Here is a 288,358-nt window from a genome sequence, read left to right on the forward strand (position 1 = left end):
CCTTCTGCGCTCATGTCCCCAAATCTTGCACTTATGCCCCCGTGTCCTGCGCTCATGCTCTCGGGTTCTGCACTCATGCCCCTGTATCCTGAGCTCATGCTCCCGGGTTCTGCGCTCATGCCCCTGTATCCTGAGCTCATGCTCCCGCGTCCTGTGCTCATTCTCCTGCATTCATGCCCCAAGTACTGCGCTCATGTCCCCACATCTTGCCCTCATGTCCTGTCCTCATGCCTTTTATTGGCCGCAGATTGAACTCTAACTTCTCAGAAGGAAAAATATATGTTGGGTGGGAGGAAGGTCGAGGTGGCAGAGATTTTGGGGCACAGCCCCCATGAACAGTTCATCAACCCAACCAATCCTACAGGAGAACCTGAGTTCTATTTAGGTGCTGGGAGTAACAGACACTTTTACCTTATGGAGAGCAGACAAATTCTGCTAATCAGTAGAGGATGAGAAGGGAGCGGCCATGTGCAGACAGAGGGGTCAGTCTGCTGGCTTGAGACCGCACGCATCAGGGCTCATCCCACCGAATGCCCGCTTTCCTTTCCCCGTGGGCGTATTACTACTCAGACAACACAGGGTGAGGGTAAAACAGTGTGGCAATACTTTATTGAACCACAAAACCGTCAGATAACACGTAGAACAGTCCCAGAAAAGTACCCAAGTTGGTGCAGATTAGAGTCTCACCCTTCCTCTGACTCATCGGGATAAGAGCAGTTGTGACTTCAGAGCTTCCAAGGCTGACTACCCCACCTGTGGCACGCACAGAGAGGAGATAACGACAAGCTTAGGAAAATGACAATCCATTGAGGTACAAGGCCAGTTGACGGGAGGGTCACAACCTGGCTTCTCCGAACATGTCCATAGAGCCAGGTGACCGGTGGGTCCCAGTCTTTGCTTTCCCAAACGTATCCATGGGGCTCAGGTGACCGGTGGGTCCAATTCCTGACTGCCCCAAATGTATCAATGGATTCAGAGATGGTCAATGGAGCAGATCTGTTTTCTTTCAGCTGGCACCATGAAATTTTTCCAATTCCACTACAATGCCAGCTCCAGCTCTGCTTCATCAACCATCACTGAAACAACTCAGCTATTCTAATAATCATTGTTCCAGGACTGATATAACACCTGCTGTTTCCCCTGATCTATATCAGTATCAATGGCACTACCTCTGCTACATCAGTCACTGCAGTTCCAGCTCTGCTACATCGGTCATTGCAGTTCAGGCTCTGCTACATCGGTCAATACAGTTCCAGCTGTGATTCATCAGTCTCATAGATTGTAAGCTTGCGAGCAGCAGGGCCCTCATTCCTCCTGGTATCTGTTTTGAACTGTGATTTCTGTTATGCTGTAATGTCTGTTGTCTGTACAAGTCCCCTCTATAAGTTGTAAAGCGCTGCGGAATATGTTGGCGCTATATAAATAAAATTATTATTATTATTATTATTATTATTATTATTATTATTATCAGTCTCCACTGGTACAAAACTACTATATCAGTAATCGCTGTTCCAGCTCTGCTACATCAGTTTGGCATCTCCAATACAGCCAGTTATATATGTGACTCCACTTCCCTCCAATAATTTGTTCTGCTGCATCAGCGCCAGGTTCATGTTTCTCTAGATCTGCTCATCTGGATGCAGTGCTTTGAGGATCCACCAGGTAAGAGAAAACAGTGACACCCTCAGGACAGATTCATCATTGCATTTCCTCCAGTTTTGAGCTGATTTCCTCCAAATTATTGTAGTGACTTTTTGATTTATAACAAATTCATCAAAGATTAGCGCCTTTTGTCCAGTCGTCTTTTGTGTTGTTTTTTTTTTCAGTTTCTGATTTTTACGTCAATGCAACTCTTCAGATGTCTTCAAGCGATTCATGAAATGCAACTTGTTTTTAAAAAAAGTCACGAAATTTGTTGCAACTCTGCTCCAGTCCTCCCCGCAGTGACTTTACATACACCAGTTTTTGCAAAACGTGTGACGTTTTGCTCTAAAAAGTATAAAAAAAAAAGAGTAAGAAAAAGAAATAAATAATTTTTCGCTTTGTGCAAAAATCATGAATTAACATATTGGTTAATTTGGTGCAAAAACGTCAGCGAAAACCACAAGTCAAAAAAGTGACTTAAAAAACTGCACAAATGATGGATCGGGCCCTCAGTACGTTGGGAACTGTCTATCTTGCCCATATCGACCAATCAGATCACAGCCTTTATTTTATTCTCACCTCCGCACCCCTGCGAAGGTGACAACCTAGTGAGCAGAGGAGGGTAAGAGGCAGAAATACCCCCGCGTCCTGCGCTCATTCCCCTGTGACCAGTGCTCATGCTCCCGAGTCCTGTGCTTATTCCCCCGTGTCCTGCGTTCATGCCTCTATATCTTCCGCTCATGCCCCAGCGTCCTGCGCTCATTATTATTTATTTATATAGCACCATTAATTCCATGGTGCTGTACCTGAGAAGGGTTACATACAGAGTTATAGATATCGTTTACAGTAAACAAGTTTACAGTGACAGACTGGTACAGAGGGGAGAGGACCCTGCCCTTGTGGACTTACATTCTACGGGATAATGGGGAAAAGACAGAAGGTCGGGGGTGCAGCAGCTCAGGTGGTGGTGAGGCGGCAGCTCAGGTGGTTGGTGAGGCGGCAGCTCAGGTGGTTGGTGAGGCGGCAGCTCGTGTGGTGAAGCAGCAATTCTGGTGGTTGGTGAGGCGGCAGCTCTGGTGGTGGTGAGGCGGCAGCTCGGATGATTGGTGAGGCGGCAGCTCGTGATTATGCGGCAGCTCAGGTGGTGGTGAGGCAGCAGAATGGTTATTGAAGGCTGTAAGCTTTCCTGAAGAGATGGGTTTTCAGGTTCCGTCTGCGTCATGCCCCAGCTTCCTGTGCTCATTCCCCCACGTCCTCCACTCATGCCCCAGTATCCTCCGCTCATGCCCCAGCGTCCTCCACTCTTGCCCCAGCATCCTGCGCTCATGCCCCTGCGTTCTACGCTCATGCCCCCGCATCCTGCACTCATGCTCCCACGTCCTGCGCTCATGCCCTCATGTCCTCCACTCATGCCCCCGTGTCCTGCACTCATGCCTCTTCATCCTCCGCTCATGCCCCTGCATCCTCCACTCATGCCTCTGCATCCTCCACTCATTCTCCAGCGTCCTGCGCTCATGCCTCTGCGCCCTGCGCTCTTGCCCCCGCATCCTGCGCTCTTGCCCCTTTGTCCTGCGCTGATGCCCCTGCGTCCTCCTCTCATGCCTCTGCATCCTCCGCTCATTCTCCAGCGTCCTGCGCTCATGCCCCCGTGTCCTGTGCTCATGCCGTATATTGGCCACAGATTGAACTAATGTAACTTCTCAGGAGGAAAAAAATCTGTTGGGTGGGGGGGAAGGCCAAGACCTCTGGAGACGGCAGAGATGTTGGAGACAGCCCCCATGATCAGTTCACCAACCCACCCAATCCTACAGGAGAACCTGAGCTATATTTATGTGCCGGGAGTAAAAGACACTTTTACCTTATAAAGAGCAGAAAAATTCTGCTACTCAGTAGAGGATGAGAAGGGAATGGCCACTGAACTGCCCCACCCCCGCGGAGCGCCCTGCTCCAATAGAAAGTCCAGACTTCCAGGAGAGCTTCACTGACGAGTTGTCGCTTCTGGAGCAGGGACAGCCACGGGGGTGAGGCAGATAGGTCGCCGCTCTCTCACCTGGTGAGGAATAACACCAGCCCTGATACCAAATTTCTAGGAATGTAACTACTTTCTGATCCCATTCTGAGAACTATCCCTTCACCCCTTTCACTGTTTTTACCTCCAGAGCAGCGCTCCTTTCCACAAACTGCGCAGGAAATTGGGATCATTCCTGAGAGCCGAGCCAAGAAATAAAACATCTAAACTTTCACAAGGATCAAATAGATGAATGTCGTCTGAGGGGTTTTCCAGCCAGCTCCAGTCTCTGGAGAGTTTGGGGTCACTAAGTCAGTACTGTGACTTTTATGGGGTGCGAGTGACGATCATTTATAGGAAGCTATCTGCACAAAGTAAACACAAGAAAGTCTGAAAAGTTTATAAACTACAGAATTTAAGATCAATGACGCAGTATCCAGGAAGAGACGAGGAGCATAGGAAGTAGCACATAACCGAGATGTAAATGTGTGCAAAGTCTTAAAAATGTCTTCATACCCTGAGAACTTTTCCATATTTATTTTTTAATATTTTACTCACAAACGTAAATACATTTTATTGGGGTTTTTCGTGATACAAAGTAACAAGTATTTTAAAAATCTAAATCTGACCATTGTGAGGTGCATTTGTATTCAGCCCCATGTGTCAGTATTTTGTAGGACCGCCTTATTCTGCAACTACTGCTGTATTTTTGGGGGGTTCTCTTTCTACCAGCTTTGCACATTGCTCTCTCGATGAGATTGGATGAAGACGTCTGTGATCAGCAATTTTCACGTCGCAGATTCTCTGGGATTTGGATTGGACTGTGACTCACGCACATGAATATGCTCTGATATAAACCCTCAATTGTATCTCTGGCAGGACGATTAGGGTTGTTGTCCTCCTGGAAGGTGAACCTATGCCCCAGTCTCAAGTCTTTAACATCCTCTAGCAGGTTTTCCTCCAGGATTGTCTTCTATTTATCGCCATCCATCTTGCCATCACCTCTGACATGCTTCCCTGCCCCTGCTGAAGAAAAGCCTCCCCACAGCATGATGCTGCCACCACCATGTGTGATGGTGGGAATGGTGTTTTCACGGTGATGTACCGTATTAGTTTTTGGTCACATAGCATTTTGCATTTAGCTCAAAAAGTTCTCCTTCTGGTCTCATCTGAACAGATCTCCTTTTTCCACATGATCGCTATGTCCCCTACATGGATATTTGCAAACTGAAGACGGGACTTCTCATGGCTTTCTTGTTTTTGCCACTCTCCCACAAAGGCCAAATTTGTGGAGTATACAACTAATAGTTGTCCCATGGACAGATACTCCCCCCTGAGCTGTGGATCTCTGCAGCTCCCCCAGTGATCATTGGCCTCCTGGCTGCTTCTCTAATAAGTGCTGACCTTGCTTGGGATGTCAGGTTAGATGGACGGCCACATCTTGGTAGGTTTACAGTTGTGCCATACTGCTTCCATTTTTGGATGATGGATTGAACAGTGCTCTGTGAGATGTTCAGAGCTTGGTTTATTTTTTTATAGCCTAATCCTGCATTCCTCTTCTCCACAACTTTATCCCTGACCTGTCTGGTGGGTTCCTTGGTTTTCATTATGCAGTTTGATCCCTAATGTTCTCAAACAAACAAAAGTGTATTCCAGAGTGTGTGCTCCATATTGTGCCTGCCAGTGGCCAGTTCACTTCCGTGGAAGTTTGGAGGATACCCTGCCTTCATCCTCTGGGGGACCCCATACAAATGGTGCCTAGGGGCATCACCCAAATCTGGTGGTGCATAGTAAAAGTAGTGATAGTAGTTTTCACAGTATAAAGTTATATAATAAGGTATACACTGTGTACACATCACTGTGGAGTTTAATAATTGGGTACATCGCACTGATGGGATCTAATTTTGTTTTTTTAATACATTTTTCATATTTGTTGCAATTGAAACAAAATATGCTGAAATCACAATCCTCCATGATCACTATTGAATCTGTGAGAACTGGTTACCGAGGAGAATTGTACTGATCATAAGATGGATATTTCTTAAGAGGGATTTTCCAGAAATCACTGCCCCCCCACCCCTCCTTTTGCTTCCAGTGCCTGGAATTGCAGCCACTGGGAAAGCAGATGGTGTAAAAACAACATAAAATTCAGAAAAGAGCAATGTCAGGAAATCATCCTGAGCTGTCAGCAATATATAGGCGCCACATCAACCTCAGGGTCACACAGGATGACCCCAGACCCCACTGGTATGGATTGTCATCACATGCGGCTGCTCCATTCTGCACTTACAGTGCCTTGAAAACGTATTCATTCCCCATGAACTTTTCCACATTACACCCAAAAACTCAAATATATTTTATTGGGATTTTATGTGATACCAACACAAAGTAGCAAGTATTTGTCACGTGTAATGGAAATGATACATAGCTTTCTAGATATTTTAAAAATATGCGTCTGAATATTGTGTCGTGCATTTGTATTCATACTCCTAAATAAAATTCTGAGTGACCAATCGCTTCCAGAAGTCACATTATAAGTACATTGAGTCCACCTGGGTGTAATTTATTCTCAGTATAAGTACAGCTGTTTTGTGAAGGCCTCAGAGGTTTGAGAATATTAAAGATCTACCAGCATCATGAAAACCAAGGAGCCCACTAGACAGGTCAGGGATAAAGTTGTGTAGAAGAGTAAAGCAGAGTTTGGTTATAAAAAAAAATAGCCCAAGCTCTGAACATCTCACAGAGCACTGTTCAATCCATCATCCACAAATAGAAGGAGTATGCCACAACTGCAAACCTACCAAAATATGGCCGTCCACCTAAACTGACATCCCAAGAAAGGAGGACACTAATTAGAGAAGCAGCCAAAAGGGCCATGGTCACTGTGGAGCAGCTGTAGAGATCCACAGCTCAGGGAGGAGAATTTGTCCACAGGATGACTATTGGTCTTATGCGCCACAAATTTGGCCTTTAAGGATGAGTGCCAAAAAGAAATACATTTTTAAAGCAAGCCATAAGAAGTCCCGATTACAGTTTGCAAAAAGCCATGGAAGGGACACAGCCAGCATTTGGAAGAAGGGGCTCTGTTCAGATGAGACCAAATTAGAAATTTTTGGACTAAATGCAAAACACTGTGTTGCGTAAAACTAACACTGCACATCACCCTGAAAACACCCTCCCCACCGTCACACATGGTGGTAGCAGCATTATGCTGTGGGGAGGCTTTTCTTCAGTGCATGGGTTATGAATACTTTTTCAAGGCACTGTATGTACATAGGCTGAACAGTCATATACATTGGACCCGATTCGTTGTTGTCTTTGCTCTTTTCTGTATAGTAAAAAGGGTTTTAACAGTGATTTTTATTTGCACTTTATTTATGATTTCATTTGAGCATCTTTTAAGTTAGCATTTCTTGGCTGTGCCTTTTTCTTTTCTTTCAACCATGATTTTTCTTGTTCAGGTGTTTCAACCCAATTCATTGCTTGCTACTTTTTGAAATTTCTCAAACTTTTTCCTCAGTTTTACGCAATTTAGAATCGGCACAAACATCTGTGTCCAGAGCTTCACGAGATTGGTTTCCAAGTTCATAAAGCTGAACACATGTCTACGATCTCATCACTAGGATTTGTGTTAATTTTCTGACCAATGAGGGTCCGATTGCGGCGACTCCCCCCAAGTGGACCTTGAATGGTGCTCTGCAGCAAGGACGGGGTGGCAGATCTAAACTACGACTATGGATTCTTGATATTTAGGATCCGCAGATACTGGTAGCCGGACCCCCATCGATCAGAATCTGATGACATTTATGAGCAATGTGCCGAAATCCAGACAGTTATTCGCAACTTTTTTTATTTTCTACAAAAGTTTTATTTTCATGTAGAGGGGCATTTTTTTATTATTTGTTTTAGAGTAATTTTAGGTTGTTGTTTTTTAGTCTTTTTAGATGTCACTTGTTTTAAAAGTAAAAACATAAGAAAATTTATTTTTTCAGAAAACATTTAATTTTTGATTGTGCAAATTTGCCCTGAAAGTGTTAGGGATCATTGTATTCCTTTGTTAGATACTTATTGCATCCAGTTCCCGATTATGTTTTGTGTCGGTGCCGACGCTGTGGCGTAGCCATAATAGATGCAGAAGTAGAAGAAGAAGTTACTTCCAAGGGACACAGAAGTAGCACAATCAAGTCGGGCGGACAATTTTAGATGTTTCCATTCGGATGAGAAGCTTCGCGTTTTCGCCTCTGACAGATCTTACAAAAAGAGCATAAAAAGAAGCAAAAGCTCTAAAGATCACAAAGGAACGGCATCTCAGGAACAATGGTTTTCTTCATCTGTCCTTAGAAAAAAACAAACGGAACTAAATGGGATATTGAGAGGAAGGAGCCAGAGCAAAGAGAATGTCCCAAGGGCAAACAGCAGCCCCAGGTCAGGACCCACATTGTGCTCTTCTTCCTCTGGACTTTCCTTGTGCCACATTGATGCAGAGGAGCTTCTGAATAAGTGATATGGACGGTCCACCAGAACCGAACCTGTTGAAGTGACTCGTAGCAATTGTGGCACCACCCTCCCCCGTTACATACATAACTGCCCATACAAAATCATTATTATTATTTATATAGCACCATTGATTCCATGGTGCTGTACATGAGAAGGGGTTACATATAAATTACAGATATCACTTACAGTAAGCAAACTAACAATTACAGACTGATACAGAGGGGTGAGGTCCCTGCCCTTGCGGGCTTACATTCTACATCATGGTGGGGAAGGAGACAATAGGTTGAGGGTTGCAGGAGCTCCGGTGGTGGTGAGGTGGTAGCTTCGGTGGTGGTGAGAAGGCAGCGGGGTCAGTGCAGGCTGTAGGCTTTCCTGAAGAGGTGGGTTTTCAGGTTCCATCTGAAGGATCCGAATGAGATTGATAGTCGGACATGTTGGGGCAAAGAATTCCAAAGGATGGGGGATATTTGGGAGAAGTCTTGGAGGTGGTTGGGTGAGGAGTGAATAAGTGTGGAGGAGAGAAGGAGGTCTTTGGAGGACCGGAGATTACGTGAGGGAAGATATCGGGAGATTAGTTCAGAGATATATGGAGGAGACAGGTTATGGATGGCTTTGTAGGTTAGTATTAGTAATTTGAACTGGATTTGCTGAGGGAATGGGAGCCAGTGAAGAGATGTACAGAGGGGAGAAGCGGAGGAGTAGCGAGGAGAGAGATGAATTAGTCAGGCAGCAGCGTTAAGGATGGACTGGAGAGGTGCAAGGGTGTTAGCAGGGAGGCCACAGAAAATGATGTTGCAGTAGTCAAGGCGGGAGATGATGAGGGCATGCACAAGCATTTTAGATTGACAGTTGAGGAAAGGACGGATTCTGGAGATATTTTTGAGCTGGAGGCGACAGGAGGTGGAAAGAGCTTGGATGTGCGGTTTGAAGGACAGGGCAGAGTCAAGGGTTACTCCAAGGCAGTGGACTTCCAGTACGGGGGAAAGCATGATGTCGTTAATAGTGATAGATAGGTCAGGTAAGGAAGATCTATGAGATAGAGGAAAGATGATGAGTTCAGATTTGTCCACATTGAGTTTGAGGAAGCGAGAGGAGAAGAAAGAGGATATGGCTGATAGACACTCCAGGATTCTGGACAGCAGAGAGGTGACGTCTGGGCCAGAAAGGTAGATCTGAGTGTCATCAGCATAAAGGTGGTACTGGAATCCATGGGACTTTATGAGTTGTCCCAGGCCAAGTGTATAGATTGAGAAGAGTAGGGGTCCTAGAACAAAGCCTTGGGGGACTCCAACAGAGAGAGGGTGGGATGAGGAGGTAGAGTGGGAGACGCTGAATGTGCGGTTGGAAAGGTATGAGGAGATCCTTGGTAGGGTGAGGTCTTTGATGCCAAAGGAGGAGAGGATCTGTAGTAGGAGGCAGTGTTCAACTGTGTCGAAAGCAGAGGACAGGTCTAGAAGGAGGAGTACAGAGTATTGTCCGTTAGCTTTGGCTGTAAGTAGGTCGTTAGTAATTTTGGTCCGTGCTGCCTCAGTTGAGTGATTGGGCGGAAACCAGATTGTAGATTGTCAAAGAGCAAGTTAGATGATGGTGGGAGGAAAGTTCAGCGTGGATGTGCTGCTCCAGGAGTTTGGAAGCGAAAGGGAGCAGCGATATTGGGCGATAGCTGGACATAGCAGTTGGATCGAGGGTTGGCTTTTTAAGGATAGGCGTGATTGTGGCATGTTTGAAAACAGAAGGGAAGGTACCAGAAGTTAGTGATAGGTTGAAGAGGTGGGTTAGGGATGGGATAAGAGTGGTGGGGAGGTTGAGGAGGAGGTGGGATGGGTTCGAGCACACAGGTGGTGAGGTGCGATTTGGAGAGGAGACAATTAAGCCCCCCTTCAGTGATGTTGGATAGGGAGGTTATGGGGTTTGGGCACTGGTCTGGTATACAAAGGGGTTGTGGTGGTTGAGCAATGAAGACTTGTCTTGTTTGGTCGATCTTATTTTTAAAGTGTGTGGCAAAGTCCTCAGCAGAGATGAGGGAGGTTGGAGGGGGCAGTGGGGGGCGGAGGAGGGAGTTAAAGGTTTTGAATAACTGTTTGGGGTTGTAGGATAGGGAAGATAAGAGGGTTGTGAAGTAGGCCTGTTTAGCAGAGGTGAGAGCAGATTTAAAAGTGAGTGTTGCCTGTTTGAATGCAGTGAAGTCGTTTTGCGAATGTTTTCTTCCAATGCCGCTCTGCAACCCTGGACACTTGCCGGAGCTTTTTAGTGGTGTTATTGTGCCAGGGTTGTCATGTAAACATATTTCCTTCTGATGAGACCAGGAAGCTGAGATATGGGTGGTGGTTTGATGGCGTTTACATGTATTATCAAGGCTGGCAATGGCTGCCACTGCCAAGAAGCAGCTTGCTGCAGCAGAAATCTGCCCCCACTCACCAAAGCTGTCTGCAAAGAAGCCGGGACTAAAAAAAATGCAAAAATCAATCAAAGCAAGAAAGGAATAGAACCATGTGACGACACAGCATTTCTTCTTAATTATGTCAGATGTACATTTAGTAGGCCCAGAATCTTAAACTGTCTGAGGCATTGACTCTTGTAGGTTGAATTGATACTTGCAAATGGCCTAATGGTTATTTACTTTCTATATCAGCTCTTACAGTTTATTGTACTGTTTTCTTTGCAAAATAGGGATGCAGGGTTACTGAACAATGATATTTGCTGATATGGTGAATACACATTATACCAGGCCATGCAGTTTGTTGACTTACAAACATTGAAGGATAAACTTTAAATAAACAATGCGAGTTAATCTCATTCACATCTTTCTCTTGCCCTCTGGATGCCGGCTTGAAGGACAATTGTGAACTATATAAGGATAATTTTTTCTCTCTTTCAAGAGACTATACAGGATGCCAGCTTAGGGGACCACGGCTCCGGCTGGAAGAATACAGATTTGCTCCATTGAGTATCAGTGAATCATGGATACATTTGGGGTGCTCAGGATTTGGACCCACCGGTCACCTGCCTCCATGGAGATATTTGGAGAAGCCAGGATGTGACCCTCTGGTCACCTGGCCTTGAACCTAAATGGACTGTCATCTTCCTAAGCTTGTCGTTATCCCCTCTTTGTGCTTGCCACACGTGGGGTAGTCGGCCCTGGAACCTCTGAAGTAACAGCTGCTTTAATCCCGGTGAATTGGCGGAAGGGTGAGACTCTGTAATTTGCGCCATCTTGGGTATTTTTCCTGAACTGATCTATGTGTTATTGTCTGTTTTGTGGTTCAATAAAGCATTGCCACACTATTTTATCCTCACCCTCTGTTGTCTGAGTAGTGTTATGCTCAATGTAAAAGGAGATTGGGCATTCGTTGGGATGATCCCTGGTCCATGTAGTTTCGGCTAGTGGACCATGGCACCTGCTGAACCCCCGTATCTCCACAAGCCAGAATGATCTTCTTTGCATATTTCATTTTTATTTAACACTTTTAAAGCAAATATTTTGGATTAAAAAAAAACAGCAACGTACGGAATATAACATTTTCTTGTAAATCCTTCGAACAATTTGTCGTGGAAGATCACAAAAGAACAATCTATAAAATAATCTCTTAAAAAAATAGCAAAAAAACGAGCTTGTGTCCATATTCACCCGAGTTACAAATGACTCACACGACGCGTTTCTCACAAATCTGACAATAGGGGAACAGACATGAAACGCACAGACGGGGGAGGCCAGAGGGGCTAGTCGTTGGTATCAGACTTTTTCGGGGAGGACATAAGGCCTTCTGTTGTGCTCTGTCCTGCTCTCTGACTTGGGATGGCCGGGAGAACGCGCGTTGTCCTCAAGGGCTCTCGTCTCAGGACGGGTAGGAAAGAATACAAGGAGTGACTCTGGGTTTTTGTAAAGATTAACGGAGATAAACTATTTCCGGTTGTTAATGAATTTGAAGGCAAAGACATTGACTTCTTCACGCCCTGACAGACTGGACCAGTTGGCAGCTGAACTGGGAAAAAAAAAGAAGAGAGAAAAGTCAATAAAGTTTCTTGAAGTCGAATTTGTCGCCACTTCAAAATTTTTGCTAATACCATTCTATATTTTTAACCATTAGTGGCTAAAATTAGTACAGAAAGAAGATTAAAAAAAATCCACACCCTGTCAACTGGGCGTATCCATATTATGCAAATTTCGTGGACTAGCAGTGCTAAACCAGACCATCTTTTTCGTGACGTGGAGGATGTATATTCTTTTTCATCCATATGCCGCTCTATAGAGCAATGACAGGCGTATGCTCAAGGGGTTTGCTCAGGTACGGAAGGAAGAATGGATTTGGTGTTGTACATGCGCCTATAATGACTACCGAGTTCCCAGTTTCTGTAGTGATTCAACTCGCGCCAGAGTTACTGTACCAACAGAAGGGAACAACTTTATATTGGGCCAGAACAGAATTGATTCCTCAATACAGGGCACACATACCGCGCATGCGTCAGCCCGGATGAACGGTAGCTTGCAGGGCAATGGTTTGTGCAGTAATTCAGCAATGAAACCGTCAGGAGGGAACATCTTCATATCGGGACTGGCGCATGCGCAGAGCAAATTGGTTCCTTAGCCCAGAACGGTGCACATGCACCAGATGGTGCGTAACAGAATTTCTTACAGTTAAATGCCCCTCCACCCACAAACACCATATTGCTTTTGCAACCTAAATAATTTCCCAATTCCGGGGCAATTATTGCCGTCTCGATGCCCAATTTCCTTACTGGTTGCAACGTTAAACTTTGAAAAAGTGGAGAAAAAAAAAAGATGTTTTGCTTTTGCTTCCATTCTCTGTCTACTGATAAGTTACGCCATGTGACAGGATTTCCTGAGCCGGCAGTCGTAAAATATTTTTTTGTTCTCCCCTCCGCTATATTTTCTTCGACCTTGAGAATCTCTTTCATTGTGTTTGCTTTACCCTTGGAAGAGAAAGTCCCGAAATATTACAAATATTTGTTCTAGATTTCCAACTGATAACGCGCTGATCTTGTGTTTCTCCAATTAAGGGAAATTATTTATTATTATTATTATTATTTTTATCTGTGACGGCTCAGAGTTATCGGAATCTGATATCGGGTCATTACTCCTCTTTTTCATTTTTACTCAATTTTTCCTCTTTTTTCCAAGAGCTGTAACTTTTTTATTTGTCCATCGATGGAGCTGGGTGTGGGCTTTATTTTTGCGTTCTGCCAATTTTGGGCATTCGATATATTATTGCATTATGTTTTGGGAGATGCAACAAAAAAAAAACACTTTACTTAACTGCATGCAAACTTTAAACTTTACCTAAACGCATGCATTTTTGGGCTAAAAATATAAAAATATATATTTTTTCGCAATTAGATTTCATTACAACTTTTGTTTTGTTTTAATGAGTAAACTGAGAAGCAGTCAGGTAGTTTGTAGCTCTTTTATCTGTCTTTTTTCCTGAGCTCTTCTCAGCTGATTTATGTTCAGATCCGTTCAGCTCAACTTTCATATGGTCTGTGCTCATAAACCAGAACAGAGGAGTACAGAAAATGATACCTGATTGCAAAAATGATCTTAAGTCCAAAATACAGGCATTTGGGTAAGAAAAAAACATGTCCCCAATGGTGTATATATCCTTTGACATTGCAAAATATATTAAGAAATTAAATAGGGGAAAATTGTGTTCTTAATTAGGTATTAAAATAGCGTTCAGACAAGATGAAATATTAGTGTGGAAAGCTGAGAGTTGAATAAGGCTGCGCATAAAGATTGTTGAGGAGTTTTTGGAGTAGAAACTTTCCAAATCCTTCTTAAAAAAACACAAGTTTATTCTCAGTTCCTGTTCTGAAAACTCTGCAAAAAGACTCCGTACAGAAGTTCTCCAAATCCTCCTCCAAATCTGAAAACTTGGGGTTTCTGCCTAGTTTCCGCTCCAAAAACTCGGCAAAAAAAGACTCAAGGCGCGAATTCATCATTTGCAATTTATTGAAGTCACTTTTTGGGGGGGGTCTTTTGGTACTCGCTGACATTATTTGTGCAAAATTTTTCAAAATTATGGTTCAAGAATTCAATGCAAAAAATCTAAAAAAAAATTATTTTTTTTCTTTACCAAAATTGTAAAAAAAAAAAAAACCCAAACGGTTAATTTGGTAAGTCACATTTTATGCACTGGTCGAAAATATCCATATAAGCAAAGTTGTCAAGGAAAAATTTAAAAAAAAGAAAAAAGTCTTAAAAAGGGGCACAAAACGTAGAGAGAATAAAATGCATGAGTCACTAAATGAGATTTAGGCTACTTTCACACTAGCGTTTTTTGCATACGTCGCAATGCGTTTTGGTGAAAAAACGCATCCTGCAAAGTCGTCTGCGGGATGCGTTTTTTCCCCATAGACTAACATTAGCGACACATTGTGACGTATTGCCACACGTCGCAACCGTCGTGCGACGGTTGCATCGTGTTGTGGCGGACCGCCGGCCTCAAAAAACGTTACATGTAACTTTTTTTGGGCAGACGGTCTGCCATTTCCGACCGCGCATGCGCAGCCGGAACTCCGCCCCCACCTCCCCGCACCTCACAATGGGGCAGCGGATGCGTGGAAAAACAGCATCCGCTGCCCCCGTTGTGCGGCGCTTGCACAGTATGCGTCGGTACGTCGGGCCGACGCTAGTGTGAAAGTAGCCTAAGCCATTAAAAAAAGCAAATTACCCCAGAAACAGTGGAGAAACAACATTGATGAATCTGGGCATCAGTGTGCACAATGCCCTGAGGATACATGCACATGGACTTTCTTTTTTTGAGGGAGTCAAAAATGATAAGTTTTATTGGAAACCACTTCAGGAGACGCGTTCCTTTTTGGGGAGTTTTTGGAGAAGCTTTTTAGTTTCCTGAAACAGTTTTGAAGAGTTTATCTAACATTTTTGGAGAGTTTTTTCTTTTTGCAGCCTTTTGGTTGTACAGTTCCTATTTAGATTGGATTCCAGCAGCACTAGTGGTCGTGTACTTTCTTTTTTCCCCACCAGGCTTATTTTTAAAACCTAAAAGCAGATAAAAAGCTCAAAAACCAAAAGGAATGAATAGGGAAGAGCCTTTCAAGCAATTTTTGAGCAATTTTTGGGGTGTTTTTCGGCGCGGACCCTGTGCACGTAACCGTACTTTCCTTCTCAGATATCAGATATTTATCGTATCTCCTCTTACTTTTCTTAACACAGTGATCCGGTAGAGGGGCCAAGTTATTCCGGGACAGACGGGATTCTTTCAGTCTCGGCTTTTCTTGGGAGAGATGTGTTGTATCAAAACCTGAAAACGAGAACAAGCATTTACCGAGGTATCAAATATTAACCAGGAAAGCAAATATGGGAGAAGCGAAAACAGACGGCAGGAACATCATGCGCTGGGAGCGAATACACAGGCACCGAAACTGCAATATGGAGAGGGGAATATAGAGAGGTATGCACACAGTGCTGCTTGAAAGTTTGTGAACCCTTCAGAATTTCCAACATTTTTTCCATAAGTTTAATTAAAATATTAGACTTCATTTTTTAAATCATTTTTTAAAAGACATGATATTGGATCACTGAGTGACAAAAGGATGTGACCCTTTGCTCTTTTCTTTGTCCAAACATAACTCTTCTCATTTAACCCAGAAACATACCCATTAGCTAATTTGAGAGAGGCCTTTAGTTGCTTAGTGGTTACCTTGGGTTCCTTTATATCATCACCATATTTTATCTGACTAGCTCTTGGAGTGATCAATGTTGGTCGACTGCTCTTGGGGAGGATAATAATCATCTTAAATATCCACCATTTGTACACAATCTGTCTGACTGTGGATTTGTGGAATCCAAACTCTTTAGAGATAGGTTTTGCAACCTTTTACCGCCTGATGAGCATCAACAACCATTCTTCTGAAGTCTTGAGAAATCTCCTTTGTTCGTGCCATGATATGCTACACTTCCACAAACATTGTGAAGATCAGACTTTGATAGATCCTTGTAATTTAAATAAATAAAACAGGTCGCCCACTCACACCCGATTGTCAACCCATTGATTGAAAACACCAAAGTACCTTCAAATTATCTTCTAAGTTTAAAGGTTCACATGCTTTCGTCACTCACAGACATGGGATATTGGATCATTTTCCTCATTTAAAAAAATTACAAAGTTTAATATTTTTGTCTACTTTTAGGACTTTTGTGCAAATCTGAAAATGGAGTCAGGATAGATAAATAAATTTTCAGTCTGTGCATGAAAATTACGGAAGCCATAACCATCTTCACCTGCTCATAAATTGATGTAGCAGATGGTTCAGGAGAGGAGCGATAACGAGCTCACAGATGGATCCGCAGTCTGCTATGTACAGTGGTTCATAGAGGATGCAGAATTAAACCATCCAAAGTATTTGGTGAAATCCTACTGCAAAAAAGGTTTTACCTAACACTTCACATACATTTAGGTAAGAAGGTCCATATCCTTTAAAGAGGTTTTCGGGAACTAATTTTTTTTTGTATGTAGTTTGACTGCTTGGAGGTAGCAAGTGGAGAAAAGTACAGGCGTGCAAAGCATCATGGGTTGGTCATGAAAAAAAACACAGAAAAAGGAGCATGTAAACATCCAAAATGGCGGTATTGAAGCTAAAATCCCAAGGAAGGGAAGGTAAAAAACAAAAAAAGGGTCAGAAAACACCTTTAATAAGTGGTAGGAAACAGTCGGGACTTTCTTTTCATCACCGATGGCTTGTCATGTGTCACATCAATATTCAGTTTTTGGATGCACCTCATTTTTCTTGCACTTGGATGGAAGGAAACAATTTGGGGGGTCCTGCTGTGGCTGGGTGTGTCTACTGCAGTGTCCTCTAGGGGTCCAGTCTGACGTCATATAACCAATTGGTAATGCTGGAGATGCTCCTCGAGCACAAGTACCCATGTGGTATGGACATACGCAGAGCAGCACCCCCACCCCAGAACACAGAATAAGGAAAATCCCCCTTAATTAAAAAATAAAAAGTTTAGGATTTTCCCTTAGAAGTTTATGAACCATCAGTCAAATAAAGGTTACTAAGAGAAATGGGAATAAAAGACGTTTGTTACAAAAATTGAGCTTTTATCTTAGGGCAGATGCCATACAAACCCTGAATGCCCCACAGCTGGTACCTTGGAGGGTGCAGAAGTTTAAGAGCAGCGCCCCCTCAGGGGAAATAAAGCATTACATAGTGTCCGTTCATATCAAGACTGAACTACAGGAGAGGATGCTCCTCGCAAAAAAATATAGGGATCATATGGCTAGTCTTAGTGTGATTGCAAGAGTAGGTACTCATCATAAGCCAAAAGTTCCCTGTAACACTGTGAGACACCTACAGGTGCCCCATAACAGTGCAAGCCAACCACAGATGCCCCATAACAGTGCGAGTCAACCGCAGATGCCCAAAAACAGTGCGAGCCAACCACAGATGCCCCATAGGAGTGTGAGCCAACCACAGATGCCCCATAACAGTGTGAGCCAACCACAGGTGCCCCATAACAGTGTGAGCCAACCACAGGTGCCCCAAAACAGTGTGAGCCAACTACAGATGCCCCATAAGAGTGTGAGCCAACCACAGATGCCCCATAACAGTGTAAGCCAACCACAGGTGTCCCATAACAGTGCGAGTCAACCGCAGATGCCCAAAAACAGTGCGAGCCAACCACAGATGCCCCATAAGAGTGTGAGCCAACCACAGATGCCCCATAACAGTGTGAGCCAACCACAGGTGCCCCAAAACAGTGTGAGCCAACTACAGATGCCCCATAAGAGTGTGAGCCAACCACAGATGCCCCATAACAGTGTAAGCCAACCACAGGTGCCCCATAGCAGTGCAAGCCAACCACAGGTGCCTCAAAACAGTGCTATCGAACCACAGGTGCCCCATAACAGTGCGAGCCAACCACAGATGCCCCAAAACAGTGCAAGCCAACCACAGGTGCCCCATAAGAGTGTGAGCCAACCACAGGTGCCCCATAACAGTACTAGCCAACCACAGGTGCCCCATAACAGTGCAAGCCATCCACAGGTGCCCCATAACAGTGCAAGCCAACCACAGGTGCCCCATAACAGTGCAAGCCAACCAGGGGTGCCCCATTACAGTGTGATCCAATCACAGATGCCCCATACAAGTGCACAAAGGCACCAAAACAATGTGAGCCAACCATAGGTGCTCCATAACAGTGCAAGCCAATCATAGGTGCCTCAAAACAATACAAGCCAACTACAGGTGCCACATAACAGTGCAAGCCAACCACAGATGCCCCATAACAGTGCAAGTCAACCACAGATGCCCCATAACAGTGCAAGGCAATCAAATGTGCCTCAAAACAATGCAAGCCAACCACAGGTACCCATGACGGTGCAAGCCAACCACAGGTGCCCCATAACAGTGTGAGCCAACCACTGATGCCCCATAACAGTACAAGCCAATCACAGATGCATCAAAGCAATGCAAGCCAACTACAGGTGCCCCATAACAGTGCAAGCCAACCACAGATGCCCCATAACAGTGCGAGTCAACCGCAGATGCCCAAAAACAGTGCGAGCCAACCACAGATGCCCCATAGGAGTGTGAGCCAACCACAGATGCCCCATAACAGTGTGAGCCAACCACAGGTGCCCCATAACAGTGTGAGCCAACCACAGGTGCCCCAAAACAGTGTGAGCCAACTACAGATGCCCCATAAGAGTGTGAGCCAACCACAGATGCCCCATAACAGTGTAAGCCAACCACAGGTGTCCCATAACAGTGCGAGTCAACCGCAGATGCCCAAAAACAGTGCGAGCCAACCACAGATGCCCCATAAGAGTGTGAGCCAACCACAGATGCCCCATAACAGTGTGAGCCAACCACAGGTGCCCCAAAACAGTGTGAGCCAACTACAGATGCCCCATAAGAGTGTGAGCCAACCACAGATGCCCCATAACAGTGTAAGCCAACCACAGGTGCCCCATAGCAGTGCAAGCCAACCACAGGTGCCTCAAAACAGTGCTATCGAACCACAGGTGCCCCATAACAGTGCGAGCCAACCACAGATGCCCCAAAACAGTGCAAGCCAACCACAGGTGCCCCATAAGAGTGTGAGCCAACCACAGGTGCCCCATAACAGTACTAGCCAACCACAGGTGCCCCATAACAGTGCAAGCCATCCACAGGTGCCCCATAACAGTGCAAGCCAACCACAGGTGCCCCATAACAGTGCAAGCCAACCAGGGGTGCCCCATTACAGTGTGATCCAATCACAGATGCCCCATACAAGTGCACAAAGGCACCAAAACAATGTGAGCCAACCATAGGTGCTCCATAACAGTGCAAGCCAATCATAGGTGCCTCAAAACAATACAAGCCAACTACAGGTGCCACATAACAGTGCAAGCCAACCACAGATGCCCCATAACAGTGCAAGTCAACCACAGATGCCCCATAACAGTGCAAGGCAATCAAATGTGCCTCAAAACAATGCAAGCCAACCACAGGTACCCATGACGGTGCAAGCCAACCACAGGTGCCCCATAACAGTGTGAGCCAACCACTGATGCCCCATAACAGTACAAGCCAATCACAGATGCATCAAAGCAATGCAAGCCAACTACAGGTGCCCCATGACAGTGCAAGCCAACCACAGGTGCCCCATAACAGTGTGAGCCAACCACTGATGCCCCATAACAGTGCAAACCAACCACAGATGCCCCACAGCAGTGCAAGCCAACCACATATGCCCCATAATAGTGCAAGCCAACCACAGATGCCCCGTAACAGTGCAAGCCAACCACAGATGCCCCATAATAGTGCTAGCCAACCATAGGTGCCTCAAAACAGTGCGAACCAACCACAGATGCCCCTTAACAGTGCAGGCCAACCACAGGTGCCTCATAACAGTGCAAGGCAGCCACAGGTGCCCCATAACAGTGCAAGCCAACCACAGGTGCCCCATAACAGTGCGAGCCAACCACAGGTGCCCCATAACAGTGCGAGCCAACCACAGTTGCCCCATAACAGTGCGAACCAACCACAGGTGCCTCAAAACAGCGCTAGGCAACCACAGATGCTCCATAACAGTGCAAGCCAACCACAAATGCCCCATAACAGTGCTAACCAACCACAGATGTCCCATAACAGTGCAAGCCAACCACAGATGCCCCATAACAGTGCTAGCCAACCACAGGTGTGCCATAACAGTGCTAGCCAACCACAGGTGTACCATAACAGTGCCAGCCAACCACAGGTGCCCCATAACAGTGCAAGCCATCCACAGGTGCCCCATAACAGTGCAAGCCAACCACAGATGCCCCATAACAGTGCAAGCCAACCAGGGGTGCCCCATTACAGTGTGATCCAATCACAGATGCCCCATACAAGTGCACAAAGGCACCAAAACAATGTGAGCCAACCATAGGTGCTCCATAACAGTGCAAGCCAATCATAGGTGCCTCAAAACAATACAAGCCAACTACAGGTGCCCCATAACAGTGCAAGCCAACCACAGATGCCCCATAACAGTGCAAGTCAACCACAGATGCCCCATAACAGTGCAAGGCAATCACATGTGCCTCAAAACAATGCAAGCCAACCACAGGTACCCATGACGGTGCAAGCCAACCACAGGTGCCCCATAACAGTGTGAGCCAACCACTGATGCCCCATAACAGTACAAGCCAATCACAGATGCATCAAAGCAATGCAAGCCAACTACAGGTGCCCCATGACAGTGCAAGCCAACCACAGGTGCCCCATAACAGTGTGAGCCAACCACTGATGCCCCATAACAGTGCAAACCAACCACAGATGCCCCACAGCAGTGCAAGCCAACCACATATGCCCCATAATAGTGCAAGCCAACCACAGATGCCCCGTAACAGTGCAAGCCAACCACAGATGCCCCATAATAGTGCTAGCCAACCATAGGTGCCTCAAAACAGTGCGAACCAACCACAGATGCCCTTTAACAGTGCGAGCCAGCCACAGGTGCCCCATAACAGTGCGAACCAACCACAGGTGCCTCAAAACAGCGCTAGGCAACAAAAGATGCTCCATAACAGTGCAAGCCAACCACAAATGCCCCATAACAGTGCTAACCAACCACAGGTGTCCCATAACAGTGCAAGACAACCACAGATGCCCCATAACAGTGCTAGCCAACCACAGGTGTGCCATAACAGTGCTAGCCAACCACAGGTGTGCCATAACAGTGCCAGCCAACCACAGGTGCCCCATAACAGTGTGAGCCAACCAGAAGTGCCCCATAATAGTGCAAGCCAACCACAGATGCCCCATAACAGTGCAAGCCAACTGTTATGATCCTTAGTGGCTGAGGATCACAGAAAGAACTAGCTAAGTTACTGAACATAGAACGAGCTCTAGGGAGGTGGTAACTGGACTGACCGCAAAACCTGATCCTAACCAAACACACTGAAGGTAGCCGGTGAACGTGCCTAAATTCCTGGACGTCTCGACGCAGCCTGAGAAACTTGCTACCCCTATAGAGAAAGTAAGACCTCACTTGCCTCAGAGAAATGACCCCAAAGATATAGTAAGCCCCCAACAAATATTAACGGTGAGGTAAGGGGAAAATACAAAACGTAGAAATGAAAACAGATTCAGCAAATGAGGCCCACTAATACTAGATAGCAGAAGATAGGCAGGGAACTGTGCGGTCAGTAAAAAACCCTATACAAAATATCCACGCTGAGAATTCAAGAACCCCCACACCAACTAACGGTGTGAGGGGAGAAACTCAGCCCCCTAGAGCTACCAGCAAGCAAGGAAATCACATATTAGCAAGCTGGACAAGGACAAATAAATAACTAAGAAACCTATTGAACACTGATGAGCAAAAAATAACCAAACAGAAACTTAGCTTCTCTTGGCGAGACGGATAACGAAGGAATTCAGGAGAGATCAAAATAACACTGAATACATCAACAGCAAGCACACACTGAAAGTCCAGGTGAGCTAAATAGGAAACCAGCTAACAGATAACGAGACAGCTGATCCGCCTCAGATCTGCAGAAAGACACAAAGAGCCACCAGAGGGAGCCCAAAGACAGCACTCACACAGTACCACTTGTGACCACAAGAGGGAGCCCAAAAACAGAGTTCACAACAGCCAACCACAGATGCCCCATAACAGTGCAAGCCAACCACAGGTGCCTCAAAACAGTGCAAGCCAAACACAGGTGCCCCATTACAGTGTGACCCAATCACAGATGCCCCATACAAGTGCACAAAGGAACCAAAACAATGTGAGCCAACCATAGGTGCTCCATAATATTGTGAGTCAACCACTGATGCCCCATAACAGTGCAAGCCAATCACAGGTGCCTCAAAACAATGCAAGCCAACCACAGATGCCCCGTAACAGTGCTAGCCAACCATAGGTGCCTCAAAACAGTGCGAACCAACCACAGATGCCCCTTAACAGTGCAGGCCAACCACAGGTGCCTCATAACAGTGCAAGGCAGCCACAGGTGCCCCATAACAGTGCAAGCCAACCACAGATGCCCCATAACAGTGCGAGCCAACCACAGGTGCCCCATAACAGTGTAAGCCAACCACAGATGCCCCATAACAGTACAAGCCAATCACAGATGCATCAAAGCAATGCAAGCCAACTACAGGTGCCCCATGACAGTGCAAGCCAACCACAGGTGCCCCATAACAGTGTGAGCCAACCACTGATGCCCCATAACAGTGCAAACCAACCACAGATGCCCCACAGCAGTGCAAGCCAACCAACCACATATGCCCCATAATAATGATAGCCAACCATAGGTGCCTCAAAACAGTGCGAACCAACCACAGATGCCCCTTAACAGTGCAGGCCAATGACAGGTGCCTCATAACAGTGCAAGGCAGCCACAGGTGCCCCATAACAGTGCAAGCCAACCACAGGTGCCCCATAACAGTGCGAGCCAACCACAGGTGCCCCATAACAGTGCGAGCCAACCACAGGTGCCCCATAACAGTGCGAACCAACCACAGGTGCCTCAAAACAGCGCTAGGCAACCACAGATGCCCCATAACAGTGCTAACCAACCACAGATGTCCCATAACAGTGCAAGACAACCACAGATGTCCCATAACAGTGCTAGCCAACCACAGGTGTGCCATAACAGTGCTAGCCAACCACAGGTGTGCCATAACAGTGCCAGCCAACCACAGGTGCCCCATAACAGTGTGAGCCAACCAGAAGTGCCCCATAATAGTGCAAGCCAACCACAGATGCCCCATAACAGTGCAAGGCAATCACATGTGCCTCAAAACAATGCAAGCCAACCACAGGTACCAATGACGGTGCAAGCCAACCACAGGTGCCCCATAACAGTGTGAGCCAACCACTGATGCCCCATAACAGTACAAGCCAATCACAGATGCATCAAAGCAATGCAAGCCAACTACAGGTGCCCCATGACAGTGCAAGCCAACCACAGGTGCCCCATAACAGTGTGAGCCAACCACTGATGCCCCATAACAGTGCAAACCAACCACAGATGCCCCACAGCAGTGCAAGCCAACCACATATGCCCCATAATAGTGCAAGCCAACCACAGATGCCCCGTAACAGTGCAAGCCAACCACAGATGCCCCATAATAGTGCTAGCCAACCATAGGTGCCTCAAAACAGTGCGAACCAACCACAGATGCCCCTTAACAGTGCAGGCCAACCACAGGTGCCTCATAACAGTGCAAGGCAGCCACAGGTGCCCCATAATAGTGCAAGCCAACCACAGGTGCCCCATAACAGTGCGAGCCAACCACAGGTGCCCCATAACAGTGCGAGCCAACCACAGGTGCCCCATAACAGTGCGAACCAACCACAGGTGCCTCAAAACAGCGCTAGGCAACCACAGATGCTCCATAACAGTGCAAGCCAACCACAAATGCCCCATAACAGTGCTGACCAACCACAGGTGTCCCATAACAGTGCAAGACAACCACAGATGCCCCATAACAGTGCTAGCCAACCACAGGTGTGCCATAACAGTGCTAGCCAACCACAGGTGTGCCATAACAGTGCCAGCCAACCACAGGTGCCCCATAACAGTGTGAGCCAACCAGAAGTTCCCCATAATAGTGCAAGCCAACCACAGATGCCCCATAACAGTGCAAGCCAACCACAGATGCCCCATAACAGTGCAAGCCAACCACAGGTGCCTCAAAACAGTGCAAGCCAAACACAGGTGCCCCATTACAGTGTGACCCAATCACAGATGCCCCATACAAGTGCACAAAGGAACCAAAACAATGTGAGCCAACCATAGGTGCTCCATAATATTGTGAGTCAACCACTGATGCCCCATAACAGTGCAAGCCAATCACAGGTGCCTCAAAACAATGCAAGCCAACCACAGATGCCCCGTAACAGTGCTAGCCAACCATAGGTGCCTCAAAACAGTGCGAACCAACCACAGATGCCCCTTAACAGTGCAGGCCAACCACAGGTGCCTCATAACAGTGCAAGGCAGCCACAGGTGCCCCATAACAGTGCAAGCCAACCACAGATGCCCCATAACAGTGCGAGCCAACCACAGGTGCCCCATAACAGTGTAAGCCAACCACAGATGCCTCATAACAGTACAAGCCAATCACAGATGCATCAAAGCAATGCAAGCCAACTACAGATGCCCCATGACAGTGCAAGCCAACCACAGGTGCCCCATAACAGTGTGAGCCAACCACTGATGCCCCATAACAGTGCAAACCAACCACAGATGCCCCACAGCAGTGCAAGCCAACCACATATGCCCCATAATAGTGATAGCCAACCATAGGTGCCTCAAAACAGTGCGAACCAACCACAGATGCCCCTTAACAGTGTAGGCCAACCACAGGTGCCCCATAACAGTGCGAGCCAACCACAGGTGCCCCATAACAGTGTGAGCCAACCAGAAGTGCCCCATAATAGTGCAAGCCAACCACAGATGCTCCATAACAGTGCAAGCCAACCACAGATGCCCCATAACAGTGCAAGCCAACCACAGGTGCCTCAAAACAGTGCAAGCCAAACACAGGTGCCCCATTACAGTGTGACCCAATCACAGATGCCCCATTGTTGTGAATTCTGCTTTTGGGTTCCCTCCGGTGGTGGTAGGTGGTAATGCAGTTGTCCCTGGGTTTCAGTCCTGGTCAGGTGTTTCTGCTGATTGCAGTTCTGACTGGGGTATTTAGGTGTGCAGGATTCATTAGTCCTTGCCAGTTGTCAATTGTTGTTGGGAGGTGTTGGACCTCTGCCTGGTTCCTCCTGCCTTTCTGCCAAATCAGCAAAGATAAGTGTCTGTTTTTTTTTTTTCTGTGGCACACATGCTGTGTGCTTCATGATTCAGTGCTATTCTTTTGTGTTTTCTTGTCCAGCTTAGATTGTGTCAGTATTTTCTCAGTCTTGTTGGATTCTCTGGGGTTGCAGATATTCATTCCACGTCTTTAGTTAGATTGTGGAATTTTTTGTATTATCTGCTGTGGATATTTTTTTGAGGGGTTTTAATACTGACCGCCTAGTATTCTGTCCTATCCTTTCCTATTTAGCTAGAGTGGCCTCTTTTGCTAAATCTTGTTTTCTGCCTGCGTGTGTCTTTTCTTCTCCTACTCAAGGTCAATATTCGTGGGGGCTGCCTATCCTTTGGGGTTCTGCTCTGAGGCAAGGTAGTATTCCTATTTCCATCTATAGGGGTATTTAGTCCTCCGGCTGTGTCGAGGTGTTTAGGGTTTGTTAGGCACACCCCACGGCTACTTCTAGTTGCGGTGTTAGTTCAGGATCTGCGGTCAGTATAGTTTCCACCTACTCCAGAGAAGGTTTCATGCGGCTCCAAGGTCACCGGATCATAACAGTACAACTGGCCGATAATGAGCTAAATGCATCTCAGAAGAAGGGAAGAAAGGTGTTGAGCCATTTTTTTTTATGCAGTCTGTTTTGTCTTTTCTTCCCTCTTTATCTATGGGTGGCTGAGGAGTCTTGTGCTAGCATGGATGTTCAGGAATTAGCTTCTCGTGTAGACCAGCTTGCTGCTAGGGTACAGGGTATTTCTGATTATATTGTTCAGACTCCTGTTTTAGAACCGAAGATTCCTACTCCTGATTTGTTTTTTGGTGACAGGTCCAAATTTTTGAGTTTTAAAAACAATTGTAAACTGTTTTTTGTTTTGAGACCTCGATCCTACGGTGATTCCATTCAGCAGGTTAAAATCGTCATCTCCCTGATGCGTGGTGATCCACAGGATTGGGCATTTTCCCTGGAATCTGGGAATCCTGCTTTGCTTAATGTAGACTCCTTTTTTCAGGCTTTAGGATTATTATATGATGAACCGAATTCTGTGGATCAAGCGGAGAAGACCTTGTTGGCCCTGTCTCAGGGTCAAGAGGCGGCAGAATTGTATTGTCAGAAATTTAGAAAATGGTCTGTGTTGACTAAATGGAATGATGATGCATGCTTTGGCGGCAATTTTCAGAAATGGTCTTTCTGAATCCGTTAAAGATGTTATGGTGGGGTTTCCCACGCCTTCCGGTCTGAGTGATTCTATGTCTCTGGCCATTCAGATTGATCGGCGCTTGCGGGAGCGTAGAACTGTGCGCACAGTGGCGTCGTCCTCAGAGCCAATTCCTGAGCCAATGCAGTGTGATAGGATTTTGTCTAGAACGGAACGACAAGGATTCAGACGTCAGAATAGGTTGTGTTATTATTGTGGCGACGCTTCTCATGTCATTTCAGTCTGCCCTAAGCGGACAAAAAGGATCGTTAGTTCATTTACCATCAGTACTGTACAACCTAAATTTCTGTTATCGGTGTCCTTGATCTGCTCATTGTCATCATTTTCTGTCTTGGCGTTTGTGGATTCAGGCGCCGCCTTGAACTTAATGGATTTTGAGTTTGCCAGGCGTTGTGGTTTTCCCTTGCAGCCTTTGCAGAACCCTATTCCTTTAAGGGGGATTGATGCTACACCTTTGGCTAAAAATAAGCCTCAGTTTTGGACACAGGTGACCATGCACATGGCGCCAGCCCATCAGGAAGATTGTCGATTTCTGGTGTTGCATAATTTGCATGATGTTATCGTGCTGGGTTTTCCATGGTTGCAGGTACATAATCCTGTGTTGGATTGGAAGTCTATGTCTGTGACTAGTTGGGGTTGTCAGGGGGTTCATAATGATGTCCCTTTGATGTCAATCTCCTCTTCTTCCTCTTCTGAAATTCCAGAGTTTTTGTCTGATTTTCAGGATGTATTCGATGAGCCCAAGTCCAGTTCCCTTCCACAGCACAGGGACTGTGATTGTGCGATTGACTTGATTCCAGGCAGTAAGTTTCCTAAGGGCCGACTTTTCAACCTGTCTGTGCCTGAACATACCGCCATGCGGAGTTATGTTAAGGAGTCTTTGGAGAAAGGGCATATTCGGCCATCTTCTTCACCGTTGGGAGCGGGATTTTTTTTTGTTGCTAAGAAGGATGGCTCCTTGAGACCTTGTATTGATTATCGCCTCTTGAATAAGATCACTGTCAAGTTTCAATACCCTTTACCTTTGCTTTCTGATTTGTTTGCTAGGATTAAGGGGGCTAGTTGGTTTACTAAGATTGACCTTTGGGGGGCATATAATCTTGTTCGTATTAAACAGGGTGATGAATGGAAAACTGCGTTTAATACGCCCGAAGGCCATTTTGAATACCTTGTGATGCCATTCGGGCTCACTAATGCTCCATCGGTTTTTCAATCCTTCATGCATGATATCTTCCGGACTTATATTGATAAATTCTTGATTGTATATTTGGACGATATTTTGATTTTTTCCGATGATTGGGAGTCTCATGTGGAACAGGTCAGGATGGTATTTCAGATCCTTCGTGACAATGCTTTGTTTGTGAAGGGGTCTAAGTGCCTTTTTGGGGTGCAGAAGGTTTCTTTTTTGGGCTTCATTTTTTCTCCCTCATCTATGGAGATGGATCCGTTAAAGGTTCAGGCCATTTATGATTGGATTCAACCCACATCCGTGAAGAGCCTTCAGAAATTTTTGGGTTTTGCAAATTTTTATCGCCGTTTCATTGCTAATTTCTCCAGCGTGGTTAAACCCTTGACCGATTTGACGAAGAAAGGCGCTGATGTGGTGAATTGGTCCTCTGCGGCTGTCTCTGCCTTTCAAGAGCTTAAACGCCGATTTACTTCTGCTCCGGTGTTGCGCCAACCGGATGTTTCCCTTCCGTTTCAGGTTGAGATTGACGCCTCTGAGATTGGGGCAGGGGCCGTTTTGTCTCAGAGGGATTCTGTTGGTTCCTTGATGAAACCGTGTGCCTTCTTCTCCCGCAAGTTTTCGCCTGCTGAACGCAATTATGATGTCGGCAATCGGGAGTTGTTGGCTATGAAGTGGGCGTTTGAGGAGTGGCGACATTGGCTTGAGGGAGCTAAGCACCGTATTGTGGTCCTGACTGATCATAAGAATCTGATTTACCTCGAGTCTGCCAAACGGCTGAGTCCTAGACAGGCTCGATGGTCCTTGTTTTTTTCCCGTTTTGATTTTGTGGTTTCGTATCTTCCGGGTTCTAAGAATATTAAGGCTGATGCCCTTTCTAGGAGTTTTTTGCCTGATTCTCCTGAGGTCCTTGAACCGGTCGGCATTCTGAAAGAAGGGGTGGTCCTTTCTGCCATTTCCCCTGATTTACGGCGGGTTCTTCAGGAATTTCAGGCTGACAGACCTGACCGCTGTCCTGTGGGGAAATTGTTTGTTCCTGACAGATGGACTAGTAGAGTGATTTCTGAGGTTCACTATTCCGTGTTGGCTGGTCATCCTGGTATTTTTGGTACCAGAGATTTGGTTGGTAGATTTGGTTGGTAGGTCCTTTTGGTGGCCTTCCTTGTCACGTGATGTGCGTTCTTTTGTGCAGTCCTGTGGGACTTGTGCGCGGGCCATGCCTTGTTGTTCCCATGCTAGCGGGTTACTTTTGCCATTGTCGGTCCCTGAGAGGCCCTGGACGCATATTTCTATGGATTTTATTTCTGATCTTCCGGTTTCCCAGAGGATGTCGGTTATCTGGGTTGTTTGTGACCGGTTTTCTAAGATGGTTCATTTGGTGCCTTTGCCTAAATTGCCTTCCTCTTCTGATTTGGTTCCGTTGTTTTTTCAGCATGTGGTTCGTTTGCATGGTATTCCGGAGAATATTGTGTCCGACAGAGGTTCCCAGTTTGTTTCTAGGTTTTGGCGGGCCTTTTGTGCTAGGCTGGGCATTGATTTGTCTTTTTCTTCTGCATTTCATCCTCAGACAAATGGCCAGACCGAGCGAACTAATCAGACCTTGGAGACCTATTTGAGATGCTTTGTGTCTGCTGATCAGGATGATTGGGTGGCTTTTTTGCCATTGGCCGAGTTTGCCCTTAATAATCAGGCTAGTTCAGCTACTTTGGTTTCTTTTGTAATTTTGGTTTTCATCCTCGTTTTTCTTCTGGGCAGGTTGAGCCTTCTGACTGTCCTGGTGTTGATTCTGTGGTTGACAGGTTGCAGCAGATTTGGGCTCATGTGGTGGACAATTTGGTGTTGTCTCAGGAGGAGGCTCAACTTTGCTAACCGTCGTCGGTGTGTTGGTTCCCGGCTTCGGGTTGGGGATCTGGTTTGGTTGTCTTCCCGTCATGTTCCTATGAAGGTTTCTTCCCCTAAGTTTAAGCCTCGGTTTATTGGTCCTTATAGGATTTCTGGGATTATTAATCCGGTGTCTTTTCGATTGGCGCTTCCGGCCTCTTTTGCTATCCATAATGTCTTCCATAGATCTTTATTGCGGAAATATGTGGTGCCCGTTGTTCCCTCTGTTGATCCTCCGGTCCCTGTGTTGATTGATGGGGAGTTAGAGTATGTGGTTGAGAAGATTTTGGATTCTCGTTTTTTGAGGCGGAGGCTTCAGTACCTTGTCAAATGGAAGGGTTATGGCCAGGAGGATAATTCTTGGGTTTTTGCTTCTGATGTCCATGCTGCTGATTTGGTCCGTGCCTTTCATCTGGCTCGTCCTGATCGGCCTGGGGGCGCTGGTGAGGGTTCGGTGACCCCTCCTCAAGGGGGGTACTGTTGTGAATTCTGCTTTTGGGTTCCCTCCGGTGGTGGTAGGTGGTAATGCAGTTGTCCCTGGGTTTCAGTCCTGGTCAGGTGTTTCTGCTGATTGCAGTTCTGACTGGGGTATTTAGGTGTGCAGGATTCATTAGTCCTTGCCAGTTGTCAATTGTTGTTTGGAGGTGTTGGACCTCTGCCTGGTTCCTCCTGCCTTTCTGCCAAATCAGCAAAGATAAGTGTCTGGTTTTTTTTTTCTGTGGCACACATGCTGTGTGCTTCATGATTCGGTGCTATTCTTTTGTGTTTTCTTGTCCAGCTTAGATTGTGTCAGTATTTTCTCAGTCTTGTTGGATTCTCTGGGGTTGCAGATATTCATTCCACGTCTTTAGTTAGATTGTGGAATTTTTTGTATTATCTGCTGTGGATATTTTTTGAAGGGTTTTAATACTGACCGCCTAGTATTCTGTCCTATCCTTTCCTATTTAGCTAGAGTGGCCTTTTTTGCTAAATCTTGTTTTCTGCCTGCATGTGTCTTTTCTTCTCCCACTCACAGTCAATATTCGTGGGGGCTGCCTATCCTTTGGGGTTCTGCTCTGAGGCAAGGTAGTATTCCTATTTCCATCTATAGGGGTATTTTGTCCTCCGGCTGTGTCGAGGTATCTAGGGTTTGTTAGGCACACCCCACGGCTACTTCTAGTTGCGGTGTTAGTTCAGGATCTGCGGTCAGTATAGTTTCCACCTACTCCAGAGAAAGTTTCATGCGGCTCCAAGGTCACCGGATCATAACACCCCATACAAGTGCACAAAGGAGCCAAAACAATGTGAGCCAACCATAGGTGCTCCATAATATTGTGAGTCAACCACTGATGCCCCATAACAGTGCAAGCCAATCACAGGTGCCTCAAAACAATGCAAGCCAACCACAGATGCCCCGTAACAGTGCTAGCCAACCATAGGTGCCTCAAAACAGTGCGAACCAACCACAGATGCCCCTTAACAGTGCAGGCCAACCACAGGTGCCTCATAACAGTGCAAGGCAGCCACAGGTGCCCCATAACAGTGCAAGCCAACCACAGATGCCCCATAACAGTGCGAGCCAACCACAGGTGCCTCATAACAGTGTAAGCCAACCACAGATGCCCCAAAACAGTGCGAGCCAACCACAGGTGCCCCATAACAGTGCGAGCCAACCACTGATGCCCCATAACAGTGCTTGCCAACCACAGGTGCCCCATAAAAGTGCAAGCTAACCGCAGGTGCCTCATAACAGTGTGAGCCAACCGCAGGTGCCCCATAACAGTGTGAGCCAATCGCAGGTGCCCCATAACAGTGGGAGCTAACCACAGGTGCTCCATAACAGTGCTAACCAACCACAGGTGCCCCATAACAGTGCGAGCCAACCGCAGGTGCCCCATAACAGTGGGAGCTATCCACAGGTGCTCCATAACAGTGCTAGCCAACCACAGGTGCCCTATAACAGTGCTAGCCAACCACAGGTGCCCCATAACAGTGCTACCCAACCACAGGTGCCCCATAACAGTGCGAGCCAACCGCAGGTGCCCCATAACAGTGCGAGCCAACCGCAGATGTCCCATAACAGTGCGAACCAACCGCAGGTGCCCCATAACAGTGAGAGCCAACCACAGATGCCCCATAACAGTGCGAGTCAACCACAGGTGCCCCATAACAGTGTGAGCCAACCACAGGTGCCCCATAACAGTGCGAACCAACCACAGGTGCCTCAAAACAGCGCTAGGCAACCACAGATGCTCCATAACAGTGCAAGCCAACCACAAATGCCCCATAACAGTGCTAACCAACCACAGGTGTCCCATAACAGTGCTAGCCAACCACAGATGTGCCATAACAGTGCTAGCCAACCACAGATGTGCCATAACAGTGCAGGCCAACTACAGATGCCCCATAACAGTGCGAGCCAACCAGAGGTGCCCCATTACAGTGTGACCCAATCACAGATGCCCCATACAAGTGCACAAAGGCACCAAAACAATGTGAGCCAACCATTGATGCTTCATAACATTGTGAGTCAACCACAGATGCCCCATAACATTGTGAGTCAACCACTGATGCCCATAACATTGTGAGTCAACCACTGATGCCCCATAACAGTGCGAGTGAACCACTGATGCCCCATAACAGTGTGAGCCAACCACTGATGCCACATAATAGTGTGAGCCAATTACAGATGCCCCATAACAGTGTGAGCCAACCACAGGTGCCCCATAACAGTGTGAGCCAACCACAGGTGCCCCATAACAGTGTGAGCCAACCACAGATGCCCCATAACACTGTGAGCCAACTACAGGTTCTCCATGACCCTATAACAGTATGAAAAAACCAAATACACTTTTTTTGTGCCAACAGACAAGAAAGTGTTAGCATATTGATTGGATGCTGTATGTTCACATGTTTAAAGAAGAATTGCATTTAGGGGAGAAAAACTGCCCAATATGGTGTCATGTGACAGGAAACAGTTCCTACAGATGTGTAATATGGAGGCACATGGACTCTGTGCTTCTGTATGGAGACCTATGGGCAATGAGAAGTAGTCTTCTTTGGATGCCAGTCTTCACTTCTGAGCCCGGCATCATCGACCCATCACCCTGGATGACTCTGGGGCTTAGGCTGCCGTCACACTGGCAGTATTTGGTCAGTATTTTACATCAGTATTTGTAGCCAAAACCAGGAATGAAACAATTAGTGGAAAAGTAGATGCCTGGCACAGAAGTGAAGACTGCCTTGGCCGTCACTGAGGCCCAAACTGAATGCCGGACTAATTTCCATTCATCACTCGCTTTACCTGAATGTGCATTTTCCATATGAGGAAGGTGAGGAGGGCGCAGATCATCAATATGATTTGACTTTTTGGGTAGCGCACGATGCTTGAGCTTGTCTGTTTGCGGTGAAGTCCATGCTTTATGGGCCAGGATTTGGTTTGCAGCTATATTCCAAGGATTGTCTTGCAAGAAATGACCACTAATTCTGTGGTCGAACAAGTCGTGCTCGCTCTTGCTCTTCTGAGATCTGTGTGCAAAATGGAACGGGTTACCCTGCGGGGCATCTGAGGACGCCTGTAGAGTGGATAAAAAAGTGTTTCCAAGAGTGATGGGGGGGAGGCTTCGCGTTCTAATGGGTGGAAGACCTTTGCAGTTCTGCTTGATGTCCGGCAACAGATACTTCTGAGACTCCATCGTCCTTTTTTTGCAGTTGACGGAGGTCACGCGTTCGTCTTGGGGATCTTTGCAGTTCGTGTCCAGAATACAGTCAAACGTGGTGATGATGTCATCGACTTCCGAGGTCTCCTCGCCATTATACCTGAGTTTGTCTTTCTGGTGAGCTTTCTGGTCCACCCTCTTCTTCTTACATGAGAATATCTGATTCAGCACAGTGAGACGTCCTTCTTTCCTCATGGCTTTTGTGCCCGGCGAACTGAATGGCTGGAAGGGATCGGGTCTACTGCAAGGAAGAAGATAAATGTCATGTTATGAAGACATTCAAGCCCTATTAGCATATATGATGTGGGTCAAAGCTTGTGAGTCCCCTATTAGCAATATATGAAGTGGGCCATGGCTTGTCAGCCCTCTAGTAGCATATATGAGGTGGCCACATCTTGTGAGCCCTCTAGTAGCATATATGAGGTGGCCACAGCTTGTGAGCCCTCTAGTAGCATATATGAGGTGGCCACAGCTTGTGAGCCCTCTATTAGCATATATGAGGTGGCCACAGCTTGTGAGCCCTCTATTAGCATATATGAGGTGGCCACAGCTTGTGAGCCCTCTATTAGCATATATGAGGTGGCCACAGCTTGTGAGCCCTCTATTAGCATATATGAGGTGGCCATAGCTTGTGAGCCCTTTATTAGCATATATGAGGTGGCCACAGCTTGTGAGCCCTTTATTAGCATATATGAGGTGGACCACAGCTTGTGAGCCCTCTATTAGCATATATGAGGTGGCCACAGCTTGTGAGCCCTCTATTAGCATATATGAGGTGGCCACATCTTGTGAGCCCTCTAGTAGCATACATGAGGTGGGCCACATCTTGTGAGCCCTCTATTAGCATACATGAGGTGGGCCACATCTTGTGAGCCCTCTATTAGCATATATGAGGTGGCCACATCTTGTGAGCCCTCTATTAGCATATATGAGGTGGCCACAGCTTGTGAGCCCTGTATTAGCATATATGAGGTGGCCACATCTTGTGAGCCCTCTATAGCATATATGAGGTGGCCACAGCTTGTGAGCCCTGTATTAGCATATATGAGGTGGCCACATCTTGTGAGCCCTCTATTAGCATATATGAGGTGGCCACATCTTGTGAGCCCTCTATTAGCATATATGAGGTGGCCACATCTTGTGAGCCCTCTATTAGCATATATATGAGGTGGCCACAGCTTGTGAGCCCTCTATTAGCATATATGAGGTGGCCACATCTTGTGAGCCCTCTTTTAGCATATATGAGGTGGCCACATCTTGTGAGCCCTCTATTAGCATATATATGAGGTGGCCACATCTTGTGAGCCCTCTATTAGCATATATGAGGTGGCCACATCTTGTGAGCCCTCTATTAGCATATATGAGGTGGCCACATCTTGTCAGCCCTCTATAGCATATATGAGGTGGTCATAGCTTGTGAGCCCTCTATTAGCATAGATGAGGTGGACCACAGCTTGTGAGCCCTCTATTAGCATAGATGAGGTGGCCACATCTTGTCAGCCCTCTATAGCATATATGAGGTGGTCATAGCTTGTGAGCCCTCTATAGCATATATGAGGTGGGCCACAGCTTGTGAGCCCTCTATTAGCATAGATGAGGTGGACCACAGCTTGTGAGCCCTCTATTAGCATATATGAGGTGGGCCACAGCTTGTGAGCCTTCTATGGGTCCAGGCCAAGCATAACGCACAGTGGCGATACCTTAAGGTCATGGCCGCTAATGCAAAATATCCAACAGGGCCCCCCAACTATCAATTGTTTTTAATATTGTCTTCGAATATGAGCCAAATGGACCTTTTGGGCCATCTAGTCTTCGGGGCCCGGGTACAAATGCAACTCCTGCACCCACTGTAGTTCAGCCTTCTGGACCCCCATAATTGTGTATAAACCATGATTGGCTTCAGTGGTCATGCGCTGGCAGAAAAATAAAGGAGACCAGTGGGGGCGCAGACAGCAAGATGGAGGAGCAGAGGGCAGTGAGTGGGTCTGTGCTATCTGTATATTTATAGCTCACTCGGGTCATATGTGAAAAAAAAGGGTGAAAAACCCCTTTAACCACTCCCTCCTTTTCGTTTTTGCACATTCATTTTTACCCCTTTTTTTCTCCAAGAGACAGAACTTTTTTATCTTTCCATCTGCATCCCCCTTTATGGGGGCTTGTTTGTGGCTGGACGAGTTGCCTTTTTGAATGACACTATTTATTTTATCACATCATGTAGTGAAACAGCGAATTTCTAAAACGGGGTGAAAAAAGTCTCAGTTCACAATTAAGCCAATGGGTTTAGTTTTCACAATGATCTGCAGGACAGATATCTAATACAGGTCCTTTTCAAAAAATTAGCATATAGTGTTAAATTTCATTATTTACCATAATGTAATGATTACAATTAAACTTTCATATATTATAGATTCATTATCCACCAACTGAAATTTGTCAGGTCTTTTATTGTTTTAATACTGATGATTTTGGCCTACAACTCCTGATAACCCAAAAAACCTGTCTCAATAAATTAGCATATTTCACCCGTCCAATCAAATAAAAGTGTTTTTTAATAACAAACAAAAAAACCATCAAATAATAATGTTCAGTTATGCACTCAATACTTGGTCGGGAATCCTTTGGCAGAAATGACTGCTTCAATGCGGCGTGGCATGGAGGCAATCAGCCTGTGACACTGCTGAGATGTTATGGAGGCCCAGGATGCTTCAATAGCGGCCTTAAGCTCATCCAGAGTGTTGGGTCTTGCGTCTCTCAACTTTCTCTTCACAATATCCCACAGATTCTCTATGGGGTTCAGGTCAGGAGAGTTGGCAGGCCAATTGAGCACAGTAATACCATGGTCAGTAAACCATTTACCAGTGGTTTTGGCACTGTGAGCAGGTGCCAGGTCGTGCTGAAAAATGAAATCTTCATCTCCATAAAGCATTTCAGCCGAGGGAAGCATGAAGTGCTCCAAAATCTCCTGATAGCTAGCTGCATTGACCCTGCCCTTGATGAAACACAGTGGACCAACACCAGCAGCTGACATGGCACCCCACACCACTGACTGTGGGTACTTGACACTGGACTTCAGGCATTTTGGCATTTCCTTCTCCCCAGTCTTCCTCCAGACTCTGGCACCTTGATTTCCGAATGACATGCAAAATTTGCTTTCATCAGAAAAAAGTACTTGGGACCACTTAGCAACAGTCCAGTGCTGCTTCTCTGTAGCCCAGGTCAGGCGCTCCTGCCGCTGTTTATGGTTCAAAAGTGGCTTTACCTGGGGAATGCGGCACCTGTAGCCCATTTCCTGCACACGCCTGTGCACGGTGGCTCTGGATGTTTCCACACCAGACTCAGTCCACTGCTTCCTCAGGTTCCCCAAGGTCTGGAATCGGTCCTTCTCCACAATCTTCCTCAGGGTCCGGTCACCTCTTCTCGTTGTACAGCGTTTTCTGCCACATTGTTTCCTTCCAACAGACTTACCATTGAGGTGCCTTGATACAGCACTCTGGGAACAGCCAATTTGTTGAGAAATTTCTTTCTGGGTCTTACCCTCTTGCTTGAGGGTGTCAATGATGGCCTTCTTGACATCTGTCAGGTCGCTAGTCTTACCCATGATGGGGGTTTTGAGTAATGAACCAGGCAGGGAGTTTTTAAAAGCCTCAGGTATCTTTTGCATGTGTTTAGAGTTAATTAGTTGATTCAGAAGATTAGGGTAATAGGTCGTTTAGAGAACCTTTTCTTGATATGCTAATTTATTGAGACAGGTTTTTTGGGTTATCAGGAGTTGTATGCCAAAATCATCAGTATTAAAACAATAAAAGACCTGACAAATTTCAGTTGGTGGATAATGAATCTATAATATATGAAAGTTTAATTGTAATCATTACATTATGGTAAATAATGAAATTTAACACTATATGCTAATTTTTTGAGAAGGACCTGTATATAATTGCCTAGAATACTACTTCCTGCAATTTGTGTCAACTTCCGTGGCTTTGTCCGGAGCTAATGTCCGGAGCTAATGTCCGGAGATAATGTCCGGAGATAATGTCCGGAGATAATGTCCGAAGCTAATGTCCGGAGATAAGTGACGTCACCAGTGTCCTACACCCAGGCAGAGCACAGGGGCCCCAGGCAGCATATGGGGCCCCAGGCAGAGCACAGTGGCCCCAGGCAGCATATGGGGCCCCAGGCAGAGCACAGTGGTCCCAGGCAGAGCACAGGGGCCCCAGGCAGCCTATGGGGCCCCAGGCAGAGCACAGTGGCCCCAGGCAGAGCACAGGGGCCCCAGGCAGCATATGGGGCCCCAGGCAGAGCACAGGGGCCCCAGGCAGCATATGGGGCCCCAGGCAGAGCACAGTGGCCCAAGGCAGAGCACAGGGGCCCCAGGCAGAACATGGGGCCCCAGGCAGAGCACAGGGGCCCCAGGCAGAGCACAGGGGCCCCAGGCAGCATATGGGGCCCCAGGCAGAGCACAGGGGCCCCAGGCAGAGCACAGGGGCCCCAGACAGCATATGGGGCCCCAGGCAGAGCACAGGGGCCCCAGGCAGCATATGGGGCCCCAGGCAGAGCACAGTGGCCCCAGGCAGAGCACAGGGGCCCCAGGCAGAACATGGGGCCCCAGGCAGAGCACAGGGGCCCCAGGCAGAGCACAGGGGCCCCAGGCAGCATATGGGGCCCCAGGCAGAGCACAGGGGCCCCAGGCAGCATATGGGGCCCCAGGCAGAGCACAGTGGCCCCAGGCAGCATATGGGGCCCCAGGCAGAGCACAGTGGCCCCAGGCAGAGCACAGGGGCCCCAGGCAGCATATGGGGCCCCAGGCAGAGCACAGTGGTCCCAGGCAGAGCACAGGGGCCCCAGGCAGCTTATGGGGCCCCAGGCAGAGCACAGTGGCCCCAGGAAGAACATGGGACCCCAGGCAGAGCACAGGGGCCCCAGGCAGAGCACAGGGGCCCCAGGCAGCATATGGGGCCCCAGGCAGAGCACAGGGGCCCCAGGCAGCATATGGGGCCCCAGGCAGAGCACAGTGGCCCCAGGCAGAGCACACACCAAATCGGAGGCCGAGGGGCCCCGCCAACCAAATCGGAGGCCGACGGGCCCCGCCAACCAAATCGGAGGCCGAGGAGCCCCGCCCACCAAATCGAAGGCCGAGCGGCCCCGCCCACCAAAGCGGAGGCCGAGGGGCCCGGCCCCGCCCACCAAAGCGGAGGCCGAGGGGCCCCGACCACCAAATCGGAGGCCGAGGGTCCCCGACCACCAAATCGGAGGCCGAGGGTCCCCGCCCACCAAATCAGAGGCCGAGGGTCCCCGCCCACCAAATCGGAGGCTGAGGGTCCCCGCCCACCAAATCGGAGGCCGAGAGTCCCCGCCCACCAAATCGGAGGCCGAGGGGCCCCGCCAACCAAATCGGAGGCCGAGGGGCCCCGCCAACCAAATCGGAGGCCGAGGAGCCCCGCCCACCAAATCGAAGGCCGAGTGGCCCCGACCACCAAAGCGGAGGCCGAGGGGCCCAGCCCCGCCCACCAAAGCGGAGGCCGAGGGGCCCCGCCCACCACATCGGAGGCCGAGGGGCCCCGCCCACCAAATCGGAGGCCGAGGGTCCCCGCCCACCAAATCGGAGGCCGAGGGTCCCCGCCCACCAAATCGGAGGCCGAGGGGCCCCACCAACCAAATCGGAGGCCGAGGGGCCACGCCCACCAAATCGGAGGCCGAGGGTCCCTGCCCACCAAATCGGAGGCCGAGGGGCCCCGCCAACCAAATCGGAGGCCGAGGGGCCCCGCCCACCAAATCGGAGGCCGAGGGGCCCCGCCCACCAAATCGGAGGCCGAGGGTCCCCGCCCACCAAATCGGAGGATAAGGGGCCCCGCCCACCAAATCGGAGGCCGAGGGGCCCCACCAACCAAATCGGAGCCCGAGGAGCCCCGCCCACCAAATCGAAGGCCGAGCGGCCCCGCCCACCAAAGCGGAGGCAGAGGGACCCCGCCCACCAAATCGGAGGCCGTGGAGCCCCGCCAACCAAAGCGGAGGCCGAGGGTCCCCACCCACCAAATCGGAGGCAGAGGGTCCCCGCCCACCAAATCGGAGGTCGAGGGTCCCCGCCCACCAAATCGGAGGCCGAGGGTCCCCGCCCACCAAATCGGAGGCCGAGGGGCTTCGCCAACCAAATCGGAGGCCGAGGAGCCCCGCCCACCAAATCGAAGGCCGAGCGGCCCCGCCCACCAAAGCGGAGGCCGAGGGGCCTGGCCCCGCCCACCAAAGCGGAGGCCGAGGAGCCCCGCCCACCACATCGGAGGCCGAGGGGCCCCGCCCTCCAAATTGGAGGCCGAGGGTCCCCGCCCACCAAATTGGAGGCCGAGGGGCCCCACCAACCAAATCGGAGGCCGAGGGGCCCCGCCCACCAAATCAGAGGCCGAGGGGCCCCGCCCACCAAATCGGAGGCCGAGGGGCCCCGCCAACCAAATCGGAGGCCGAGGGGCCCCGCCCACCAAATCGGAGGCCGAGGGTCCCCGCCCACCAAATCGGAGGCCGAGAGTCCCCGCCCACCAAATCGGAGGATAAGGGGCCCCGCCAACCAAATCGGAGGCCGAGGGGCCCCGCCAACCAAATCGGAGGCCGAGGAGCCCCGCCCAACAAATCGAAGGCTGAGCGGCCCCGCCCACCAAAGCGGAGGCCGAGGGGCCCGGCCCCGCCCACCAAAGCGGAGGCCGAGGGGCCCCGACTACCACATCGGAGGCCGAGGGGCCCCGCTCACCAAATCGGAGGCCGAGGGGCCCCGCTCACCAAATCGGAGGCCGAGGGGCCCCGCCCACCAAATCGGAGGCCGAGGGTCCCCGCCCACCAAATCGGAGGCCGAGGGTCCCCGCCCACCAAATTGGAGGCCGAGGGTCCCCGCCCACCAAATCGGAGGCCGAGGGGCCCCGCCTACCAAATCGGAGGCCGAGGGTCCCCGCCCACCAAATCGGAGGCCGAGGGGCCCCGCCCAACAAATCGAAGGCTGAGCGGCCCCGCCCACCAAAGCGGAGGCCGAGGGTCCCCGCCCACCAAATCGGAGGCCGAGGAGCCCCGCCCAACAAATCGAAGGCTGAGCGGCCCCGCCCACCAAAGCGGAGGCCGAGGGGCCCGGCCCCGCCCACCAAAGCGGAGGCCGAGGGGCCCCGACTACCACATCGGAGGCCGAGGGGCCCCGCTCACCAAATCGGAGGCCGAGGGGCCCCGCTCACCAAATCGGAGGCCGAGGGGCCCCGCCCACCAAATCGGAGGCCGAGGGTCCCCGCCCACCAAATCGGAGGCCGAGGGTCCCCACCCACCAAATAGGAGGCCGAGGGTCCCCACCCACCAAATCGGAGGCCGAGGGGCCCCGCCCACCAAATCGGAGGCCGAGGGTCCATACCAACCAAATCGGAGGCCGAGGGGCCCCGCCCACCAAATCGAAGGCCGAGGGGCCCCGCCCACCAAAGCGGAGGCCGAGGGTCCCCGCACACCAAATCGGAGGCCGAGGGACCCCGCCCACCAAATCAGAGGCCGAGGGGCCCCGCCCACCAGAGCGGAGGCCGAGGGGCCCGGCCCCGCCCACCAAAGCGGAGGCCGAGGGGCCCCGCCCACCAAATCGGAGGCCGAGGGGCCCCGCCCACCAAATCGGAGGCCGAGGGTCCCCACCCACCAAATCGGAGGCCGAGGGTCCCCGCCCACCAAATCGGAGGCCGAGGGTCCCCGCCCACCAAATCGGAGGCCGAGGGTCCCCGCCCACCAAATCGGAGGCCGAGGGTCCCCACCCACCAAATCGGAGGCCGAGGGGCCCCGCCAACCAAATCGGAGGCCGAGGGGCCCCGCCCACCAAAGTGGAGGCCGAGGGGCCCGGCCCCGCCCACCAAATCGGAGGCCGAGGGGCCCCGCCCACCAAATCGGAGGCCGAGGGTCCCCGCCCACCAAATCGGAGGCCGAGGGTCCCCGCCCACCAAATCGGAGGCCGAGGGTCCCCGCCCACCAAATCGGAGGCCGAGGGGCCCCACCAACCAAATCGGAGGCCGAGGGGCCCCGCCCACCAAAGCGGAGGCCGAGGGGCCCGGCCCCGCCCACCACATCGGAGGCCGAGGGGCCCCGCCCACCAAATCGAAGGCCGAGGGTCCCCGCCCACCAAATTGGAGGCCGAGGGTCCCCGCCCACCAAATTGGAGGCCGAGGGTCCCCGCCCACCAAATCGGAGGCCGAGGGGCCCCGCCTACCAAATCGGAGGCCGAGGGTCCCCGCCCACCAAATCGGAGGCCGAGGGGCCCCGCCCACCAAATCGGAGGCCGAGGGGCCCCGCCCACCACATCGGAGGCCGAGGGTCCCCGCCCACCAAATCGGAGGCCGAGGGTCCCCGCCCACCAAATCGGAGGCCGAGGGTCCCCGCCCACCAAATCGGAGGCCGAGGGTCCCCGCCCACCAAATCGGAGGCCGAGGGTCCACACCAACCAAATCGGAGGCCGAGGGGCCCCGCCCACCAAATCGAAGGCCGAGGGGCCCCGCCCACCAAAGCGGAGGCCGAGGGTCCCCGCACACCAAATCGGAGGCCAAGGGACCCCGCCCACCAAATCGGAGGCCGAGGGGCCCCGCCCACCAAAGCGGAGGCCGAGGGGCCCGGCCCCGCCCACCAAAGCGGAGGCCGAGGGGCCCCGCCCACCACATCGGAGGCCGAGGGGCCCCGCCCACCAAATCGGAGGCCGAGGGTCCCCACCCACCAAATCGGAGGCCGAGGGTCCCCGCCCACCAAATCGGAGGCCGAGGGGCCCCGCCCACCAAATCGGAGGCCGAGGGTCCCCGCCCACCAAATCGGAGGCCGAGGGTCCCCGCCCACCAAATCGGAGGCCGAGCGGCCCCACCAACCAAATCGGAGGCCGAGGGGCCCCGCCCACCAAAGCGGAGGCCGAGGGGCCCGGCCCCGCCCACCAAATCGGAGGCCGAGGGTCCCCGCCCACCAAATCGGAGGCCGAGGGTCCCCGCCCACCAAATCGGAGGCCGAGGGTCCCTGCCTACCAAATCGGAGGCCGAGGGGCCCCGCCAACCAAATCGGAGGCCGAGGGGCCACGCCCACCAAATCGGAGGCCGAGGGGCCCCGCCCATCAAATCGGAGGCCGAGGGGCCCCGCCCACCAAATCGGAGGCCGAGGGTCCCCGCCCACCAAATCGGAGGATAAGGGGCCCCGCCCACCAAAGCGGAGGCAGAGGGTCCCCGCCCACCAAATTATTCTTACATTTGAATAAATAAAGTATATATGGATTCTAGACTCCCGATTCTTTAGAATCGGGCTGCCATCTAGTATATATATATATATATATATATATATATATATATATATATATATATATATATATATATATATATCTCAGCAGGAACAGTTTCAGCTCCATGGGGCCTAGCCCGTGTTTATAAGCCTCTCACATTAGATACAGGTGATATGACCCTAGTGCTGTGTTGCCACCTCGGTGCCATGACCCATCCTCCCTCCTCATATATATTATTAGTGTTATCAGTCATTTTACTATGATTCCCATACTGTTTGGGCTTCAGGCCTAACTAGGTGCGTTGCTAGGAAATGTGTTCCAGCCAATCGGTGAATAAGAAGGCAATGAGACGTTGCTTGTGATTGGTCAGAAATATGAAGAAATATTCTTAAGCCTGTTTTGATTGGATGAGAAGGGATCCATGTTTAAAATGATCTTAAAGGCAGCTTAAAGTAAGAAGAGGATAGGCGTTGTATTTTCTTTATATCAATGGTAGCGACTATACAGCAGCAGATGTCACCAGCCACTCCCTGGCTGAGCGTGTGACTACGGTACTCCTCCCCAGCGGCCACTGTTTGCTACCTCTGATATGAAGAGAAGAGAGATTATCCTCATGCGGCCCTTGTGCAGTGTTACTATCCTGCTTCATTTTGGCCTCCAGCAATACAATAAATCTTTTGTTAACTCCCCCGCCTCAAGGTTATGAAATGGCTCTGCTCATCCTGTCCCAGTCTACACATCAAAGCTGGACATATTAGCCTATTTTCTGCCAATATTTAGAAGGTACAATTTTGGATACTTAGGCTCCCTCCAGGTCTAACCCCTAAACTAACCACTTTCCAGCGTGGTCTTTCTCGTTTACCCGTCTTTTCACCAAAATGATGAAGATTAACGAACGCGTGATTAGTATCGGATATGGACATGTCAGCATTCGGAGGGCGTTACCTATTCTCCTGCGAAAGCATCTTGATGCATGTGGTGTGCCCACAGTACATGGCGTAGGTCAGGGGCGTATTCTCATTGATGTCCCTGGGGTTCATATCCACTCCTAACTTCAGCAGTGTCTGCACACAATCCGATTTTCCAGCGGCTGCCGCCCAGTGCAGCGGGGTTCTGCGGCAGAATATGAGAAATACATATGAGAAGGATATTGTGGCGCCATTTTTCCTGCTCAAAAACCCTTCTGCTATATAAGAAGATTTTGCACTGGGGAGTGCAAAATACAGGGTGGGGTGCACTCTCTGCTTTGGTGCAGCCCCCTTCTGTGTGTATACATTGGTGTCTAGCTTGTGTATTAAAATGCGCATTCAGCCAGCCCCCTCCACCTACAGCTCTGGTCATGTGCCGACTGTAGAAATTCTGATGGCACAGAAGATATAACAGGATCTCCCTATTTACGCACGGGGCGTTCATTATTACCGGTCATCCACATCCAGGGCCTGCAGATTGCATTCTGGGACTTTGGCCAGCTCGCAGATGATATCACCGTACCCGGCGGCGGCGGCGATGTGCATGCAGGTCTTCCCGTTCTCATCATCGTAATTGATGGTGGACTGGCCCTGCTGGTGGTCCAGGACTATGGAGCACAGCACTCTGTTTCCGCTCTGAAATCACAGAAGTCAGAGAGTGTGCGGATGTCGGCATCAGATCTGAGCAGATACGGAGGATACACAATATAAATGGCGCTATATATGGGAGCGTAGCACTGGGGCTCACAAGGACAACTCCGTAATGGGCGGCCGCCCTGTGAAGTGCAGGGACTGGTGTGTGCACTATCTCTGGGGTCAACCAGCCACCATAAGGAGGTGCAATTTTGTCTTTTTCTATGGAGCCCCATCTACACCATGTAGTGGTCACGCACGCGGGTGCTTGTTCTGGCAGACATGAGTTTGCAGGTGCAATGCTTTGGTGTGCAGTGTTGCACCTTCTGCAGGTCGATGGACCCCCACTTGTACCTGGACCGCCCAGTGAAGAGCCGTTTTGAAGTCTTTGTCCACCAGAGTAGGATCGGCTCCTTTCTGCAGCAAGTTCTGCACGTGTTGTGGCCGATTGTGAAATGCCGCCCAGTGTAGCGATGTCATCCCCTGTCATACACACAGGAGACAAACCGAGAATATTCCGATTACTTCAAGGAGAACGGTTTACTATCACAGTCAGTTCTGCATCTATTACATCATATATGGACAGTGGTTAGTTAGGTGACACGTGGCGCTCCCACCGAAAAACTGCTCTGGGAGCGGCCATTATATGACAAGATGTCAGTCCAGGACAACCCCTTTAATAGCTTTGGTTGTCTAGAATTGTGGTCCAGTATATTTGGTAATGGATTTCCCTGGTACCAGTGGTGTAACATGAGATGTAGGGATCGTAACTCCATGCTCCAAAATCTGCTGGCGATCATTCTTGGAGCCGCCAACAAAGTAGATAATTAATGTAGTCGGGGGGATGGGGGGCTTTGATATCTTTCTATAAATGATACATTTGGTGCCACAGATTTCTATGCAGAGCGCAGCAGTGGAAAGGAGTTTGTCATCAGCTGCTACACTCTGCATAGGCAGCGATCAGTATGGGTTAAGAAGTGTTGGGTTAAGACTAAGGTTAGCATTTGGACTAGGGTTAAGATTAGGAATAGGGTTAGGTAGAAGACTAGTGTTATGGCTGGGACTAAGGTTCAAGCTAGGGCTAAGATTCAGATTGGGGTGAGGGCTTGGACGGTTGTGAGGTTTGGGACTAGCGTGAGAATTATGAATAGGTTTAGGGATAGGATTAGGGTTAAGTCAAAGACTAGGGTTAGGACTAGGACTAGAGTTAGGGATAGGACTAAGGTTAAGGCTAGGACTAGGGTTACGGATAGGACTAAGGTTAAGGCTAGGACTAGGGTTAGGGATAGGACTAAGGTTTAGGCTATGACTAGGGTTAGGGAGAGGACAAAGGTTAAGGCTAGGACTAGGGTTATGAATAGGACTAAGGTTAAGACTAGGGTTAGGGATAGGACTAAGGTTAAGGCTTGGACTAGTGTTAGGGATAGGACTAAGTTTAAGGCTAGGACTAGGGTTAGAGATAGGACTAAGGTTAAGGCTAGGACTAGGGTTAGAGATAGGACTAAAGTTAAGGCTAGGCCTAGGGTTAGGGATAGGACTAAGATTAAGGCTAGGACTAGGGTTAGGGATAGAGTTGTGCTTAGGGCTAAGATAAACAAATAGTTACACTTGCCAACACTTTTTCAGAAGTCGCTGCCCCAATAAAATCCGAAGATGCCATTATCTCTACCCATCTGCCATGGAAAGTCATCAGCACCCTGGGATCGGACTGCACAGGCGCTGATAGGTGGCACCGAGACCCCCCTCTGACAAACCATTTAGGTGCAGCCGATATTTTTGACTGTAGCATCTAAGGGGTGAAGCATCTCAGTGACTGTTGTGCTGGGAGGTCGGTGTCAGCCCTGACAACCACTGCTGACAATCACTGCTAACGCTCGCTCTTCCCACTCTGTACATTGGTGGCATGATGCAGAAATCTACAAGACACAGTGCAGGATAAAGGCTTCAATCATATGTGGTCGATCATTTTGTGACAATGATCGAGGTAAAAATTCAGGGTGTTGATTTGGAAAAGTCCTAAATCTCCATAGATTGTGCTCAGTCTACAAGCCTCTAGTAAAGGCCCCGTGAGCCGCCACGCACCTCGTTGTCCTGATGGTTGATCTCACTCAGCGTCGACTGCTGCAGAAGAACAGACAAAAGTCTGCAGGAAAAAGAGACAAAAACAGTCAGTGACCCCCCAGAACAGGCCCCCATCATCACATCTGCTGGACTGTGACCCCCAGAACAGGCTGCCATCATCACATCTGCTGGACTGTGACCCCCAGAACAGGCTGCCATCATCACATCTGATGGACTGTGACCCCCGGAACAGGCTGCCATCATCACATCTGCTGGACTGTGACCCCCAGAACAGGCCGCCATCATCACATCTGCTGGACTGTGACCCCCCAGAACAGGCTGCCATCATCACATCTGCTGGACTGTGACCCCCCAGAACAGGCCGCCATCATCACATCGGCTGGACTGTGACCCTCCAGCACAGGCCGCCATCATCACATCTGCTGCCCCCAGAACAGGCCGCCATCATAACATCTGCTGCCCCCAGAACAGGCCGCCATCTTCACATCTGCTGGACTGTGACCCCCAGAGCAGGCCACCATCATCACATCTGCTGGATTGTGACCCTCCAGAACAGGCCGCCATCATCACATCTGCTGCCCCCAGAACAGGCCGCCATCATCACATCGGCTGGACTGTGACCCCCAGAACAGGCCGCCATCATCACATCTACTGGACTGTGACCCCCAGAACAGGCCGCCATCATCACATCTACTGGACTGTGACCCCCAGAACAGGCCGCCATCATCACATCTACTGGACTGTGACCCTCAGAACAGAACAGGCCACCATCATCACATCTGCTGGACTGTGACCCCCAGAACAGGCCGCCGTCATCACATCTGCTGCCCCCAGAACAGGCCGCCATCATCACATCTACTGGACTGTGACCCCCAGAACAGGCTGCCATCATCACATCCACTGGACTGTGACCCCCAGAACAGGCCCCCATCATCACATCTACTGGACTGTGACACTCAGAACAGAACAGGCCACCATCATCACATCTGCTGGACTGTGACCCCCAGAACAGGCCGCCATCATCACATCTGCTGCCCCCAGAACAGGCCGCCATCATCACATCTGCTGCACTGTGACCCCCCAGAAAAGGCCCCCATCATCACATCTGCTGGACTGTGACCCCCAGAACAGGCCGCCGTCATCACATCTGCTGCCCCCAGAACAGGCCGCCATCATCACATCTACTGGACTGTGACCCCCAGAACAGGCTGCCATCATCACATCCACTGGACTGTGACCCCCAGAACAGGCCCCCATCATCACATCTACTGGACTGTGACCCTCAGAACAGAACAGGCCCCCATCATCACATCTACTGGACTGTGACCCTCAGAACAGAACAGGCCACCATCATCACATCTGCTGGACTGTGACCCCCAGAACAGGCCGCCATCATCACACCTGCTGGACTGTGACCCCCCAGAACAGGCCCCTATCATCACATCTACTGGACTGTGACCCCCAGAACAGGCCGCCATCATCACATCCACTGGACCTTGACCACCCCAGAACAGGCCACCATCATCACATCTGCTGGACTGTGACCCCCAGAACAGGCCGCCATCATCACATCTGCTGGATAGTGACCCCCCAGAACAGGCCGCCATCGTCACATCTGCTGGACTGTGACCCCCAGAACAGGCCGCCATCATCACATCTGCTGGTTAGTGACCCCCCCAGAACAGGCCGCCATCGTCACATCTGCTGGACTGTGACCCCCAGAACAGGCCGCCATCATCACATCTGCTGGACTGTGACCACCCCAGAACAGGCCGCCATCATCACATCTGCTGGACTGTGACCCCCAGAACAGGCACCCATCATCATATCTGCTGGTTTGTGACCCCCCCAGAACAGGCCGCCATCATCACATCTGCTGGACTGTAACCCCCCCAGAACAGGCCGCCATCATCACATCTGCTGGACTGTGACCCCCAGAACAGGCCGCCATCATCACATCTGCTGGACTGTGACCCCCCAGAACAGGCCGCCATCATCACATCTGCTGGACTGTGACCCCCCAGAACAGGCCCCCATCATCACATCTGCTGGACTGTGACCCCCAGAACAGGCCGCCGTCATCACATCTACTGGACTGTGACCCCCCAGAACAGGCCGCCATCATCACATCTGCTGTAGTGGAGGAGGACACTGACTACCATCTGCTAGAGAGCAACCGAAAATGTAAGGATGGGCTTTGAGACATGGTCCAGTGTGGGCACTCCCAATAATGAGAGGTCTGAGATATGAGTTTAGGAATGGTCTGGGGTCTGTATATAAGGACTCAGGTCTAGGGTTTGTATAGGGGTTCTGGTTTTGGTCTGTATATAGGGACTCCGGTCTGAGGTCTGTATATAGGGGATCTGGTCTGGGGGTTGGTATATAGGCGGTCTGGTGTTTATATATACAGTCCTCAGACCCTCTGTATACAGATTCTGGTTTGGGGTCTGTATACAATAGGGTCTAGTTTGGGGATCTGTGTTGTGAATTAGACTTTTTGGCTCCCTCTTGTGGTCACTAGTGGTATGACTCTGGGATTGTCTTTTTTCTGTTTGGCACTCACCTGGGTCGTCAGTCCAGGGGTGTCGCTATATTAACTTCCTGGATCCTTAGTCCAGTGCCTGGCATCGTTGTAATCAGATCCTTCTGTTGCTCCTGTCTGCTGGTCCTGGCTCTTGCAAAATTAAGCTAAGTCTTGCTTCTTTGTTTTTTTGAGTTACTTGCTTTGCTACTATTTTTGTCCAGCTTGTACTAAATGTGATTTCTGACCTTGCTGGAAGCTCTAGGGGGCTGGTGTTCTCCCCCCGGCCGTTAGACGGTTCGGGGGTTCTTGAATATCCAGCGTGGATATTTTAATAGGGTTTTTGCTGACCATATAAGTCATCTTACTATATTCTGCTATTAGCTAGTGGGCCTCTCTTTGCTAAATACCTAGCTCATTCTTATGTTTGTCTTTTCCTCTTACCTCACCGTTATTATTTGTTGGGGGCTTGTATCCAACTTTTGGGGTCTTTTCTCTGGAGGCAAGAAAGGTCTATCTTTTCCCTTCTAGGGTTAGTTAGTTCTCCGGCTGGCGCGAGACGTCTAGAACCAACGTAGGCACGTTCCCCGGCTGCTTCTATTTGTGGTGCTAGGATTAGATATATGGTCAGCCCAGTTACCACTGCCCTATGAGCTGGTTTTTTGTGTTTGCAGACTTGGTATTGATTCCTGAGACCCTCTGCCATTGGGGTCATAACAGTATGCCAGGCCAACATTGAATGTTTAATGCATTGCAGAAGTGGGATATAAGAAAGGAAATTCTGAATTTTTTTTTTTTTTCCTCTCTTCCTGTCCTTTACCTCTGAGTGGCTTGAGCTTGCTGCAGACATGAATGTCCAGACCTTGATTACAAGTGTGGACCAGCTTGCTGCTCGTGTGCAAAGCATACAAGATTTTGTTACCAGTAGTCCTATGTCTGAACCTAAAATACCTATTCCTGAACGGTTTTCTGGAGACCGATTTAAGTTCAGGAATTTCAGGGATAATTGTAAATTGTTTCTATCTCTGAGACCCCGTTCATCTGGAGACTCAGTTCAGCAAGTTAAAAATGTTATCTCTTTTTTACGGGGCGACCCTCAGGATTGGGCTTTCTCGCTAGCGCCAGGAGATCCGGCATTGGCAAATATTGATGCGTTTTTTCTGGCGCTCGGATTGCTTTACGAGGAACCCAATCTTGAGGTTCAGGCAGAAAAAGCCTTGCTGGCTATTTCTCAGGGCCAGGATGAAGCTGAAGTGTATTGCCAAAAATTTCGGAAATGGTCCGTGCTTACTCAGTGGAATGAGTGTGCTCTGGCCGCAAACTTCAGAAATGGCCTTTCTGAAGCCATTAAGAATGTGATGGTGGGTTTCTCCATTCCTACAAGTCTGAATGATTCCATGGCGCTGGCTATTCAAATTGACCGGCGTTTGCGGGAGCGCAAAACCGCTAATCCTCTGGTGGTGTTGTCTAAACAAACACCTGATTTGATGCAATGTGATAGAATTCAGACCAGAAATGAGCGGAAAAATCATAGACGTCAGAATGGGTTGTGTTTTTACTGTGGTGATTCTACACATGTTATATCAGCATGCTCTAAACGCCTAACAAGGGTTGTTAGTCCCGTCGCTATTGGTAATTTGCAACCTAAATTTATTTTGTCTGTGACTTTAATTTGCTCATTGTCCTCTTACCCTGTTATGGCGTTTGTGGATTCAGGTGCTGCCCTGAGTCTTATGGATCTGTCATTTGCCAAGCGCTGTGGTTTTGTTCTTGAGCCGTTGGTTAATCCTATCCCTCTGAGGGGTATTGATGCTACGCCATTGGCGGAAAATAAACCGCAGTTTTGGACACAGGTAACCATGTGCATGACTCCTGAACATCGGGAGGTGATTCGTTTTCTTGTTCTGCATAAAATGCATGATTTGGTCGTTTTGGGGCTGCCATGGTTACAGACTCATAATCCAGTCTTGGATTGGAAGGCAATGTCTGTGTCAAATTGGGGCTGTCAGGGTATTCATGGTGATTCCCCGCCGGTGTCTATTGCTTCCTCTACTCCTTCGGAAGTTCCTGAGTATTTGTCTGATTATCAGGATGTGTTCAGCGAGTCCAGGTCCAGTGTTCTGCCTCCTCATAGGGACTGTGACTGTGCCATAGATTTGATTCCAGGTAGCAAATTTCCTAAGGGAAGACAATTTAATCTGTCTGTACCTGAGCATACCGCAATGCGTTCGTATGTCAAGGAATCTCTGGAGAAGGGGCATATCCGTCCTTCCTCTTCCCCTCTTGGTGCGGGATTCTTTTTTGTGGCCAAGAAGGACGGATCTTTGAGACCTTGTATTGACTATCGGCTTTTGAATAAAATCACTGTTAAATTTCAGTATCCTTTGCCTCTGTTGTCAGACTTGTTTGCCCGAATTAAAGGTGCCAAGTGGTTTACCAAGATAGATCTTCGTGGTGCGTACAACCTTGTGCGCATTAAGCGAGGAGATGAATGGAAAACCGCGTTTAATACGCCCGAAGGTCATTTTGAGTACTTGGTGATGCCTTTTGGGCTCTCTAATGCTCCTTCAGTGTTTCAGTCCTTTATGCATGATATTTTCCGGAAGTATCTGGATAAATTTATGATCGTTTATCTGGATGATATTCTGTTTTTTTCTGATGACTGGGACTCGCATGTAGAGCAGGTCAGGATGGCGTTTCAGGTTTTGCGTGAGAATGCTTTATTTGTTAAGGGCTCAAAGTGTCTCTTTGGAGTACAGAAGGTTCCCTTTTTGGGGTTTATTTTTTCCCCTTCTGCAGTGGAGATGGACCCAGTCAAGGTCCGTGCTATTCATGATTGGACTCAACCCACGTCAGTTAAGAGTCTTCAGAAGTTCTTGGGTTTTGCTAACTTCTACCGTCGTTTTATTGCTAATTTTTCTAGCTTTGCTAAACCTTTGACGGATATGACCAAGAAAGGTTCTGATGTTGCTAACTGGGCTCCTGCAGCCGTGGAGGCTTTCCAGGAGTTGAAGCGCCGGTTTACTTCGGCGCCTGTTTTGTGCCAGCCTGATGTCTCACTTCCCTTTCAGGTTGAAGTGGATGCTTCTGAGATTGGGGCAGGGGCCGTTTTGTCGCAGAGAGGCCCTGGTTGCTCTGTGATGAGACCTTGTGCCTTTTTCTCGAGGAAGTTTTCGCCTGCTGAGCGGAATTATGATGTTGGCAATCGGGAGTTGTTGGCCATGAAGTGGGCATTTGAGGAGTGGCGTCATTGGCTCGAGGGTGCTAAGCATCGTGTGGTGGTCTTGACTGATCACAAAAATCTGATGTATCTCGAGTCTGCTAAATGCCTGAATCCTAGACAGGCCCGCTGGTCATTGTTTTTCTCCCGTTTTGACTTTGTGGTCTCGTATTTACCAGGTTCAAAGAATGTGAAGGCTGATGCTCTTTCAAGGAGCTTTGTGCCTGACTCTCCGGGAGTCGCAGAACCAGTTGGTATTCTTAAAGAGGGAGTTATCTTGTCAGCCATTTCTCCGGATTTGCGACGTGTGTTGCAGAGATTTCAGGCTGGTAGACCTGACTCTTGTCCACCTGACAGACTGTTTGTTCCTGATAAGTGGACCAGCAGAGTCATTTCCGAGGTTCATTCCTCGGTGTTTGCAGGGCATCCGGGAATTTTTGGCACCAGAGATCTGGTGGCTAGGTCCTTTTGGTGGCCTTCCTTGTCACGGGATGTGCGGTCGTTTGTGCAGTCCTGTGGGACTTGTGCTCGAGCTAAGCCTTGCTGTTCACGTGCCAGCGGGTTGCTCTTGCCCTTGCCTGTCCCGAAGAGGCCTTGGACACACATTTCCATGGATTTCATTTCAGATCTCCCGGTGTCTCAGGGCATGCCTGTCATCTGGGTGGTATGTGATCGCTTTTCTAAGATGGTCCATTTGGTACCTTTGCCTAAGCTGCCTTCCTCTTCCGATCTGGTTCCTGTGTTCTTTCAGAATGTGGTTCGTTTACACGGCATTCCTGAGAATATTGTGCCTGACAGAGGATCCCAGTTTGTTTCCAGGTTCTGGCGATCCTTTTGTGCTAGGATGGGCATTGAGTTGTCATTTTCGTCTGCCTTTCATCCTCAGACTAATGGACAAACGGAGCGAACTAATCAGACTCTGGAGGCTTATTTGAGGTGTTTTGTTTCTGCGGATCAGGATGATTGGGTGACCTTCTTGCCGTTGGCTGAGTTTGCCCTTAATAATCGGGCTAGTTCCGCTACATTGGTTTCGCCATTTTTCTGCAACTCTGGTTTCCATCCTCGTTTTTCCTCGGGACATGTGGAGCCTTCTGACTGTCCTGGGGTAGATTCTGTGGTGGATAGGTTGCAGCAGATCTGGAATCATGTGGTGGACAACTTAAAGTTGTCACAAGAGAAGGCTCAGCGTTTTGCCAACCGCCGCCGCGGTGTGGGTCCCCAACTTCGTGTTGGGGATTTGGTATGGCTGTCTTCTCGATTTGTTCCTATGAAGGTCTCCTCTCCTAAATTTAAGCCTCGCTTCATCGGTCCTTACAAGATATTGGAAATCCTTAATCCTGTGTCCTTTCGCTTCGATCTTCCTGTGTCGTTTGCCATTCACAACGTGTTCCATAGGTCTTTGTTGCGGCGGTACGTTGTACCTGTGGTTCCTTCTGTTGAGCCTCCTGCTCCGGTGTTGGTTGAGGGCGAGTTGGAGTACGTGGTGGAGAAGATCTTGGATTCTCGTCTCTCCAGGCGGAGGCTTCAGTATCTGGTCAAGTGGAAGGGCTATGGTCAGGAGGATAATTCCTGGGTGGTTGCCTCTGATGTGCATGCGGCCGATTTAGTTCGTGCCTTTCACGCTGCTCATCCTGATCGCCCTGGTGGTCTTGGTGAGGGTTCGGTGACCCCTCCTTAAGGGGGGGGTACTGTTGTGAATTAGACTTTTTGGCTCCCTCTTGTGGTCACTAGTGGTATGACTCTGGGATTGTCTTTTTTCTGTTTGGCACTCACCTGGGTCGTTAGTCCAGGGGTGTCGCTATATTAACTTCCTGGATCCTTAGTCCAGTGCCTGGTATCGTTGTAATCAGATCCTTCTGTTGCTCCTGTCTGCTGGTCCTGGCTCTTGCAAAATTAAGCTAAGTCTTGCTTCTTTGTTTTTTGAGTTACTTGCTTTGCTACTATTTTTGTCCAGCTTGTACTAAATGTGATTTCTGACCTTGCTGGAAGCTCTAGGGGGCTGGTGTTCTCCCCCCGGCCGTTAGACGGTTCGGGGGTTCTTGAATATCCAGCGTGGATATTTTAACCCCTTAAGCCCCGAGGGTGGTTTGCACGTTAATGACCAGGCCAATTTTTACAATTCTGACCACTGTCCCTTTATGAGGTTATAACTCTGGAACGCTTCAACGGATCTTGGCGATTCTGACATTGTTTTCTTGTGACATATTGTACTTCATGATAGTGGTAAAATTTCTTCGATATAACTTGCGTTTATTTGTGAAAAAAACGAATATTTGGCGAAAATTTTGAAAATTTCGCAATTTTCCAACTTTGAATTTTTATGCCCTTAAATCACAGACATATGTCACACAAAATACTTAATAAATAACATTTCCCACATGTCTACTTTACATCAGCACAATTTTGGAACCAAAATTTTTTTTTGTGACGGAGTTATAAGGGTTAAAAGTTGACCAGCAATTTCTCATTTTTACAACACAATTTTTTTTTAGGGACCACATCTCATTTGAAGTCATTTTGACGGGTCTATATGATAGAAAATACCCAAGTGTGACACCATTCTAAAAACTGCACCCCTCAAGGTACTCAAAACCACTTTCAAGAAGTTTATTAACCCTTCAGGTGTTTCACAGGAATTTTTGGAATGTTTAAATAAAAATGAACATTTAACTTTTTTTCACACAAAATTTATTTCAGCTCCAATTTGTTTTATTTTACCAAGGGTAACAGGAGAAAATAGACCCCAAAAGTTGTTGTACAATTTGTCCTGAGTACGCTGATACCCCATATGTGGGGCTAAACCACAGTTTGGGCGCATGGCAGAGCTTGGAAGCAAAGGAGCGCCATTTGACTTTTCAATGCAAAATTGACTGGAATTGAGATGGGACGCCATGTTGCATTTGGAGAGCCCCTGATGTGCCTAAACATTGAAACCCCTAACAAGTGACACCATTTTGGAAAGTAGACCCCCTAAGGAACTTATCTAGATGTGTGGTGAGCACTTTGACCCAACAAGTGCTTTACAGAAGTTTATAATGCAGAGCCGTAAAAATAAAAAATCATATTTTTTCACAAAAATGATCTTTTCACCCCCAATTTTTTATTTTCCCAAGGGTAAGAGAAGAAATTGGACCCCAAAAATTGTTGTGCAATTTGTCCTGAGTACGCTGATACCCCATATGTGGGTGTAAACCATTGTTTGGGCGCAGGGCAGAGCTCGGAAGGGAAGGAGCGCCATTTGACTTTTCAATGCAAAATTGACTGGAATTGAGATGGGACGCCATGTTGCGTTTGGAGAGCCCCTAATGTGCCTAAACATTGAAACCCCCCACGAGTGACACCATTTTGGAAAGTAGACCCCTTAAGGAACTTATCTAGATGTGTGTTGAGCACTTTGACCCAACAAGTGCTTCACAGAAGTTTATAATGCAGAGCCGTAAAAATAAAAAATCATATTTTTTCACAAAAATGATCTTTTCACCCCCATTTTTTTATTTCCCCAAGGGTAAGAGAAGAAATTAGACCACAAAAGTTGTTGTGCAATTTGTCCTGAGTACGACGATACCCCATATGTGGGTGTAAACCATTGTTTGGGCGCATAGCAGAGCTCAGAAGGGAAGAAGCGCTATTTTACTTTTCAATGCAAAATTGACTGGAATTAAGATGGGATGCCATGTTGCGTTTGGAGAGCCCCTGATGTGCCTAAACATTAACCCCCCCCACAAGTGACACCATTTTGGAAAGTAGACCCCCTAAGGAACTTATCTAGATGTGTTTTGAGAGCTTTGAACCCCCAAGTGTTTCACTACAGTTTATAACGCAGAGCCGTGAAAATAAAATTTTTTTTTTTTTTCACAAAAATGATTTTTTAGCCCCCAGTTTTGTATTTTCACAAGGGTATCAGGATAAATTGGACCCCAAAAGTTGTTGTCCAATTTGTCTGGAGTACGCTGATACCCCATTTGTGGGGAGGGACCACTGTTTGGGCGCATGACAGAGCTCGGAAGGGAAGGAGCGCCATTTGGAATGCAGACTTAAATGGATTGGTCTGCAGGCGTCACGTTGCATTTGCAGAGCCCCTGATGTACCCAAACAGTACAAACCCCCCACAAGTGACCCCATATTGGAAACTAGACCCCCCAAGGAACTTATCTAGATGTGTTGTGAGAACTTTGAACCCCCAAGTGTTTCACTACAGTTTATAACGCAGAGCCGTGAAAATAATTTTTTTTTTTTTTACACAAAAATGAAATTTAGCCCCCAGTTTTGTATTTTCACAAGGGTATCAGGATAAATTGGACCCTAAAAGTTGTTGTCCAATTTGTCCTGAGTACGCTGATACCCCCTATGTGGGGGGGAACCACTGTTTGGGCGCATGACAGAGCTCGGAAGGGAAGGAGCGCCATTTGGAATGCAGACTTAAATGGATTGGTCTGCAGGCGTCACGTTGCATTTGCAGAGCCCCTGATGTACCCAAACAGTACAAACCCCCCACAAGTGACCCCATATTGGAAACTAGACCCCCCAAGGAACTTATCTAGATGTGTTGTGAGAACTTTGAACCCCCAAGTGTTTCACTACAGTTTATAACGCAGAGCCGTGAAAATAATTTTTTTTTTTTTTTTACACAAAAATGAAATTTAGCCCCCAGTTTTGTATTTTCACAAGGGTATCAGGATAAATTGGACCCTAAAAGTTGTTGTCCAATTTGTCCTGAGTACGCTGATACCCCCTATGTGGGGGGGAACCACTGTTTGGGCGCATGACAGAGCTCGGAAGGGAAGGAGCGCCATTTGGAATGCAGACTTAAATGGATTGGTCTGCAGGCGTCACGTTGCATTTGCAGAGCCCCTGATGTACCCAAATAGTACAAACCCCCCACAAGTGACCCCATATTGGAAACTAGACCTCCCAAGGAACTTATCTAGATGTGTTGTGAGAACTTTGAACCCCCAAGTGTTTCACTACAGTTTACAACGCAGAGCCGTGAAAATAAAACATATTTTTTTTCCCACAAAAATGATTTTTAGCCCCCCAAATTTTTATTTTCCCAAGGATAACAAGAGAACTTGGACCCCAGAAGTTGTTGTTCAATTTGTCCCTAGTACGCTGATACCCCATATGTTGGGGTAAACCCCTTTTTGGACGCACGGGAGAGCTCGGAAGGGAAGGAGCACTGTTTTACTTTTTCAACGCAGAATTGGCTGGAATTGAGATTGGACGCCATGTCGCGTTTGGAGAGCTCCTGATGTGCCTGAACAGTGGAAACTCCCCAATTCTACCTGAAACCCTACCCCTAACCTCACCCCTAACCGTTTACTGAACATTTTCTGACAGTCATAAGTGCCACGTATATAAGTGCCACGTATATAAGTGCCACGTATATAAGTGCCACGTATATAAGTGCCACGTATATAAGTGCCACGTATATAAGTGCCACATATTTAAGTGCCACGTATTTAAGTGCCACGTATTTAAGTGCCACGATATTTCAGTGCCACGTATTTCAGTGCCACGTATTTCAGTGCCACGTATTTCAGTGCCACGTATTTCAGGCACTGAAAAATACGTGGCACGTAAATTCTTCAGTGCCACGATATTTCAGTGCCACGATATTTCAGTGCCACGTATTTCAGTGCCACGTATTTCAGGCACTGAAAAATACGTGGCACGTAAATACGTGGCACGTAAATACGTGGCACTTAAATACGTGGCACTTAAATACGTGGCACTTAAATACGTGGCACTTAAATACGTGGCACTTATATACGTGGCCACTGAAATATCGTGGCACTTATATACGTATATACGTATATAAACGTATATTTCAGTGCCACGTATTTCAGTGCCACGTATTTCAGGTTAGGGGTAGGGTTAGGGGTAGGGTTAGGGTTTTTTGTTTTTTTCTTGTTTTCTTGTGTTTTTCTATAAAAACGCATGCGTTTTACTGCGTTTACATGCATTTTTTCACACATGCGGTTTTTTTAAAAAAACGCATGCAGATAAAAATGCAAGTGTGAAACCAGACTAAAAGACGCTTTTTATAGCAAAAAAGTTTTTGCGTCTCCACATTTTGAGACCTATAATTTTTCCGCATTTTGGTCCACAGAGTCATGTGAGGTCTTGTTTTTTGCGGGACGAGTTGACTTTTTATTGGTAACATTTTCGGACACGTGACATTTTTTTATCACTTTTTATTCCGATTTTTGTGTGGCAGAATGACCAAAAACCAGCTATTCATGAATTTCTTTTGGGAGAGGCGTTTATACCGTTCTGCGCTTGGTAAAATTGATAAAGCAGTTTTATTCGTCGGGTCAGTACGATTACAGCGATACCTCATTTATATCATTTTTTTATGTTTTGACGCTTTTATACGATAAAAACTATTTTATAGAAAAAATAATTATTTTGGCATCGCTTTATTCTGAGGACTATAACTTTTTTATTTTTTTGCTGATGATGCTCTATGGCGGCTCGTTTTTTGCGGGACAAGATGACGTTTTCAGCGGTAACATGGTTATTTATATCCGTCTTTTTGATCGCGTGTTATTCCACTTTTTGTTCGGCGGTATGGTAATAAAGCGTTGTTTTTTGCCTCGTTTTTTTTTTTTTTTTCTTACCGTGTTTACTGAAGGGGTTAACTAGTGGGCCAGTTTTATAGGTTGGGTCGTTACGGACGCGGCGATACTAAATATGTGTACTTTTATTGTTTTTGTTTGTTTTTTTTAGATAAAGAAATGTATTTATGGGAATAATATTTTTTTTTTTATTATTTATTTAGGATTTTTTTTTTTTTTTTTTTTACACATGTGGAAATTTTTTTTTTTACTTTTTTACTTTGTCCCAGGGGGGGACATCACAGATCGCAGATCTGATAGTGTGCACAGCACTCTATCAGATCTGCGATCATACTTTCATCGGAGCAGGCTGCAGCTTTCATCTGCAGCCTGCTCCGACCCGGAAGTGCTCCCTGCAGGACCCGGATACAGCCCCTCGGCCATTTTGGATCCGGGGCCTGCAGGGAGAAGACGTTCGGTACGAGGTGAGTACATCACCTTGTACCGATCGTCTCAGGGAAGCCCGCAGGGAGCCCCCTCCCTGCGCGATGCTTCCCTATACCGCCGGTACACCGCGATCATGTTTGATCGCGGTGTGCCGGGGGTTAATGTGCCGGGGGCGGTCCGTGACCGCTCCTGGCACATAGTGCCGGATGTCAGCTGCGATATGCAGCCGACACCCGGCCGCGATCGGCCGCGCTCCCCCTGTGAGCGCGGCCGATCGCGTATGACGTACTATCCCGTCACCGGGAATTAAGGCCCACCCCACCTCGACGGTATAGTACGTCATACGGGATTAAGGGGTTAATAGGGTTTTTGCTGACCATATAAGTCATCTTACTATATTCTGCTATTAGCTAGTGGGCCTCTCTTTGCTAAATACCTAGCTCATTCTTATGTTTGTCTTTTCCTCTTACCTCACCGTTATTATTTGTTGGGGGCTTGTATCCAACTTTTTGGGGTCTTATCTCAGGAGGCAAGAAAGGTCTTTCTTTTCCCTTCTAGGGTTAGTTAGTTCTCCGGCTGGCGCGAGACGTCTAGAACCAACGTAGGCACGTTCCCCGGCTACTTCTATTTGTGTTGCTAGGATTAGATATATGGTCAGCCCAGTTACCACTGCCCTATGAGCTGTTTTTTTGTGTTTGCAGACTTGGTATTGATTCCTGAGACCCTCTGCCATTGGGGTCATAACAGATCTGTATATAAGGAGTCAGGTCTCTATATATAGGGAGTCAGTCCGTTTTGGGGTCTGTATATCGGGAGTCAGGTCTGAGGTCTGTATATAGGAAGTCTGTGTATAGTGGTCTGGGGTCTGTATATAGGGGATCTGGTGTCTGTATATAGGGGATCTGATCTGGGGTCGGTATATAGGGAGTCCAATATGCGGTCTGTACATAGGGATTCCGGTCTGGGTTCTGTATATAGGGAGTCTAGTTTGTGGTCAGTATATAGGGAGTTCCATCTCTGGTCTGTATACTGGGGTCTGTATATAGGGGATCTGGTCTGGGGTCTGTATACAGGGAGTCCGGTCTGGGATCTGTATAAATGGGGTATGTATATAGGGGGACTGGTCGGGGGTCTGTATATAAGGACTTCGGTCTGGGGTCTGTATATAGAGGGTCTGGTCTGGTGTCTGTATATAGATGGTCTGGTTTTGATCTGTATATGTATAGGGAGTCCGGTCTGAGGTCTGTATAATGAGGGTATGGTGTCTGTATATAGGGGATCTTGTCTGGAAGTCTGTATACAGAGGGTCTGGGGTCTGCATATATAGAGTCTGGTTTGGGGTCTGTCTGTATACAATAGGGTCTAGTCTGGGGATCTGTATATAAGGAGTCCAGTCTGTATATAGAGGGTTTGGTCTGGGGTCTGTATTAGTGCTTTTGCACATTGGTCCATTGTTCATGGGGGTCTCTCCTTTTAAGAGTAGGGGTCTCTCCTTTTAAGAGTAGGGGTCTCTCCCTGTCCCCATCTTTTACATGATGGGATATGTTGGTCGGGGTGACACTGTATACTGCGTGCAGACCCCCATATCCTTAGCTGTTGGTGGCCCCAGGGCCGCTGCCCCATTCCCTTCCATGTGATAATGGGCCCGGGCCGCAGGGCAGAGCGGAGACATAAGGGGGTCTTTGGTTACATCTCCGCGGCCATCACCAGCGACTTACCTGACATCCGCCTCCGCAGTGGCAGCGTGAAGAGGAAGTCTGCCATTTTTATCGGGGATGTTCTGCTTGGCTCCGTTCCTGAGCAAACTCATGCAGCCCTCGAGCCAACCCTGCAAGAGGAAGCCATGAACTCAGCAAGACAGGCGCCAGTCTCGTGCTCCGTACACCCGGATCCGGGCTTAAAGGGGATGTATAGTGTAGAAAACTCGATAAATGGAAAATGTCAATCATGATTAAAAAAAATAAAACATTTCAGACCACCGTAGTATTGCTTGTTCTTTGCTTTAGACGACCACTTTTTCGTCAGATTCTCCTGAATCTCACCTTGATTAATTCCCCTACAATGCCCCCGCAGGAGAAGTGAGACATTACACTGTTCTCAGGGAGTTCTCTGCAATTCACAGATGTGTCGGGTCCTCCGGAAACAGAACAGCAGACCCTCCGTCTCTAGAAGCAGCTGCACTGAGTAAGAAACAAGGGTCTCCTGCTCTTTTGTGGGGGCCCGGAGTTCAGCCCCCCATGTTCCTGGCATATACTATCACTTCACTCATTATTTCCATGTTTTCCTACCAGATACGTTGCTAAGGACAGGCTCGTTCTTCCGCAGGCATCTTGTGTATTGATATTGGCTCCCATTTTCAGCAGAAGTTTCACTGTATCAACCTGGCGCCCGGACACAGCGTGCATCAAAGGCGTGCAACCTGGGGAGACAGCACAGAGTGTTTAAGGAACCAGTGGAGTGCAAAGTTTATCAAGGAAAGTTATCGCAGTTGGCACACATAGTGATCACACAGTACATTACACCGAATGCTTCTATTCACTGACAGCAATCGGCAATCAAGAGTGTTGAGGAGTTATTACACAAATTGTATCAGAAAGTTGCAAATGTTTCAATATACCATGAATGGATTGGATATCATGTATCTCTGTATACAGGGAGCTCCCCCTAGTGGTTGCTGCAGACAGGATCTTATCATGTATCTCTGTATACAGGCAGCTCCCCCTAGTGGTGGCTGCAGACAGGATCTTATCATGTATCTCTGTATACAGGGAGCTCCCCCTAGTGGTGTCTGAAGACAGGATCTTATCATGTATCTCTGTATACAGGGAGCTCCCCCTAGTGGTGGCTGCAGACAGGATCTTATCATGTATCTCTGTATACAGGGAGCTCCCCCTAGTGGTGGCTGCAGAGAGGATCTTATCATGTATCTCTGTATACAGGGAGCTCCCCCTAGTGGTGGCTGCAGACAGGATCTTATCATGTATCTCTGTATACAGGGAGCTCCCCCTAGTGGTGGCTGCAGAGAGGATCTTATCATGTATCTCTATATACAGGAGCTCCCCCTAGTGCTGGCTGCAGACAGAATCTTATCATGTATCTCTGTATACAGGGAGCTCCCCTGTTGTGAACTATACTTTTTGGCTCCCTCTTGTGGTCACTAGTGATTTGGCACTTGGATTGTCTTTTACCAGGTTGGTGCTCACCTGCTTCGTTAGGCCTGGGGTGTTGCTATTTAAACTTCCTGGATTCTCAGTCCAGTGCCTGGCATCGTTGTAATCAGTTCTCTTCTGTTTGCTCCTGTCTTCAGGTCCTGGTTCTTTGCAAGATAAGCTAAGTCCTGCTTTCGTACTCTTGATCATTTGCATTGTTCATATTTTTTGTCCAGCTTGTACAATATGTGATTCCTGTTATCGCTGGAAGCTCTAGGGGGCTGATATTCTCCCCCCACACCGTCAGTCGGTTTGGGGGTTCTTGGATATTCAGTGTGGATGTTTTGCAGGGTTTTTTGCTGACCATATAAGTCTTCTTACTATATTCTGCTATTAGTCAGTGGGCCTCTCTTTGCTAAATCTAGTTCATTCTTACGTTTGTGTTTTCTTCTTACCTCACCGTTATTATTTGTTGGGGGCTTGTAATACTTTGGGGTCTTTTCTCTGGAGGCAAGAGAGGTCTTATTTTCCCTGATAGGGGTAGTTAGTTCTCCGGCTGGCGCGAGACGTCTAGGATCAACGTAGGCACGTTCCCCGGCTGCTGTTAGTGTTTGCGCTAGGATCAGGTATATGGTCAGCCTAGTTACCACTTCCCTATGAGCTGATAGTTATGTTTTGCAGACTTTGCTGTAATCTTTGAGGTCCCCTGCCATTGGGATCATAACAGTATGCCAGGCCAATAAATAGTTAATGCATTGCTGAAGTGGGATTAAAAGAAAAGAAGTTCTGAGTTTTTTTTTTTTTTTTCTTCCTCCCCTTTATCTCTGAGTGGCTTGAAGCTTTGCTGCAGACATGAATGTTCAGACCTTGATTACTAGTGTGGATCAGCTTGCTGCACGTGTGCAGGGCATTCAGGATTTTGTTGTTAGCAGTCCTATGTCAGAGCCTAAGATACCTATTCCTGAGCTGTTCTCTGGAGATCGATTTAAATTTAGGAATTTTAGGAATAATTGTAAATTGTTTCTATCTTTGAAACCTCGTTCGTCTGGAGATTCAGCTCAGCAAGTTAAAATTATTATCTCCTTTTTGCGTGGCGACCCTCAGGATTGGGCTTTCTCGTTAGCGCCAGGAGATCCTGCATTGGCGGATGTTGATGCGTTTTTTCTGGCGCTCGGATTGCTTTATGAGGAGCCTAATCTTGAAATTCAGGCAGAAAAAGCTCTACTGGCCATCTCTCAGGGCCAGGATGAAGCTGAGGTGTACTGCCAAAAATTTCGGAAATGGTCCGTGCTTACTCGATGGAATGAATGTGCTCTGGCCGCAAATTTCAGAAATGGCCTTTCTGAAGCCATTAAGAATGTGATGGTGGGTTTTACAATTCCTACAAGTCTGAATGATTCTATGGCGCTGGCTATTCAGATTGATCGGCGTTTGCGGGAGCGCAAATCCGCTAAACCTCTGGCGGTGTTGTCTGAACAGACACCTGTCTCAATGCAATGCGATAGAATCCTGACTAGAACCGAACGACAAAATCATAGACGTCAGAATGGGCTGTGTTTTTACTGTGGTGATTCTACACATGTTATATCAGCATGCTCTAAACGCCTAACCAAGGTTGTCAGTCCTGTCACCATTGGTAATTTGCAGCTTAAATTTATTTTGTCTGTGACTTTAATTTGTTCATTGTCTTCCTACCCTGTTATGGCATTTGTGGATTCAGGTGCTGCCCTGAGTCTTTGAGTCTTATGGACTTGTCGTTTGCCAAGCGCTGCGGTTTTGTCCTGGAGCCTTTAAAGGTTCCGATTCCTCTCAGAGGAATTGATGCTACGCCACTGGCAGAAAATAAACCGCAGTATTGGACACAAGTGACCATGTGCATGACTCCTGAACATCGGGAGGTGATTCGTTTTCTTGTTCTGCATAAAATGAATGATTTGGTCATTTTAGGTCTGCCATGGTTACAGACCCATAATCCTGTTTTGGATTGGAAGGCTATGTCTGTCTCAAGTTGGGGTTGTCAGGGAATTCATTGCGATTCTCCGCCGGTGTCTATTGCTACTTCTACTCCTTCAGAAGTTCCTGAGTATTTGTGTGACTATCAGGATGTATTCAGTAAGTCCAGGTCCAGTGCTCTTCCTCCTCATAGGGACTGTGACTGCGCTATAGATTTGATTCCTGGCAGTAAATTTCCTAAGGGACGATTATTTAATTTGTCTGTACCCGAGCATGCCGCGATGCGTTCCTATGTCAAGGAGTCTTTGGAGAAGGGGCATATTCGTCCATCCTCTTCCCCTCTCGGTGCGGGATTCTTTTTTGTGGCCAAGAAAGACGGGTCTTTGAGACCTTGTATAGACTATCGGCTTCTGAATAAAATCACTGTTAAGTTTCAGTATCCGTTGCCGCTATTGTCAGACTTGTTTGCTCGGATTAAGGGCGCCAAGTGGTTCACCAAGATAGATCTTCGTGGTGCGTACAACCTTGTGCGCATTAGGCAGGGAGATGAATGGAAAACTGCAATCAATACGCCCGAAGGTCATTTTGAATACTTGGTGATGCCCTTTGGGCTCTCTAATGCCCCTTCAGTGTTTCAGTCCTTTATGCATGATATCTTCCGGAAGTATCTGGATAAATTTTTGATTGTGTATCTTGATGATATTCTAGTTTTCTCGGATGATTGGGATTCTCATGTAAAGCAGGTCAGGATGGTGTTTCAGGTCTTGCGTGATAACGCTTTGTTTGTGAAGGGCTCAAAGTGTCTCTTTGGAGTGCAGAAGGTTTCCTTTTTGGGTTTTATTTTCTCCCCTTCTGCCGTGGAGATGGACCCAGTCAAGGTCCGAGCTATTCATGATTGGACTCAGCCCACGTCTGTTAAGAGTCTTCAGAAGTTCTTGGGGTTCGCTAATTTCTACCGTCGCTTTATCGCTAATTTTTCTAGCGTTGTTAAACCTTTGACGGATATGACCAAGAAAGGTTCTGATGTGGCTAATTGGGCTCCTGCAGCCGTGGAGGCCTTCCAGGAGCTGAAGCGCCGGTTTACTTCGGCGCCTGTTTTGTGCCAGCCTGATGTCTCACTTCCCTTTCAGGTTGAAGTGGATACTTCTGAGATCGGTGCTGGGGCTGTTTTGTCGCAGAGAGGCTCTGGTTGTTCTGTGATGAGACCATGTGCCTTTTTCTCTAGGAAGTTTTCGCCTGCTGAGCGGAACTATGATGTTGGTAATCGGGAGTTGTTGGCCATGAAGTGGGCATTTGAGGAGTGGCGTCATTGGCTCGAGGGTGCTAAGCATCGTGTGGTGGTCTTGACTGATCACAAAAATCTGATGTATCTCGAGTCTGCTAAGCGCCTGAATCCTAGACAGGCTCGTTGGTCATTGTTTTTCTCTCGTTTTGACTTTGTGGTCTCATACCTGCCTGGTTCGAAGAATGTTAAGGCTGATGCTCTCTCTAGGAGCTTTGTGCCTGACTCTCCTGGAGTCTCGGAGCCAGCTGGTATTCTTAAAGAGGGAGTGATCGTGTCGGCCATATCTCCGGATTTGCGACGCGTGTTGCAGAGATTTCAGGCTGGTAGACCTGACTCGTGTCCACCCGACAGACTGTTTGTTCCTGATAAATGGACCAGCAGAGTCATTTCCGAGGTTCATTCCTCGGTGTTGGCAGGGCATCCGGGAATTTTTGGTACCCGAGATTTGGTGGCTAGGTCCTTTTGGTGGCCTTCCTTGTCACGGGATGTGCGGTCATTTGTGCAGTCCTGTGGGACTTGTGCTCGGGCTAAGCCTTGTTGTTCTCGTGCTAGCGGGTTGCTTTTGCCCTTGCCCGTCCCGAAGAGGCCTTGGACGCACATTTCCATGGATTTCATTTCTGATCTTCCGGTGTCTCGGGGAATGTCTGTCATCTGGGTGGTGTGTGATCGTTTTTCCAAGATGGTCCATTTGGTACCCTTGCCTAAGTTGCCTTCCTCTTCCGATCTGGTTCCTTTGTTTTTTCAGAATGTGGTTCGTTTACACGGCATTCCGGAGAATATCGTGTCCGACAGAGGATCCCAGTTTGTGTCCAGATTCTGGCGATCTTTTTGTGCTAAGATGGGCATTGATTTGTCGTTTTCATCTGCCTTCCATCCTCAGACTAATGGTCAAAAGGAGCGAACTAATCAGACACTGGAGGCTTATTTGAGATGTTTTGTTTCTGCGGACCAGGATGATTGGGTGACCTTCTTGCCATTGGCGGAGTTTGCCCTTAATAATCGGGCTAGTTCCGCTACTTTGGTTTCGCCATTCTTCTGCAACTCTGGTTTTCATCCTCTTTTCTCCTCGGGTCATGTTGAGTCTTCTGACTGTCCTGGGGTGGATTCCGTGGTGGATAGGTTGCAGCGGATTTGGAATCATGTGGTGGACAACTTGAAGTTATCACAGGAGAAGGCTCAGCGTTTTGCCAACCGCCGCCGCGGTGTGGGCCCCCGACTTCGTGTTGGGGATTTGGTTTGGTTGTCTTCTCGGTATGTCCCTCTGAAGGTTTCCTCTCCTAAGTTTAAGCCTTGCTTTATTGGTCCTTATGAAATGGAAGTTCTTAACCCGGTTTCTTTTCATTTGGATCTTCCGGTGTCGTTTGCCATTCACAACGTGTTCCATAGGTCTTTGTTACGGCGGTACGTTGTGCCTGTGGTTCCTGCTGTTGAGCCTCCTGCTCCGGTGTTGGTTGAGGGCGAGTTGGAGTACGTGGTGGAGAAGATCTTGGATTCTCGTCTCTCCAGGCGGAGGCTCCAGTATTTGGTCAAATGGAAGGGCTATGGTCAGGAGGATAATTCCTGGGTGGCCGCCTCTGATGTTCATGCGGCCGATTTGGTTCGTGCCTTCCACGCTGCTCATCCTGGTCACCCTGGTGGTCTTGGTGAGGGTTCGGTGACCCCTCCTTAAAGGGGGGGTACTGTTGTGAACTATACTTTTTGGCTCCCTCTTGTGGTCACTAGTGATTTGGCACTTGGATTGTCTTTTACCAGGTTGGTGCTCACCTGCTTCGTTAGGCCTGGGGTGTTGCTATTTAAACTTCCTGGATTCTCAGTCCAGTGCCTGGCATCGTTGTAATCAGTTCACTTCTGTTTGCTCCTGTCTTCAGGTCCTGGTTCTTTGCAAGATAAGCTAAGTCCTGCTTTCGTACTCTTGATCATTTGCATTGTTCATATTTTTTGTCCAGCTTGTACAATATGTGATTCCTGTTATCGCTGGAAGCTCTAGGGGGGCTGATATTCTCCCCCCACACCGTCAGTCGGTTTGGGGGTTCTTGGATATTCAGTGTGGATATTTTGCAGGGTTTTTTGCTGACCATATAAGTCTTCTTACTATATTCTGCTATTAGTCAGTGGGCCTCTCTTTGCTAAATCTAGTTCATTCTTACGTTTGTCTTTTCTTCTTACCTCACCGTTATTATTTGTTGGGGGCTTGTAATACTTTGGGGTCTTTTCTCTGGAGGCAAGAGAGGTCTTATTTTCCCTGATAGGGGTAGTTAGTTCTCCGGCTGGCGCGAGACGTCTAGGATCAACGTAGGCACGTTCCCCGGCTGCTGTTAGTGTTTGCGCTAGGATCAGGTATATGGTCAGCCTAGTTACCACTTCCCTATGAGCTGGTATTTATGTTTTGCAGACTTTGCTGTAATCTTTGAGGTCCCCTGCCATTGGGATCATAACACTCCCCCTAGTGGTGACTGCACACAGAATCTTATAATGTATCTCTGTATACAGGGAGCTCCCCCTAGTGGTGGCTGCAGACAGGATCTTATCATGTATCTATACAGGGAGCTCCCCCTAGTGGTGGCTGCAGACAGAATCTTATCATGTATCTCTGTATACAGGGAGCTCCCCCTAGTGGTGACTGCAGACAGGATCTTATCATGTATCTCTGTATACAGGGAGCTCCCCTAGTGGTGACTGCAGACAGGATCTTATCATGTATCTCTGTATACAGGGAGCTCCCCCTAGTGGTGGCTGCAGAGAGGATCTTATCATGTATCTCTGTATACAGGAGCTCCCCCTAGTGCTGGCTGCAGACAGGATCTTATCATGTATCTCTGTATACAGGGAGCTCCCCCTAGTGGTGACTGCACACAGAATCTTATCATGTATCTCTGTATACAGGGAGCTCCCCCTAGTGGTGGCTGCAGACAGGATCTTATCATGTATCTCTGTATACAGGGAGCTCCCCCTAGTGGTGGCTGCAGAGAGGATCTTATCATGTATCTCTGTATACAGGGAGCTCCCCCTAGTGATGGCTGCAGACAGGATCTTATCATGTATCTCTGTATACAGGGAGCTCCCCCTAGTGGTGTCTGCAGACAGGATCTTATCATGTATCTCTGTATACAGGGAGCTCCCCCTAGTGGTGACTGCAAACAGGATCTTATCATGTATCTCTGTATACAGGGAGCTCCCCCTAGTGATGGCTGCAGACAGGATCTTATCATGTATCTCTGTATACAGGGAGCTCCCCCTAGTGGTGGCTGCAGACAGGATCTTATCGTGTATCTCTGTATACAGGGAGCTCTGTTATGACCCCAATGGCAGAGGGTCTCAAAAGTACATACCAAGTCTGCAAACATAAAAAACCAGCTCATAGGGCAGTGGTAACTGGGCTAACCGTATATCTAATCCTAGCACCACAAATAGCAGCAGCCGGGGAACGTGCATACGTTGGTTCTAGACGTCTCGCGCCAGCCGGAGAACTAACTAACCCTAGAAGGGAAAAGATAGACCTTTCTTGCCTCCAGAGAAAAGACCCCAAAAGTTGGATACAAGCCCCCCACAAATAATAACGGTGAGGTAAGGAGAAAAGACAAACGTAAGAATGAACTAGATATTTAGCAAAGAGAGGCCCACTGACTAATAGCAGAATATAGTAAGATGACTTATACGGTCAGCAAAAACCCTATCAATATTTCCACGCTGGATATTCAAGAACCCCCGAACCGTCTAACGGCCCGGGGGGAGAATACCAGCCCCCTAGAGCTTCCAGCAAAATCAGGAATCACATTTAGTACAAGCTGGACAGAAAATAAGAGCCATACAAATAACCAAAAAACAAGGAAGCACGACTTAGCTTAATTTTGCAAGAACCAGGACCAGCAGACAGGAGCAAACAGAAAGGATCTGATTACAACGATGCCAGGCACTGGACTGAGAATCCAGGAAGCTTATATAGCAACACCCCTGGACTAACGACCCAGGTGGGTGCCAAACTGAGAAAGACAATCCCAGAGTCATATCACTAGTGACCACAAGAGGGAGCCAAAAAAGTCTAATTCACAACAGTACCCCCCCTTTAAGGAGGGGTCACCGAACCCTCACCAAGACCACCAGGGCGATCAGGATGAGCAGCGTGAAAGGCACGAACTAAGTCGGCCGCATGCACATCAGAGGCAACCACCCAGGAATTATCCTCCTGACCATAGCCCTTCCACTTGACCAGATACTGAAGCCTCCGCCTGGAGAGACGAGAATCCAAGATCTTCTCCACCACGTACTCCAACTCGCCCTCAACCAAGACCGGAGCAGGAGGCTCAACAGAAGGAACCACAGGTACAACGTACCGCCGCAACAAAGACCTATGGAACACGTTGTGAATGGCAAACGACACCGGAAGATCCAAGCGAAAGGACACAGGATTAAGGATTTCCAATATCTTGTAAGGACCGATGAAGCGAGGCTTAAATTTAGGAGAGGAGACCTTCATAGGAACAAATTGAGAAGACAGCCATACCAAATCCCCAACACGAAGTCGGGGACCCACACCGCGGCGGCGGTTGGCAAAACGCTGAGCCTTCTCCTGTGACAACTTCAAGTTGTCCACCACATGATTCCAGATCTGCTGCAACCTATCCACCACGGAATCTACCCCAGGACAGTCAGAAGGCTCCACATGTCCCGAGGAAAAACGGGGATGGAAACCAGAGTTGCAAAAAAAAGGCGAAACCAAAGTAGCGGAACTAGCCCGATTATTAAGGGCAAACTCAGCCAACGGCAAGAAGGTCACCCAATCATCCTGATCTGCAGAAACAAAACACCTCAAATAAGCCTCCAGAGTCTGATTAGTTCGCTCCGTTTGTCCATTAGTCTGAGGATGAAAGGCAGACGAAAACGACAAATCAATGCCCATCTTAGCACAAAAGGATCGCCAGAACCTGGAAACAAACTGGGATCCTCTGTCAGACACAATATTCTCAGGAATGCCGTGTAAACGAACCACATTCTGAAAGATTAAAGGAACCAGATCGGAAGAGGAAGGCAGCTTAGGCAAAGATACCAAATGGACCATCTTGGAAAAGCGATCACATACCACCCAGATGACAGACATGCCCTGAGACACCGGAAGATCTGAAATGAAATCCATGGAAATGTGTGTCCAAGGCCTCTTCGGGACAGGCAAGGGCAAGAGCAAGAGCAACCCGCTGGCACGAGAACAGCAAGGCTTAGCTCGAGCACAAGTCCCACAGGACTGCACAAATGACCGCACATCCCGTGACAAGGAAGGCCACCAAAAGGACCTAGCCACCAGATCTCTGGTGCCAAAAATTCCCGGATGCCCTGCCAACACCGAGGAATGAACCTCGGAAATGACTGCTGGTCCACTTATCAGGAACAAACAGTCTGTCAGGTGGACAAGAGTCAGGTCTACCAGCCTGAAATCTCTGCAACACACGTCACAAATCCGGAGAAATGGCTGACAAGATAACTCCCTCTTTAAGAATACCAACTGGTTCTACGACTCCAGGAGAGTCAGGCACAAAGCTCCTTGAAAGAGAATCAGCCTTCACATTCTTTGAACCTGGTAAATACGAGACCACAAAGTCAAAACGGGAGAAAAACAATGACCAGCGGGCCTGTCTAGGATTCAGGCGTTTAGCAGACTCGAGATACATCAGATTTTTGTGATCAGTCAAGACCACCACACGATGCTTAGCACCCTCGAGCCAATGACGCCACTCCTCAAATGCCCACTTCATGGCCAACAACTCCCGATTGCCAACATCATAATTCCGCTCAGCAGGCGAAAACTTCCTAGAGAAAAAGGCACATGGTCTCATTACAGAGCAACCAGGGCCTCTCTGCGACAAAACGGCCCCTGCCCCAATCTCAGAAGCATCCACTTCAACCTGAAAGGGCAGTGAGACATCAGGCTGGCACAAAACAGGCACCGAAGTAAACCGGCGCTTCAACTCTTGGAAAGCTTCCACGGCTGCAGGAGCCCAGTTAGCAACATCAGAACCTTTCTTGGTCATATCCGTCAAAGGTTTAACAACGCTAGAAAAATTAGCGATAAAATGACGGTAGAAGTTAGCAAAACCCAAGAACTTCTGAAGACTTTTAACTGACGTGGGCTGAGTCCAATCATGAATAGCTCGGACCTTGACTGGGTCCATCTCCACCGCAGAAGGGGAAAAAATAAACCCCAAAAAGGGAACCTTCTGTACTCCAAAGAGACACTTTGAGCCCTTAACAAACAAAGCATGCTCACGCAAAACCTGAAATACCATCCTGACCTGCTCTACATGCGAGTCCCAATCATCAGAAAAAAACAGAATATCATCCAGATAAACAATCATAAATTTATCCAGATACTTCCGGAAAATATAATGCATAAAGGACTGAAACACTGAAGGAGCATTAGAGAGCCCAAAAGGCATCACCAAGTACTCAAAATGACCTTCGGGCGTATTAAATGCAGTTTTCCATTCATCTCCCTGCTTAATGCGCACAAGGTTGTACGCACCACGAAGATCTATCTTGGTGAACCACTTGGCACCTTTAATCCGGGCAAACAAGTCCGACAACAGAGGCAAAGGATACTGAAATTTAACAGTGATTTTATTCAGAAGCCGATAGTCAATACAAGGTCTCAAAGATCCGTCCTTCTTGGCCACAAAAAAGAATCCCGCACCAAGAGGGGAAGAGGATGGACGGATATGCCCCTTCTCCAGAGACTCCTCCCACAGGACTACTGGTAACAAAATCTTGTATGCCCTGCACACGAGCAGCAAGCTGATCCACACTTGTAATCAAGGTCTGGACATTCATGTCTGCAGCAAGCACAAGCCACTCAGAGGTAAAGGGGAGGAACAAAGAGAGGAAAAAAAAACAAAAAAAAAACAGAATTTCCTTTCTTATTATCCCACTTCTGCAATGCATTAAACATTCAACTTTGGCCTGGCATACTGTTATGGCCCCAATGGCAGAGGGTCTCAAAAGTACATACCAAGTCTGCAAACATAAAAAACCAGCTCATAGGGCAGTGATAACTGGGTAACCGTATATCTAATCCTAGCACCACAAATAGCAGCAGCCGGGGAACGTGCCTACGTTGGTTCTAGACGTCTCGCGCCAGCCGGAGAACTAACTAACCCTAGAAGGGAAAAGATAGACCTTTCTTGCCTCCAGAGAAAAGACCCCAAAAGTTGGATACAAGCCCCCCACAAATAATAACGGTGAGGTAAGGAGAAAAGACAAATGTAAGAATGAACTAGATATTTAGCAAAGAGAGGCCCACTGACTAATAGCAGAATATAGTAAGATGACTTATACGGTCAGCAAAAACCCTATCAATATTTCCACGCTGGATATTCAAGAACCCCCGAACCGTCTAACGGCCCGGGGGGAGAATACCAGCCCCCTAGAGCTTCCAGCAAAATCGGGAATCACATTTAGTACAAGCTGGACAGAAAATAAGAGCCATACAAATAACCAAAAAACAAGGAAGCATGACTTAGCTTAATTTTGCAAGAACCAGGACCAGCAGACAGGAGCAAACAGAAAGGATCTGATTACAACGATGCCAGGCACTGGACTGAGAATCCAGGAAGCTTATATAGCAACACCCCTGGACTAACGACCCAGGTGGGTGCCAAACTGAGAAAGACAATCCCAGAGTCATATCACCAGTGACCACAAGAGGGAGCCAAAAAAGTCTCATTCACAACAGAGCTCCCCCTAGTGGTGGCTGCAGACAGGATCTTATCATGTATCTCTGTATACAGGGAGCTCCCCCTAGTGGTGGCTGCACACAGGATCTTATCCTGTATCTCTGTATACAGGGAGCTCCCCCTAGTGGTGGCCGCAGACAGGATCTTATCATGTATCTCTGTATACAGAGAGCTCCCCCTAGTGGTGACCACAGACAGGATCTTATCATGTATCTCTGTATACAGGGAGCTCCCCCTAGTGGTGGCTGCAGACAGAATCTTATCATGTATCTCTGTATACAGGGAGCTCCCCCTAGTGGTGTCTGCAGACAGGATCTTATCATATATCTCTGTATACAGGGAGCTCCCCCTAGTGGTGGCTGCAGACAGGATCTTATCATGTATCTCTGTATACAGGGAGCTCCCCCTAGTGGTGACTGCAGACAGGATCTTATCATGTATCTCTGTATACAGGGAGCTCCCCCTAGTGATGGCTGCAGACAGGATCTTATCATGTATCTCTGTATACAGGGAGCTCCCCCTAGTGCTGGCTGCAGACAGGATCTTATCATGTATCTCTGTATACAGGGAGCTCCCCCTAGTGGTGGCTGCACACAGGATCTTATCCTGTATCTCTGTATACAGGGAGCTCCCCCTAGTGGTGGCCGCAGACAGGATCTTATCATGTATCTCTGTATACAGGGAGCTCCCCCTAGTGGTGGCTGCAGACAGGATCTTATCATGTATCTCTGTATACAGGGAGCTCCCCCTAGTGGTGACCGCAGACAGGATCTTATCATGTGTCTCTGTATACAGGGAGCTCCCCCTAGTGGTGGCTGCAGACAGAATCTTATCATGTATCTCTGTATACAGGGAGCTCCCCCTAGTGGTGACTGCACACAGAATCTTATCATGTATCTCTGTATACAGGGAGCTCCCCCTAGTGGTGGCTGCACACAGGATCTTATCCTGTATCTCTGTATACAGGGAGCTCCCCCTAGTGGTGGCCGCAGACAGGATCTTATCATGTATCTCTGTATACAGGGAGCTCCCCCTAGTGGTGGCTGCAGACAGGATCTTATCATGTATCTCTGTATACAGGGAGCTCCCCCTAGTGGTGACCGCAGACAGGATCTTATCATGTGTCTCTGTATACAGGGAGCTCCCCCTAGTGGTGGCTGCAGACAGAATCTTATCATGTATCTCTGTATACAGGGAGCTCCCCCTAGTGGTGACTGCACACAGAATCTTATCATGTATCTCTGTATACAGGGAGCTCCCCCTAGTGGTGGCTGCACACAGGATCTTATCCTGTATCTCTGTATACAGGGAGCTCCCCCTAGTGGTGGCTGCAGACAGGATCTTATCATGTATCTCTGTATACAGGGAGCTCCCCCTAGTGGTGGCTGCAGACAGGATCTTATCATGTATCTCTGTATACAGGGAGCTCCCCCTAGTGGTGGCTGCACACAGGATCTTATCCTGTATCTCTGTATACAGGGAGCTCCCCCTAGTGGTGGCTGCAGACAGGATCTTATCATGTGTCTCTGTATACAGGGAGCTCCCCCTAGTGGTGGCTGCAGACAGGATCTTATCATGTATCTCTGTATACAGGGAGCTCCCCCTAGTGGTGGCTGCAGACAGGATCTTATCATGTATCTCTGTATACAGGGAGCTCCCCCTAGTGGTGGCTGCAGACAGGATCTTATCATGTATCTCTGTATACAGGGAGCTCCCCCTAGTGGTGGCTGCACACAGGATCTTATCCTGTATCTCTGTATACAGGGAGCTCCCCCTAGTGGTGACTGCAGACAGAATCTTATCATGTATCTCTGTATACAGGGAGCTCCCCCTAGTGGTGGCTGCAGACAGGATCTTATCATGTATCTCTGTACACAGGGAGCTCCCCCTAGTGGTGGCTGCAGACAGGATCTTTTCTTGGATCTCTGCACACAAGAGGTATCTGCCTTTATCAGCAACTATTGCCACTATTTCTGATCATTGCTGTTTATAAAGTTGACTGTTACGGTCATTATATTATATATAATATATAATACTTCGGTAGCGCGGCACTAGGGTCCATTCTGTCACTCATCAGTAACAGTATCTGTTTACTCCCAAATGTTGTTAAGATACAAATATTAAAACAAATTTTGCCTTTTTTGTCACCCCATCTTCTTTAAAAAATGCAATACAAAATTGATCAAGATGTCGGATGTAGCTTGATATGGTGCCATCAGGATTCCCGGCTCGCGTACCTTCATTGTCGCAGTATTCGAGGATTGAAGGGTCTTCTCGGATGATCGCCGTCAGTGTGTTGACATCGCCATTAGCGGAGGCTTGATAAACCACAGACAGGTCAATCTCTTCTGAGGAGTCACCTGCAAAACAGAAGACGAGACCCTGACACAAAGAATTTCCTTTGGCCGCAACCACACATTTATTACTAACGGGCACGAATCGTGTCACTGGGACTAGCGTGCAACCTGCACGGAGAGTTCTGCTAAATTCTTGACAGTTTTGTTTCCATTTCCAAGCAGTAACCCTGTATATAGTCCTGCTCTCAGCGGAGAAGTGGATACATTGTATCCAGTGTAGACAATGAGGTAAACAGCCCAGACTCCAAACTGATACATTGTAACAAACCAGCAGAGATTTGTCCCACGATTCTGATGTCTATTGGATCACAAAGCTTTGTCAAGACTGAAAGCAAACAAGAGAGTTCCGATTCACTGACAGCAAGCGCAAATCTGTAAAATGGGGAGACATTGAAACATAAAGACTATTAGAAAGATGTAGAAGTTTTCATTTATGCCCTGAGTAAAGAAGATATCTAGGATTCTAAAAGGGATAGAACATTATTTTTTGTTGTGGGCAAGTCAGATTTTACACATCTAGTGATCAAGATATGGATGGAGGATAGAGGGACGATGGATGGAGGATAGAGGGTAGATGGATGGAGGATAGAGGGATGATGGATGGAGGATAGAGGGATGGATGAAGGATAGAAGGATCGATGGAGGATAGAGGGACGATGGAGGATAGAAGGATGGATGGAGGATAGAAGGATGGATGAAGGATACAGGGACGATGGAGGATAGAAGGATGGATGGAGGATACAGGGACGATGGATGGAGGATAGAGGGATGATGGATGGAGGATAGAGGGATGATGGATGGAGGATAGAGGGATGATGGATGGATGGATGGATGGAGGGTAGAAGGATGGATGATAGAAGGATGGATGGAGGATACAGGGACGATGGAGGATAGAAGGATGGATGGGAGATAGAAGGATGGATGGAGGATACAGGGACGATGGAGGATAGAAGGATGGATGGGAGATAGAAGGATGGATGGAGGATAGAGGGTCAATGGATTGAAGATAGAAGGATGGATGGAGTATAGAGGGATGATGGATGGAGGATAGAAGGATGGATGAACTATAGAGGGATGATGGATGGAGGGTAGATGGATGATTGATGGAGGATACAAAGATGGATGGAAGAAGGAGGGGCAATGGATTGAGGATAGAAGGATGGATGGAGAAAGATGGACAATGGACGGAGGATAGAGACGATGGATGGAAGATAGAAGGAACATGGATGGAAGATAGAGGGATGATGGATGGAGAATAAAAGGATGTTGGATGGAGGATAGAGTTATGATGGATGGAGGATAGACAGATGGATGGCGGCTAGAAGGATGGATGAGGATGGAGAGACGATGGATGGAGGATAGAAGGATGGATGAGGATGGAGAGACGATGGATGGAGGATAGAAGGATGGATGGAGGATAGAGGTAAAATGGATGGGAGATAGAAGGACGATGGATGGAGAATAAAAGGATGTTGGATGGAGGATAGAGGAATGATGGATGGAGGACTGAGGGACGATGGATGCAGAATAGACACAACTTACGGGGATAGAGGTGTGATTTATGGAGGACACAGGAACAATAGAAGCACGATAGACAATGGAAGCAAGATAGAAGGATGATGGATGTAGGGTACAGGTACGATGGATGGGACATACATACTCGGAGTGTAGGATACAGGGAAGATGGGATAGAAGGATGATATTTTTTGTAAGAAGAACTATATCTACTGTAAGTGGGTAATGATTGTGGATAATCCAAGTCCTCGGGGTCCACACACAGCCCCCTCATTCCTCCTGATATAAGCTACATACAAGTCTTGTTACAGGGACGACCAAATCAACAACTTCTAAGAATGTCTCCCCATCTTCCACAGATGTGTCAGAAACAGTCTGATAATTGGATAAAACTGTCAAAACCAAGAGAAGCTGAGAAACCTGCGAGCTGAGCACAGGATGCATAAAGGATAATTCAGTGTTGTCCCTGGAGGTTTATACAGTATATGCAGCACCCCAGAGTCCTGGTTGTTGCAGTACTGTGGCTCCGCCACTATGGGGAGCTATGGTACGTCTGATTGCACTAAGGAGTTTCTCTGACCAGGTACACTCACACCACACTTCACACTCCGGCCACCAGGGGGGGTGGTCCTATCTAGTAGGCCACTCCTCACAACTCTGGTAAAACTGGGGGTTGGACAGGAAGACAGGGAGAAGTAGCTGGGAAGAGCTAGTGAGAGGACCTGTCAGGGATGGGATCCTGGCAGAATCCTCAGAGCAGAACAAACCAGTGAACAACGGGAATACAGTAAAGAGGAATTAGAACCAGAAGGAGTCGTGCTGTTAGACCGAGGCAACATCCTTCTGAGGCGCAAACAGTCGGTGGCCGGAACGCCGAGCAAGTAAGAGACTTTAAGTACTACTGCAAACCACGGCCGGACAGCCAATTATAGGTTGGCTGTCTCACTTAACACCTAAGCAGACAACGGAGGCAGCTGTGGGAGAGGGGCGACTCTAGGGTCCCGGAAGAACTCCAGGCCTACCCCGTCATACGGGTGCGTCCTACCATATCATCTGGGGGACGGAGAAAACGAACATCAGAGACAGACAGAAACAGTTGTGAGGACTATCCCGGGAGCTCAGCAGGGAAGAACTACAACACTCAGCGCTAGAAGGTAGACACTGATTCCCACCTGTAAAGAGAACTCCTGATGTGCCTTTGGACCGGCCGGTCTCTGACAACCCAGTTAACAGCGCTCTGGACTGAGGTCTCCAAAACCTTCAGTAAAGAGGTAAAGAGACTGCAACCTGGTGTCCTCATTATTTACCGCGACCTGCACCCCACAACTGCACCGTTACAACACCCCTTATTGCACCGGACGTCCCCCCCACTGACAGACAGGGCCACGGACCGGGTCTAGCCACCGTGACAACCCCAGGACTGAGATCCCAGAGGCCCGGCTCCGGGTACCCCTCGGCCCTGCGGCGGTGTGGGGGCGCTCCAACTTGGCGTCACGAACAGGATCTACTTAAGCCTGAAGAATCAGGTCATGTGTGCCTTGGAACTGTGATTTATTGCGCTTGAATTGTACTTTATTGAAAAGACTGTGTACTGCCATTTACTGCCAAAATTCGCCATTGCCGCGCACGGAGGGAGGAGCCTTAGCTACGTGGGCGGAATCAGCCAAAAGAAGCGCGGAACGGAAAGCGCGGTAAGGCGCCAGTCCCGGAAGAGGAACTCCGACCTCCAGCAGGTTAGTGGGAGGAAGGGACAGCCATGTCTGAGTCGGGAGGAGAGGAGGTGGCGGTCGCAGCCGCGGATGCAGGGGCAGCTCCGGTCCCCGCAGCGGACGGAGCCGCGGCCCTAATACCACCACCGGTAGCCGCAGAACCCGCTGTTCCCCCCAGCCAGCCGGACGCTGCCGCTAACACAAAAGCCATAATGCCCTTCTCTATGCCGTACCTGCCCGGAGCGGCCTGGCTTCCGCGATACTCTGGGGAGTCGCATACGTTCACTGACTTTAAAGAGGGGCTCTGCAGCCTGCTCGAGTTCTATCCCCTAACCGAGCCTCAGAAGGTCCATATGATAACCGGCCAACTCTTTGGGGCGGCTCTGAGAGAATTGAAATCCTGGCCCGCTGAGGATAAAGAAACTGCACAACAGATTTTTGCCAAGCTTAAAGCCACCTTTGATACTCGCACTGCTACAGAAATTAAACTGACTTTTTATGGATGCAAACAAAGGCCACAGGATAGCTTACGGGACTATGCCCTTAATCTCCAGGAAGCGATGCGGGCCATTAAGCAGAGTGACCCCGGCAGCATGCAGGATGAGGATAAAATCCTGAAGGAGCGGTTCATTGAGGGGCTCCTGTGCAGTCACCAGCGGGGCCAATTGCACTTCCTGGCCATGCAAAATCCAGACTTGACTTTTGCGCAGTTTAAAGATAAAGCTATCCAGGCATTGCAGGAGCGACAGCCCAGCCGCGCAATACCACCCAGGCGCCCCGCTCTCACATACCACCAGGAGGTGGCATCGGATACCCCAGTTGCCGCGGAGGCCGACGCCCAGAGCTTCGAGGACGACTCCCCTGCAGGACTCCGTCTCCAGATGCAAGAGCTAACCAAGAGCGTTGCTGCCCTGGCCCGGACGGTGCTGTCCCTACAGGAGGCCCCCAAAGAGAAGATCCAGTTGGCTTCCAGCCCGGAGGATGTCCCTTGGATGCGACAGAGGAGGACTCCGCCGACCAGGAGCCGGCCCGACGATCGCTTCCACCAGGATGGACGACCCATCTGCCGCCGCTGTCACCAGGTGGGCCATCTTGCAAGGTACTGTCCTTTAAACGAGCAACCCCTGGGGCAAAGGGCCAACCCCCAGGAGTAGGACGGTCAGGCCCGCAGCATTGGAGAACCAAGTATATTGGAGGACGACCAGTTCTCCCTGTAGTGATTGATGGAATCCCCTTGAATGCTTTGCTGGACACCGGTTCTCAGGTGACGACTATACCTTACGTGCTCTACAAACGGTATTGGGAGGACGCTGATATTACTCGTGGCCCTGACGATGATTTCACCATAATCGCCAGTAATGGTCAGCCGTTGCCACAAGTAGGGTATAAGGAGGTCACCATCAAAGTGGGGCGGGTGGAATTGAAAGCCCAAGGGATTGTGATTGTAGATATTGATCGTCGAGAATGTAATCCCATGATGACTCTTGGTACTAATGTTATAGAAAATTGTCTTGCAGAAGTGATTGTTTTGTTGCAACAGGTGGCAGAAACCGCTGGCCACAGTGAGCAACGTGCCCTGCAGAAGGAAATCAGAGCTCTGATGCAGAGACAGCAGGTAGAGCTGACTGGTGGTGAGATTGGTCGTGTCACTGTGAGTGATTCAAACCCCATCGCGATACCCCCCAAGAGTGAAATGTTAATATGGTGTCGAGCAGCCATAGGCCTCAGGGGTAAGGACTACCAGGCCTTGGTAGAACCCGTATATTCAGACAATAGGCCTACTGTTCTGACAGCCCGGGGGGTGGTCGACGTCCGACAGGGGAGAGTGCCCGTACGTGTCCTCAATTGTGGGGAGGAAGAGGTCCACCTAACCAAGTATACCACGCTCGCCAAACTGTTCACTGTCAATAATAGTGTAATACAGACACCTGAACCCTTGGTCCCGTCAAACGTGGCGGAGAACAAAGGTTCTGCAGAGCACTCGAAAGACTGGTGTCGGGAATTGCATGTGGGCACTGACTCTACCCCATCTCATCAAATACAGGGGGCTTACAGGGTGGTACACGAGTACGAGCAGGTATTCAGCAAACACCCCTCAGATTTTGGGCAGGTGAAAGGGATCCAACATCACATCCCCACGGGAGATCACCGACCCATAAAAGAGAGATATCGCCCTGTACCCCCAGCTCATTACCAGTGTGCCAAGGACATGTTGCGGGAAATGAAGGAGGCTGGGGTGGTGAGAGACAGCTGTAGCCCCTGGGCAGCTCCGTTAGTCCTTGTTAAAAAAAAAGATGGTACAATGAGGATGTGTGTTGATTACAGGCAGTTGAATCGCATTACACATAAGGATGCATACCCACTGCCCAGGATAGAGGAGTCTCTGGCTGCCTTAAAATCTGCTAATTACTTCTCTACCTTAGATCTCACCAGTGGGTACTGGCAGGTTCCTGTGGCGGAGGCGGACAAAGAGAAGACGACCTTCACGACGCCAATGGGTCTCTGTGAGTTCAATTACATGCCCTTCGGATTGTGCAATGCTCCCGGAACGTTCCAGAGGATGATGGAGTGCTGCCTGGGACACCTGAACTTTGAAACCGTGCTGCTATATCTGGATGACGTCATAGTCTTCTCTAAAACCTACGAAGACCATCTGAAGCACCTGGCCGAGGTGTTTGAAGCCTTGTCCAACTTCGGCCTAAAAGTGAAACCGTCCAAGTGTCATCTGCTGAAACCTAAAGTGCAGTACCTGGGCCATGTGGTGAGTAGTGTTGAGCATTCCGATACTGCAAGTATCGGGTATCGGCCGATACTTGCTGTATCGGAATTTCCGATACCGAGATCCGATACTTTTATGGTATCGGGTATCGGGTATCGCAACAACATTAATGTAATAATGTGTAAAAAAGAGAATTAAAATAAAAAATATCGCTATACTCACCTGTCCGACGCAGCCGGGACCTCAGCGAGGGAACCGGCAGCGTTGTTTGTTTAAATTTCGCGCTTTTACTTGGTTACGTGAAGTCCCGGCTTGTGATTGGTCAGGGCGGCCATGTTGCCGGGACGCGGACCAATCACAGCAAGCCGTGACGAAATTACGTCACGGCTTGCTGTGATTGGTCCGCGTCCCGGCAACATGGCCGCCATTAACCAATCACAAGCCGGGACGTCACGGGAGGCTGGACATGCGCGTATTTTGAAAAGCGCGCGTGTCCAGCCTCCAGTGACGTCCCGGCAACATGGCCGCCATTAACCAATCACAAGCCGGGACGTCACGGGAGTCTGGACATGCGCGTATTTTGAAAAGCGCGCGTGTCCAGCCTCCAGTGACGTCCCGGCAACATGGCCGCCATTAACCAATCACAAGCCGGGACGTCACGGGAGGCTGGACATGCGCATATTTTGAAAAGCGCGCGTGTCCAGCCTCCAGTGACGTCCCGGCAACATGGCCGCCATTAACCAATCACAAGCCGGGACGTCACTGGAGGCTGGACACGCGCGCTTTTCAAAATACGCGCATGTCCAGCCTCCCGTGACGTCACGGCTTGTGATTGGTTAATGGCGGCCATGTTGCCGGGACGCGGACCAATCACAGCAAGCCGTGACGTAATTTCGTCACGGCTTGCTGTGATTGGTCCGCGTCCCGGCAACATGGCCGCCCTGACCAATCACAAGCCGGGACTTCACGTAACCAAGTAAAAGCGCGAATTTTAAACAACGCTGCCGGTTCCCTCGCTGAGGTCCCGGCTGCGTCGGACAGGTGAGTATAGCGATATTTTTTATTTTAATTCTTTATTTTACACATTAATATGGTTCCCAGGGCCTGAAGGAGAGTTTCCTCTCCTTCAGACCCTGGGAACCATCAGGAATACCGTCCGATACTTGAGTCCCATTGACTTGTATTGGTATCGGGTATCGGTATCGGATTGGATCCGATACTTTGCCGGTATCGGCCGATACTTTCCGATACCGATACTTTCAAGTATCGGACGGTATCGCTCAACACTAGTGGTGAGCGCTGAAGGAGTGGCCCCAGACCCCGACAAGGTCACAGTGATCAAGGACTGGCCAAAGCCCAGTGACCTCCAAGAAGTCCGGCAGTTCCTCGGGCTGGTAGGCTATTACCGGAGGTTCATTAAAGACTTCACCAAGAAGGCCGCACCCTTGCAAAACCTGTTGGTGGGCCAACCAAAGAAGACCAAGGGGAAGAACACCCCCTTCGACTGGAACGGGGAGCTGGAGGAATCCTTCACCTGCTTGAAGTCGGCGCTGACGGGAGAAGAGGTACTGGCTTACCCCGAATACGACCAACCGTTTGTGCTGTACACAGATGCCAGTAATGTGGGACTAGGAGCCGTGCTGTCTCAAGTCCAGAAAGGCAAAGAAAGAGTGATCGCTTACGCCAGCAGGAAACTCCGTCCCACGGAAAGGAACCCTGACAACTACAGTTCCTTCAAACTGGAATTCCTTGCCCTTGTCTGGGCAGTGACAGAGAGGTTTAAGCACTACCTGGCCTCCGCGAAATTCACCGTCTTCACGGACAACAATCCGCTAACGCATCTGGGTACTGCCAAACTCGGGGCTTTGGAACAGCGGTGGATGGCCCGGCTGTCCAACTATGATTTCACCATCAAATATCGGGCAGGACACCAGAATGCCAATGCCGAGGCTCTGTCCCGAATGCCCAATTTACCAGAAGTGGGAGAAGACCCGGAGGCACTTGAAGAGGTGGAGCTGCCTGCCTTCCATCGCCCCAAAGCCACTCAGAACTCTCACCATGTGAAGAACAGGCACAAGAACCAACCGGATGCCACGTTGAATCCCCTGCCCCACCACGGATGGGCAGAAACCCAGAATAGTGACCCCGCGGTCCGTCAGGTGAAGGAGCTCTTGACGCAGGCTGGGTTACACCCTGGCCCAGATGATCCACAAGAAACCCAACAGCTGTGGAAGGGGAGAAGCAAGCTGTTTATCCATGATGGCAAGCTGTGCAGGAGGAGCATCGACCCACGTACTCATGAATTGGTGTGGCAGATAGTGGTGCCAAGGCGAGATGCGCCCATGGTTCTGGGAGCCTACCATGATGGAGCCGGACACTTCGGATGGAGGAAGCTGGAGAAGCTACTCCGAGGGAGGTTCTATTGGATTGGCATGAAGAGAACCATTGAGAAGTGGTGTCGGGAGTGTGGTCCATGTAGTCTGCGCAGAAAGGACCGTGACAGTCAACGGGCTCCCCTGCGGCCTATCATCACCAAATGGCCGCTTGAACTGGTCGCGCTGGATCATGTGAAGCTGACACCTAGCTGGTCGGGCTATATCTACGCCCTTACCATCGTGGACCACTACTCCAGGTTTTTGGTGGTTGTGCCTGTTAAAGATCTAACGGCCAGGACTGCCGCCAGGGCCTTCCAGCAGCACTTTTGTAGGCCCCATGGCTACCCAGAGAAGGTACTGACCGACCAGGGACCTGCCTTTGAAGCAGAAGTGTTCCAGGAATTCTGCCAACTGTACGGGTGTAAGAAGATCAGAACCACACCATACCACCCTCAAACCAACGGGATGTGCGAGAAGATGAACCAGGTAGTAATCGATTTATTGAAGACCTTGCCTGTGGAGGAACGGAACCTGTGGCCGACAAAGTTGCCTGACTTGGTGGATATGTACAATCACATCCCAGTAAGTTCCACCAACTGTACTCCAGCGTACCTGATGCGAGGAAGGTCTAGTCGGTTACCCGTTGATCTGGATATGGGGGTCCTAGTACCCGAAGATACCTCGCCGGAGGCAGATTGGGATACAGAAAGGCAGCGAAGATACCGCGAAGTACAGGAGTGTGTAGAGAGAAGTCTCGCCCAGGCTAGGCAGAAACAAGAAAGGGACTACAATCAACACGCTCCTGCGATTCCCCTGTCACCTGGTGAGCAAGTGCTTAAACGAAAGAGGAGGTTACACAAGCTCGATGACCAATGGGAAGCGGAACCGTATACCATCTTGCCATCCGACTTTGACAACACTAAGGTCTGTCTCATCAGCAAGGACAGAGGGGAGACCTCGACAGCGGTATCCAGGGATCACCTTAAGGTCTGCCCCGATAAGTTGAAAGGGAGGGGCACGGCCCCAGAAATCTCCCCGCCGGTGGAAAAGGAGAAGATGTTCCATACTGTCCTTGGTGACTTTCCCCAGTCCTGGACTCAGATAAACCAAGCCGTCGTGGTACCTGTCATAATGTTTCAACAGCCGGACCCGCCAGAAACGATGGTGGTACCAGATCATCTGGCCCCGCTACCTCAACAAGCCTTACCTGATGAAGCCATGCCAACCATTGAGCCGGCAAATCCTCCCTCTGCTATCAGTGAATCTGCTGTACCCACTGTTGATAACCGCAGCTCTGAGAGCCCCAACCTGCCAGTGCTACCCAGACTCACTAGAAGTGTAGTTAGAAGACAGTGCACTACACCAGCGGTAGCAAGCATAGCGGGCCCTGTTAGGCCAATAGCAACCCCTGCGCTGCGAAGGTCCACACGCAGCACTCAAAATCAAACTCCCCTCCGCTACAAAACTTGGAGGTATTGATAAGGGCTGCTATTTAATTGAAAATGTTTGTACGCATATCTTTTTGTTACAGGTTTTTAAATGGACACTAGAGTAATGGACGGTGAATTGCTCAAAAACTTTCATAAGGGGGACCCCTTTGTTTACCCGGGGTCCCCGCTGTTTCAACCACTGAACTGAGAGTCATAAACTGTGCATGACCTAACTTTTGCAACGTTCAAGAATCCTCACCTCCCGTAAAGGGAAGCATTGTTATGTTCAATTGTTATGCTATTTCAAAAATTTGTGTGTTTTCTGTTAACATGTATTATTGTTCTTGTTTTCCCAGTCCCGGAGTACTGGATTTAACCGGGGGGAGTGCAGCACCCCAGAGTCCTGGTTGTTGCAGTACTGTGGCTCCGCCACTATGGGGAGCTATGGTACGTCTGATTGCACTAAGGAGTTTCTCTGACCAGGTACACTCACACCACACTTCACACTCCGGCCACCAGGGGGGTGGTCCTATCTAGTAGGCCACTCCTCACAACTCTGGTAAAACTGGGGGTTGGACAGGAAGACAGAGAGAAGTAGCTGGGAAGAGCTAGTGAGAGGACCTGTCAGGGATGGGATCCTGGCAGACTCCTCAGAGCAGAACAAACCAGTGAACAACGGGAATACAGTAAAGAGGAATTAGAACCAGAAGGAGTCGTGCTGTTAGACCGAGGCAACATCCTTCTGAGGCGCAAACAGTCGGTGGCCGGAACGCCGAGCAAGTAAGAGACTTTAAGTACTACTGCAAACCACGGCCGGACAGCCAATTATAGGTTGGCTGTCTCACTTAACACCTAAGCAGACAACGGAGGCAGCTGTGGGAGAGGGGCGACTCTAGGGTCCCGGAAGAACTCCAGGCCTACCCCGTCATACGGGTGCGTCCTACCATATCATCTGGGGGACGGAGAAAACGAACATCAGAGACAGACAGAAACAGTTGTGAGGACTATCCCGGGAGCTCAGCAGGGAAGAACTACAACACTCAGCGCTAGAAGGTAGACACTGATTCCCACCTGTAAAGAGAACTCCTGATGTGCCTTTGGACCGGCCGGTCTCTGACAACCCAGTTAACAGCGCTCTGGACTGAGGTCTCCAAAACCTTCAGTAAAGAGGTAAAGAGACTGCAACCTGGTGTCCTCATTATTTACAGCGACCTGCACCCCACAACTGCACCGTTACAACACCACTTATTGCACCGGACGTCCCCCCCACTGACAGACAGGGCCACGGACCAGGTCTAGCCACCGTGACAACCCCAGGACTGAGATCCCAGAGGCCCGGCTCCGGGTACCCCTCGGCCCTGCGGCGGTGTGGGGGCGCTCCATATAGCTTCAGAAGTGTGTATATATATATATATATATATATATATATATATATGTGTGTGTGTGTGTGCGCCCCAGAAAGGATCTGCCCATAGTCTCCGCACAGCTCCGCCATCATCCATTTCACAATATGATTATTTGGGTAAATCAGATTGTGATTGTTCAGTGCTGTGGAACTGCAGGACGATGCTCTGCCATGACTTCACCCCACCAGCCCCTTAGACCTTCTATATGGCAGTATGAGGGGAGCTTCCCTTTAAGAAGATGAGATTTGTGACCCCGGAGAGCAGCGTACAATCCACTGGTCAGTTTCCTGTGGATCAGTCTTTGTGAAGCCAATTAAAATAATAAAGTCAAGTCATGGTGGCCTGGTCATCGGAGCTAGACTACCTAGGCTAGTATTTCTGTGCCAAAACTTGTGGGGTTTTCTCATGCCGCAGTGTGGAGAATATACCAAGAATGGTGTCAAAGGGAAAATGATCCAGCAAAAAGGGGTTAATGGGGATGTAAAAAAATTCTCACCAAAAGGATTAGAGGAGGCTATGAATAATAATTCTAATGAAAGGATCTGAAGAGGATGTGAAGAATCGTTCTGATGATAGCGATCAGAGGAAGATGTGAAGAATCATACTGATGGGAGGATGTGAAGAATTGTTCTGATGAAAGAGGCCAGAGGAAAATGTGAAGTATTGTTCTGATGACAGGGATCAGAGTAGAATGTGAAGAATCATTCCGATGGGAGGATCAGAGAAAGATGTGAAGAATTGCTCTGATGAAAAGATTTGAAGAGGATGTGAAGAATCATAGTCCAGTATTTCAGAGCCACTTTTAGGGGGCTTCTTTTTAATCAGTTGGGTGGAGAGTATACCAAGTATGGTGTGATAGTGAAAATGATCCAGAGAAATAGGATCCTGAAGATGGAAACAATTTGTCTCGAAAAGGATTGGAGGAGGCTATGAAGAATAGTTTTAATGAAAGGATCAGAAGAGGATGTGAAGTAGCTATCTGATGAAAATGGTGAAAAATGTTAAGAATCGTTCTTATGATAGTGATCAGAGGAAGATGTGAAGAATCATTCTGATGGAAGGATATGAAGAATTGTTCTATGAAAGGATCAGAGGAGGGTGTAAAGAATCATTCTGATGAAAGGGGCTAGAGGAAGATGCGAAGAATAATTCTAAGAACCATTGTAATAAAAGAATCATAAGATGTAAAGAATCATTCTGACAAAAGGATCAGAGTGAGATGTGAAGAAACATTCTGATGGAAGGATGTGAAGAATTGTTCTGATGAAAGGATCAGAGGAGGACGTGAAGAATCATAGGCCAGTATTTCAGTGCCAAACTTGTGGGGTTCAAAAATACCAAAAATGATGATAGTGGAAATTATCCAGAGAAGGGATCCTGGATATGGAAACAATTCGTCACCAAAAAGGATTGAAGGAGGCTATGAAGAATAGCTGTAATAATAGGATCAGAAGAGGATGTGAAGGATCATTCTGATGAAAAAATATGAAGAGGATGTGAAGAACTGTGCTGATAAAATGGACCAGACGAAAATGCGAAGAATCACGCTGATGAAGTTATCAGAGGAAGACATGAATAATCATTCTGAGGTAAGACTAAGAGGAGGAAGTGAAGAATAATTCTAATGAAAAGATCAGAGGAGAGTGTAAAGAATCGTTCTGACGAAAGGGGCCAGAGGAAGATGTGAAGAATAATTCTAAGAACCATTGTGATAAAAGGATCATAAGATGTAAAGAATCATTCTGACAAAAGGATCAGAGTGAGATGTGAAGAATCAATTTGATGAAAGGAACACATTTTGGTGAAAGACTCGGAGACTTTCCTTGACAGATGTCTCCCGATTCTGATCCATTCCTGGGTTTGACTTTAAAAACTGCATTGAAGAAGCTGAATGTGGATCCGATCAGTCTCTCAGGGAGCAGATGTCAGGAACCACGAGGTAGGAGGAACGTGGCTTCCCAGTAATGCCCAATTCATTATCTTCCCTTTTCCAGGAAAATCTCATCTGTTGTCACTGGCGACTGCCCCGCAGACAATTAGGGCTGTGTTCCGTCCCCTGAGTATTCGGACCCTCTATTCTTTCTGTATGTTCAGCCATTGTGTCTGCTCTATAGATCTGCACCAATCGATACAATGTAACACAACAACAATAGAATGTTTATCAACACTGACTAATAAGCAAAGACGGAAAACGCCCAAATCCCACAACTGTCCGCAGCTTTCATCTCCAGCAAATCTCATAAAATGTAAGTTTGGGAAAAGGATTTTCCCCCCCATTAAAATGTTAAATTTTGTAATGTTATTATTATTAACCCTCTCCTGCCATGGCCAATCTTATGGGATTTCCTTACTCAGTGGTGTGTAGAGTTACCAAAAATTATGTAATAGAGGAAATTAGCCAAGTAAAGGAGATCCTGGAAATAGAAACAATTCTTCACCAAATAGATTGGAGGAGGCTACGAAGAATAGTTCTAGTGAAAGGATCAGAAGAGGCTGTGAAGGATCATTCTGATAGAAGGATCAGAAGTGTGAAAAATTGTGCTGATAAAATGGATCAGATGAAAATGTGAAGAATCGTTCTGATGAAAGAATCAGAGGGGGATGTGAAGACTAATTCTGGAAAAATCCTGAAAGAGGAAAAAAGCAAGAATGCACAGGAGGTTTCTGAAATTGAAGAGCTTGTGGTGCCGACATAAAAAAGCAGCTTCTTATTAGCATAAAAAAAAGCTTCATGTGAACATAACTTTACAGTTTATTGCAAAATGTAATATTGTCCACCCATAACAATATACAGTGGGTACGGAAAGTACTCAGACCCCTTTAAATTTTTCACTCTTTGCTTCATTGCAGCCATTTGGTAAATTCAAAAAAGTTCATTTTTTTTCTCATTAATGTACACTCTGCACCCCATCTTGACTGGAAAAAAAACAGAAATGTAGAAATTTTTGCAAATTTATTAAAAAAGAAGAACTGAAATGTAATAGCTCAGTGTCTCTGCTGGTTGGCAGGCTGAGTGCTCGCATCATTCCAGCGTTCAGCATGGCATCTACATGTAGCGGAGCTAGACTTATTTATTATCTTCTTTTACAGGAGACATGGGCTTCAGTGGATTAGATGTAAAGGTGAGTATATGTGTTTTTTTATTTCAAATAAATGTAACAGTGTCTTTATTTCAATTAAATGACTTTATTCTGGGTGTTTTTATTTACAATATGACTATGGGGTTAGTAATGGGGGCATGTTATAGACGCCACTCCATTACTAATCCTTGGGCTTCATGTCAGCTCACAATAAAAAGCCGACATCAACCTGAATACTATCACCCGACATGCCACTGCACCAGGGCAAGAGGGAAGAGCAGAGAATAAGCGCCACAAGTAATGCATCTTATGGATGCACCATTTCTGGGAAAGCTGAGAGCTGATGTTTAAGTCTGGGAGGGGGCCAATATCCATGGCCCCTTCCTAGCTTAGTAATATCAGCTCAAAGCTGTCTGCCTAGCCTTTGCTGGTTATTAATTATAGGGGGAATGTCATTTCGGGACCCCGATTTTAATAACCAGTGAAGGTTAAGTATACAGCTGTGAGCTGATATTAATAGCTTGGGAAGCTCCATCGGTATTACACCCTTCCCAGGCTATAAACATCAGCTGTCCGCTTTCTTTCAGCTGGTTATTAAAATTTCGGGGGATCGCACAACATTTTTTTCTGTAATTTATTGATTTATTAATTAAATACATGTACAGTAAGCTACACAAGCAATGTACTAATTATATATGTCACTCACATATTTCTATCTATCAATGGAGCCATATCCTCACGTCTTCTACGTGTCCTTGTGCATTTGTGCCGAGCATTACATTGTGATTGGTACAATACAGGATGGAGCCGTTTCATCACGTCTTGTACGTGTCCTTGTGCATTTGTGCCGAGCGTTACAATGTGACCTGTTGTGAATTTACCTTTTGGCTCCCTCTAGTGGCTACTAGTGATTTGACTCTGGGTATGTCATTCATCCCTTGTATGCTCACCTGGGTCGTTAGGTCAGGGGTGTTGCTATATAAGCTCCCTGGACCTTCGGTTCAATGCCTGGCAACGTTGATATCAGAGCTAATCTGTAGTGCTCTTGTCTTCTGATCCTGGTTCCTGTTTGATTAAGCTAAGTCTGCTTTCTTGCTTTTTGCTATTTGTTTTTGTTTGCATTTTTGTCCAGCTTGTATATAATCTGTATCCTGACCTTGCTGGAAGCTCTAGGGTGGCTGGTGTTCTCCCCCCGGGCCGTTAGACGGTTCGGGGGTTCTTGAATCTCCAGCGTGGATTTTTGATAGGGTTTTTGTTGACCATATAAGTTATCTTACTACATTCTGCTATTAGTAAGTGGGCCTCTCTTTGCTAAACCTAGTTCATCTCTGTGTTTGTCATTTCTTCTTACCTCACCGTTATTATTTGTGGGGGGCTTGTATCCTACTTTTGGGGTCCTTTCTCTGGAGGCAAGAGAGGTCTTTGTTTTCCTCTTCTAGGGGTAGTTAGCTCTCCGGCTGGCGCGAGACATCTAGCGACCAACGTAGGCATGTTCCCCGGCTACTTCTAGTGTTGGCGTTAGGAGTAGATATATGGTTAACCCAGTTACCACTGCCCTATGAGCTGGATTTTTGTACTTCGCAGACTGGCTGATATCTCTGAGACCCTCGCCATTGGGGTCATAACAGTGATGGTGGCCAGGTTAAGAATGTGATGGTGGGTTTTCCCATTCCCACAGGTCTGAATGATTCCATGGCCCTGGCAATTCAAATTGACCGGCGGTTGCGGGAGCGCAAAACCGCAAATTCCCTCATGGTGTTATCTGAACAGGCACCTGATTTAATGCAATGTGATAGAATCCTGACTAGAAATGAGCGGAAAATTCATAGACGCCAGAATGGCTTGTGTTACTACTGTGGTGATTCTACACATGTTATCTCAGCATGCTCTAAGCGTCCTACTAAGGTTGTTAGTCCTGTCGCCATTGGTAATTTGCAACCTAAGTTTATTCTATCTGTAACTTTGATTTGCTCACTGTCATCGTATCCTGTCATGGCGTTTGTGGATTCAGGTGCTGCCCTGAGTCTTATGGATCTGTCATTTGCCAAGCGCTGCGGTTTTGTTCTTGAGCCATTAGAAAATCCTATCCCTCTTAGGGGTATTGATGCTACGCCATTGGCAGAAAATAAACCGCAGTTTTGGACACAGGTTACCATGTGCATGACTCCTGAACATCGGGAGGTGATACGTTTTCTTGTTCTGCATAAGATGCATGATTTGGTTGTTTTGGGTTTGCCATGGTTACAGACCCATAATCCAGTCTTGGACTGGAAGGCAATGTCTGTGTCAAGTTGGGGCTGTCATGGAATTCATGGAGATTCCCTGCCCGTGTCTATTGCTACTTCTACGCCTTCGGAAGTTCCGGCGTATTTGTCTGATTATCAGGATGTCTTCAGCGAGTCTAGGTCAAGTGCATTGCCTCCTCATAGGGAATGTGACTGTGCAATAGATTTGATTCCAGGCAGTAAGTTTCCTAAGGGAAGACTGTTTAATCTGTCGGTACCTGAACATACCGCGATGCGTTCATATATCAAGGAGTCTCTGGAGAAGGGGCATATCCGTCCTTCTTCTTCCCCTCTTGGTGCGGGATTTTTTTTTGTGGCCAAGAAGGACGGATCTTTGAGGCCTTGTATTGACTATCGGCTTTTAAATAAGATCACTGTCAAATTTCAGTATCCTTTGCCGCTGTTGTCAGACTTGTTTGCCCGGATTAAAGGTGCCAAGTGGTTCACCAAGATAGACCTTCGTGGTGCGTACAACCTTGTGCGCATTAAGCAAGGAGATGAATGGAAAACCGCATTCAATACGCCCGAAGGTCATTTTGAGTACTTGGTGATGCCATTTGGGCTCTCTAATGCACCTTCAGTTTTTCAGTCCTTTATGCATGACATCTTCCGGAAGTATCTGGATAAATTTTTGATCGTTTATCTGGATGATATTCTGGTGTTTTCTGATGATTGGGACTCGCATGTGGAGCAGGTCAGGATGGTTTTCAAGATTTTGCGTGAAAATTCTTTGTTTGTTAAAGGCTCAAAGTGTCTCTTTGGTGTACAGAAGGTTCCCTTTTTAGGGTTCATTTTTTCCCCTTCTGCTGTGGATATGGACCCAGTCAAGGTCCGAGCTATTCATGATTGGACTCAACCCTCGTCAGTTAAGAGTCTTCAGAAGTTCTTGGGTTTTGCTAACTTCTACCGTCGTTTTATCGCTAATTTTTCTAGCGTTGTTAAACCGTTGACGGATATGACCAAGAAAGGCTCTGATGTGGCTAACTGGGCTCCTGCTGCCGTGGAGGCTTTCCAGGAGTTGAAACGCCGGTTTACTTCGGCGCCTGTTTTGTGCCAGCCTGACATCTCACTTCCCTTTCAGGTTGAGGTGGATGCTTCGGAGATTGGGGCAGGGGCCGTTTTGTCGCAGAGAGGCCCTGGTTGCTCTACTATGAGACCTTGTGCCTTTTTCTCTAGGAAGTTTTCGCCGGCAGAGCGAAATTATGATGTGGGCAATCGGGAGTTGTTGGCCATGAAGTGGGCATTTGAGGAGTGGCGTCATTGGCTCGAGGGTGCTAAGCATCGTGTGGTGGTATTGACTGATCACAAAAATCTGATGTATCTCGAGTCTGCTAAACGTCTGAATCCTAGACAGGCCCGCTGGTCATTGTTTTTCTCCCGTTTTGACTTTGTGGTCTCGTATTTACCAGGTTCTAAGAATGTGAAGGCCGATGCTCTGTCTAGGAGCTTTGTGCCTGATGCTCCTGGAGTCGCTGAACCTGTGGGTATTCTTAAGGAAGGAGTTATCTTGTCAGCTATTTCTCCAGATCTGCGACGTGTGTTGCAGAGATTTCAGGCTGGTAGGCCTGACTCTTGTCCACCTGACAGATTGTTTGTGCCTGCTAAATGGACCAACAGAGTCATTTCCGAGGTTCATTCCTCAGTGTTGGCAGGGCACCCGGGAATTTTTGGCACCAGAGATCTGGTGGCCAGGTCCTTTTGGTGGCCTTCCTTGTCAAGGGATGTGCGGTCATTTGTGCAGTCCTGTGGTACTTGTGCTCGAGCTAAGCCTTGCTGTTCACGTGCCAGCGGGTTGCTCTTGCCCTTGCCTGTCCCGAAGAGACCTTGGACACACATCTCTATGGATTTCATTTCGGATCTTCCGGTGTCTCAGGGCATGTCTGTCATCTGGGTGATATGTGATCGTTTCTCCAAGATGATCCATCTGGTTCCTTTGCCTAAGCTGCCTTCCTCTTCTGATCTGGTTCCTGTGTTCTTCCAGAACGTGGTTCGTTTGCACGGCATTCCTGAGAATATTGTGTCGGACAGAGGATCCCAGTTTGTTTCCAGGTTCTGGCGATCCTTTTGTGGTAGGATGGGCATTGAATTGTCGTTTTCGTCCGCTTTTCATCCACAGACTAACGGACAAACGGAACGTACTAATCAGACTCTGGAGGCGTATTTGAGGTGTTTTGTCTCTTCTGATCAGGATGATTGGGTGACCTTCTTGCCGTTGGCTGAGTTTGCCCTTAATAATCGGGCTAGTTCCGCTACTTTGGTTTCGCCATTTTTCTGCAACTCCGGTTTCCATCCTCGTTTTTCCTCGGGACATGTGGAGCCTTCTGACTGTCCTGGAGTGGATTCTGTGGTGGATAGGTTGCAGCGGATCTGGAATCATGTGGTGGACAACTTGAAGTTGTCACAGGAGAAGGCTCAGCGTTTTGCCAACCGCCGCCGCGGTGTGGGTCCCCGACTTCGTGTTGGGGATTTGGTATGGCTGTCTTCTCGATTTGTTCCTATGAAGGTCTCCTCTCCCAAATTTAAGCCTCGATTCATTGGTCCTTACAAGATATTGGAGATCCTTAATCCTGTATCCTTTCGCCTGGATCTTCCGGTGTCGTTTGCCATTCACAACGTATTTCATAGGTCCTTGTTGCGGCGGTACTTGTGCCTGTGGTTCCTTCTGCTGAGCCTCCTGCTCCGGTGTTGGTTGAGGGCGAGTTGGAGTACGTGGTGGAGAAGATCTTAGATTCTCGTCTCTCCAGGCGGAGGCTTCAGTACCTGGTCAAGTGGAAGGGCTATGGTCAGGAGGATAATTCCTGGGTGGTCGCCTCTGATGTGCATGCGGCCGATTTAGTTCGTGCCTTTCACGCCGCTCATCCTGATCGCCCTGGTGGTCTTGGTGAGGGTTCGGTGACCCCTCACTAAGGGGGGGGGTACTGTTGTGAATTTACCTTTTGGCTCCCTCTAGTGGCTACTAGTGATTTGACTCTGGGTATGTCATTCATCCCTTGTATGCTCACCTGGGTCGTTAGGTCAGGGGTGTTGCTATATAAGCTCCCTGGACCTTCAGTTCAATGCCTGGCAACGTTGATATCAGAGCTAATCTGTAGTGCTCTTGTCTTCTGATCCTGGTTCCTGTTTGATTAAGCTAAGTCTGCTTTCTTGCTTTTTGCTATTTGTTTTTGTTTGCATTTTTGTCCAGCTTGTATATAATCTGTATCCTGACCTTGCTGGAAGCTCTAGGGTGGCTGGCGTTCTCCCCCCGGGCCGTTAGACGGTTCGGGGGTTCTTGAATCTCCAGCGTGGATTTTTGATAGGGTTTTTGTTGACCATATAAGTTATCTTACTACATTCTGCTATTAGTAAGTGGGCCTCTCTTTGCTAAACCTAGTTCATCTCTGTGTTTGTCATTTCTTCTTACCTCACCGTTATTATTTGTGGGGGGCTTGTATCCTACTTTTGGGGTCCTTTCTCTGGAGGCAAGAGAGGTCTTTGTTTTCCTCTTCTAGGGGTAGTTAGCTCTCCGGCTGGCGCGAGACATCTAGCGACCAACGTAGGCATGTTCCCCGGCTACTTCTAGTGTTGGCGTTAGGAGTAGATATATGGTTAACCCAGTTACCACTGCCCTATGAGCTGGATTTTTGTACTTCGCAGACTGGCTGATATCTCTGAGACCCTCGCCATTGGGGTCATAACAGTGACCGGTACAATATAGGATGGAGCCGTATCCTCATGTCTTGTACGTGTCCCTGTGCATGTGGGTCGAGTGTTACATTGTGACCGGTACAATACAGGATAAAGCCGTATCCTCACAGGTCACTATAGATTTTGTGGCTTTGTCTGTGATCAATGTGAGGTCGGGAGATTACATTGTAACACAGAACGTATCTGAAGACATCGATAATTGACTCGATGACCTCATTACCGATGACGATGTCGATGGACATAATGACAAAGAAGAGGATTGGTTTTTCTTCTCAATTATTGGAATTCCTCCATTGAAGTTTCCTCCTGAGATCAGAGAATTCACCCACAACACATCAGTCCTTGAGTCGTCCTTGTTTGTCAGGTCTTGTTTTCTGCTGGACCTTGATCTAATGGATCGTAATTAATTCTGACAGGTCCCTTATAATGAGCTCTTGTGACAGCAGCAATAACAACGCAGACTGCTCAGGTCTTACCACCATATTCTCTCAGGGTTACTGTAGGTTTCCTAACAACGTGATTCCACAAGATTGTGACTGACAACCATCGTAATGTTCCTGCATAGAAAACACTAGACAGAAAGCAATTATTACCCCTACTGTAAGGACAAAAATCCACAAGGGACATTGTATCCAGTGCAGACAGTGCTCTGTGAGCTGAATACATCAGCAGCAGCTGCACAGATCTCTGCTGGATTGTTAGAATGTATCAGTCTGGAGTCCGGAATGTTTAGCTCACAGAGCATTGTCTGTACTGGAAACATTGTATCAGCAGCTGCACAGATCTCTGCTGGATTGTTACAATGTATCAGTCTGGAGTCCGGGATGTTTAGCTCACAGAGCATTGTCTGTACTGGAAACATTGTATCAGCAGCTGCACAGATCTCTGCTGGATTGTTACAATGTATCAGTCTGGAGTCCGGGATGTTTAGCTCACAGAGCATTGTCTGTACTGGAAACATTGTATCAGCAGCTGCACAGATCTCTGCTGGATTGTTGCAATGTATCAATCTGAAGTCCGGAATGTTGAGCACACAGAGCATTGTCTGTACTGGAAACATTGTATCAGCAGCTGCACAGATCTCTGCTGGATTGTTGCAATGTATCAGTCTGAAGTCCGGAATGTTGAGCACACAGAGTATTGTCTGTACTGGAAACATTGTATCAGCAGCTGCACAGATCTCTGCTGGATTGTTGCAATGTATCAGTCTGGAGTCCGGAATGTTTAGCTCACAGAGCATTGTCTGTACTGGAAACATTGTATCAGCAGCTGCACAGATCTCTGCTGGATTGTTACAATGTATCAGTCTGGAGTCCGGGATGTTTAGCTCACAGAGCATTGTCTGTACTGGATACATTGTATCAGCAGCTGCACAGATCTCTGCTGGATTGTTACAATGTATCAGTCTGAAGTCCGGGATGTTTAGCTCACAGAGCATTGTCTGTACTGGAAACATTGTATCAGCAGCTGCACAGATCTCTGCTGGATTGTTACAATGTATCAGTCTGGAGTCCGGGATGTTTAGCTCACAGAGCATTGTCTGTACTGGAAACATTGTATCAGCAGCTGCACAGATCTCTGCTGGATTGTTGCAATGTATCAGTCTGAAGTCCGGAATGTTGAGCACACAGAGCATTGTCTGTACTGGAAACATTGTATCAGCAGCTGCACAGATCTCTGCTGGATTGTTGCAATGTATCAGTCTGAAGTCCGGAATGTTGAGCACACAGAGCATTGTCTGCACTGGATACATTGTATCAGCTGAGAGCAGTGTTCTCATTCACTGACAGCAAGCAGGAATCAGCTTATGTTATCAGTAATGACATATGACATTTAGAAAGAAATGACAATTCTTCCTTTTTAGATTACTCATTCCCAAAGACAGACAGATGGGCGGGGGTCCTGCTGTTCGGACCCCTTGTGATCAGCTGCTATAACAAGGAAGCTGCAATGTAAATTGTCATTGAAAATAAACAACATCCACTGATTTCAGTAATGGGGCCGGTTTAGGTTTTTTTTTTTACTTAAATCCATGTATTTGCAGCTAAAAATCATTTTTGTACTTTGACTTCATTCAAATTTTTGCACTAGTTTGCTTTATTGTTTCCCTGCACATTCAACTTTCATGTGGTCTGTGATCATAAATCCGCTGAGAGGAACTAAGAAAAGGCAGAAAAAAGTTAGGAAAGCCACCAGTGCACCTTCAGAACGAGCTCACTGATGGTCTTTTAGTTAACTCATTCTGCAGCCAGCAATAGACAGTGAAACACAGAAGCTATAGAAGGCAAAGGGTGCAAAATATTTCATGAAACCCAATTCCAAAAATTATTTTTAGTAAAAAGAAAATTTGTCCTACAAAATAGGTAATCGGTTTAAAAAAGGACCTGACACTGGCTCCAAAAAAAAACAACAACAAAAAAAAACAATCCTCCATATAAAACAAAATACAGCGCAGATGGAGCCGACATTGCTGCATTGCAGTGTACAGAGACGAAGTGCAGATGTGAGATCTGTGGAGGGGACACTGTATCTGCAGCCAGAATAATCAGTTACATCAGGTACATGTCTCTAAGGGTACCGTCTCACAGTGGCACTTTGGTCGCAACGACGGTACGATCCGTGACGTTCCAGCGATATACATACGATCTCGCTGTGTCTGACACGCTACTGCGATCAGGGACCCCGCTGAGAATCATACGTCGTAGCAGATTGTTTGAAACTTTATTTCATCGCTGGATCACCCGCTGTCATCGCTGGATCGGTGTGTGTGACACCGATCCAACGATGCGTTCGCTTGTAACCAGGGTAAATATCGGGTTACTAAGCGCAGGGCCGCGCTTAGTAACCCGATGTTTACCCTGGTTACCATTGTAAATGTAAAAAAACAAAAACACTACATACTCACATTCCGGTGACTGTCACGTCCCTCGCCGTCAGCTTCCCGCACTGACTGTGAGCGCCGGCTGTAAAGTAAAAGCAGAGCACAGCGGTGACGTCACCGCTGTGCTTTACGGCCGGCACTGACACAGTCAGTGCGGGAAGCTGACGGCGAGGGACGTGACAGTCACCGGAATGTGAGTATGTAGTCGGGTTATCCACAAATCTCATTGATGAGGAGTTTGCGCGCACAGCAGGTTTTAGGATTGAAAAACTGTCTCATCCTATCCGTGTGGTCACCATCAATGCTGCTCCTCTCTCTCAGGGGGAGATTACTGAATTTGTGGCTGAGGTGAAACTCCACATTGGGGTTCTACATTCCGAGCGGGTTACATATAAGGTGCTCAGGAATCTTCCTGCTCAGGTGGTTTTGGGTTTTCCTTGGTTGTCTACACACAACCCGGTAATTGACTGGAAAACTCAGGACATAATTCAGTGGAGCGAGTTCTGCCAGGAGAATTGCCTGGCCACATGTGTGGCTGCGGTGACTTCAAGCGTTCCGGAGTCACTTCTGGATTTTGTGGATGTGTTCTCTGAGAAGGGTTGTTCAGAGTTGCTGCCACATCGTCCCTATGACTGTTCTATCAGGTTTAAACCAGGGGCCAAATTGCCTAAAGCAATGATGTTTAACATCTCTGGTCCGGAGAGACAAGCGTTAAAAGATTATATTGCTGAAAGCTTGAGCAAAGGGCACATCAGGCCGTCATCCTCGCCGGTGGCAGCAGGGTTCTTCTTCGAGAAGAAGAAAGATGGCGGATTACGCCCGTGTTTGGATTTCAGGGAGTTGAACCAGATTACGGTTCGTGATCCATACCCGATGCCATTGATACCAGATTTGTTCAACTAGGTGGCGGGTGCTAAGTGGTTTACCAAGCTTGACCTCAGGGGGGCGTACAACCTCATAAGAGTCCGTCAAGGTGATGAGTGGAAGACGGCTTTTAATACCCCTGAGGGTCATTTTGAAAATTTGGTGATGCCATTTGGGTTGACTAACGCACCTGTAGTGTTCCAACATTTCATCAATGATGTGTTTTTGCATGTTTTGGGGAAATTCGTTATCGTGTACCTAGATTACATTCTCATATATTCTTGCGACCGTGATACTCATTTAGAGCATATCAGGCAGGTGTTACAGCTTCTCAGAGAGAATAAGCTGTATGGTAAACTTGAGAAATGTGTATTTTCTGTTCAAGAGTTGCCTTTCTTGGGTTATATTGTGTCTGCTTCTGGTTTTAAAATGGACGCCGCTAAGGTGCAGGCGGTGCTGCATTGGGAACGGCCTGATAACCTGAAAGCACTTCAGCGGTTCCTTGGGTTTTCTAACTACTATAGGAAATTTATCAAGGATTTTTCCATCATTGCTAAACCGCTAACTGACATGACTAAAAAGGGTACCAATTTCTCCATTTGGCCTGAGGCTGCTGTGCGCGCATTTGAATTTCTCAAGAACAGTTTTGTTTCAGCCCCCATTCTTGTGCAGCCAGACGTATCAAAACCCTTTGTTGTGGAAGTCGATGCGTCTGAGGTTGGTGTGGGGGCGGTACTATCACAAGGCTCATCTTTGAGTGGTTTGCGTCCGTGCGCCTATTTCTCCAAGAAACTGTCGTCCGCCGAACGTAACTACGATATCGGCAACAGGGAGTTGGCAATTAAGTTGGCCTTTGAGGAATGGCGACACTTCTTGGAGGGGTCGGTTCATCAGGTAACTGTTATTACCGACCATAAGAATCTGCTGTATTTGGAGTCAGCCAAGCGTCTGTCTCCCAGGCAGGCTCGCTGGGCATTGTTTTTTTCGCGGTTCAATTTTGTTGTCACTTACAGACCGGGGTCTAAAAACACTAAAGCGGATGCTCTGTCCAGGTGTTTTCCGGGGGGAGAACCTCGGGAGGATCCAGTACCCATCCTCCAAAAGGGTGTTGTGGTTTCGGCTCTCACTACCGAGGTTGAGGCTGAGATTGCCGAGGCTCAGGAGGAGGTACCATCTGAGCTTCCCATCAACAAATCTTTTGTACCGCTTCATCTCCGCATAAAGGTTTTGGTGGAGCATCATGATGCTGTCCTGGCTGGCCACCCAGGGGTTAGAGGTACCTTGGAGTTGGTGTCACGTCGGTTTTGGTGGCCCAAGATCCGACAGGACGTGGTCTCATACGTGTCAGCTTGTACCACGTGCGCTAGGGCTAAGACGCCCCGCTCCTGTCCTGTTGGCACACTACTTCCTCTTGAGGTACCTAGTAAGCCATGGACGGAAATCTCCATGGATTTCATCACTGATTTGCCCTCATCAGCTGGGAACACGGTCATCTTGGTGATTGTTGATCGGTTTTCAAAAATGTCGCACTTTGTGTCTTTGCCTTCGTTGCCTTAAGGTACCGTCACATTTAGCGATGCTGCAGCGATCCAGACAACGATCCCGATCGCTGCAGCGTCGCTGTTTGGTCGCTGGAGAGCTGTCACACAGACAGCTCTCCAGCGACCAACGATGCCGAGGTCCCCGGGTAACCAGGGTAAACATCGGGTTACTAAGCGCAGGGCCGCGCTTAGTAACCCGATGTTTACCCTGGTTACCAGCGTAAAAGTAAAAAAAACCAAACACTACATACTTACCTTCCGCTGTCTGTCCCCCAGCATTCTGCTTCTCTGCACTGTGTAAGCACAGCGGCCGGAAAACACAGCGGTGACGTCACTGCTGTGCCCTGCTTTCCGGCTGGCACTTTACACAGTGCAGAGAAGCACAGCGCCGGGGGACAGACAGCGGAAGGTAAGTATGTAGTGTTTGTTTTTTTTTACTTTTACGCTGGTAACCAAGGTAAATATCGGGTTACTAAGCGCGGCCCTGCGCTTAGTAACCCGATGTTTACCCTGGTTACCAGTGAAGACATCGCTGGATCGGTGTCACACACACCGATCCAGCGATGTCTGCGGGAGATCCAGCGACAAAATAACGTGCTGGCCTCCTAGCTCCGACCAACGACATCACAGCAGGATCCAGATCGCTGCTGCGTGTCAAACACAACGATATCGCTAGCCAGGACGCTGCAACGTCACGGATCGCTAGCGATATTGTTGTTATGTTGTTCAGTGTGAAGGTACCTTAACGCTAAGACTCTGTCTCAGGTATTTGTGCAGGAGGTGGTCAGACTTCATGGGGTTCCGTCTGACATCGTGTCTGATAGGGGGTCTCAGTTTGTGGCAAAATTTTGGAAAGCATTTTGCTCACGGCTGGGGATCAAGTTGTCTTATTCTTTGGCGTTTCATCCTCAGTCAAATGGTCAGACTGAGCGTATGAACCAAAATTTGGAACAGTACCTACGCTGCTTTGTCTCTGATAACCAGGAGGAGTGGTCTACCTTTCTTCCTTTGGCTGAGTTTGCCATCAATAATCACCGCCAGGAGTCGTCTGGGGAGCCTCCGTTTTTTTGTGTTTACGGGCGACATCCTCAATTTTGTACTTTGAGTCAGAGGGGCTCTTCCGGCGTTCCGGAGGAGGACCAGTTAGGAGCACAATTGTCATCAGTCTGGAGGAGAGTTAAACAGCGCCTGTTGAGTATGGGTGCTAGGTACAAACGTGTGGCTGACAGTAGGCGTGTGCCAGGTCCGGACCTGAGTGTGGATGACTGGGTGTGGTTATCCACAAAAAACATAAGACTCAAAATACCGTCCCTTAAATTGGGTCCACGGTTTATTGGTCCATTTAGGGTCACCGCCGTCATTAACCCAGTAGCATACCGATTGGAGCTCCCTACGGTGTATAAGATACACAACGTGTTCCACAGGTCTCTTCTAAAGAAGGTGGTGGGTTCTGTGGACGCGGCACCTATGCCACCTCCAGTCTTGGTGGATGGTAATTTGGAATTTGAAGTCTCCATGGTGGTTGACTCTCGTGTAGTGCGCTGCACTTTACAGTACTTGGTACACTGGCGTGGTTATGGGCCTGAGGAGAGGTCCTGGGTACCAGCCTCGGACATTCATGCGGATCGGCTGGTCAGGTTTTTTCATCGTCGCCATCCAGACAAGCCGGGTCCTATAAGCTGTGAGGGCCCTGGGGTCCCTCGTAGAAGGCGGGGTACTGTCATGTCAGACGCTGTTCCGACCAGGTCATTCGACAGACAGCGGTAATTCCTCTTTTGACCACTATTTGCTCATTGGCGTCGGCTAGATTTTATCTAGCTGTTCCGGGGTTAATTTACCTGATCCTCGGATTGGAAGCTGGGCCATGCCCATTGCCTTTAAATAGTTCTCCTGATCATTGGGCGTCACCGATTATAGCTTCTGTCTTGTGTGTTGTTATCTCGGTCTGGAGTGGAGAGCTGGTTGTTGGAGATTCGTTGCTGGTGGTGTATTTTCCTTTGTCTTATTTACGCCTTCCTATATCTGTATTTATTTTGCCCTACACATTTATAGTGTATTCCTGAGTGACTGCGGCATATTGTATATTTTCCTTTACCCTTGTCTGTGCTTACTGTGGGTATTGGTGAGTTACCTCTTCCTGGGTGGTGGGCGGAGGTTTCAGCTTAGGGTTGAAACAGGAGGCAGGGTGAGGTTCGAGGCCTGGACATGCACACCATCAGTGTAAACTTCAGGTAGAGGGTCAGCCAGGATTTCCCTAGTCTGAGGGAAATTGCAGGGGCCCGGGTTATTAGCTCTCGCTCACCTAGTCTCCCCGTGACATGAAGATCCTGTGCCCGAACACGACCCCGATGCTGCTGTGCCCGAACCCGAAAATGCTGTGCCCGAACCCGACGCTGCTATGCCCGAACCCGACGATTCTGTGCCCAAACACGACCCCGACGCTGCTGTTGCAGCGTCCCAGAGTCCTGGTCGTTGCAGTACTGTGGCTCCGCCACTAAGGGGAGCTATGGTGCGTCTGATGGCACTGAAAGAGTTCATCTGATCAGGTATCACAGACACCAATACATTTCACAGTCGGGCCTCCGGGGGGAGCTAAGGGTTCTATTCACTAGGCCACTCCCCACCATAGTGGGTAAACTGGGGGTCAGGCAGGAAGTTAGATCAGAAAGCTGACTGGGTTGAAACCAGGCAACACCTTGTGGCAGAGGGTGTTGTGGGGGGGAAGATACAGTAGGGTCTCTGTCAGGGGTGGGATCCTGAAAGAGACTTGGCAACTTGAACGAAGGTAACGGGACCGTGCCTGCTCAGCATAGCGGCGGTGCCCAAGGAAGGATCAGAAGCGAGATAGATTGTGCTGAGTGAGAAACGAGATCAAGCAATAGGAGAACACCAGTAGGGGTCGTGCTGTAAGACCGAAGCAACACCCTACTGAGGCGCACTACCGGTGGCCGGAACGCCGAGAGGGTATTTCAACATCCAGCTTCAAGCAATACTCTAAACAGCGGCAGGGCAGTCAGTCTAAGGTGGGCTGTCTAACTTATATCATCTATGCAGTCTTGGGGGGCAACTTGTGGAGAGGGGCGACTCTAGGGTCCCGGAAGAGCTCCGAGCCTACCCGTCAAACGGGTGCCGTCCCAACCAGAACACCAGGGAGGGACGGAGGATTAGCAGAACATCATCTAATCGAGTTGTGAGGGAACTTAAGAAACAGACACAACAGTTGTGGGGACTTTCTGTAAGCACAGCAGGGAAGGACCGCAACACATAGCGCTAAGAAGGAAGGCACTGATTTCCACCTGTAAAGAGAACTCTGGAGGTGCCATTGGACCGGCCGGACTTGCGTAGCCTGGTTATCCGGATTCCGGACTGAGGACCCAGAAATCTTCAGTAAAGAGGTAAAGAGACTGCAACCTGGTGTCCTCGTTATTTACTGCATCGCACCACTACAACCTCACCACCACCTTCATCCGTCATATCGTTTACTGTGCGCCCCACGGCAGGGTCACGGACCGGGGCCTAGCCACCGTGACAACCCCAGAGCAGAGACTCAGAGGCCCGGTACCGGGTACCCCTCGGCCCTGCGGCAGTGGGGGCGCTACAACTTGGCGTCACGAACAGGATCTACTTAAGCCTGAAGAATCAGGTCATGTGTGCCTTGGGACTGTGATTTGTTGTGCTTGGGCTGTACTTTATTACAAAGATTGTGCTGTGCCATTTACCGCCAAAATCCGCCGCCATTATAGCGCTGAGGAGAGCGCAGGAGAAGAAGAGGGGCGTGGAGTGGGCGTAGGCAAGCTGGAGAGCGCGAACAACAATGGCCGCCCAGTCTAAATATTTCTGTGTCCTGAGGACGTGTCCGTCAACGGCTGAGGTCCGCCTCCTGATCCTGTTTGGAGGGTGGAGACCATGGAGACGGGGCCGCCCACGAAAGAGACCGCGGGAAGAGGACACTGGAGAAGGAGAAAAGATGGCGATACCGGGAACACCGCGTGGGACTGACCCGATCCAGCCTGAGGCTGCGCCACTCGACACAGCCCCAGATGCACCAACGTTGCGGGGACTGACCCTCACGGAGCCACCGATGGGCCGACCCCCCTTGCCACCGTCTGAGGAGTGTGTAGCTGCAGCCGAGGCCCGCCGGATAGCACGCCGCTGGGAGGCGGATGCCCGCGTGCTCGCTCGGCTGGGCCAGCCCACGGAGGTCCGTTTGTCTCCGGTGTCCCCTACTCCTCCCAACCCGGCCGCGGCTGAAAGTGCGCTGCAGACGCAGGGCCTGAAGATCATGCCAGAGGCCGAACACCTGCGGCGTTTGGTGGCTGCATGGCGAGACCGGCCACAACCGGCAACCCAGGTTGATCTGACCAACGTCGCAGAGGTCCCATCGTCCCACTGGGGTGTAGTGCTCTCCTTCAACCCCCGACATGGAAGAGGGGTTATACAGGAGATCGGGGAGCCGCTACAAGTCCACGTGGACCGGGAGGAGGTAGAGCCCTGCGGAGGAAGGTTCGCTCGCGACCTGGAGCCAGGTGATGCTGTAACCTACACCAGGTGGAGGAGGGCAACAGGCGAAGCTGGCTGGATGGCGCGGGGCGTCCAGCGGTGCGTCGCGCTCCAGGCCGCCGCTGAAACATCCGAAGATGAACCTCCTGTTGAAAAGGCAATGGAACCTGTCCCTGCGGAGCAGCGGGGAACCCGGATCCACCATGTACCTTGGGGGCATGCCGGATCATCAGTGAAAAGAGCATCGCGGCGAGGGATCCTGTCATTGCTGGGACCAGAACCGCTTCCTGGATCGGCAGCACGACCCATTGGTCTGGTGAGGCCCGGAAGGAAACCACCTTCTTCCCCGAAAAATGAGTGAGCATGAATGCCTTATATATGTAAATAGTTATTGTTCTCTTATGTTGCTGCTAAAACCCGTCCAGGGTTAACTCTTAAGGGGATCCTTTTGTTGACCCGGGATCCCTATTGTTTTGTTTGATTTTTCTAAAGTTTTTGCACAAAGTTTCCAGAACTGCCGCAATCATGAACAGTGCATGATACAAACTTTTTGTACATAGTTTGCACCTTATTAAAGGTGCTCCCTACTGGTTTTACTTCAAAAAGGACTCTTTGTGAAGATACCACACCGGAACCTTTGCTGTCATGATCTCTGCAGGCAGAGATCATAGCAAGCCTATAGAGGGACAAGCTCTCGGAAGATGGAACTATACTGACCATGAACTAAGCCTGCCGCGCAACTAGAAATAGCCAGGTAGCATTTCCTATTTATCGCTAGATGCCCAGCTCTGGCCTAAGACCTAAATAGCTAGCAGAGGGAAATATAAGACCTGGCTCACCTCTAGAGAAATATTCCAAAGAAGACAGTAGCCCCCCACATATAATGACGGTGAGTTCAGATGAAACAACAAACGCAGCTGGAAAATAGTCTTAGCAAATTTGAGGTCCGCTTACTAGATAGCAGAAGACAGATAGTATACTTTCATGGTCAGCAGAAAAACACTAACAAAACACCATCCAGAGATTACCTTAAACTCTGGCATTAACTCATAACGCCAGAGTAGCAATCCCTGATCAACGAGAGCTTTCCAGACACAGTAACAAAACTTCAGCTGTGAACTGGAACAAATAGGCAAAACAAAACATGGACAAAAGTCCAACTTATCTAGTAGTTGTCTAGAAGCAGGAACAAGCACTGAGAGGCATCAGATAACATTGTTGACCGGCAAGAAACCACCAGAGAAATGAGCTTAAATAGCGACACCCACTACTGATGGAACCAGGTGAAACAGGAAAGAGGATGACAAGTCCAATTCCACAAGCGGCCACCGGGGGAGCCCAGAATCCAAATTCACAACAGTACCCCCCCCTCAAGGAGGGGGCACCGAACCCTCACCAGATCCACCAGGGCGACCAGGATGAGCCCTATGGAAGGCACGAACAAGATCAGAAGCATGAACATCAGATGCATTGACCCAAGAATTATCCTCCTGGCCGTAACCCTTCCAGTTGACCAGATACTGGAGTTTCCGTCTGGAAACACGAGAGTCCAAAATTTTCTCCACAACGTATTCCAACTCACCCTCAACCAACACCGGAGCAGGAGGCTCAACTGAAGGTACAACAGGTACCTCATACCTGCGCAATAACGACCGATGAAAAACGTTATGAATGGAAAAGGACGCAGGGAGGTCCAAACGGAAAGAAACAGGATTAAGAATCTCCAATATTCTATAAGGGCCGATGAACCGAGGTTTAAACTTAGGAGAAGAGACCCTCATAGGGACAAAACGAGAAGACAACCACACTAAATCTCCAACACAAAGCCGAGAACCAACACGACGATGACGGTTGGCAAAACGCTGAGTCTTCTCCTGGGACAACTTCAAATTGTCCATAACCTGCCCCCAGATGTGATGCAATCTCTCCACCACCGCATCCACTCCAGGACAATCCGAGGATTCCACCTGACCGGAGGAAAATCGAGGGTGAAACCCCGAATTACAGAAAAACGGGGACACCAAGGTGGAAGAACTGGCCCGATTATTGAGGGCGAACTCTGCCAATGGCAAAAAAGCAACCCAATCATCCTGGTCAGCAGAGACAAAACACCTCAGATATGTCTCAAGGGTCTGATTAGTCCGCTCGGTCTGGCCATTAGTCTGAGGGTGAAAAGCAGATGAAAAAGACAAATCTATGCCCATCCTAGCACAGAATGCCCGCCAAAATCTAGACACAAATTGGGTACCTCTGTCAGAAACAATATTCTCAGGAATACCGTGCAATCGGACAACATTCTGAAAAAACAGAGGAACCAACTCAGAAGAAGGCAACTTGGGCAGAGGAACCAAATGGACCATTTTAGAGAAACGGTCACAGACCACCCAGATGACAGACATCTTCTGGGAAACAGGCAGATCTGAAATAAAATCCATCGAGATGTGTGTCCAAGGCCTCTTAGGAATAGGCAAGGGCAACAGCAGTCCGCTAGCCCGAGAACTACAAGACTTGGCCCGAGCACAAACGTCACATGACTGCACAAAGACTCGCACATCTCGTGACAGGGAAGGCCACCAGAAGGATCTTGCCACCAAATCCCTGGTACCAAAAATTCCGGGATGACCTGCCAATGCAGAAGAATGTACCTCAGAGATGACTCTGCTGGTCCAATCATCCGGAACAAACAGTCTATCAGGCGGACAACGATCCGGTCTATCCGCCTGAAACTCTTGCAAGGACCGCCGCAGATCAGGAGAAACGGCCGACAAAATTACTCCCTCCCTAAGGATACCTGTGGGTTCAGAATTACCAGGAGAGTCCGGGTCAAAACTCCTAGAAAGGGCATCTGCCTTAACATTCTTAGAACCCGGTAGGTATGACACCACAAAATTAAAGCGAGAAAAAAATAAAGACCAGCGCGCCTGTCTAGGATTCAGGCGTCTGGCAGTCTCAAGATAAATCAAATTTTTGTGGTCAGTCAATACCACCACCTGATGCCTAGCCCCCTCGAGCCAATGGCGCCACTCCTCAAACGCCCACTTCATGGCCAAAAGCTCCCGATTCCCAACATCATAATTCCGCTCTGCGGGCGAAAATTTGCGAGAAAAGAAGGCACAAGGCCTAATGACGGAGCAGTCGGAACCTTTCTGCGACAACACTGCCCCAGCTCCGATCTCCGAAGCGTCAACCTCAACCTGAAAAGGCAGATTCACATCAGGCTGACGCAACACAGGGGCAGAGGCAAAACGGCGCTTAAGCTCCTGAAAGGCCTCTACAGCATGAGGGGACCAATTAGCAACATCAGCGCCTTGTCTGGTCAAATCAGTCAGTGGTTTAACGACATCCGAAAAACCAGCAATAAATCGGCGGTAAAAGTTGGCAAAGCCCAAAAATCTCTGAAGACCCTTAAGAGAGGAGGGCTGAGTCCAGTCACAAATAGCTTGCACCTTGACGGGATCCATCTCAATGGAAGAGGGAGAAAAAATATACCCCAAAAAGGAAATTTTCTGGACCCCAAAAACGCACTTAGACCCCTTCACACATAAAGAATTAGACCGCAGAACCTGAAAAACTCTCCTGACCTGCTGGACATGAGAGTCCCAGTCATCAGAAAAAATCAGAATATCATCCAGATATATTATCATAAATTTATCCAGAAAATCGCGGAAAATATCATGCATAAAAGACTGGAAAACTGAAGGGGCATTAGAAAGACCAAAAGGCATGACCAAATACTCAAAGTGGCCCTCGGGCGTATTAAATGCGGTCTTCCACTCATCCCCCTGCCTGATCCGCACCAAATTATACGCCCCACGAAGATCAATTTTAGAGAACCACTTAGCACCCTCTATACGAGCAAACAAATCAGTAAGCAATGGCAATGGGGGCCGGTCAAACTGTCATGATCTCTGCAGGCAGAGATCATAGCAAGCCTATAGAGGGACAAGCTCTCGGAAGATGGAACTATACTGACCATGAACTAAGCCTGCCGCGCAACTAGAAATAGCCAGGTAGCATTTCCTATTTATCGCTAGATGCCCAGCTCTGGCCTAAGACCTAAATAGCTAGCAGAGGGAAATATAAGACCTGGCTCACCTCTAGAGAAATATTCCAAAGAAGACAGTAGCCCCCCACATATAATGACGGTGAGTTCAGATGAAACAACAAACGCAGCAGGAAAATAGTCTTAGCAAATTTGAGGTCCGCTTACTAGATAGCAGAAGACAGATAGTATACTTTCATGGTCAGCAGAAAAACACTAACAAAACACCATCCAGAGATTACCTTAAACTCTGGCATTAACTCATAACGCCAGAGTAGCAATCCCTGATCAACGAGAGCTTTCCAGACACAGTAACAAAACTTCAGCTGTGAACTGGAACAAATAGGCAAAACAAAACATGGACAAAAGTCCAACTTATCTAGTAGTTGTCTAGAAGCAGGAACAAGCACTGAGAGGCATCAGATAACATTGTTGACCGGCAAGAAACCACCAGAGAAATGAGCTTAAATAGCGACACCCACTACTGATGGAACCAGGTGAAACAGGAAAGAGGATGACAAGTCCAATTCCACAAGCGGCCACCGGGGGAGCCCAGAATCCAAATTCACAACACTTTGCTGAGTACGGACTGGTAGCCTGAGAAGATATGCTACCCCATAGAGACTTGGTCCCCTCTTAAAGGGGATGTTCATTTGTTGCACTTAAATGGTGATATTGCTTTAAAGGCTAAGAGATAGCAATAATGTTTGATGAAAGAAAGTGATGATAATGTTTATATGAGAAAGTTATATGTATCCAACTAGTTAATTGTAAAGAAATGCTGATGATGTTCCCTGAAAGAAAGTGAAAGCTAGAAGAAGGATGCAGTGGGCCCGTAGGGGTAGACGTAGTGTCCTGCATACGTGTTAGTAAGAAGGTAATGAGAAGGTTTAATGTTATGTAAAGAAAATGGTTGATAATGTTGATAGACAATGAGGATAGAAGGTAAACCCTGAGTCCTCATAGGAGTCATGTAGAGATGGCTCAGTGCTCTTAAATTGAAAGCAATGTTATGCTCTATACTGTGTATAGTAGTTGAAAAGGCAGTAGGCCCGGGCTGAACGGGGCGGTCCTGCATAGAAAGGAGAGGCAGTAGGTCTGGTGCCGTTAGGACAGGCGGCCCTGCAGATTTAAAGAAGGAGAATGAAAAAGTTAAATTGCCTTATAATGTGATTATAGGAAGGTCTTTAGTGGATTCAGAGTGTATGTCCTTAAAGGCAATGTTAAATTATTGTTCAACAATTTTGCACTTAGTAGAATACCCGGTTGGGTAAAAGGAAAGTTATTTGTAGCATGTTGCTATGATATTTAACCATGTTTGTAACGTTCAAGTGTCCTTACCTCCCATAAAGGGAAGCCTGTTTAAATATGCTTACTGTTATTGCACTCAACAAAACTGTATGTCTTTTTGCTAACTTGTATTGTTGTTTTCTTCTCAGTCCCGGAGTACTGTGTTTAACCAGGGGGGAGTGCAGCGCCCCAGAGTCCTGGTCGTTGCAGTACTGTGGCTCCGCCACTAAGGGGAGCTATGGTGCGTCTGATGGCACTGAAAGAGTTCATCTGATCAGGTATCACAGACACCAATACATTTCACAGTCGGGCCTCCGGGGGGAGCTAAGGGTTCTATTCACTAGGCCACTCCCCACCATAGTGGGTAAACTGGGGGTCAGGCAGGAAGTTAGATCAGAAAGCTGACTGGGTTGGAACCAGGCAACACCTTGTGGCAGAGGGTGTTGTGGGGGGGGAAGATACAGTAGGGTCTCTGTCAGGGGTGGGATCCTGACAGAGACTTGGCAACTTGAACGAACGTAACGGAACCGTGCCTGCTCAGCATAGCGGCGGTGCCCAAGGAAGGATCAGAAGCGAGATAGATTGTGCTGAGTGAGAAACGAGATCAAGCAATAGGAGAACACCAGTAGGGGTCGTGCTGTAAGACCGAAGCAACACCCTACTGAGGCGCACTACCGGTGGCCGGAACGGTGAGAGGGTATTTCAACATCCAGCTTCAAGCAATACTCTAAACAGCGGCAGGGCAGTCAGTCTAAGGCGGGCTGTCTAACTTATATCACCTATGCAGTCTTAGGGGGCAACTTGTGGAGAGGGGCGACTCTAGGGTCCTGGAAGAGCTCCGAGCCTACTCGTCAAACGGGTGCCGTCCCAACCAGAACACCAGGGAGGGACGGAGGATTAGCAGAACATCATCTAATCGAGTTGTGAGGGAACTTAAGAAACAGACACAACAGTTGTGGGGACTTTCTGTAAGCACAGCAGGGAAGGACCGCAACACATAGCGCTAGAAGGAAGGCACAGATTTCCACCTGCTAAGAGAACTCTGGAGGTGCCATTGGACCGGCCGGACTTGCGTAGCCTGGTTATCCGGATTCCGTACTGAGGACCCAGAAATCTTCAGTAAAGAGGTAAAGAGACTGCAACCTGGTGTCCTCGTTATTTACTGCATCGCACCACTACAACCTCACCACCTTCATCCGTCATATCGTTTACTGTGCGCCCCACGGCAGGGTCACGGACCGGGGCCTAGCCACCGTGACAACCCCAGAGCAGAGACTCAGAGGCCCGGTACCGGGTACCCCTCGGCCCTGCGGCAGTGGGGGCGCTACACTGTGCTCTAACCTGACAATGCTGTGCTCGAACCCGACGCTGCTGTGCCCTAACTCGACGCTGCTGTGCCCTATCCCGATGCTGCTGTGCCCTAACTCGACGATCCTGTGCCCGAACACGACCCCGACGCTGCTGTGCCCCAACCCGATGCTGCTGTGCCCGAACCCGACGCTGCTGTGCCCGAACCCGACAATGCTGTGCCTGAACCCGACGCTGCTATGCCTGAACCCAACGATGCTGTGCCCGAACACGACCCCGACACTGCTGTGCCCTAACCCAACAATGCTGTGCTCGAACCCGACGCTGCTGTGCCTAAACCCGATGCTGCTGTGCCTGAACCTGATGCTGCTGTGCCCTAACCCGATGCGGCTGTGCCCGAACCCGACGCTGCTGTGCACTAACCCGATGCTGCTGTGCCCTAACCCGACGCTGCTGTGCCTGAACCCGACGCTGCTGTGCCTGAACCCGACGCTGCTGTGCCTGAACCTGATGTTGCTGTGCCTGAACCCGACGCTGCTGTGCCTGAACCCGACACTGCTGTGCCTGAACCTGATGCTCCTGTGCCCTAACCCGATGCTGCTGTGCCCTAACCCGATGTGCTGTGCCCTAACCTGACACTGTTGTGCCCGAACCTGATGCTGCTGTGCCCTAACCCGACGCTGCTATACCCGAACCCGACGCTGCTGTGCCCGAACCCGACGCTGCTGTGCCCTAACCCGATGATGCTGTGCCCTAACCCGACGCTGCAGTGCCCTTACCCGACGCTGCTGTGCCCTAACCCGACTCTGCTGTGCCCTAACCCGACGCTACTGTGCCCTAACCCGACGCTGCTGTGCCCTAACCCGACGTTGCTGTGCCCTAACCCGACGCTGCAGTGCCCTTACCCGACGCTGCTGTGCCCTAACCCGACGCTGCTGTGCCCTAACCCGACGCTACTGTGCCCTAACCTGACGCTGCTGTGCCCGAACCCGACGATGCTGTGCCCAAACCCGACGCTGCAGTGCCCTAACCCGACAATGCTGTGCCTGAACCCAACGCTGCTATGCCTGAACCCAATGATGCTGTGCCCGAACACGACCCCGACGCTGCTGTGCCCGAACCCAATGCTGCTGTGCCCGAACCCGACGCTGCTGTGCCCGAACCCGACAATGCTGTGCCTGAACCCGACGCTGCTATGCCTGAACCCAACGATGCTGTGCCCGAACACGACCCCGACACTGCTGTGCCCTAACCCGACAATGCTGTGCTTGAACCCGACACTGCTGTGCCTGAACCCGATGCTGCTGTGCCTGAACCTGATGCTGCTGTGCCCTAACCCGATGCTGCTGTGCCCTAACCCGATGCTGCTGTGCCCGAATCCGATGCTGCTGTGCCCTAACCCGACGCTGCTGTGCCTGAACCCGACGCTGCTGTGCCTGAACCCGACGCTGCTGTGCCTGAACCTGATGCTGCTGTGCCTGAACCCGACGCTGCTGTGCCTGAACCTGATGCTGCTGTGCCCTAACCCGATGCTGCTGTGCCCTAACCCGATGTGCTGTGCCCTAACCTGACACTGCTGTGCCCAAACCCGACGCTGCTGTGCCCGAACCCGATGCTGCTGTGCCCTAACCCGACGCTGCTGTGCCTGAACCCGACGCTGCTGTGCCCTAACCCGACGCTGCTGTGCCCTAACCCGACGCTGCAGTGCCCTTACCCGACGCTGCTGTGCCCTAACCCGATGCTGCTGTGCCCTAACCCGACGCTACTGTGCCCTAACCTGACGATGCTGTGCCCTAACCCGACGCTGCAGTGCCCTAACCCGACAATGCTGTGCCTGAACCCGATGCTGCTATGCCTGAACCCAATGATGCTGTGCCCGAACACGACCCCGACGCTGCTGTGCCCGAACCCGATGCTGCTGTGCCCGAACCCGACGCTGCTGTGCCCGAACCCGACAATGCTGTGCCTGAACCCGACGCTGCTATGCCTGAACCCAACGATGCTGTGCCCGAATACGACCCCGACACTGCTGTGCCCTAACCCGACAATGCTGTGCTTGAACCCAACGCTGCTGTGCCTTAACCCGATGCTGCTGTGCCTGAACCTGATGCTGCTGTGCCCTAACCCGATGCTGCTGTGCCGTAACCCGATGCTGCTGTGCCCGAATCCGACACTGCTGTGCACTAACCCGACGCTGCTGTGCCTGAACCCGACGCTGCTGTGCCTGAACCCGACGCTGCTGTGCCTGAACCTGATGCTGCTGTGCCTGATCCCGACGCTGCTGTGCCAGAACCCGACGCTGCTGCGCCTGAACCTGATGCTTGTGTGCCCTAACCTGATGCTGCTGTGCCCTAACCCGATGTGCTGTGCCCTAACCTGACACTGCTGTGCCCGAACCCGACGCTGCTGTGCCCTAACCCGACGCTGCTGTGCCCGAACCCGACGCTGCTGTGCCCGAACCCGACGCTGCTGTGCCTGAACCCGACGCTGCTGTGCCCGAACCCGACGCTGCTGTGCACTAACCCGACGCTGCTGTGCCCTAACCCGACAATGCTGTGCCTGAACCCGACGCTGCTATGCCTGAACCCAACGATGCTGTGCCCGAATACGACCCCGACACTGCTGTGCCCTAACCCGACAATGCTGTGCTTGAACCCAACGCTGCTGTGCCTTAACCCGATGCTGCTGTGCCTGAACCTGATGCTGCTGTGCCCTAACCCGATGCTGCTGTGCCCTAACCCGATGCTGCTGTGCCCGAATCCGACACTGCTGTGCACTAACCCGACGCTGCTGTGCCTGAACCCGACGCTGCGGTGCCTGAACCCGACGCTGCTGTGCCTGAACCTGATGCTGCTGTGCCTGATCCCGACGCTGCTGTGCCAGAACCCGACGCTGCTGCGCCTGAACCTGATGCTTGTGTGCCCTAACCTGATGCTGCTGTGCCCTAACCCGACGCTGCTGTGCCCGAACCCGACGCTGCTGTGCCCGAACCCGACGCTGCTGTGCCTGAACCCGACGCTGCTGTGCCCGAACCCGACGCTGCTGTGCACTAACCCGACGCTGCTGTGCCCTAACCCGACGCTGCTGTGCCTGACTGAACCCGACGCTGCTGTGCCTGAACCCGACGCTGCTGTGCCCTAACCCGATGCTGCTGTGCCCGAACCCGACGATGCTGTGCCCTAACCCGACGCTGCTGTGCCCTAACCCGACGCTGCAGTGCCCTAACCCAAAGCTGCTGTGCCCTAACCCGACGCTGCTGTGCCCTAACCCAACACTTCTGTGCCCTAACCCGATGCTGCTGTGCCCGAACTTGACGATGCTGTGCCCTAACCCGATGCTGCAGTGCCCTAACCCGACTCTGCAGTGCCCTAACCCGATGCTGCTGTGCCCTAACCCGACGCTGCTGTGCCTGAACCCGACGCTGCTGTGCCTTTTAAGTTATGGCTATTAGAATGTGGTTTGTGCGGCTTGTAATATTTCCATCCCAGTGATCGCTCTCAGTTCCTGTGATCTGTCTAACCTCAAAATGACATTTTACCAAGCAGAAGGCGCTGCGGACCCCCGCTGAGCGCAGACTTGTCTGGAGGTCTCGTCTGACATATTTACCATGTTAGATGTGGACTCCCGCGGTGCCGCAGAGAGCTCGGATGGCGGCATTACACCGTAGTATCCTAAGTCTCTGGGAATAGAGAACCCGGAGCTCAGAACCGCAGCAAATTACCAGGTCGTATGTCACAGATCTCACCAGTGAGGACCTGATCGTGTGTCATACACGTCATCCACCTGTTCGCTCTACAGAAGCACACATAGTCCAGACAAGCAGGGCCGGCCCGAACGTATAGGCGAACTAGGCGGCCGCCTAGGGCGCCGACCCTAAGGGGGCGCCAGAGACAAAAATAGAAAAAATTATAAAAAATCTTTTCAAAAGGCAAAAGGTGTATGGAGCGGAGCTGAATGTGTATGAGGTGTATGGAGCGGAGCCGTGTGTGTATGAGGTGTACGGAGCGGAGCCGTGTGTATGAGGTGTACGGAGCGGAGTTATGTGTGTATGAGGTGTATGTAGCGGAGCTAAATGTGTACGAGGTGTACGGAGCGGAGCCACGTGTGTACGAGGTGTATGGAGCGGAGATCGTGTGTATGGAGCGCAGCCGCGTGTGTAGGAGTAGCTATGTGTGGCCATTATACGGTACGAAGTATCATGTGCGGCCAATATACAGTATGGAGCATCATGTGTGGCCATTATACAGTATGGAGCATCATGTGTGGCCATTATACAGTATGGAGCATCATGTGCGGTCATTATACAGTATGGAGCATCATGTGTGGCCATTATACAGTATGGAGCACTGTGTGGCCATTATACAGTATGAAGCATCATGTGTGGCCATTATACAGTATGGAGCATCATGTGTGGCCATTATACAGTATGGAGCATCATGTGCGGTCATTATACAGTATGGAGCGTCATGTGTGGCCATTATACAGTATGGAGCACTGTGTGGCCATTATACAGTATGAAGCATCATGTGTGGCCATTATACAGTATGGAGCATCATGTGTGGCCATTATACAGTATGGAGCATCATGTGCGGTCATTATACAGTATGGAGCATCATGTGTGGCCATTATACAGTATGGAGCACTGTGTGGCCATTATACAGTATGAAGCATCATGTGTGGCCATTATACAGTATGGAGCATCATGTGTGGCCATTATACAGTATGGAGCATCATGTGCGGTCATTATACAGTATGGAGCATCATGTGTGGCCATTATACAGTATGGAGCACTGTGTGGCCATTATACAGTATGAAGCATCATGTGTGGCCATTATACAGTATGGAGCATCATGTGTGGCCATTATACAGTATGGAGCATCATGTGCGGTCATTATACAGTATGGAACATCATGTGTGGCCATTATACAGTATGGAGCACTGTGTGGCCATTATACAGTATGGAGCATCATGTGTGGCCATTATACAGTATGGAGCATCATGTGCGGTCATTATACAGTATGGAGCATCATGTGTGGCCATTATACAATATGGAGCACTGTGTGGGCATTATACAGTATGAAGCATCATGTGTGGCCATTATACAGTATGGAGCATCATGTGTGGCCATTATACAGTATGGAGCATCATGTGCGGTCATTATACAGTATGGAGCATCATGTGTGGCCATTATACAGTATGGAGCACTGTGTGGCCATTATACAGTATGAAGCATCATGTGTGGCCATTATACAGTATGGAGCATCATGTGTGGCCATTATACAGTATGGAGCATCATGTGCGGTCATTATACAGTATGGAGCATCATGTGTGGCCATTATACAATATGGAGCACTGTGTGGGCATTATACAGTATGAAGCATCATGTGTGGCCATTATACAGTATGGAGCATCATGTGTGGCCATTATACAGTATGGAGCATCATGTGCGGTCATTATACAGTATGGAGCATCATGTGTGGGCCATTATACAGTATGGAGCATCATGTGCGGTCATTATACAGTATGGAGCATCATGTGTGGCCATTATACAGTATGGAGCACTGTGTGGCCATTATACAGTATGAAGCATCATGTGTGGCCATTATACAGTATGGAGCATCATGTGTGGCCATTATACAGTATGGAGCATCATGTGCGGTCATTATACAGTATGGAGCATCATGTGTGGCCATTATACAGTATGGAGCACTGTGTGGCCATTATACAGTATGAAGCATCATATGTGGCCATTATACAGTATGGAGCATCATGTGTGGCCATTATACAGTATGGAGCACTGTGTGGCCATATTTTTTTGTTTATAATTATTCTTTATGAAACAGTGTGATCAGCAGTGCTAAATGGGTGTGGTTGGGACGTGGATATGGGTGTGGCTAGTTATGAATGGGTGTGGTCAGAGGCGTGGCCTAAAATTTGCCGCGGCACGCTTAGCGCGCCGCAAACTTTGTCCCTCTTTCCCATCTTCAAAAGTTGGGAGGTATGTTAAAAGTAGTAGGGGCGCAACAAAATAGTTTTGCCTAGGGCGCCATAATCTCTTGGGCGGCCCTGCGGACAAGCAGCATGTGTTCTGAATGGGGAGAGGAAAATAAGAAGTTGCCAGATTCCTATGTCACATATGGACTTCTCTGTACCCTGGAGACCTCTCTGTTCCCTCCAGATCCTTCTGATCTCTCCAGACTCCTCCATTCTCTTGTTCTTCCTCTGTTCTCTACAAACTTCTGTGTCTTATCCCTGCCCTTCTGTCTTCTCCAACCAGACTCCCCTCCTCTCCTCCTCCACAAACCCTGTGTCCATGTTTACACCCTCATGTCCTCCTCCACATCCATGTCCTGCTCCACACCCCCGCCCCTGTCCTTCACACCCCCACCAATGTCCTCCTGTACAAAATTGTCTGTCCTCCCCCATACCACTGCACCTGTCCTCCTCCATAACACTGCTCCTGTCCTCCTCCACATGCATAACACCACCCCTGTCCTCCCCCTGGTCCCCCATACCACTGCACCCGTCCTCCTCCAAACTACCGCCCCTGTCCTCCTCCACATCCATACCACTACCTCTGTCCTCCTCCAAACCAATACCCCTGTCCTCCTCCACATCCATACCACCACCTCTGTCCTCCTCCAAACCACCGCCCCTGTCCTCCTCCACATCCATACCACCACCTCTGTCCTCCTCCAAACCACCACCTCTGCCCTCCTCCACATCTCCACATCCATACCACCACCCCTGTCCTCCTCCAAACCACCGCCCCTGTCCTCCTCCAAACCACCGCCCCTGTCCTCCTCCACATCCATACCACCACCCCTGTCCTCCTCCACTTCCATACCACCACCCCTATCTTCCTCCATACCACTGCACCTGTCCTCCTCCACACCACTGCCCCAGTCCTCCCCCACATCCATACCTCAACCCCTGTCCTCCCCCACACCACCAACCCTGTCCTCCTCAACACCATTACTTCTGTCCTCCTCCACACCACTGCCCATGTCCTCCTCAACACCATCACTTCTGTCCTCCTCCACAATTGACCACACAACCTCTATAATTACAGGCAGGAGCTAAAGCTGTTGAATCACAGTCTCTGGTGCTGTCACTGGGAGAATTCTGTGCGCTTGGTCTGTACTAACCCCACAGGCAGATTATACTGAGACATAGAGATACATTGTATATAACAGTGTAATTTAGGTCTCTGCATTCTAGAGGGAGAATAGAAGAAAGATTTTTTATTTTAATTGGTAAAAAATAATTAAAAACAATTTACATAAATGCCATTTTCACTGCACTTTTTTAAATATCCGAAATCAGCAAAAAAAAAAAATGGACATATTCGCTGTAATATAACAACCCGCACAACACAGCGATCAGATTATTTACGGGGATGTGTAAATAGCGTAAAAAATGGCAACATTGATACTTTTCTCGATTAAACCCATAAAAAATATAATAAAAATGATACGCTAAGGCCGCTTTCACACATAGCGTAAATGCTACGTTTTTTTCTACTGTGTTTTTCTCTGTTCATTTTCTGCACCACATGACGCAATAGCAATCTTCTCTGATTTTCATATCTTTTATGCGTGTTTCCCCTTATTTAATGCGTTTTTGGTGCAGATGTAAATCCCGAGTTTTCAATGAATTGTAATACCACAGAAAAGCTTTGTGTCATGACACAGCAGTAGGGTGACCTGGTACCAGGGGCTCCTTTCCTGGCCCTAACACTAGGGGGCACCCTAGCTCTCCCTGTGCCCTGGATACTTCAGATGGCGAAGATGCCGGGGCCTCCTGTTATGGTTTCCAATGGCAAGGAAACATCAGAAGCATAGAATAAACGGACAAGCTCTCGGGTGATGGAAACTAGAGCTGACCGCGATGCTAAACCTACACACCACACTAGAAGTAGCCAGGGGGCATTCCTGCGTAGTCTCTAGATGCAGCGCGCCAGCCGGAGAACTAACTACCCCTGGTAGAAGAAAACACAGTCCTGGCTTGCCTCCAGAGAATGTCCCCACAGGAGATAGCAGCCCCCCACATATAATAACGGTGAGAGCAGATGAAAAGACACACGTAGTATGAAAGCAGATTTAGCACAGAGAGGCCCGCTAACTAAATAGCAGAAAGATACAACAGAGGACTTCGCGGTCAGCTGCAAAACCCTTCAAAACACCATCCTGAAATTACCTTAACTCATGTGACAACTCATGCCACTGGAGTGGTAATTTCAGCCCAACAAGAGCTTCCAGCTGCAGAGATTCACATAAGTGCAAACTGGACAAGACATACAAAAATAGACTTAAGGACTAAAGTGTCCAACTTAGCTGAGCAGAAAACTGGGAGCAGGAACATGCAACAGAATCACTCTGGATACATTGATGGCCAGCATTAGAATGACTGAGGAGCAAGGTTAAATAGGATACTCCCACATCCTGATAGGAACAGGTGAACTGAGAAGGCAAAGCTTGCAGGACACCAGTACCACAAGAGACCACCGGGGGAGCCCACGAACCGAATCACAACAGTACCCCCCCCTTAAGGAGGGGGCACCGAACCCTCACAAGAACCACCACCTGCCCCCAAATACGATGCAACCTATCCACCATGGTATCCACTCCAGGACAATCCGAAGACTCCACCTGACCAGATGAAAAACGAGGATGGAACCCTGAATTGCAAAAGAAAGGGGAGACCAAAGTGGCAGAACTGGCCCGATTATTAAGGGCAAACTCAGCCAACGGCAAAAAGGAGACCCAGTCATCCTGATCAGCAGACACGAAACACCTCAAATAATTCTCCAAGGTCTGATCAAAAAGGGCTCTAAAAGTGAACCTGGAAATTATAGGCCAGTAAGTCTAACCTCTACTGTTGGTAAAATATTTGAAGGGTTTCTGAAGGATGTTATTCTGGATTATCTCAATGAGAATAACTGTTTAACTCCATATCAGCATGGGTTTATGAGAAATCGCTCATGTCAAACCAATCTAATCAGTTTTTATGAAGAGGTAAGCTATAGGCTGGACCACGGTGAGTCATTGGACGTGGTATATCTCGATTTTTCCAAAGCGTTTGATACCGTGCCGCACAAGAGGTTGGTACACAAAATGAGAATGCTTGGTCTGGGGGAAAATGTGTGTAAATGGGTTAGTAACTGGCTTAGTGATAGAAAGCAGAGGGTGGTTATAAATGGTATAGTCTCTAACTGGGTCGCTGTGACCAGTGGGGTACCGCAGGGGTCGGTATTGGGACCTGTTCTCTTCAACATATTCATTAATGATCTGGTAGAAGGTTTACACAGTAAAATATTGATATTTGCAGATGATACAAAACTATGTAAAGCAGTTAATACAAGAGAAGATAGTATTCTGCTACAGATGGATCTGGATAAGTTGGAAACTTGGGCTGAAAGGTGGCAGATGAGGTTTAACAATGATAAATGTAAGGTTATACACATGGGAAGAAGGAATCAATATCACCATTACACACTGAACGGGAAACCACTGGGTAAATCTGACAGGGAGAAGGACTTGGGGATCCTAGTTAATGATAAACTTACCTGGAGCAGCCAGTGCCAAGCAGCAGCTGCCAAGGCAAACAGGATCATGGGGTGCATTAAAAGAGGTCTGGATACACATGATGAGAGCATTATACTGCCTCTGTACAAATCCCTAGTTAGACCGCACATGGAGTACTGTGTCCAGTTTTGGGCACCGGTGCTCAGGAAGGATATAATGGAACTAGAGAGAGTACAAAGGAGGGCAACAAAGTTAATAAAGGGGATGGGAGAACTACAATACCCAGATAGATTAGCGAAATTAGGATTATTTAGTCTAGAAAAAAGACGACTGAGGGGCGATCTAATAACCATGTATAAGTATATAAGGGGACAATACAAATATCTCGCTGAGGATCTGTTTATACCAAGGAAGGTGACGGGCACAAGGGGGCATTCTTTGCGTCTGGAGGAGAGAAGGTTTTTCCACCAACATAGAAGAGGATTCTTTACTGTTAGGGCAGTGAGAATCTGGAATTGCTTGCCTGAGGAGGTGGTGATGGCGAACTCAGTCGAGGGGTTCAAGAGAGGCCTGGATGTCTTCCTGGAGCAGAACAATATTGTATCATACAATTATTAGGTTCTGTAGAAGGATGTAGATCAGGGGATTTATTATGATGGAATATAGGAATATAGGCTGAACTGGATGGACAAATGTCTTTTTTCGGCCTTACTAACTATGTTACTATGTTACTATGTTACTATGATTAGTACGTTCCGTCTGGCCATTTGTCTGGGGATGAAATGCAGACGAAAAAGACAAATCAATGCCCATCCTGGCACAAAACGCCCGCCAAAATCTGGACACAAACTGGGATCCCCTGTCGGAAACGATATTCTCCGGAATACCATGCAGCCGAACCACATTCTGAAAAAACAGGGGCACCAACTCAGATGAGGAAGGCAGCTTGGGCAAGGGCACCAAATGAACCATCTTAGAAAAGCGGTCACACACCACCCAAATGACGGACATCTTCTGAGAAACAGGGAGATCAGAAATAAAATCCATAGAGATGTGAGTCCAAGGCCTCTTAGGAACAGGCAAGGGCAACAACAACCCACTAGCCCGAGAACAACAAGGCTTGGCCCGAGCACAAACATCGCAAGACTGCACAAAAGTACGCACGTCCCGAGACAGGGAAGGCCACCAGAAGGACCTAGCCACCAAATCTCTGGTACCAAAAATTCCCGGATGACCTGCCAACGCAGAAGAATGAACCTCCGAGATGACTCTACTGGTCCACTCATCCGGCACAAACAATCTACCAGGCGGACAACGATCAGGCCGATCCGCCTGAAACTCTTGTAAAGCACGTCGCAGGTCTGGGAAGACAGCAGACAATATCACCCCATCCTTAAATATACCCGTAGGTTTAGAATCACCAGGGGAATCAGGTTCAAAACTCCTAGAAAGGGCATCCGCCTTCACATTCTTAGTACCTGGCAGATACGAAACCACAAAATTAAACCGGGAGAAAAACAATGACCAGCGCGCCTGTCTAGGATTCAGACGTCTGGCCGACTCAAGATAAATCAAATTTTTGTGATCAGTCAAGACCACCACCTGATGTTTAGCACCCTCAAGCCAATGACGCCACTCCTCGAATGCCCACTTCATCGCCAAAAGCTCCCGATTACCGACGTCATAATTTCGCTCGGCGGGCGAAATTTTTCGAGAAAAGAACGCACATGGTCTCATCACTGAACAATCTGAACTTTTCTGCGACAAAACCGCCCCCGCTCCGATCTCGGAAGCATCAACTTCCACCTGAAAAGGAAGAGAAACATCAGGCTGGCACAACACCGGAGCAGAAGAAAAACGGCGCTTAAGCTCCCGAAAGGCCTCCACAGCAGCAGGAGACCAATCTGCAACATCAGCACCCTTTTTAGTCAAATCAGTCAAAGGCCTGACAACGCTAGAAAAACCAGTTATGAATCGACGATAAAAGTTAGCAAAGCCCAAAAATTTCTGAAGGCCCTTAAGAGAAGTCGGTTGCGTCCAGTCACAAATAGCCCGAACCTTCACAGGATCCATCTCAATAGAAGAGGGGGAAAAAATGTACCCCAAAAAAGAAATCTTCTGAACCCCAAAAACACACTTTGAACCTTTAACAAACAGAGAATTGGTCCGCAAAACCTGAAAAACCCTCCTAACTTGTTGAACATGAGATTCCCAGTCATCCGAAAAAATCAAGATATCGTCCAAATACACAATCATAAATTTATCCAGATATTCACGGAAAATATTGTGCATAAAAGACTGAAAGACCGAAGGGGCATTTGACAGACCAAAAGGCATCACCAAATACTCAAAATGGCCCTCGGGCGTATTAAATGCGGTTTTCCACTCATCCCCCTGCTTAATTCGCACCAAATTATACGCACCGCGAAGATCAATCTTAGAGAACCACTTCGCCCCCTCAATGCGAGCAAATAAATCTGTCAGCAATGGCAAAGGATACTGATACTTGACTGTGATCTTATTCAAGAGTCTATAATCAATACAAGGTCTCAAAGAACCATCGCTTTTAGCTACGAAAAAGAACCCCGCTCCAAGAGGAGACGAAGAAGGACGAATATGTCCCTTCTCCAAGGACTCCCTAATATACTCTCGCATGGCAGCATGTTCAGGTACAGACAGATTGAATAGACGACCCTTAGGAAATTTACTGCCAGGAATCAAATCTATGGCGCAATCGCAATCTCTGTGAGGAGGAAGAGAATTAAGAGTAGATTCCTCAAAAACCTCACGATAATCAGACAAAAACTCAGGAATTTCAGAGGGAATAGATGAAGCAATGGAGACCAAAGATGTGTCCCCATGATTTCCCTGACATCCCCAGCTTAGTACAGACATTGTTTTCCAGTCAAGGACTGGGTTATGAGTTTGCAACCATGGCAATCCCAGCACCAACACATCATGTAGATTATACAGTACAAGGAAGCGAATCACCTCTTGATGGTCTGGAGTCATACGCATAGTCACTTGTGTCCAGTATTGTGGTTTATTACTAGCCAATGGTGTAGAATCAATACCCTTTAAAGGTATAGGAACTTCCAGAGGCTCTAGATCAAACCCACAGCGCCTGGCAAAGGACCAATCCATAAGACTCAAAGCGGCGCCAGAATCCACATACGCATCCGCAACAATAGAAGATAACGAACAAATTAGAGTTACAGACAAAATAAACTTGGACTGCAAAGTGCCAATAGCAGAGGATTTATCAACTTTCTTTGTTCGTTTAGAGCATGCTGATATAACATGAGTAGAATTTCCACAATAGAAGCACAAATGATTTTTGCGCCTATAAATCTGTCGTTCGCTTCTGGACAGAAAGCTATCACATTGCATACTCTGTGGTGCCTCTTCAGAAGACACCGCCAACTGGTGCACAGGTTTGCGTTCCCGTAAACGCCGATCAATCTGAATTGCCATTGTCATGGACTCATTCAGACCAGTAGGCGCAGGAAACCCCACCATGACGTCTTTTACAGCATCAGAGAGACCTTCTCTGAAAATTGCCGCCAGAGCGCACTCATTCCACTGAGTAAGCACAGACCATTTTCGAAATTTTTGGCAATATATTTCGGCTTCATCTTGCCCCTGAGAGAGGGCTATTAGGGCTTTCTAAGCCTGAATCTCCAAATTTGGTTCCTCATAAAGCAACCCCAAAGCCAGAAAAAACGCATCCACATTGAGCAACGCAGGATCCCCTGGTGCCAATGAAAATGCCCAATTTTGGGGGTCACCCCGCAGTAAAGAAATAACAATTTTTACTTGCTGGGCAGGATCTCCAGCAGAATGAGATCTCAGCGAAAGAAACAATTTACAATTGTATTTAAAATTTAAAAAACAAGATCGATCTCCAGAAAAAAACTCCGGTATAGGAATCTTAGGTTCAGACCGAGGAGCATGTAACAAAAAATCTTGTATATTCTGAACTTTAGAGGCAAGATTATTCAAATTGGTAGCCAGACTCTGGGGATCCATATTTCAACAGATAAAGTCTGAGCCATTCAGGGGTTAAGAGGAGAGGAAAACAGGAGACTGCAATTAGAGCTGGAGTGCAGCTTCAGAGGAAGGAAAAAAAAAAAAAAAAAAAAAAAGGTTTCACACAGTTCCTTTTCTCTCCTGCTTCAGCCTATAGATTAAACATTTGGGCTGGCCATACTGTTATGGTTTCCAATGGCAAGGAAACATCAGAAGCATAGAATAAACGGACAAGCTCTCGGGTGATGGAAACTAGAGCTGACCGCGATGCTAAACCTACACACCACACTAGAAGTAGCCAGGGGGCATTCCTGCGTAGTCTCTAGATGCCGCGCGCCAGCCAGAGAACTAACTACCCCTGGTAGAAGAAAACACAGTCCTGGCTTGCCTCCAGAGAATGTCCCCACAGGAGATAGCATTAATTTCAGCCCAACAAGAGCTTCCAGCTGCAGAGATTCACATAAGTGCAAACTGGACAAAACATACAAAAATAGACTTAAGGACTAAAGTGTCCAACTTAGCTGAGCAGAAAACTGGGAGCAGGAACATGCAACAGAATCACTCTGGATACATTGATGGCCAGCATTAGAATGACTGAGGAGCAAGGTTAAATAAGATACTCCCACATCCTGATAGGAACAGGTGAACTGAGAAGGCAAAGCTTGCAGGACACCAGTACCACAAGAGACCACCGGGGGAGCCCACGAACCGAATCACAACAGCCTCCACCCTTGCCTTATCTCCTAAGTTAGCCCTTTGTCTGTCCTCTTCCCCCACCCAGAGAAAAGGGAGGCGCTACTGTGTACCGCAGTACACCAACCCGACAAACAGGGCAACAAAGACAAGGGGAAACTGAAAACTCCACACACACCAAACATACACTCACATATATCAAAGGAATCCACCGGGGTGTGCAGGAAGGGGAGGATAGTAAAACAGGGAAGGATAAGGTATTATCAAGCATACAAACAAAACAGTCACTAATCACTCCTGCAGCAATAATTCTCATATCAACCTCTCTCCCTCCTATGTCATGCAGTAATAGCTAACTCTGACAAGGACTTGGTAATAGAGCACAGGTTTTATAGGGAAAAGCAGTGGCTAACTGAGCACAGCGATTCCCAACATGACCGATTAACCCCTGTTCTACCGGAAGAAATAAACACGTTTAATGAACCGGACAAGTGCTGCTTCTCAGTGGCAGAGTAGGAATGACCAGACGCTGCGGTCTTCTGGCTCCGCTCCATTGCGGTAACCCCTTGACACTTTGATTCTGCACTTAATAATGCAACTGCGTTTTTTGAAGCCTGTAGAGAAAAAAAGCACACAAACCGCAGAGTTCTGCAGCGTCTTCAGACTACAGAGAGCGGAGATTTCATGAAATCACATCCACTTTTCTTAGACATTTAGACCGTGTTCACATGTATCGTAAACACTGCATATTTTCTGTTGGGTTTTTTTGCACAGAAATTCTGCTGTTTAACAGTCCAAGCAAAGTGGATGTGATTTCATGCGAACTGCGGCCCCTGTGGTCTAAAGACGCTGCTGAACTGTGCGGTTTGGCGCTTTTTTCTCTCTTGCCTTCTATGTGGAGCCTAAAAAAAACGCATGTAAAAAAATTACAGAAACTTTATTAGGTGCAGAATTAAAACTTTTCTGTATTAAAAAAAGCATATTAAAAACGCGGCTTCACATCTGCACCAAAACGCATCAAGAGGGAGAAGATTGTTACTGCATAGTTTGGTGCGGATCCTGCAGAAAACAAACAACGCGGTATTTCTGCACCATGTGAACCCGGCCTTACAGACACCAGAAGCCGGATGTCATATAGTGACGCTACATAAAGATGGGAAAGTTCTGGCGGCTCCAACTGTGAATGAAGAACAACAAATAATCCCCATGTCCCCACTAGAGATGAGCCGGACACACAGATGACGTCCCTCTGGCCCCGGGTTAGAGATTCGCGGCCTCCTGTACCGCTCATTTGGACGCTGGAGCACGGACCCGGGAATCCATCTGCTCATCTCTCCTCTAAATCGTTCAAGATACAGCGGACAGTCCCAGATTTTGGTCTACACCCGGCAGTCTCAGGCGTCTGCTGAATGTCCCTGACTATGAGAGCCCCTCTGACAACTCTTCCTGCCAGGGGAGAAAGAAATTGTAAATATGCGTGGACTGGGGCATAGCCAAATAAGGCTGCAATACGTGTAGCACTCTACACGATTTGTCGCTCTTTAAGTTCTTAAAAAGTTGGGAGGTACGCAACTCTGCTACAGGGCTATGAAACCTAGAGATCCCGTCCACCCTCCGTCTCTGTAGTCAGCTCTGACAGGAAGAGAAGATTCTGTTTGCAGCCACCATTAAGGGGGACCTTCATGTACACAAAAACGTATCATAAATCTCTGTATACAGGGAGCTCCCCCTAGTGGTGGCTGCAGACAGAATCTTATCATGTATCTCTGTATACACGGAGCTCCCCCTAGTGGTGGCTGCAGACAGGATCTTATCATGTATCTCTGTATACAGGAAGCTCCCCCTAGTGGTGGCTGCAGACAGGATCTTATCATGTATCTCTGTATACAGGGAGCTCCCCCTAGTGGTGACTGCAGATAGGATCTTATCATGTATCTCTGTATACAGGGAGCTCCCCCTAGTGGTGGCTGCAGACAGGATCTTATCATGTATCTCTGTATACAGGAAGCTCCCCCTAGTGGTGGCTGCAGACAGGATCTTATCATGTATCTCTGTATACAGGGAGCTCCCCCTAGTGGTGACTGCAGATAGGATCTTATCATGTATCTCTGTATACAGGGAGCTCCCCCTAGTGGTGGCTGCAGACAGAATCTTATCATGTATATCTGTATACAGGGAGCTCCCCCTAGTGGTGACTGCAGACAGGATCTTATCATGTATCTCTGTATACAGGGAGCTCCCCCTAGTGGTGACTGCAGACAGGATCTTATCATGTATCTCTGTATACAGGGAGATCCCCCTAGAGGTGGCTGCAGACAGGATCTTATCATGTATCTCTGTATACAGGGAGCTCCCCCTAGTGGTGACTGCAGATAGGATCTTATCATGTATCTCTGTATACAGGGAGCTCCCCCTAGTGGTGGCTGCAGACAGAATCTTATCATTTATCTCTGTATACAGGGAGCTCCCCCTACTGGTGACTTCAGACAGGATCTTATCATGTATCTCTGTATACAGGGAGCTCCACCTAGTGGTGACTGCAGACAGAATCTTATCATGTATCTCTGTATACAGGGAGCTTCCCCTAGTGGTGGCTGCAGACAGGATCTTATCATGTATCTCTGTATACAGGGAGCTCCCCCTAGTGGTGGCTGCAGACAGGATCTTATCATGTATCTCTGTATACAGGGAGCTCCCCCTAGTGGTGGCTGCAGACAGAATCTTATCATGTATCTCTGTATACAGTGAGCTCCCCCTAGTGGTGACCACATACAGAATCTTATCATGTATCTCTGTATACAGGGAGGTCCCCCTAGTGGTGGCTGCAGACAGGATCTTATCATGTATCTCTGTATACAGGGAGCTCCCCATAGTGGTGACTGCAGATAGGATCTTATCATGTATCTCTGTATACAGGGAGCTCCCTCTAGTGGTGACTGTAGACAGAATCTTATGTATCTCTGTATACATGGAGCTCCCCCTAGTGGTGACTGCAGACAGGATATTATCATGTATCTCTGTATACAGGGAGCTGCCCCTAGTGGTGGCTGCAGACAGGATCTTATCATGTATCTCTGTATACAGGGAGCTGCCCCTAGTGGTGACTGCAGACAGAATCTTATCATGTATCTCTGTATACAGGGAGCTCCCCCTAGTGGTGACTGCAGACAGGATCTTATCATGTATCTCTGTATACAGGGAGCTCCTCCTAGTGGTGGCTGCAGACAGGATCTTATCATGTATCTCTGTATACAGGGAGCTTCCCCTAGTGGTGGCTGCAGACAGGATCTTATCATGTATCTCTGTATACAGGGAGCTCCCCCTAGTGGTGGCTGCAGACAGGATCTTATCATGTATCTCTGTATACAGGAAGCTCCCCCTAGTGGTGGCTGCAGACAGGATCTTATCATGTATCTCTGTATACAGGGAGCTCCCCCTAGTGGTGACTGCAGATAGGATCTTATCATGTATCTCTGTATACAGGGAGCTCCCCCTAGTGGTGGCTGCAGACAGGATCTTATCATGTATCTCTGTATACAGGAAGCTCCCCCTAGTGGTGGCTGCAGACAGGATCTTATCATGTATCTCTGTATACAGGGAGCTCCCCCTAGTGGTGACTGCAGATAGGATCTTATCATGTATCTCTGTATACAGGGAGCTCCCCCTAGTGGTGGCTGCAGACAGAATCTTATCATGTATATCTGTATACAGGGAGCTCCCCCTACTGGTGACTGCAGACAGGATCTTATCATGTATCTCTGTATACAGGGAGATCCCCCTAGAGGTGGCTGCAGACAGGATCTTATCATGTATCTCTGTATACAGGGAGCTCCCCCTAGTGGTGACTGCAGATAGGATCTTATCATGTATCTCTGTATACAGGGAGCTCCCCCTACTGGTGACTTCAGACAGGATCTTATCATGTATCTCTGTATACAGGGAGCTCCACCTAGTGGTGACTGCAGACAGAATCTTATCATGTATCTCTGTATACAGGGAGCTCCCCCTAGTGGTGACTGCAGATAGGATCTTATCATGTATCTCTGTATACAGGGAGCTCCCCCTAGTGGTGGCTGCAGACAGGATCTTATCATGTATCTCTGTATACAGGGAGCTCCCCCTAGTGGTGGCTGCAGACAGAATCTTATCATGTATCTCTGTATACAGTGAGCTCCCCCTAGTGGTGACCACATACAGAATCTTATCATGTATCTCTGTATACAGGGAGGTCCCCCTAGTGGTGACTGCAGATAGGATCTTATCATGTATCTCTGTATACAGGGAGCTCCCTCTAGTGGTGACTGCAGACAGAATCTTATGTATCTCTGTATACATGGAGCTCCCCCTAGTGGTGACTGCAGACAGGATATTATCATGTATCTCTGTATACAGGGAGCTGCCCCTAGTGGTGGCTGCAGACAGGATCTTATCATGTATCTCTGTATACAGGGAGCTGCCCCTAGTGGTGACTGCAGACAGAATCTTATCATGTATCTCTGTATACAGGGAGCTCCCCCTAGTGGTGGCTACAGACAGGATCTTATCATGTATCTCTGTATACAGGGAGCTCCCCCTAGTGGTGACTGCAGACAGGATCTTATCATGTATCTCTGTATACAGGGAGCTCCCCCTAGTGGTGACTGCAGACAGGATCTTATCATGTATCTGTATACAGGGAGCTCCCTCTAGTGGTGGTTGCAGATAGAATCTTATCATGTACCTCTGTATACAGGGAGCTCCCCCTAGTGGTGGCTGCAGACAGGATCTTATCATGTATCTCTGTATACAGGGAGCTCCCCCTAGTGGTGGCGGCAGACAGGATCTTATCATGTATCTCTGTATACAGGGAGCTCCCCCTAATGGTGACTGCAGACAGGATCTTATCATGTATCTCTGTATACTGGGAGCTCCCCCTAGTGGTGACTGCAGACAGGATCTTATCATGTATCTGTATACAGGGAGCTCCCTCTAGTGGTGGTTGCAGATAGAATCTTATCATGTACCTCTGTATACAGGGAGCTCCCCCTAGTGGTGGCTGCAGACAGGATCTTATCATGTATCTCTGTATACAGGGAGCTCCCCCTAGTGGTGGCGGCAGACAGGATCTTATCATGTATCTCTGTATACAGGGAGCTCCCCCTAGTGGTGACTGCAGATAGGATTTTATCATGTATCTCTGTATACAGGGAGCTCCCCCTAGTGGTGACTGCAGACAGAATCTTATGTATCTCTGTATACATGGAGCTCCCCCTAGTGGTGACTGCAGACAGGATATTATCATGTATCTCTGTATACAGGGAGCTGCCCCTAGTGGTGGCTGCAGACAGGATCTTATCATGTATCTCTGTATACAGGGAGCTCCCCCTAGTGGTGGCTGCAGACAGGATCTTATCATGTATCTCTGTATACAGGGAGCTCCCCCTAGTGGTGACTGCAGACAGGATCTTATCATGTATCTGTATACAGGGAGCTCCCCCTAGTGGTGACTGCAGACAGGATCTTATCATGTATCTCTGTACACAGGGAGCTCCCCCTAGTGGTGGCTGCAGACAGGATCTTATCACGTATCTCTGTATACAGGGAGCTCCCCCTAGTGGTGGCTGCAGACAGGATCTTATCATATATCTATGTACACAGGGAGCTCCTCCTAGTGGTGACTGCAGACAGGATCTTATCGTGTATCTCTGTATACAGGGAGCTCCCCCTAGTGGTGGCTGCAGACAGGATCTTATCATGTATCTCTGTATAGAGGGAGCTCCCCCTAGTGGTGGCTGCAGAAAGGATCTTATCATGTATCTCTGTATACAGGGAGCTCCCCCTAGTGGTGACTGCAGACAGAATCTTATCATGTATCTCTGTGTACAGGAGCTCCCCCTAGTGGTGACTGCAGACAGGATCTTATCATGTATCTCTGTACACAGGGAGCTCCCCCTAGTGGTGGCTGCAGACAGGATCTTATCACGTATCTCTGTATACAGGGAGCTCCCCCTAGTGGTGGCTGCAGACAGGATCTTATCATATATCTATGTACACAGGGAGCTCCCCCTAGTGGTGACTGCAGACAGAATCTTATCATGTATCTCTGTGTACAGGAGCTCCCCCTAGTGGTGGATGCAGACAGGATCTTATCATGTATCTCTGTATACACGGAGCTCCCCCTAGTGGTGACTGCAAACAGAATCTTATCATGTATCTCTGTATACAGGAGCTCCCCCTAGTGGTGGCTGCAGACAGGATCTTATCATGTATCTCTGTATACAGGGAGCTCCCCCTAGTGGTGGCTGCAGACAGGATCTTATCATGTGTCTCTGTATACAGGGAGCTCCCCTCATTGGTGGCTGCAGACAGGATATTATCATGTATCTCTGTATACAGGGAGCTCCCCCTAGTGGTGGCTGCAGACAGGATCTTATCATGTATTTCTGTATACAGGGAGCTCCCCCTAGTGGTGGCTGCAGACAGGATCTTATCATGTATCTCTGTATACAGGGAGCTCCCCCTAGTGGTGACTGCAGACAGAATCTTATCATGTATCTCTGTATACAAGGAGCTCCCCCTAGTGGTGACTGCAGACAGAATCTTATCATGTATCTCTGTATACAGGGAGCTCCCCCTAGTGGTGGCTGCAGACAGGATCTTATCATGTATCTCTGTATACATGTTGCTCCCTCTAGTGGTGGCTGCAGACAGGATCTTATCATGTATCTCTGTATGCAGGGAGCTCCCCCTAGTGGTGGCTGCAGACAGAATCTTATCATGTATCTCTGTATACAGGGAGCTCCCCCTAGTGGTGGCTGCAGACAGGATCTTATCATGTATCTCTGTATACAGGGAGCTCCCCCTAGTGGTGACTGCAGACAGGATCTTATCATGTATCTCTGTATACAGGGAGCTCCCCCTAGTGGTGACTGCAGACAGAATCTTATCATGTATCTCTGTATACAGGGAGCTCCCCCTAGTGGTGGCTGCAGACAGGATCTTATCATGTATCTCTGTATACAGGGAGCTCTCCCTAGTGGTGGCTGCAGACAGGATCTTATCATGTATCTCTGTATACAGGGAGATCCCCCTAGTGGTGACGGCAGACAGAATCTTATCATGTATCTCTGTATACAGGGAGCTCCCCCTAGTGGTGACTGCAGACAGAATCTTATCATTTATCTCTGTATACAGGGAGCTCCCCCTAGTGGTGGCTGCAGACAGGATCTTATCATGTATCTCTGTATACATGTTGCTCCCTCTAGTGGTGGCTGCAGACAGGATCTTATCATGTATCTCTGTATGCAGGGAGCTCCCCCTAGTGGTGGCTGCAGACAGAATCTTATCATGTATCTCTGTATGCTGGGAGCTCCCCCTGGTGGTGACTGCAGACAGGATCTTATCATGTATCTCTGTATACAAGGAGCTCCCCCTAGTGGTGACTGCAGACAGAATCTTATCATGTATCTCTGTATACAGGGAGCTCCCCCTAGTGGAGGCTGCAGACAGGATCTTATCATGTATCTCTGTATACAGGGAGCTCCCCCTAGTGGTGACTGCAGACAGGATCTTATCATGTATCTCTGTATGCAGGGAGCTTACACTAGTGTTTTATAGGGCTATCACCTAATTTTCCTGAACTTTTGGATGGCACATCTGCCTTGCAATTCATCAACCATCCTCCATATACCTGCAATAATAGATAGTTTTAATATTCAAAGCTGTAGGAAATCCAACTAAATTTTATCCATTTTCCCTGTGTGATAATACCAGTAATACTCTGGTATGTAATCCTCCTACAATATTTCTACACAGATTTAACATTCACAAGTCAGTGACATCCCTTTTCGGAGCCAAATTAGATGTCACCCAACTTTCCCAGACTTCTGAAAGACCGCAAAACCTCATAGCTCACCTGTAACAGGGGATGCGCTAGTTGTTACCCCACTTTCTGAGGTAAGGCGGTGGTGTCCTCAGTGCGGATGCACCATGGCATGGTAGAGCGCCAGCTCCTGTGGTCGCGGTGCAGCCTCCCGCCACAGACACGAGGTGCGCTGCGCCCGGCCATAGCAGCAGAGTGCAGCGTCGCAGGCAGGTGATCCCTCGCTGACGCTCCGCTCCAGGTTGCTGCAGTCACTTTCGTCTGTTTCCTCGCACTGGAAAAGGCTCCGTCTGGATTTCCATAGCAACCCGTACATGTCAGATCGTTTCCACTAGTGTTTATTCTGCCAGAAGCCACTCTAAGCCTCCATTATGCTGAGGCCGCGGTGATACATTGTATCTGCAGCCGTGAGAATGGACACAATGCAACAATACAGTCACGACCGACACTCGCCCATTGCTGGGGCTCGGCCGGGCGATGTGTCACACGGGGAATGTTATGGGGAGCAGGAATTAAAGGGGTGCTCCTAGCAGGGTGGCTCGGTGGGTAAGAGCCCTGAGTTCACATCCACCCGAGGACGACATCTGCACGGAGCTTCTATGTGCTAATTGGTCACAATGAGATTGTTATTGGGACTCGTTACCCGCACCATGCCGGCAATTAATGAGTTAAATGCAGAAATGGACGGCGGTCTCACCTTTATGTTGATCAAACACAGAGGAATTGCTGAAATCCATGATCCCGTGCGGAGGAAGATGAAGTCGACGTCTGCGGGGTTGTGGGGGTCTCACAGTGGGGTCTCTCCACCATCCCTCTATGGACGCTCACGCTCCAGATGCCCGGGCAGTCCAGGGCAGGCGCATCTGCGGCACATACACGGCATTGTGCAGAGCGAACCCAGCTCTCCGGAATCACAGATGTTACAGGATGAATGAGAGCCGGAGCCTGGGAGGTGCAGTGAGCATGTGCGGCCGCCGCTGGGATCAGCACACACACGGAGGAGGCTCAGGGAAGGGTGAGGACGCGGAAATGTCACTACCTGACGCACGGCCGCATCGAAAATAACAAAGAACATAGTGACATCCTAATGATATAAAAAATAACAATAAACCTCCAAATAATAGAAAATATAAATCTATCATAAAAATATATAATAATGATTGTAATTTTAATCGAAAATCAAAACAATCATCTTAATAAAAGAAAAGATAGGAACATTAATTAAATTATATTAATACTAATGACAGCAAAAACTAAATCATAATAGTAATAAGACAAAGAAAATATTGGTCATGATAATTACAATAATAGCAATAAAAATATAGTGGTGGAGTAAACGCTTTATTAAGTTTAAAGTGAACTGTACAAAATCCTATACACTGAGCTCCCCCTAGTGGTGGCTGCAGACAGTATCTTATCATGTATCTCTGTATACAGGGAGCTCCCCCTAGTGGTGGCTGCAGACAGAATCTTATTATGTATCTCTGTATACAGGGAGCTCCCCCTAGTGGTGACTGCAGACAGGATCTTATCATGTATCTCTGTATACAGGGAGCTCCCCCCAGTGGTGACTGCAGACAGAATCTTATCATGTATCTCTGTATACAGGGAGCTCCCCCTAGTGGTGGCTGCAGACAGGATCTTATCATGTACCTCTGTATACAGGGAGCTCCCCCTAGTGGTGGCTGCAGACAGAATCTTATTATGTATCTCTGTATACAGGGAGCTCCCCCTAGTGGTGGCTGCAGACAGAATCTTATTATGTATCTCTGTATACAGGGAGCTCCCCCTAGTGGTGGCTGCAGACAGGATCTTATCATGTATCTCTGTGTACAGGGAGCTCCCCTGTTATGATCCCAATGGCAAAGGATCTCAGAGATTACAGCAAAGTCTGCAAACGTAAATACCAGCTCATAGGGACGTGGTAACTAGGCTGACCATATACCTGATCCTAGCACAAACACTAACAGTAGCCGGGGAACGTGCCTACGTTGATCCTAGACGTCTCGCGCCAGCCGGAGAACTAACTAACCCTATAAGGGAAAATAAGACCTCTCTTGCCTCCAGAGAAAAGACCCCAAAGTAATACAAGCCCCCAACAAATAATAACGGTGAGGTAAGAAGAAAAGACAAACGTAAGAATGAACTAGATTTTAGCAAAGAGAGGCCTACTGACTAATAGCAGAATATAGTAAGATGACTTATATGGTCAGCAAAAACCCTGCAAAATATCCACGCTGAATATCCAAGAACCCCCAAACCGACTAACGATGTGGGGGGAGAATATCAGCCCCCTAGAGCTTCCAGCGATATCAGGAATCACATTTTGTACAAGCTGGACCAAAATATAAACAATGCAAATGATCAAAAATAAGAAAGCAGGACTTAGCTTATCTTGCAAAGAACCAGGACCTGAAGACAGGAGCAAACAGAAATGAACTGATTACAACGATGCCAGGCCTAACGAAGCAGGTGAGTACCAACCTGGTAAAAGACAATCCAAGTGCCAAATCACTAGTGACCACAAGAGGGAGCCAAAGAGTATAGTTCACAACACTCCCCCTAGTGATGACTGCAGACAGGATCTTATCATGTATCTCTGTATACAGGGAGCTCCCCCTATTGGTGGCTGCAGACAGGATCTTATCATGTATCTCTGTATACAGGGAGCTCCCCCTAGTGGTGTCTGCAGACAGTATCTTATCATGTATCTCTGTATACAGGGAGCTCCCCCTAGTGGTGGCTGCAGACAGGATCTTATCATGTATCTCTGTATACAGGGAGCTCCCCCTAGTGGTGGCTGCAGACAGGATCTTATCATGTATCTCTGTATACAGGGAGCTCCCCCTAGTGGTGGCTGCAGACAGGATCTTATCATGTATCTCTGTATACAGGGAGCTCCACCTAGTGGTGACTGCAGACAGGATCTTATCATGTATCTCTGTATACAGGGAGCTCCCCCTAGTGGTGGCTGCAGACAGGATCTTATCATGTATCTCTGTATACAGGGAGCTCCCCCTAGTGGTGGCTGCAGACAGGATCTTATTATGTATCTCTGTATACAGGGAGCTCCCCCTAGTGGTAACTGTAGACAGGATCTTATCATGTATCTCTGTATACAGGGAGCTCCCCCTAGTGGTGACTGCAGACAGGATCTTATCATGTATCTCTGTATACAGGGAGCTCCCCCTAGTGGTGGCTGCAGACAGGATCTTATCATGTATCTCTGTATAGAGGGAGCTCCCCCTAGTGGTGGCTGCAGACAGGATCTTATCATGTATCTCTGTATACAGGGAGCTCCCCCTTGTGGTGGCTGGAGACAGCATCTTTGTCACGGGGAGACTAGGTGAGCGAGAGCTAATAACCCGGGCCCCTGCAATTTCCCTCAGACTAGGGAAATCCTGACTGACCCTCTACCTGGAGTTTACACTGATGGTGTGCATGTCCAGGCCTCGAACCTCACCCTGTCTCCTGTTTCAACCCTAGGCTGAAACCTCTGCCCACCACCCAGTGAAGAGGTAATACACCAATACCCACAGTTAGGACGGACAAGGATAAAGGAAAATATACACCACGCCGCAGTCACTCAGGAATACACTATAAATGTGCAGGGCAAAATAAATACAAATATAGGAAGGAGCAAATAAGACTAAGGAAAATACACCACCAGCAACGAATCTCCAACAACCAGCTCTCCACTCCAGACCGAGATAACAACACACAAGACAGAAGCTATAATCGGTGACGCCCAATGATCAGGAGAACTATTTAAAGGCAATGGGCATGGCCCAGCTTCCAATCCGAGGATCAGGTAAATTAACCCCGGAACAGCTAGATAAAATCTAGCCGACGCCAATGAGCAAATAGTGGTCAAAAGCAGAATTACCGCTGTCTGTCGAACGACCTGGTCTGAACAGCGTCCGACATGACAGTACCCCGCCTTCTACGAGGGACCCCAGGGCCCTCACAGCTTATAGGACCCGGCTTGTCTGGATGGCGACGATGAAAAAACCTGACTTTAAACTCCAAATTACCATCCACCAAGACTGGAGGTGGAATAGGCGTCGCGTCCACAGAACCCACCACCTTCTTTAGAAGAGACCTGTGGAACACGTTGTGTATCTTATACACCGTAGGGAGCTCCAATCGGTATGCTACTGGGTTAATGACGGCGGTGACCCTAAATGGACCAATAAATCGTGGACCCAATTTAAGGGACGGTATTTTGAGTCTTATGTTTTTTTGTGGATAACCACACCCAGTTATCCACATTCAGGTCCGGACCTGGCACACGCCTACTGTCAGCCACACGTTTGTACCTAGCACCCACACTCAACAGGCGCTGTTTAACTCTCCTCCAGACTGATGACAATTGTGCTCCTAGCTGATCCTCCTCCGGAACGCCGGAAGAGCCCCTCTGACTCAAGGTACAAAATTGAGGATGTCGCCCGTAAACACAAAAAAACGGAGACTCCCCAGACGACTCCTGGCGGTGATTATTGATGGCAAACTCAGCCAAAGGAAGAAAGGTAGTCCACTCCTCCTGGTTATCAGAGACAAAGCAGCGTAGGTACTGTTCCAAATTTTGGTTCATATGCTCAGTCTGACCATTTGACTGAGGATGGAACGCCGAAGAATGAGACAACTTGATCCCCAGCCGTGAGCAAAATGCTTTCCAAAATTTTGCCACAAACTGAGACCCCCTATCAGACACGATGTCAGACGGGACCCCATGAAGTCTGACCACCTCCTGCACAAATACCTGAGACAGAGTCTTAGTGTTAGGCAACGAAGGCAAAGACACAAAGTGCGACATTTTTGAAAACCGATCAACAATCACCAAGATGACCGTGTTCCCAGCTGATGAGGGCAAATCAGTGATGAAATCCATGGAGATTTCCGTCCATGGCTTACTAGGTACCTCAAGAGGAAGTAGTGTGCCAACAGGACAGGAGCGGGGCATCTTAGCCCTAGCGCACGTGGTACAAGCTGACACGTATGAGACCACGTCCTGTCGGATCTTGGGCCACCAAAACCGACGTGACACCAACTCCAAGGTACCTCTAACCCCTGGGTGGCCAGCCAGGACAGCATCATGATGCTCCGCCAAAACCTTTAAGCGGAGATGAAGCGGTACAAAAGATTTGTTGATGGGAAGCTCAGATGGTACCTCCTCCTGAGCCTCGGCAATCTCAGCCTCAACCTCGGTAGTGAGAGCCGAAACCACAACACCCTTTTGGAGGATGGGTACTGGATCCTCCCGAGGTTCTCCCCCCGGAAAACACCTGGACAGAGCATCCGCCTTAGTGTTTTTAGACCCCGGTCTGTAAGTGACAGCAAAATTGAACCGCGTGAAAAACAATGCTCAGCGAGCCTGCCTGGGGGACAGACGCTTGGCAGACTCCAAATACAGCAGATTCTTATGATCAGTAATAACAGTTACCTGATGAACCGACCCCTCCAAGAAGTGTCGCCATTCCTCAAAGGCCAACTTGATTGCCAACAACTCCCTGTTGCCGATATCGTAGTTACGTTCGGCGGACGACAGTTTCTTGGAGAAATAGGCGCACGGACGCAAACCACTCAAAGATGAGCCTTGAGATAGTACCGCCCCCACACCAACCTCAGACGCATCGACTTCCACAACAAAGTGTTTTGATACGTCTGGCTGCACAAGAATGGGGGCTGAAACAAAACTGTTTTTAAGAAATTCAAATGCGCGCACAGCAGCCTCAGGCCAAACGGAGAAATTGGTACCCTTTTTAGTCATGTCAGTTAGCGGTTTAGCAATGATGGAAAAATCCTTGATAAATTTTCTATAGTAGTTAGAAAACCCAAGGAACCGCTGAAGCGCTTTCAGGTTATCAGGCCGTTCCCAATGCAGCACCGCTAGCACCTTAGCGGCGTCCATTTTAAAACCAGAAGCAGACACAATATAACCCAAGAAAGGCAACTCTTGAACAGAAAATACACATTTCTCAAGTTTTGCATACAGCTTATTCTCTCTGAGAAGCTGTAACACCTGCCTGATATGCTCTAAATGAGTATCACGGTCGCAAGAATATATGAGAATGTCATCGAGGTACACGATAACAAATTTCCCCAAAACATGCGAGAACACATCATTGATGAAATGTTGGAACACTGCAGGTGCGTTAGTCAACCCAAATGGCATCACCAAATTTTCAAAATGACCCTCAGGGGTATTAAAAGCCGTCTTCCACTCATCACCTTGTCGGACTCTTATGAGGTTGTACGCCCCCCTGAGGTCAAGCTTGGTAAACCACTTAGCACTCGCCACCTGGTTGAACAAATCTGGTATCAGTGGCATCGGGTATGGATCACGAACCGTAATCTGGTTCAACTCCCTGAAATCCAAACACGGGCGTAATCCGTCATCTTTCTTCTTCTCGAAGAAGAACCCTGCTGCCACCGGCGAGGATGACGGCCTGATGTGCCCTTTGCTCAAGCTTTCAGCAATGTAATCTTTTAACGCTTGTCTCTCCGGACCGGAGATGTTAAACATCCTTGCTTTAGGCAACTTGGCCCCTGGTTTAAACCCGATAGAACAGTCATAGGGACGATGTGGCAGCAACTCTGAACAACCCTTCTCAGAGAACACATCCACAAAATCCAGAAGTGACTCTGGAACGCTTGAAGTCACCGCAGCCACACATGTGGCCAGGCAATTCTCCTGGCAGAACTCGCTCCACTGAATTATGTCCTGAGTTTTCCAGTCAATTACCGGGTTGTGCATGGACAACCAAGGAAAACCCAAAACCACCTGAGCAGGAAGATTCCTGAGCACCTTACATGTAACCTGCTCGGAATGTAGAACCCCAATGTGGAGTTTCACCTCAGCCACAAATTCAGTATTCTCCCCCTGAGAGAGAGGAGCAGCATTGATGGTGACCACGCGGATAGGATGAGACAGTTTTTCGATCCAAAACCTGCTGTGCGCGCAAACTCCTCATCAATGAGATTTTTGGCTGAACCACTATCCACAAAAACAGTAATTGGCAGCTCACTGCCAGCGATAAAAACCTTAGCAGGGAGCATGCATTGAGAAACCACCATGGAGGATATACAGAAGCTCAGATTGGTCTCTGTTATGATCCTAGTGGCAAGGATCGCAAGTAGGACTAGCTAAGTAACTAAACCGACTACAAACTCTGGGGAAGTGGTAACTGAATTGACCGCAACCTGATCCTATCCGCAAACAACTATAGGCAGCCGTGGAACGTTACCTGAAAATCCTAGACGTCTCTTCACGGCCTGAGAAACTGACTATTCCTAGAGGGAACGAAAGTCCTCACTTGCCTCAGTGAAATGACCCCAAAGATATAGAATAGCCCCCCACAAATATTAATGGTGAGTTAAGGGGAAAGCACAAACGCAGAGATGAAATTAGATTTAGCAAATGAGGCCCGCTAACACTAGAAAGCAGAAAATAGAAAGGGAACTGTGCGGTCAATTAAAAACCCTATTCAAAATATCCACGCAGAGATCGCTCGAGCCCCCGCACCAACTAACGGTGCGGGGGAAGCAACTCTGTACCCCAGAGCAAACCAGCAGAAGAAATCACATATTAGCAAGCTGGACTAAACTCATCATACACAGAAATCATATTGCAGACTGATGAGCAAAAAATAATTAAACAGAACTTAGCTTCTCCTGAAGAGACTGAAACCGAAGATAATCAGGAGTAATCAGAATAGCACTGAGTACATTGAAAGCCGGCAACAAGTGGAAGTGAAACAGAGCTAAATAGGAAACTCCCAAGTGAATAACGAGGCAGCTGATCAGCCACAGACCCGCAGGATAACAAACAAAGCCACCAGGGGGAGCCCAAAACAAAAGTCACACAATACCACCTGTGACCACAAGAGGGAGCCTGAAAACAGAGTTCACAACAGGTCTCCTCCACACCCTCTGAGCTTAGAAGTTTTCCGCCGTTGCGTTTTTCTTAGACAGCAGAGGACAGATGTTAATAAAATGACCAGTTTTACCACAGTAAAAACAGGCTCCCTGCTTCCTGAGCTCAGGGGCTCGACGCTTCACATGTGACACCCCTGCGATTTGCATAGGCTCCGTGGGCTCACCTGCAGCAACCTCACGTGAACCTAAACCCTCTGCCATAGGCGGTGTCTCATGCTCCCCCTGACGCAAACGGCGATCAATGTGGACAACCAGACTCATAGCGGAATCTAGAGAAGCAGGAGTCTCGTACATCAGAAGGGCTTTTTTAACCCTTCCAGAAACCCCATGAATAAACTGACTCCGCAATGCTGGATCATTCCATTGTGTATCGATCGCCCAGCGACGAAATTCAGAACAGTAATCCTCTGCAACTCGCTCCCCCTGGCGAAAAGTGCATATCTTAGATTCTGCTAGAGCCATTCTGTCAGGTTCATCGTAGATTTTTCCAAGAGAGGAAAAAAAACTCTCCACAGAGTCAAATGCAGCAGAATCAGATGGCAAAGAAAACGCCCATGCTTGGGGATCCCCGCTTAACAATGACAACAGCAGGCCCACATGCTGAGCCTCATTACCCGAGGAGATCGGGCGCATACGGAAATATAGTTTGCAAGCTTCACGAAAATAAACAAATTTACTGCGTTCCCCAGCAAATTTTTCAGGCAAAGGGAATTTAGGCTCAGCAACTCTTCCTGTCGCTCCAGCTTGCACATTAGACACTGCTAGTCCCTGTTGCTGAACTGCCCCCCTCAACTCAGTGACCTGTAGGGACAGCGCCTCCAATGGAGGTTATGGAAGTCATGGGATCCATGACAAAAGAAAAAAAAAGCAACCCCTTCTTTTTTTTTTTTTTTCTTGTTGGGCCGATTATAATGTCACGGGGAGACTAGGTGAGCGAGAGGTAATAACCCGGGCCCCTGCAATTTCCCTCAGACTAGGGAAATCCTGACTGACCCTCTACCTGGAGTTTACACTGATGGTGTGCATGTCCAGGCCTCGAACCTCACCCTGTCTCCTGTTTCAACCCTAGGCTGAAACCTCCGCCCACCACCCAGTGAATACACCAATACCCACAGTTAGGACAGACAAGGATAAAGGAAAATATACACCACGCCGCAGTCACTCAGGAATACACTATAAATGTGCAGGGCAAAATAAATACAAATATAGGAAGGAGCAAATAAGACTAAGAAAAATACACCACCAGCAACGAATCTCCAACAACCAGCTCTTCACTCCAGACCGAGATAACAACGCACAAGACAGAAGCTATAATCGGCGACGCCCAATGATCAGGAGAACTATTTAAAGGCAATGGGCATGGCCCACATTCCAATCTGTGGATCAGGTAAATTAACCCCGGAACAGCTAGATAAAATCTAGCCGACGCCAATGAGCAAATAGTGGTCAAAAGCGGAATTACCGCTGTCTGTTGAACGACCTGGTCTGAACAGCGTCCGACATGACAATCTTATCATGTATCTCTGTATACAGGGAGCTCCCCCTAGTGGTGACTGCAGACAGGATCTTATCATGTATCTCTGTATACAGGGAGCTCCCCCTAGTGGTGGCTGCAGACAGGATCCTATGTATCTTTGTTTACAGGGAGCTCCCCCTAGTGGTGGCTGCAGACAGGATCTTATCATGTATCTCTGTATACAGGGAGCTCCCCCTAGTGGTAGCTGCAGACAGAATCTTATCATGTATCTCTGTACACAGGGAGCTCCCCCTAGTGGTGACTGCAGACAGGATCTTATCATATATCTCTGTATACAGAGTGCTCCCCCTAGTGGTGGCTGGAGACAACATCTAATTGTCGGGGTCGTAAAACGACAATATACCCTTCCTTCACCAGTCATTCCAAATTAATATGTGTGCAGGGCATCTGGTACCGGATAAGAATAAATCAGACAGGTAGCTGGTTCAAACTTAGTTAATGCCCCGTGCATCCACACATGTCTGCAGCGGTCACACCAACTGGCTTTATTCTAAAATACACAATACTATATTGAGTGTTAGGGGAAGGCGTGCATTAGGCGGGGTTTAAGCTAGCATCCAGTCTTTCTGATTTGTTCTGACGTCTTCTGGTGAATCCTCCCTTTCTTCACATTCCTGAGTTTCGATTCTGAAGAAATGAATCATCCCTCCAGACACAAACCAGAAACGAAACTGAACCCTAGCGGCCATCTTTAAATACAATTACATTTGCATTAACTAGCAGATAGGAAAAACTTATTGTTTCACAGTATAAAAGTATAGCAGTACAAAGAGAGTATAAAGATTTATATAAAAGTACAAAGGTATATAAGAAAATACATTTTCACCTTGACATTATCATGTATCTCTGTATACAGGGAGCTCCCCCTAGTGGTGGCTGCAGACAGGATCTTATCATGTATCTCTGTATACCGGGAGCTCCCCCTAGTGGTGACTGCAGACAGGATCTTATCATGTATCTCTGTATACCGGGAGCTCCCCCTAGTGGTGGCTGCAGACAGGATCTTATCATGTATCTCTGTATACAGGGAGCTCCCCCTAGTGGTGGCTGCAGACAGGATCTTATCATGTATCTCTGTATACAGGGAGCTCCCCCTAGTGGTGACTGCAGACAGGATCTTATCATGTATCTCTGTATACAGGGAGCTCCCCCTAGTGGTGACTGCAGACAGGATCTTATCATGTATCTCTGTATACAGGGAGCTCCCCCTAGTGGTGGCTGCAGACAGGATCTTATCATGTATCTGTATACAGGGAGCTCCCCCTAGTGGTGACTGCAGACAGAATCTTATCATGTATCTCTGTATACAGGGAGCTCCCCCTAGTGGTGGCTGCAGACAGAATCTTATCATGTATCTCTGTATACAGGGAGCTCCCCCTAGTGGTGGCTGCAGACAGAATCTCATCATGTATCTCTGTATACAGGGAGCTCCCCCTAGTGGTGGCTGCAGACAGAATCTTATCATGTATCTCTGTATACAGTGAGCTCCCCCTAGTGGTGGCTGCAGACAGAATCTTATCATGTATCTGTATAAATGGAGATCTCACAGAGCATTGTCTTCACTGGGTTCAATTGTATCCACTTCTCAGCAGAATAAGCTATGTTCAAGGTTACTGAATCTTAATGGATGTAAGAGTGTTTTTGTATTCACTGACAGCACATGTGATGATAATAATGAGGAAGCCAAAAGTTTATTAGAAAGTTGTTAAACTTTTAATTTATTACTAATTAGATCTCATTTACATAAAACAGGAAAACCTATGTGAATACTTTCAGAAAAAATGCATTTAATTTTTTTTTAAATGAATTAAGAAATCTAGAGATAATTTATAAATTGTTTTTATTGTCTGTGGGTCGCTGTATTTTATTCCTGGGGGGTCTCATCAGTATTTTTTAGGTTTCCCCCAATCCTGCGCACTTCACAGCCGGTTTCTATGTCAGCAGATGCCGGCGCTGTGACTGCTGTTGTCCCGAGGGAGCGAGATATGAAGAGATTATGTATATTCTGTATGGCAGGAAAGACGGTGACGGGTTATGTAACGGGGGCTGTAGACATATGCATGAACGGTCTGCAATTACTGAAAGCACTAACGACATGGACATCAGTACTCTATGTATAGGAGGAGAGCTGCCGAATAATGAAAGCACACCAGCACCCCACATCTACCTGTGAGCCACCTCACTTATGACAATTCATATTTAGGACCCTGAAGTTTGGGGGCTGCTGTGCCACCTGCAGCTACAAAGAGAACTGAGCCCCCGACCAATGATATAAAAGAATAAATATTCATCTTTATGTAATAGAAAGTTCTACAGTCATCTAATACATAGTGTATCTCTATCAAGGCTCAATAGATTTCTAGTTCTCTGATTGCTGCCATTTATTTACAGGGGATAATAATCGGTCCTGTTATGTGATGAGCGCAAAGGTAATAGGGTCACTCTGATAGCGCTGTTAAATGGGGCACTATGAGGGTATACAGCAGTTTTCTGGGGAATGGATGGTATAATTAATATAATCTCTCTGATGACACTAATTGAGGTAGTCTGATAACGTGCTGGAAATTGGGTCTCTCTGATGGTACTGGTAATGGGCCTCTCTGATAGTACTGGTAATGGGCCACTCTAATGGTATTGGTAATGGGCCACTCTGATGGTACTGGTAATGGGCCACTCTGATGGTACTGGTAATGGGCCACTCTGATGGTACTGGTAATGGGCCACTCTGATGGTACTGGTAATGGGCCACTCTGATGGTACTGGTAATGGGCCACTCTGATGGTACTGGTAATAGGCCACTCTGATGGTACTGGTAATAGGCCACTCTAATGGTACTGGTAATGGGCCACTCTGATGGTACTGGTAATGGGCCACTCTGATGGTACTGGTAATGGGCCACTCTAATAGTACTGGTAATGGGTCATTCTAATGGTACTGGTAATGGGTCACACTGATGGTACTGGTAATGGGCCACTCTGATGGTACTGGTAATGGGCCACTCTGATGGTACTGGTAATGGGCCACTCTGATGGTACTGGTAGTGGGTCACTCTAATGGTACTGGTAATGGGCCACTCTGATGGTACTGGTAATGGGCCACTCTGATGGTACTGGTAGTGGGTCACTCTAATGGTACTGGTAATGGGCCACTCTAATGGTACTGGTAATGGGCCACTCTGATGGTACTGGTAATGGGCCACTTTGATGGTACTGGTAATCGGCCACTCTGATGGTACTGGTAGTGGGTCACTCTGATGGTACTGGTAATGGGCCACTTTGATGGTACTGGTAATGGATCACTCTGATGGTACTGGTAATGGGCCACTTTGATGGTACTGGTAATGGGCCACTCTGATGGTACTGGTAATGGGCCACTCTGATGGTACTGGTAGTGGGTCACTCTAATGGTACTGGTAATGGGCCACTCTGATGGTACTGGTAATGGGTCACTCTAATGGTACTGGTAATGGGCCACTCTGATGGTACTGGTAATCTAATCATTACCATGGTACTGTTAATGGGTCACCCTAGTGGTACTCATAATAGGCTCACTGTGATGGTACTGTTAATGGCACCATCGGCTGCGCCTGCGCATTAGGATCTATCGCGTACATATAGATGCTACTGCACAAGCTCCTGTGCCGGCTCCTTGTTGCTGCAGCCAAAAACATTTACACTACAATAAAATGGTACCAATTGTATTTTGAGGTTTTTTTATTTACCATGTTCCCTATACGGTAAAACTGACCTAGCAATATGATTCTTCAGGTCAATACAAGTGCACAGATACCAAACATGAATAGTTTTTTTTACTTATTTAAGAGGTGAAAAAAATTCAGAATTTGTAAAAAACTAAAATGTTGGTTTTGTCCCCATTTTCCGAGACCCGTAGTGTTTTATTTTTCAGGATCTGGGGCTAGCGAAGGCTTATTTTCTGCAACCTAATCTGATATATTTACGGATACCATTTTTAGGCAGATACAATGTTTTGATCTCTTATAGCATTTTATAGCAATGTTGCGGTGGCCAAAAATCTCCGGAATTCTGGCATTTTTACTTTTTTCTTGTTACGTCTTTTACCGGTCGGAATAATTTACTTTATATTTTGGTAGATTGGACTTTTATGTACGCAGCGGTACCAAATATGTGGTTTTTTTTTATTGTTTTAATGCCATTATCTGTGCAGCTCCTGCTATAAAGGCTGTGAGCCCCTAAGGGTGGGCAGTTGCCCAGTGTACCCCCTAATGTGGGCCAGCTTACAGGATATCTTCGCCCCTGGAGGTCCCAGGCGGTAGATATTGTCATCGTGTTTCCCATTGTGTGATGAATCATGACATAGATAGCATCATCCATTGGGTCAATAATAAGTTGGAGGGGTTCTGTCGGCCCCTGTGATGTGAGTGATTGCATTCTGTTTGTCCCTTCGCTACAGCCCAAAAATATATCTCCCATAAATATCTTATCGATACAAACCACAATCTTCATATCTGTCCAATTTGTCTTTGAAGAGGACAAGACTTACCTCTGAAGGTGTTAGATTTTTCACTTCTCGGTCTCATGAATATACAGATCTCAGACTTTGTGTTATTTTCCCCTGAGCATTTCTCTGCTGTAATCACCTGGTCACTGCAGGCGGTTCCTGCTTCAATGTTGGTTGAAATGTTATCTCTCCTTGCCTTTTCCAGGTATAATTCGTTTCCCTGTTCCCCAGCTATAATTAATCCCATATGTGCAATTTGAGGTCCTACTTTAATGAAGATTAAGTGTCAGCTTTTTCTCCTTTCTGTAAGTTTTGTGTTTTTTGGCGCTGCCTCAATATTGGTTTTGATGCATTTTATTCCGGCGTACTTCTTCATGATTTTTTTCATCGATATGGTGTATTTTCTGGCCCGATTTTGTAAATACTCCCTTCTTGATGTGTTTTTATTTTGTTGTACTGTGGCATTTTGTGCATTTCCTCTTGATAGAACTAGATAAAAACCAAGCGAAACATGTGCATTTAACAGTAATATACTCTTGGAAATCACACAAAAAAATTTAAATTTTAAAGTGTTAAAAGCCAGCTGAAGACAAACCGCAACATGTGAATCCTCTTATTTTAATAAGAAAGCTTATTGTGAGCAGACAAAACATTTTTTACATGAATTTTGGTGGAAAATCTGAGCAAAAAATTGAATAAAAAGACTGATAAGTCAGCGGTATTCGATGTTTGTTTTCCATGTGAACATAGCCTAACGGGAACATTTTTTTATTTTCAGCTTTTTTAATGGAGGTTTCCATTTTGTGATATTTTGTAGGTATCTTTTTTTGACTACTGTTTTCAAGTTCTGTAGATAAGAATATCTAGTTCTCGAGTCAGTGTAGCTGCATGCAAATTTTTTTTATACGGGATGAGTTGTATTTTTCAATTGTACCAATTTGGGGTATATTGAAAAGCGCTGAATAGCTTTTACTATTGTTTTTTTTTTATGGGGTGGAAATGTAAAAAAAAATAAGCTGCTCCTGTTCTCATCTGATACAATGTATCCAGTGCGGACAATGCTCTGTGAGCTAAACACATCAGCAGCAGCTGCACAGATCTGTCTGCTGGATTGTTACAATGTATCAGTCTGGATTCCGGAAGGTTTCGCTCACAGAGCATTGTCTACGCTGGATACATTGTATCAGCAGCTGCACAGATCTCTGCTGTATTGTTACAATGTATCAGTCTGGATTCCGGAATGTTTCGCTCACAGAGCATTGTCTGCACTGGATACATTGTATCAGCAGCTGCACAGATATCTGCTGTATTGTTACAATGTATCAGTCTGGATTCCGGAATGTTTTGCTCACAGAGCATTGTCTGCACTGGATACATTGTATCAGCAGCTGCACAGATATCTGCTGTATTGTTACAATGTATCAGTCTGGATTCCGGAATGTTTTGCTCACAGAGCATTGTCTGCACTGGATACATTGTATCAGCAGCTGCACAGATCTCTGCTGGATTGTTACAATGTATCAGTCTGGATTCCGGAATGTTTCACTCACAGAGCATTGTCTACGCTGGATACATTGTATCAGCAGCAGCACAGATCTCTCTGCTGGATTGTTACAATGTATTAGTCTGGATTCCGGAATGTTTCGCTCACAGAGCATTGTCTACGCTGGATACATTGTATCAGCAGCAGCACAGATCTCTGCTGGATTGTTACAATGTATCAGTGTGGAGTGCAGGATGTTTCACTCACAGAGCATTGTCTGCACTGGATACATTGTATCAGCAGCTGCACAGATATCTGCTGTATTGTTACAATGTATCAGTCTGGATTCCGGAATGTTTTGCTCACAGAGCATTGTCTGCACTGGATACATTGTATCAGCAGCTGCACAGATCTCTCTGCTGGATTGTTACAATGTATCAGTCTGGATTCCGGAATGTTTCACTCACAGAGCATTGTCTACGCTGGATACATTGTATCAGCAGCAGCACAGATCTCTCTGCTGGATTGTTACAATGTATCAGTCTGGATTCCGGAATGTTTACAAACAAGTCAGTGCACAGCAGCCATGATCCCTCCTAGCAGCCAGTTATCTTCTGCTGCCCATGAGGTTTCCTGTTTAGTAGAAGCCGCCCTTCCCCCATCCGGGAAGATTTACGTTTCCTGTAATAAGACACAAATTGCTTCCAATATTTCTGCGCCGCTCCCTGCTGGGAAAGATATTTGCATGTATTTGCATTTATTACAGTAATAGATAAAATTCTGAACATTTATAGCAGACGAATGGTCTCAAGAGCGTCGGGAACGGGATTAATATGAACTTTGACCCCTTTTTATGACTTGTTAGTGCTTAGCTTATGACGACCTGAAAATAACCTGCAAATCTTTGTCTTTATGTCAGCTCTGGTTTTATTACTGAGGACGCTGTGATGAGGCTGTGTTCATATTAGGTCTTAATTTTTATAGCAGTACTGTGGAATTGCTGTACATAGCACAAACCATCAGATGATTTCAGGTCAAGTCCCCTTAGGGGACTAATAAATACATTAAAAAATGAAATAAAAAAAAGAAAATATATAAAAGTTCAAATTACCCCAAATAAAAAAAACAAAACACTTATTTGATATTGTTACATCTGTAAAAGTCAGATTATAAAATTAATTAACCAAATTGATAAATGTCGTAATGAGAAAAAAAAATAACTGCCAGAATTCTGGGTTTTTTCAGTTACTGCAGAAAAAATGTAATAACAGGCGATCACAACACTGTATCTAGCCCAAAATTTTATAAATAAAATTTTGTCTCAGCGCACAAAAAATAATCCCTCACGCAGCTCCATCTACTGAAAATTGGAAAAGTTGCGGGTTTCGGAAAATGGCGACACAAACACATTTTTTTTTATACAAATTTCTAATTGTTTTACTTTGCCACTTAAATAAAAAAAAAATATATGTTTGGTATCGACATAATCGTACTGACCTGGAGAATCATATTGTCAGATTAGTTATCGTATAGTGACCATGATAATTGAGAAACAATTGTGGAGTTGCGCTTTTTCGCAATTTTGACGCTCTTGGAATTTTTTCCTGCTTCCCAACACATCACATGATACAATAAATTGTGTCATTCAATAGTACAACTTGTCCCACAAAAAACAAGTTCTCCTACGGTAATGTCACCATAAAAAATAAAAAAGTTATGGCTCATGGAAGAAGAACGGGAAAGAAATGGAAAATAGCTATGTTGGGAAGGGTTAAAAAATGGAAAGGATTATTAATAGCAAGTAAATTTGTACAAGGACTTGGTAATTTTAACCTTTCATTGTGTTGAGACAACCACTCTAGGCACATTGTTTTCATGTTGGGATTGTACACGCATGCATCGTCAGGAACGGTTCAATCAATCATGAGACCCAGGAACATTATTGATATTTGCTGTATTACATTAGCTGTAGGTGGTGCAGCATAGTCCTGTCAATGTAGTTGTCTGCCAGCACACAGGTCAGAAACCGGGAATAGCAGTATGAGACTATACGTTTATCCTAGATGGGAAGAAATATCTTCATCTAATAACTCAATGTACAGATGTAGTAACAGAACCAACTTGCTACACAAAAACGGGAACATAACCAGGCCTACTACATAGATACAGTATCAGAACAAAGCCAAATACAAAGACGTAGTAACAAACATGTCTGGATGAGAGCCATGATTGGGCTGTTAACTTGCAGGGCTATAGCCTGTTCAGAAATGACCGTACAGATAAGCGAGGGGGTGGGGTGTGTCTGTATGTAAAATCGTCCTTAAAACCCATCCTGCGTGATAATATAGGTGAATCTAATGAAAATGTAGAGTCTCTGTGGGTGGAGATAAGGGGAGGGGGAAAAAATAATAAATTACTGATAGGGGTTTGTTATAAATCTCCAAAAATAATGGAAGCAATGGAGAATATCCTCGTAAAGCAAATAGATGAAGCTGCGACTCAAGGAGAAGTCATTATTATGGGGGACTTCAACTACCCTGAAATAGATTGGGGAACAGAAACCTGCAGTTCCAGCAAAGGTAATCGGTTTTTGACAACTATGAGAGACAATTACCTTTCACAGCTGGTTCAGGACCCAACAAGGAGGGGGGCACTGCTAGACCTAATATTAACCAACAGGCCAGACCGCATAGCAAATATAAGGGTTGGGGGTCACTTGGGGAATAGTGATCATAAAATAATAAGTTTTCATGTCTCCTTTAATAAGATGTGTAGTAGAGGGGTGACAAGGACACTAAACTTCAGGAGGGCAAATTTCCAACGGATGAGAGATGATATTGGTGCAATTAACTGGGACAATATCCTGAGACACAAAAATACACAAAGAAAATGGGAGACGTTTCTTAGCATCCTGGATAGGACCTGTGCACAGTATATACCGTATGGGAATAAGCATATTAGAAATAGGAGGAAACCAGTATAGCTAAATAGAGCTGTAAGGGGCGCAATAAGGGACAAAAAGAAAGCATTTAGAGAATTAAAGGAAGTAGGTAGTGAGGAGGCATTAAATAAATACAGAAAATTAAATAAATCCTGTAAAAAGCAAATCAAGGCAGCAAAGATTGAGACAGAGAGACTCATTGCCAGAGAGAGTAAAAATAATCCCAAAATATTCTTTAACTACATAAATAGTAAGAAACTAAAAAATGACAGTGTTGGCCCCCTTAAAAATAGTCTGGGTGAAATGGTGGATGAGGATGAGGAAAAAGCCAATATGCTAAATGACTTTTTTTCATCAGTATTTACACAAGAAAATCCCATGGCGACAATATGATCAGTGATAACAAAAATTCCCCATTAAGTGTCACCTGCTTAACCCAGCAGGAAGTACGGCGGCGTCTAAAAATCACAAAAATTGACAAATCTCCGGGCCAGGATGGGATACACCCCCGAGTACTGCAGGAACTAAGTACAGTCATTGATAGACCATTATTTTTAATCTTTAAAGACTCCATAATAACAGGGTCTGTACCACAGGACTGGCGTATAGCAAATGTGGTGCCAATATTCAAAAAAGGGGCAAAAACTGAACTCGGAAATTATAGGCCAGTAAGCTTAACCTCTACTGTGGATAAAATCCTGGAGGGCATTCTAAGGGATGCTATGCTGGAGTATCTGAAGAGGAATAACCTTATGACCCAGTATCAGCACGGGTTTACTAGGGACCGTTCATGTCAGACTAATCTGATCAGCTTCTATGAAGAGGTAAGTTCCGGACTGGACCAAGGGAGCCCAGTGGATGTAGTGTATATGGACTTTTCAAAAGCTTTTGATACGGTGCCACACAAAAGGTTGATACATAAAATGAGAGTAATGGGGATAGGGGAAAATATGTGTAAGTGGGTTGAGAGCTGGCTCAGGGATAGGAAACAAAGGGTGGTTATTAATGGAGCACACTCGGACTGGGTCGCGGTTAGCAGTGGGGTACCACAGGGGTCAGTATTGGGCCCTCTTCTTTTTAACATATTTATTAATGACCTTGTAGGGGGCATTCAGAGTAGAATTTCAATATTTGCAGATGACACTAAACTCTGCAGGGTAATCAATACAAGGGAGGACAATTTTATATTACAGGCTGACTTATGTAAACTAGAAGCTTGGGCTGATAAATGGCAAATGAGCTTTAATGGGGATAAATGTAACGTCATGCACTTGGGTAGAAGTAATAAGATGTATAACTATGTGCTTAATTCTAAAACTCTGGGCAAAACCGTCAATGAAATAGACCTGGGAGTCTGGGTGGATGACAAACTCACATTTAGTGGCCAGTGTCAGGCAGCTGCCACAAAGGCAAATAAAATAATAGGATGCATTAAGAGGCATAGATGCTCATGAAGAGAACATAATTTTACCTCTATACAAGTCACTAGTGCGACCACACTTAGAATACTGTGCACAGTTCTGGTCTCCGGTGTATAAGAAAGACATAGCTGAACTAGAGCGGGTGCAGAGAACAGCGACCAAGGTTATTAGAGGACTGGGGGGTCTGCAATACCAAGATAGGTTATTACACTTGGGGCTGTTTAGTTTGGAAAAACGAAGACTAAGGGGTGATCTTATGTTAATGTATAAATATATGAGGGGACAGTACAAAGACCTTTCTGATGATCTTTTTAATCATAGACCTGAGACAGGGACAAGGGGGCATCCTCTACATCTGGAGGAAAGAAGGTTTAAGCATAATAACAGACGTGGATTCTTTACTGTAAGAGCAGTGAGACTATGGAACTCTCTGCCGTATGATGTTGTAATGAGTGACTCATTGCTTCAATTTCAGAGGGGACTGGATGCCTTTCTGGAAAAGTAGTGCAGCGCCCCAGAGTCCTGGTCGTTGCAGTACTGTGGCTCCGCCGCTAAGGGGGGCTATGGTACGTCTGATGGCACTGAAGGAGTTCACCTGACCAGGTATCACAGACACCAATACACTTCATAGTCTGGCCTCCAGGGGGAGCTAAGGGTGCTATGTATTAGGCCACTCCTCACAATCTGGTAAAACTGGGGGTTAGATAGGAAGTTAGACAGAAAGCTGACTGGGTTGGAACCAGGCAACATCCTGTGGCAGAGGGTGTTGCAGGGGAAGATTCAGGGGGGTCCCTGTCAGGGGTGGGATCCTGACGGAGGCCTAGCGAACAGAAAGAACGTTACGGGACCGCGTCTGCACTTCATTGCGGCGGTACCCCAAGAAAGGACAAGAAGCGAGGTTTATTGTGAAGAGTGAGAAACGAGATCAACGCAACAAGGAGAAACACCAGTAGGAGTCGTGCTGTAAGACGAGGCAACATCCTACTGAGGCGCGTAGCCGGTGGCCGGAACGCCGAGGAAGTATTGAGCTCCAGGCCTTACTTCAAACCAACGGCAGGACAGTCAGTTATAGGCGGGCTGTCTCACCTAAATCACCTAAGCAGACATAGGGGGCAACAGTGGGAGAGGGGCGACTCTAGGGTCCCGGAAGAACTCCAGGCCTACCCATCATACGGGTGCGTCCTATCCATATCATCTGGGGGACGGAGAAGAACATCAGAATCAGTTGTGAAGGAACATCAGAAACAGACACAACAGTTGTGAGGACTATCCCGTGGTACTCAGAAGGGAAGGACTACAACACACAATTGCTGGAAGGAAGGCACAGATTTCCACCTGCAAAGGGAACTCTGGAGGTGCCATCGGACCGGCCGGTCTCAGACAGCCCTGTTAACCATACTCTGGACTGAGGATCCTGAAGCCTTCAGTAAAGAGGTAAAGAGACTGCAACCCTGTGTCCTCGTTATTCACCGCACCCTGCACCACACATCATCACTCTCATCTTTTACTGGACGCCCCTTAGCAGGGTCACGGACCGGGTCTAGCCACCGTGACAATCCCAAAACCGAGACAGAGAGGCCCGGTACCGGGTACCCCTCGGCCCTGCGACAGTGGGGGCGCTCCAGTATAATGTTACAGGGTATATACACTAGATTCCTTGATAGGGCGTTGATCCAGGGAACTAGTCTGATTGCCGTAGGTGGAGTCGGGAAGGAATTTTTTTCCCCAAGGTGGAGCTAACTCTTTGCCACATGGTTTTTTTTTGCCTTCCTCTGGATCAACATGTTAGGGCATGTTGGGTTAGGCTATGGGTTGGACTAGATGGACTTAAAGTCTTCCTTCAAACTATGTAACTATGTAAAATGAAACTTGGTAGTGTGGAATATGCAAAAAAAAAAAAAAGGGATATGAGATGGTTTACTGTATGTAATCATGTCTCACATCCTGTCGGGTTTGGGAAGGAGAAATGAAAAGCCGGCAATTGAATTACCGGCTTTTCACATATCTAGCGCTGAATTAAATATAAATACAGTATATATATGTGTGTGTCTCAATGATATATATATATATATATATATATATATATACATACTGTATATATGTTTTAACGAACATTTGAGCACATGAATCCATTAGATGTCGGTTTTGCAAGCCTGCGAGAAAATCTCGCAGTACGGATGCCATACGGATTACATACGGAGGATGCCATGCGCAAAATACGCTGACACACCCTGCCTACGGATGACAAACGGATCACTATTTTGGGAACATTTCTGCGTATTACGGCCGTAAAAAACGGACCGTATTTACATACGCTGAGTGTGACGCCGGCCTAAAACATGTTTGCTGTGAACTTTTCCTGTGGTCACTGTCTGTCACACTGAACCAACCCCGCTGCACTACAATAGATACAGTAACCGGCAATTACATAGATATAATGACAAAACCAAGCTTAATTCCCAATACCCAGTTTTAAGTGTGCCCTAAAAACACACTTCTTTAGACTAGACTATCGCCTCACCTCACTTCTATTTAAAAGAAAAAACACATGTAAAAAAAAAACATAAACAAAAGTCTCCCAAAAAACTGCACCAAAAACAACATATAACCAACATACGGGTGTGTCCCTTATTTGTAACACTCCTGGAAACATTTCAAATCTGGCCTAAATTACAGGTTTAGTTAGAAGGGTAGATATTGATGGTCTATCCTTAGGATAGGTCATCAATGCCAGATAAGTCGGGATCTGACACAGGGCACCTCCGACAATCAGCTGTTTCTGCTCCCTCTAGGACCAGATGATAACAGTGTACCCAGGAATGGCCACTTCAGCATGTACGGAGCTATGGTGCTCCATCTCTGTACATCTGGCCACCGCTGTGGGACCTGCTGACAGTTGATTGCTGGGGGTGCTGGTGGCTGGACCCCCACCAGTTCTGGTATCGACGACCTCTTCTACAGATGGGACATCAATATCTAAGCAATGGTCAATCCTTTATCTAAATACGTTTTCAAAACATATGCACAGTTTAACCTACACACGATAGGCGTCCACAAACACCCAGGTGGGCCCTCAATGACGAGACGTCCCAGCAGATACTGACCCATCCTGTAATACCATGAATGAGGCGTCTGATTGCCTCCAAATATATTCTGCATCTGAACAATGACCCCCAACATCCGGCCGATGTAATTAAGAACGTGGCATCCTGGGAGTGATGATCCTGCCCAACAGATCTCTGATATCACATCATCCCGTCTGTCTGGGATCACATGAAGAGACAGAAGGATCCGCACAAGCCTCATACACAGAAGATCTGGGGTCAGTCCTCCAAGATGTTTGGCACAACCTCCTGCCGAGATCCTCCACAACCTGTGTACAAGGGCAGAGAAGAAGTGATGGAGGAGACGGGTGGTTATCAGATACTGATGATGGAGGCGACGGGCATTCATCTGATGATGGAGGTGACAGATGGTCACCAGATACTGATGATGGAGGCGAAGGGCGGTCACCATATACTGATGATGGAGTCAACAGGCGGTCACCAGAAACTGGTGATGGAGGCAATGGGTGGTCACCAGATAATGATGATGGAGGCAACAGGCAGTTACAAGATACTGATGGAGTCAACGGGTGGTCACCAGATACTGTTGATGGAGGTGATGGACAATCTTCAGATACTGATGATGGGGGAAATGGGCAGTCACTTTATGATGGAGGCGACGGACAGTCACCAGAATCTGATGACAGAGACAATGGCCAGTCACCATATACTGATGATGGAGACAATGGCCGGTCACCATATACTGATAATGGAGACAACGGGCAGTCACGAGATACTGATGATGGGGACAACAGGCAGTAATGAGATACTGATGATGGAGACAACGGGCAGTCACGAGATATTGATGATGGAGACAACAGGCAGTCACGAGATACTGATGATGGAGACAATGGGCAGTCACGAGATACTGATGATGGAGACAACGGGCAGTCACGAGATACTGATGATGGAGACAACAGGCAGTCACGAGATACTGATGATGGAGACAACGGGCAGTCACCAGATACTGATGATGGAGACAACGGGCAGTCACCAGATACTGATGATGGAGACAACAGGCAGTCACCATATACTGATGATGGAGACAACGGGCAGTCACCAGATACTGATGATGGAGACAACAGGCAGTCACGAGATGCTGATGATGGAGACAACAGGCAGTCACCAGATACTGATGATGGAGACAACAGGCAGTCACGAGATGCTGATGATGGAGACAACAGGCAGTCACCAGATACTGATGATGGAGACAACAGGCAGTCACCATATACTGATGATGGAGACAACGGGCAGTCACCAGATACTGATGATGGAGACAACAGGCAGTCACGAGATGCTGATGATGGAGACAACAGGCAGTCACCAGATACTGATGATGGAGACAACAGGCAGTCACCATATACTGATGATGGAGACAACGGGCAGTCACCAGATACTGATGATGGAGACAACAGGCAGTCACGAGATGCTGATGATGGAGACAACAGGCAGTCATGAGATACTCATGATGGAGACAATGGGCGGTCACCAGATACTGATGATGGAGACAATGGGCAGTCACCAGATACTGATCATGGAGACAACAGGCAGTCATGAGATACTGATGATGGAGGCGACAGGTAGTCATCAGATACTGATGATGGAGGTGACAGTCTCCAGATATTGATGATGGAGGCGACGGGCAGTCTTTTGATGATGCAGGCGACAGGCGGTCACCAGATAGTGATGATGGAGTCAATGGGCAGTCATCAGATACTGATGATGGAGGCGACAAGCGGTCATCAGATACTAATGATGGAGGCGATGTGCGGTCATCAGATACTAATGATGGAGGCGACGGGCAGTCACCAGATTCTGACAATGAAAGTAACTGGCGGTCACCAGATACTGATGATGGAGACAATGGGTAGTCACAGATACTGATGATGGAGGCGACTGATAGTCACTAGATACTGATTATGTAGACAATGGGCAGTCACCACATACTGATGATGGATAAGATGGGCGATAGTCATATACTGATTATGGAGGCGACAGGCGGTCACCAGGTATTGATGATGGAGGCAACAGGCAGTCACAAGATATTGATGATAGAGGCTGTGAGGGACAAGGGAGACTCCATTTTGGATCTATGAATTCAGGCCCCATAGATTATCCAGAGGTCTCCCTCCACTCCTGAATTGTGGCCCTCCACCCTTGGGAAAAGTAAACAATTCCCAAAAGCTCAGAACTTTACCATTTGGCCAGAGAATTAGAGGCCACGTGTTAATGAAGGCAAGGAGGAGCAGAGCTTTTTGTGCAAGCCTGCTTACATCAAGGGAAAACTCCAGACCGAGCGTCACTGAATCTAAAGATGAATTATGAAAGTGCCATGCATCTTAAGGTGAAGTCCAATACACCACCAGAACCCTGGGAGCCCCCTGCACGCACCCCTGCATCTCAAATTTCTCTAGCAGTCCCGGATCCCGAGGTTTTGAGACTGGCTCTCCAGAACCACTTAGCTGACCCAAGTTTGGACTCGCCGTATCGGTCCAGCCCCAACGAACCCATTGAGACGTCAGTCGTCCCGTTTGGACCTCCCGCAAGTTATGATACATTCTAGATAATGGGAATTATTTCAACTAATGGGTAAAGGGAGGAGAATTCAGTCCAACCCAGAGGGGTGGTGGCGAATATGGGAGGGGGTGAGCTAGGGGTTAAACGCTAGCTGCACACTTTTAGCCTCGTCTTTGTTCTGCCATGGAAGCCAGATCCCATCATGTGTGGAGACGGACCAGGAACTAAGAAGGTGCCTGTGGATACAAGAGCTTCCCTCCATCCACAAGTTATACGGAACAGTAACGTGGCACAGCTAACTGCTATCCCCAACCTGTACCCTACTTTTATCTGTACCTGTGGCTGTAATATCTGTATATTACTCTGAATATATTTGTAGTATTTAGTGCGCGAAACCCGATTTCCCACGTCTGTGTGTCTGGCTAGTACTTATACGCTACCTGGAGTTGGTTTCTAACCCGATATAAGCTTGATAATGGACCGGGCTTATATCTAACGAGGAACTGGTGACAGCACACTGTTCTTGTGTTATTGAGGGATCCTGGCAGTGACTGATCGGAGGTTTATATATATATTCCCAGCTTGTGACTGATGATATATATACCGCCCTCACTGCAGAGTGTCCCGCTAACTAGTACGTGACAGGGCTACCTCACCGGCGACCACTTATACTAGGTGCAGTTCCCTGAGTGTCCTGAGGGTAAGGGGGGTGCCAGAGAGATGTGACTGTGTAAGCTCCGTCACAGATTGGTGATGGAGGGGGGATAGCCGTATCCCCCGGCTCTTCTCTTGAGTGTGTGTTTCGTTTACAGAGGCGACGAGCGGTCACCAGATACTGATGATGGAGACAATGGGCAGTCACCAGATACTGATAATGGAGGTGACGGGCGGTCACCAGATACTGATGATAAAAGTGACGGGTGGTCACCAGATACTGATGATAAAAGTGACAGGTGGTCACCAGATACTGATGATGGAGGGGACAGGCGGTCACCAGATACTGATGATGGAGGTGATGGGCAGTCACCATATACTGATGATCGAGGAGACAGGCGGTCACCAGATACTGATGATGGAGATGACGGGCGGTCATCAGATATTGATGATGGAGGTGACAGGCGGTCATCAGATATTGATGATGGAGGTGACGGGCGTCCACCAGATACTGATGAGATTCAGATTTCTACTTTGTTCATTAACTTTGCATTTTGATAATTGATACATATAAATTATTAACACTTCTATTTTTGAAAGCGTTCAGACTTTGCAGACTTTTTTGCACACCTGCCTAAAACTTTTGAACAGTACTGTACACATCCATATACACACAGGCGCTTCTGCACGTACACGTATACACACCTAGATGTGCTTTTAAATTTAATTAAACCTATTTACCAAAAAGCAAACTTAAATTATAATAAGGGGATAACAAAACCAAGAGGGATAACACATGAAAAATTACTACCAGTAAATAATCAATCACAAAAATGCATAATTTATTAATAGTCTATTAGAATTGACACCATACATGATAAAATATAAAATATAACAGCACAAAAGAGGAGGGAGGATGATGCAGATGAGACGGTGAAACAGAATGCATTGCCACGGTCAAGCACTAGATGGCAGTATACTGTAATTCTAAGGCCGCTCATATTTGCATATATAAAATCGCTCAGATTCTCAGCCTGAAAAGTTGCAGAATGTCAGACAAGTGTCACGAGTATGTCATTCCTTATCACATGCAAGTATGCATTTATTTTCTCACCTAGCATCCATGAGATCCGTATACAATGCGTTTTTAACATCAGCTTTTACATGCATTAATTCTCTGTCATTTAAATCTTCTGTACAAAATAATAAATCTTATATACAGATAGAGATAGATAATAGAATAAATAGGATAGCTGTCCTGTAGATATTTAATGTCACAAGCCCCCTACATATAATAAAATAGCACCCTTTAGTGCCTTCCATGTGGCTATAAAGGGTGTTTAGCCTTATTTAACCTATTAAATAAATAGTAATATTTTTTTTTTAAATTGGTGTTGGATCCTCCTTGTTTTAATAACTAGACGAGAGAAAGCAGATAGCTGAGAGCTAGTGTTGTTATGGTGGGAAGGGGCCAATATCCATGGAGTTTTCCAGCCTATTAATATCAGCCCCCAGCTGTTTACTGTTTAACATAAAGGGTGGCCAAAAAAAGTTGTAGGGGTCCCATCTATTTTTAATAACCAGCAAAGGCAAAACAGACAGCCGTGAGCTAATATTAATAGGCAGGGAAGGTGCATTGATATTGGAATATTGGGATATATAACAAAAAAGTAATCCACAGAAGTCCACTGTAATCCATAGTAAGGAGATCCCACGACGATTCCTGACTCTGCTACATCCGGAGGCAGTGATTAGCAGTGACATCAGTAATGTGACCGCTCACCATGGCCGCCAGAACACACTGAGAGGAGCGTGAGAACCAGCGGCAGTGACCTCATTAACCCTGTTTTCACTTTCATGACCAGGCCAAATTTTACAGTTCTGACCACCGTCACTTTATGTAGTAATAACTCTGGAACGCTTCCCAGAGATTCTCAGATTTTTTTTTTTTGTGACATATTGTACTTTATGATAGTGGTAAAATTTTCAAAATTTTGCAGAAGAGTTACAGTTGCAACCAGAAGTTTCCACCCACTATATATAAATACACATCTGCCTGTTTTTCTCAATATCTGACATGAAATCTGTATATCACGCAAAATACTTAATAAATAACATTTCCCACACGTCTACTTTACATCAGCACAATTTTGGAAACATAATTGTTTTTCCGTTAGGAAGTTATAAGGGTTAAAAGTTGACCAGTGATGTCTAATTTTTACAACAAAATTTACAAAACCATTTTTTTAGGGATCACCTCACACTTGAAGTCAGTTTGAGGGTTCTATATGACTGAAAATACCCAAAAGTGACACCATTCTAAAAACTGCACCCCTCAAGGTTCTCAAAACCACATTCAAGAAGTTTATTAACCCTTCAGGTGCTTCACTGGAAATTTTGGAATATGGAAGGAAAAAATAAACCTTTCTCTTTTTGTCACAAAAATTGTCCTTTAGACCCCAATTTTTTTTATTTTTTCAAGGGTAAAAGGAAAAAATGGACCCCAAAATGTGTTGTGCAATTTCTCATGAGCACGCTGATACCCCATATGTGGGGGAAATCTACTGTTTGGGTGCACGGCAGGGCTCGGAAGGGAAGGAGCACCGTTTGTCTTTTTGAATGCAAAATTTGCTGGAATAATTAGCGGACTCCATGTCGCGTTTGGAGAGCCCCTGATGTGCCTAAACTGCGGAAACCCCCCACAAGTGACACCATTTTGGAAACTAGACCCCTCAAGGAACTTATCTAGATGTGTGGTGAGCACCTTGAACCCACAGACGGTTCACAGAAGTTTATAATATTAAGCCGAGAAATCAGAATCAGCTGACACCCAGCGGCGATCGCCGGCGCACAACCTCCTGTGCACTTGTGACCGCCATGACATACATGTACTGCGTTGGTCGGGAACAGGATAAGGTTACCGCAGTTCACAGCCGGCAGGTCTCATGGTAACCTCTGTGTGAGCCGCCAGCTGTGAACTGCTCACAGTGTGGTTAGTAAAAGTAAGGGGGACCCCACGCCATTTTTTTTTTTCATTTATTTATTTATTCAGAAGTACAAATACAGAAAAATACTCACTGAACGCTGATTATATCTCACATCTTTACATGTATTCTGACGGTTCTGGCTGTGAACTTACTGTACGCGGCTGATGAAATGTCGGGGTTCTTATGAGATGGGTGCATAAAAATCATGCATGGTCCATGTGCCGTGCAATTTTTTTTTTTTCTTGCACCCATTGATTTGCATTTTTTCTTCCGCACCCCAATTCCAGGTGGGATAGATCTCTGCGTCCACCTCCACCTCAGACGCCGACGTGCATTTCGACCCATCTTTCACCAGGGGTGAATCATGTGCATTTGATGACTGAAAACTTGTATCAGGCTGTTTATCTATGATGTGCGGATACATTACTGTCAGTATTTAGCCTTTCTTATAAACTTCTTGATAGTCTAATTAAACTGCCATCTAGTGTTTACTCATGGTAATGCATTATGTTTAGTTGTTTGATCGAATCTATTTTAATGCTTTTAGATCTACAGTTATGTGAATGTGTTCGCCCCTTCCTGATTTCCTATTCTTTTCCATGTTTGTCACACTTAAATGTTTCAGGTCAACAAACAAATGTAAATATTAGACAAATGCAGTTTTTAAATTAAGGTCTTTATTATTAAGGGAAAAAGAAATCAAACCTCCTGCATCATTTAGAAAATACAGTGGGGAAAAAAAGTATTTAATCAGCCACCAATTGTGCAAGTTCTCCCACTAAGGCCGGCGTCACACTAGCGAGTTTTACGGACGTAAGAGCGCAGAAACTACGTCCGTAAAACTCGCCAAACAAACGGCACAATTATTCTCAATGGGGCTGCTCCTATCAGCCGTATATTACGGTTCAGTATTATACGGCTTTCTACGGCCGTACAAAATCGCAGCATGCTGCGTTTGTCAGCGTATTGCGCAAAAAAATCGCCAATGAAAGTCTACGGATACGGATTCCACACGGACCAGCAGTGTGACTTGCGAGAAATACGCAGCGGTGTTAGTGAAAAGTCGGTAATTCAATTGCCGGCTTTTCATTTCTCCTGCACAAACCCGACAGGATATGAGACATGATTACATACAGTAAACCATCTCATATCCCCTTTTTTTTGCATATTCCACACTACTAATGTTAGTAGTGTGTATGTGCAAAATTTCAGCGCTGTAGCTGCTCAAATAAAGGGTTAAATGGTGGAAAAAATTGGCGTGGGCTCCCGCGCAATTTTCTCCGCCAGAGTGGTAAAGCCAGTGACTGAGGGCAGATATTAATAGCCAGGAGAGGGTCCATGGTTATTGGCCCCCCCTGGCTACAAACATCTGCCCCCAGCCACCCCAGAAAAGGCACATCTGGAAGATGCGCCTATTCTGGCACTTGGCCACTCTCTTCCCACTCCCTGTAGCGGTGGGATATGGGGTAATGAAGGGTTAATGCCACCTTGCTATTGTAAGGTGACATTAAGCCAGATTAATAATGGAGAGGCGTCAATTATGACACCTATCCATTATTAATCCAATTGTCTGAAAGGGTTAAAAAACACACACATGATTAAAAAGTATTTTAATGAAATAAACACACAGGTTGTTTTAATATTTTATTGTTCTCTCAATCCATTTGAAAACCCTCGCTTGGCAAAATAATAAACGCACAAGATACATACCCTCAGATGAACTGTCACGTCCCACGAGGTAATCCATCTGAAGGGGTTAATTATTTTACAGCCAGGAGCTGCGCTAAAGCACTCGCTGGTGTCTGTAATCCCCAGGGAATGAAGGAAATCTGAGTGATCTGTACTTACATTGAGTTGCGGTGAGGCGCCCTCTGGTGGATGTTCTCATGAACTGGAGCCTTGGAAAAGTTCCCACGCTCGAGTTCATATGAGTTCATCCATATATTAAAACAACCTGTGTGTTTATTTCATTAAAATACTTTTTAATAATGTGTGTGTGTTTTATTAACCATTTCGTACTATTGGATTAATAATGGATAGGTGTCATAATTGACGCCTCTCCATTATTAATCTGGCTTAATGTCACCTTACAATAGCAAGATGACATTAACCCTTCATTACCCCATATCCCACCGCTACACGGGAGTGGGAAGAGAGTGGCCAAGTGCCAGAATAGGCGCATCTTCCAGATGTGCCTTTTCTGGGGTGGCTGGGGGCAGATGTTTGTAGTCAGGGGGGGGCCAATAACCATGGACCCTCTCCTGACTATTAATATCTGCTGTCAGTCACTGGCTTTACTACTCTGGCGGAGAAAATTGCGCGGGAGCCCACGCCAATTTTTTCCGCGATTTAACCCTTTATTTTACAGTCTACAGCGCCCAAATTTTGCACATACACACTACTAACATTAGTAGTGTGGAATATGCAAAAAAAAAGGGGGATATGAGATGGTTTACTGTATGTAATCATGTCTCATATCCTGTCGGGTTTGGGAAGGAGAAATGAAAAGCCGGCAATTGAATTACCGGCTTTTCACATATATCGCGCTGAATGAAATATAAATTCAGAATATATATATATGTGTCTCAATGACATATATATATATATATATATATATATATATACTGTATACATACTGTATATATGTTTTACCGAACATTTGAGCACATAAATCCATTAGATGTCGGTTTTGCAAGCCTGCGAGAAAATATCGCAGTACGGATGCCATACGGATTACATACGGAGGATGCCATGCGCAAAATACGCTGACACACCCTGCCTACGGATCACTATTTTGGGAACATTTCTCCGTATTACGGCCGTGTTACGGCCGTAAAATACGGACCGTATTGTCTTACGCTGAGTGTGACCCCGGCCTTAGAAAGATGAGCGTCCTGTAAGGGTATGTGCACACGTCCGGATTTCTTGCAGAAATTTCCTGAAGAAAACCGGAAATTTTCTGCAAGAAATCCACTTTTTTTATTTTGCGGTTTTTTTCCGTTTTTTTCGCGTTTTTTTAGCATTCTGCAAGCGTAATTAGCTTGCAGAATGCTAAAGTTTTCCAAGCGATCTGTATCATCGCTTGGAAAACTGACTGACAGGTTGGTCACACTTGTCAAACATAGCGTTTGACAAGTGTGACCATCTTTTTACTATAGATGCAGCCTATGCAGCATCTATAGTAAAAGATAGAATGTTTAAAAAAAATAAAAAAAATAAAAAAAATGGTTATACTCACCTGCAGGCGTCCGTTCCTATAGATGCTGTATGTGTTCAGGGCCTTCGATGACGTCGCGGTCACGTGAGCGGTCACATGACCGGTCTCGACCAATCACAGGACCGTGACGTCATCGCAGGTCCTTCACCGCACACCAGCTATAGAAACCGAAGCGACAGCATGCAGTGGAGAGGCGGGAAGACATCGAAGGTGAGTATAGGACTATTTTTTATTTTAATTCTTATTTTTTGACCAATTATATGGTGCCCAGTGCGTGGAGGAGAGTCTCCTCTCCTCCACCCTGGGTACCAACCGCACATAATCTGCTTACTTCCCGCATGGTGTGCACAGCCCCGTGCGGGAAGTAAGCAGATCAATGCACTCCTAGGTGTGCGGAATCCCCGCAATTCCGCATTTTTAATGAACATGTTGCTTTTTTTTCCACGATGCGATTTTTTCGCGGGAAAAAAAAGCTACATTTGCACAAAAAATGCGGAATACACTGAAAATAATGGGAGGCATATGTTAGCGTTTTTTCGCGTTTTTATCACGTTTTTATAGCGAAAAAACGCGAAAAAAACGCAAAAAATACTGAACATGTGCACATGGCCTAATTGACATCATAGGTAGACCACAACTATGAGAGTCACAATGAGAAAACAAAAGCAGAAAATCACCTTGTCTGATATGGCAAGATTTATTTAGCAAATTATGGTGGAAAATAAATATTTGGTCACCTAAAAACATGTAAGATTTCTGGCTCTCACAGACCTGTAGGTGGGGACCACAGACCACATCTCAGTACCAATGCTTTCTGGCTGATGTTTTGGTCACTTTTGATGTTGGTTGTGCTTTCACACTCATGGTAGCCTGAGACGGACTCTACAACCCACACAAGTGGCTCAGGTAGTGCAGCTCATCCGGGATGGCACATCAATGCGAGCTGTGGCAAGGTTTGCTGGGTTTGTCAGCGTAGTGTCCAGAGGCTGCAGGCGCTACCAAGAGACAGGCCAGTACACCAGGAGACGTGGAGGGGGCCGTAGGAGGGCAACAACCCAGCCGCAGGACCGCTACCTCAGCCTTTGTGCAAGGAGGAACAGGAGGAGCACTGCCAGAGCCCTGCAAAATGACCTTCAGCAGGCCACAAATGTGCATGTATCTGCACAAATGGTTAGAAAACGACTCCATGAGGATGGTCTGAGTGCCTGACATCCACAGATGGGGGTTGTGCTCACAGCCCAACACCGTGCAGGATGCTTGGTATTCGCCACAGAACACCACTGGCGCCCTGTGCTGATGAAAGCAGGTTCACACTGAGCACATGTGACAGAGTCTGGAGACACCGTGGAGAGCAATCTGCTGCCTGCAACATCCTTCAACTTGATCAGTTTGGCAGTGGGTCAGTAATGGTGTGGGGTGGCATTTCTTTGGAGGGCCACACAGCCCTCCATGTGCTCGCCAGAGGTAGCCTGACTGCCATTAGGTACTGAGATGAGATCTTCAGACCCCTTGTGAGACCATATACTGGTGCTGTTGGCCCTGGGTTCCTCCTAATGCAGGACAATGCCAGACCTCATGTGGCTGGAGTGTGTCAGCAGTTCCTGCAAGATGAAGGCATTGAAGCTATGGACTGGCCCGCCCGTTCCCCAGACCTGAATCCGATTGAACACATCTGGGACATCATGTCTCGCTCCATCCACCAACGTCACATTGCACCACAGACTGTCCAGGAGTTGGCGGATGCTTTAGTCCAGGCCTGGGAGGAGATCCCTCAGGAGACCATCTGCCGCCTCATCAGGAGCATGCCCAGGCATTGTAGGGAAGTCATACAGGCACGTGGAGGCCACACACACTACTGAGCATCATTTCCTTGTCTTGAGGCATTTCCACTGAAGCTGGATCAGCCTGTAACTTCATTTTCCACTTTGATTTTGAGCATCATTCTAACTCCAGACCTCCGTGGGATATTAGTTGTGGTTTACATTGATAATTTTAAGGTTTTATTGTTCTCAACACATTCCACTATGTAATGAATAAAGATTTACAACTGGAATATTTCATTCAGTGATATCTAGGATGTGGGATTTTAGTATTCCCTTTATTTTTATTGAGCAGTGTATATTTATATGTAAGATGGTACCGGTATGTCCTGAGGCTGAAGTAGAAGGTTCCTTGCTGGGCTGAGTCCCGAATAATCAGTAAAGCGCCCTTGAAGCTCTTAAGGCACCGTCACACTTAGTGACGCTGCAGCGATACAGACAACGATGCCGATCGCTGCAGCGTCGCTGTTTGGTCGCTGGAGAGCTGTCACACAGACCGCTCTCCAGCGACCAAGGATGCCGAGGTCCCCGGGTAACCAGGGTAAACATCGGGTTGCTAAGCGCAGGGCCGCGCTTAGTAACCCGATGTTTACCCTGGTTACCAGCGTAAAAATTCCTGCACTGACTGTGAGTGCCGGCCGTAACAGCAGAGCGGTGACGTCACCGCTGTGCTCTGCTTTCACTTTACGGCCGGCGCTCAGTCAGTGCAGGAAGCGGACGCCGGGGGATGCGAAGGTGAGTATGTACTGTTTGTTTTTTTTACATTTTACGCTGGTAACCAGGGTAAACATCGGGTTACTAAGCGTGGCCCTGCACTTAGCAACCCGATGTTTACCCTGGTTACCAGTGTAAAACATCGCTGGTATCGTTGCTTTTGGTGTCAAACACAACGATACACGGCGATCTGACGACCAAATAAAGTTCTGAACTTTCTTCAACGACCAGCGATATCACAGCAGGATCCTGATCGCTGCTGCCTGTCACACTCAACGATATCGCTATCCAGGACGCTGCAACGTCACGGATCGCTAGCGATATCGTTTAGTGTGAAGGTACCTTTAGGGAATGCCGATATCTCCAAATCAAGGCCTCCCTAAGTACTTAGAGATGAGGCCTCACATAGCCTAGCCAAAAATGCTGTGAATTTGGTTGTCTTCACCAACTTGGCTCATGTCAAGTCGAACATCATGTCTTAGTCACCAACAACAGATCTAGAGTCGCACTGTTCTATCCAGACTTTTACCAAGGATCAGCACCTTCACTTACCTCCAATCTCTTCTTTTCCTGTGCCCAAGTGCGCACCAACTGCTAGAACCCTGTGCGCTAACTCAGGCCTCGAGCCACTGCCCTCTACTGGCCAGATCATATATTGCATCACAAATCCATACAGTACAGTAAACTGTAATTAACTATTTCACATCAATGAAAATCATGGATCCTAAAATAAATCTGTGAGACTCAGAGCATGTCTAATTCTGATCTGATTTTAAGGATTAAAATGCAACATACTCAGCAGGTCTATGTATTGTCCAAGAAAACCGGCACAGTTCACACAGAAGAGTGGGTGTAGCCTTATTACACACAGCGCCATCCCTTAGTGCATAGTGTACTCACTAATTATTTATAACTCCATCCCTTAGTATATAGTGTACTTACAAATTATGCATAGCGCCATCCCTTGGTATATAGCATACTCTTGTTATGTATATTGCTGTCCCTTAATATATATAGTGTATCCTCTTATCTATAGCACTGTCCCTTAGTGTATAGTGTACTCACTTATTTTGTATAGCATGCACCATCACTTAGTGTATAGTGTACTTTCTTGTTATGTATAGAGCCGTCCTTTAGCATATAATATACTTTCTTGTTATATATAGCAATGTGCCTTATTATATAGTTTCCTCTTTTATTATGTATAGCACTGTCCCTTATTACATAGTATCCTCTCTTGTTATGTATAGCACCATACCATTATTAGGGTAAGTTCACACAGGGCGTTTTTGCTGCGTTTTTTATGCTAATTTTCAGCTGCTTTTTACAGTACCAGCAAAGCCTATGATATTTCAGAAATCTCATACACACACATTGTTTTCTTTTGTCATCAAGATTTTGTGCTTTGCAGAGCATTTTTGACATAGAGCATGCCACTTCTTTCAGCAATTTTGCAGCTTTTTTGCAGTGTTTTTCACCCATTGACTTGAATGTATGGTGAAAAAGCGCTGCAAATACACAGGTTGACTTTTTTTTGCAGCGTATTTGCTGCAGAAAAGTCAAGGACAGCAGGACGTGACCTCACACTCAGCTCTGGTACATCTAGATGGCAGGCTGCATGATGCGTCCATACAGCCTGTCATCTAGCAGAGCGGACCCAATCCCCATTCGCTTGATTGGGGGGTGCGACATTACAGTGTTTGACACGCTGTCATATGCATGACAGCGCAGCAAACACCACTTTCCCCGCCGATCAGAGAGCCGTGGATAGCACGCTGTCAGAAGACAGCGGGAGCGCTCAGCTGTTATCAGAGGTATAAACTTTACCTCCAGTCACTGGTGTCAGCTGATGGGACTACTGATCCCATCATCCGACACCTGCTACCGCTAATAACAGCGAGAACAGGAGCGGCGGATGGGAGTATTGGCCCCCCATTTTTTATAGCCATCCTTGCTAAAGCTCACAGCTGGGGGCTGGTATTCTCAGGCTGGTAAGGGGCCATGGATATTGCCCCTCCCAACCTAAAAATAGCAGCAGGCAGCTGCCCAGAAAGGGAACATCTATTAGATGTCCCAATTCTGTCGCTTTGCCCAGCTCTTCCCACTTGCTGGGTAATATTTGTGGGGTTGATGTCTCCTTTCAGGTGACATCAAGCCCACGGCTTAGTAATGGAGAGGCATCTATAAAACACCCATCCATTATTAATCCTATAGTTTTATTGTTTGTAAATAAAGACACTGCCAGAATAAAGTCCTTTATTTGAAATAAGACTAAACACAGTTTTCCATTTTTATTTAAACGCATAATCCAAGTGAAGCCCTCAATCTCCTGTAATAAAAGTAAAATAAAAAAGCAACAATATACCATACCAGTCCATCGTTGTGTCTCACGCAGTAATCCATATCTAGGGGATATACAGTTTTCATGCAGGAGAGGAGCTGGTGGACGGCTCACACATCAGTGTGTGGTGAGGAGATGGACGCTGCTGCTCACCTCCCGGTGATAAGTCCCAGGGCCGTGTCCCTCTATAGTATGGAGAGCTCTATTATACAGTGTTATTAATGGGGGAGTCAGCTGACCCATGGAGATGCTGCTTTCACTTTCTCCACACTTTACATGCTGATGTTCCAGTCTACCATTCCCTGCAGTATATGTAGCAGCAATGCCTGCTGGGAGTTGTACAAGATTAAAGGGGTTGTTCAGGACATTATTCTTTGAGATAGGTCATCTTATTGGTGGGGGTAGCCCTGTCGATAAACTGTTGCTGCAGCCTTAAGTGCGGAGCTGCAGAGCACAGTGTTCTGATCGCGGGCGGTGCAGCCACTGTAGAGATGACGGCGCTGTGCTGTGCGGCTCTGGGCGTGCACCCCCACTGATCAGGTATTGATGACCTATCATAAGGGCTCATGCACAGATCCGTATTTTCCACAGAACATTGGATCGCATTGGGACCAGTGTTAGTTAATATGGGGTCGTGTACATCCGACTTTTTTTTCTTTCCTTGGACACAGCAGGTCCAAGCAAAAAGTCGCCTCACACCAGAGTTTGATTCAATATTTGGATGGCACTCAACCATGTAAGTCAATGAGTCTGTTGGAAACATCGGACTGCACTCGGATGGCATCTGAGTGCAGTTCAATTTTCACAGAATGGACTGATCAAAGTGTCATTCGCATGATCGACCTTATTCTCTTCCATGAGAGCGTATACTCTGGTGTGACCTATAGGATAGGTCATTATTGTAACAGTCCTGAACAACCCCCTTTTTGAGGCAGAGAGACGGCCGTATGAGGTCAGGAGGTGTTTACAGTGTGGATGTAGCAGAGCCGTGTGTGTACGAGGTGTATGGATCGGAGCAGCGTGTGAAAGGTGTATGGAGCAGAGTCGTGTGTGTAAGACGGGTATGGAGCCGTGTGTACGGGGTGTACGGAGCGGAGCAGAGCCATGTGTGTACAAGGTATACGGAGTGGAGCAGCGTGTGCAATGTGTATGGAGCAGAGCCGTGTGTGTACGAGGTGTACGGAGCGGAGCCGTGTGTGTACGAGGTGTACGGACCGGAGCCGTGTGTGTATAAGGTGTATGGAGCTGAGCCATGTGTGTGCAAGGTATACGGAGTGGAGCAGCGTGTGCAATGTGTATGGAGCAGAGCCGTGTGTGTACGAGGTGTACGGAGCGGAGCCGTGTGTGTACGAGGTGTACGGACCGGAGCCGTGTGTGTATAAGGTGTATGGAGCTGAGCCATGTGTGTACAAGGTATACGGAGTGGAGCAGCGTGTGCAATGTGTATGGAGCAGAGCCGTGTGTGTACGAGGTGTACGGAGTGGAGCCGTGTGTGTACGAGGTGTACGGACCGGAGCCGTGTGTGTATAAGGTGTATGGAGCTGAGCCATGTGTGTACAAGGTATACGGAGTGGAGCAGCGTGTGCAATGTGTATGGAGCAGAGCCGTGTGTGTATGAGGTGTACGGAGTGGAGCTGTGTGTGTACGAGGTGTACGGACCGGAGCCGTGTGTGTATAAGGTGTATGGAGCTGAGCCATGTGTGTACAAGGTATACGGAGTGGAGCAGCGTGTGCAATGTGTATGGAGCAGAGCCGTGTGTGTACGAGGTGTACGGAGTGGAGCCGTGTGTGTACGAGGTGTACGGACCGGAGCCGTGTGTGTACGAGGTGTACGGACCGGAGCCGTGTGTGTATAAGGTGTATGGAGCTGAGCCATGTGTGTGCAAGGTATACGGAGCAGCGTGTGCAATGTGTACGGAGTGGAGCCGTGTGTGTACGAGGTGTACGGAGCGGAGCCGTGTGTGTACGAGGTGTACGGACCGGAGCCGTGTGTGTATAAGGTGTATGGAGCTGAGCCATGTGTGTGCAAGGTATACATATTGTCCTCCCCGTTTGGTCCCACCCTTAAAGTACTGACATGGCTGGTACTTCATGTAAGTGATCATCTGAGTGTGGTTGGACACTTCTAACAATCATCACTTGGTCCATCTATCTTTATTTGGTATATAACATGTCTGTCTGGACACTTCCAGACAACGTACATATGTATGCCCACATTACGAGACGGTATGCATGGGGTACGTGTATGTGACACTTTGCATTGGCATAGGTATGTTAACTCACTTGGGATACATAGAGCACTGCCTTAGTGGCAATGTGTGTTTGTGTCGCCACTTTTGTCCTACTATATGGAACGTACATCATACACAGCTGTCCTCTGTGATGCCAGCCCGCTCTGTGTTTTTACTAGGCTGGCCTTCTATCCCTCAGTGTATGGTGCAGCGTCCGGGCACAAAGTATACACCTCTGGGACTTTAATTGTCCGGTCCGTTGCCAGGATTCAGCTTGCGTTCCATCTCTGGAGCGCTAGCTGTAGCCGCGCACCGGAGGTGACGACTCCAAGATGGCGCCGGCACTTCCGGTCGGCGCGAAAGGCGGAGGATGCATGTGTGCCGTGCGGTGGAGCCGGCGTGCATTACAGCTGTGCGGTAAGGATCACTAAACAGGGATGGCGGCTATTCATCCCATTGAGGGGGGAGGAACAAAGACCCCTTTGAGGGCGGGACGGGACAGTTTATAAGTGGACAGCGGGTGCCATGTCGGTTCACTCACTGATAGTGGCGAGCGGCCACATCTAAATACCTATCTTAATGGTTTACAGCCACTGCTGATACCTGGACTATTATGGACATTTGAGCATACCTTGTTCATTGTTGATCTTTCTAAAACTCCCCTGATGAATTTCCGTGACCGGAGAAGAAACGCGTTGGGAGGCGTTGGTTACAGAGTTTGTGGTGGGGGGTGTCCATAGCAGGGCTTACTTGGGCCTGTCCTTGTAAGGACAGGAGTTATTTGCTGGGGCACGACAGGGGAGTAAGGAACTGGTCCCCTACCCCATATTTTTTGGTGCTATACTGGACCCCCCCCCTTGGGACCCTCTATCATCCCCGTGGGTATCCCACGTCTACAATCGGTGAGATTGAACCAGTTTTTTTAATCTGCACAGTTTTCGGCGTGAGCACTTTTAATTGTTCATTTTTGTCTATTTTAACCATATCAGTAAAAGTTATGTTTTATGTTAGGGGTTACACTCTTCCTGCTGAATAAGATTTTTGTGCAAGGTATACAGAGCAGCGTGTGCAATGTGTACGGAGTGGAGCCGTGTGTGTACGAGGTGTACGGAGCGGAGCCGTGTGTGTGCGAGGTGTACGGAGCGGAGCTGTGTGTGTATAAGGTGTATGGAGCTGAGCCATGTGTGTGCAAGGTATACGGAGCAGCGTGTGCAATGTGTACTGAGTGGAGCCGTGTGTGTACGAGGTGTACGGAGTGGAGCCGTGTGTGTATGAGGTGTACGGAGCGGAGCCATGTGTGTATAAGGTGTATGGAGCGGAGCCGTGTGTGTACGAAGTGTATGGAGTGGAACCGTGTGTGTACAAGGTGTATGGGGAGGAGCCGTGTGTGTATGAGGTGTACAGAGCAGAGCCGTGTGTGTACGGAGCGGAGCCGCATGTGCAAGGTGTATGGAGCGGAGTCGCATGTGTACGAGGTGTACGGAGCGTACGCTGGCTGTGTCGGATCGGAGCAGATATTGCTCCTCGCTCTGACACTGACTGGCACAGGAGACACGGAGGTCTTTATCAGTGGCGTATCACAGCTGCAGCGACGTGAGCAGTCAGCGGCACAGCTGGATGACACCATTCAGCGCCGTGGGAGTGGAAGCTGCCGGCTGCTGCGAGGGTGCGCGGTGAAAGGTGTGTGTGTGTAGTGATGGAGAAGGCAATGATGGGGGTGGGGTAACCATGTGTGGCCATTATACTGTACCCAGCATTATGTGTGGCCATTATACTATACCCAGCATCGTGTGGGGCCATTATACTGTACAAAGCATCATGTGGCGCCATAATACTGTATGGACCATCACGTGGGGCAAGTATACTGTACGCAGCATCACGTGGGGCCATTATACAGTATGGAGCATAATGTGGCCAATGGCCATTGTACAGTATGGAGCGTCATGTGTGGCCATTATACAGTATGGAGCATCGTGTGTGGCCATTGTACAGTATGGAGCGTCGTGTGTGGCCATTGTACAGTATGGAGCGTCGTGTGTGGCCATTGCACAGTATGGAGCGTCGTGTGTGGCCATTGCACAGTATGGAGCGTTGTGTGTGGCCATTGCACAGTATGGAGCGTCATGTGTGGCCATTGCACAGTATGGAGCGTCGTGTGTGGCCATTATACAGTATGGAGCGTCGTGTGTGGCCATTATACAGTATGGAGCGTCGTGTGTGGCCATTGCACAGTATGGAGCATCGTGTGTGGCCATTGTACAGTATGGAGCGTCGTATGTGGCCATTGTACAGTATGGAGCGTCGTGTGTGGCCATTGCACAGTATGGAGCGTCGTGTGTGGCCATTGTACAGTATGGAGCGTCATGTGTGGCCATTGCACAGTATGGAGCGTCGTGTGTGGCCATTATACAGTATGGAGCGTCGTGTGTGGCCATTATACAGTATGGAGCGTCGTGTGTGGCCATTGCACAGTATGGAGCGTCGTGTGTGGCCATTGCACAGTATGGAGCGTCGTGTGTGGCCATTATACAGTATGGAGCATCGTGTGTGGCCATTGCACAGTATGGAGCGTCGTGTGTGGCCATTGTACAGTATGGAGCGTCGTGTGTGGCCATTGTACACTATGGAGCGTCGTGTGTGGCCATTGTATAGTATGGAGCGTCGTGTGTGGCCATTGCACAGTATGGAGCGTCGTGTGTGGCCATTGTATAGTATGGAGCATCATGTGTGGCCATTGTACAGTATGGAGCGTCGTGTGTGGCCATTGTACAGTATGGAGCGTCGTGTGTGGCCATTGTACACTATGGAGGGTCGTGTGTGGCCATTGTACAGTATGGAGCGTCGTGTGTGGCCATTGTATAGTATGGAGCGTCGTGTGTGGCCATATTTTTTTGTTTATAATTATTGTTTACGAAACATTGTGATCAGAAGTGCTAAATGGGTGTGGTTGAGGCGTGGCTAGTTGAGAAATGGGTGTGGTCAGAGGTGTGGCTTAAAATTTGCCGCGGCGCGCTACGCGCACCGCTGACTTTGTCCCTCTTTCCCTTCCTCCAAAGTTGGGAGGTATGCAACAGCGCGGCATGCCTGCCCCCATTGCGACATTACCGCCCTCCCGATGCGATAGCATCTGGCTTCCATCTAGTATATATATACTGTATATATACTGTATATATATATATATATATATATATATATATATATATACTTGAATTGCCGGCTTTTCAAAGGAGGTACGGTTAAACAGGAAGTAGGTTTGTTTTCTCAACTTTATTAGCATGCACAAGGAGACACAAGTTAGCCCCAAAAACGCATAAATAAACCGCACCAAAACCGCAAACAAAACGCACTAAAACATGCGTTTTTGCCGCAGCTTCTTTCCTGCCAGGAAATCAGGTTTTGCTGCAGAAAAAAAAGCAGCAAAAACGCCCAGTGTGAACATACCCTTAATCTGTAGCATTGTCTCCTTAAAAGAGAGGGGTCCAGACAGAGTTTTTGCACAGGGGTCTTCGCTGTCAGTGTCTGCCCCTGAAAACACATGCCCACAATGTGGGGGATAACCTATAACTCTCTCTACTAAAGAATATAGAGATGCGCTATGTATAATGGACAAAAGAGCGCAGAGATGATGACGAGAAGAACATCCACAAAAAGCTGCGTTCAGGCCTCCAGCAGATGCTCCATCCCACTGGAGAGCTGAGCCTTAGCAGAAGAGGAAGACGGCAGCTAGCCAGAAAAGGAAAAAGGGAAGCAGCACCTGCAGATGTTAGCACTGCTCCTTGATCGGCAGACCCACTTACGTGCTACCGATCTTGAATATGAAATTTACTGAGTGCAGCCCTTCACATCTACAATGGCAGCGGCATGAGGTGGCACCTTGTCCCAACTCAACCCTGTACTCCCTGCCATCTATTAAGGTTAGTAATTGCCCTTCACACATAGTTATTTCCTCACTTCTCTTTACAATGGCGGCTCTTTCATTTGCAGGTGGGCTTTTCTCCTCTACTTGGAACAAATCCCACACAAGTACATCTCCGACTGGAGGTTCTAAGATCTTCTAAGGTGAAGTGTACGCTCTACAGTTGCATGTTCACCCTAACTTTGAATACTTACCCCCAATTCTAGCTATCTAAGGTGCTGGGTTTTGCTTCAACATAACCTTATCCAGGGCCTGTCTGCCCTATCTTTGAATATACTTGGCACTCAAGAGAATTTTTGTAGTGAAGTCAAAACATCATTTATTCAGTGCATCCAGTTCAACATGAACGTTTTCGGTCCAAACATAGGACCTTCATCAGACAGGATTTTTGAATACTGTAATATATACATACAAAAAAATATATTTTTTAGAGACAAAATTCATGATGCACTCTGAGCATACAATGTATTGTATTCAAAAGACATGAAATACAGAAAATCAAATGTCATTAGCAAGGTGATCAGACAACAACAGTGACGGATTTAGGTGAATCCTGACAAGTAGCGTGAGATGTGAGCTTCTTATTGGAGAAAACCGGGAGCTGTGCCTGTGTTTGGTAAGAGGATTACGAAAGGGTGCCCATGCTGGGTATGGGCAAGGGCCTGCCAGAGTAGGGAGATAATGGTGAAATTACCCCTGAATCATGCAGGGTGAGCTGCCTAAAACACAAGAACACAGATACGTAAAACATGTAACAATACATGAATATACAACCAAAAGTATACTAAAACATCGAGCTGCCGTGTGTTAGAGTGAGTAACGAGGTATATAGCGTGTGTGACCACCGGACCTGTGTATACACCCCAAAGAATCAAGATAGCTGCCAAACCACATCATGCTGTGTGTAGATGTAAGCAGTCCCCCCACTCGGAGTAATTCTGTTATATACCTGGAATACACAGTGTGTCTGTATGGGCCCACGTGAGGAGCCAGTGTCAGACAAAATCCAGGAGGTATGGTCCCGCCTATGAAGAAGGACATATTGCGGCAAATGTGAGTGCATGCCCGTAGGAACTATAGAGGACCTCCTGGTAAGTCTAGGGCAGAGGGACAAATTACCTTATGCAGTATGTGAGAATGCGCTGCCAGAGGGCGAGATGCTCGCTGATGCAGAGAGCGCTGCAAGATATGAAGATGGTGCCAAATAAATAGTCTAGGCACGTTAGGTAAAGTCACAAGGAATTGCCAATAAGAACTATAGAGGAGCTATCATAGACTGAGGGACACAGTACCTTATGCAATGGACGGGTCTGGGCTGCAGAGGGGCGAGGTACTCGCTGTGGATGAGAGTGCTGCAGAGGATAAAGGGGGTGCTAATGAGATGAGCAATCCGGGTATGGGTAAGGGGAGCAGGAGTGTGGTAGAGCGCTATTTTACCTGATGCTGCAGTAGAGAAAGGCGCCGTACAGAGTGTCCTCCTGGAGACGCTGGTGTTCCAGCGTTACTTCCGGGTTTATGGGCGCCGACAGGGGGTCAGCTGACCCGCTGCGTCATCGGCGTCACCTGACTGTGTCGGCCGCGCATGCGCAGACTGGGGGAGAGCGCTGGGGAGATCTGCAGGCCAAATGATGCCTGTGTGTCACATAGAGTGTGCTGATAGCGCCGCACAGCTATAATGTTAAAGCCGCAAAAGGGGGTAGATTTAGTGGACACTGCAGTATGTAAATGAGAAGAAAATGAGAACTGGTAATGAAGTGTAAAGGACAGCAGAGGTGCTGTATCTAGGAGTTACAAGCACGTATAAGGGGTAGACAAGTAAACACTTGCATGATTCAGGGGTAATTTCACCATTATCTCCCTACTCTGGCAGGCCCTTGCCCATACCCAGCATGGGCACCCTTTCGTAATCCTCTTACCAAACACAGGCACAGCTCCCGGTTTTCTCCAATAAGAAGCTCACATCTCACGCTACTTGTCAGGATTCACCTAAATCCGTCACTGTTGTTGTCTGATCACCTTGCTAATGACATTTGATTTTCTGTATTTCATGTCTTTTGAATACAATACATTGTATGCTCAGAGTGCATCATGAATTTTGTCTCTAAAAAATATATTTTTTTGTATGTATATATTACAGTATTCAAAAATCCTGTCTGATGAAGGTCCTATGTTTGGACCGAAAACGTTCATGTTGAACTGGATGCACTGAATAAATGATGTTTTGACTTCACTACAAAAATTCTCTTGAGTGCCAAGTATATTTTTTGATTTACTACGGGTTGGATACCTAACTTGAGCACCTCTCAGATACCCGGAGTGCCGTGTTCTACTATACTATATATTGGATCCTTTCACGAGCACCTGGGACGATGTCAAGTGAAACCTTCTCCTTCAACGCAACAGAAGTGGCAGATATCCTTTCCAAAGTGACCGCACCCAACGACTTTCTTCAAATCCCTACTAAAGAATTAAAGAACCGTGACCTGGAGCGTGAGTCCAGACGAGCGGTTAACCTAGAACTACATATCATCACAATAGCTGAGTACCTCCGAGTCCAGAGGATCCCACGGGGCCTGAGGGTCTCTCTACAACCAACTTTTTTTAGGGAAGATAAAGATTATTGCACTAAGTTCGAACACATCCTGAACAAATGTTCTGCAGATCTTATGACTCTGACTCTTTCTTACCTCCAAAAGAACCTGGAAACGGTGAACACTCAAATAAGTGCCATAGAAAACCAATTGATCAGCACCATGCCACAGGAAGAGTACCAGGAACTCAAACTGAAGAATCAAGATCTTCTAAAAACACACAGGGTGGAAGTGGAAAAGAGGAAACGATCAAAATTTTTACGGGACACCGAGGACTATCTGCAGAACCGGGTCTATCAATGGCGAGATACTCGGCATTCCTCCAGACGACACAGCTCTTTAAGCTCATCTGGCTCTGTCGACAGCAGACCTGGCACCTCAAACTCTTCCACTTTCCACTCTTCTTCTTTTTTAGGACACAGTCGTGGCCGTCAAAGGGGAAGACGAGGCGGGGGGGCCAATGCCGCCGTGGAAAACAGAAACCAGATGGCGACACGCTCGCAGGTAAGGATCTCCCTCTGGTAGTCAACATTTCCTCAAAAACCCTGGACACTCATCAACTGGCTGTACTCCAGAAAGGTCTTTCCTTCTGCCCAATGTATAAGTTCAACTCGTTTGAGCTTAATATGGACCTCCAGAGGTTTTTTCGGAACCTCAGACTGCGTGTCCATTTTTCGCAACTGCCTCCCACATTGAATCCTCCAAGGCAGGATAAGACCCTACTTGAACTTCACGATCTAGGGCTACGAAGCCAAAGTGGATACATGCCTCCACGATCGAACCCACCAGTGGAAACTTTTGTTTCCCTTGTTGAAAGAGACATCTACACGTTGACCCGCAATATGGACCGGGGGAGATTCCAGTTCCAGACTAATCTTTCACACCTGGAGAAACTCTCTTTGGAGCAACTAGCGTCTGATAAGTCTCTTGTAATCAAACCAGCTGATAAGGGCGGGGCGACAGTGGTTATGGACAGGACTGACTACATTGAGGAGATCACTAGACAGTTAAGTGACACCACGGTTTACAAGGTAATACCCCACAATCCCCTTAATCGACTGGTCCAACAAATTGCACCCGTTATAGATTTTCATTTCCAAACAGGTACGATCGACAGTAAAATGAGGGACTTTCTGATCAAAAAAGACCCTATCACCCCCATATTCTACGTCCTGCCTAAAATTCACAAAAGACTGAACAAACCACCAGGCAGGCCCATTGTCTCCTTGACTGACTCAGTCCTGTCTCCTCTATCTATGGTACTTGAAAAAATCTTAACACCTCTAGTTAAAACCACACGCTCCTTTGTGTTGGACACTAATGACTTCATACAGGTCATTAGATCCTTGGGCCCTATGTCCTCTTCCTCCTTGCTAATCACCTGGGACGTTAATAGTCTCTACACGTCAATAGTGCATGAAAAAGGTATGGCAGCCACGGACAGACTTCTGAGCGACAACAAGGTAGACTTTAAAATACGTCATCTCTGCGCTGACCTTTTAGGTTTGGTACTTAAAGAAAATTATTTTATGTGTCAGGATACCTTTTATGCCCAGCAACAAGGCACTGCAATGGGCGCGAACGTGGCGCCCCCTTATGCCGTGGCGTATATGGCTGCCTTTGAAAGCGACTACGTGTACGACCATCCCCTCTTCAAAGACCATTGCAAGGTATGGCGGAGATATATCGACGATATATTCTGCGTCTGGGACGGCCCTATTGAGTCGCTCCTTGTTTTTGACCAGCATATCAATAACATCTGGCCCGAACTTAAATTCTCTATTCAACACGACACACATAGGATCAGCTTTCTGGATACCCTGGTTTACAAGGAGAGGGATGGCACCCTAGCAATTGACCTATTCACCAAGCCCACTGACCGTAATAGCCTCCTACATTTCACCAGCTGTCACCCACCCTCGGTTAAAAACTCGATTCCAAAATCGCAATTCCACAGGGTAGAGAGGATTGTCTCTGATATGGAAATTAAAAAAGTTAGACTGACTGATATGGAGCACAAGTTCCTAGAGAGGGGTTATCCCCGGGGGGTCCTGACAGAGGCCAGAAGAAATCTATCCAACACTAGACCCAAGGACAACCAAAAGAGGATTCCTTTTGTTTCCACTTTCCATCCATTCTCGGCTTTAGTACAGTCTACCATCAAAAAACACTGGAATATCCTAACAAAGAGCTATCCTGATATCCCAGAATTCACGAGACCGTTCCTCCCCTGCTTTAAACGAGCAAAAAACCTTAAAGATAGACTTGTCAAGGCTGACGTTGGGTCAAGCACAATGGTCCCCAGGCAGACTTTCCTACAAACTCAAAGACAGGGGACATTCCCCTGCTTGAATTGCCTTCAGTGTGGCAACATACAGAGGGGCTCCTCTATTTATCACCCACAAACGGGCAAGGCAATTCCCATTAAAGGATTTTATACTTGTGAATCCACGTTTGTGGTATATCTTATCAAGTGCCCATGTGGTTTAGCCTACGTGGGGGAAACCACTCAGATGGTGAGGGATAGAGTGGCTCAACATAAGTCCACGATCAGATGTAAAAAAACACATCTCCCCCTCCCACATCATTTTTCTGAACAAAACCACAGCATCGCTCAGCTCCGGTTCCAGGTTCTGGAGCAAGTCGATACCCCTAGGAGAGGTCAGAACCGTACCAAAATGCTCCAGAAAAGGGAAGCTTTCTGGATCTACACGCTGCAGACTTTAGAACCTAAGGGACTGAATAGGGACTACGACGTCTCAGCTTTCTTGTAAAATTGCTGTGTATACTGCATTGTGATTTCAATTTATGCTGTATAAGTTATATTAACTTCTTCTTTTCCTTTATATCCTCACAGAATCGTTAGCTGCACCACTATGCACTGAGCACCGACTATCCTTCACATGGTATAGTATTTCCACACCATGCCGTTTTAATATAGAGTATTAGCTTTGTCTCTATATTACAGTTGTGTGACCACCAATGGGATTGCCCCGGGGTGTTTACTTGTCTACCCCTTATACGTGCTTGTAACTCCTAGATACAGCACCTCTGCTGTCCTTTACACTTCATTACCAGTTCTCATTTTCTTCTCATTTACATACTGCAGTGTCCACTAAATCTACCCCCTTTTGCGGCTTTAACATTATAGCTGTGCGGCGCTATCAGCACACTCTATGTGACACACAGGCATCATTTGGCCTGCAGATCTCCCCAGCGCTCTCCCCCAGTCTGCGCATGCGCGGCCGACACAGTCAGGTGACGCCGATGACGCAGCGGGTCAGCTGACCCCCTGTCGGCGCCCATAAACCCGGAAGTAACGCTGGAACACCAGCGTCTCCAGGAGGACACTCTGTACGGCGCCTTTCTCTACTGCAGCATCAGGTAAAATAGCGCTCTGCCACACTCCTGCTCCCCTTACCCATACCCGGATTGCTCATCTCATTAGCACCCCCTTTATCCTCTGCAGCACTCTCATCCACAGCGAGTACCTCGCCCCTCTGCAGCCCAGACCCGTCCATTGCATAAGGTACTGTGTCCCTCAGTCTATGATAGCTCCTCTATAGTTCTTATTGGCAATTCCTTGTGACTTTACCTAACGTGCCTAGACTATTTATTTGGCACCATCTTCATATCTTGCAGCGCTCTCTGCATCAGCGAGCATCTCGCCCTCTGGCAGCGCATTCTCACATACTGCATAAGGTAATTTGTCCCTCTGCCCTAGACTTACCAGGAGGTCCTCTATAGTTCCTACGGGCATGCACTCACATTTGCCGCAATATGTCCTTCTTCATAGGCGGGACCATACCTCCTGGATTTTGTCTGACACTGGCTCCTCACGTGGGCCCATACAGACACACTGTGTATTCCAGGTATATAACAGAATTACTCCGAGTGGGGGGACTGCTTACATCTACACACAGCATGATGTGGTTTGGCAGCTATCTTGATTCTTTGGGGTGTATACACAGGTCCGGTGGTCACACACGCTATATACCTCGTTACTCACTCTAACACACGGCAGCTCGATGTTTTAGTATACTTTTGGTTGTATATTCATGTATTGTTACATGTTTTACGTATCTGTGTTCTTGTGTTTTAGGCAGCTCACCCTGCATGATTCAGGGGTAATTTCACCATTATCTCCCTACTCTGGCAGGCCCTTGCCCATACCCAGCATGGGCACCCTTTCGTAATCCTCTTACCAAACACAGGCACAGCTCCCGGTTTTCTCCAATAAGAAGCTCACATCTCACGCTACTTGTCAGGATTCACCTAAATCCGTCACTGTTGTTGTCTGATCACCTTGCTAATGACATTTGATTTTCTGTATTTCATGTCTTTTGAATACAATACATTGTATGCTCAGAGTGCATCATGAATTTTGTCTCTAAAAAATATATTTTTTTGTATGTATATATTACAGTATTCAAAAATCCTGTCTGATGAAGGTCCTATGTTTGGACCGAAAACGTTCATGTTGAACTGGATGCACTGAATAAATGATGTTTTGACTTCACTACAAAAATTCTCTTGAGTGCCAAGTATATTTTTTGATTTACTACGGGTTGGATACCTAACTTGAGCACCTCTCAGATACCCGGAGTGCCGTGTTCTACTATACTGCCCTATCTTTGAGTCTGACCTCCTCTGCCAGGAAAGACCATGGAGCAAAGCTGTGGGAGATACTACAGCTGGACCCATGACATAACGCTCTGAATGAGGTGTCTCCTAGATGTGTAGGATTGCTGAGAGATCCATGAACCGCTATATTCACACTTCCATCAAGAAATAGTAGCCATAATCCTGATACCCATTGCTGAACAACCAAGGACAATTCTTGGGTCATGCTGTGGCTGTAGGTGCAGATCATGGGAATTTTCCAGAACTCCAGATTATTCTGAGAGGTAACACCTGGTTATATGAAGCCATGTGGGGTACTTGGTACCGGGTCTGGTACTTAAAGGGGATTTCACGGATGCGGTCCGTGGCCCTGGGCACCCAAATAAAAGGGAATGTCATTAAAGGGGTTTTGAATAAAGTTTGTGTTCGTGACGCCACCTGTGGTTCTCGGTCAGAGGTGACCGACGCTGCTTAAAGGCGTCCACTGGGGTGATGTTATGGCAGCGTATAGCTTCCCACAGGTGAAGCTGGGTCCCCAGGGCTCCCGGTGTATAGATGAAGATGGTGTGTGGTGTAGCAAGAAATGGGGGACACAAGTTTGCAGTCTTTTTACCTGTTTTACTGAAGAATTCAGGCAGCCACAGTCCAGGGTACCAGATCACAAGTACAGGTAAGGTCCGGCTGGCTTGAAAGCTAGTTGGGAGTACCCTTTACCAGGTGGAGTTAGAAGCCTTCCCTCTAGCGCTGTGGTGTAGTCCCTTGCTGCCCTAGGCCTCTCACAAGGTCCTCACGTGTTCTCTCTGTCCACCTTGTAGGTAGGACACTAACCCGTATGACAGGTGGCTCGAGCCTTTTTACAGGATCTCTATCACGACCCGGGCTCTATGCACCACTGTGTCTCCAGGTGTCAGGGCAGACAGGTGACTTGCAATCCAGCTGTCCTGCCGGTTCCTGCTGTGAGCCATGGTGTCCCTCACAACCTCGGTCTTCCGGCTACCGGTGTCTGCGCTCTGTAGGGAGGTAGCCCAGTCGCATCTATTCTCCCCAATTCTCACTCTCCTGCACTCCACTTCTCCAACATGCTCTCTACAATCTGTTCGGCTTTCTCTTAGTCGTTTTCTAGGAGCTGCAGCACTTCTCGTGGCTGCACGGCCCCTCTGCTCCCTTCTCCTGTCTCTCTGACAGGAACTCTCTCTCTTTCCCTCCAGACCAGAATATATAGGGGAACCACCCATAAGCTGGATCAGAGCTCCCCCTTCCGGCCTGGAGTGTGAACATGTTGTATGCTTGTGTTTACCTGATAAAGAAAGATCCTTCCTCACTTCCAAGCGTGACATCACTCTCCTTGTGAGGAAAGCAATGCCACTGTGACAACCAGGAACCTGGGGTGTCACATATGCAGCTACTGGAGGACAAAGTATCTGTGCATGATCCTGTGATCAATGCCTCCTCTATCACAGTATATAATGGTGGACACGTTCACACACAGATAACTTTTTTGTAAGGGGATGATGGATACATTTTCCATCTACTTAGAACTTAAAAAAAAGATGAGCCAGAGTATATGTTGGTAGAAGTGCAATGCATAAGCGTGCATTCACACTGTAGATATTTAACAAACAGAACCTAAGATAAAACCAAAACAGCAAATACCATGTAATAAGTAAATGACTAGTAATAGTACATGTAAATTACATAGGGCAGTTGGTTTACACTGTTTTGATCAAAAAAGTGTAAAAGCCATCCCACCGCGACAAGGTGCACCCAAACGTAAAAGCCATCCCACCGCGACAAGGTGCACCCAAACGTAAAAGCCATTCCACCGCGACAAGGTGCACCCAATCGTAAAAGCCATCCCACCGCGACAAGGTGCAGCCAAACGTAAAAGCCATCCCACCGCGACAAGGTGCACCCAAACGTAAAAGCCATTCCACCGCGACAAGGTGCACCCAAACGTAAAAGCCATTCCACCGCGACAAGGTGCACCCAATCGTAAAAGCCATCCCACCGCGACAAGGTGCAGCCAAACGTAAAAGCCATCGCACAGCGACAAGATGAACCCAATCTGGATGGTACCTAACTCTTGTAGTTCACCTCGCTATGTTCCAGCAGACGTCCAAATAGATAAGGGCAGAGAAGGACTGGGGCAACGTCTGTGCAGCGACCCGTCCGTTGAAAGCTATATGAAAAAATGGAGAGTCCAAAAAGGGTGAGCTACATCCCTTGTTTATACCAAAGTACAAAAAACTGAAACGAAACAAAAGAAAACACATTGTGAGATAAACTGCAAGAGTTATAGGTATTGTCCTGAATGTGTACACTGTGTTGCGGTGGGATGGCTTTTATGTTTTTTTTTTATATCAAAATTGTGTCATCTAAGTTCCCCATGTTATTAACATGTACTATTACTATTTATTTACCTATTACAGAGTATTCGTCCATTTTTATCTTAGGTTCTTACTTAGAACCTAAACTAAAAAAAATGTTATGGCAGTGAGGCAAAAACAGTAAAACTCCAGCAGCAGTCTCAATACCATTTTAATTTCAGGGGTGTGGCCTCCCTCTCCTGAGCTGGAAATTGCATTTAGAGGCTTCCCCAGACAGGTGTCCATAGATTGGGACCCGTTCCTTTTGTCTGCCCTTATTCACACACTAAGGTCAACTCTGACACATGGTAAGGTTTTTAATATTAGACAGCGTAGGACCGTTCCGATCAGACTCTGTTATTTAAATGCAGTTTTGCTTTTTACTTATTTAGTTACAGCAGGGTTTTTGCTCATTTTGTTTCTTGCAGGTTTTGTATGTTTTATGGCCAATGTGAACATGTGTTTATGTGCTGCATGTAGACCAACTCAAACCAAGCTCAATTTTTGTGTGATTTTTTTTTGCATTTTTATTGGGAGCCTAAGGAAATTTTCCACTTTTGGAAAACCCCTGTCCCTCAGCTTCAGTTTGTGTAAAAAAGAAAAAAAACCTGTGCTATACTTTCCTTCCCTGGGTGCAGCGCTGAGTCTCCGCCGCTGCTCCCGGTATGGCTGCCGTCACACTATCAGTATTTGGTCAGTATTTTACATCAGTATTTCAATGTCTATCCGCTATTTCATCCTTCTTCTCTGCTAGATTTCTGAAACTTAACATGGACAAAACAGAATTCATCATCTTTCCCCCATCTCACGCGACCCCCCCAACGAACTTATCCATTACAGTAAATGGCTGCCCACTCTCCCCAGTCCCACAAGCTCGCTGCCTCGGGGTAATCCTTGACGCTGATCTCTCCTTCAGACCACATATCCAAGCCCTTTCCACTTCCTGCCGACTTCAACTCAAAAATATTTAACGGATCCATACATTCCTCAACCAAGAATCTGCAAAAACCCTAGTCCATGCCCTCATCATCTCCCGCCTCGACTACTGCAACCTCCTGCTCTGTGGCCTCCCCTCTAACACTCTCGCACCCCTCCAATCTATTCTAAACTCAGCTGCCCGACTAATCCACCTGTCCCCCCGCTATTCTCCAGCCTCTCCCCTCTGTCAATCCCTTCACTGGCTCCCCATTGCCCAGAAACTCCAGTACAAAAGCCTAACCATGACGTACAAAGCCATCCACAACCTGTCTCCTCCTAAAGGTACCTTCACACGAAACGACTTTGTAACGATATCGCTAGCGATCCGTGACGTTGCAGCGTCCTGGCTAGCGATATCGTTTAGTTTGACACGCAGCAGCGATCAGGATCCTGCTGTGATATCGCTGGTCGCTGAATAAAGTTCAGAACTTTATTTGGTCGTCCGATCGCCATGTATCGTTGTGTTTGACAGCAAAAGCAACGATACCAGCGATATTTTACACTGGTAACCAGGGTAAACATCGGGTTACTAAGCGCAGGGCCGCGCTTAGTAACCCAATGTTTACCCTGGTTACCAGCATAAAATGTAAAAAAAACAAACAGTACATACTTACATGCCTCCCCTGGCGTCCGCTTCCCACACTGACTGAGCGCCGCAAAGTGAAAGTGAAAGCACAGCACAGCGGTGACGTCACCGCTGTGCCCTGCTACTGCCGGCGCTCACACAGTGCAGGAAGCGGACGCCGGGGGACGCATGTAAGTATGTAGTGTTTGTTTTTTTTACATTTTACGCTGGTAACCAGGGTAAACATCGGGTTACTAAGCGCGGCCTTGCGCTTAGCAACCTGATGTTTACCCTGGTTACCCGGGGACCTCGGCATCGTTGGTCGCTGGAGAGCGGTCTGTGTGACAGCTCTCCAGCGACCAACAGCGACGCTGCAGCGAACGGCATCGTTGTCGCTATCGCTGCAGCGTCGCTTCGTGTGAAGGTACCTTTACATCTGTGACCTCGTCTCCCGGTACTTACCTACACGTAACCTCCGATCCTCACAAGATCTCCTTCTCTACTCCCCTCTTATCTCCTCTTCCCACAATCGTATACAAGATTTCTCTCGCGTATCACCCCTACTCTGGAACCCTCTACCCAAACACATCAGACTCTCACCTACCATCGAAACCTTCAAAAAGAACCTGAAGACCCACCTCTTCCGACAAGCCTACAACCTACAGTAACCACCGATCGACCAAACCGCTGCACGACCAGCTCTATCCTCACCTACTGTATCCTCACCCATCCCTTGTAGATTGTGAGCCTTCGCGGGCAGGGTCCTCTCTCCTCCTGTACCAGTTATGACTTGTATTGTTTAAGATTATTGTACTTGTTTTTATTATGTATACCCCTCCTCACATGTAAAGCGCCATGGAATAAATGGCGCTATAACAATAAATAATAATAATAATATTTGTAAGCCAAAACCAGGAGTGGGTCATAAATGCAGAAGTGGTGCATATGTTTCTATTATACTTTTCCTCTATTTGTTCCACTCCTGGTTTTGGCTTACAAATACTGATAGTGTGACGGCAGCCTATCTGTTTTGTCTGCAGCGCTGACATCCCGTTGAAAGCGCTGCAGCCAATAAATGAGCTTAGTGGCACTACTCAAGTTGATGATCACCATTCACCATCATACTAATACCGCCAGCGGCCCCACATCATCGCATTATGTCCATCAGTAGCTGTACACCAATCACACTACACCACCAGCATTCCCACACCATCATACTACCACAAACAGCAGCCACACATCATCAAACTACCACCATCAGCCGCCTAACACCATCACACTACCACCATCAGCTTCTCTCCACCACCACAGTACCATCACACTACCACCAACAGCCCCACACATCACACTACCACCACCAGGATCTCCACACAATCATGTTACCATCACCAGCAGCCCCACATAATCACCAGCAGCTTCAAACCATCACACTACCACCATCAGCAGTCCCACACATCACACTACCACCATTAGCATCATCACACCATCACACTACCACCACTGTCAGCTCTACACCATCACATCACCACCACTAGCAGGTCCACACCATCACACTACCACCACCAGCAGCCCCACACCATCACACTATCACTACCAGCAACCCCACACCATCACACTACCACCACCAGCAGGTCCACACCATCACACTACCACTACCAGCAGCCCCACACCATCACACTACCATCACCAGCAACACCACACCATCACACTACCACCACCAGCAGGTCCACACCATCACACTACTATCACCAGCAGCCCCACACCATCACACTACCACCACCAGCAGCCCCACACCATCACACTACCACCACCACCAGCTCCACACCATCACACTACCACTACCAGCAGCTCCACACCATCACACTACCACCACCAGCAGCTCCACACCATCACACTACCACTACCAGCAGCTCCACACCATCACACTACCACCACCAGCAGCTCCACACCATCACACTACCACTACCAGCAGCTCCACACCATCACACTACCACCACCACCAGCTCCACACCATCACACTACCACCACCAGCAGCTCCACACCATCACACTAACACCACCAGCAGCCCCACACCATCACACTACCACCACCAGCAGCCCCACACCATCACACTACCACCACCAGCAGCCCCACATCATCACACTACCACCACCAGCAGCCCCACATCATCACACTACCACCACCAGCAGCCCCACATCATCACACTACCACCACCAGCAGCCCCACACCATCACACTACCACCACCAGCAGCCCCACACCATCACACTACCACCACCAGCAGCCCCACATCATCACACTACCACCACCAGCAGCCCCACATCATCACACTACCACCACCAGCAGCCCCACATCATCACACTACCACCACCAGCAGCCCCACACCATCACACTACCACCACCAGCAGCTCCACACCATCACACTACCACCACCAGCAGCCCCGCACCATCACACTACCACCACCAGCAGCCCCGCACCATCACACTACCACCACCAGCAGCCCCACACCATCACACTACCACCACCACCAGCTCCACACCATCACACTACCACCACCACCAGCTCCACACCATCACACTACCAGCAGCCCCACACCATCACACCACCAGTAGCTCCACACCATCACACTACCACCACCAGCAGCTTCACACCATCACACTACCACTACCAGCAGCTCCACACCATTACACTACCCCCACCAGCAGCCCCACACCATCACACTACCACTACCAGCAGCCCCATACCATCACACCACCACCACCAGCAGCTCCACACCATCACACTACCACCACCAGCAGCCCCACGCCATTACACTACCACCACCAGCAGCTCCACGTCATCACGCTACCACCACCAGCAGCCCCACACCATCACACTACCACCACCAGCAGCCCACACCATTACACTACCACCACCACCAGCTCCACACCATCACACTACCACTACTAGCAGCTCCACGCCATCACACTGCCCCCACCAGCTCCACACCATCACACTACCACCACCAGCAACCCCACACCATCACACTACCACTACCAGCAGCCCCACACATCACACCACCACCACAAGCAGCCCCACACCATCACACTACCACCACCAGCAGCCCCACATCATCACACCACCACCACCAGCAGCTCCACATCATCACACTACCACCACCAGCAGCTCCACACCATCACACTACCATCACCAGCAGCCCCACACCATCACACTACCACCACCAGCAACCCCACACCATCACACTACCATCACCAGCAGCCCCACACCATCACACTATCACCACCAGCAGCCCCACACCATCACACTATCACCACCAGCAGCCCCACATCATCACACTACCACCACCAGCAACCCCACACCATCACACTACCATCACCAGCAGCCCCACACCATCACACCACCACCACCAGCAGCCCCACATCATCACACCACCACCACCAGCAGCCCCACACCATCACACCACCATCACCAGCAGCCCCACACCATCACACCACCATCACCAGCAGCCCCACACCATCACACTACCACCACCAGCAACCCCACACCATCACACTACCATCACCAGCAGCCCCACACCATCACACTACTACCACCAGCAGCCCCACACCATCACACTATCACCACCAGCAGCCCCACACCATCCCATCACCAGCAGCCCCACACCATCACACCACAACCACCAGCAGCCCCACACCATCACACCACCATCACCAGCAGCCCCACACCATCACACCACCAGCAGCCCCACACCATCACACCACCACCACCAGCAGCCCCACACCATCCCATCACCAGCAGCCCCACACCATCACACCACCACCACCAGCAGCCCCACACCATCACACCACCATCACCAGCAGCCCCACACCATCACACCACCAGCAGCCCCACATCATCACACTACCACCACCAGCAGCCCCACACCATCACACTACCACCACCAGCAGCCCCACACCATCACACTACCACCACCAGCAGCCCCACACCATCACACTACCACCACCAGCAGCCCCACACCATCACACTACCACCACCAGCAGCCCCATACCATCACACTACCACCACCAGCAGCTTCACACCATCACACTACCACCACCAGCAGCCCCACACCATCACACTACCATCACCAGCAGCCCCACACCATCACACTACCACCACCAGCAGCCCCACACCATCACACCACCATCACCAGCAGCCCCACACCATTACACTACCACCACCAGCAGCCCCACACCATCCCATCACCAGCAGCCCCACACCATCACACCACCACCACCAGCAGCCCCACACCATCACACCACCATCACCAGCAGCCCCACACCATCACACCACCAGCAGCCCCACATCATCACACTACCACCACCAGCAGCCCCACACCATCACACTACCACCACCAGCAGCCCCACACCATCACACTACCACCACCTGCAGCCCCACACCATCACACTACCACCACCAGCAGCCCCACACCATCACACTACCACCACCAGCAGCCCCATACCATCACACTACCACCACCAGCAGCTTCACACCATCACACTACCACCACCAGCAGCCCCACACCATCACACTACCATCACCAGCAGCCCCACACCATCACACTACCACCACCAGCAGCCCCACACCATCACACCACCATCACCAGCAGCCCCACACCATCACACCACCATCACCAGCAGCCCCACACCATCACACCACCACCACCAGCAGCCCCACACCATCCCATCACCAGCAGCCCCACACCATCACACCACCATCACCAGCAGCCCCACACCATCACACCACCACCACCAGCAGCCCCACACCATCACACTACCACCACCAGCAGCCCCACACCATCCCATCACCAGCAGCCCCACACCATCACACCACCATCACCAGCAGCCCCACACCATCACACCACCACCACCAGCAGCCCCACACCATCACACCACCACCAGCAGCAGCCCCACACCATCCCATCACCAGCAGCCCCACACCATCACACCACCATCACCAGCAGCCCCACACCATCACACCACCATCACCAGCAGCCCCACACCATCACACTACCACCACCAGCAGCCCCACACCATCACACTACCACCACCAGCAGCCCCACACCATCACACCACCACCACCAGCAGCCCCACACCATCACACCACCACCACCAGCAGCCCCACACCATCACACCACCACCACCAGCAGCCCCACACCATCACACTACCACCATCCTGGCACATTGTTAGTAACGTTAGTGAGGATGTTGCGAGATGTGAGAAAGGGGAAAGATGAGGATGGTGGTCTTCAATGTTGACTGGGCAGGTGAGTGGTGAAGTATTAGTATTTAACCCTTTACCTGTCCCTCTACAATTCAGTAAAATGGCTTCACCTGAATAACCCTAGAATGCTCCCAAAATAGAAACTGTTCCATAGAGGAAACATAGATCAGTCCAGGACCCTATAATAAATACAGACCCCGAACACTTTCCCTGCTCAGACTCTGACAGCCTTTGATGTGAGGTGGCGCTATAGAGGGTTGTGTTATAAACAGTATGTTATTTTATGGCACTGACATGTCTGTAATTCCCCAGAGCTGCCAGCAGGGGGCACCACCTCTCCACTATTTCTCATCTGTGCTGCAGACTGATCTTTTCTATTATCAGTTTATTTTCTGGGGATTTGTAATAAAGATGAGAAGTAAAATCGACATTTAATCCCGTTAACAATGAAAAGTGTTTAATATCCTGAGATGGAAGTGCAGTCTTATTTATCTGGATGACTATAACTTTATATGAGAATTTATTACCTTTATTTATTGTTAATTGGCTACAACAATGGAGTTTTGTCATTAAACAGAAAGGATAATGCCAGATCACCGTTGAAGTTTATAGCAGTCCACCGTGCACGGAACCACTCATGTAGCAATTGCTAAAACAAGAAAAAATGTTCCAGCTTCTGGTAAAATTTTCAGAGTACCGTAATCTTTATTCCATCAAAAAAAACAAAAAGATGAAAATTTTACCAGAAGCTGGAACATTTTTTCTTGTTTTAGCAGTTTTGTCATTAGACCCCGACATTACTTTGCACTGCATGGGAAATGACTTTTTAGAAACCTCTTTTTGCTTCTCCTGTGAGTGAAGGAAACCAAGTGTTGAGAGAGTAAATGACTGCGATGGAGGACATGTAGCTGGTGCTATTATGGAGGCGCTGTGATAGAGGAATGTTAAAGTTTAGGATGTGGACAGCAGTACACCTGGACAGTATGGGGTGTGTTCTCGTTGCTGGTTTACCCACACAATACCTGATTTGGCAGAAGTCGCTTGGTTGCCTGTTTTCCCACTCAGTGCCCTCTGCGTCGTCCCTCTGCACTGTCCCTTTACCCCATCCCTCTGCCCTGTCACTCTGCCTCATACCTCTGCCCCGTCCCTCTGCCCGTCCCTCTGCCCTGTCCCTCTGCCCCGTCCCTCTGCCTCGTACCTCTGCACTGTCCCTCTGCCTTGTCCCTCTGCCTCGTCCCTCTGCCCTGTCCCTCTGCCCTGTCCCTCTGCCCCATCCGTCTGCCTCGTCCCTCTGCCTCGTCCCTCTGCCTCGTCCCTCTGCCTCGTCCCTCTGCCTCATCCCTCTGCCCTGTCCCTCTGCCCTGTCCCTCTGCCCCGTCCCTCTGCCCGTCAATCTGTCCTGTCCCTCTGCCCCGTCCCTCTGCCTCGTACCTCTGCACTGTCCCTCTGCCTTGTCCCTCTGCCTCGTCCCTCTGCCTCGTCCCTCTGCCCTGTCCCTCTGCCCCATCCCTCTGCCCTATCCCTCTGCCTCGTACCTCTGCACTGTCCCTCTGCCCTGTCCCTTTGCCCTGTCCCTCTGCCCTGTCCCTTTGCCTCATCCCTCTGCTTCGTACCTCTGCACTGTCCCTCTGCCTTGTCCCTCTGCCTCGTCCCTCTGCCCTGTCCCTCTGCCCTGTCCCTCTGCCCTGTCCCTCTGCCCGTCCCTCTGCCCCGTCCCTCTGCCTCGTACCTCTGCCTTGTCCCTCTGCCTCGTCCCTCTGCCTCGTACCTCTGCCCTGTCCCTCTGCCCTGTCCCTCTGCCTCGTCCCTCTGATTCGTACCTCTGCACTGTCCCTCTGCCTCGTATCTCTGCCCTGTCCCTCTGCCCTGTCCCTCTGCCTCGTACCTCTGCCCTGTCCCTCTGCCCTCTCCCTCTGCCCCATCCCTCTGCCCCATCCCTGTGCCTCGTACCTCTGCACTGTCCCTCTGCCTCGTACCTCTGCCCTGTCCCTCTGCCCTGTCCCTCTGTCTCATCCCTCTGCCCTGTCCTTCTGCCTTGTCACTCTGCCCTGTCCCTCTGCCTCGTCCCTCTGCCCTGTCCTTCTGCCTCTTCCCTTTGCCTTGTCCCTCTGCCTTATCCCTTTGCCTCCTACCTCTGCCTCATCCCTCTGCCCCATCCCTTTGGCCCATTCCTCTGCCTCATCCCTTTGCTTCGTACCTCTGCCCCGTCCCTCTGCCTCTTCCCTTTGCCTCGTCCCTCTGCCTCGTCCCTCTGCCCTGTCCCTTTGCCTCATCCCTCTTCCCCGTCCCTCTGCCCTGTGCCTCTGCCCCGTCCCTCTGCCTCGTCCCTCTGCCCTGTCCCTTTGCCTCATCCCTCTGCCCTGTCCCTCTGCCCCGTCCTTCTGCCCTGTCTCTCTGCCCCGTCCCTCTGCCCTGTCCCTCTGCCTCGTACCTCTGCACTGTCCCTCTGCCCTGTCCCACTGTCTCGTCCCTCTGCCCTGTCCCTCTGCCTTGTCCCTCTGCCTCTTCCCTTTGCCTCATCCCTCTGCCCTGTCCCTCTGCCTTGTCCCCCTGCCCTGTCCCTCTGCCTCATCCCTCTGCCCTGTCCCTCGGCCTCATCCCTCTGCCCTGTCCCTCTGCCTTGTCCCTCTGCCTCATCCCTCTGCCCTGTCCCTCTGCCTCGTCCCTCCGCCCTGTCCCTTTGCCTTGTCCCTCCGCCCTGTCCCTCCGCCTTGTCCCTTTGCCTTGTCCCCCTGCCCAGTCCCTCGGCCTCGTCCCTCGGCCTCGTCCCTCCGCCCTGTCCCTCTGCCTCATTCCTCTGCCCTGTCCCTCTGCCTCGTCCCTCTGCCTCATCCCTCTGCCCTGTCCCTCTGCCTTGTCCCCCTGCCCTGTCCCTCTGCCTCATCCCTCTGCCCTGTCCCTCTGCCCTGTCCCTCTGCCTTGTCCCTCTGCCTCATCCCTCTGCCCTGTCCCTCTGCCTCGTCCTTCTGCCCCGTCCCTCTGCCCTGTCCCTCTGCCCTGTCCCTCTGCCTCATCCCTCTGCCCTGTCCCTCTGCCCTGTCCCTCTGCCTTGTCCCTCTGCCTCGTCCCTCTGCCCTGTCCCTTTGCCTTGTCCCTCCGCCCTGTCCCTCCGCCTTGTCCCTTTGCCTTGTCCCTCTGCTCTGTCCCTCTGCCTCGTCCCTCCGCCCTGTCGCTCTGCCTCATTCCTCTGCCCTGTCCCTCTGCCTTGTCCCCCTGCCCTGTCCCACTGTCTCGTCCCTCTGCCCTGTCCCTCTGCCTTGTCCCTCTGCCTCTTCCCTTTGCCTCATCCCTCTGCCCTGTCCCTCTGCCTTGTCCCCCTGCCCTGTCCCTCTGCCTCATCCCTCTGCCCTGTCCCTCGGCCTCATCCCTCTGCCCTGTCCCTCTGCCTTGTCCCTCTGCCTCATCCCTCTGCCCTGTCCCTCTGCCTCGTCCCTCCGCCCTGTCCCTTTGCCTTGTCCCTCCGCCCTGTCCCTCCGCCTTGTCCCTTTGCCTTGTCCCCCTGCCCAGTCCCTCGGCCTCGTCCCTCGGCCTCGTCCCTCCGCCCTGTCCCTCTGCCTCATTCCTCTGCCCTGTCCCTCTGCCTCGTCCCTCTGCCTCATCCCTCTGCCCTGTCCCTCTGCCTTGTCCCCCTGCCCTGTCCCTCTGCCTCATCCCTCTGCCCTGTCCCTCTGCCCTGTCCCTCTGCCTTGTCCCTCTGCCTCATCCCTCTGCCCTGTCCCTCTGCCTCGTCCTTCTGCCCCGTCCCTCTGCCCTGTCCCTCTGCCCTGTCCCTCTGCCTCATCCCTCTGCCCTGTCCCTCTGCCCTGTCCCTCTGCCTTGTCCCTCTGCCTCGTCCCTCTGCCCTGTCCCTTTGCCTTGTCCCTCCGCCCTGTCCCTCCGCCTTGTCCCTTTGCCTTGTCCCTCTGCTCTGTCCCTCTGCCTCGTCCCTCCGCCCTGTCCCTCTGCCTCATTCCTCTGCCCTGTCCCTCTGCCTTGTCCCCCTGCCCTGTCCCTCTGCCTCGTCCCTCGGCCTCGTCCCTCTGCCCTGTCCCTCTGTCTCATCCCTCTGCCCTGTCCCTCTGCCTTGTCCCTTTGCCTTGTCTCCTGGCCCTGTCCCTCGGCCTCGTCCCTCGGCCTCGTCCCTCCGCCCTGTCCCTCTGCCTCATCCCTCTGCCCTGTCCCTCTGCCTCGTCCCTCCGCCCTGTCCCTCTGCCCTGTCCCTCTGCCTCATCCCTCTGCCCTGTCCCTCTGCCTCGTCCCTCCGCCCTGTCCCTCTGCCCTCTCATGTGTCCCTGTAGTGACCGGTGCAGGCTCAGCCGACGTGTGCCGCTGTGCAGGTCTTGGCTCGTCACTCAGTAATGTAATATGGGATTAAACACAATAGACTCCAATGTTTACTACGTGCCAGGTGTAATTTACTCAACCAACTGGAGAAGTAATAAGTCATTGGCTCATCAGCACCTTTACATGGACCTGTGCTGGGACCACCAGGATCGCACCACAGACCACCAGGGTCACTGACTGCTACATACATAGCATTATGCAGCATAGAACACAACAGATGTGACATCATCGGTCAGGGAGGTGATGTCACTAGTTGTAGCCTAAGGAAAACTGTGTTAGGAGAAACCACTGATCCATAAGTCATCAGGACATGGACCACCTGGAATGAGATCACCACCAGCTACAGGCTATTAAAGGGGATGACCACTTTTTAGTAATATTAGTAAAATGGCATACATTGCTGACTTCTGCTATATTAAACTCTCTGTTGATCAAAACGGTTACATCTCTCTCTCTGGAGAACCCGTCCGGTATAACACACACAACCCATTGATGTGAATGGGCACTGTGTAGTACATCTTTTCACCTGCAGGGGAGCTGTAGGAAATTGTACCACTTACTGGCAAATTTTCCCACAGATCACAGCCAGTCAGTAAAGATCCCAGACACATTGTGATCAGCAAACGTTCTTGGCACGTCATGAAAGAATGAAATTATCCAAAGCAGAGAACCCCTTAACTGTTTGTGTCATTAATGCCATGTCTTCACTTTTTCTTTCGGTGTTGGTAAAGGTGTTGTCGGGTGAAAATAAGGTATTACCCATCCAAAGGATAAGTGATAACTTATAGATCTTTTGGGGTCCGAACTTTGGTGCCACTATAGATCAGCAGAAATGCTCACATGCCCGAATACCTCTCAATTAATTTTCTATCGGATTTTTGGAAAATGTGGAGGCAGTCGGGCATGTGCTAATGTCACAGACATAACTTGTGTTCAATGTGTGAATGTAGAGTAATAGACCAAGATGAAGATTTTGGGGCTTCGGGCTTGACGGATGGGATGGTACAGAAATCTGACGTTGGCAAAGTAATGTCACATTATGCCCTCTTGTGCTGATCAGTAGTGGTAAAAGCGATGGCCCCCCAACAATCTAGAAGTTATCACCTATCTTTGAAATACTAATTATAACCATTTATTATTGAGAATTTGACCAAATTATCTACAAAACGCAGGTGTACGGCACCACGGAACATGTTGCAGCTACATGAAAACTGCTACCTTCGAAGCAGGAAAATACCTGTTGTGTATTTTTTTCTGGGAGGATGCAGCTCGCTGATATTGCAGCTCATGTGAGAAGCCAGAGGACAGAGTGTGTTGTGTTTTCCAGCACCTCCCTTGAGGGCATGCTGCAAAGACAATGAATCAGTCATTAAACCACAAAAGAACAAAACTAGAGATCAAAGTACAAAAGGATCCGTCCTGCAAATGGAAACAAGATCTTCATCATTCTCATGAGAACCCGGCTCAGCAAGGATGGGAAGCCCGCTCTCTTGTGAAAGGGACCCACAATGAGGGTATACTGTATGCAGCACCGGTAATCAGAGCTGTATGTAATAAAGGTCTTTTATAGAAAGGCTGAAAATTCTATTATGCACCCCTAAGCAGAGGTTTCGGTGCAGTGTATCAGTCTGATTCAAGCAAAATAAACCTGTATAGATTGCACCCGTAATTCAGATGTCTCTCTTAGGCTGCAAAATAGAATAATTAATTAAAGAATTAAACAGGGGACAAGTTTTTTTTGCATTTGTATTCATTTTATTTTTGTAGGTGCCAATGTATTCCGCAGTGCTGTACAGTTGTAAGGAGACAAAGAAAATTGTCTAGCACCTCAAACACGTCCCTGTTCTACATATTCTATTTTGTAAATAATGTCATGTACCTTATGCTGCTATATGTGTGTTATAGTTCAGGAAAGGCATAGTAATATAATAAGTCCACTAGAGGGGGGCATATTAGAATACTATAGGATAGGACAGAGTCATAGAAACTAGTTAAATATAGGAGGGGCCAAGTATGGGATAAGATAGTAAGCTTCCTGGTTTTTAGTCAGTGGGCCCAGGGAGCCCAGACAGTCCAGTAGGGCCTTAGAGCCCAGACAACACAGTGGGCCCCGTAATGTTCGAAGCTGAGAGTCCAGACATCCAGGGCTTGGGAACTGAAGGAAACAGCAATAGTGGAATGCAGGGCAGCAAGCACCAAGATGTGGCAGCTTACTACATGGGCAGATGCCCTTATGTCTGGTGTGAAACGGACAGGTGAACTCCTAAAGATAGTGAAACTGGACAGAAGGAGCACTGCGGTACCAGACGAAACGGGTACGACCTGTGAGCCTTCTAGAAGAAATAGGGAAAAGCACAGTAATAGACAAGGATGTGTACTGTGATGTTCCCTGTGAAGTTGCTGTAGCTGAGCTGGATGTACTGCGAAAGAATTCAAGTAAAGTCTATTATAAATTAAAACTGGACTCTGTCTCTCTTTGTGTGGAACCAGCAGGAGTGAACCCACAGCAGACCAGAGGGGACCCTGATGGTGCAGAAGATGTTACAGAAGGTACGCTGCAAATTAGACACTGTATGTATGTGTCAGGTGGCCAGGGTACACTCCAGCAGCTATCATAGCGGGCCACGACTACGGCCCTGACACCCCTCACACAGTAGTGATGATTGAGCACTAAAATGCTTGAGTGCTCAGTACTTGAATCGAGCAGGTCAGATGCTCGGCAAGGCTCGACTCGTGTACCGAGTATAATGGGAGTCAATGGGAAACTCAAGCATTCTTACAGAAGACCATAACATAAGGGCAGGCAACTCACTGATATGAACGGAAACAATGCTTAAATGGAATTGGAACACCACGGGGAAGACGCCTGAACGCATCGGTCACTGCTGAGAACTAAATAATAAAAAAAATTACATTGGGTCGCCCCATTCTTAATAACTAACCAAGGTAAAGCAGACAGCTGGGGGGCTGATATTATCAGGCTGGGAAGGGCTATGGTTATTTGGCCCTTTCCAGCCTAAAAATACCCACCTTCATCCACCCTAGAATAGGCGCATCACATTATATGCGCCAATTCTGGCGCTTTGCCAGGTTCTTCCTAGTTGCCAAGGTGGGGTGGCACTCAGGGTAATATATTTTTGGGTTGATATCAGCTGTGATTTGTCAGCTACATCAAGCCCAGGGGTTAGTATTGACTACCATTACCCCAATTGCCACCGCACCAGAGAAATCGGGAAAAGCTGGGCAAAGCACCAGAAATTGTGATGTCCCAATTCTGGGGCAGCTGTTAGCTGGTATTTTTAGGCTGGAAAGTGCCCAATAACCAGGGACCTTCACAGCCTGATAATAGAAGTCTGCAGCTGTCTGCTTTACCTAGGCTGGTTATAAAAAAAAAAAAGGAAAAATAGGGGAGACCTATGTAGTTTAGTTTTTTATATTATTTATATATTAAAAATAAGACCAAATGACACAATGTGGCTGGCCAACCACAGTAATGCCAGTAGCCAACATGACTATGGATTTAGCATGTGTAGTAGGCAATCCCTGAATGTCTATTGGCTGTCTAACAGCTGCAAAACATGCGGAGAGGGGACTTGAGTATGGCACTCGAGCACCCGCGATACTCGACTGAATAATGGGTGTACCCGACCACCCCAATACTCGATCGCATATCGAGCAGTGATGAGCACACTCACTCATCAGTACTCTACAGACATTGCCGATGCTCACAACGGCCATAAACCTCCTGTGCGGTTTTCAATGAATTTCCAGGCTGCTCTGCTCTCTACAGAAGATTTTCAGCTATTAGAAACCATGATCTCTGAACCTTTGTGTACTGGGGTGAAGTTTGCACACTGCCTGCGACATGCTGGGTGCTGCTGCACAGAGCCCAGAATAAAGCCTCTCCTCTGCTTCCCCACCTGTCTTATACTTTTATTGTGGCTTCCTAGAAATCATCTATAAATGCTCCTCCTTGCAATGGGGTGGAGTTTGCTCTCTGCCTGTGATGTTTGGAATGCTGTTGCACAGGGCGCAGTCTGTAGCCTCTCCTCTGCTTTCCCACCTGTCTTATACTTTTATTGTGGCTTCCTACAAATCTTCTATAAATGCTCCTCCTTGCAGTGGGGTGGAGTTTGCACTCTGCCTGTGACGTGTGGAATGCTTTTGCACAGAGCCCAGAATAAAGCCTCTCTTCTGCTTTCCCAACTGTCTTATACTTTTATTGTGGCTTCCTAGAAATCATCTATAAATGCTCCTTGCAGTGGGGTGGAGTTTGCTCTCTGCCTGTGGCGTGAGGAATGCTGTTACTCAGAGCCCAGTATAAAGCCTCTCCTCTGCTTTCCCACCTGTCTTATACTTTTATTGTGGCTTCCTACAAATCATCTATAAATGCTCCTCCTTGCAGTGGGGTGGAGTTTGCTCTCTGCCTGTGGCGTGAGGAATGCTGTTGCACAGAGCCCAGTATAAAGCCTCTCCTCTGCTTCCCCACCTGTCGTATACTTTTATTGTGGCTTCCTAGAAATCATCTATAAATGCTCCTCCTTGCAGTGGGGTGGAGTTTGCTCTCTGCCTGTGGCGTGAGGAATGCTGTTGCACAGAGCCCAGTATAAAGCCTCTCCTCTGCTTCCCCACCTGTCGTATACTTTTATTGTGGCTTCCTAGAAATCATCTATAAATGCTCCTCCTTGCAGTGGGGTGGAGTTTGCACTTTGCCTGTGACGTGTGGAATGCTGTTGCACAGGGCGCAGTCTGAAGCCTCTCCTGGGCTTTTTCCTACATTGCTGCACTCTTTTATATCACTAGAGTGTTTGATAGATGTTATCGCTACCCCATTCATTCTCTATGTGCCAATGTCACAGAAATTTGACATAGTTATAGTCAATGTGTGAATGTAGGGTTATAGACCTAGATGAAGATTTTGGGGCTTGGTGCTTGAAATATGGGATGGCACAGAAATGTGACATTATGCCCTGCTGTGCCGATCAGTGGTGATATCTGGGAACAAAAGTTGGATTTTTCTCTTTTTTGAGGATAAGTTCCCAGATGAGTTTTCAGAAAAAAAAACGGGCAATTTTTCATCTCTTTCATCATTCATTTTCATACATCAGCCGTTAATTAAAATTTACAAGAACAAATACCATTTCTATGTTAAGAATTACAATGTATACGTAAAACTCTGTTACTATGCGGTTGATCCATGTGAGATCTGATTTTGTTTTTTTGGCGCACCCATAGATAAGAATAGGCGAGTTTCATCTGACGTATGGAAGAAACCAATACAGGCTGCGATTTTTTTTCATGCGGACATCTGAGCAGTCCAGTTTTGGTCTTAGTGATGTCAACTTTTTTCAGAATTTGGACCAAAAATTCCATTAATTTTTTTTTAAATTCAGCATACAGGCCATTCCAGAGATATGTGCCTATTTATTTAGTGCTAATGTTCATGGTCTTTATCAAGTAAGCGTGGCTCAAAGGATCCTCTGGGGCGTGTCTTTAAGCAGAATTACTCTGTGAGCCGCGCCTCCTTTGGTAAAGACCATAAAAAATAGCACTAAACAAAAAGGCCCATATCTCTGGAATGGCATGGAGGATTAAAAAACAAAAAAAACACAAAACTCAGGGGAACAATGGGAATAAAAGAAAATAAAAAATTGGCCTGGTGACAGGTCCTCTTTATAGTTTTGCATGACTAGAAAAGCATGGATGCTTACTTAAAGGAACAGCGCTACTTCTGCCCACAGGAGACATCTGGGTTTGTAGTTCAGCTCCATTATAATGAGCTGGAACACCAGTTACAAGCCGTGGACAGATGTAGGATTGTTTGTTATTTTTTTCCAGAAGAAAGAGGTCAAGTTTTTCTAATTCTGGACAATCTCTTTAAATAAGTTTTAAATATAAATTTGCTTTTCCCGTTTTTTTAGACCTTGACATACAGCATTCAGTGCTCGTAAAAGTGAAATATAAGAGGAATTTGATATTTGCTGCACCAGAGTGGTTGTAAGTAACAAGTATTGACTTCTTCCACTTTAGCCTCCTGGTGCGATCGTAAATTACTCCAGTGTAAACCAGTGTGAATGGCTCATTAAATCATCGGCACATTATATTCCCTCCTGGCCGTGTTACACAGTGATCTTCCCTGCACTCGTTACAAAGCTCTGTTTACATCCAGGTAGATTTATGTGCGCTCGCTGACTGTTCTCAGGGATAGTCTTTACTCTCCTGTAAGTGACTCACACAAGAGCTGAGCCCTTTACTGGAGCTGCTCAGATAAAAGGCCTGAGTTTGTCTGGATGTGATAGGAAACAGCTGCTTCCGAGCTCCAGTTCTGCATTTTCAAGGTATCAGCGCTGGAGATAACCACTAAAAGCATAAACACTACAGTAATGTATGAAGAAACGGAGCTTACGAGATTGTGTGCAGATATCAGCGTCCTAGTAGAGCCACATGGTGCCCAGATACATACCGCACATACCACTGCATACGACAACACATGGGGACGCCAGTTAGTTCCATAAATTGCTCAGGTTAACAAACTTTACCCCAACATACCTGTGGAATTAAGGTGCGTCTTGAAATTAACATCACAGGTGTTAACAAACTTGTAATCAGTCAATGCCTATTTACAGTGTGAAAAGTAGTCATTGTGCTGTTTGGTATCATGGTGTCCACCTCACTGAACATGGAGCAAAGAAAGCTGAGGAGAGTGTTGTCTCAGGAGATTAAGATTAGAAGGAAAATTGTACACAAACATGATTCAGGTAAGAGCGCTAAGGCATCTTCAAACAGTCCGATGTTCCTGTTATTACAGCCTCAGATTATTCGTAGTGTAAGGGTATGTGCACACGTCAGGATTTCTTGCAGAAATTTCCTGAAGAAAAACGGAAATTTTCTGCAAGAAATCCGCATTTTTTTTTTTGCGTTTTTTTCCCGTTTTTTTGCGTCTTTTTTAGCATTTTGCAAGCGTAATTAGCTTGCAGAATGCTAAAGTTTTCCAAGCGATCTGTAGCATCGCTTGAAAAACTGACTGACAGGTTGGTCACACTTGTCAAACATAGTGTTTGACAAGTGTGACCAACTTTTTACTATAGATGCTGCTTATGCATATTGGGTCAAATTGAAGAGACGGATAAGATGAATGGTAACCAAAGAGCCTACAACAACTTCCTAAGAGATTGGAGGTCAACTCAAAGGTCAAGGTCAATCAGTGTCAGATCGCACTGGTTCGTCTCTGTCTGGGCCAAAGTGAACATCATGGAAGTCAACCGAGGAGAAAACCATTGCTGAAAGCAAATCATAAAAAAGAGAGATTGAAATTTGCAAAAATGCATATTGACAAGCGACAGAGCTTCTGGGAGAGCATCCTGTGGTTGGAGGAGGAAAAATTGGAGCTATTTAGCAAATCACATCACAGACTACATTCACAGACGCAAAAATGAAGCCAAGAAAAAAACATTGTACCTACTGTAAGACATGCAAGAGGCTAGGGGATGTTCTGGGGCTGCTTTGCTGCATCCGGCACAGGGTGTCTAGAATCTGTGCAGGGTACAATGAAATCTCAAGACTATCAAGGTATGCTGGAGAAATGTGAAAAGTAGTCACTGTGCTGTTTGGTATCATGGTATGTACCACACTGAATCTGGATCAAACAAAGCAGAGGAGAGAGTTGTCTCAAAAGGTTAGAAAGAAAATTATAAGACAAACGTAATTCAGGTAAAGATTGTAAGACATCTCCTACAGCCTGATGCTTCTGTAACTACAGTTTCATATATTATTCAGAAGTTTATGGTCTACAGGGCTGTAGCCGACCTCCCTGGACATGGCTGAAAGAGGAAAATTGAAGGGATGGAAAATACGAATGGAGACCAAAGAGCCTAGAACAACTTCCAAAGAGATTAGAGGTGAACTCCAAGGCTAAGGTCCATCAGCGTCAGATCACACCATCCATCGCTGTCTTGGCCAAAGTGGACTTCATGGAAGACGACTGAGAAGAAAACCACTATCCAAAGCAAATTCTAAAAAAAAGCAAGACTGGAATTTGCCAAACTTCATATTGACGAGCCACAAAGCTTCTGGGAGGATGTCCTGTGGATGGAGGAGAAAAAATTGGAGATTGTTGGCGTCACAGCAGCTCTATGTTTACAGACGCAAAAATGAACCAAAGAAAACAGCATTGCACTTACTGTGACACACAGATGAAGCTTGAGGATGTTCTGGGGAGGCTGCATCTGACACACAGGGTCCTGAATCTGTGCCAGGCGCAATGAAATCTCAAAACTATCAAGGCAATCTGGAAAGAAATGTGCTGCCGAGTATCAGAAAGGTTAGTGTGAGCTGGAGGTCATGGGTCCTCCAACAGGATAATGACACAGCTAAAAGCATCCAAGAATGGCTGAGAGCAAAGCACTGGACTCTTCTGAAGAGGCTTCTTTGGGCCCTGAATCCTACTGAACATCTGTGGAAGGAGCTGCAGTCTGGAGAAGACACCTTCACACCTGAGACACAAGGAGATTTTGCTGACGAGTCAGCCAAAAAAGCCATGGAAGAGGGCAGAAGTCTCATTGAGAGTTACAGAAATCTTTTAGGTGCAGCGATCACCTCAAAAGATTCTGCACCAAAACATTAAGATACCAGGACCATCATTATACCAGGCCAAAGAATAAGATTTTTTTAAATGTTTCTTTTGAACCAAAATTCAAAAGCAAAACAGCAAACTCTGATCTTCATCATTGATATTCAGGAAATTTGCATTGGGTCTAAAGGTAACATCTCTCCGTGGGCAGAGATACATGCCCGACAGGCCAGTGTAAGGAGACTTATAGGCCATGCAATGCTCCACTGGGAAATGCACTAGAGTTCAAGTCCTCTTTCTTTCTGAAGAGTCAATTTTTATAACTAAAGAATATCATTTTAGTGTGGCTCCCCAGGGTCCTGGTCATCACAGTAGCATTGCTTCCTTCACGTTCCCTTACGTTTGGAGGCAAGAAGGGATAGCTGTCACCAGGTAAACACAAGCATGCAACACATTCATACTCCAGGCCACCAGGGGGAGCTTTTGATCCTATTTACTAGGTGACTCCCCATATACGGTATATGGTAGTTTTGGAGGGAAAGGTCAGAACACTTCTTGCCAGGAAACAGACTGGATCAGTCTGAGGCAGAGGAGGGTTTACGGACCTGTGTAGCCGCAGTGCTGCAGTTCCTGGAAAGAGATTATACAGAAAGCCGAATATCTTGCAGTGAGTGTGTAGGAGAGCGAAGCACAGGAGAGGATACCAGTGGGAGACCAGCCACGAGCAGGCTGCCTCCTTCTGAGGCGGAGAGACTGGTAGCTGGAACACCGAGGTTGTAAGGGCCTCTACGACTTACATCAGAGACCAGCAGGACAGCTGAACTCCAAGTTACCTGTCTGCCTTAATACACAGGAGGCACGTAACACCCTTAGAGCCCGGGGCGTGCTAGAGTCCCTATAAACAGACTCAAGTCACCAGTCATATGGGTTATATCCTATCCTATACGGGGGACAGAGAGAGAACATCTGTGAGGACCTTATCTGAAGCCTTAGGCAGTAAGGGACTACAACACCACGGTGCTAGAGGAAGGCTTTGATCTCCACCTGGAAAAGGGGACTCCTAACTTGCCTCCAAGCCAGCCGGACCCTGCCTGCCCTGTGATCTGGTGCCCTGGACTGTGGCTGCCTGAAGTCTTCAGTAAACAAGGTAAAGAGACTGCAAACCTGTGTCCTCATTCTTTACTGCGCCATTGTCCATCTTCCATCTACACATCGGGAGCCCTGGGGATATACTTCACCTGTGGGAAGTTATACCATCTAGCTGCCATAACATCACCCCAGAGGACCCCTTAAAGCAGCGTCGGTCCCCACTTACCGAATACCACAGGTGACGTCACGAACATAAACTTTATTCCCTTTAAAGACCTTTCCCTTTTACATGGGCGCCCAGGGCCACGGACCGGGTCGCCACTGTGACATCCCCCTGTGAACCGCAGGACCCGGTACCGAGTACCCCACGGCCCAGGCAGGGCAACTCATCTGCATAAAACACAAAAAGTGACATAAAATGTCCAGTTTAACCTACTTTACCAAATTGCGTCCTACAGTACCTACATAATGTCATGCCGTCCTCACATAGTGCTCATGTAGGGCACACATCACTGGAGACCCTGTATAACAGCTGGGCGGTGGTCATACCGTACCTCTCTTAGAAGAATGTTCCAGTTTCTGAAAATTAACACATCAACAGCAGCACAGATCTCTGCTGGATTATTACAATGTATCAATCCAGAGTCCAGGATGTTTCGCTCACAGAGCATCGTCTGCACTGGATAAATTATATCAGTCTGGAGTCACAGAGCATCGTCTGCACTGGATACATTGTATCAGTCTGGAGTCACAGAGCATTGTCTGCACTGGATACGTTGTATCAGTCTTGAGTCACAGAGCATCGTCTGCACTGGATACATTGTATCAGTCTGGAGTCACAGAGCATTGTCTGCACTGGATACATTGTATCAGTCTGGAGTCACAGAGCATTGTCTGCACTGGATACATTGTATCAATCTGGAGTCACAGAGCATTGTCTGCACTGGATACATTGTATCAGTCTGGAGTCACAGAGCATTGTCTGCACTGGATACATTGTATCAATCTGGAGTCACAGAGCATTGTCTGCACTGGATACATTGTATCAGTCTGGAGTCACAGAGCATTGTCCGCACTGGATACATTGTAGCAGTCTGGAGTCACAGAGCATTGTCCACCCTGGATACATTGTATCAGTCTGGAGTCACAGAGCATTGTCTGCACTGGATACATTGTATCAGTCTGGAGTCACAGAGCATTGTCCGCCCTGGATACATTGTATCAGTCTGGAGTCACAGAGCATCGTCTGCACTGGATACATTGTATCAGTCTGGAGTCACAGAGCATTGTCTGCACTGGATACATTGTATCAGTCTGGAGTCACAGAGCATTGTCTGCACTGGATACATTGTATCAGTCTGGAGTCACAGAGCATTGTCTGCACTGGATACATTGTATTAGCTGAGAGCATAAATAGTTATGTGCAGAATAGAAGCAAAAGTGTTCACATTCACTGTCAGAAAGACGAGATCTTAAAATTGTAACATATGTCAGAAATTGTAATACTCTTCGCTGTGTTTCTAGACATTGTGTTTTGTCAGTGATTTTGTTCTCCTCTGTGTCTCCGCTGCTTTCAACGCTTTGTATCCTACGTGCCCTCTGATTTCAGCCGTATAATTAGAAGATTACTCATTTGTTTGCACACGTTTTATATCTCCAGGGATTAGTTACCTGATTATGGTTCTGATCACCAGGGAGAATATTAGATATTACTGAGAAAAGACAAGTCAGTGCCGCGGCGAGAAATCACAATCTGCTCATGAGGACTGATGTCATCGGATTACCTCCCTGAGCGCTGATAATTCCCGCAGGTCCCCCGAGGCCGGGAGACTTTTCTCAGGTTCACCAGGGTGTAAGGAGAATGAAGAATCCAGGGATACAATGGCATCTGGTTACATATAAGATGTTGGGCGCTTCTATATTAACATGCATTAGGGCCGACCCGGGCCCCTACACAAATAGGGATCAAGAGACCCTCGTGTCCTCGTTGTTGGACAAAGAGGACTTTCCTGCAGATTAGCAGCAAGCATATAAATGGGAAAACCCCCTCAAGAAAGATTCAAAGAGGTCCCCCATTACGGTGATGGCCACCAAGGCCATTAGAGCTTGACATTTGCTGCCCCTTGGGTAAAAATTCCCCATGACCAGAGTCTTTCACAGATTCTTACCATTCAATACAAAGGTGTTAGACCCCTCTTTCCAAGGACCCCACTCCTGGTTTACCTTTACGGCACATGCGCCATTGGTTCAATACTTTTGATTTTGGAAGATGTGGCAGTATCTTGAATTCAGTGGCAGGTTGCACATGCGCCATCCTTGTCCATGCAAGTCTAGCACACTGATGAAGGCAGGTGATCACAGCTCCATAGACTAGAATGAAGCGGCACGGCGCATGCGTGACTCCATTCTTGCCATGGTCTCTTCCGTTCCTGCAATCACTAGGGGTCCCAGCACCAATCTAACACCTATCCATTGGTTGATGTGCTAGTGTCATGATTCAGGCCGAGGTGTGTTTCATGTTATTCTCTCCCCTGTCTGGTCATGTTGGGGTTAACCTTCTCTGCCTCGTTTTGGCTTTGGTGTGGCTATTTCAGTCTGCTGTGCCTGCAGACCTGTGTCAGTGATAGTTCATGCTTCCAGGCTAGAGCAGCTGACCCCTTGATACTGTGTTTGTCCTTTGCCCGTGTACTCTGTTCCCATGACTTCCCTTTCCTGCCTTCCCGCTTTGTCTTAGAGTTCCCTCCCTCTTCTTGGACCCCTTGGTATGTGACCCGGCTTGGCTTCTGACCTGTTTTACTGTCTCACGTCTCAGTTATATCTGCTCCCATCTGGCTCTGACTTCTGGCTTGTATTTGACCATGTGTATTGCTGTGAACTCTGCTACTTCTTGTCCTGAAGGTTTCTGACTCGACTCGTCTGACCACTCTTTCGCCACTTGGTGGCGCTTGTGCTGCTGCTCAGTGGTGTTAGGCTGTATGTGCAGCCTCTCTTCCCTCACCAGCGTCCCCTGGTGGAGGTTCGCTATACTGCACTGCAACAGCATTACAGCTAGAATTTAGACACCGAGTCCGATTTTGACTGTGACCTTGGTCCGGCGTCACAGACCTCGGTTGATATGCGCGGCCATCCACATTTTATTTGACAAATTGTAATATAATAATGCAAATTTATCTTCCGGTTCTGTGTTACTCTCTTTAGCCAATACTGATTTTGTGGAAGAAGAAAATTCACATTGACGCCAAGAGCCGACGGGCAGTCATTATCTAAAACCAAGCCGTGCAAATGAAATCCTGAGCGGGCAAGCTACGTTTTTCTTTAAACTAAATATTCCCAAAATGCAGAAATGTGAAATTAGCAAGAGAAATCCAGACTATGAATGCGATGCATTAGGCGACTTCTTAAAGAAGACTTACTGTTCTGAAATCCCAGCAGATGCCAAAAGCAAGTTCTCCTGGCAAAGGGTCAAGAGACCAGAGGAGCCGAGAAGGATCTCACAAAGGGAAGTGTTGTGCGATATTTCATTTCTCATTCTGCCTATCAGGCCCGGCTGGTTTTTATTCTGGTTTTGTGGGTCATAAGGCAGGACGCTTTATTTCTTTGTTAATTATTTACGGTTCATATTCATGAGGCTGCAACAGAAAGAGCCAAATATATGGAAACAGACAATTTCGTAACTGGGAGCTCATGGATCCAGAACCAAAATCTGTGCCAAACCCCCCCACCACTACCACTACCTACCACGTGCCATTTATAATACTATGGTCTTCTTATGTGGCAAAGGAGCCTTTAGGAGTGCCCTCTGCACCCCCGATAGTGACGCCTGGCATTTGAAGCCTGAAATGGTTTAAAGAAGTGACAAAGAATGGAACATGTGCACAGTAAGTCGTTGTTACATTGCTGTGCTTATGTTCATTCTTTTTGCACTTTTTTATAGCATTTTTTCAGGTGGGTTCCAGGCGGAATCTGTTTGAAAAAGATGTTGTGGTCACATACCCTGATATGCAAATTACCTCTTCAGAGAGGAAGAGGACTTAGGGTACTGTCACACAGTGGCACTTTGATCTCTCGGACGGCACGATCCGTGACGTTGCAGCGTCGCTTGATTATCGCTCCAGCGTCGTAGACTGCGGTCACACTTTGCAATGCACGGCGCTGGAGCGATAATTTCATGACGTAGTTGCGATGTAGAAGTCATACGGGACATTGGGAATATCGTGCACACCTTTGTTACACGCTGCGATCATGCCGCCACAGAGGGACACTTGACGACGAAATAAAGTTTCAAACGATCTGCTACGACGTACGATTCTCAGCGGGGTCCCTGATCGCAGTAGCGTGTCAGACACAGTGATATCGTAACTATATCGCTGGAACGTCACGGATCGTGCCGTTGTAGCGACCAAAGTGCCACTGTGTGACAGTACCCTTAAACTCTAGGACCACCTCTTGGAAGTAGTAATCCTAAAAGTCAATATCACCCCTTGCTATATGAGTTAGGATAAAAGCCAAACCAAAATCTCAATTTTGCAGACACGATGTTTCAGTGTGTTGCCTCTCCTCAGTGCTAAGTATGATCATTGACCTGAGAAGTTTGAGGTCCTTTACAACTTCCAGTTCGTCACCGTCCATCTCTAATGTGTCGTGGTCGTACCTAGCAGTAGTCAATATCTTTGTCTTCATTGTATTGAGTAACAGTCCCATTCTCGAGCTTTCCATCTTGACTCTCTGCAATAAGTCTTTCATTCCATCTCCACTTGTTGCCATCAGTGTTGTATCGTCTCCGTATTTAAGATTATTGCTGATTCGTCCAGTAATTTGATTCCTTCTTCTTTTTCGGTAAGTCCAACCTTCCTGACAATAGCTTCCTGCACATAATGGAAGAGGAATGGTGGTGACAGGATACCGCCTTGTGTGACGCCTCGCTCTACTTTGCACCTTGCCGTGTCACCGTGTTCCGTTGAGACTGTTGCTTCTTGGTCGATGTGAAGGTTCCTACTGATGCTGATTAGATGGGTCGGCACATCCATATCCTTCATGGTATAACAAAGATTCAAGGCTTTGCTGTAGTCGATGAAGCAAAACTAGATTTCCTTGTATTCTTCGGCCTTTTCCTTTATCTTTCTATGTTGGCTATCTTCACATCTCTTGTTCTTCTGTCTGTTCTGATTCCTCCTTGTTCCTCAGGCAGTTCTTCGTTACAGTAAAGCTGTAACTGTTGTAGTTTATTGGTCACAGAATACTGATGTGGCCAATGGGTCGGGTCCTGTGAATCAATAGATTGTGTTTGTTTTCACCATCAATGAGGATAATAGAAGTTATGGTGATGCTGACGTCATCACATGGAGGCCATGATTACTGAACAGTACAGGACCCAAGATTTTCTAATGGCTGCCCTGCATCTGAGAATCCTTTTGAGCATTGGCATGATGCATGGTTTGGATGAAAGTTTCCTTACATGAACCCAGCACCCTCGTAGGCGTATATGTGAGGGTGTTCAGTTAGAGTCCGGAGACCTACAGCCAGTCCAAACATCATGGCCAATGCTCAGATGGATGTCTTAAGCCTTAGTTATACAAAAGTGAGCAAGGTGCACTGAGAAATTTACTTTTTGGTATATACTTCCCACTGTGCAGAGTGCATCCGGAGGGGTGGAGGAGGGGCAGAGCAGGAAGTCTGCAAGGGGCAATTTCAGCCAATGACTGAAGAGCAGGAGTCTGCTAGGTGCAAGTTTGGCCAATAGCTGCAGAGCAGGAAGTCTGGGAGGTGCAACTTCAGCCAACAGCTGCAAAGCAGGAAGTCTGGGAGGTGCAACTTCAGCCAATAGCTACAGTGCAGGAAGAGATATAAAAGGGGGTGCATTAATTTTGCTAACTTTATGAGTGCAGTCCAGTTACATGAGGATGTTTTGCTTATTCCTGCAAGAAATTACAGCCTCACACACACAGCAGTCACTGACCGTCCATGTGGCTACATGTTAATTCACTGGACGCATCTTCTAGTAAAAGATAAAAAAGAACAAAGCCAACATCACACAGAGAGATGGGGCAGGAGGGCAGGAAGTTCCAGGCTTCAAAAACTAAAAAGGATGAATAGAAAAAAAGTTTAGGATAATGTTCAGAAACTGTGTTTGTGCCCCTGCTGTCTAACTGCTGACTAGACGTGACCTTGTTTAATCTTCTCTAATCTCGTGGGACCGTACAACGTGTCATTGCTGGGAGAGGCATCATTCCACACACAGGGATAGAATGCAGCCAGAAGTGTCCGATCTGCTCAGGAAATAACAATATCCTTCTTTGTAATGTTCCTGCAGAGTTTGACTTTGCGTTAGAAGTTTAGGACACGGTATAAGTCATGAACCCATTTAACACTTAGCGATAACTCCAACATCTGACCCTGATCCACATGGTCACACTTTGTGCCAAACACCCTGCCTCCACATACCAGCAGGTATGTCTCTTTTAGTGGTGGTTACACTATACACAGGATTACTGACCACACTATACCGTAAAAGTACCCATAACTGTGCCAATGACGTATGTCTCCGACAGGTTCTATATAATAATGTCAACCACACAGCCCCAAAAATGCCAGTAACATACATACATACCGCTGAAACTAGAAGTTTCCATCCACTATATAAAAAGACACATCTGCAGGTTTTTCTCAATATCTGACATGAAATCAGAATAAATCTTGTTTTAGGCCAATTAGGGTTACCATAATTATTAATATTTGCCAAATGCCAGAATAATGAGAGAGAGAATGTTTTAAGGCATTTTTATTACCTATTGCAAAGTTGAAAGTTTACATGCACTAAGATTACTATACCTTTAAATAAATATGGACTGCCCATATGATGATGTCATGTGTTTGAAGCTTCTGTTTTTTGGCAACATCTGAGTTAACTAAAGACACATCTGTGGATGTATTTTAATGCGCACCTGAAACACACTGCTTCTTTGTGTAGCATCGTGGGAAAGTCTAAAGAAATCAGCCAAGATATCAGCAAGAGAATTGTGGACTTGCACATATCTGGCTCATCCTTGGGTACAATTTCAAGATACCTGAAGGTGCGTCGTTCATTTGTACAAACAATTATACGCAAGTGCAAACAAGATGGGAATGTCCAGCCATCATACCGCTCAGGAAGGAGAGGGATTCTGTGTCCCAGAGATGAACGTGCTTTAGTCCGACATGTGCACATCAACCCAAGGACAAAAACAAAAGACCTTGTGAAGATGATGGCTGAAGCTGGTAAGATTGTGTCAATATCCACAGTGAAAAGAGTACTGTATTAACTTGGGCTGAAAGGCCACTCTGCCAGGAAGAAGCCATTACTCTAAAAGAAACATAAAAAAGCCACATTAATGTTTGCAAATGCACACAGAAACAAAGACCTTAATTTTTGGAGACATGTCCTGTGGTCTGATGAAACTAAAACTGAACGTTTTAGGCATAATGAACATCATTACATTTGGAGGAAAAAGGGAGAAGCTGGAAGCCTAAGAACACCATCCCCACTGTGAAACATGGTGGTGGCAGCATCATTTTGTGGGGTTGTTTTGCTGCAGGAGGGACTGGTGCACTTCGCAAAATAGATGGCATCATGAGAAAAAAAGATTATGTGGCAATACTGAAGCAACCTCTCAAGTCATCAGCCAGGAAGTTAAAGCTTGGGCAGAAATGGGTCTTCCAAATGGACAATGACCCAAAGCATACTGCCAAAATGGTAACAAGGTGGCTTAAGGATAAAGAAGTCAATGTTTTGGAGCGGCGAGCAAGACGACCTAGAAACCTGGATCAGTTACACCAGTTTTGTCAGGAAGAATGGGAACTGTTTCTATTTAAAGTCTGGGTGCTTTATTGTAGTCCTCACAAACCACATCACCAGAAAACATAAAGCCTTTGTATGGCACAAGGCAAAACATAAAGTAACAAGTCCATACAATAGTGCTGGTTATCCCACTTGGCTTAGAGTCCAGCTCCTTAGTCCTTTGAGCAAAGGCACTCAATCCAGGAGATCAGCAGCCTCCACGCACGCAGGCCTCTGAGAGAAACAGCTTTCAATTTTCAAAGTGAGCCACACCCAGGGGTGGAGGTATGGTGAGTAGATGTCTACTCCCTAACAACTAGGTGTCCGACAGCCACCTTACTATATATACTTCAAATATACAGTATATATATTGGAGGGATTCTCTCAAGTATGCGAATTGCCTCTTCAGAGAAAAAAAGGACTTGAACTCTATAGCGCCACCTATTGCAAGTATCGAACCTACAAGTCACAATCAACCCTTTAACGAGTCTTGCAATATGACTTAGGATAAGAGCCAAATCAGTATCTCAATTCGCAGACTTGGTGTTTCGGGCTGTTGGCCCTCGTCAGTGCGAAGCATGAGAACTGATTTGGCTAGGTGAGAGGCTCAGGACTGAGGTCTAAGGGGTAAGTAGGCATTAGGCATTATTACTTTCATAAAACTCCAAGGGATTAAAAACCAAAACCAGCCTCTTCTGGGCAGAAAGGTATCACAGCAAACAACTAGTGATAAGCGAGTGTACTCGTTGCTCGGGTGACCTCCGAGTATTTGTTATTGCTCGAGATATAGTTTTCATCACCACAGTTGCATGATTTACGACTTCCAGATATGCTGAATACATGTGGAAATTCAATAACAAACAGGCATTCCTCACATGTATTCAGCGTATCTGGAAGCTGTAAATCATGCAACTGAGGCGATGAAAACTATATCTCCGAACAATAACAAATACTCGGAGGTCACCCTAGGTGCTGGGGAAAACCCGAGCAACGAGTTCACTCGCTCATCAGTACAAACAACCAGTTCATTTAGCATCACATATATGTCAGTGCGGGCTCACCAGGACAGATTACAGCTAGAGATGAGCGAGCACTAAAATGCTTGGATGCTCATGTAACACCCCAGGTAACTGGTTGTTACAGTGATATTGCCTTCATTTCATGGGGGGTGATATCATGCTTGGAGGCAAGGAGGATTCTCTTTACCAGGTAAGCACCTACACACAACACGTTCTGAATCCAAGCCAGAAGGGGGAGCTCAGGACCCGGATTCAGGGGAGCTTCCCTCAGATAGTTATATCCTGGTCTGGAGGAGGAGTTAGTGAGTTGGTCCAGGGAAACCAAAGTGTTCAGTCTGGTCGAGGGAGAGGAGAGAGAAGGAAGTCTGGCACAGAGTGCAGACTACGGAGCCATGCAGCCAGGACTAAGCTGCAGCTCCAGGGAAGGATGAGAACCTGAGGGGATGTGGAATGTAGTGGAGCAATTGAGAAAATGAGCACAGTGTAGAAAGCTAGGGGCTTAGAGGGGAACTGTGACCGAGCACCCTCAGAGCGGAAGCGCAGGAACCGGGAGCCGGAGGCCTTGTTGTACTCTAGGACACATAGCAGAACCGGAGGGCTTAGAACTGTATGTAATTTGCCCACACCACGCCTGGAGGTGAAGCAGCACCTGAATAGCCTGGGTCGTGATAGAGAACCTGTAAAATGGCTCAAGCTGCCCATCATACGGGTACCTGTTCTAGGACAGGAGTGAGAGGACTTTGCCAGAAAGCTATAGGCAGCAGGGACCTCGCATACTAGTGCGAGTAGGAAGGCTTATGGACCTCACCTGGGAGAGGGATTCACCATTGCCTCCAGGCCGGCCGGACCACATCACCACCCGTGCCTGGTACCCTGGACTGTGGACTACTACCACAAGTAAACCAGGTAAAGACTTTACAACTCTGTGTCCTCCACTTATTTACCGGTGACCCACCATCCTTGCCATACACCTTGGGAGCCCAGGGGACCCCGCTTCACCTGTGGGAAGCGTCACCATCTTGCTGCAACAACATCACCCCAGAGGACCCCTTTAAGCAGCGTCGGTCCCTCTGACCGAGAGCCAGAGGAGGCGTCACGAATAGACTTTATTACCAAATTCCCTTTAAAGACTGTTCCCCTTTTAAGTGAGCGCCCAGGGCCACGGACCAAGTCGCAGCCACCGTGACATCCCCTTTAAAAGAGCCCGGACCCGGTACCGAGTACCTCACTGCCCAGGCGGGCGACTCACTCGTTTCCAGTAACGAAAATAATGGGAATAAGTGGGAAATCTGAGCATTTTTCCAGCAAACCCTACAAGGAGGTCTGGGGGCAGTGAAAATGTTGAAATGGATGGAAAAAGTGCTGAATGGAAGGAGAACAGCATAGAGTAGACCCCTGGAAGCATCTCTGACTCTCAGATCGCCGCTGAGAACAAACATTAAAAAGCCATAAGAAATTAGAGTTTACAGGAAAAAATATATTAAGAAACATTTTTCCCTGTATAATGACTTGTATATAAGGCACAATTTTAAAAGGATTTTAAGAAAATTATAATTTAACCCCGTCATGACCGGAGGTATTTTAGTTTTTGCGTTTTTTCTCCCCTTTTTCCCAGATCCATAATTTTTTTATTTGTCTGTCAATATGGCCACGTGAGGGCTTGATTTTTGCTTGACGAGTTGTACTTTTGAATGACATCATTGGTTTTAGCATATCTTGTACTGGAAAACAGTAAAAAAATTTAAAGTGCAGTGAAATTTCCAAAAAAAAGTGTAATTCCACAGTTGCTGTTTTTTTTTTTTTTTTATTTATTTACCATGTTCACCAAATACTGAGATTTACCTGCCATTGTGATTCTCCAGGTCATTACGAGTTCATAGACACCAAACATGGCTAGGTTATTTTTTATTTAAGTTGTGAAAAAAAATCTAAAGTTTGGTTACAAAAAAAAAAAATGTGGCCATTTTCCGAGACCCGTAGCGTCTCCATTTTTCATGATCTCGGGTTGGGTGAGGGCTTATTTTTTGTGTGCCAAGCTGATGTTTTTAATGATACCATTTTGGTGCAGATACAATCTTTTGATTGCATTTTATTTCAATGTAGCGGTGACCAAAAAAACATAATTCTGACGTTTTGATTTTTTTTTTCGTTACGGCGTTTAGTGATCTGTTTAATTCTTTTTTTATATTGATAGATCGGGCGATTCTGAATGCGGCGATAGCAAATATGTGTATATTTGATTTTTGTTATTGTTTTATTTTCAATAGGGTGAAAGGGGTGATATTAATTTTTACTTTTTTAATTTTTTTAATATTTTTAAAAACTTTTAAAAAAAGCATGGGAGGCTAGCAGCTGCCATTGTCTGATCGCCTTTGCTATACACAGGTGATGATCAGATCGCCTGTGTGTAGCAGAAATGCTCACTTGCTAGGAGCGCCGATCACTGGGCGGCGCTCAAAGTAATCCAGCTAGAGACCTTTGGTTGTCATGCCAACCCATCGGTGACCCACTATCATGTGACGGGACACCGATGGGTGGGATTTCCAACGTGCTTCCGGTGACAACGAGTTAAAAGCTACTGTCAGAGATTGACAGCGGCATTTACCTAGTTAACAGCCGTGAGTGGATGGCGATTCCACCCGTGACTGTTGTGGGCACATGTCAGCTGGCATGAGTTGGCTGAAATCCTCCGTGTCAACCAGAATAAATGGCAACACTTCTACGGCAAGCAGCCTGAAAATGTACCCGTTTTGCATTTTGGCCTGTGGGTGTGTGGTTGGGAACTTTCTTTTTCGTGTGAAAGCCCGGGGAAGAGACAGCTGAACGCTGGGCTGGGACAAGTATTTGAAAGTCCTTGATGATGGTAAGTTAGAATGTGCAAGGATAGGTGCAGGGCAGGAGGTATCTGTGCCAGTGTTTTCTACAGGAGATTGTGAAGCCCCTCCACAGGGGAAGAGGCAGTGGTGTCACCCAATGGCACCAATCGTGGACCTAGGTGTTCAGCCCACCGAGTTGTGTGCTTAGGGTACTGTCTCACAGTGGCACTTTTGTCGCTACGACGGTACGATCTGTGACGTTCCAGCGATATCCATACGATATCGCTGTGTCTGACACGCAGCAGCGATCAGGGACCCTGCTGAGAATCATACGTCGTAGCAGATCGTTTGGAACTTTCTTTCGTCGCTGGATCTCCCGCTGTCATCGTTGGATCGGTGTGTGTGACACCGATCCAACGATGCGTTCGCTTGTAACCAGGGTAAACATCGGGTTACTAAGCGCAGGGCCGCGCTTAGTAACCCCATGTTTACCCTGGTTACCATCGTAAAAGTAAAAAAAAACAAACAGTACATACTCACATTCCGGTGCCCGTCAGGTCCCTTGCAGTCTGCTTCCCGCTCTGACTGACTGCCGGACGGAATGTAAGAGCAGAGCACAGCGGTGACGTCACCGCTGTGATCTGCTTTCACTTTATGGCGGAACTCAGTCAGAGCGGGAAGCAGACTGCAAGGGACCTGACGGGCACCGGAATGTGAGTATGTACTGTTTGTTTTTTTTTACTTTTACGATGGTAACCAGGGTAAACATGGGGTTACTAAGCGCGGCCCTGCGCTTAGTAACCCGATGTTTACCCTGGTTACCCGGGGCCTTCGGCATCGTTGGTCGCTGGAGAGCGGTCTGTGTGACAGCTCCCCAGCGACCACACAAAGACTTTCCAACGATCACGGCCAGGTCGTCTCGCTGGTCGTGATCGTTGGAAAGTTGCAGAGTGTGACAGTACCCTTAGATGACATGTGCCTGATCATGCTGGTGGTGGTCAGGTTCTTAGGAGGAGCAGGAAGGGGTGGAGGAACTGCTGTAGGAGGTGGAGGAAACCCTGATAGAAATAGGGCCAGCAATTCTCAGCGTTGGGTGCACATGCGGCGTTCCAGGGTGTGACTCGGCCCCAGCCTCTACAATGTTCAAGCAGTGTGCCGTCAGGGAAATATAGCATCACTGGCCATAAGTGCTTGTCCACGTGTCGGTCGTTAAGTAGACAATCCCAGTAACCACGTTTGTAAGGACAAGGGTGATGTTCCTGAATATGTGCTGGTACAAGGCGGGGAAGCCACATAAAAAGTGGCGGCTGGGGACAGAGTGCCGGGGCACCAAATTTCTTCACCTGTAGCAGGACAATTTTGTTGTTTTTTTATTTCAAACGAACAAAATTTCACACAAACTAAGTTCTAGAGTATGTGACAACATTCAATTTTTGAAAAACCAAATTTCTGCACCTGTAGCAGGCCATTTTTTTTATTTGAAACCAATGAAATTTCACATAAAACAAGTTCTACAGTATAAATGACAGGTAACTCACCTTTTTGTTCTCCATTATTTTACATTTCTGGACCACAGGCTCCTGCCACCTCTGCTATTGTGCCAGCTTCCTCTTGCTCCAATATTCCTCCAGTCACTCCTTGAGGAGTCTCGGGTAATTCTGCCATCTTTGTTGCCCACTAAGCATGATACACTGTATGGATGACTAATTGAATACAGAAAAAAATGTAATCTAGACCTGGCCATCCAGCCAAACTGAGCAATCATGGGAGAAGAGCCTTGGTGAGAGAGGTAAAGAAGAACCCCAAGATCACTGTGGCTGAGCTCCAGAGATGCAGTAGGGAGATGGGAGAAAGTTCCACAAAGTCACCTATCACTGCAGCCCTCCACCAGTCAGGCCTTTATGGCACAGTGGCGCGACGGAAGCCTCTCCTCAGTGCAATACATTTGAAAGCCAGCATAGAGTTTGCTAAAAACACATGAAGGACTCCCAGACTGAGAAATAAGATTCTCTGGTCTGATGAGTCGAAGATAGACCTTTTTGGTGATAGTGTAAGGAGGAAGACCGGACTGAGGGTACCTGTGCCAGACCGGGTCCGGAACTGCTGAGGCTGTATCCCATGTTGTCCGGGGGAAGGCAAACAGGTTCGGACAGGTTCCCTGACCCGAAAGCTGGGGGAGCGGTTATAAGTAAAAACGCGAGCAGCGGAAGATGGCGAACTAAGCCAAAGCACCCACCAGACAGGTGCAGAAGTGAGTGTTGGAGTTGTGGAAAAATGGGACACATGTCAAGGAGTTGCCGTACACGAGACAGCCAACGGTGAAGATTCACTCACCCCTCCAAATGTCGTGCTCACTGGAGAGAACCCCTCACCTGGAAGTAATTGTACGGTGAACGGAGGGGAGTCTCACCCAGAGCAAGGCAGAGCCATGGCGTTGGACACCGAGAAGTGAGGGAGGCTCCGGCGAATAGGCGGAGGTAGAACTCACACCTAGTGCACAGTCAGGTGTTAGGGACAGCACAGTAACGCAGCTCAAGGAGGTACCAATTATGCGGGTGTCACTCCATGTTCTGGGTGGCTGTGAGGCTGGTGAAAACTGAGAGCAGTGGCCTGATGATGAAGTGAAGTCATATGACCCAGTGGAGGAGGACAGTGAATGCCATGGAGAAGAGCCCGATGTTGAAATTCTGTGTGAGATACCTGAAGTTCTGAGTACTCCTGACGAGAAGATTCAAGAGGCGCCTCAAAGTGCTCAGTGTGACCACGCTTCTGTTCTGCCCATGCAATATACTCAGAATAATTTTTTTTTGCAAAATGAAGTGCAAAAGAGGCAGAAATGGGTGTGAAAACTGTGGGCATCTGACCCACCTCCGAAGAACATAAAGGGGCATAAAGAGTCCTCGCCTGTGGAATGGCGAGCTAAAGGAGAGGGGGAGTGTAAGGAGGAAGACCAGACTGCGTGTACCTGTGCCAAACCGGGTCCAGAACTGCTGAGGCTGCGTCCCATGTTGTGTGGGGGAATGCAAAAAGGCCCGACAGGTTTCCTGACTCAGAAGCTGGGGTTGCGGTTATAAGTAAAAGTGTGCGCAGCATCGGGCAGTTTCCCGTCGGCAATGACAGAGGCAAGGTGTATGCACAGCGGGCTCCGAGGGGTGCGCAGCCGGGCCGCAATGACACCTAGCCAATCTGATGCCGGAACGCTGCTAGAGCCCACCGCAGTAATAAGGAAAGAGCCAGGAGCCCTGTTCTGCTTAAGCGCCTCACGCCAGCCTAAGAGACAGGGCAGAGTTCAGGACTGTTCGCTGTTGCCCTAGTCGTCGGACCGTGCTCTCCAGGACATCATTGGAGAAACATTGCGCCAGCTGTTGTCGGTGCGTCAATCTTGGCGGGAACAGGCAGCGCACAGCATAGAGAGAGAAGTGTAGCTGGCAGAGAGTGAGGAGCCATGTGCTTCGTGACCGTGAGTACAGCGCACGTGCCGCAAAGAGAGAATTGGGTATTGGACAGACGTCTGCAGCTCCCCTTACCAGCATATACCTTCCCGCCCATGGTAGACCCTGATCGTGCTGCGGCCTTGTTTGCTCCGGCCACATATGTTCATGGATTAGTGGCTTAGCGGAAGGTACCGGAGACCAATTGCTGCCGCCAGAAGACGGACCACGTTAACAGCTGAACCCTCTTGTACCAGCACCGCGCCAGCCGTTGTTGGTGCTATGATTAACCCGCAGCATTCACAAGAACTGCCATTATCTGATTCATTGTTTCTTAACTCTGCATATCCTTTATAATTGGACTGTTAGGGTACCGTCACACATTGAAATTTCCATCGCTACGACGTTACGATTCGTGACGTTCTAGCGATATCGTTACGATATCGCAGTGTCTGACACGCTACTGCGATCAGACACCCTGCTGAGAATCGTACGTCGTAGCACATCGTTTGGAACTTTCTTTCGTCGCTTGATCACCCGCTGACATCGCTGGATCGTTGTGTGTGACAGCGATCCAGCGATGTCTTCGCTTGTAACCAGGGTAAACATCGGGTAACTAAGCGCAGGGCCGCGCTTAGTAACCCGATGTTTACCCTGGTTACAAGCGTAAACGTAAAAAAACAAACCGTACATACTCACCCGTCGGTGTCCTTCAGGTCCCTTGCCGTCTGCTTCCTGCTCTGAGTGCCGGCCGGAAAGTGAGAGCAGAGCGCAGCGGTGCTGCGCTCTGCTCACTGTACGGCTGCACTCAGAGCAGGAAGCAGACGGCAAGGGACCTGAAGGACACCGACGGGTGAGTATGTACGGTTTGTTTTTTTACGTTTACGCTGGTAACCAGGGTAAACATCGGGTTACTAAGCACGGCCCTGCGCTTAGTTACCCGATGTTTACCCTGATTACCCGGGGACTTCGGCATCGCTCCAGCGCCGTGATTGCAACGTGTGACCGCAGTCTACGACGCTGGAGCGATGATTATACGACGCTGCGACGTCACGAATCGTGCCGTCGCAGCGATGAAAATTTCAATGTGTGACGGTACCCTTATTCTCCCCATTTAACCCTGGACCGCCCTGCGAGGAGTTAACCCCCTGTTAAATTAAAACTGTTATATTTGTTAACCCTTGCTCTGCCTTCTCTCTGTCACTGCATCCCGAAACCTGCTTACAATAATTCTAAGCGGTATGTGTGGAGAAAACCAGGCACTGCTCATCACCTGCCCAATACAATCCCAACAGTGAAGCATGGTGGTGGCAGCATCATGTTATGGGGGTGTTTTTCAGCTGCAGGGGCAGGATGTCTGGTTGTCATTGAAGGAGACATGAATGCGGCCAAGTACAGAGATATCCTGGATGAAAACCTCTTCCAGAGTGCTCTGGACCTCAGACTTGGCCAAAGGTTCACCTTCCAACAAGACAATAACCCTAAGCACACAGCTAAAATAACAAAGGAGTGGCTTCAGAACAACTCTGTGACCATTCTTGACTGGCCCAGCCAGAGCCCTGACCTAAACCCAATTGAGCATCTCTGGAGAGACCTGAAAATGGCTGTCCACCAACGTTCACCATCCAACCTGACGGAACGGAGAGGATCTGCAAGGAAGAATGGCCGAGGATACCCAAATCCAGGTGAGAAAAACTTGTTGCATCATTCCCAAGAAGACTCATGGCTGTACTAGCTCAAAAGGTGCTTCTACCCAATACTGAGCAAGGGGTCTAAAGACTTATGACCATGTGATATTTCAGTATTTCTTTTTTAATAAATTTGAAAAAATGGCTATATTTTTGTTTTTTTTCAAGCAAGATGGGGTGCAGAGTGTACATTAATGAGAAAAAAATTGAAGTTTTTTTAATTTACCAAATGGCTGCAATGAAACAAAGAGTGAAAAATGTAAAGGGGTCTGATACTTTCTGTACCCACTGCATATTTAGCAAGTGACTGCAAAGCCCTAATCCCTGCCTACAGATTGTATTCTGCCACTCTCCCTGCTCCTGTAACTCTCTCTCCTTCCCTAGACTAAATGCAGAATGTATGTGATACAAACAGCAAAGCAAAGGATTAGTTCTTAGAAGTAGAGATGGGCGAACCCAGTAAAGATTGGCGTCCGTACCGAACAGAATGGCAAACATCACTTTTGATTGGCGGTAAAATCATCACCGCCAGTCAGACAGCCAATAATTATATGCAATTTAATTATTTAAAAATCATACAATGTGATTTTCTGTTTTTTGTTTTTAGATTCTGTCTCTCGCAGGTGAAGTGTACCTGTGATTACAGACGTCTCCATTCTTTGTAGGTGGGAAAACTTGCTGTTTATTTTCCCCGCTGTACCCTGCATCAATGTATTACCATATATTCAATAAATTGCACTAAGGTATTCCCATACTTTACATACACCGCACCTATGAATATAATATTTTCTGACCAGGGACACAAAATTTTGTAGAAATAATGGATGTTGATGAGGAGGACTGTCCGGCCATATGTGCCTTACTGCGGTTCAGTGCAGGGTGCAGCACCTCCCACGCCGCTGCCTTTCACACTGAAAATTCCTAGACACAAAAGGCTCAGCCCACAGGACTTGTGCAGACAAACAATCAGCCCGCAGTGCTCCTCTAGGCACAGGGGGCTTGGCAAGAAGCCCTCTAATATCATTAAAGTGTTTATTAAAAAAAATGCTCATTTTTGGCCAACTTTTCTCCAAGGCCGGGCCTCCGCCCCCACGTCTGCACTGGAATGTGTTAATAATTTGCTTTGTGGAGATGAAAGGCTCTTTGATAGAGAAAACATCAACAGATTTCACTTTGTCCAGAGGTTTGGATACCACAATCGGTCACTGAGAGATTCAGTTTATGAAGGGAAGACATATATCAGAATCATTATACGCAGCCACAGGGGGCGCTCTATGTGTAAGGGTCATCCGTCAGCGGCAGCCTCATAGTGGGGTCACCTTTAGTAAATGGTGCGAACACCGGAGCACCTGGATGGGTTATCCTCCATTGTTGATGTGCAGCCACAGGGGGCGCTCTTCGTCTAAGGGTCATCCGTCAGCGGCAGCCTCATAGTGGGGTCATCTTTAGTAAATGGTGCTGTGAACACTGGAGCACCTGGATGGGTATCCTCCATTGTTGATGTGCAGCCACAGGGGGCGCTCTTCGTCTAAGGGTCGTCCGTAAGCAGCGACCTAATAGTAGGGTCACCTTTAGTAAATGGTGCGAACACTGGAGCACCTGGATGGGGTATCCTGCATGGTTTTCCTGCAACAACTCTTAGATGATGGATTGTTCTTAGATTACTGCACTCTTTTTCAGACTTTAAAGGGGTTGTCCTGTCTTGCGGTTCACTTAAAGTGACTGCAGACTTGTGAATCCTCATAGTGCACACAGTGCGCACTGTCACTATTCACTGGAACCAGGAGCGGAGGGTCATGTGACCGCAAGTAAGCGATTTGCATACTTCTGGACACATTCCAACTAGACGTGTCTAGCCTCTCTCAGTTCACGTCTAGTCGGCATGTGACCATATGTATACTAATCACCTACTTGTCGTCAAGTGCCTGCCCGCTCATGGCACCAGAGAATCTTGACAGTGGGCACTGTGAGTATTCACAAGTTGAACCCCAAGCCTGGACAACCCTTTTAATAATCACCCCAAATATACCTCTGTCTGTAGACCATATGTATAAATATTCTGCGCATCTAATAAAATCTATTTCTTTTGAGTGGTTCTGGTCTGGGTTGGTATTATTAGGGGGTCTTGTTTTGGGTCTGTATTTAATTAGGGGTCTGGACAAGGTCTGCATTTATTGAAGGGGTCTGGTCTGAGGTCTGTATTAGATTAGGGGGTCCGGTCTTGGGTCTCAATTTACCAATTTACTTAGTGATTCGGTCTGCGATATGTATTAGTTTATCGTGTCTAGTCTGGGGTCTCTATAAGATTAGAGGATTTGGTATGGGGTCTGTATTTCTTTGGGGGTCTGGTCTGGGATCTGTATTTACTTAGGAGTTTGGTCTGGGATACATATTACGGTAGTTTATCAGGTCTAGTCTGTGGTCTGTATTAGTTTATGGGGTCTTTATTTGATTAGGGGTCTGGTATGGGGTTTATATTAGTTCAGCTTGTCTGGTCTTGTGTCTGCATTTGTTTCGGGGTCTGATCTGGGGTCTGTATTTACTTTGGGGTTTGGTCTGGGGTCTGTATTAGGTTATCAGGTCTAGTCTGTGGTCTGTATTAGTTGAGGGGCTATGTATTTGTTTATCAGTCTGGTCTGGGGTCTGTTTTTGGTTAGGGGTCTGGTCTGGGGTTTCTATTAGTTCAGAGGGTCTCGCCTTATGTCTGCATTTGTTTGGGGGTCTGTATTAGGTTAGGGGTGGTCTTGGGTCTGAATTTACTTAGTGGTTTAGACTGGGATATGTATTGATTTATCATGTCTAGTCTTGGGTCTCTATTAGATTAGGGGATTTGGTCTGGGGTCTGTATTTGATTAGGGGTCTTGTCTGGCATTTTGGAGTTTTGGGGTCGGTATTTTATTGGGGGGTAGCTCTAGATTCCTCTGTATTGGTGGGATTCTCATTTGCTATCTATGAGATATGTGCAGTAAGAGCAGAGCAGGTTCTGTGATATAGATGAAGCAAATATGAACGATGGCCGTGGATTTCCCATCGTTGCCTCCAGTGTGCTCCTTACATCCGGGGGCGCGGACGCACAATGTCACATTCGCTCTTTATTATTCTACATTTATGTAATTTATGCAATAAGACAATAACAGCGCTGAATGCAAAAGAGCTGAAAGTCAGGACGCCCAGCGGAGATCGGGCACACAGCCAGCGCGGCCCTGCCGAAACACAGTGATGGTTGGTGAAGGAACGGAGATCGATCTCAGACTCCTGATATTATGGAGGACCTGACATGGAGGTGGAGCGGCCCCCAAGCGCAGGGCAGCGGGGTACTCGGTACCGGGTCCCTCGGTTCTGGGGATGTCACGGTGGCCTGACCCGGTCCGTGGCCCTGCTAAGGGGCGCCCAATTAAAGATGTAGGTGACGGTGTAGGTCGCAGTAAATAACGAGGACACAGGGTTGCAGTCTCTTTACCTCTTTACTGAAGGCTTCGGCTTCTGCAATCCAGAGCACTGCTAACAGGGCTGGCTGAGACCGGCCGGTCCGAAGGCACATCCAGAGTTCCCTTTGCAGGTGGAAATCAGTAGCCTACCTACTAGCGCCTGTGTGTTGTAGTACCTCCCTGCTGAGCAACTTGGTAAGGTCCTCACAACTGTCGTGTATGTTTCTGTTCTTTCTCTCTCCGTCCCCCAGTGTGGATAGGACGCACCCGTATGACGGGGTAGGCCTGGAGTTATTTTATAGGGACCCTAGAGACGCCCCTCTCCCACAATTGCCTCTGTTGTCTTCATTAGGTGTAAAAGGTGAGACAGCCAACCTAAATTTAACTGCCCTGCCGTAGTTCAAAGTAATGCGTAGAGTCTGTTACTTCCTCGGCGTTCCGGCCGCCGGCTACGCGCCTCAGAAGGATGTTGCCGATCTCGGGGCACGACTCCTACTGGTTCTATCGCCTTTGTGCTGTGATCTCGTTTCTCACTTCTCCACAATATACTTCGCTTCGTGTCCTTTCTTAAGATGTCGCCACAATGAGGTGCAGGCGCGGCTCCGTAACGATCTGTCCTGTGCTAGGCCTCTGTCAGGATCCCACCCCTGACAGGGACCCCCCTGAATCTTCCCAAGTAACCTCTTCTCTCACTAGATGTTACCTGGGCAAAACCCAGTCAGCTTCTCCCTAACTTCCTATCTAACCCCCAGTTTTACCAGAGTGTGAGGAGTGGCCTAATACATAGAACCTTTTGCTCCCCCTGGTGGCCGGAGTGTGAAGTGTAGTGTGTGACTGTGATACCTGATCAGGTGAACTCTTTTAGTGCAATCAGACGTACCATCACTCCCCTTAGCGGCAGAGCGACGTTACTGTAACGACCAGGTCTCTGGGGCGCTGCAGAGGTTTCTCCGTAACATAACAATTCTGGGACATTTTTATTGCGGGATTCCTCCGTTAGTCCTCCTGGATATGGAAGAAAATGCTGTATCACAGGGGTGTGTCCCAGCTCTCAAAACTGATTGGACAGCGTGGGGACACACCTCCAACTGGTAAGACTTAGTTTTTAATTTAATCATAAAATGACAGGAGGAATAAGAGAGGAACAGAAGAGATGTCACAGCATGGTGGGTGCAAATCAGGACGGGAAATTCGGTCATTGGAATTTTAATGTCTCTTTTAAGAAAAAACAGTAAAGCCATACCACACCCAAATAATGTCATCATACTGAGCTCAAATATTGGTCTCCAAATAATACCGCTCTGCTGTGCACAGATAAGACTGCATACTGTGCTGTGAGCAGGGTGCAGGAATCAGTAGATAGTTATGATTAGAGATGAGCGGGCACTAAAATGTTCGGGTGCTCGTTGTTCAAACCAAGCAATTCCTAATACTCGCATGTTCATTTCGAGTAATGAGTATGGAAGACTGTGTCTCATCATCATCTTCCTCCCCTTTATCCCAAATTCGCCACTCCCAACCATCAATTCCTTGTGGCCGTGGCTGCTCCAAGTTTTGTGCATAACTAAACAGCATGTCATCCTGTCCCTCTTGCGGCATGCAGGTTGAGAGGCCATACCATTTCTCTACGAGCACCTCGGAGTATCCTAGTGTGGGATCACTAGTCTCCTGAGACTCAACATGGTGAGAGGATCAGGGTGAGGATTAAGTGATCCAGACCTTAGGCTAATGAGATTGGACCGTGTGGAAGACTGGGTGGTGCTGCCAAGCCTGCTGGAAGTTTTATCTGCTATCCAACCAACCACCTGTTGACACTGCTCTGGCTTCAGAAGTTGTGTACCGTGCCTCCCTGAAAAGTGGGACATGAACCTATGTATTGTGGATGGGTGGGTTTCTTGTGTTGTAGCAGGGGGCGTAGTCATAGTTTCTCATGTCCTTGGCATCTGCGTGCACCATCAGCAGCAGTTCAACTTCTCCGTCCCTTAATGCACGCCTTACTCATTTTGTAATTGCTAGGTCTCTTGAAACCAAGTTTATTTTTAATAAAAGAAAAAAATTGGTCACCTGCAGCAGTCAATGCGGTTTTTGGCAGTTTATTCCAATGTAATGTAACAGAAAGAAAGCAAAAATGCATGGATTGCATTTGTTCACCTTTAGAGATCACAGAAATTTACTCCACCCTATGGAATAGTGTATGGCTGAGAATTGTAGCCCAGGAAAATGTTTCAACGATTTTTCGGTGTATATAACACAAAAAAGGACCTCAAAGCTCATAAGACTTGACGGATCAACTTTTCCAGCACCCACAAAAAATTTGTTTAAAGGGGCAGTCCTACTTGTTGCAGTTTCCCTCCATTTCTACATTTAGTTGGACAATGACTTCTGCCATATGAGCAATATTCCTGTAAAAATCAGCAGAGGAATAGAAGAGCCACATCTGATCTGATCCCCCGGGCGGGCGGCCATTACTCTTATCTGTGCGCTCTTCTCCAGCAGCTGTGTTTTTCTATGAAGCTAATTATGGAAAATGTTGATAAAAAGTCCAAGTCCATGGGAGCGATTGATAAGAAAAAATCTTTTATCTGAGATCTGTTATTACTTTCAGAGCTGGATTTTCTAGTTTATAACTATGGGAAAAATGAATTATAACATCCTAACACCACCCAGTATATGGCGTTGTCATTTAGAATTCGGATGGCGGTATTATTCTGCACAATTTTTGGCTTATATGTGGGAACAGCATGGAAGTTTTGATACTTTTTAATATAGTTTGTTTCAATTCCTCCCATTTTCCACATCTCTGCTTGCTGTGCTTGCAACCCCTTTTATTCATTTGCGGTACAGCATAGAACACTAATTAAGTTTATAATTTTCATCATGTCTCATTGTGAGATGAGATTTGCGTGGTTTCGCGTCTTCCCCGCAGGTGTGGTGACGCGCAGACAATGGATGCTTTGTTCTCTTCGGTTATCTTTATGAATTCCTGCATAAAGCAAACGGTGAAAACATCAAATGTTCCAGGAATTAAAGGGCAGAGCTTCACTCAAAGTCTCGCTAATTACAAAGGTCAGAGCAGGCGGGTGTACTCTCACTTAAAGACTTAAAGGGGTTGTCTGCTAGATCAGATTTCCTATTATGAATTACGAGATAATGGGGGAGGGGGTATCATTCAGGGGTCTCATGTTATTGTCAGAGTACAGGTAGCTGTAAGCAGAGGAGGACCTGACACCTCCATACATCACACAGGACGCCCATTGATTTGGATGTGAAATGTGCAACATTTAATTTCCCCTGTGGGGGCGCTGCAGAGGGTTTGAACAGTTACCGAGGACTCCCTCACAGGTAACAGCTGATCAGCAGCAGGACACCACTTATCTGCCAGTTAAGTAGCTGATACTACTGTGCTGTCACTGGCTGATATGACTAGACTGGCTGACATGAAGCTGATACCTACAGACTGGCTGCTACCACTAGACTGGCTGATACAAAGCTGATACCTACAGACTGGCTGATGCATGGTTGATATGAATAGACTGCATGATACAAAGCTGATGCTACTAGACTGGCTGATATGAAGCTGATACCTGCAGACTGGCTGATATATCTAGACTGGCTGATATGAAGCTGATACCTGCAGACTGGCTGATATGTCTAGACTGGCTGATATGAAGCTGATACCTGCAGACTGGCTGATATGTATAGACTGGCTGATAGGAAGCTGATACCTGCAGACTGGCTGATATGTCTAGACTGGCTGATAGGAAGCTGATACCTGCAGACTGGCTGATATGACTAGACTGGCTGACATGAAGCTGATACCTACAGACTGGCTGCTACCACTAGACTGGCTGATACAAAGCTGATACCTACAGACTGGCTGGTGCATGGTTGATATGAATAGACTGCATGATACAAAGCTGATGCTACTAGACTGGCTGATATGAAGCTGATACCTGCAGACTGGCTGATATGTTTAGACTGGCTGATAGGAAGCTGATACCTGCAGACTGGCTGATATATCTAGACTGGCTGATAAGAAGCTGATACCTGCAGACTGGCTGATATGTCTAGACTGGCTGATATGAAGCTGATACCTATACACTGACTGAAGCATGGTTAATATGAATAGACTGGCTGATATAAAGCTGATACTACTAGACTGGCTGGTACATAGCTGACACAAATACACTTGCTGATGCAAAGCTGATATGACTAGACTGGCTAATACAAGGCTGATGCTATTAGACTGGCTGATACGAAGCTGATGCAACTGGAAAGGCTGATACAAAGCTTATACGTCTAGACTGGATGATGCAAAGCTAATACGAAGCTTACAGTGGGTATGGAAAGTATTAAGACCCCTTTAAATTTTTCTCTCTTTGTTTCATTGCAGCCGTTTGGTAAATTCAAAAAAGTTCATTTTTTTTCTCATTAATGTACACTCTACACCCCATCTTGACAGAAAAAAAGACAGAAATGTAGGAATTTTTAGCAAATTTATTAAAAAAGAAAAACTGAAATATCCCATGGCCATAAGTATTCATCCCCTTTGCTCAGTAGTGAGTAGAAGCACCTTTTGAGCTAGTACAGCCATGAGTCTTCTTGGGAATGATGCAACAAGTTTTCCACACCTGGATTTGGGGATCCTCTGCCATTCTTCCTTGCAGATCCTCTCCAGTTCCGTCAGGTTGGATGGTGAACGTTGGTGGATGCCATTTTCAGGTCTCTCCAGAGATCCTCAGTTGGGTTAGGTCAGGGCTCTGGCTGGGCCAGTCAGGAATGGTGACAGAGTTGTTCTGAGGCCGCTCCTTTATTACTTTAGCTGTGTGCTTAGGGTCATTGTCTTGTTGGAAGGTGAACCTTCAGCCAAGTCTGAGGTCCAGGGCACTGTGGAAGAGGTTTTCATCCAGGATATCTCTGTACTTGGCCGCATTCATGTTTCCTTCAATTGCAACTAGTCGTCCTGTCCCTGCAGCTGAAGAACACCCCCATAGCATGTGTCACGGGGCAGAAACAGGAAAACAGAAGAAGAGGAGACTGGGCCCCTGAACTGCCCCTCAGGCTAAGGGAAGCCCTGTCTTTCCTTAACTTGGGGGTACCCTTGAAGGTAGGGAGGCCCAAGTCACCGACCTGTCCCTGTCTCCTAATAAACCCTGAGTTAAACCCCCAACCCCCACCCCAGGAGGTGAACAGTGTAAACAGCACCACAAAGCAAATAAACAATATGAGAGTGAGGGGAACACGATACCAAAAGGTGAATGCACAAACTACAAAGTAACAAAAACTCAGAACTTAGCTTGTGCACACCGCTGCAGACTCCAAAACACAGAAAGTACAGCAACTGAGCTCGAAACACCAGACTTGGCTGACACCAGGGAGCTGCTCAGTGGCGTAGGAAGGGGGGTGCGGGGGGGCGGGCCGCCCCGGGCGGCACAATGCCGGGGGCGGCTCCGACCCAGAGAGGAGGAGGAGGAAGAAAAAAAAATTGAGACGCGGGCCCTTTAAATCTTCGGGCGGCGCCGCCGCCGCCACGACCAGGGCCGCCATACCAGCGCTGGCATTGGGCCCCCCTTCTAATACTCACCTCTCCTGGTTCCTGCGGCAGCTGCAGCGTCTTCGGCGCCCTCTGACTCTGCGACGTCTCAGGGCAGAGGGTGCGATGACGTCATCACTGTGCGCTCAGCCTCTCTGTCCTGAGCATTGCAGAGCCGGAGAGACGCTGAGTGCACGGGACCTGCGCTGGGAACGGGAGAGGTGAGGATTTAACTTTTTTTTTTTTTCTTTATGTCTGACTCAGACAGACTGGGGGCAATATGCTGGAGACAGACTGGGGGCAATATGCTGGAGACAGACTGGGGGCAATATGCTGGAGACAGACTGGGGGCAATATGCTGGAGACAGACTGGGGGCAATTTGCTGGAGACAGACTGGGGGCAGATTGCTGGAGACAGACTGGGGCAGATTGCTGGACACACTGGGGGCAATGCTGGACACACTGGGGGCAATGCTGGACACACTGGGGGCAATGCTGGACACTGGGGCAATGCTGGACACACTGGGGGCAATGCTGGACACTGGGGCAGATTGCTGGACACACTGGGGGCAATGCTGGACACTGGGGCAGATTGCTGGACACACTGGGGGCAATGCTGGACACACTGGGGGCAATGCTGGACACTGCGCCTGTGCGGCCGCCCTGCTTGTGAATCCCAGCCCCGAACTCTGCATAATGCATAACACACTGCGGGGCTGGGATTACCAAGGTGGGTGGCCGCACAGGCGCAGTCTGCAAGCCTGGCTGTGACGTCAGACGGTCAGAGCTCTCTGCGCCTGCACCAAACAGCGATACACAGCGCAGGCACCGGATTTCATGGGTAAACAGTGCTGAGGGGGCGGTGCCCGGCGTTGAGTGACGGCAATGGGGGGGGCGCCAAACTCGGAAACAGCCCCGGGCGGCAAAAGCTCTAGCTATGCCAGTGGAGCTGCTACTGCAAGGTTGGTCTCCTGAAAGGACCTGTATAACCAACAGTCAGCTGATGCACCAGGTGACCTTATAAAGGATGGTGGGAGTGGTCACAAACATCAGCTGACCCAGCAGTAATGCAATGCAACAACACCAGTGGCCACCGGGGGGAAAACTGCATTAACCCCCGATGACCAGAAAGGAAAAAAGGTTTAAATTAGAGGGAAACCAGATCTGCCACAGATCCAAACATGGATCGTGACAGCATGATGCTGCCTCCACCATGTTTCACTGTTGGGATTGTATTGGGCAGGTGATGAGCAGTGCCTGGTTTTCTCCACCCGTACCGCTTAGAATTATCACCCAAAAGGTCTATCTTTATCTCATCAGACCAGAGAATCTTATTTCTCAGTCTGGGAGTCCTTCATGTGTTTTTTTAGCAAACTCTATGCGGCTTTCATATGTCTTGCACTGAGGAGAGGCTTCCGTCGGGCCACTCTGCCATAAAGGTCCGACTGGTGGAGGGCTGCAGTGATAGTTGACTTTGTGGAACTTTCTCCCATCTCCCTACTGCATCTCTGGAGCTCCGCCACAGTGATCTTGGGGGTTCTTCTTTACCTCTCTCACCAAGGCTCTTCTCCCACGATTGCTCAGTTTGGCTGGACGGCCAGGTCTAGGAAGACTTCTGGTGGTCCCAAACTTCTTACATTTAAGGATGTGTTCTTAGGAACCTTGAGTACTGCAGAAATTCAGTTGTAACCTTGGCCAGATCTGTGCCTTGCCACAATTCTGTCTCTGAGCTCCTTGGCCAGTTCCTTTGACCTCATGATTCTCATTTGGTCTGACATGCACTGTGAGCTGTGAGGTCTTATATAGACAGGTGTGCGCCTTTCCAAATCAAGTCCTATCAGATTAATTACACACAACTGGACTCCAATGAAGGAGTAGAACCATCTCAAGGAGGATCACGAGGAACTGGACAGCATGTGGCTTAAATATGAGTGTCTGGGCAAAGGGTCTAAATACTTATGACCATGTGATATTTCAGTTTTCTTTTTAATAAATTTGCAAAAATTTTAAATGTTTTTTTTCAGTCAAGAGATGAGGTGCAGAGTGTACATTAATGAGAAAAAAATGAACTTTTTTGAATTTACCAAATGGCTGCAATGAAACAAAGAGTGAAAAATGTAAAGGGGTCTGAATACTTTCCGTACCCAGTGTATATAAACCTGATACCTATAGACTGGCTGATATGAAGCTGATTCCACAGCTAATATAAAGCCCTTGAAAATATTCCAATGAGAAGGAAAATAATATTGAAGCGAGATGATGTATGTTATAAAATATAATCTAGAACTTTATATAATTAAACCACCCTCTGACCAGTCAGGCTGATATTACGCTGCTGGGCATGTTGCTATTATTTTGCAATATTCCTTTGCACTTTATGTTTCTCTATTCTATTGTATTTTATTGCCAAACCATAGATCTGCCATAAGAAAATGATGACCTGTGAGATTTTTGTGTTTTCAGTCCTCACATGGACTTATGTTCAGTGCACTTGTCTAGATTTTAATTTTCTGTTATTTGCCAGCAAAGCATTCTGTGTGTGTGATGTGTGCCTGTGAGTAGCGTTGAATCATGATAATACTGCAGCAGCTTAGGAGTTAAAGTCTGATATCAAGGGGACCAAAAGAGTCTGGGTTGGGTTCCAGAGGACCTGTGTCAGTTGCAGAGGGCCTGTGTCAGTTGCAGAGGGCCTGTGTCAGTTGCAGAGGGCCTGTGTCACTTGCAGAGGGCCTGTGTCAGTTTCAGATGGATTGCATCAGTTGCAGATGGCTTGTGTCATTTGTAAAGGGCTTGTGTCAGTTGCAGCGCGATTGTGTCAGTTGCAGAGAGGTTGTGTCAGTTGCTGAGGGATTGTGTCAGTTGCAGAGGGATTGTGTCAGTTGCAGAGGGTTTGTGTCAGTTTCAGAGGGCCTGTGTCAGTTACAAAGGACCTGACACGATAAGCTGCAGCCGCTGATGCGGCCCAGCCCATAGACGCCCCCACGACAACCTCCCTTGGAAGGCGTTGGGCGCGCGTCCCCAGGTACGCAATAAGGACCCTTTATACCGCAGAGGGGGACCTGGGCCTACCCGAACTAGGAGAGGGCAGAGACCAGGGGTTCTGTGGCAGCTGAGCATGTGGACAAGGAAAGAGACATGTAGGACTTGATTACACCGCACAACTTCAGGTATAGGGAAAGTAAAGTTTACTAAAGTAAAGTCACACAGTACATAAACCAAACATAATGATGTCAGGCTCCCGATTACACACCTCCAGAAGGGTACCACCCAGTGGACCCCAAGGCACCAAACGGATTACCGAGGCACACATAGGCGGGACATCAGGACACAGGCAGGACATCAGGGTACACGAGGTCATTAGGATGCAGGCAAGACATCAGGGTACAGACAGGACATCAGTGTACACGAGGTCATCAGAACGCAGGCAAGACATCAGGACATCAGGGTACACGAGGTCATCAGGATGCAGGCAAGACAACAGGGTACAGACAGGACGTCAGGGTACAGACAGGACATCAGGACATCTAGACACAGGAAGGACATCAGGACATCAGGGAACATGAGGTCATCAGGATGCAGGCAGGACATCAGGGTACAGACAGGACATCAGGACATCTGGACCCAGGGTCACCGGCAGACATCAGATTGGAGTCGTTCAGTTCCGGACATCCAACACGACCTACAGGCACCACCACAGTCATCAGGCTCCAAGCTCCAGACAGCGGTCATCAGGTTCCAGACTGTGGCCGTCAGGCTCCGGGCATCGGACCTAAGAAGGAACCCAAGCGGGATGGTGCTAGATCCGCAGGATTGCTGGGTCTGCCAGGAGCTAGCACAGCATGGTAGTCAGAGCACAGAGTAGTAGATGCTCAGCAGAAACACCGGTTACAAGAGACTCAAAGTCACTGGGTGCGAGGCTCCAGACGCAGAGGGATTCCAGGATCATAACAAAGCAGACACAGTTCAGACAGGTTCAGGTACAGGAACATGGATTCGGGCCTGGATATACCGCCTCCAGGACAGGCGCAAGAACAGGACAAAACAGGAATCAAGGCAAGGACTTTGGTACCAAAACATAGACAGGAGAGGTGCAGGAACACAAACACACATAGCAAAGTTCAGGAGCTTTGTGAGTAGCTCAGGCCCCGCCCATAGGGCAGGGGATCTTTATATAGGAGCTGCCCCTCAGCAATTGGCTGGGGACAGCATTTCAAGTACACACACTAACCCTGATAAAAGCAGGGGAGGTGTGGCCGCGCATGCCCTAGCACAAACAGAAATCATTACAGCACAATCAGTGCAGGAACTGTGGCTTAGGGCACCTGGCAGTGACTGCATGCCCAGACACATGTGGAAAGTCATGCATCAGCTGCAAATGACCTCGCAACCCGTGGACAGCTTCCACAGCAGCAACCAGGGTCCGCACAAGTGGATGCTCATGCAGCAGAGCAAAGACCTAACCGCCCATGTACGGCTATGCAGCAAAGCAGGGAACTGAGAAGGCTCCATACAGGCAACAGCCAACAGTATCCCAGCTCAATTAGGAGGAAAGGAGCAAAGGGTTAAAGCAAAGACATGCATTGTCACGCCAAAAACCAGATACAAACAGAACGGCGTGACAGGACCTGTGTCAGTTACAGAGGGCCTGTGTCAGTTGCAGAGGGATTGTGGCAGTTGTAGAGGGATTGTTGCAGTTGCAGAGGGATTATGTCAGTTGAAGAGGGCCTGCGTATTGAGCAGAAGCCATGTTATTGAGCAGTGGCTAGAATATAAGCAGTGCAAACATGTTGTACTTGTGTCAGTTGCAGAGTGATTATGTCAGTTTCATGAGGCCTATGTCAGTTGCAGAGGGCCTGTGTCAGTTTCAGAGGGATTGAATCAGTTTCAGAAGGATTGTGTCAGTTGCAGAGGGCTTTTGTCAGTTGCAGATGGCTTGTGTCAGTTACCGATGATTTGTGTCTGTTGCAGAGGGCCTCTGTCAGTTGCAGAAGGCCTGTGTCAGTTGCAGAGAGCCTGTTTTAGTTGGAGTGATTGTTTCAATTGAAGAGGGATTGTTTCAGTTGCAGTGGGATTGTGTCAGTTGCAGTGGGATTGTGTCAGTTGTAGATGGATTGTGTCAGTTACAGAGGGCCTGTGTCAATTGCAGAGGTATTGTGTCAGTTGCAGAGGGCCTGTGTCTGTTGCAGAATGATTGTGTCAGTTGCAGAGGGCTATTGTCAGTTTCAGGGGGATTGTGTCAGTTACAGAGGGCCTGTGTCAGAAGCAGAGGTGTTGTGTTAGTTGCAGAGGGATTATGTCAGTTGCAGAAGGCCGGTGTAGTGAGAATAAGTCATGTTATTAAGCAGTAGCTAGCAGAGAAACAGTGCAAACATGTTTGACCTGTGTCACTTTCAGAGGGATTGTGTCAGTTTCAGAAGACCTGTGCCAATTGAAGAGGGATTGTCAGTTGCAGAGGGATCATTTCAGTTGCAGTAGGCTTGTGTCAGTTGCAGAAGGTTTGTGTCAGTTTCAGATTGCCTGTGTCAGTTACAGAGGACCTGTGTCAGATGCAGAGAGACTGTGTCAGTTGTAGAGGACCTGTGTAAGTTGCAGAAGGATTGTGTCAGCTACAGAGGCCCTGTGACAGTTGCAGAGGGATTGTGTCAGTTGCATAGGGATTTTGTCTGTTGCAGATGACCTGTGTCAGTTGCAGAGGACCTGTGTCACTTGTAGATGGGTTGTGTCAATTGCAGATGGATTGTGTCAGTTGCAGTGGACCTGTGTTAGTTGCAGAGGGATTATGTCAGTTGCATAGGGTTTTTCCTGTTGCAGATGACCTGTGTCAGTTGCAGAGGACCTGTGTCAGTTGCAGAGGGATTGTGTCAGTTGCATAGGGATTTTGTCTGCTGCAGATGACCTGTGTCAGTTGCAGAGGACCCATGTCACTTGTAGATGGATTGTGTCAGTTGCAGATGGATTGTGTCAGTTGCAATGGACCTAAGTCAGTTGCAGAGGGATTGTGTCAGTTGCAAAGGGATTTTGTCTGTTGCAGATGACCTGTGTCAGTTGCAGAGGACCTGTGTCAGTTGCAGAAGTATTGTGTCAGCTGCAGAGGGCCTGTGTCAGTTGCAGAGGGATTGTGTCAGTTGCATAGGGATTTTGTCTGTTGCAGTTGACCTGTGTCAGTTGCAGAGGACCTGTGTCAGTTGCAGATGGATTTTGTCAGTTCCAGATGCATTGTGTCAGATTCAGTTGCCCTGTTTCAGTTGTAGAGGGCTTGTGTGAGTTGCAGAGGGCTTGTGTGAGTTGCAGAGGGTTTGTATCAGTTATAGAGGGCCTGTGTCAATTGCATAGGGATTGTGTCAGTTGCAGAGAGCCTGTTTCAGTTGCAGCGGGATAGTTTCAGTTGCAGAGGGATTGTTTCAGTTGCAGAAGGATTGTGTCAGTTGCAGAGGACCTATGTCAGTTGGAGAGGGATTGTTTTGGTTGCAGAAGGATTGTGTCAGTTGCAGAGGACCTGTGTCAGTTGTAGATGGACTGTGTCAGTTGCAGATGGAGTGTCAGTTGCAGTGGGCCTGTGTCCATTGCAGAGAGCGTGTGTCACTTGCAGAGCATTTGTATTAGTTGCAGAGGGCCTATATCAGTTACAGAGGGATTGTTAGTTGCAGAGGGATTGTGTCAGTTGCAGATGGCTTGTTTCAGTTTCAGAGGGCCTGTGTCAGTTACAGAGGGATTATGTCAGTTGCAGAGGGTCTGTGTCAGTTGCTGAGGACTTGTGTCAGTTGCAGAGGGCCTGTTTAGTGAGCAGAAGCCATGTTATTGAGCAGTGGCTATCAGATAAGCACTACAAACATGTTTGTGTGTTGCAAAAGTTTACAGAGGGCATATTGCTTCTGTAACTGTTCTGGGGCATAAAGGGGGACATAGAGACCGTTTAGTGGCCTTGAGAGAACATAGGATCTAGGGAAGCAGGGCGAGTGCATGCTGCCTCAAGTAAGTGTAACTGCCAATGTAACCATGGACAAGACCTGAGAGAGTGCAAGCATGTGCTTCCTGATGTAGTCAAAGCAAGGTGAGATTCAGCGACTAATCAACAAAGGAACAAGTCATGCACCTATGTTCTCTCTGCTGTCCAGAATCCCGGAGTGTCTATCAGCCATATCCTCCTTCTTCATCTCTCGCTTCCTAAAACTCAATGTAGACAAAACCGAACTCATCATCTTTCCTCCATCTCGCGTATCCCCCCTACCTGATCTATCTATTATGGTAAATGGCATCACGCTCTCTCCTGCGCCTGAAATTCGCTGCCTCAGGGTAGCTCTCAACCCTATCCCTCAAACCGCACGTCCAAACTCTTGCCACCTCCTGTCGCTTCCAACTCAAAAATATTGCCAGAATCCGTCCCTTCCTCAGCCCACAATCTACTAAAGCTCTTGTGCATGCCCACATCATCTCCCACCTCGATTACTGCAACACCCTCCTCTGTGGCCTCCCCACTAACTCTTTTGTATCGCTCCAGTCTTTCCTCAACTCTGCTGCCCGGCTAATCCACCCCTCTTCTCGCTACTCCCCTGTTTCTCCTCTCTGCAAATCCCTCCACTGGCTCCCAATTCCCCAACGAATCCAGTTCAAACTACTAACACTGATCTACAAAGCCATCCACAACCTGATACCTCCCTATATCTCTGAACTACTCTCCCAATATCTTCCCTCACGTAATCTTTGATCCTCCCAAGACCTCCTACTCTCCTCCACACTTATTTGTTCCTCACACAACCACCTCCAAGATTTATTTCGAATATCCCTGATCCTCTGGAATTCCACACCTCAACACGTCCGACTATCCACCACCCTCAGATCCTTCAGATGGAACCTGAAAACCAATATCTTCAGGAAAGCCTACAGCCTGCAATAACCGTTCTGCCGCCTCACCACCACCCGAGCTGCCGCCTCACCACCACCAGAGCTGCCGCCTCACCACCTCACCACCTCTGTCATTGTAAATTTGTTTACTGTAAACGATATCTATAATTCTGTACGTAACCCCTTTCTCATGTACAGCACCATGTGATTAATGGTGCTATATAAATAAATGAGGGTCGAGAGTTACCCCGAGGCAGCGACTTTCAGGCGCGGGAGAGAGCGTGATGCCATTTACCATAATAGACAAATCAGGTAGGGGGGATACGCGAGATGGGGGAAAGATGATGTAACCACCAATCGACCAAACCGCTGCATGACCAGCTCTATCCTCACCTACTGTATTCTCACCCATCCCTTGTAGATTGTGAGCCCTCGCGGGCAGGGTCCTCTCTCCTCCTGTACCAGCTGTGACTTGTATTGTTTAAGATTACTGTACTTGTTTTTAATATGTATACCCCTCCTTACATGTAAAGCGCCATGGAATAAATGGCGCTATAACAATAAATTATAAAAATAATATTAAATGATAATAATAATGCACCTGAAGTAGCTAGTTGGCCAAAAGCAGGTAGAAGAAACTAGTGATCCGGGAGGGTACCGACTGGTTATGCATGTGAGGACAAGGGCCTGGGGTTACACGTTCAGGAGGTGCCAGTCTCCTGTTGATAGCGGGCATTATAGGCTGCCTGCGCATCAGTGAGTAGACCTTTCCCAGTGCGGGTATATCTGCCAGTGTGGAGTCTACTGGAGCAAGGCTATGATCTGGGATGAGATAATTATGTAACTTCTACATTTACGGTAATTTTTTAATGAGGACAACTACAAAGACATAAATAAGTGACCCCTTGATGTGCAGCCTGTCAGTCCACTCAGCCCTCCGGACTAATCCCATCACTTCTTACCCATCATGAAATATCCTGACCTGAATAAATCACATGTTATTAGCGCATTACTGACAGTCGTACGCTCCGGCTTTTATTTCAGTTTTCTGCTTGTCTGGCCCAGCAATATCTCCAAAAACAAAAATGTGTTTGCTTTACTGCAGCCTAACCAGTAAGTTGCTTTTGAAATGTGTATCCGAGGACAGGAAAGTGGTTGGTTGAGTAGGCGAATGCCTAGGGTGCCATAGGGGTGACGTGCCTACTGCCAGGGGAGGACCAGGCGTTAGTTATGTGCGGGTGCATGGAATGACTTTTTGTGTTAGTCCTCCTGTATCTCAGGTACATTTCATTGCAAACATTTTCGGTCCCCTCTCCTCCCCCAAACTGAGCAAAAAGCAATCATTAATTTATATTTATGTACGGTACTCAAAATTAATAAGAATAAAACATAGAGATCACTCCACAGAAAAACGAAGCTTCATCAACCAACTACGGTAACTAAATACAGTTATTACTTTTCGGATATGAAAGCACAAAAATAAATGTTATTTATTTATTTATTAATTAACAATTTTGCCCAGCATAGAAAGTTCTGAAATTTAGCAAATCGCTTTATCTGGAGATTTGTATTTATTCCTGTAAAAAATTGCACGTAAGTGGCTTCCAAACCCTCGGCTTTTGGCTGTAAATTTAGGGTCATTGTCTTTCAGCAGAATAAATTTGGAGCCCATCAGACGCCTCCTGATGTTGTTACACGATAGATAAGTATCTGCCTGGATTTCTCAGCATTGAGGACACACTTAAACTTGACAAAATCGCCTAATCCTGAAATGCAGCCACAAACTTGCAAGACCCTCCACCATGCGTCACCGAACAGTAGATGAGTGTAGCTGGACCCTCTGGTTGCTCTCAGTTCTAAGCTGATGGCACTGCTGGACATCTTCCAATTTTGAAGGGAAGAAAGCATGTTGTGTCCGTCATCCGTCTGAGGCTGACCACTGCATCTACGGTTCTTATCATTACCCATTTTCTAGTGTAGGGTTTGAACAGCACATCTTGAAACCTCAGTCTGTTGTGAAATCTTTGGCTACGGGAAAATTGCAGATGCAGTATAACTACCTTGTGTCTTGTTGGTGTGCTCAGTCTAGTTATGGTGTATGACCTGTGACATGAAACTATCTTCCACAATCCCATCTTAGCATCAGGTTTTAATGCTAAATTGAGTGATATTTGGACTGTTCGTAATTCCGTCTACCTTGACTAAAGCTTCAGTTTCACCTGCTGATAAACACCACCAGAGCACAATGCTGCCCCCACCATGCCTCCCTGTGGGGATGATGATTTTCTGGTGATGCATAGAGTTGGCTTTGCACCAAAAATATCTATTGGAATTATGGCCAAAAAGTTAACCTTTGGCCTCATCAGACAATAACACGTTTCCACGCGCTTTTGGCAAACTTGATGTACAATGTGGCAGAACATAGCCGGACTTGAATGTTTTTTCTTTGTAAGAAAAGGTTTCTGGCTTTTGCCTGATCCCACAGGCTGGACATATAAAGAATAGAGGAGGTAACATGCAGGACACAACCAGGACTTGCCAGAATTTCTTGCAGCTCCTTAAATATAGCTGTTGGCCTAATGCCTGTACTTCTCTTATTTTCAGCAATTTTTGAATGACGTCCAGTCTTAGATAATGTGACATTTCTTCAAACTTTAAGCCACTTCTTGATGACGTTTTAATAGTACTCCATGGTAGATCTAATGCCTTGGAACTCATTTTCTTCTCTTGACTAATAACTTTTAACACTAAGATCCCTTGCTGTGTTGTCAGCTGTTTATAGACCAAAAAATGTCAGGAAAATCTTCCTGGAACAGAAAAACTTTCTACGAGGTTACTCAAAATCCATGTAAATGGTGTCATCTGTGTACTGACTACTATTTAAAATAAGAATAAATGTGATCGGCTCATTCCAAACACAACCTCATCCCCAATTATAAGAGGGCGTTCACATTATTATAATATTGTCATTTTTATATCCCCTCAAAATAATTTATTTTGTTTCTCAATGCATTAGTATAGATTATGGGAGACATAAAAAGTGAAAAGAAAATGAAATTATTTTTCTTGGTGTGATTTTTTTTTTTTTATGTGACCAAACCTTGGCATTTTAACAGGGGTGTGTAGACTTGTGGATTTCCAGAAAGAACGGGAGGAGGAAGTAGTCTAGGATGGGCCTTGTAATCAGAGTGAATATGGCAATAGTTTAAAAAAAATGTGAAACATGCATAAAAAATGGTTTAAACAGTTGGTATTTTTTTGATGACACATTCTCTTTAAATCATACCTATTTTATTATTATTCTATTATTTAATCCCACATGCTTTATTATTATAATTTATATTATTATTACTGTTTTATATATATATATATATATATATATATATATATATATATATATATATATATATATATATATACATACAGTACAGACCAAAAGTTTGGACACACCTTATTTAAAGATTTTTCTGTATTTTCATGACTATGAACATTGTACATTCACACTGAAGGCATCAAAACTATGAATTAACACATGTGGAATTATATACTTAACAAAAAAGTGTGAAACAACTGAAAATATGTCTTATATTCTAAGTTCTTCAAAGTAGCCACCTTTTGCTTTGATGACTGCTTTGCACACTCTTGGCATTCTCTTGATGAGCTCAAGAGTAATGGTCTTCCAACAATCTTGAAGGAGTTCCCAGAGATGCTTAGCACTTGTTGGCCCTTTTGCCTTCACTCTGCGGTCCAGCTCACCCCAAACCATCTTGATTGGGTTCAGGTCTGGTGACTGTGGAGGCCAGGTCATCTGGCGTAGCACCCCATCACACTCCTTCTTGGTCAAATAGCCCTTACACAGCCTGGAGGTGTTTGGGGTCATTGTCCTGTTGAAAAATAAATGATGGTCCAACTAAACGCACACCGGATGGAATAGCATGCTGCTGCAAGATGCTGTGGTAGCCATGCCGGTTCAGTATGCCTTTAACTTTGAATAAATCCCCAACAGTGTCACCAGCAAAGCACCCCCACACCATCACACCTCCTCCTCCATGCTTCACGGTGGGAACCAGGCATGTAGAGTCCATCCGTTCACCTTTTCTGCATCGCACAAAGACACGGTGGTTGGAACCAAAGATCTAAAATTTGGAATCATCAGACCAAAGCACAGATTTCCACTGGTCTAATGTCCATTCCTTGTGTTCTTTAGCCCGATCAAGTCTCTTCTTCTTGTTGCCTGTCCTTAGTAGTGGTTTCCTAGCAGCTATTTTACCATGAAGGCCTGCTGCACAAAGTCTCCTCTTAACAGTTGTTGTAGCGATGTGTCTGCTGCTAGAACTCTGTGTAGCATTGACCTGGTCTCTAATCTGAGCTGCTGTTGACCTGCGATTTCTGAGGCTGGTGACTCAGATAAACTTATCCTCAGAAGCAGAGGTGACTCTTGGTCTTCCTTTCCTGGGGTGGTCCTCATGATAGCCAGTTTCTTTGTAGCACTTGATGGTATTTGCCACTACACTTGGGGACACTTTCAAAGTTTTCCAAATTTTTCGGACTGACTGACCTTAATTTCTTAAAGTAATGAAGGCCAATCATTTTTCTTTATTTAGCTGCTTTTTTCTTGCTATAATACAAATTTTAGCAGTCTGTTCAGTAGGACTATCAGCTGTGTATCACACAGACTTCTGCACAACACAACTGATGGTCCCACCCCATTTATAAGGCAAGAAATCCCACTTATTAAACCTGACGGCATACCTGTGAAGTGAAAACCATTTCCGGTGACTACCTCTTGAAGCTCATCAAGAGAATGCCAAGAGTGTGCAAAGCAGTCATCAACGCAAAAGGTGGCTACTTTGATGAACCTAGAATATAAGACATAATTTCAGTTGTTCACACTTTTTTGTTAAGTATATAATTCCACATGTGTAAATTCATAGTTTTGATGTTTGATGCCTTCAGTGTGAATGTACAATTTTCATAGTCATGAAAATACAGAAAAATCTTTAAATGAGAAGGTGTGTCCAAACTTTTGGTTTGTACTGTATGTATATATACAGTGTCTTGCGAAAGTATTCGGCCCCCTGGAACTTTTCAACCTTTTCCCACATATCATGCTTCAAACATAAAGATACCAAATGTAATTTTTTGGTGAAGAATCAACAACAAGTGGAACACAATTGTGAAGTTGAACAAAATTTATTGGTTACTTTACATTTTTGTGGAAATTAAAAAACTGAAAAGTGGGGCGTGCAATATTATTCGGCCCCTTTAACTTGATACTTTGTTGCTCTGCCTTTTGCTGCGCTTACAGCTGCAGGTCGCTTGGGGTATGTCTCTATCAGTTTTGTACATCGAGAGACTGAAATTCTCGCCCGTTCTTCCTTGGCAAACAGCTCGAGCTCAGTGAGGTTTGATGGAGATCGTTTGTGAAAAGCAGTTTTCAGCTCTTTCCACAGATTCTCGATTGGACTGAGGTCTGGACTCTGACTTGGCCATTCTAACACCTGGATACGTTTATTTGTGAACCATTCCATTGTAGATTTTGCTTTATGTTTGGGATCATTGTCTTGTTGGAAGACAAATCTCCGTCCCAGTCTCAGGTCTTTTGCAGACTCCAACAGGTTTTCTTCAACAATGGTCCTGTATTTGGCTCCATCCATCTTCCCATCAATTTTAACCATCTTCCCTGTCCCTGCTGAAGAAAAGCAGGCCCAAACCATGATGCTGCCACCACCATGTTTGACAGTGGGGATGGTGTATTCAGGGTGATGAGCTGTGTTGCCTTTACGCAAAACATATCGTTTGGCATTGTTGCCAAAAAGTTCGATTTTGGTTCCATCTGACCAGAGCACCTTCTTCCACATGTTTGGTGTCTCCCCGGTGGCTTGTTGCAAACTTTAAATGACACTTTTTATGGATATTGTTGAGAAATGGCTTTCTTCTTGCCACTCTTCCATAAAGGCCAGATTTGTGCAGTGTACGACTGATTGTTGTCCTATGGACAGACTGTCCCCCCTCAGCTGTAGATCTCTGCAGTTCATCCAGAGTGATCATGGGCCTCTTGGCTGCATCTCTGATCAGTCTTCTCCTTGTTTGAGATGAAAGTTTAGAGGGACGGCCGGGTCTTGGTAGATTTGCAGTGGTATGATACTCCTTCCATTTCAATATGATCGCTTGCACAGTGCTCCTTGGGATGGTTAAAGTTTTGGAAATCGTTTTGTATCCAAATCCGGCTTTAAACTTCTCCACAACAGTATCACGGACCTGAATGTTGTGTTCCTTGGTCTTCATGATGCTCTCTGTGCTTCAAACAGAACCCTGAGACTATCACAGAGCAGGTGCATTTATACGGAGACTTGATTACACACAGGTAGATTATATTTATCATCATTAGGCATTTAGGACACATTGGATCATTCAGAGATCCACAATTAACTTCTACACTGAAAGTAAAGGGGCCGAATAATATTGCACGCCCCACTTTTCAGTTTTTGAATTTCCACAAAAATGTAAAATAACCAATAAATTTCGTTCAACTTCACAATTGTGTTCCACTTGTTGATTCTTCACCAAAAATTTACATTTGGTATCTTTATGTTTGAAGCATGATCTGTGGGAAAAGGTTGAAAAGTTCCAGGGGGGCGAATACTATGGCAAGGCACTGTATATACAGTATATATATTTTTTTTTTATTTTTTTTTTTTAGAAAACTCTAGTTACTATAATAAGGATATGTAAAAAAAAAAACAGCCAGACATTATTTTCGGAACTCAAAAAATAAAAAAAGATTGAATCATCGCCAGTACAAAATTGTGAAAAAGTACTAAAATTAAAATTGAACTTTGTTGCAGGAAAAGCTTAATTTATTTTATTTTTCTCTGTATTTAGTGTTTGTATAAAAAAATATATAAAACGTCTCCAAATTCTAAAATTGCAAATAGAACAATATAAAAGTATTAAACAATGAAATATTTATAAAATCCAGAATAGAAGAATCCAAACAATGGAAAGTTTCAGTATAAAATGTATCAGTCTCAGCAAATCTCCCAGAGGAGCCGGCGAGCGGTGGCAAAACCTCAACGTCCGCTGTGATTCTTCCATAGAAGGATATGGAGTCGCTTCCTTGCTAAACATAAAAGAAATCATCCAAGACAAACCAGATGTAAATTTCCTATATTTTGATAATTTTATAGATCTGTAAAGCTCGCCAAGATTTATTTTTCCCAATAGAGTAGCAGGAAATTTATTACATATGTTAAATTAATTTTGTAAAAATAGACAGTTCTATTTTGGTTATTTCCTACCCCCTCTTCCCACCCCCAAAATAAATATTCCTATAATATAGAAGCTTAATCTGGCAAATGTGTGATGTGTGCAAGTCATAGAGGATATAACATCTCATAGTCTGGGTCTAGTTGTTCCAATTTTTCGAAAAAATAACATTTTGTTCAAACTTGGTCACTTGCAGAATTATTGACACCCTCTCACAGGGGTGGATCGAAGATAAAACCTAGGGTTGAGGTTTATGAAAAAAAAACATTCAACAATGCAAAACAATGTCAACTCAAGGTAGCAAAAAAAATGGCACAAATGAACACTTGCCCTACCAAAGTACAATGATAGTGGTCGGATAGAAGGTGTACAGGATCACAATACGGTACTATTACATCACGAGGGACATCTGCTCTGATTGTAGAACTTCTACCTTTTCTTCTCCAACTGTTATGGACCTGGTGGTTAGGAGCACCCGGAATGACCTGATGGTTAAACTAGTAATCGGGACAAGCTCTGGGGAAGTGGGAACTCTGCTGACCGCAAACTCTACTCCTATCACACACTAGAAATAGCCGTGGAGCATACCTAACTCTCCCTAGACGCCTCTTCACAGCCTAAAAGCTAACTACCCCTAAAGATAGAAATATAAGCCTTACCTTGCCTCAGAGAAATTCCCCAAAGGAAAAGGCAGCCCCCCACATATATTGACTGTGAGTTTAGAGGAAAGTCACAAACACAGGAATGAAACAGGTTTTAGCAAAGGAGGCCAGACTTCACTAAATAGTCAGAGGATAGAAAAGGGATCTATGCGGTCAGCACAAAAAACTACAAAAACCACGCCGAATATGCAAAAGACCTCCACACCGACTCACGGTGTGGAGGTGCAACTCTGCACCCCAGAGCTTCCAGCTAGCAAGAAAATATCATGATAGCAAGCTGGACTGGAAATAGCAATACTAGGAAATATATTCAAGAAGCAGTAACAACAAATGAACTAGCAGGAACTTAGCTTCTGCTGGAGTAGACAGGTCATCTGAGAAGTCCAAGAGAGATCTGAACCAATACTGAGACATTGACAGCTGGCATGAAGTAACGATCTGAGTGGAGTTAAATAGGAAAGCCAGCATAGCAATAAACGAGGGCAGCTGGGAAAGCCAACCTCAAGGACCAGCAGTTCCACTCAAAGCCACCAGAGGGAGTCCAAGGACAGAACTCACCAAAGTACCATTCATGACCACAGGAGGGAGTCCGAGAACGGAATTCACAACAGTACCCCCCCTTGAGGAGGGGTCACCGAACCCTCACCAGGGCCCCCTGGCCGATCAGAACGAGCCAAATGAAAGGCACAAACTAAATCGGCAGCATGGACATCGGAGGCAACAACCCAGGACTTATCCTCCTGACCATAGCCCTTCCATTTAACCAGGTACTGAAGCTTCCGTCTTGAAACACGAGAATCCAAAATCTTCTCTACCACATACTCCAACTCCCCCTCGACCAACACCGGAGCAGGAGGATCAACGGAGGGAACCATAGGCGCCACATATCTCCGCAACAATGACCTATGGAACACATTATGGATGGCAAAAGAAGCTGGAAGGACCAAACGAAATGACACAGGGTTGAGAATTTCAGAAATCTTGTAAGGACCAATGAAACGAGGCTTAAACTTAGGAGAAGAAACCTTCATAGGAACATAACGAGAAAACAACCAAACCAAATCCCCAACACGAAGTCGGGGACCAACACAGCGACGGCGGTTAGCGAAACGTTGAGCCTTCTCCTGGGACAACGTCAAATTGTCCACTACGTGAATCCAAATTTGCTGCAACCTGTCCACCACAGAATCCACACCAGGACAGTCAGAAGGCTCAACCTGCCCTGAAGAAAAACGAGGATGGAAACCAGAATTGCAATAAAAAGGCAAAACCAAAGTAGCCGAACTAGCCCGATTATTAAGGGTGAACTCAGCCAAGGGCAAGAAGGCCACCCAATCATCCTGATCAGCAGAAACAAAGCATCTCAGATAGGTTTCCAAAGTCTGATTGGTTTGTTCGGTTTGGCCATTTGTCTGAGGATGGAAAGCCGAAGAAAAAGACAAATCAATGCCCATCTTTGCACAAAAAGACCGCCAAAACCTAGAGACAAACTGGGAACCTCTGTCCGACACAATGTTCTCCGGAATGCCATGCAAACGAACCACATGCTGAAAAAATAATGGGACCAAATCAGAGGAGGAAGGTAATTTAGGCAGGGGTACCAAATGGACCATCTTAGAAAAGCGATCACAGACCACCCAGATGACAGACATCCTTTGAGAGACAGGAAGATCAGAAATAAAATCCATGGAAATATGCGTCCAGGGCCTCTTCGGGACAGGCAAGGGCAAAAGTAACCCACTGGCACGAGAACAGCAGGGCTTGGCCCGAGCACAAGTCCCACAGGACTGCACAAAAGAACGCACATCCCGTGACAAGGAAGGCCACCAGAAGGACCTAGCCACCAAATCTCTGGTACCAAAAATCCCAGGATGACCAGCCAACACCGAACAATGAACCTCAGAGTTAACTCTACTAGTCCATCTATCCGGGACAAACAGTTTCTCCGCTGGACAACGGTCAGGTCTATCAGCCTGAAACTCCTGCAGCACCCGCCGCAAATCAGGGGAGATGGCAGACAAAATTACCCCCTCCTTGAGAATACCAGCCGGCTCAGGGATTCCCGGAGAATCAGGCACAAAACTCCTAGAAAGGGCATCAGCCTTCACATTCTTAGTACCTGGAAGGTAGGAGACCACAAAATTGAAACGGGAGAAAAACAGCGACCATCGAGACTGTCTAGGATTCAACCGCTTGGCAGACTCGAGATAAGTCAGATTCTTGTGATCCGTCAAGACCACCATGCGGTGCTTGGCTCCCTCAAGCCAATGTCGCCACTCCTCGAATGCCCACTTCATAGCCAGCAACTCCCGATTGCCAACATCATAATTACGCTCAGCAGGCGAAAACTTTTTAGAAAAGAAGGCGCATGGCTTCATCACAGAGCAATCAGAACTTCTTTGAGACAAAACAGCCCCTGCTCCAATCTCAGAAGCATCAACCTCGACCTGAAAAGGGAGCGAAACATCTGGCTGACACAACACAGGGGCCGACGAAAAGCGACGTTTCAACTCCTGAAAAGCCTCAACGGCCGCAGAGGACCAATTCACCACATCAGCACCTTTCTTTGTCAAATCAGTCAAAGGTTTAACCACACTAGAAAAGTTAGCGATGAAGCGACGGTAAAAATTAGCAAAGCCCAGGAATTTCTGAAGGCTCTTCGCAGATGTAGGTTGAGTCCAATCATAAATGGCCTGAACTTTAACAGGATCCATCTCGATAGTAGAAGGGGAAAAAATGAAGCCCAAAAAGGAAACCTTCTGAACTCCGAAGAGACATTTAGACCCCTTCACAAACAGGGAATTAGCATGAAGGACCTGAAATACCATTCTGACCTGCTTAACATGAGACTCCCAATCATCCGAAATATGCCCTTTCTCCAAGGACTCCTTTATATAACTCCGCATAGCGGCGTGTTCTGGCACAGATAAATTGAAAAGTCGGCCCTTAGGAAACTTACTACCAGGAATCAAATTAATAGCACAATCACAATCCCTATGAGGAGGTAGAGCACTAGATTTAGGTTCATCAAATACATCCCGGTAATCCGACAAGAACTCAGGGACTTCAGAAGGGGTGGAAGAAGAAATTGACATCAACGGAACATCGCCATGTACCCCTTGACAACCCCAACTAGACACAGACATTGATTTCCAATCCAATACTGGATTATGAACCTGTAGCCATGGCAAACCCAACACGACCACATCATGCAAATTATGCAACACCAAAAAGCGAATTTCTTCCTGATGTGCAGGAGCCATGCACATGGTCAACTGAGTCCAGTACTGAGGTTTATTCTTGGCCAAAGGCGTAGCATCAATTCCCCTTAATGGAATAGGATATTGCAAAGGCTCCAAGGAAAAACCACAGCGCCTGGCAAACTCCAAGTCCATCAAATTCAGGGCAGCGCCCGAATCCACAAATGCCATAACAGAGTAGGACGACAAAGAGCAAATCAGAGTAACAGACAAAAGAAATTTAGGCTGTACAGTACCAATGGTGACAGACCTAGCAAACCGCTTAGTGCGCTTAGGACACTCAGAGATAGCATGAGTGGAGTCACCACAGTAGAAACACAGCCTATTCTGACATCTATGTTCTTGCCGTTCAGCTCTGGTCAAAGTCCTATCACATTGCATAGGCTCAGGCCTCTGCTCAGAGGACACCGCCAAATGGTGCACAACTTTGCGCTCGCGCAAACGCCGATCAATTTGAATGGCCAAGGACATTGATTCATTCAAACCAGCAGGCGTGGGGAACCCTACCATAACATCCTTAAGGGCTTCAGAAAGACCCTTTCTAAAAATTGCTGCCAGGGCACACTCATTCCATTGAGTAAGCACAGACCATTTTCTAAACTTCTGGCAATATACCTCCGCTTCATCCTGACCCTGACACAAAGCCAGCAAGATTTTCTTTGCCTGATCCACTGAATTCGGTTCGTCATAAAGCAATCCCAGCGCCAGAAAAAACGCATCTACATTACGCAATGCAGGATCTCCTGGCGCAAGGGAGAATGCCCAGTCTTGAGGGTCGCCACGTAACAAAGAAATAATAATTTTGACTTGCTGAATGGGGTCACCAGAGGAGCGGGGTTTCAAAGAAAGAAAAAGTCTACAATTATTTTTGAAATTCAGAAACTTAGATCTATCCCCAGAAAACAAATCAGGAATTGGAATTCTAGGCTCTAACATCGGATTCTGAACTACATAATCTTGAATGCTTTGCACCCTTGCAGCGAGTTGATCCACACAAGAGGACAGACCCTGAATATCCATATCTACACCTGAGTCCTGAACCACCCAGAGGTTAAGGGGACAAGAGAGACAAAACACACTGCAAAGAAAAAAAAATGGGTTCAGAACTTCTCTTATCCCTCTTTTGAGATGCATTAACACTTTGTGGGCCAGCTGTACTGTTATGGACCTGGTGGTTAGGAGCACCCAGAATGACCTGATGGTTAAACTAGTAATTGGGACAAGCTCTGGGGAAGTGGGAACTCTGCTGACCGCAAACCCTACTCCTATCACACACACTAGAAATAGCCGTGGAGCGTACCTAACTCTCCCTAGACGCCTCTTCACAGCCTAAGAGCTAACTACCCCTAAAGATAGAAATAGAAGCCTTACCTTGCCTCAGAGAAATTCCCCAAAGGAAAAGGCAGCCCCCCACATATATTGACTGTGAGTTTAGAGGAAAGTCACAAACACAGGAATGAAACAGGTTTTAGCAAAGGAGGCCAGACTTCACTAAATAGTCAGAGGATAGAAAAGGGATCTATGCGGTCAGCACAAAAAACTACAAAAACCACGCAGAGTATGCAAAAGACCTCCACACCGACTCACGGTGTGGAGGTGCAACTCAGCACCCCAGAGCTTCAATTAATATTTAGTGGAATAACCATGATTTTTAATCACAGCTTTCATGCGTCTTGGCATGCTTTCCACCAGTCTTTCACACTGCTTCTGGCGCAAAAATGTACGCATTTCTTCTTTGTTTGATGGCTTGTGACTATCCATCATCCTCTTGATTACATTCCAGAGGTTTTCAATGGTGTTCAGGCCTGGAGATTGGGCGGGCCGTGACAGGGATTTGATGTGGTGGTCTCTTAATTTTTGCCAGATCTGTATGTATTACTTTTCTACATTTGGCTCTGTTCTCCTCCTCACAGGCTTCCTGACATGTCTTGTATATGGCCACTTTCCTATATATAGGTGACTTTTCTATGTTTGGCTATGTTCTTCTCCTCGCAGGCTTCTGGACATGTCTTTTATATGGCCGCATTCCTATATATTGATGACTTTTCTACATTTGGCTCTGTTCTTCTCCTGGCCGGCTTCTGGACATGTCTTGTATATGGCTGCATTCCTATATATAGATGACTTTTCTAGGTTTGGCTATGTTCTCCTCTCAGGTTTCTGGACATGTCTTGTATATGGCCACTTTCCTATATATAGGTGACTTTTCTGTATTTGGCTATGTTCTTCTCTTCGCAGGCTTCTGGACATGTCTTGTATATGGCCACTTTCCTACATAGAGATGACTTTTCTACGTTTGGTTCTGTTCTTCTCCTCGCAGGCTTCTGGACATGTCTTGTATATGGCCGCATTCCTATATATTGATGACTTTTCTACATTTGGCTCTGTTCTTCTCCTTGCAGGCTTCTGGACATGTCTTGTATATGGCCGCATTCCTATATATTGATGAATTTTCTAGGTTTGGCTATGTTCTTCTCCTCGCAGGCTTCTGGACATGTCTTGTATATGGCCGCAATCCTATATATTGATGACTTTTCTACATTTGGCTCTGTTCTTCTCCTTGCAGGCTTCTGGACATGTCTTGTATATGGCTGCTTTCCTATATATAGATGACTTTTCTACGGTTGGCTATGTTCTTCTCCTCGCAGGCCTCTGGACATGTCTTGTACATGGCCACATTCCTATATATTGATGACTTTTCTACATTTGGCTCTGTTCTCCTCCTCACAGGCTTCCTGACATGTCTTGTATATGGCCGCATTCCTATATATAGATGACTTTTCTAGGTTTGGCTATGTTCTCCTCTCAGGTTTCTGGACATGTCTTGTATATGGCCACTTTCCTATATATAGGTGACTTTTCTGTATTTGGCTATGTTCTTCTCTTCGCAGGCTTCTGGACATGTCTTGTATATGGCCACTTTCCTACATAGAGATGACTTTTCTACGTTTGGTTCTGTTCTTCTCCTCGCAGGCTTCTGGACATGTCTTGTATATGGCCGCATTCCTATATATTGATGACTTTTCTACATTTGGCTCTGTTCTTCTCCTTGCAGGCTTCTGGACATGTCTTGTATATGGCCGCATTCCTATATATTGATGACTTTTCTAGGTTTGGCTATGTTCTTCTCCTCGCAGGCTTCTGGACATGTCTTGTATATGGCCGCAATCCTATATATTGATGACTTTTCTACATTTGGCTCTGTTCTTCTCCTTGCAGGCTTCTGGACATGTCTTGTATATGGCTGCTTTCCTATATATAGATGACTTTTCTACGGTTGGCTATGTTCTTCTCCTCGCAGGCCTCTGGACATGTCTTGCACATGGCCACATTCCTATATATTGATGACTTTTCTAGGTTTGGCTACGTTCTTCTCCTCGCAGGCTTCTGGACATGTCTTGTATATGGCCGCTTTCCTATATATTGATGACTTTCCTAGGTTTGGCTATGTTCTCCTCTCAGGCTTCTGGACATGTCTTGAATATGGCCGCTTTCCTATATATAGATGACTTTTCTACGGTTGGTTCTGTTCTTCTCCTCGCAGGCTTCTGGACATGCCTTGTATATGGCCGCTTTCCTACATAGAGATGACTTTTCTACGGTTGGCTATGTTCTTCTCCTCGCAGGCTTCTGGACATGTCTTGTATATGGCCGCTTTCCTACATAGAGATGACTTTTCTACGGTTGGCTCTGTTCTTCTCCTTGCAGCCTTCTGGACATGTCTTGTATATGGCTGCTTTCCTATATATAGATGACTTTTCTACGGTTGGCTATGTTCTTCTCCTCGCAGGCCTCTGGACATGTCTTGTACATGGCCGCATTCCTATATATTGATGACTTTTCTAGGTTTGGCTACGTTCTTCTCCTCGCAGGCTTCTGGACATGTCTTGTATATGGCTGCATTCCTATATATTGATGACTTTCCTAGGTTTGGCTATGTTCTCCTCTCAGGCTTCTGGACATGTCTTGTATATGGCCGCTTTCCTATATATAGATGACTTTTCTACGTTTGGTTCTGTTCTTCTCCTCGCAGGCTTCTGGACATGTCTTGCATATGGCCGCTTTCCTACATAGAGATGACTTCTCTACATTTAGCTATGTTCTTCTCCTCGCAGGCTTCTGGACATGTCTTGTATATGGCCACATTCCTATATATTGATGACTTTTCTACGTTTGGTTCTGTTCTTCTCCTCGCAGGCTTCTGGATATGTCTTGTATATGGCTGCTTTCCTATATATAGATGACTTTTCTACGGTTGGCTATGTTCTTCTCCTCCAGGCTTCTGGACATGTCTTGTGTATGGCCGCTTTTCTATATATTGATGACTTTTCTAGGTTTGGCTATGTTCTCCTCTCATGTTTCTGGATATGTCTTGTATATGGCCACTTTCCTATATATTGATGACTTTTCTAGGTTTGACTATGTTCTCCTCGCAGGTTTCTGGACATGTCTTGCATATGGCTAATGTGCAGATCGGGGGGGAGTTTGCTCTGATGACATTCTTCTCGATGGCAGATACTTCTCACTCCTTCGTCAGTATGCTGTAAACAGAGGGGATTGAGCCTCCTTCTTGTATTACACAGCTTGACCCTGGGTTAAAGATTTGGTAAATCGTGCCTGAGTGAAAAGGAGAAGAAAAGCCACGAGTGCAAAAAAAAGAGGCTGGAGAGAGATCTGTGTTTTCGTCTCTCTGCCCCAGACCACGCTCCATTATAGACTAGTACAAAGCTCGCACAAAGGCCGCCGGAGCTCGCACAATGTTGCTGATCACAGGCTGGCACTTCAGCAAAAAGGCTTCACCATGGAGCAGGCGGCTGCACGCCGCAGAGGATGCCATTTTATCGGCTGAGCTAATGGTCATACTGAAGTATGAGTCAAAAACAACTGCAAATGTCTCATCATGGAAAGTATGGACTCCACAAAATTGTCGCCTGCAGAATTTACATCACATTTATAGTTCTGAGTGCTCGTATGATGAGTCTCTGTGGCATATTGTTCTAAGCTATGCTTTAACATTTTGTGATCCCTCTTCCGACAGTGTTGGACTAATTTGTGGGCGATCAGCAGACAAGAGGTAACATGGCAGAAATGGGAAACATACAGGGTAATGTCAAAAACTGTGAATTATCCATCGGGTTATTGGAAGCTATTTCCAGCCCCAAATTCTCGAAATAGAGACCCCAGGACCCCTAAATGCAGACTCCATCAGTGAATAATAATAAAGGCTTCAGACAAAATCTGACAAAGAATACGGACCCCAGACCAGACCCCTAAACTATATATAGACCCTAGACCAACCCCCAACATGAATACAGACCCAATACCAGCCGTAAATGACTACAGACCCAATACCAAACCCCTAAACTAATATAGAGCCCAGACCACTAAACTGATATAGACCCCAGACCGGACCACTAAACTGATATAGACCCCAGACTAGACCACTAAACTAATATAGACCCAGACCAGACCACTAAACTGATATAGACCCCAGACTAGACCACTAAACTGATATAGACCCCAGACCAGACCCCCAAATTAATATAGACCCTAGACCAACCCCCAACATGAATATAGACCCAATACCAGATTGTAATGAATACAGACCCAAGACCAAACCTCTAAATTAATATAGACCCCAAACCAGACCACTAAACTAATATAGACCCCAAACCAGACCACTAAACTAATATAAACCCCAAACAAGACCACTAAACTAATATAGACCCCAAACCAGACCACTAAACTAATATAGACCCCAAACCAGACCACTAAACTAATACAGACCCCAGACCAGACCCCCAAAATGAATTCAGGCTCCAGATTAAACCCATTAAATAAATACATCCCAGGACCCATCTCCAGTAGATCACACTATCTCTCCCGGTCTCCTCTTAGTTTAGGGACACCCCATGATTTAGGCCCCTCAAAATTAATTCAATTGTGAGGTGGTCCCTTAAAAAATGGTTTTCTAAATTTTGTTGGAAAAATCATAAGTTGCTGATCAATTTTTAATTCTTATAGCTTCCTAACAAAAAAAAGTATGTTTTAACAATTCTGCAAATGTAAAGTAGTTTTGCGTGATATAACTCTCTGGTTTAAGGACATAAGAATTAACCCTTTCCTGACACTGGACGTATCCATACATCCATGTCGCCCGATATGTACTGACCTTGGACATATGGATATGTCCAGGCGATTTTGCGCGAACAGAGGCTTTGTGCACGCGATCTCTGCTGGGTGTCAGCTGATTCTGAAACCTGACACCTGTCATTTAAACCCTCTAAAGTGAGCAGGCAGAGGAAAGACAGGTCCTCTGCCCTTGGATCAGTGCCCATGCAACATCATAGCGGAGGCCCAATCATTGCCATGGTAACCCAATGTCGTTATGATGATATCCGGGTCAGCAGGCACTAGCAAGATATTTAGATCATGCGCATGTATGATCTAACTTGCGTATGCAGAGCTGACAGGCTATAAAGATTGCTGAGCAATGCTTTATAACAGCGATCAGACTTCAGAAAGTGAAAGTCCCATAGAGGGACTAAGGAAAAAAGTTGTAAAAATATATTTTTTTAAAAAATGACAAAATAATAAAAAAATATATAAAAAATATATTCTACCCATAAATATTTTTATGCAAAAAAAAGCACACATTTGGTATTGCCAGGTCCGGAATGACCCAACCTAGAAAGCAATCCCACCAGTTAACCCCTCCTGTGAACATGGTAAAAAAAAAAACGAGGCAAAAAGTGATGCTTTATCGTCATACCGCCAAACAGAAAGTGGAATAAAACACTACAAAAAGACTGAAAACGTCATCTGGTCCCACCAAAAACAAGCCGCTATACAGCTCAATCAGCAGGAAAATGAAAAATGTATAGCTCTCACAATAAAGCGTGTCAAAATTTATTATTTTTTCTATAAAATAGCTTTTATTGTGTAAAGGCACTAAAGCATAAAAAATATATAATTACACTGATCCTATGAATAAAGCTGCCTTATCAATTTTACCACAAGCGAAACGGCATAACAAAAATTTTTTTTTGAATTGCTGGTTTTTGTTCATTCTGCTGCCCAAAAAAATGGAATAGAAAGCGTTAAAGAAATGTCATGTGCCTGAAAATGCTGGCAGTAAAAACGTCAACTTCCCCCGCAAAAAACAAGATGTCACATGACTCTGTCGGCAGAAATATGGAAAAATTATAGCTTTCAAAAAAAGCGTTTTTTAGTGTGTGATTGCAGACAAACATAAAAACCTTATATAAATCTGGTATCACTTTAATCGCAATGACCAGAAGAATAAAATTGTCTAATCACTTATACCGCACGAGGTTTAGTGGAAAAAACAAATAAAACCAATTCTTCACCTGCTGTCGATTTGTTCATTCTGCCTCCCAAAGATCGCAGTAAGGCTTGGCTCACATTTATCCTGTGCTCTGCACTGAGCGCTTACATCGGGGTTACCGTGTAAATCTCTGAAATATGTGATTTTGACTGAACCTCTGGCGGAAGATTCCCTATAATGAGGCACATGGAGGCATTGTGGACGCTGTCTTGCCTATGATCCGGCGGTGTCTGTCTTTTTAGGTATTCATAAAAGTGCAGTCCACCACAGTTTTGAACAGAAGGACACAGCTGAACAGAGGACAGATGGAGTTCAGAGTAACTTTGCTGAGTCATTATAGTGACTAGCTCCCTCGGGGGTTTCATGTGAAACACATCACTCGAAGATTTAGATGGAAACCCAGAGGTAAGTATTCAGAGTAGAGCACAGGATAAATGTGAACCCAGGTGTTATGTAAAATGTTTCCAACAAAAGCTTTTAATTAATCCACACAAAAAGCAAGTCCCCACTCAGGTCTGTCATCTGTCATAGAAATTTAGGAAACTTCCACGTTACTTGTTATGACTCCAATGGCGAGGGTCTCAGAGGAACGTGGAAGTCTGCAGAATACAAAAATCCAGCTCATAGGGCAGTGGTAACTGGGTTGACCATATATCTACTCCTAACGCCAACACTAGAAGTAGCCGGGGATCATTCCTACGTTGATTCTAGATGACACGCGCCAGCCGGAGAATCTAGCTACCCCTAGTAGAGGAAAACAAAGACCTTTCTTGCCTCCAGAGAAGGGGACCCCAAAGCTGGATAGAAGCCCCCCACAAATAATGACGGTGAGGTAAGAGGAAATGACAAACACAGAAATGAACCAGGTTTAGCACAGAGAGGCCCGCTTACTGATAGCAGAATAAAGAAAGGTAACTTATATGGTCAACAAAAACCCTATCAAAATCCACACTGGAAATTCAAGAACCCCCGAACCGTCTAACGGTCCGGGGGGAGAACACCAGCCCCCCTAGAGCTTCCAGCAAAGGTCAGGATATAGATTTGGAACAAGCTGGACAAAAATACAAAACCAAAACAAATAGCAAAAAGCAAAAGGCAGACTTAGCTGATATAACTGGAACCAGGATCAGTAGACAAGAGCACAGCAGACTAGCTCTGATAACTACGTTGCCAGGCATTGAACTGAAGGTCCAGGGAGCTTAAATAGCAACACCCCTAACTAACGACCCAGGTGCGGATAAAAGGAATGACAGAAAAACCAGAGTCAAAAAACTAGTAACCACTAGAGGGAGCAAAAAGCAAATTCACAACAGTACCCCCCCCTTAGTGAGGGGTCACCGAACCCTCACCACGACCACCAGGGCGATCAGGATGAGCGGCATGAAAGGCACGAACTAAATCAGCCGCATGAACATCAGAGGCGACCACCCAGGAATTATCCTCCTGACCATAGCCCTTCCACTTGACCAGGTACTGAAGCCTCCGCCTGGAGAGGCGAGAATCCAAGATCTTCTCCACCACGTACTCCAACTCGCCCTCAACCAACACCGGAGCAGGAGGCTCAGCAGAAGGAACTACAGGCACAATGTACCGCCGCAACAAGGACCTATGAAATACATTGTGAATAGCAAACGACACAGGAAGATCCAGACGAAAAGATACAGGATTAAGGATTTCCAATATCTTGTAAGGCCCAATAAAACGAGGTTTAAATTTGGGAGAGGAGACCTTCATAGGAACAAAGCGGGAAGAAAGCCACACCAAATCCCCAACGCGTAGTCGGGGACCCACACCGCGGCGGCGGTTGGCAAAGCGCTGAGCCTTCTCCTGTGACAACTTCAGGTTGTCCACCACATGATTCCAGATCTGCTGCAACCTATCCACCACAGAATCCACCCCAGGACAGTCAGAAGGCTCCACATGACCCGAAGAAAAGCGAGGATGGAAACCAGAGTTGCAGAAAAAAGGCGAAACCAAGGTGGCGGAACTAGCCCGATTATTAAGGGCAAACTCAGCCAACGGCAAGAATGTCACCCAATCGTCCTGATCAGCAGAGACAAAACACCTCAAATAAGCCTCCAAAGTCTGATTGGTTCGCTCCGTCTGTCCATTAGTCTGAGGATGGAAAGCAGACGAAAACGACAAATCAATGCCCATCCTACTGCAAAAGGATCGCCAGAACCTGGAAACGAACTGGGATCCTCTGTCTGACACAATATTCTCAGGGATGCCGTGCAAACGAACCACGTTCTGGAAAAACACAGGAACCAGATCGGAAGAGGAAGGCAGCTTAGGCAAAGGGACCAAATGGACCATCTTGGAGAAGCGATCACATATCACCCAGATAACGGACATGCCCTGAGATAGCGGAAGATCAGAAATGAAATCCATGGAGATATGTGTCCAAGGTCTCTTCGGGACAGGCAAGGGCAAGAGCAAACCGCTGGCACGAGAACAGCAAGGCTTAGCTCGAGCACAAGTCCCACAGGACTGCACAAATGACCGCACATCCCTTGACAAGGAAGGCCACCAAAAGGACCTGGCCACCAGATCTCTGGTGCCAAAAATTCCCGGGTGACCTGCCAACACCGAGGAATGAACCTCGGAAATGACTCTGCTGGTCCACTTATCCGGGACAAACAGTCTGTCAGGTGGACAAGACTCAGGCCTATCAGCCTGAAATCTCTGCAACACACGTCGCAGATCCGGAGAAATAGCTGACAAGATAACTCCATCTTTAAGAATACCAACAGGATCAGCGACTCCAGGAGCATCAGGCACAAAGCTCCTAGAAAGAGCATCGGCCTTCACATTCTTTGAACCTGGTAAATACGAGACAACAAAATCAAAGCGGGAGAAAAACAATGACCAGCGGGCCTGTCTCGGATTAAGGCGTTTAGCAGACTCGAGATACATCAGATTTTTGTGATCAGTCAAGACCACCACACGATGCTTAGCACCCTCGAGCCAATGACGCCACTCCTCAAATGCCCATTTCATGGCCAACAACTCCCGATTGCCCACATCATAATTTCGCTCGGCAGGCGAAAACTTCCTAGAGAAAAAGGCACAAGGTTTCATAACAGAGCAACCAGGGCCTCTCTGCGACAAAACGGCCCCTGCCCCAATCTCCGAAGCATCCACCTCAACCTGAAAGGGAAGTGAGACGTCAGGCTGGCACAAAACAGGCGCCGAAGTAAACCGGCGTTTCAACTCCTGGAAAGCCTCCACGGCAGCAGGAGCCCAGTTAGCTACATCGGAGCCCTTTTTGGTCATATCCGTCAAAGGTTTCACAATGCTAGAAAAATTAGCGATAAAACGACGGTAGAAGTTAGCGAAGCCCAAGAACTTCTGAAGACTCTTAACTGACGAGGGCTGAGTCCAATCAAGAATAGCTCGGACCTTGACTGGGTCCATCTCCACAGCAGAAGGGGAAAAAATGAACCCCAAAAAGGGAACCTTCTGTACACCAAAGAGACACTTTGAGCCCTTGACAAACAAAGAATTTTCACGCAAAATTTTAAAGACCAACCTGACCTGCTCCACATGCGAATCCCAATTATCAGAAAAAACCAAAATATCATCCAGATAAACAATCAAAAATTTATCCAGATACTTCCGGAAAATGTCATGCATAAAGGACTGAAAAACTGAAGGCGCATTGGAGAGCCCAAAAGGCATCACCAAGTACTCAAAATGACCTTCGGGCGTATTGAATGCGGTTTTCCATTCATCACCTTGCTTAATGCGCACAAGGTTGTACGCACCACGAAGGTCTATCTTGGTGAACCACTTGGCACCCTTAATCCGGGCAAACAAGTCAGACAACAGCGGTAAAGGATACTGAAATTTGACAGTGATCTTATTTAAAAGCCGATAATCAATACAAGGTCTCAAAGATCCGTCCTTTTTTGCCACAAAAAAGAATCCCGCACCAAGAGGGGAAGAAGACGGACGAATATGTCCTTTTTCCAGAGAGTCCTTGATATATGAACGCATAGCGGTATGTTCAGGTACCGACAGATTAAACAGTCTTCCCTTAGGAAATTTACTGCCTGGGATCAAATCTATAGCACAGTCACAGTCCCTATGAGGAGGCAATGCACTGGACTCAGACTCACTGAAGACATCCTGATAATCAGACAAATACTCCGGAACTTCCGAAGGCGTAGAAGAAGCAATAGACACAGGCAGGGAATCCTCATGAATACCACGACAGCCCCAACTTGAGACTGACATAGCCTTCCAGTCCAGGACTGGATTATGGGTCTGTAACCATGGCAGCCCTAAAACGACCAAATCATGCATTTTATGTAAAACCAGGAAACGTATCACCTCGCGGTGTTCAGGAGTCATGCACATGGTAACCTGAGTCCAATACTGCGGTTTATTTGCTGCCAATGGTGTAGCATCAATACCCCTAAGAGGAATAGGATTTTCTAATGGTTCAAGAGTAAATCCACAGCGCTTAGCAAATGAGAGATCCATGAGGCTCAGGGCAGCACCTGAATCTACAAACGCCATGACAGGATAAGATGACAGTGAGCAAATCAAAGTTACAGACAAAATAAATTTAGGTTGCAAATTACCAACGGTGACAGGACTAACAACCTTAGCTATACGTTTAGAGCATGCTGAGATAACATGTGTAGAATCACCACAGTAGTAGCACAAGCCATTCCGGCGTCTATGAATTTTCCGCTCATTTCTAGTCAGGATTCTATCACATTGCATTAAATCAGGTGTCTGTTCAGACAACACCATGAGGGAATTTGCGGTTTTTCTATCACATTGCACCGAATTAGGTGTCTGTTCAGACAACACCATGAGGGAATTTGCGGTTTTGCGCTCCCGCAACCGCCGGTCAATTTGAATAGCCAGTGCCATAGTATCATTCAGACCTGTGGGAATGGGAAAACCCACCATAACATTCTTAATGGCTTCAGAAAGGCCATTTCTAAAATTAGCGGCCAGTGCACACTCGTTCCAATGTGTCAGCACGGACCATTTCCGAAATTTTTGGCAATACACTTCAGCCTCGTCCTGCCCCTGAGACATAGACAGCAAGGCCTTTTCTGCCTGAATCTCAAGATTGGGTTCCTCATAAAGTAAACCGAGCGCCAGAAAAAACGCATCAAGATCAGCCAATGCCGGATCTCCTGGCGCCAGCGAAAAAGCCCAATCCTGAGGGTCGCCCCGTAAGAACGAAACAACAATTTTTACTTGCTGAGCAGAGTCTCCAGATGAACAGGGTCTCAGGGACAAAAACAATTTACAATTATTCACGAAATTCCTAAACTTAAACCTGTCTCCGGAAAACAGTTCAGGAATCGGTATTTTAGGTTCTGACCTAGGATTTCTGATAACATAGTCTTGTATGCCCTGCACACGAGTAGCCAGCTGGTCCACACTTGTAATCAAGGTCTGGACATTCATGTCTGCAGCAAGCATAGCCACTCTGAGGTAAAGGGGAAGGAGAGAAAAAAAAAAACTCAGAATCTTCTTTCTTATAATCCCTCTTCTGCAATGCATTAAATATTTAATACTGGCCTGGCAAACTGTTATGACCCCAATGGCGAGGGTCTCAGAGGAACGTGGAAGTCTGCAGAATACAAAAATCCAGCTCATAGGGCAGTGGTAACTGGGTTGACCATATATCTACTCCTAACGCCAACACTAGAAGTAGCCGGGGATCATTCCTACGTTGATTCTAGATGACACGCGCCAGCCGGAGAATCTAGCTACCCCTAGTAGAGGAAAACAAAGACCTTTCTTGCCTCCAGAGAAGGGGACCCCAAAGCTGGATAGAAGCCCCCCACAAATAATGACGGTGAGGTAAGAGGAAATGACAAACACAGAAATGAACCAGGTTTAGCACAGAGAGGCCCGCTTACTGATAGCAGAATAAAGAAAGGTAACTTATATGGTCAACAAAAACCCTATCAAAATCCACACTGGAAATTCAAGAACCCCCGAACCGTCTAACGGTCCGGGGGGAGAACACCAGCCCCCCTAGAGCTTCCAGCAAAGGTCAGGATATAGATTTGGAACAAGCTGGACAAAAATACAAAACCAAAACAAATAGCAAAAAGCAAAAGGCAGACTTAGCTGATATAACTGGAACCAGGATCAGTAGACAAGAGCACAGCAGACTAGCTCTGATAACTACGTTGCCAGGCATTGAACTGAAGGTCCAGGGAGCTTAAATAGCAACACCCCTAACTAACGACCCAGGTGCGGATAAAAGGAATGACAGAAAAACCAGAGTCAAAAAACTAGTAACCACTAGAGGGAGCAAAAAGCAAATTCACAACAGTTACTGGTATTACAAAGGCTCTGGAAAAGCAAAATGGCTCCTCACCTCCAAAAAAATCCAGAGAATTCTGCAGTACTGTACAGACACATAAGGGGTATTTCCACATTCAGCAGAAATTGCAGGACAAATTTTGGTGCCATTTTTACCCATTTCCCAGTGTGAAAATGTAAAATTTGGAGCTAAAACTAAATTTTGGTGCTAAAAACGTAATTATTTTTTTCTTTACAACACAATGGTATAAAATTCTGTGACACACCTGTGGTGTCAGTATGATCACTGCACTCCTAGATGAATTAATTGAGAGGTGTAGTTTGTCAAATGGGGTCTCTTATGGGGGTTCTGCTGTTCTGGCACATCAGGGGCTCTGCCAATGTAACATGGCACCCTCAAACCAGTCCAGCAAAATCTGAACTCCAATATGGCGCCTCTTCCCTTCTGAGCTTTGAACTGTGCCTCAAAAGTAGTTTTTGACCACATATGGGGTAAATGCGTACTCAGGAGAGATTGCACTATAAATTTTGGGGTCCATTTTCTCCTGCTATCCATGTGAAAATGAAGACATTTGGGGCTAAAACAAAATTTTTTTGTGAAAAATATTTTTTCTTTATTTCTACAGATCAACGTTGTAAAATTCTGTGAATAATCTGTGGGTTCAAGGTGCTCACAACACATCTAGATAGATTTCTTCAAGGGTCAATATGTGGGGTAATATGTGGAGTTTTCCAGTGTTTAGGCACATCAGGGGCTCTCCAAATGCGACATGACACAGGCACACCATTCCAAAGTTTGCATTCCAAAACGTCACTCCTTCTTTTCTGAGCCGTGTTGTGTGCCCAAACAGTAGTTTACCCCCACATATGGATGCTCAGGCAAAATTACACAACACATTTTTCAGTTTATTTTATCCAATTCCCTTTTGAAAATAAAACATTTGGGACTAAAAGAAATTTTTTGTGGGAACAATATGATTTTTCTTTATTTTCACAGTTCTACGTTTTCAACTTCTGTGAGTTCCTTGAGGGGTCTAGTTTCCAAAATGGTGTCACTTGTGGGGTGTTTCCACTGTTTAGACAGATCAGGGGTTCTCCAAATGCAACATGGTGCCCGCTATTTATTCCAGCAAATTTTGCATTCAAAACGTAATTTGGCGCTTCTTCCTTTCAAAGCTCTGCAATTTGCCAAAACAGTAGTTTTCCTCCACATATCGGGTATCTACGCTCTCAGGAGAAATTGCACAACAAATCTTATGGTGCAATTTCTCTTGTTACCGTTATGAAAATGCAAATTTTGGGGCTAAAAAAGCATTTTTGTGGGAAAAATGTGAAGTGGTCCCTAAAAAAATGGTTTTGTAAATTTTGCTGTAAAAATGAGAAATCGCTGGTCAAATTTTAACCCTTTTAACTTCCTAACAAAAAAGATTATGTTTCAAAAATTGTGCTAATTTAAAATAGACGTCTGGGAAATTATATTTATTAACTAGTTTGTGTGGCATAACTCTCTGGTTTAAGGGCATAAAAATTAAAATTTTGAAAATTGCTAAATTTGCAATACTTTTGCCAAATTTCCAGTTTTTTTCACAAATAATCGCAAGTCATATCAAAGAAATTTTACCACTATCATGAAGTACAATATGTGACAAGAAAACAATGTCAGAATCGCTTGGATTTGTTGAATAATTCCAGAGTTATGACCTCATAAAGTGACAGTGATAAGAATTGTAAAATTCGGTCTGGTCATAAAGGTGAAAACAGGCTTCGAGGTGAAGGGGTTAAAGGAGAAGTCTCAGTACGTCTGACACGTCACTTTAAAGGGTGAAAATCGTGTTTCCTGTGAATTTGAGGTGGCATTTAAAGATTTAGCTTACATGAGCATACATAACATGAAAGAAGTGCTGTAGTGTCATGGGCCCATGTACTGCCTGCATTTACCCCCAGATCAGTGCAGCGCGCGGAGGAGTAGACTAATGATCAGATGTGAGGAGAGATGCGGCACACGTTGGCCCTGCGCTCGCTGAATGACTTTGAAGCCACAGAGGAATATTAAATGTCTGACATTCTGTCGCGCCTGATGACCGAGGTGTGAAATCTGGACAGCTGAAATATCCAACCCCAGACTGTAATGTTAGTATCGAGTGACAAGAGCTGCTCTAATGCACTGTTTGCTTCACCTGCTACTCCGTGCCCTACTTCTCATTACCCTGCTTCCTAATTCCTGCTTCACCTGTTTCCACTGCTTTGTGCCTGCTTTACTGTATCCTGCTTCACCAGATGCACCCAGCCTGGCTTCACGGTACCCTGTCTCACCTGCTTGCTTCATCAAACCCTGCTTCACTGTAGATTGCTTCACCTGCTGCACTGTACTCCGCTTCACCAAATCCTGCTCCTCTGTATCCTGCTTCATCTGCTACACCATGCCCAGCTTCTCATTATCCTGCTTCACTAAACCCTGCTTATCCTTTGCATTGTGTTTGCTTCACTGTATCCTGCTTCACTGTGTCCCGATTCACTGAATCCTGATTCATTGTATCCTGCTTCACTGCATCCTGATTCACTGTGTCCTGCTTCACTGCGTCCTGCTTCACTGCGCCCTGCTTCACTGCATCCTGCTTCACTGTATCCTGATTCACTGTATCCTGCTTCACTGTGTCCTGCTTCACTGTGTCCTGATTCACTGAATCCTGCTTCACTGTGTCCTGCTTCACTGCGTCCTGCTTCACTGTATCCTGATTCACTGTATCCTGATTCACTGAATCCTGATTCACTGTATCCTGCTTCACTGTGTCCTGCTTCACTGTATCCTGCTTCACTGTGTTCCTGCTTCACTGCGTCCTGCTTCACTGCATCCTGCTTCACTGCATCCTGCTTCATTGCATCCTGCTTCACTGTATCCTGATTCACTGTATTCTGCTTCACTGTGTCCTGCTTCACTGCGTCCTGCTTCACTGAGTCCTGCTTCACTGTGTCCTGCTTCACTGTATCCTGATTCACTGAATCCTGATTCACTGTATCCTGATTCACTGCATCCTGCTTCACTGTGTCCTACTTCACTGCATCCTGCTTCACTGCATCCTGCTTCACTGCATCCTGCTTCACTGTATCCTGATTCACTGAATCCTGATTCACTGTATCCTGATTCACTGAATCCTGATTCACTGTATCCTGCTTCACTGTGTCCTACTTCACTGCATCCTGCTTCACTGTGTCCTGCTTCACTGTATCCTGCTTCACTGTATCCTGATTCACTGTATCCTGATTCACTGTATCTTGCTTCGCTGTGTCCTGATTCACTGTATCCTGATTCACTGTATCCTGCTTCACTGTGTCCTGCTTCACTGTATTCTGCTTCACTGCATCCTGCTTCACTGCATCCTGCTTCACTGTATCCTGCTTCACTGTAGACTGCTTCCTTATGTCCTGATTCACTGAATCCTGATTCACTGTATCCTTATTCACTGTATCCCGATTCACTTTATCTTGCTTCACTGTGTCCTGATTCACTGTGTCCTGCTTCATTGTATCCTGATTCACTGTATCCTGGTTCACTGTATCCTGGTTCACTGTATCCTGCTGCACTGTATCCTGATTCACTGTATCCTGATTCACTGTATCCTGCTTCACTGAATCCTGATTCACTGTGTCCTGATTCACTGAATCCTGATTCACTGTATCCTGACTCACTGTATCCCAAATCACTTTATCTTGCTTCACTGTGTCCTGCTTCACTGCATCCTGATTCACTGTATCTTGCTTCACTGTGTCCTGCTTCACAGTATCCTGCTTCACTGAATCCTGATTCACTGTATCCCGATTCACTGCATGTTGCTTAGCTGTATCCTGCTTCACTGCGTCCTGCTTCACTGTATCTTGCTTCACTGTAGACTGCTTGACTGTGTCCTGATTCACTGAATCCTGATTCACTGTATCTTGCTTTGCTGTGTCCTGATTCACTGTGTCCTGATTCACTGTATCCTTATTCATTGTATCCTGCTTCACTGTGTTCTGCTTCAGTGTATCCTGATTCACTGTATCTTGCTTCACTGTGTCCTGCTTCACTGTACCCTGCTTCACTGCATCCTGCTCCACTGCATTCTGCTTCACTGTTTCCTGCTTCATTGCATCCTGCTTCACTGCATCCTGCTTCACTGTATCCTGCTTCACTGTATCCTGCTTCACTGCAGACTGCTTCCTTATGTCCTGATTCACTGAATCCTGATTCACTGTATCCCGATTCACTTTATCTTGCTTCACTGTGTCCTGATTCACTGTGTCCTGCTTCACTGTATCTTAATTCACTGTATCCTGCTTCACTGTGTCCTGCTTCACTGTATCCTGCTTCACTGCATCCTGCTTCACTGCGTCCTGCTTCACTGTATCCTGCTTCACTGTATTCTGATTCACTGAATCCTGATTCACTGTATCCTGATTTGCTGTATCTTGCTTCTCTGTGTCCTGATTCACTGTATCCTGATTCACTGTATCCTGCTTCACTGTGTCCTGCTTCACTGTGTCCTGCTTCACTGTATCCTGCTTCACTGCGTCCTGCTTCACTGCGTCCTGCTTCACTGCGTCCTGCTTCACTGCATCCTGCTTCACTGTATCCTGATTCACTGAATTCTGATTCACTGTATCCTGCTTCACTGTATCTTGCTTCACTGCAGACTGCTTCCTTATGTCCTGATTCACTGAATCCTGATTCACTGTATCCCGATTCACTGTATCCCGATTCACTTTATCTTGCTTCACTGTGTCCTGCTTCACTGTATCTTAATTCACTGTATCCTGCTTCACTGTGTCCTGCTTCACTGTATCCTGCTTCACTGCGTCCTGCTTCACTGCGTCCTGCTTCACTGCGTCCTGCTTCACTGCGTCCTGCTTCACTGCATCCTGCTTCACTGTATCCTGATTCACTGAATCCTGATTCACTGTATCCTGATTTGCTGTATCTTGCTTCTCTGTGTCCTGATTCACTGTATCCTGATTCACTGTATCCTGCTTCACTGTATCCTGCTTCACTGTGTCCTGCTTCACTGTGTCCTGCTTCACTGTATCCTGCTTCACTGCGTCCTGCTTCACTGCGTCCTGCTTCACTGCATCCTGCTTCACTGCGTCCTGCTTCACTGCATCCTGCTTCACTGCATCCTGCTTCACTGTATCCTGCTTCACTGTATCCTGCTTCACTGTAGACTGCTTCCTTATGTCCTGATTCACTGAATCCTGATTCACTGTATCCTGATTCACTGTATCCCGATTCACTTTATCTTGCTTCACTGTGTCCTGATTCACTGTGTCCTGCTTCACTGTATCTTAATTCACTGTATCCTGCTTCACTGTGTCCTGCTTCACTGTATCCTGCTTCACTGCATCCTGCTTCACTGCGTCCTGCTTCACTGTATCCTGCTTCACTGTATTCTGATTCACTGAATCCTGCTTCACTGTATCCTGCTTCACTGTATCCTGCTTCACTGTATCCTGCTTCACTGTGTCTTGCTTCACTGTATCCTGCTTCACTGTGTCCTGCTTCACTGCGTCCTGCTTCACTGCATCCTGCTTCACTGCGTCCTGCTTCACTGTATCCTGATTCACTGTATCCCGATTCACTGTATCTTGCTTCACTGTGTCCTGCTTCACTTTATCCTGCTTCACTGTAGACTGCTTCACTGTATCCTGCTTCACTGTAGACTCTAGGCTGCTTCACGGTATCCTGATTCACTGTAGACTGCTTTATCTGCTGCACTGAACCCCACTTCACCTGCTTGATTCACCAAACCCTTCTTCACCTGATGCACCCAACCTGGCTTCACTGCATGCTGCATCACCAAATCCTGCATCACTGTGTCCATACCCTGCTGAACCCTTTCTGTGGCGCCTTATACTGCTTGACTCTATTTTCTGTACATGAGACTTCCTCTCCATACTGCACAGGGAGTAACTGAAACCGTGAGAAGGTTACATAAGAAACTACATAAGAAACCGTACAATCCGATTGTCTGCTGCTGTGTTACATTGTTTCTTTAGACGTATCAGATTGTTCTGTTCTACGACAGAAATAAAAAATAAAGTGCAAAACAGTGCTGAAAACTGGAATAAAAGGATAAAGAAGAAGCTGACGGCAGTGCACCAGAGCCTGTAATATACTGCCCTCCACTAGAGGGCCCCTCAGAGCACTGGGCCGCAGGTCAGTCCTTAGGTTGAACGGCCCAGATTTGGATGAATCCATCAGGATCTGAAATCGAGAACATATCAGGCGTCCTGTTCTAGTAAGATTCACTATGTAACATTGATGGAAAGAGATTTTCTACTGGATTTTACTCCGAGCTGCGGCCTTCGCTTCGGGGCCTGAAGTTTTGGGGATTTTTTTTTTCTTACAGTGCAGCATCTTCTCTACATGAGTTATTGGCCTGCGCAGGGTCCATACACTGTATCTCATATGCGGATTCCTAATCGAAAACTTGTGACATGAACATTACCGACATTATCATGTATCACGGTGACACGATAAATGCTGGTTAATGGCAACATGGTAGCAGAAATCCGGGCAGGCTGCCAGCCGGCATTGTTATGTGCAGGGCCGTGCGGGGGAGGGGAGGGCTCAGGCTGGCATCACGCCCGCAGCTTGTAATCGTCACGACGGAATCAGAATATTAGCAGAATTGGGTTACACGAGAGTTCAGGAAGATTTCACTCCTTCTTTGTGCACTTTTCATATATCATACAGTATAGAACTATTCTACAATCATATGCAGGAATGACAGATATTCTGCTCCGGGCCCTGGTCACAATAATGCAACGCAGGGAAACAAGAGGGGCACGGCCGGCGGGATTGTAGCTTGTAGCCGCGCACATAGTTCTGCATAGGAGCTGTATACGCAGAAGTATAACATAGGAACGATGTCCCATTGGGAAATGCATTGGAGAAAGACAGAGATTGCAAAAGTGCGGTGAAAGTGGAGTGCTCACCCCGAGAGGTGTCATATGATGGGAACTTCATGAGAGCAAGACATCACAGGGTGGGTAATAAGAGGACGGCTCTTCTGTGTCTTGCTCAGAGGTGGTCGGACTCGGCCTCCTCACCTCGGCCGTGTCTGTGAGCACTGAACCTTGTACTTCTGTGTCTTGCTCAGTGGTGGTCGGGCTCAGCCACCTCACCTCGGCCGTGTCTGTGAGCAGTGAACACCTTCTACTTCTGTGTCTTGTTCAGTGGTGGTCGGGCTCAGCCTCCTCACCTCGGCCGTGTCTGTGATCACTGAACACCTTCTACTTCTGTGTCTTGCTCAGTGGTGGTCGGGCTCAGCCTCCTCACCTCAGCCGTGTCTCTGAGCAGTGAACACCTTCTACTTCTGTGTCTTGCTCAGTGGTGGTCGGGCTCAGCCTCCTCACCTCGGCCGTGTCTGTGATCACTGAACACCTTCTACTTCTGTGTCTTGCTCAGTGGTGGTCGGGCTCAGCCTTCTCACCTCAGCCGTGTCTGTGATCACTGAACACCTTCTACTTCTGTGTCTTGCTCAGTGGTGGTCGGGCTCAGCCTCCTCACCTCGGCCGTGTCTGTGATCACTGAACACCTTCTACTTCTGTGTCTTGCTCAGTGGTGGTCGGGCTCAGCCTCCTCACCTCGGCCGTGTCTCTGAGCACTGAACACCTTCTACTTCTGTGTCTTGCTCAGTGGTGGTCGGGCTCAGCCTCCTCACCTCGGCCGTGTCTGTGATCACTGAACACCTTCTACTTCTGTGTCTTGCTCAGTGGTGGTCGGGCTCAGCCTCCTCACCTCAGCCGTGTCTCTGAGCAGTGAACACCTTCTACTTCTGTGTCTTGCTCAGTGGTGGTCGGGCTCAGCCTCCTCACCTCGGCCGTGTCTGTGATCACTGAACACCTTCTACTTCTGTGTCTTGCTCAGTGGTGGTCGGGCTCAGCCTCCTCACCTCAGCCGTGTCTCTGAGCAGTGAACACCTTCTACTTCTGTGTCTTGCTCAGTGGTGGTCGGGCTCAGCCTCCTCACCTCGGCCGTGTCTGTGATCACTGAACACCTTCTACTTCTGTGTCTTGCTCAGTGGTGGTCGGGCTCAGCCTCCTCACCTCAGCTGTGTCTCTGAGCAGTGAACACCTTCTACTTCTGTGTCTTGCTCAGTGGTGGTCGGGCTCAGCCTCCTCACCTCAGCCGTGTCTCTGAGCAGTGAACACCTTCTACTTCTGTGTCTTGCTCAGTGGTGGTCGGGCTCAGCCTCCTCACCTCAGCCGTGTCTCTGAGCAGTGAACACCTTCTACTTCTGTGTCTTGCTCAGTGGTGGTCGGGCTCAGCCTCCTCACCTCGGCCGTGTCTGTGATCACTGAACACCTTCTACTTCTGTGTCTTGCTCAGTGGTGGTCGGGCTCAGCCTCCTCACCTCGGCCGTGTCTCTGAGCACTGAACACCTTCTACTTCTGTGTCTTGCTCAGTGGTGGTCGGGCTCAGCCTCCTCACCTCGGCCCTGTCTCTGAGCAGTGAACACCTTCTACTTCTGTGTCTTACTCAGTGGTGGTCGGGCTCGGCCTCCTCACCTCGGCCGTGTCTCTGAGCACTGAACACCTTGTACTTCTGTGTCTTGCTCAGTGGTGGTCGGGCTCAGCCACCTCACCTCGGCCGTGTCTGTGAGCAGTGAACACCTTGTACTTCTGTGTCTTGCTCAGTGGTGGTCGGGCTCAGCCTCCTCACCTCGGCCGTGTCTCTGATCAGTGAACACCTTCTACTTCTGTGTCTTGCTCAGTGGTGGTCGGGCTCAGCCTCCTCACCTCGGCCGTGTCTGTGATCACTGAACACCTTCTACTTCTGTGTCTTGCTCAGTGGTGGTCGGGCTCAGCCTCCTCACCTCGGCCGTGTCTCTGAGCACTGAACACCTTCTACTTCTGTGTCTTGCTCAGTGGTGGTCGGGCTCAGCCTCCTCACCTCGGCCGTGTCTGTGATCACTGAACACCTTCTACTTCTGTGTCTTGCTCAGTGGTGGTCGGGCTCAGCCTCCTCACCTCAGCTGTGTCTCTGAGCAGTGAACACCTTCTACTTCTGTGTCTTGCTCAGTGGTGGTCGGGCTCAGCCTCCTCACCTCAGCCGTGTCTGTGATCACTGAACACCTTCTACTTCTGTGTCTTGCTCAGTGGTGGTCGGGCTCAGCCTCCTCACCTCAGCCGTATCTCTGAGCAGTGAACACCTTCTACTTCTGTGTCTTGCTCAGTGGTGGTCGTGCTCAGCCTCCTCACCTCAGCCGTGTCTCTGAGCAGTGAACACCTTCTACTTCTGTGTCTTGCTCAGTGGTGGTCGGGCTCAGCCTCCTCACCTCGGCCGTGTCTGTGATCACTGAACACCTTCTACTTCTGTGTCTTGCTCAGTGGTGGTCGGGCTCAGCCTCCTCACCTCGGCCGTGTCTCTGAGCACTGAACACCTTCTACTTCTGTGTCTTGCTCAGTGGTGGTCGGGCTCAGCCTCCTCACCTCGGCCGTGTCTGTGATCACTGAACACCTTCTACTTCTGTGTCTTGCTCAGTGGTGGTCGGGCTCAGCCTCCTCACCTCGGCCATGTCTCTGAGCAGTGAACACCTTCTACTTCTGTGCCTTGCTCAGTGGTGGTCGGGCTCAGCCTCATCACCTCGGCCGTGTCTGTGATCACTGAACACCTTCTACTTCTGTGTCTTGCTCAGTGGTGGTCGGGCTCAGCCTCCTCACCTCAGCCGTGTCTCTGAGCAGTGAACACCTTCTACTTCTGTGTCTTGCTCAGTGGTGGTCGGGCTCAGCCTCCTCACCTCGGCCGTGTCTGTGATCACTGAACACCTTCTACTTCTGTGTCTTGCTCAGTGGTGGTCGGGCTCAGCCTCCTCACCTCAGCCGTGTCTCTGAGCAGTGAACACCTTCTACTTCTGTGTCTTGCTCAGTGGTGGTCGGGCTCAGCCTCCTCACCTCGGCCGTGTCTGTGATCACTGAACACCTTCTGCTTCTGTGTCTTGCTCAGTGGTGGTCGGGCTCAGCCTCCTCACCTCGGCCGTGTCTCTGAGCACTGAACACCTTCTACTTCTGTGTCTTGCTCAGTGGTGGTCGGGCTCAGCCTCCTCACCTCGGCCCTGTCTCTGAGCAGTGAACACCTTCTACTTCTGTGTCTTACTCAGTGGTGGTCGGGCTCGGCCTCCTCACCTCGGCCGTGTCTCTGAGCACTGAACACCTTGTACTTCTGTGTCTTGCTCAGTGGTGGTCGGGCTCAGCCTCCTCACCTCGGCCGTGTCTCTGAGCACTGAACACCTTCTACTTCTGTGTCTTGCTCAGTGGTGGTCGGGCTCAGCCTCCTCACCTCGGCCGTGTCTCTGAGCACTGAACACCTTCTACTTCTGTGTCTTGCTCAGTGGTGGTCGGGCTCAGCCTCCTCACCTCGGCCGTGTCTCTGAGCACTGAACACCTTGTACTTCTGTGTCTTGCTCAGTGGTGGTCGGGCTCAGCCACATCACCTCGGCCGTGTCTCTGAGCACTGAACACCTTATACTTCTGTGTCTTGCTCAGTGGTGGTCGGGCTCAGCCTCCTCACCTCGGCCGTGTCTCTGAGCAGTGAACACCTTCTACTTCTGTGTCTTACTCAGTGGTGGTCGGGCTCAGCCTCCTCACCTCGGCCGTGTCTCTGAGCAGTGAACACCTTCTACTTCTGTGTCTTACTCAGTGGTGGTCGGGCTCGGCCTCCTCACCTCGGCCGTGTCTCTGAGCACTGAACACCTTATACTTCTGTGTCTTGCTCAGTGGTGGTCGGGCTATCTGGTCAATGTATCTTATCTTGGCATTATATGAGCACTTTATTTTAGATATTGTACAATTCATTAATTTGCGGTATATAGTGGTATTATTTTAGCTATTCTATATTCTATTCTTATATTGCGGTGTATGGCGATATTATTTTAGACATTGATTTGTTAATTATATTAAGTTTTATGGTGGTATTATTTAAGATAGTGTATCACTTACTATATTGTGATATATGCAATATTGTATGATTTCTTATATTGCAGCATATGGCAGTATTATTTTAGATATTGTCCGATTTATTATATTGCAGCATATGGCGGTATTATTATAGATATTGTCCGATTTATTATATTGCAGTATATGGCGGTATTAATTTAGATATTGTAAATTGCGGTATATTGTGGCCTTTTCACAGACACTGCCATTTTGCGTTTTGCAGTGATGTTTGCAGAATTGTGGCTGCTTTCATATAAAATATTTCCAGCACCACTATGTGACATATATATTGCTGCAATGCCGCCCTTTGTTATGGGGAGTTGGCAATAACTTTGGGGTCACGCTCTTGATCCTTGTTGTGCCCACTTATTTCATTCCACTTTGCGGTTCCCGAGATTCCCTGAGCAATGGCCGACATGTGCGGACAGGATGCAGACAGATGTGGCCTCGCTACATTAAATCCCGGGATCTGTCTGTACCTCGCTCTCCTGGAGCTACGGCAGCAATGTGGAATGTACGTGACCGAGAAATGAGGTTACCTGAGGGCTCGGCCCAGATGTAAAATCCCAGCAATGCTTCCATCAGTGATCTCCTCTGCAGACACTTATACAGCCCCTATATACAATATATTCACCCTTCAGCTCCCTATACAGAGTATGATGTCTCCACAGCACCTTATACACAGTATGATGTCTCCACAGCACCTTATACACAGTATGATGTCTCCACAGCACCCTATACACAGTATGATGTCTCCACAGCTCCCTATACACAGTATGATGTCTCCACAGCTCCCTATATACAGTATGATGTCTCCACAGCACTTTATACACAGTATGATGTCTCCACAGCACCCTATACACAGTATGATGTCTCCACAGCACCCTATACACAGTATGATGTCTCCACAGCTCCCTATACACAGTATGATGTCTCCACAGCACCCTATACACAGTATGATGTCTCCACAGCTCCCTAAACACAGTATGATGTCTCCACAGCACCCTATACACAGTATGATGTCTCCACAGCACCCTATACACAGTATGATGTCTCCACAGCACCTTATACACAGTATGATGTCTCCACACCTCCCTATACACAGTATGATGTCTTCACAGCACCCTATACACAGTATGATGTCTCCACAGCTCCCTATACACAGTATGATGTCTCCACAGCACCCTATATACAGTATGATGTCTCCACAGCTCCCTATACACAGTATGATGTCTCCACAGCACCTTATACAGAGTATGATGTCTCCACAGCACCTTATACACAGTATGATGTCTCCACAGCACCCTATACACAGTATGATGTCTCCACAGCACCTTATACACAGTATGATGTCTCCACAGCACACTATACAGAGTATGATGTCTCCACAGCACCTTATACACAGTATGATGTCTCCACAGCACCCTATACACAGTATGATGTCTCCACAGCTCCCTATACACAGTATGATGTCTCCACAGCACCCTATACACAGTATGATGTCTCCACAGCACCTTATACACAGTATGATGTCTCCACAGCACCCTATACACAGTATGATGTCTCCACAGCTCCCTATACACAGTATGATGTCTCCACAGCTCCCTATACACAGTATGATGTCTCCACAGCTCCCTATACACAGTATGATGTCTCCACAGCACCCTATACAGAGTATGATGTCCTCCACAGCACCCTATACACAGTATGATGGGCCCGCAGCACCCTATACACAGTATGATGTCTCCACAGCACACTATACCGAGTATGATGTCCTCCACAGTACCCTATACACAGTATGATGTCTCCACAGCACCCTATACACAGTATGATGTCTCCACAGCACCCTATACACAGTATGATGTCTCCACAGCTCCCTATACACAGTATGATGGGCCCGCAGCACCCTATACACAGTATGATGTCTCCACAGCACCCTATACACAGTATGATGTCTCCACAGCACCTTATACACAGTATGATGTCTCCACAGCACCCTATACAGAGTATGATGTCCTCCACAGCACCCTATACACAGTATGATGTCTCCACAGCTCCCTATACACAGTATGATGTCTCCACAGCTCCCTATACACAGTATGATGTCTCCACAGCTCCCTATACACAGTATGATGTCTCCACAGCACCCTATACAGAGTATGATGTCCTCCACAGCACCCTATACACAGTATGATGGGCCCGCAGCACCCTATACACAGTATGATGTCTCCACAGCACACTATACCGAGTATGATGTCCTCCACAGTACCCTATACACAGTATGATGTCTCCACAGCACCCTATACACAGTATGATGTCTCCACAGCACCCTATACACAGTATGATGTCTCCACAGCTCCCTATACACAGTATGATGGGCCCGCAGCACCCTATACACAGTATGATGTCTCCACAGCACTTTATACACAGTATGATGTCTCCACAGCACACTATACAGAGTATGATGTCCTCCACAGCACCCTATACACAGTATGATGTCTCCACAGCACCCTATACACAGTATGATGGGCCCGCAGCACCCTATGCACAGTATGATGTCTCCACAGCACCCTGTTGTGAAATTGGATTTTGGGCTCCCCCGGTGGCCACTGGTGGAATTGAACTGTGTGCATCATCCTCTCTGTTCACCTGTTTCCATCAGGATGTGGGAGTCGCTATTTAGCCTTGCTCCTCTGTCACTTCCATGCCGGTCAACATTGTAATCAGAAGCCTTTCTGTGCATGTTCCTGCTGCTAGACAACTCCCAGCTAAGTTGGACTTAGTCCTTGTTTGTTTTTGCATTTTGTTCCAGTTCACAGCTGTAGTTTCGTTTCTGTGTCTGGAAAGCTCTTGTGATCTGAAATTGCCACTCTGATGTTATGAGTTAATACTAGAGTCTTAAAGTAATTTCAGGATGGTATTTTGATAGGGTTTTCAGCTGACCATGAAAGTGCCCTTTCTGTCTTCCTGCTATCTAGTAAGCGGACCTCAATTTTGCTAAACCTATTTTCATACTACGTTTGGCATTTCATCTAAAATCACCGCCAATATTTGTGGGGGCCTCTGTCTGCCTTTCGGGGAAATTTCTCTAGAGGTGAGCCAGGACTATATTTTCCTCTGCCAGGATTAGTTAGTCCTCCGGCCGGCGCTGGGCGTCTAGGGATAAAACGCAGGCTACGCTACCCGGCTACTGTTAGTTGTGCGGCAGGTTTAGTTCATGGTCAGTTTAGTTTCCATCCTTCCAAGAGCTAGTTCGTATGTTTGCTGGGCTATGTTCTCTTGCCATTGAGAACCATAACAGTTTGACCGGACCCCAAAGGGTTAAATTAATTGACAGAGAAAGGAGAGAAAAGAGAAGTCTGCTGAAGATTTTTTTTTTTTTTCTCAGTTCTGAGTGTGCTTGTAATTGAATCTCTTGCAAGTCTGCCTATATTGCAGCCTTTCTCTCTCTCTCTCCTTCTAATCCTGGAATGGCTCTGTGTTCACCTGTTTAAAATGGATATTCAGAGTTTAGCTGCAGGTTTGAATAATCTCACCACGAAAGTTCAAAACTTACAAGATTTTGTTGTTCATGTTCCTATATCTGAACCTAGAATTCCTTTGCCTGAATTTTTCTCGGGGAATAGATCTTGCTTTCAAAATTTCAAAAATAATTGCAAGTTGTTTTTGTCCCTGAAATCTCGCTCTGCTGGAGATCCTGCTCAGCAGGTCAGGATTGTGATTTCTCTGCTCCGGGGCGACCCTCAGGATTGGGCTTTTGCATTGGCTCCGGGGGATCCTGCGTTGCTCAATGTGGATGCGTTTTTTCTGGCCTTGGGGTTGCTTTATGAGGAACCTCAGTTAGAACTTCAGGCGGAAAAGGCCTTGATGTCCCTATCTCAGGGGCAAGACGAAGCTGAAATATACTGCCAGAAATTCCGTAAATGGGCTGTGCTTACTCAGTGGAATGAGTGCGCCCTGGCGGCGAATTTCAGAGAGGGTCTCTCTGATGCCATTAAGGATGTTATGGTGGGGTTCCCTGTGCCTGCGGGTCTGAATGAGTCCATGACAATGGCTATCCAGATCGATAGGCGTCTGCGGGAGCGCAAACCTGTGCACCATTTGGCGGTGTCTACTGAGAAGACGCCAGAGAATATGCAATGTGATAGAATTCTGTCCAGAAGTGAACGGCAGAATTTTAGACGAAAAAATGGGTTGTGCTTCTATTGCGGTGATTCAACTCATGTTATATCAGCATGCTCTAAGCGTACTAAGAAGCTTGATAAGTCTGTTTCAATTGGCACTTCACAGTCTAAGTTTATTCTATCTGTGACCCTGATTTGTTCTTTATCATCTATTACCGCGGATGCCTATGTCGACTCTGGCGCCGCTTTGAGTCTTATGGATTGGTCCTTTGCCAAACGCTGTGGGTATGATTTGGAGCCTCTTGAAACTCCTATACCCCTGAAGGGGATTGACTCCACCCCATTGGCTAGCAATAAACCACAATACTGGACACAAGTAACTATGCGGATTAATCCGGATCACCAGGAGATTATTCGCTTTCTTGTGCTGTATAACCTACATGATGTGTTGGTGCTTGGATTGCCATGGCTGCAATCTCATAACCCAGTCCTTGACTGGAAAGCTATGTCTGTGTTAAGCTGGGGATGTAAGGGGACGCATGGGGACGTACCTGTGGTTTCCATTTCATCATCTATTCCCTCTGAGATTCCTGAATTCTTGACTGAATATCGTGACGTTTTTGAAGAACCTAAGCTTGGTTTATTACCTCCGCACCGGGAGTGCGATTGTGCCATAGATTTGATTCCGGGTAGTAAATACCCTAAGGGTCGTTTATTTAATCTGTCTGTGCCTGAACATGCTGCTATGCGAGAATATATAAAGGAGTCCTTGGAAAAGGGACATATTCGTCCTTCGTCATCTCCCTTAGGAGCCGGTTTTTTCTTTGTGGCTAAGAAAGATGGCTCTTTGAGGCCGTGCATTGATTATCGGCTTTTGAATAAAATCACGGTTAAATATCAATATCCGTTGCCACTGCTGACTGATTTGTTTGCTCGCATAAAGGGGGCCAAGTGGTTCTCTAAGATAGATCTTCGTGGGGCGTATAATTTGGTGCGAATTAAGCAGGGGGATGAGTGGAAAACTGCATTTAATACGCCCGAGGGCCACTTTGAGTATTTGGTGATGCCTTTTGGTCTTTCAAATGCCCCTTCAGTCTTTCAGTCCTTTATGCATGACATTTTCCGTGATTATTTGGATAAATTTATGATTGTGTATCTGGATGATATTTTGATTTTTTCGGATGACTGGGACTCTCATGTCCAGCAGGTCAGGAGGGTTTTTCAGGTTTTGCGGTCTAATTCCTTGTGTGTGAAGGGTTCTAAGTGCGTTTTTGGGGTTCAAAAGATTTCCTTTTTGGGATATATTTTTTCCCCCTCTTCCATCGAGATGGATCCTGTCAAGGTTCAGGCTATTTGTGATTGGACGCAACCCTCTTCTCTTAAGAGTCTTCAGAAATTTTTGGGCTTTGCTAACTTTTATCGTCGATTTATTGCTGGTTTTTCTGATGTTGTTAAACCATTGACTGATTTGACTAAGAAGGGTGCTGATGTTGCTGATTGGTCCCCTGCTGCTGTGGAGGCCTTTCGGGAGCTTAAGCGCCGCTTTTCTTCCGCCCCTGTGTTGCGTCAGCCTGATGTTGCTCTTCCTTTTCAGGTTGAGGTCGACGCTTCTGAAATCGGAGCTGGGGCGGTTTTGTCGCAGAGAAGTTCCGATTGCTCCGTGATGAGACCTTGTGCTTTTTTCTCGCGTAAATTTTCGCCCGCCGAGCGGAATTATGATGTTGGGAATCGGGAGCTTTTGGCCATGAAGTGGGCTTTTGAGGAGTGGCGTCATTGGCTTGAGGGGGCTAGACATCAGGTGGTGGTATTGACTGACCACAAAAATCTAATTTATCTTGAGTCCGCCAGACGCCTGAATCCTAGACAGGCGCGCTGGTCGTTGTTTTTCTCTCGGTTTAATTTTGTGGTGTCCTACCTGCCGGGTTCTAAGAATGTTAAGGCGGATGCCCTTTCTAGGAGTTTTGAGCCTGACTCCCCTGGTAATTCTGAACCTACAGGTATCCTTAAGGATGGAGTGATATTGTCTGCCGTTTCTCCAGACCTGCGGCGGGCCTTGCAGGAGTTTCAGGCGGATAGACCTGATCGTTGCCCACCTGGTAGACTGTTTGTTCCTGATGATTGGACCAGTAAAGTCATTTCTGAGGTTCATTCTTCTGCGTTGGCAGGTCATCCTGGAATCTTTGGTACCAGGGATTTGGTGGCAAGGTCCTTCTGGTGGCCTTCCCTGTCTCGAGATGTGCGAGGCTTCGTGCAGTCTTGTGACGTTTGTGCTCGGGCCAAGCCTTGTTGTTCTCGGGCTAATGGATTGTTGTTGCCCTTGCCTATCCCGAAGAGGCCCTGGACGCACATCTCGATGGATTTTATTTCGGATCTTCCTGTTTCTCAGAAGATGTCTGTCATCTGGGTGGTGTGTGACCGTTTCTCTAAGATGGTCCATTTGGTTCCCCTGCCTAAGTTGCCTTCTTCTTCCGAGTTGGTTCCTCTGTTTTTTCAAAATGTGGTCCGTTTGCATGGTATTCCGGAGAATATCGTTTCTGACAGAGGTACCCAATTCGTGTCTAGATTTTGGCGAGCATTCTGTGCTAGGATGGGCATAGATTTGTCTTTCTCGTCTGCTTTCCATCCTCAGACTAATGGCCAGACCGAGCGGACGAATCAGACCTTGGAGACATATTTGAGGTGTTTTGTGTCTGCAGATCAGGATGATTGGGTTGCTTTTTTGCCTTTAGCGGAGTTTGCCCTCAATAATCGGGCCAGTTCTGCCACCTTGGTGTCTCCCTTTTTCTGTAATTCGGGGTTTCATCCTCGATTTTCTTCTGGTCAGGTGGAATCTTCGGATTGTCCTGGAGTGGATGCTGTGGTGGAGAGGTTGCATCAGATTTGGGGGCAGGTAGTGGACAATTTGAAGTTGTCCCAGGAGAAGACTCAGCTTTTTGCCAACCGCCGGCGTCGGGTTGGTCCTCGGCTTTGTGTTGGGGACTTGGTGTGGTTGTCTTCTCGTTTTGTCCCTATGAGGGTTTCTTCTCCCAAGTTTAAGCCTCGGTTCATCGGCCCGTACAAGATATTGGAGATTCTTAACCCTGTGTCCTTCCGTTTGGACCTCCCTGCATCTTTTTCTATTCATAATGTTTTTCATCGGTCATTATTGCGCAGGTATGAGGTACCGGTTGTGCCTTCCGTTGAGCCTCCTGCTCCGGTGTTGGTTGAGGGCGAGTTGGAGTACGTTGTGGAAAAAATCTTGGACTCCCGTGTTTCCAGACGGAAACTCCAGTATCTGGTCAAATGGAAGGGATACGGTCAGGAGGATAATTCTTGGGTGACTGCCTCTGATGTTCATGCCTCCGATTTGGTCCGTGCCTTTCATAGGGCTCATCCTGATCGCCCTGGTGGTTCTGGTGAGGGTTCGGTGCCCCCTCCTTGAGGGGGGGGTACTGTTGTGAAATTGGATTTTGGGCTCCCCCGGTGGCCACTGGTGGAATTGAACTGTGTGCATCATCCTCTCTGTTCACCTGTTTCCATCAGGATGTGGGAGTCGCTATTTAGCCTTGCTCCTCTGTCACTTCCATGCCGGTCAACATTGTAATCAGAAGCCTTTCTGTGCATGTTCCTGCTGCTAGACAACTCCCAGCTAAGTTGGACTTAGTCCTTGTTTGTTTTTGCATTTTGTTCCAGTTCACAGCTGTAGTTTCGTTTCTGTGTCTGGAAAGCTCTTGTGATCTGAAATTGCCACTCTGATGTTATGAGTTAATACTAGAGTCTTAAAGTAATTTCAGGATGGTATTTTGATAGGGTTTTCAGCTGACCATGAAAGTGCCCTTTCTGTCTTCCTGCTATCTAGTAAGCGGACCTCAATTTTGCTAAACCTATTTTCATACTACGTTTGTCATTTCATCTAAAATCACCGCCAATATTTGTGGGGGCCTCTGTCTGCCTTTCGGGGAAATTTCTCTAGAGGTGAGCCAGGACTATATTTTCCTCTGCCAGGATTAGTTAGTCCTCCGGCCGGCGCTGGGCGTCTAGGGATAAAACACAGGCTACGCTACCCGGCTACTGTTAGTTGTGCGGCAGGTTTAGTTCATGGTCAGTTTAGTTTCCATCCTTCCAAGAGCTAGTTCGTATGTTTGCTGGGCTATGTTCTCTTGCCATTGAGAACCATAACAGCACCCTATACACAGTATGATGTCTCCACAGCACCCTATACACAGTACGATGTCTCCACAGCACCCTATACACAGTATGATGTCTCCACAGCACACTATACAGAGTATGATGTCCTCCACAGCACCCTATACACAGTATGATGTCTCCACAGCACCCTATACACAGTATGATGTCCTCCACAGCACCCTATACACAGTATGATGTCTCCACAGCACCTTATACACAGTATGATGTCTCCACAGCACCCTATACACAGTATGATGTCTCCACAGCACCCTATACACAGTATGATGTCTCCACAGCACCCTATTCACAGTATGATGTCTCCACAGCACCCTATACACAGTATGATGTCTCCACAGCACACTATACACAGTATGATGTCTCCACAGCACCCTATTCACAGTATGATGTCTCCACAGCACCCTATATACAGTATGATGTCTCCACAGCACACTATACAGAGTATGATGTCTCCACAGCACCCTATACACAGTAGGATGTCTCCACAGCACCCTATACACAGTATGATGTCTCCACAGCACACTATACACAGTGTGATGTCCTCCACAGCTCCCTATACACAGTATGATGTCTCCACAGCACCCTATACACAGTATGATGTCTCCACAGCTCCCTATACACAGTATGATGTCTCCACAGCTCCCTATACACAGTATGATGGGCCCGCAGCACCCTATACACAGTATGATGTCTCCACAGCACTTTATACACAGTATGATGTCTCCACAGCACCCTATACACAGTATGATGTCTCCACAGCACCCTATACACAGTATGATGGGCCCGCAGCACCCTATACACAGTATGATGTCAGTGCAGCGCCCCAGAGTCCTGGTCGTTGCAGTACTGTGGCTCCGCCACTATGGGGAGCTATGGTGCATCCGATGGCACTGAAGGAGTTCATCTGATCAGGTATCACAGACACCAATACATTTCACAGCCGGGCCTCCGGGGGGAGCTAAGGGTGCTATTCATTAGGCCACTCCCCACCATAGTGGGTAAACTGGGGGTCAGGCAGGAAGTGAGATTAGAAAGCTGACTGGGTTGGAACCAGGCAACACCTTGTGGCAGAGGGTGTTGTAGGGGAAGATACAGTAGGGTCTCTGTCAGGGGTGGGATCCTGCCAGAGGCTTGGCAACGAGAACGAACGTAACGGGACCGTGCCTGCTCCGGGTAGCGGCGGTACCCAAGAAAGGATTAGAAGAGAGATAGATTGTGCTGAGTGAGAAACGGGATCACGCAAAAGGAGAAATACCAGTAGGAGTCGTGCTGTAAGACCGAAGCAACATCCTACTGAGGCGCACTACCGGTGGCCGGAACGCCGAGGGAGTAGAATAACATTCAGCTTCAAGCAATACTCCAAACAGCGGCAGGACAGTCAGTCTCAGGCGGGCTGTCTAACTCAAATCACCTATGAAGTCTTGGGAGGCAATTGTGGGAGAGGGGCGTCTCTAGGGTCCCGGAAGAACTCCAGGCCTACCCGTCAAACGGGTGCCGTTCCTACCCGAACCTCAGGGAGGGACGGAGGATTAGCAGAACATCATCTAATCGAGTTGTGAGGGAACATCAGAAACAGACACAACAGTTGTGGGGTACTTTCCGTAAGCACAGCAGGGAAGGACTACAACACATAGCGCTAGGGGGAAGGCACAGATTTCCTCCTGTGAAGAGAACTCTGGAAGTGCCATTGGACCGGCCGGACTTGCGCAGCCTGGTGAGCCGTATTCTGGATTGAGGACTCAGAGATCTTCAGTAAAGAGGTAAAGAGACTGCAACCAGGTGTCCTCGTTATTTATCGCGACTTGCACCCCACAACTGCATCGTTACAACACCACCTATTGCACCGGACGTCCCCCACTGACAGACAGGGCCACGGACCGGGTCTAGCCACCGTGACAACCCCAGAGCAGAGACTCAGAGGCCCGGCTCCGGGTACCCCTCGGCCCTGCGGCGGTGTGGGGGCGCTCCATCTCCACAGCACCCTATACACAGTACGATGTCTCCACAGCACCCTATACACAGTATGATGTCTCCACAGCACCCTATACACAGTATGATGTCTCCACAGCACACAATACAGAGTATGATGTCTCCACAGCACCCTATACACAGTATGATGTCTCCACAGCACCCTATACACAGTATGATGTCTCCACAGCACACTATACAGAGTACGATGTCTCCACAGCTCCCTATACACAGTATGATGTCTCCACAGCACCTTATACACAGTATGATGTCTCCACAGCTCCCTATACACAGTATGATGTCTCCACAGCTCCCTATACACAGTATGATGTCTCCACAGCTCCCTATACACAGTATGATGTCCTCCACAGCTCCCTATATACAGTATGATGTCTCCACAGCACCCTATACACAGTATGATGTCTCCACAGCACACTATACAGAGTATGATGTCTCCACAGCTCCCTATACACAGTATGATGTCTCCACAGCTCCCTATACACAGTATGATGTCTCCACAGCACACTATACAGAGTATGATGTCTCCACAGCTCCCTATACACAGTATGATGTCTCCACAGCACCCTATACACAGTATGATGTCTCCACAGCTCCCTATACACAGTATGATGTCTCCACAGCACCCTATACACAGTATGATGTCTCCACAGCTCCCTATACACAGTATGATGTCTCCACAGCTCCCTATACACAGTATGATGTCTCCACAGCACCCTATACACAGTATGATGTCT

General features: G+C 47.5%; 2 protein-coding genes across 3 annotated transcripts; one reads left to right on the forward strand and one right to left on the reverse strand.

Moving 5' to 3' along the window:
* Positions 1-11,580: 11,580 nt before the first annotated feature.
* ANKRD55 (ankyrin repeat domain 55) lies at positions 11,581-135,283 on the reverse strand. 2 transcript variants are annotated; one of them, XM_077281395.1, is made up of 11 exons: positions 134,976-135,283; positions 75,417-75,539; positions 61,363-61,493; positions 60,793-60,902; positions 46,330-46,390; positions 44,602-44,730; positions 44,066-44,250; positions 43,592-43,759; positions 32,985-33,640; positions 15,328-15,429; positions 11,581-12,132 (listed from the first exon to the last, which is right to left on the reverse strand). In XM_077281395.1, the coding sequence occupies exons 1-11, from the start codon at positions 135,013-135,015 to the stop codon at positions 11,870-11,872; spliced, it is 1,968 nt and encodes a 655-aa protein (XP_077137510.1). In that variant the 5' UTR covers positions 135,016-135,283; the 3' UTR covers positions 11,581-11,869. The 2 variants fall into 2 exon arrangements, with proteins under 2 accessions (XP_077137510.1, XP_077137511.1); XM_077281396.1 differs by lacking the exon at positions 44,602-44,730.
* A 44,258-nt stretch (positions 135,284-179,541) lies between these two features.
* Positions 179,542-184,389, forward strand: LOC143803305 (uncharacterized). The gene is made up of 2 exons (XM_077281397.1): positions 179,542-183,075; positions 184,272-184,389. Exon 1 carries the CDS (start codon positions 180,229-180,231, stop codon positions 182,941-182,943), a length of 2,715 nt encoding a protein of 904 aa, XP_077137512.1. The 5' UTR covers positions 179,542-180,228; the 3' UTR covers positions 182,944-183,075; positions 184,272-184,389.
* Positions 184,390-288,358: the final 103,969 nt, after the last annotated feature.

The sequence above is a fragment of the Ranitomeya variabilis genome, chromosome 1 (genome assembly GCF_051348905.1).
Source record: "Ranitomeya variabilis isolate aRanVar5 chromosome 1, aRanVar5.hap1, whole genome shotgun sequence".
Taxonomy (NCBI): domain Eukaryota; kingdom Metazoa; phylum Chordata; class Amphibia; order Anura; family Dendrobatidae; genus Ranitomeya; species Ranitomeya variabilis.

Excerpts from the sequence above, each read along its gene's own strand:
- ANKRD55 (XM_077281395.1), bottom strand. The coding sequence starts at position 135,015 with ATGGATTTCAGCAATTCCTCTGTGTTTGATCAACATAAAG. Across the intron at positions 46,391-60,792 it reads ACTGCGGAGGCGGATGTCAG|ACTTTTGTCTGTTCTTCTGC; the intron begins GTAAGTCGCTGG and ends TTTTTCCTGCAG. Across the intron at positions 15,430-32,984 it reads TATGGAAAATGCACATTCAG|GTTTTGATACAACACATCTC; the intron begins GTAAAGCGAGTG and ends TCTCGTTTTCAG.
- LOC143803305 (XM_077281397.1), top strand. The coding sequence starts at position 180,229 with ATGTTCTGCAGATCTTATGACTCTGACTCTTTCTTACCTCCAAAAGAA.